The sequence below is a fragment of the Homo sapiens genome, chromosome 11 (genome assembly GCF_000001405.40).
Source record: "Homo sapiens chromosome 11, GRCh38.p14 Primary Assembly".
Taxonomy (NCBI): Eukaryota; Metazoa; Chordata; class Mammalia; order Primates; family Hominidae; genus Homo; species Homo sapiens.
This window is the reverse complement of record NC_000011.10, coordinates 15,548,589-15,832,427: the sequence shown is the minus strand read 5'-3', so window position 1 is coordinate 15,832,427 and position 283,839 is coordinate 15,548,589. Positions and strand designations below refer to the sequence as shown.

The following is a 283,839-nucleotide window of genomic DNA, read 5'->3' as shown; positions in this document are numbered from 1 at the left end:
TAGGTGCTGCTCATAAAAGAGGGAAATTGATGAAAAGCCCATGAAAGCTCAATAAATGTCTCCCCTTCTCTCAAGTCCCATGTGATTTTCAGTCTTCCCACTTCAGTTTGTCTGATGTAACCAGATGCTGATATAAAGAGTAACTCACTCTTCCACCCTCCTCCCCTAACACCTCATTGTAGAAAGCTTCTCAGGGGCAGACTCAATAGCTTCTTCCAGGAAATCTTCCTTTATCTGGAGGACAGGCTCCCTCTCTTCCCCTTCACCTGTAACCTTCTATCCATACCTTCCTTTGGGCTCAGGAAGCTTTGCATTATAGTCATGTGGGCTGTCCCTTCCCACCTCCCCTTACTGGGCATGGCCTACCAGAAACGAGGGCATCCACCTGGATGTTTCTTTCCTGGACCAGGCACAGAAGAGGTGATCAAATGATATTTGTAAATCAATCATTGTTCCTGATACAGTCATGAGAAAAATATTCCAAAGATACAATTAACAATAATCCTTTAGTTGATGAGTTGAAGGCGTCATCTCATTTCTCCTCATCGCTTCCTGCTTCTTTTCCTGCTCCCTCACTCCTCTCAGGCACCCCACTTCATAGAATTAGAAACTCTTAAAGCTGAGAGAGGCTGATTCAGGGAGCACCCAGTTCACAAGCAGAGCTGCACTAGTCTCTTGACAACCTGTTCAGTAGTTCTTCCATTATAATCCATTTTTCCTGTTTTTTGAATATTTCAATTTGTCCTCCTAATGATGTTACAAATAAGCTATTATTACTCCTTTATTTTATAATGTGGAAACTGAGGCTCAGGAATATGGAATGGTCTGCCTTACTGCAGGTTTTATTTTATAATCCTGGCTTTTATACTTCCTTCATCTGGTCTTCTTAATACATGTACATCTTTTATTTTAATCTGATTTATTTCTATGATGTTAAAAATGTTTAGGCGAGCCACCTGGAAACCATTTTGTAGGGATATGGGTTATAACCAGATGCTGATATAAAGAGTAACTCACTCAAGGACACATGGACCTGAAGCAGAAGTCTTGGCCACTCCATGGCCTGGGTTCCCTTGACTTCCTGCTGCCAGAACGTCCTCACACCATGGGGCTGAGAATGGAGGTCCGCAGAAAGAAGGCAGGAGGATAGGGTTACACTTGAAGCCGAGGAACAATATGATTCACTTCCCATCAGCCCTCAGATGCCTTTTGCTTTCCCCACTAGACATGAGCTCATGGAATTCTATTTCCCGTTTCTTTAGATAGATTTTCCTTTTCCTGGAGTAAGGTTAAATGGAACCATCACAGGGATGCATTCATTAAGAGCAGCAATTGAATAGTAATAGAATAATTGTGCCGGCCCTGGTACCACAGAGATGATAGCTAGCATTGCTCTAAGAACCTACAGAGGCCACATTTACGTTTTAGGGCAGCCCTTTTGAAAACTTTGGCATAGGTCCCCAACACTGTTTTTCTTCCCGCAGCGTGATGTGAGAACAGTGTTACAGTGCATGCCTTGTTTAAGCACAAGCCAGGCACTGTGCAGCCTGGGAGGTGGATTATGCTCCAGATGAATTCACAGAAATCCTCAGCAGGAATGGGTTCAGTTCCTGCAGGCTCCGTGTATATATATTACAATAATGTCTGTTGCAAATAGGCTCCATGGTTATCATACCAATGTAAGGAGCAGCTGAATGTGAAGGAACAAGCACATGTTTTGACTATTCATATACTTGAACTTGACATTTTGACTTGCAAGGCCCTCTGCATTTGGTTTAGGCTTATTTTCCACTATTGACTGACATATATAAACCTTAAATCCAGAGAGCAAGTAAGTTTCATTCTATGTACCAACTCTGAGCACTTGGGAGTGGCTGCCTGGAACACTGTGTTGAGAGGAATTCTGAGGCCACATCCTAACTTAGCAGGATAAAGCTCTTGGATTGATTAGTGAGGTCTGCTATAGGCAAAGGGGAGGCGGGTGTCAGCACACACACCTGCCACCCCTATCTCTGCCCAACATGTTAGCTTTATTGGATAGGGTACAATTTTATACCTCCCTATCCCTACCTTTCCTAATCTTCTTTTTATTTTTTAGGAATCCTTTTCTTATGAATATCTGTTAATATTCTTTATGAACCATTGCAAACTGTAACTATCCTATAAAGCTATTAATATTATCAAGGCTGGGCATGGTGGCACATGCCTGTAATCTCAGCACTTTGGGAGGCCGAGGCAAGTAGATTGCTTGAGTTCAAGAGTTTGAGACCAGCCTGGGCAACATAGTGAAACCCTGTCTCTACAAAAAATACAAAAATTAGCCAGGCATGATGGTGCATGCCTGAAGTCCCAGCTACTCGGGAGGCTTGAGCCCAAGGCTGAGGCTGCAGTGAGCCAAGATCGCACCACAGCACTCCGGCCTGGGTGACAGAGTGAGACTCTGTCTCAAAAAAATAATAAATAAAAAATAAAGCTATTATGAAATCCTCCTAAGTGGAAATATGTTTCTTTCTTCACCATTCTTTTAGCCTTTGCTAACACTCTTAGTTAAGTACTATTTCCTAGCTTGAATTAGAGAGTTATGCATCTATGTACCTTGTGTCTCCTGGAGAATTGTAAGCTCCTTGATGGTACAAATCATCTCTCTTTTATCTTTACATCCCTGTGGCCATTTGCTAAAAAGAAAGGCTAGATTTCAAGAATGGGTCTTAGCTTCTTTGGTTATGTCTCCCCCTTTTACAGATGAAAAAATGATCGACTGACACAGAATTGGGGCATTGTCAAAGGTCACACTGAAAGTTAGAAATATTGGTTCTGACTCCAAAACTCAGACTCCAGGAATGTTAGAGTTGGAAGGATTCTCAGAGGCTGCTTAATTGTGTTTGAGTAGCCAGGAAGCTCTGAGTGAAAGGACATCTGACCTTTGCTTGCTACTTCCTTATTTTGGGCTTTGATGTTCTAGTTTCATTGTGATAGCTTTGTGGTAAACATGATTTTATTGTGAACCATGAAAAATTATTTTTGGAAATAAGCTGGAAGTGAATAGTGAACAAATAAATATAAACCAGTCTCCTCATTTATTCATACATTTATCTAAGGAAAATTATTGATATTTTTCTAGGTCCTGGGGAGATAGCAGTAAACAAAACAGACAAAATCCATGCCTGTATGGAGTTTAAACTCTAGAAGTATGTGTGTGTTTGGTTCTGTTTGTATTAACTCATCAAATCCTCACAAACTACATGATATAGTTAATATTATAATTATCTTCATTATTAAGAAATTAATAATGGTCCCTGATAAGAAAATTAAGGTCCAGAGAGATGGAGTAATTTGCCCAATGTTGCAAAGCTAAAAAGTGATAGTGGCAGGCTTTGAATTCAAGTAGCTGACTCCAGCCCCTCTGCCCTGAATCACTATTGCTACATTTATGAACAGAAAACGGATACTCAGAGAGGGTAGACTACTAAGCCAAAGCCACATAGCTCATTTAGTGGCAGGGTTAGGCTTTCTGATTCTCAAACCAGGTTCTTTTCAGGCCACCAGTCTGCCTTTCTTTTTCAAACTGCGGGAAGGAGTGGGACAGACAAAATCCATGGGTCCAAGGGCTGGGTAAGATCTGAGAACACGTAATTTCTCTTGTAGGATAGACACGGGGTGTTTGTTTCTCACATTGGCGAGATGGTGGGAGGGTGAGGAACAGACTTCCAACACACCAAATATTACCCTAATTGGCTCAAAGGCCATGATTGTATCAAGTTCCAGAAATTATGAGTGAACCAGACAGTTAGGCCACCGCAGCTGGTCGGCAAATTATTGGCTCAAGTGTTGTAATTATTAAATGCAGCAGAGAGAGAGAAAGAAAGAGAGCAAGAAACTCAGACACTTAGTCCGGGATAATTGATCCAAAAATTATGGGTTCCAAGAAGGCCAACACTTGCTTAAATTTAGATTTGGACTCCACTGCTGTCACACGCACACAAATGACTACTGTTTCCTGGACACCCACTCAGCACACACAATCAGCCCCTCAGCTCTGCCAGCCCACAGGAACAAAAGGGATTTTGATTCTGATTATTTTTAAACTTTAATGACAAATCCTTTCCTTCTCTACATTAAAAAATAAAGGCTGTGCATAGTACCATTAAGGGACTGCTCGCTGCTGTGAGATTCTCGGAGGCACTTACATTGTTTAAATTTTAATTTCTGGGTTGAAATTTTTATTGAAAACATCACTATCTTTCTAAACAACAACAAAAAAGTTTCTTCTCTTGTCACTGTGCTAGTTTGTTCTTTTACCTGCTCTCACTTTGCCTCAGCAGGAGATCATCCTGCTTCTCTGTGGCTGTGTGGCTCCAGGAAGCCTCACTTCATCCCTGTGATCCAAATTTGCTATTTCTGCCCTGGACAAGCAATCTTTAGTATTTTTTTTTCTTTGTAAATTAGAATCTATGTTAGGGACAGGCTAAGGACATAAGCCTGCAAATTCTTGGCCACCGTGAGGCGGAATTCCTCTAATGATAACGATAATGATAATGATGACATTGACAATGTTGATGATATCATGATTGTGACAGTGATGAAACCTCTATAACATTTTCTGGGCACTTCCCATGTGCCAGACCCAGTTCTGGGTACTTCATATGCATTATCTCCCTGTATTCTTCAACACCCTACAAGGAAGCTATCATTAACCCCATTTTGCAGAAGAGAAGACAGATTATGAGAGCTCTTTGCACCAGGGAGAGAGATGTAATAATTTATTATTCTGGAATAATATTGACAGTAACAGATATCACTAGAAAATCAGATGTGAAGGACTTAGTGAGAGCCAAAGAGAGATGTTTTTTAATTAGGTACTGGCATAAACCAGGAAGACTTCATGATAAAGAGCATCTGAGCTAAATGTGGAAAGCAGAATAAGATTTTGACATGCATGAAAATATCTTTAGTAAAGACAAGAAAACTGGAGGTATGTTTGGGAATGGAGGAAGGTGAAGCATGGAGGCAACTAAGGTAGGGTGTAGGGAGGCGGTGGTTAGTTTTCTTAGAGGGCCTTGGATATCAGCCTAAGGATATTAGTCTTTTCCCCATGGGCAAAGGAATCACCCAGTGTTTTCCTCAAGAGAGTGACTAAACTGGAATAGCAACTGAGAAAGATCACTCAAGGAAAGTGTAAACAGGAGGTTGGGGGAGGTCAAGATAGGAGGCAGGGAGGTTAGAAGGGAGCCTGTTAGAATAGACTCTTCTCATCACTCCTTCTTATGTGGCCATGCTCTTCCTGGTGACCTGCCTTGCATCCAGCCCTCCACTTAGGACTCCCAGGTGGTCCCACTGGTCCCAGTTGACCCTCAGATAGCTCTCTGCTGCCCCCACCTGGCCTAGGCAGCCCCTGCCACAATTCACTTGCAGGGCCAGGCCCTCTTACACATGTACTAATATCATGGTGAATAATATGACTCCTAGGACTACTGGCCAAGACTCAGAGCACATTCTACATACCAGGCACTGTCCATGTCTTTTACATGCATCAGGTGCTTAACAGTAACCTCATAAGAACTTTATGAAGTAGCTCATGTTCCTATTTCACAGGTAAGGAGACTGAGGCATCAATATGCTCTATTCTCAGGATGATAAGATGTAGAGGCTTTGCCAGGAGCTTGCTTGAAGATCTAGGATTACGGCCTTAGAGCCACTTCTGACTGGATACTGTGGGAGGACCTGGTTGGAGCCCCATAAGGGGGACCTCCCCATGGGGTGTAGTTTATAGCGTGGCTGCTTCAGGGAGGTGACCTGGCTGGAGGGAGGAATGGGGGAGGATGGTCATGGGCTGGACTGTAGCACTGAGAATTGGGGCCAGCAGGACAGGCAGAGCTTTACACAGGAAATGGGCAGCAGAGGACCTGGGAGACGGAAGCAGAAAAAGCAATAAAGGAGCATGGGGCCCGCCAGACTTGGCTTCAGGTTCCAGACTGTAACCAGAGGGCAGGTCTGGGGCTAGCTTTGTGTATTTGTTGCCTTCTTTAAACAGACAGGATTCTTAATGCTCAAAGTAACCTTTTCAACTTGACAATACTTTGGGGTTAAGGCTCTGACTCAGAAGATTCCTGTTAAGAAAAATCTACTGGCATTTTTCAAGCCAAAAGCAGAGCCCCGAGGAGGTGGGAGACAGAGCAGGGTGGTGTTTTAATGGAGACACAGTGGGGTGGGAAGATCCAGGTCGGGACGCAGCTGGCAGTCTGCAGGAGAGAGCAGGCCTGGAGAGGTGTCGGGGAGAGCCAAATGCAAACTTCTCCCACTTCCCAGTGTTGCCTGGGGCCAGCCCTGGGCACAATGATAATGTTTCTATAAAACAATTCTCAGGAAGCCTGGTAGGAGAGCCGTACCTTTCCACAATTAAGTGCATCCTTCCAACTTAAAGACCTCTCTGGGATCAGCTGAGATTGTGAATGTGTTTTGAGTATACACGAAGTGTCATATCAGGGATGGCAGGGAAAGCTGGGGGGATGTTTCTGCATGTGCACGCCCCTGTGCACATTCTCAGTGTTACAAACTTCCTTATGTCCAGTAAGTCATCTCACAACCCCAAATGCTTATTGTATTCTGGCTGATGCAGCAGCAGCTGAGCCCCTCCCCAGACAGACAAATGAAGGGATATAAATAAGAGTGGGAAGGAAACCTTTCAGGGAGTGTTGCTTAAATTATTATTGGCAAGAAACAGAAATCATTTTAAGACAACAGAGGTTTATTAATAAGGATGGTGTAGACCAGAACTGGATTTGCTTATGCTTCAAACCAAGATGGCCCTGTGGACCCACTGCTTTCCTGGTCTCTGTAATGTCCTGTGTTTACAGCACCTCTGCTTCTTTCTGCTCCAATCAGAACCCAAGGTCAAGGAGATAATTGTGTGTATGTGCTGCAGCCCACATTGTGGAGCGGAGGTGTGACAGACTTAGCTAATTATTGCTCCCATTGGAGAGCACCATTCAGGACAGCCTCTTGGGGTACTGGCTGGCCAACGGATGAGCCACTTTGGATGGGATGTTCACTTCCCAGACAATCATTGGCCACCTGGCACTAAGAGCAGCTTATAGCTGCTTCCCTCAACAGAAGTGCAGATGGGTTGGTTTTAGACAAGAGAGAATGTAGAAACTTGGAGGTCACCATAGAAGACACTTCTGAGGCAGGAATGCAACTAGGAAGTCATCCTAAGAATGAGATGAGGAATTAGGGGAAAAAGGAAGAAGAGAGACATACGTAGAAATGGAAAAAGGACTTTCTGGGACCACAAATGTCAGAGCTGAAACATATGTTAATGACAATCTAGTTAAACGTCTCTAATTTACAAATGGAGAAATTGAGCCTCAAGACCAACATTTGGGACCATAAACCAGTTCTTCCTTCACTTCTAAGGCTATCTTCTCTCTTTCAAACTGCCCATCTAGGAGAAGTTTCTCAAAGCAGATGATTTAAGGGGTCAGCCAACCTCTTCATATATGAAGGATGGATCTACATTGCTTATTGAGATTCACCGAGCAATGCTTAAGTAAAGACCTTGTGTGTGAAGGACACTTGAAGTACATATGATTGGGAGCTATATGTAAAAAGATCAAACCACAGAAATGAAAGAAAAATTAAAATTAAATTTTGATTAAATATTTGAATTAGAAATGGCTTTGTAATATTAAAACCAATACAAGTACCAAAGGGAAAGATGGATATATTTGAATGATTAATATATACTACTTTTGTATGTGAAAAATTAAGAAATTAAAGTGTAAAAACTGGGAAAATTTGTACAAATGTCAAATAAGTAATATTATTACTGTGTGAAGATTTGTGAAAATCAATGGATAATAGGGAGAAGATATAAACATACATAAAAAGGGGAAATACATGACTAATAAACATTTGCACAAAGTCTCTGCTATACTAATCAGAGCAATGAAAATTAAAATAGTAAGCAGATGCACAATTTCCCTGGCCACTTCTTTTTCTACCAAAATTAGCAAAGATTAAAAAGAATACCTAGTGCATGTATAGGGACAATGAAACAGCTGCCCTCTTACACAGTGCAAAGGAGTTTATAATGATATACTTGTTTTAGAGAATAATACAGGAATGGGTATCTGGGAATTTGTCATAAGGAAAAAATGCAGAATTTAAAGATGTTTATAAAAGTGCTTATCAAAATGAATAATTAAGAAAAGCCTGTTGTGCCATCACAGAGGAATGTTTAAGTAAACCATGTTTCCTCTGTGAAACATGGAATGCATTCATATATGCAGGAACATGCAGCTTTTAGAATATTTCCAACAATGTGTGGAAATTGTGGCATCATCGTGTTAAATCAAACCTGTGTGTGAAACCTGCATGTGAACCCTATACAAAACAGGCACAGCAGAAAAGACCCATTTAGCATGTGAGCCAAAAAGTTTTCATTTCTTCTGCTTAATGGATCATTCTATATTTTTGTTTTGTTTTTTGCTTTTCTCTTGAACCTAAATAAACATGTATTATTCTTATACACAAAATAAACTTAAAAAAGAAGTGTGGGAATTCATTTGAACTTGAGTGCAGCAAATATGAAGAATTGAAAGAGTAAGGGAAGAACACAAGGAGCAGTGTGCCGGGCCTTGTGGCTGGGTCCCTGACCTCCATCTACTCTTTCCCCATGGTACGTCAGCCTTGCAATTCAGGAGAGACTGATTCTACCCCCAGCTCTGGGGGTTGATTTACACTTTGACAGGTATAAATCAATCAGGGTACTCCCTATTCCTCACTTTGCAAAAGGTTGGTTTTGGTAACCCAGGGTTAGGCCAAAAAGACCCAGTGATTCTCCCAGGGCCCAATAGAGTGAAGTGAAGTTCTTTGAATTGATGCTCATGAAATTCCCTCTCTCCCCTCCAGAATTGAATAGGGAAGAATTTGGCCCTGACTGCTGCTGGTCACCATCTTGAAATATTGAAGGCAAATTTGACCTATGAGCAAAGTCAGCACCGAGAGGAGGGCAGAAGCTGGAGGACTGCAGAGGAACTGGACTGCTCTTTCCCCCACTTTGGGGCTTTTTCATTCAGTGAACAAGTGCATTAAGTTGGTTTGAGTTTTGTTTTATTTTTTAAATAGTATGAATTACAAGAATTCCTGATACAGACGACATCAGAGATTACTTCCCATAGACAGAATACATCAGAAATAGGGGAAGGGAATGTTGGAAAAGTTGAGGACATATGTCTGACTTCACTGTTGGGAGAAAGGAGCCAGAGAAAGAGGCCTAGAAACTAAGATGAGACCTAGAAAAACAATGTAAGGTAGCAGTGGTCCAGGAGGGAAAAGCCCTTTGGAGATGATGAGCAGCACAATACAAACATGGCCTTACCTCGTCTCATCTCATCAGCTGGGTGGTCCTGCTAAATTATATGCAGTGGATGAAGAAACAATGATATCCCTGAAGAGGGATGTTTTTGTCCTCTTTTGACATGCTAGGCACGTTCTAGATCATTTCTGGGAACTGAGACACACTCCACCAGCCATCTAGATACCCACCAAACACATCATACCTTATACATGGTCAGTGGTCCATGCTTTACTGATTGGTATCTCCAACAAAGAGCTACCAGTTAGGGATGAAGGCAGGGGAAGTTTTGCACAATCTAGGTAGTCGCTGGCTTTGGATTTGAAAAAGAAAATCCTCAGCTCAACTAAGCAATTTTCACTTTGAAGTTAAATACAAGTTGCTGACCAGCTTTTGCTGAAGAGTTGGAGTGTATGTGTGCAGGCCCAGATACAAATAATAACAAAACAGTGACTTTGGTATGTAATACTATGGTTTCAAGGAGATCTCTGTGCCTCTGGTAGAACTTCTTACTCTACTCAGTCACCTGAATGGATGCAACTATTCATTCAATCATTTATTCATTTAATAAATGTTTATTTGGGACCAATTATGGGCCATGCATGGTGTTATGGATGGGGGATATAAGAATAAATAAAATAATAAATGAAATATATGTATTTATTTAATCCTCCTTATATGCCACCACCACAGTGAGCACTTGCATTGTATTATCCATTGCATTTCATCAACTGAAACAAACCTATAGCTCAGCACTATTATTTATTCCAGTTTTAACAGATGAGGAAACTGAAGCTTAGTTAGGTCACTTGCCCGAGGTCACACAGTCTCCAAGAAGTGGAACCAGCATTCAAATCAAGAGCTTACATACAGTTAATTAACCCCAATGCCAAGGGGAAGACAGAAGCCCAAATAATGTGTTAAATTCCCAAGGGATCTTGTGGGGGATATATGGCGTAGGGGAAATTGAGACGGTGGTTATTGATTCTGTTAGTAAATGTTTGAAAGAAAAATTGTCATTTGAGCTGGATCTTGTTAAATATGGAGAAAAATAACAGGTTTTGAGAAGGAAGTATATTCATATCAGAGAGAAGAGCTTGAGCAAAAATATGAAGATGAATGACCATGGTGACTGTTCCTGGAGATCCCCCCCACTTTTGGAATATCTGAAGAATCCAGTTCAGCGGGGCAGCAGCAGGGAAAAGGATGATGAGAAAGGCTATATTTGTCAAGCTAAGGAGTTTGAACTTGACCTTGCAGGCAAGGGGAGCCAACTGAGGTTTTCCAGCCTAGAGGCAACATGTCTATATTTGTGTATATGTGTTTTAGAATTATCTTGTAGGCAGCCTGTGTCAGGGGATATTTAAAAGGGAGAGACCAGATGTACAGAAACTTGTTGGGGGATGCCTTTGTAAACTGTAGGCAGAAAAATAAAGAGAACTTGAGCAATCCATTCCCTACCCCATTAGTCATTAGGAAGTAGTCCTAATGAAGTTCTACTTTTCTAGAGTTATGGCTATGGTTGGAAAGGTTATGTAATATTAATAAAGAGAGCTTTGGCATTAGATGCTCCTGTCTTCAAATCCTGGCTCTACCATTTACTAGCAATGTGTGATTAATAAACCTCACTTTTCTCATATATATACTAGTAATAAGACCTAATTCATAAGATATTGGGAGGATTAAGTGTAGTAATTTGTATACAGTGTCTGGCAAAAAAGAAATCAGTAAATAGTAGTTCCCATCCTCACTCCTTCATGCTAAGAAATGAAAAACTGGTGGCCACAGATCACTTATAGGACCTGCCACATACTGACAATTTTCAAGATTCAATAGAAATATTTAGCCTTTGACTCCATAATGTTTTTTAGTCTATTAGTTAAATAAATTGATTGATTAAGTTTAGTAATATTTCTACCACTTTAGCTATATTAGTCAGAATAGACTAAGGTGTGCTGCAGTAACAAATTAACTCTGGAATCTTAATAGCTTAATAACATGAAGGTTTATTTTACAATATCAACATCAGTCATCAGAGGGGGTTTTACTTCACGTAGTCTCTCAGGGATCCAAGCTGACAAAGATCACACTATCTTGTAACTGCACAATCTGAAATGCAAGGTCTCCAAGAGCTCTGCAGAAAAGGAAGAGAGACAGAGAAGGTACACAGGAGTTTAATGGCCTTGAATCAGAAGTGACACCTGTCACTCCCACTCAGGGTCACTTGTTCTAAACTAGATACATGGCGCAAGCCTTGCAAGAAAGCCTGAGAAATATAAGAGTGCCTGGGATATGTGCTGAGCACTATTTACTCTGCTACACTAGCTATAACCTATAAAAATTGTAAAAAATGTAAAAAAGTGTATTTTCCTTTGGTTTAAGTGTCAAGTTATCCTCGACAAATGAATTTGTTCTTCCTCATGTTAGTTCTCATCACAATTCTCTGCTTCAGAGTCACTCATCATGAAAGATCTCCCACACTCCTTTCAGTAAATGACTCTAATAGTAGGAAGTCTGTCTGAGAGACCTTCCAGGTCAAACTTTGTATGGAAGTTCCATATCCTAAATTGGTAAGTGACCCACTAAAGCATACAATTTTGTTTTGACTCTCGCTGCTTTAACAAGAGAGTGACAAGAAAGCTTCTATGAGTGCTAGGCTTGGAGTGGGTTAGAGCACAGATGATTGGCTCATGGAAGATATTACCCCCTATACATGAATTCTGAGGGTGGGTAGCCCTCTTATATTCTAAAACACTAACTTTCCAATTTTGGATCTGACACATGTCATACCAGAATCATGTATGACACATAGAAAATACACATATTTTCACACATCCTTATCTTAGCTGTTCTGAATCTGTGAAAGAGGACCTAGGAATCATTAGCAATGCTTAGTCTTGCTTTGAGATCAGGCCCAGACAAACTTGATTATTAATCTGAATATTATGGTTCATTCATGGGCACAACATCTCTGGGGCTGGGCAGGAATAAGGTGGAAACGTCTATGTGTGATTGCAAAGACTGAGTTTGAGGATTCAGTAAGGAGCAAACCCCTGGATCAAGTGTGACCCTGTGGGTGTGGAGTCAAGCAGGGTTCACCCTCCCTCAGAGGATCATATTGGCCTGTGCCAGAGACTGAGACAAGCCAAACATTGTTCTGCGTGCACCAGCCCTGCCAGCAGCAGGGAAGTGGGCCAGTGCTCTACAGCGGCACCGTGTGGCAGGGAAAAGCTTTGCCAGCAAGATCGGAAGCTGAAGAGCAGACAGCAGCGCTCTTGCTCAGAAGTGATCCCGTAGGCTCCTTTTTGATTGTACAAATCTTCAAGATTCTTGGAAAAATAGAGAGTGGAGTGCTCGAGGGTATGATGCTGGTTGAGTTACCTGTTTAGTTGCTAGAAGCTCTAGACTATTTGAAATGAAGTTTGGAGAAATAAAAGACATATCAAGAGACCCTGCACTAAGAGTTGTGGAAAAGTTTATACTGTTATGTCCAGATGGGAAAGTTGAGGCCCACGTAGAAGACTTTCCTAAGTTAAGACAGTGAAGAGTGGCAGAGATAGCTTCATACCCAAATTTCCTTACTCCTAGTTCAGTGCTCTTTCTGTGGAAACATAAGATGCTCACTGCAAAATCTCAAAGGTCTGGAAAGTCTCAAAATAGAATTCTTTTCCTCTTTTCTTCCCCAGTACCTCAATCATCTTGCTTCTCTTTCTACCTTCCTCCCCTTTGTTTTGTTGCATCTGATTCAAGTAGGCTACCCTGGATCTGGACAGGAATAGAGATGGGAAGGAGAAAGGTAAAGAATATACCAGGGCAATCTAGGGAAGTCTGTAGGGCAAAAGTAAAGCAATGATGTCAAAGGTGCCAAACTGATGTAGAGGAACTCATTTGGTATATCCAAGGCCACTACTCAAGTCTGGCCCCACAGGCTTACTTAAATCATCAGAGTCAATTCTTAGTTCAATACCAATTTTGTTTACACAGTTCATACTTCTCCTTTTCAGACATGGGAGACTATGTACACGGAGTTAGATGTGAATGGCATGCGAAATTATTTCACCCCTATGGGCCTAATTCTGTTATCTATAAAATGGATATACTGTCTCATGAGAGTAAGCAAAACAATATAATAGTTATGCCTCTTACAGGGCCTGACATATAGTAGAAACTTAAATAATCCTTGGTTTCCTTCTCCTTTTTCAGGGTTACCCTTACTGAAGAGAAGCGCTGAAACAGGAAGAATCCAGGAATCAGAAACCCCAGGACTGTAGTTGCACTCTTGCCAGCCCACCTGGGTGCTTGGCGGATGTCTCAGTACTTGAAATAGCTAATTCTGAAAGTCAGATACTATGATAAAGAAACGTGGGAGGAAAAAACCATTGACCTATTTTCCGGAGAAAGGAAATATTCTGCCAAAACAAAGATGTTTCCAGAGAGTGGGTTGGTTTTGATAAATAATTAACTTGGGTTGATTTCATTGTGTCTGGAGGAGTAATTACAACAGCATGTTCACGCCCCTGGAGTTCTGTTGTTGTCACATTTTCCACGATAACATCTTTGAAAAAAATGTGTTCAGAAACTTGGCTATAAAATAGTGCTCTGGTCTACAGAATGCCAGAAAACTTTCACAGTTTATGGGCAGTGTTTTTAATTGCATCAGAAGATGCCCTATTGTTTCCAACTGGCCTCAATTAAACCAAGGTAAATGAAGTTGTATTGCCTTGGGAGGTATTTCATGGCCACCAAAGTAGAACGCCCCTCCTGTTGTCCTGTTGAGAATATTGCTCCACTCAACAGTTACTGAGCATCCTGTCACCTGACAAATGTCTTTCTCTGTGCCAGGTGCTGGGCTGGTTGGGTTGGCTACAGCAGGAGCTTTCTTCTAATGTTGAGCCTACATTCTAACTAAAGAGATGAGACATTATGATGTAGGAGAAAAAGTGATGAACTTAAGATACCGATTCAAATTCAAGCTCTTCCACTTATAAAATCTAAGGGTTTCATTTTCCGCTTTTGTGAATAGATAATTAGATTCGAAGGTAAATAGATTTGAATTCTTAGCCCAACTCTGGAAGCAGTGGCTGCTGTATTGAGTAGCATCATGAGGTCATGTTGATGTTTGGTGAGGAAGAGTATTATGAGAGCACAAGAATGTTTAAATTCTTCTACATGAGACCCTGAGAGGTAGAGATGGGAAGAAGATGGAAGAGGGAGAAGCATGACAGAGGATCCCAAAAGATGGTATGGCAGAAACAATGCTGTGTTCTCATCAAATATAATTTTCCTTTTGGGACCACTTATAGCTACATTTCCCAGCTTCCTCTACAGTTGGATGGGGCCATGTGACCAAGTCTGGCCAATAGAGTTGGGTAGAAATTATGTGTGCCACTTTATGGGTTGGCCCCTGAAACATCCTGTGTGGTTCTCCATACCCAATTCTCCATGCTTGTTTTCTTGTCTCACAGCTGGATGCAGAAGATTCAGAGGTGAACTCCAATATAGAACCACTAGAGAGGAGACTGGATTCCTGGAACACTGCATAAGACTTTCCTCTAAATACCCAACTGGACTGCCACTGGGATTTTGAGGTTGTTTGTTATAATGTTTAGCCTCCTCTGCCTAAAAGACTATGGGAAGCAGAAAATGATACAAAAAGTGGTCAGAGGACACCCCTAATGGTGGAATGGTAAAGGTCATTTTTGGTATGGACATGCCTAAAGTACCTAAGTCCCCTGAGAATTTGCCATAGACTCATGCAAGACGTAAAATGAGATTTTGACTCATTTTTGTCTAGACGCTAAGGGAGCAGAGAGACTCCAGCTGATCTCAGGGTTACTGGGACTGAAGGTCTCAAAACAAACCAGCAATCTCGACGACACTGAAGCATAAACCTCCCTGAGGGCCTTGCCTGACTCTCAGCCTGGCCCCCATTTGCCACCATTCTCTCTGTCTTTCTCTGATTTTTCAAGACCATCCAGACCACAAGAATGCCATGCTCTAGGGAATCTTGCCTGTCAAGAAATTCAGAGGCCCTGCATCCTTTAGTGATGGGGTTAGCGTTTGGCTCCAGATAAGCAAAATAAGATGAGATCTTTGTGGAGCAGGGCAGCCTATCTGTCGTCTTTGGGAATGGACCTGCTTGTGAAACAAAATTGGGTTGTATGAAATTCCTGGGATAGATACTTGTCTATTTTCTTAAACTGCATTTAGAGAAGGTTGAATTGGCCATGATTAACTCCTGATGAATCAGTGCCAATGGACAGTGGAATGGTTTCTGTTGGATCAAGTTTCACTTCAGCTCTCAAAGAATACATATTTTTAGATGTGAATTTCAGATTCAAAGTCTCCTTTTGCTATGATTTTGGGAGTCTTGCCAGGTGGATGTGTTAACTTTCCAGACCAGTGGCTGAAATCTGAACCATTGTTTTCCTTTGAGATTGTTTGTCAGACTCTTAAAGTCTTGGGGCAGGGGATTCCAGATATGTCTCCTATGCTGTTCACAGTTTGTGTGCTCTCACATCCAGGGTGATTTAGTTACAGATTAGAACCCAACACCTTCCTGCCCCTCCACTCCCTCCCTAGGCATCTCCTAAACCAAGGACAGTGGCAATTCTCAGAAACCCAGGGTTAGTATTTTCCATTTAATGAACTTCAAGCACTGGGAGAGTACTGAGAGACCGCCTGATGCAAACTGGTTGCTTAGCAGCTGGGCAAAATAATGCCCACAGAGGTGAAGCAATATGAAGAAAGTTATACAGCGAATCTGAGTCATAAACAGAAAGTGAAAAATAGTAGGATGTTTTTAATATACTGTAATTTTATTACAGTGCATTGTAAAAGAGTACAAGTTGAAGTGAAGAATAAAAAATTTTAAAAAAGAGTTTGGAATTAGAATATTAAAAAGAAATCAATAAAAGATATCCTAAAAAGAAGATTCATGAAACTCCCTTCTCAAATAAACAAAAATGAAAAATATTGAAGCAAATATAGCAGACTAAGCCATTCGCCAAAATTAGGGAAGTCATATTCTGAGAGTTGTGAAAAATGCTTTTCAGATTCAGAACAATTTGGACAGTACTGAAAGTAGATGCCTAGCACAAATGCCTGACTCCCCTTAGCAACAACATTGCAGTAGAGCAGGAAAAAAGAGAAAGAAAAGCTGAAATTTGCTCATAGTCCAGATTTAGAAGCACAGGGGTTAAGATGCAGGTTGTTCCAGGGAACTACCTCCTATAAAGAACCTTTTCTCCAGTGTTGATAAAAATGCACTATAAAATCTTGGCTGGAATTGCTGCCAATGTTTCCTCTGACCTTTAGCAGGACAGATGGCATGAGAGGCATTGAGGGGTAATTTCTTAGGATTCACTGCCTGGGCTGATCCAGCAGCAGCAAACACAGGCTTAGTATGGTGTGGAAATCAATGCACAGCTAAACTGATTCAAAATCATGTGAGAAATAGGGACAGCAACAAGGACAGCATCTTTTATAACCAGTCACCCTGAGAGAGGAGCACACCCAGATTCAAAGCTCAGCTTCGTTCCTCCATGAGACAGGGGAACTGAGTCACCAACAGAGTGGTGCTATCCTCAGTTACTTCCAAAAATTACAGAGAAAGAAAGCAAAGACAAAATTCTTTAATTGTGGTTATACAAAACCCCAGCTCCTTGTCCACACCCTTTGGGCACTTCAGTGACTAGGCCAAAGAAAAAAAAAATTCTGGTGTTCCAGCTCATATTCCAAGGAAAAGATTCAAATATTGCTCAAGACAACAGGAAATCCACGCCGACTCAAGAAAGAAGCAGCTTCAGATACAATGGCTCTGTTCAGAGACAAATGAAAAGAAATTCCTGCAGTAGGAAACCACAATAAGAATTGGAAAAAATAAACACATGCACAAATAGATGGAACATTACATGCAAAATACAAATAGAGCAAAATTTGAAGGAAGATATAGTCAAGGAAATAGAAAAACATGTTAGCTGCAACTAACTCACATCCTAAAGAAAAACATGGACTTTATGGAATGAGAGATATATTGATGATTACACAACTGATTAAAACAGAAAGCTGGTAGAAATGAGGAAAGATAAGAAGAGTGACAATAATATTCTGTAAATTTTAAAATAAAGTATTAGCTCCCAAATACCAGAATTAACACCTGAAAATATTAAGTCAGTGGTGTGGAGACAGGATTGAAAAATAACAGAATGAATAACAAATAAGAAAAGACAAACATATCCACCAATATTATAATATGATAGGGAGAGCAAAACATGGTATTTAAAGAAAAGGAGCACTTCAAGTGGAATAGAAATATAATCTAAGACCTAAGAGAAGAAAACTTCTCGGATTTGAAGGAATAACTGACATTCTAGTTTGAAGGGCTTTCCTTATATAAGGAAACTTAAAAGAGAAAAAAATCCCACCAAACATAGCCTAATGAAGCTATTAGATTTCAAAGAAAAGGAAAAAATATCTCTTCTTAAACTTCAGGAAAGTTGCATTACTTAAAGGGAAAAGTAAGTCAGGTTGACTTCAGGATGTCAAAAAAAAAATTGAACAAGAAACAGAAATTCTATAACCAGTTAAGTTACCACCAATGTGTAAAACTAATAGAAAGTTATTCTCAAATATTTAAGTCTTGGGAAATATTTAACCCATGTGAGCTTCCAGAAAAATCTACTTGAAGATGTAGCTCAGACAACCCCAAGATTTTTAAGAATAGTGAAAGTAAAAGTGTTCAAGAATGAGAAAATCTGAGTACAAAAGGGCTGAATTGGGCATTAAGTATGAAACATAATTATGCCTAAAAACTGGAGTGATTATAGTTAAAAAATCATTTGTAAAGATTATAGCTTTTTTAAAAAAAATGTTAAAATAAAAACAAAATGACAATAACAAGATCTCAAAACTAACTGTCATAGATTGGGGAAAAATTCCCAGAGCATCTCATTTTAACATGATGGGGGGAGTGCAATTGATTATTATCAATAGATTTGGTTTTGAAAAATACAATTTGATCTCATTTATAAATATTGATGTAAAAATCCAAAAGAAATTAAATATTAACAGTTTGATTAGCAGATTAATTTATCAAATATTTATTGAGCTTCTATTATGTTTTAGGATCTAGGTATATAACAATAAATTAACAGACAAAATTTCTGTCTCTCATGCAACTTAGATTTTACACCATGATCAATAGTGGTTTACACTAAGAAAACACACATGGGTTAGTACTATGGCATCTATGAATATAATTTAGAATCTTATCAAGTCAAAAGTGAAAAAAATACTATTATTTTGGTTAGTTGTTGAAAACTTGATAAAACTCAAATTTTATTCTTGATTATAAAACAAAACAACAATAACAACGTCCTTAGTGAAGTAGGCAGAAAGGATATGCCAATTTCTTATATATGCATATGTTGAAAAGTGCTTGATTGGGAATGAATAAAAGCATTCTGATTAAAGTTGAGATTAAAACAAAGCCAAGCTGGGAATAAAACAAAGCTACCTGTTGTGATACACAGAATCACTAGTCCCCCAAAGAAGTCTACGTCCTAATGCCCTAATTCCCAGAACTTGTAAATATGTTAGGTTATGTAGCAAATAATTAAGTTTCCACATGGAATTAAGATTGCCCATCAGCTGACCTTAAAATAAGGAGTTTTTCCTGTATTATCCAAGTGGGCCTAATGTAATTACAAGGGTTCTTAAAAGTGGAAGAGGGAGACAGAGGCAGAGGTGACCACAGAAGAAAGGCATAAGGAGATGAAATGTTGCTGGCTTTGAAGATGGAGGAAGGGGCCACAGCTAAGGAATGTGCATGGTGTCTAGAAACTGGAAAGAACAAGGAAACGTACTCTCCCCCAGAGTCTCCAGAAAGGAATACAGTCTTGTTGACACCTTGATTTTAGCCCAGTGAAACATGTGTTGGACTTGTAACCTCCAGATCTGTAATATCATAATTCTGTATGGTTTAAGGTTTGATAGATGGTTATGGCAGTCGTAGAAATGAATACAACATTATCTCCACTATCATTATGGAGTGCTGTGAATATGAATATTGGAAAGAAAACAACAATAATTACTTGCAAATGATATGGTTGTATAGCTGGAAAACTCAAAATAATCAAAAAACTATTAGAAAAGATCAAGTGTTCAGTCAGGAGGATCATTTATTAATGTAAAAATAGCTTTCTTACATTTCAACAATAAACTACGCATTAATACAATAAAATCCCAATTGTTGTAGCAAAAAGCCATAAAACATATAAAGTAAATTCAATAAGAAATTTCCAAGGTGTGCTTAAAGAAAACTGATACATACTAAAATAAAGGTATTTCCTTTGTTCTGACAATAACAGTCTTAATATTATAAAGAGTCTCTTAAAGAATTAAATTTAATAAAATCCCAAACAATATATCCATATCTTGGTAATGAAAACTTGTCAAAATTATTCTAAAATTCATCTCTGGAAGATAAATATGCAAGATTAACTAGAAAGAACAATACCATATATTTGTTTTTTAAAAAAAATCTAAAAAGCTATATTAATTAAAATGGTATGGTATTACTTTAGGGCTAGAAAGATAGTTTAATTGATTATAATAGATTAGTTCAGAAGTAGATTCAAATAAATATGGGAACATATTTATATGATAAAATGGTATTTCAGATCAGTGATGAGAAACAAGGACTAACAAGTAGTATTAGAATAATTTGTTGACCATTTGGGAAAAGAGTGAAGATGAATTAATACTTTATGTTTTATATAAAAATTAATTTCAATCAGCTCAAATATTTAAATGCAAAAATTAAAGTCATGATTATTAAAAAATAGTGAAGCACATTATTATTTTCTTATGCTTAGGAGGCCATAGCACAAAACTCATAAACTATAAAGGAAGAGATTGACTATGGTAAACATTTCTTGATGCAAAAAAGTATTTAAAGTTATAATTCTAAAAGTAAACTGTAAAACATTCTCAAGCAAGAAAAATACCAAATAATCCAATGGTGACTTGGGTAAAAATTACAGGCAGCCATTGAGAAAATGACAAATACGAATGCCCATCAACATCTGAAGAGATCATTCAACTTAACTCCAGTAAAATAAATGCTCACAAAACCTATGAAATGATTTCATTGTACCACATCAGATTGGTAAGAGGGAAAAGAGAGGTAATATCCAGAGTTGGCAAAGATGTAGGGAAATGAGAATGTTCAAATATAAGTTGATAGTTATGAAAGTATAATCTACCTGGATGGCACGATGTGTAAAGATTTAAAATGTACGTGTCCTGTGATCTCATGAATACAAATTTATTCTATAGAGATAATTGGAATAGAATGCAAGTATACAGGTATGTTTGTTAAAGAGTTGTCCCTAGCAGTGAATTAGTGGAAACAATGTGAACATCCACAGAAAGGGGAAAACAGAAGTCTATGGTGGTGAATCTATGCACTGGAGTATAGATGAAATATAATAATATCGACTTTATATAACAGTTTCTCAAATTTCATTAAAATCTATCTTACCCTTAAAAACATGCAACTACCTATATATTGTTGGGCAGAAAACAAGAGTCTGATATTGAGAAGTCTAGAAAAATATTTACCATTATCTTGATGGTGGGTTTTGTTGTTATTTGTTTATTCTTCAGTTTTTTACTATATTTTGTATATCTTTTTGTAATTTTGCATTTTCTACAGTGAAAGTGCACTTATTATTTTGTAGAGAAATAAACGCCAAGTTTAGTAAAGTTGGTGAACATTTTAAAAAGAAAAAAATCAGATGCCTCATTGCAAAGCAATGATTCTGTTAAAATAATTTTCAGAACAAAACATTTCATTTACTAGGAACTCTCTTAACAGGAAAAATGTTTAATTTTCTCCAAACAGATTTCTTGTTATGCACAAATTATAAAGTGGAAACAATTGCTTCAAGTTATGAGTTGTACAAAGAATTATACTTTGGGCTGTCAAGACTGCTACATCATTTAGAAACATCTCCCCTCTCTCCACCAAATATTTCCATTGGTACCGTGGTTAGAGAGATCACTTTCTCTGATGGCCCAGGCATAATAATAGAGTTCGTAGATTTAAAAATGTAATATAAGGAGCTATAGTATTACTGAACTGAAACAAAACTTATTTCCATTAACTTCATTTTATAGCTACAGAAAATCAGGTGCAGAAGCGACTTGAGCAGAATCAAACAGCAAGTCAATGACAGCCTTGAGATCTGTCCAGCACTGATGATTGGCTAGTTATTCTCTAACGTGTCTCTCCCACAGTGTCTGTGGAGTTGCTTAAGGGGCCTCATGGGTAGATATGGGCCCATGTAGATGATTCAGAGAAGTTCTGTCTTAGTCTATTTGATATATGAGGCTTCTAGCAGTGTTTGAAAATCAGCCTATTAGGTCATAATATTCCTTCTCTGCAATTTGCCTGATGAGTATAAACCAACACCCCTGGTGATCCAGCCCAGGGCACTGAGATTTATTGTCACCATTTGTCCACAGCCTGAGTTTCTCTAAATCCAGCCTAAGACCATTGGCTGTGACCAGGTGATTAAATGTCCCTGTTAGTCTTTTCTAATTATTGAGGAGATTCCACGTCTGGATATGGTTCTGCTCAGAGACCTTTAGAAAGTATATCTTGTGGATATACATGTGTTTTATACCTGAGCAAATGACTGTACTCAAAGCAGCTGAGAGGAGAATTAGTGCAGGCAACAGAACCTGTACAAAGTTACTGCTGTGGCTCATATTTTTGTTGAGGTCATCGATGAAGTCATGGATGTCATGCTGCTCAATCTGTGGGTACCTTAAAGCTGAAAGTGATAGTGACTACCTTGCTTAAACAAGAAGCAAGAGTCAAAAGGATCCGAACAATATGGATAAAGGGCATGAACTACTCTCTCTGCAATGTTGTCCAAAAATGCTGCTTTGGAAGGTAGCAAAGTTCTCATTACTGGAAGCACTAAATCAGATGCTATTTGTCACTTGTAAGGGGTGCTGGAGAAATTCTGCAATGTCTACTGTCTTTCCTAACTGATATTCTAGTCTAGTGTGCACAATTCCCTTTAAGAATTAGGATTAATGGATTCTTTGTTAATATAAGATGTTCTCCCTTGTTGCTCAACAAGGAACCGAGAGGAAGAGCGTCAATAAGATATTGTAACCGAAGGTATTAGATTGATCGAAAGAAGACTTTCAAGGGCTTTGCAACTACTGCCTGGTGGGTAGATTCATGCCAAAGCCCCTTGTTTGATAGTAAGACCCCAGGCTGGTGGTGGAGTTATAGACCTAAGTAGGCAGGGAAGAAAGGTCTTCTGAAAAGGCAGAGAATCAGAGAAATGCATGGCCAGGGGACTATGACAACCAGGGTGGCTTCAGTCCAGCTCGTCATCTCCCCACTACTCACAAAAGGCATCTCTAGACCTCTTAAAAATTGCCCATAAGGAAGGCAGCCATCATATGTATTTTGCAAATCAGTGAAGATGGACATATAGAAGGCAGGATTTACAATTATTGAGCCTTGATTATATGCTGCGTACTATATTATTAATACGTGCAGTGGACTAAATGTGTCCCCCACTAATTCATATGTTGAAGTCCTAACCCCCAAGGTGATGATATTAGGGGGCGGGGCCTTTGGGAGGTGATTACATCATGTAGATGGAACCCTCATGAGTGGGATTCATGCCCTCATTAAAGAGACTACAGAGAGCTCTCTCACTCTCTCTGCTGTATAAGGATACAATGAGAGATGACAGTCTGTAACCCAGAAGAGGGCCCTCACTAGAACTCAACCATGTTGGCTCCCTGATCTCAGACTTCCAGCCTCTAGAACTGTGAGAAATAAATGTTTCTTGTTTAAAACACCCAGTCTGTGATACCTTGTTTTAGCAGCCTGAATGAACTAAGATAGTAGGTATGTCCTCTCATCTAACCTGTGTCTTAGTCCTTTCAGGTGACTATTTTAAAAAATACCATAGACGGGGTGACTTAAACAACAAATATTTGTTTTTCACAGTCCTGGAGTCTGGGAAGTCCAAGATCAAGGCTTCAGCAGATTCAGTGTCTGGTGAGGGCACACTTCTGGCTCATAGATGGTCATCCTCTTGCTGTGTTCTCATGTGGCAGAAAGAATGAGGGGTCTAAGGTCTCTTTCATAAGGGCACTAACACCACTCAAGAGAGCTTCACACTATTAACCTAATCACCTCTCAAAGGCACCCCTTCCTAACACCGTCACATTGGGAGTTATAATTTCAACACCTCAATTTTCTGGGGGACACAGACATTCAGTCCATAATAACCTCCTATATTTCTATCCCCATTTGATATATAAGAAAACTGAGACTCAGGAAAGTAAAGTGAAATTCCTGAAACCTACAGAGTAGAAATGGCCTAGCTTAGATCCTGGTTCATTTGATTTTTGATCTACAATCAAAGGTTACTCAGACTCAAGTTTCTCATACGGAAATCATTGTGAGGCTCCACAGCACAGAGTACAGTGAAGGGAACGCATCAAAGCCTCATACTGTCTTATAAAATGTCAGAAGCATCAAAGGAGAATTTAGTCCAGGAGTCCAAATCTCAAATATCTACACAGTTCAGGCAAGTAACATTGACTAGAGAAGTGCACTCAAGGTAGCACGATAGGAAGTGGTGGGCGTCGGGATGAACTGGAGAGGATGCACTCCATGATAGAGAGCTGCTGTTGCTCAGCCCAAACCAACAACAAAACAGAACATGTGCAGGCTACCTGTGTCCCCTGGGCCACCAGTTCTCAGCCTGTTATTTTGGTTCATTCACACTGCTTTTAGGCCCTTCCCATGTTTCCTCCAGTTTGATTCTCATAATTCCACGAGGTAGTAGTATGCTGCCATTTTATTAATGAAAACAAATGGAGCTGGGGCAGATTAAGTGACTTGCCTAGGATTTCCTGCTGGGCTGATGGCCTGGTGAAGATAATCACATCCTCCCTCCCCTGCATGCCATCAGCACTTTAAAAAAAGACTGTGAGAGGTTCATAGATAATCACCTACTGTGTATCAAGCCGCATATGTCATCAGTGTGTTGACTGGAATTCATGTTTCATCATCCTCCATTCATTTGCAGCATAGAAACTATCAGGGCCAGCACCTTCTGGAAGAGGCTTGAAGAGAAGCAAAGGTGGAGATGCACACTCTAGTTGGGAGTTCTGGGAACTTTAGGAGTCTCAGAGATAGCATCTTTAATTCATGCCAGCTCTTAAAGCTGGACTTTATGGTCATTGTTCAAAACTAGAGCTTGTCATTTCTGTTTTTATTTTTATCTGGGGTAAGCAAACTGTAGTCTGTGGGCCAAATCCAGCCCTTGTCCTTTTTGTTGTTGTTGTTGTAAATAAAGGGTGCAGCCACATTCATTCATTTGCATATGAGTGCTTTCAAACTACAATACTACAATGACAGAATTTTATAATCATGATGGAAATACATGATCTCCAAAGCCTAAAATATTTACTATCTGTAATATTAACTATCTGCAAGACTTTATAGAAAACATTTGCCAGCCCCTGGTTTATTGTATATTTCAGCTCACTTCAGCACTTTTATTGAAATTTGCCACTTTTGCAAAACCTAGAGTTGAATATTAATTCTATCGTTGGTTTTTTTAAACTTTTGGCAAGTTGGTTATTTGTAGACGTAAATATTCTGGCACAGTTGCTAGCACATGTGAGCCCCTATGTGTGTATACCATAGCGATGGAATGATTTCTTGGGTTTCACACCCTTTTTATAAGGTTTGCCTGTGGCTGTGGAGGAGGGGTGGTGTCCTGCTTTCTCCCTACAAATTCCAGTTCTGGGGAGAAAACAAGAGAGCTGTGTGGTCCAGAGGTCTGTTTTCTTTGCCGTTACTACTGGTGGACTCATTAAGGACTTGTTAGGGTTGGGAAGCAGGTGCCCAGAGAAGAATGAATCTTTGGCTTTATTGTGTAGAAGCTCTGAGGTCTGAAAATCTTAGGTTAAACAGAAGTCTTACTTTCAGTGTTGCAAAAAGTCCAACATAAGTCCCCCTTTTCAGTAATGAAAACCAAAGAACTGATTTTACTTCCATTTTTTTTTCCCATGTTACAGGACAGTCTTAGTGAAATAAGATGTCCTTTCATGGCACGTATGCTGATCCTAAAGGTGGACATATTTAGGGACTTTCTTATATTGGTCTTGATTTTCCATTATACTTCTATGCCCCAACTTTTTCATTTCACTTATTTTTGTTTCAGTGTTTGCATTTATGCTGTATGATCACTTCAAACACGTAGTGGAAAGAAATGGGGCACGAACGCATACAAACAAATATTCAGATAAATAAATAAGCCTAATAGAAAATGCACACTTGCCGAAAATAAGACCAAGCAGCCTACAAATATTTCAAGATTCTGTACTTTGGGATGGAATTTCTTTGTGCCTGGTGATCCTGGTTATCTCATGCAGATCAGAACCTCTGATTATCTGCTGTTGCCATTGTAGGACTTTCTGAGGTCCGTAGAGGAAAACATGAAAAGCTGAGCACTGCTGTATTAAATCAAGTCTTCTAGCCTCTGACCATGGCCACACTGTGGATATATTTTCCTTGGCACAGTCCATGAGCAGTTACTTTGCAAATGCATGCGGGTGAGCAATACAGACCCTTGGAGGAGTGTGCCAAAGCTCAAGGAGAGTGCTGGAGAGCTGAAAGGCGCTATTTAAAATTTTGGGCAGAAGCATGTACATCAAAAAGTTATACATATAGCTGGCTTTGGGAAGCAGGTGTGAAGTTGACAAAGATCGTCTCCAGTGGTTCTTGGCCCTTACTTAGCACTTTGCCGACCTTCACCTTCTGGGTTTCTTGCTGCTATACCCCAGCCTAGACCGACTTCTTTTGCCTTTGACTTGTCCTCCTTGCTCTCTCTTCATGAAAACTCACCCATTCCTTAGAATTTTGCTCTTTGTTTGGGCTAATCTGATAAGTGAATCTGTGCAATTCATAAAGAAATGGGTGTTATTGGTATTAAGCCAAGTCCTCTTATAGGGTTCTACTCAGAGGTAACCCTTGGGACTTTTAGTCATTCTGACAACCAAAATAAACTTGGGTGGAGTAAAGAGTGCCAAACTAACCATGACAAGAGCAGGGTTTTGTACCAGCTCAATTACTGCTTTTATGACTATGAGCAAGCCATTGAAACTCTTCAGATATCAGGTTGCTAATCTGTAATATAGGGTTGGGAATCCTAAGTGCATAGAGTTGCTATGAGTAACAGACGACTTGATTATACATGTGAAAGTATCCTAAAAACCCTAAAAGTCTGCATAAATATGGGATTCCATTATTATTATAAATAATTACATTTCTGAATTCATATCATTGTGACAGTTGCTACAAGGCCATTGTGAAAAAGAGAAAGACAATAAAGTGATGTTTCACTTGATTGTTTCAAGTGCATCTTTGAAGGGCAACCTTGTTATCTGGTATTTTGGCAGACTTCGAGCAATATTACCATGGACAAGACAGAGATGGCTTTCTGCAAGGCCTTTAGTCAAGGGTGGGATAGATCATAGTATAGTTACACTGGTTCCTGGCTATTTGAAAAGTTTTACCCAAGTAGTAAATGAAACTAATATTAAAGCACACTCTTTATGTGACACACATTTTTTTCTAAGCCCTATCTTAAAATTATTTAATCCTCAAACAATCCTGAGAAGAAGACAGGAAAAATCACCACATGAGAAAAGGGAGACTTGTATAAGCCAATTTGCATCTTCTCTCCAGTGCTCTTTCTAGCATGTTAGGAGTCACTTGTATTAGCTTGGAAGCTGGTCCCTTCAGTGGTGAGTCTCATGAGACATCTTAGGCTTGTTCAGTTCATGAGCATCATGTTCACAGATGACACAAAGCTCAGAGTAATTGCTGAAATTTAGATGGTAGGATCGGGGTCAAAATAATATTGGAGAGCTAGAATAATTGATGCAATATACAAGATTCAATGTAACAAATGAATGTAAAATCTTTTATTTAGCTTTGGAAAAGCCAATTGTCTAATTTTAAGATTGTAAAAAGCTTGTTTGTGTATGTGCATGTGTGTGTTGGGGGATGGGGTCCTATGCATTTTTGATAAGTAAAAAAGTCAGAGGAAATCAATAGTGTTGTGATTGCTAAAAAAGCTGAAAGGTTATATTTATAGAAGTATATTGCTCAGATCTAAGGAGGTAATGCTTTGTTATCTGTATTGAGTAAGCTCATACTAGCTGTATTAAAAGCAGATCTAAACCACTGCTAAATACTGCTGATAGGCTAGAGATCATTTAGTGTTTGACAGCATCTTTGCTTAAGCAAAAATTGCTCCCCTCCCTCTTAGCATCCAAAGACTGAGAATTCCATGATGTCTTACCCTAACTAGGGTTAAGCCTATTATAAGAGGGAGTGTGGGTCCTAAGGTTACAGCAGGCAAACATTGTGGCCATCAGGAGGGGCTGGGAAGACAACAGGAGAAGCTGTGTCCAGTGGACAAATTTAAGGGCCTGGAAGGTGAATACCAGAGTTAGTATTTGAGTAAACACCAAGGTCAAAAACTAGCAGGCACTAAAGAGGTGACAGAAAACAAGTATTTGATGAGGACATCAGGGTAGACCAATTAGATTTCTGCAGAATATGTTTTGCTAACATAACAGTTTTTCCCCCCTCTCTTCCTGTAGTAGAACTTTCCATCCAGATCCAAAATTCTAGTACTAATCTGTAAATAGTAGATATAAAAAGGGAAGAGTGATTTAGAGCAAGGATTGAAGAAAGGAGTCCTTGTAAGTGGAATTGGTTTCATATGGCATTCTAATGACACAGGAAAATGTGTTCTCGCCCCATTGACTTGCATACCAGTAAGAGTCTTGCCTTTGATTAACTGAAGCTAATCTGGGTGCAGGGAGGTGGTGGACAGTGAATAAAGTCATCTCTTCTCTTCCTCCAAGACACACCAGTGTCAACATGGGAACAGCAATGCCATAATCTTCTTCCCAACTCACAACTTTCAAATAGTAGTTAAGCTGACTAATTCAAACTCAAAAAAAAAAAAAAAGGAAAAAAGAATGTTAAGAGAAGGAAAGCTTGCCAGAATCTTTTTAGTCTGCATTTGAATTTTTTTCTTTCAAGTGTTGAATGAAATACTAACTCTGAAACTCTTCTTAGAATCTAAACAATTACGCAGCATCTTCATGGCTTTATTGTTGTCTACTTACAAGAACTTAGAGTCAAAAGTTCTAACAAGTGACTCTTGTTTTACTTTTGATTTTCCAGCTGTTGGCAGGATCAGGATCAATAATTGGATGCCTACTTAGAAGACAAGGTGGCAATTACTCTGGTTTTCTACTTCACAATCACCCATGCCTCCTTTTAAAGACTAGGAGACCATTCTGTAGGTTGCCTGTTCAGTCTGATGATAGTTTCTTTCACCGTGCAGAAGCTCTTTAGTTTAATTAGATCCCATTTGTCAATTTTAGCTTTTGTTGCCATTGCTTTTGGTGTTCTAGTCGTGAAGTCTTTGCCGATGCCTATGTCCTGAATGGTATTGTCTAGGTTTTCTTCTAGCGTTTTTAAGGTTTTAGGTCTTATGTTTAAGTCTTTAATCCAACTTGAGTGGTGATCATTAAAAAGTCAGGAAACAACAGATGCTGGAGTGGATGTGGAGAAATAGAAACATTTTTACACTTTTGGTTAGAGTATAAATTAGCTTAACCATTGTGGAAGACAGTGTGGCGATTCCTCAAGGATCTAGAACTAGAAATACCATTTGACCCAGCAATCTCATTATTGGGTAAATTCCCAAAGATTATAAATCATTCTACTATAAAGGCACATGCACACGTATGTTTATTGCAGCACTGTTCACAATAGCAAAGACTTGGAACCAACCCAAATGCCCATCAATAATAGACTGGATAAAGAAAATGTGGCACATATACACCATGGAATACTATGCAGCCATTAAAAAGGATGAGTTCATGTCCTTTGCAGGAACATGGATAAAGCTGGAAACCATCATTCTCAGCAAACTAACACAAGAACAGAAAACCAAACACTGCATGTTCTCACTCATAAGTGGGAGTTGAACAATGAGAACACATGGACACAGGGAGGAGAACATCACACACTGGGGCCTGTTGGGGGGTGGGGGACAGGGGGAGTGATAGCATTAGGAGAAATACCTAATGTAGATGACGTGTTGATGGGTGCAGCAAACCACCACGGCACATGTATGTAACAAATCTGCATGTTCTGCACATGTATCCTAGAACTTAAAGTATAATAAATAATAATAATAATAAAAGACTAGGAGACCACCTTATGGCCTGTGATGATGTCTGAGATACACCTAGGCAGAGAATCAGAGATTCTTAGAATTACTGATTCAGAGTACCTTGTAGTTTCAGTACTATAAAGTTCTGGAATCTCAGATCGGGAAGAGGCATTAAAGGTCATCCAGCATCCAGACCCAGCCCCTGGCATAAAAAAAAGATTATAGCAGAAAAGAGAGGGACAAGGAGTCTAGCCAAATTGCAGTAGCTCCACCAAGAGGGGTTTAATCCATTTCACTTAAATTTAATTTACAACTGCTTTGGATTGGTAACTTTGTTGGTAAGGAAAGCCTAAAATATGACTTAGTCTTTGATTCCAAATATCAAGTTTCTTCATCCCACAGAGTAGTGGGTTTATTTTTTGTTGTAATTGAGCTTTGTTTTAACGGCTAAATCAAAACATAGCACATTTTCTTTCATTCTTTTTTTTGACATCAGCTGAGACTTCAAAACACTTACTATAGATTTTAATAGTGAAAAGAAGCCTTCAGCAAGGTAGAGTACTTAGCAAGGGCATTGGAAGCGACATGCCATATAAAAGAGCATGTCTGGTTTGGCCAAAATCCTGCCTTTGTCTCCAGAGCTATTTTGCTGTAAATTTAGAACAGAAGTACCCTTTCTGGAATAAAAATGTAGCTTTGTTGGCTACAAGTGCATGTTTGCTGCTTCACAATTTTAGAATTAGACGATGGACTTATTTAGTAGACATCGGAGGGTAAAAAGCAAAAGGCCATAATTTAAAACATTCCACTCTACCACAGTCCAAGAAAAACACGGACCGGTGAACAAAACCAGCAGTATTGTAATAAGAAAACAACTAGGTGCATTTTTTCCAAAACCTAAAAACCAGGAATCTAAATGTATGAGTTACTGGCTAAAAATTCCATTTTCATGTCTCAGTTTTGAGCTGGAAAAACAACCTAGACCTGATAAACATCATTTTAAAAAATACACACGTTCTCCCACAGCCTGAGGTGTGGACAGCAGACCAGCATCCATCTTTATATACTCAAGGGCACTTTCCATTGCCTGGAGGAATCCTGTGCTAAAAGGATTTTACTTTGCAAAGATTCATAGACTTCCCACTCAGGCCTGTGGTGATTTCTGAGGCTCCCTCCCCACAAGTTATTTGGCAATGCTGTTAAGGTGTCTTATTTTTCCCCTAAACACTCTGAATATCTGTTCGAAGTCAGCAGAATTTTCCAGGGCAAATGATGTGGTAACTCTTGGAAATGCAGGTGGGCTCACTCAGGCCAAGAGGCAGGAGGGACTGGCTCTTCTTCAGGAAGAGAGCTGAGGATGATGTACAGGCCCCTGTTCTAAGAAAATTATAAAGTGTGAGTCAATCAACCAGTAGCACCCACGGTGTAACTATTTGAGTGTGTGGGCCTGCACCTGTGTGTGTGTACGTGTGTGTGTGTGTGTGAGACAGATACCAGGAATAAATTCCTGAAGGTGGCTGAAAGTGACTTGGAAACTACTGACAACAAATATGAAAGTCCACTGGCATAAAGCAGTCTACCTGAGAGCTAAAGCTTTGGTTACATAACTGGTCTCAGAGTTTTAGATGTGGCTACACTCAGCAAAGGCTGAGGAGCTGTGGTTCTATTATAACATAAGGTCTGCTAAAGAAAAATGTCAAGGAAGAGAAACTTTTGTGAGGAAGGAGGAAGAAGACAAGAACTTTCTGAAGAGACATTTCCAAAGGAAGTAGAACTGTTGCTCATCATTTTACTCATGTGGTTGTCCACTTACCTGTGGGTACCAGGATCAGGTAGCATCACACAGGTAGCAGGTGTGACTTCTGAGCGAGCATGTCTACTGTTTGAGTACATGAATTCACACAGCCCCCAGAAGGGTTGGCATGGCTAGTTTGAGCCCATTGATGTAAACATTGGGATATCACGGCAATAATAATTATATTATCTTCCCTCCCCCCTGGAAAGAAACTTGCTTATCAAGAGTTTTCACATAAGAAGGGAAGAAAGGGATTTAGATGTGTGGGAATAATGAAAGTGAAAGGACTCATGTGGCAACTTATTGTTAGGCTCCATTTAAACATAGGATGTCTCATCTAATTCTTGCTTCACTCAGGGAGTGACTTGGGGTTACTTCTCTTTTCTGGAAACTTGTTTCATTTTATATTCTGTGGAAAGCAAAACTGAACAGTCTTAATCACTTGCCAGTTAAATAAGAGAGGGTTTACTACCTTTAACTAGTTGTTATGGTGAGAATGCTGTCCATGTCAGTGGTGGCTAAGTTCTCAGGTAGCCGGTTGGTTTTTCTGGCCTCCAGAGAATTCCTTTTCTGTCTCCACTGCCTACATGTCTGAAGTCTGGCCCTCTGGAATGCAGCCAGCAGAGAACCACAGACTGAGGCGCTGCCTCTAAGATGCACACAAAGCCCTGTGCCTCCTGCTTCCTCCTCTGGCAACCTCTACCATTTTCTTCATGACTCAGCCATGGTTTCTTCAGAATTGCATGTGGCGTGCAGAATGACTTTTGTTCCTTCACTACCCACTGTCTGTTTCTGGTGGGGACTAAACTCACTGCTTTGACTGTCTACATGGGAGAAAAGGGAAGGAAGTCCATCATTAGCTGGAATTTAGGCAGCTGATACAGTTTTGGGCTACATACTGGTGGTCCTCAGCAAGATATTTGTGAGATGTAGTGGCGTGGAAGTAGCATGTTGCATCAAGATGTCATCCTTATATCTTTTGTTGGAAGACCAACCACATACATGTCTCTGTCTAAGGACCAACATACCAGGGTATAAGGTGGGAGGCATACCTTCCTGGATTTTAAAAAAGATGTATATAAAAATTTGAATATGTGTTTGTCTATCCTAAGGACATGAAACTGACATGTTAGACTACTGCATACAGCACCTTAATAGTCTTCTACAAAGTTGTAAAAGGCTTGGCCGCTCGCACAAAGATTTTTTTAAACCTGGAGATGAGAAAAGGGGCACGCATTCAGGCTGTACATTAAAAAATGATCATATCTGGCTGACAAGCCACGTTTTGCTCAGTGACACAGCATCATCCTACCTCTAGACCTGTCTTCTGTGACAAGAGCCATTTACCACTCATCTAGGCCCTAGGGTGAGATATCTAACCTTCCTCAAATCCTCCTCTCCTAAAAAAAAGTGGGGATCCCTCTCCCACGTGCAAAAGTGTTCCTGTTTACTGTATGAGGACCCAGCTCTTTGAAAGATAACTGATAACTAGTGAGCCTTTCCATTGCCTGATTTGTTTAGACTTCAGTATAACAACTTCTATCACATTTTTACCGGAGAGCTACTCAAACAGTAGTAAGGCAGAACAATTCTTTACTTGAGGCAAGTCACCTCTTTCTGAATCTGAGTGAATTGGACTAAGAGCTATTAAACTCTTACATTCTAGGGAGCTCAGAACCTATTCTATAAAGATTATTTATCGAAATGCCTTAATAAACTGACATTATTTTTGCATTTCACTTGTATACCTTTACTATTAAGAAGCAAACTGTAGGGCAGTCTCAGTAAAAAGCATTTTACATGCACAATTTCATTTTATTCTTCTATGAAGAGAAGGTATTAATTATCCCTACACCGCATGTTAGGGAACTGATATGGTTTTGATGTTTGTCCCCTCCAAATCTCATGTTGGAGTGTGATTCCCAGTGTTAGAGGTGGGGCCTGGTGGGAGGTGTTTGGATTATGGAGGTGGATCTCTCATGAATAATTTGGTGCTGTCCTCTCAATAAATCAGGGAGTTCTCTCCTTGAGTTCATGTAAGATCTGGTTGCTTAGAAGAGCCTGGCCCCTCCTCCCTCTCTCTTTTGCTCCCTCTCTCTTCCCATGTGACATGCTGACTCCCTGTCAACTTCCATCATGATTGCCAGCTTCCTGAGGCTTCACCAGAAGCAGATGCTGGCACCATGCTTCCTGTACAACCTGCAGAACAAGAAGCCAAAATAAAACCTCTTTTCTTAATAAATCACCTAGTCTTAGGTATTTTTTTATAACAATGGAAAAACTGCCTAGCACAAGAAGTGAGACTCAAAGCAATGAAGTGATTTGTTGTAATTTACACACTTGCTACGTATCTAAACTTACATACTTATTATCTAGCTATTAATAAGTGTATTTGTTCTAACATATTACATAAAAATGGATGAAAGGATGGCAATTAGACTGTTCATTATGACTATATGACCACCATACTGTGATTATTATTGTATTTGTATACCATCTTTTAGACTGTAAACTTCATGAGAACAGGATCAAGCCTGGCTCATCAGTATGTCCTCAATGTCCAATACAAAGCATAATACAAAATAGGCATATAAATGTATGTCAAATTGATCAATGCATAAATATTTTGTCCAATATATAAATAAATTAATTTTATATTTATAATCTTGTTAATAGTTATGCTCATTCATATTTCTAGAGCACTTTAACTTTCAAAGACCTTTCTTTTTCAGTAAAGTTTGCCTTAGGAGGACAAAGTGAAAGTTAAGGACCCGGTTACTGGGAATACACATCAATTTCCCAACCCTGAAATAAGACGATTAATTGTGAAGGAGACAAGCCTCACAAAACTGCCTCTGCAGACTGTCTTTCTGGACCATATGTTCCAGGTTCTCTGCAACAGACCTGGTTGCTATATCTATTCCATTGTCCCCATAAGGATATTCTTACTTGTCAAACATGTGTCCTGATTTCTCATTTAGAAAATATGGTCACCATATGCATGTTATAAAACTTGAGTCCCTAGACTAACTTCACCCTTCCATACAGGTATTGCCAAATCTCATATCCTGCTAGATTTTCTATGGATGCTTCAAACAAGTGCTGATTGCAGCCCTTTGCATTGATCATGAACAGATACACTAACAAGTCTATTTAAATTATTAACGTAGTTTTCCATAGAAAGATGATTTCAATGACTTATTACAAAAAATGCATTTTTCAAAGCACATTTGAATTATTTATCTAACACAATCAACTTATTTTTATTCAATTTGAGCATTTTCTGATTCTCCTAAATAAAATGTTTGTGATGACTCTAATAGGGATCAATGAAATTAATAAAATCTGATTTGACATTATGTTGGATTTGTTATTTTACACATTTCCCAAATTAGATGAACCAAGTCAAATTGAGGTAGTTGATAAACTTGATTATCTGATTCCATGGATATTCTGGATAAATTTTAGAGACAGAGTATGGTATCAGAACAGACATTATTTCTGAATTAGACTCTGATACCAATTTATTCTGTGACTCTGAGAAAACTACTTCCACTCTCTGGGCCTTAGTTTTCTCCTTTGTACATTAGGTGACTTAGTCTAGGTTGAGTGACTTGCCTAGGTCAGTGGTGCTTTCTCTTTTTCCTGTGGAGTCTGGGAGTCCTTTGGAGGCCTAAGGATCTCCCCTGGCAAACTTTCTCCCTACCCTTACTTCAGTAGATAAGCATTTATCTGTTACTTATACACACCAGACCACTATGTAAAATATTGTTTGGAGAAAACAGGTTCTAGAACTACAATTGTTTTATGGAATTTTTTGGGCAATTTGGATCTAGATTTCCACTTGATTTCTTCATTAAAATACTTCTGTGAGGCATATAGAGTTTACCTGAGCAGAGAAGAGGCCTAGGCATGTATATCAGGGATGAATAGAATCAGAAAATTTTCAGTATAACCTGCTGGAGAGAAGGAGGCAGTGGTTAGGAATATTGTCGGACTGGGGTAGAGAAATGAGGTAATCATCAACGAACTGTTAGACCTTCAAGGGAAGGATCAACATGGTCAAGGTAGTATTTCAACCTGGGGAGGCATCTTTAGTTCTAAGCATCGGTAGGAGGAAAGAAGCGTTGAGTCATTAGTTACTGCACTAAAATGGACTTTAGGCCAGGCACAGTGGCTCATGCCTGTAATTTCAACACTTTGGGAGGCTGAGGCAGGAGGACTGCTTGAGGCCAGGAGTTCGAGACTAGCCTGGGCAATGTAGCAAGACCCTGTCTCTATAAAAATAAAAAGTTAGCCGGGCATGGTGACGTGCATCTGTAGTCCCAGCTACTCGGGAGGCTGATGCAGGAGGATAACTTTAGCCCAGGAGTTTGAGCTCTGATTGCACCATTGCACTCCAGCCTGAGTGACAAAGTGAGATCTTGTCTCTGAAAAAAGGAAAAAAGAAAAAAAAAAAACTTTAAAATTCATCAAATACAAATAGAGTCATATATTGACAGCTGGTCCCCTAGAACATGAGCCAAGCTTTGATATGGCTATGTGTATGCAGAGATTGAATGGATCTAAGTGGGAAAGTTCCAGAAAACTGGAGGGAAAGGAGAGCACTCCATTTCTGGGATGATCAGTTCTTGACTTCTTAAATTGTAGGCAGTGGTGTGTTCCCTCAGGAAATTGTGACCAAGACTGGTAGAATATTTGTTAGGTTTATCCTTGTATCTAAAGGAGTCTAGTATTTGCCTTGTTGCATTCAACCCATTAGTTGGTAGGCCTGGAGGTTATCTGTGGCCCCATGTACTCTCTGAATTGCTGATTTCTCAGTATTCCTGATACATGGATCCATGCAAACCAGATTTCTTATTGCTATACTGGCCACCTGAATAGATTTTCTTTCACAAAAACTCCAGCCTAATTCAAGCTTGGGCTCACCACTTGTACGTGTGAAAAGGGCCTTTGGCTTTCCCCCTTAGACCCTTAGAGCAGGGTCAGTCTTTTTTTTCTTTTCTTTTGTTTTTCTTTCTTTCTTTCTTTCTTTTTTTTTTTTTTTTCATCTCATAGTCTGTACTGCTGAGGTCCTAGCAGGCCTTGGGATAAGTCTGTCCAAGTTATAACCATGAACAGCTCATACTGAGATGCTCATAAAGCAGCACAGTTTTGGCTGGGCTCTTAAAGCTGTGCCCATTCTAGAATTCTTTAAGTCTAGAGAAGGGCTCTTTCACAAGGCAGAACTAGCCACATGGAGTATCACTGAGAATGGAGCTCAGTTGCAGCCTTGACTGGTTGTTCAGGACATCGGTTTAGTGATTCCAGCAGCCTGTCAGCTGCTCTGCCTCCTGAAGGCTGCCATGGCCAGGAGGGAATTTGACTTTCCCTCATTGATTTTCTTTTTAGTTCTTGGCACCACACATTGTGAATCCATGGCACTCTCTCGCTCTCTCTATTAGTATCTCACCAGTCTTGCTCCTGGTTGTGGCTCTTTTCCAGAAACTTTTGATCTTTCTCCAAGGATGAGAATGCATTTCTAGGAATGGAGGGCTACTGCAGAGGAGGATAATTGGCTTCAAAATTTCCCTGTGTCCCCTGGAGAAAGGTTGGTCAGAATTCTAGCACCTTGGGTTTAATGCCACCTCACCTTCCTTTCTGTCCTCTAAGACCCTGTTACCTTGAAATGGGGTTTCACTCACAGAGCCCATGACAAGTTAGTTGATTTCCCCAGAAAGTGCCATAACAAATCTGCCTCCCCAGGAGAGGTGACGTGACCACCTCATTATGTGTTCTGACCTTCAGTGGCACACACCATCCCCAGTCCCACTCCCCAGTCCTGACCTTCTTTTCATCCCTCCATCCTTGTGGTTCTGACAAGACCTGAGTGGGAGAATGTCTGTGCATGCAGTGTCTCTGCACAGAAATTCATTTTGTTCCCCAGAGGGAAATCCTTCAGCATAGGGTTGGTATCCTCTTCCCCGTACTATCTACCACAGCCTGGCTGAGCTCAATACTCAACACACTCTTATGATTAATTGAATGTAACACAAACCTGTGTGCTTGTCCAGCTTACACATCACCGTTTCAAACCTTACTTCATTTGACCTTTCACTATAACCAGGAGAATCAAGAAAGGTTGGCTGAAAGTTGAACTCAGCTGGGATGCTGAGATGGCAGATCTTTCTCTCTGTCTTCGTGTAGTCTAGGACTACTCTCTCCATGTGGCCTCTCCACTTGCTTTCTCCAAGTAGACTTTCCAGCAGGCAGCAAGACTTCTTAAATGGCAACTCAAGGCTACTAAAAGGGCAAATATGGCCAGATATTCTTAAAGCTTAGGCCCAGATTTGGCATAATATAATACTGTACTCTATTGGTTAAAGTGTGTCACAGGCCAACTCAGTTTCATTGTGGGAGGAGACTATATCAGGACATAAATACTGAAAGATGTGATTCATTGAGATCATCTGATCTTTGAACACCACCTACTACAGTTTGTGATCAATTTCTTGGGAACAAGGCTCTCAGTGCTGTGGCTACTCTCATAATTTCCTGGCTGATGAGAATAATGGCCAGGTTATAAAATAAACAACATAAGGTTCTTCATCCTGGGTCATCCAAGAATTTAGAGAGAGGGACCAATACTTCTCAGAAGGATTCTGTTAAATGAAGGTGATGCTCTGGAGTCCTTCAAATGAAGATGAAAATGACACTGGGCCTACCAAATAAGTAGGCCACATTGCCCCTTATACATAGCATATTTAAATGCACAAGTAGAGATGAGTTAGTAGCAGTCTACGGTCTGCCTAGGTCTATTCTTATGGTCCTCCACTTAGTCCCAAAGCAGTGACTAATAGAGGCAGGTGGTATACAAAGAACAGGAACATTTCAGTGATGCAGACCTGTGTTTGGTTCCTTGTATTAACACTTAACAGTTGTGGGGGCTATAGTCTCTGCTTCAGGCTGGCTGTAGTGGTTCATGCATATAATCCCAGTGCTTTGGGAGGCCAAGGCAGGAGGATCACTTGAGGCCAGGAGTTTGAGTACAGCTTAGACAACATAGCAAGACGCCATCTGTACAAAAAAAATAAAATAAAATAATTAGCCAGGTATGGTGGCACGTGCCTATAGTAGTAGCTACTCAGGAGGTTGAGGTGGAAGGATCACTTGAGCCCAGGAGTTTGAGCTTACGGTGACCTATGGTTGTGGCAGTACACTCCAGCTTGGGCAACAGAGCAAGAGCCTTTCTCTAAAAAAAAAATAAAAATAGGCCCTGCTTTAGAATAGGGATTTCATAAACTTTATATATTTTTTGATCATATATTTTTGTGCATTAACATAAAAACAGCAAACGTTTAGAGGGACTACACAATGAGTCAGGTAATGTTCTAGTTGCCAGGAATGTTTTTACTTGATGACTGGAGAGTGTAGGGGGTGAAGGAGAGGAAGAAATAGAGGATTACTCATCTATCTATTTGTAGCTTTGGGAAGCTAGATAGATGGTGAAGTCATTCACTGTATTAAGAAAAGCAGCAGAAGGAGAAAGTTTCTTCCCTCTTGTCGGATTTCCTGGTTACTATAATACCATCTCTGAAGCACTGAGGCCTTCCTTTGGAACTTACAGTCCCAGTGCATAAGTGTATAAGTCAGCTGTCATTAGGTAAGGCTCACATTACATATGAGCAAACTTAAATTTTATGTTTAGGAGCCACTGAGACTTTAGGGAGTTACTATGATTGTACTCAGTAAAAGCTGACTAATACAGAAGTTGTACCAGAAGTGGGGTGTTACCATAACAAAACAAAACAAAAACAACAAAATTATGTAACTAGCTTCAGAGTCAAGCAGTGGGTAGTGAGGAAACTATTATTGAATCTGATAACATTATGACTCACATTAGGAAATAACTAAACATTTGTAAAACCATAAGATAACTTGCAAGACAGATAATTTATCTAATGAAGCAGTGGCTTTAGGTGATAAGGTTGGCCAGTGGGATGAGGCATGTGTGACTTAGTTGTTCATAAAAGGATATGACAAGATACTATAAAGAAGAGATGAGTTCAGAAGGACATGGCTAGTTTTAAAGCAAGAATAAAAAGAAAAAGAGAGTCTTGAACTTTCAGAATCTGTAGGTTGTAACAGATTCTTGTATTTAACATATAAAAGTTAAACTGGAAACATGTCAAGCAACAAAAGCTTATTATATTATGGTCTCAAGGCAAAGTTCAAATCAAGGATGTGATCTCCATGTTCTTTCTTAAATCCTGTAATTTATTAAGGTGACCCCTAGTACATGATTTAAATTGGACAAAATAGTTCAAAGAAAGGAAAGAAAGGTCTTCTGTCTTATTAATGTATAATAACTGTAAAGTCCTTCCAATTAGTTATAGAAAGAAACGCACGTCCAGAAAAGAATTCCAAGTGTGGCAGTTGGCATAAAAAGTTGGTTGGTGAAAAGGACCATAATGTTTTTGAGACAGTTTTATTTCCAAAGGGCCATTAGCCTGAATTGTGAGACTACGGCTGTTAAACACAGAAAATAACTTTAGGGCTCCTAAGTTTCTGCCACCCAGCGCTCAAGGAGAAGATATTTTCTAATATTTTCTATACATGTGCTTAGGGAGAATAATGGAAAAGAAAAGGAATTATCAAAATGTGAATCCAAGAGCCATGAAGAGAAATGCCTGCACCCATGAAGCAGACCTGATATCTAAACAAAGAATATTCCCCACCCCAGGGTATGGGTTTACAATATTTGCCCAGCCACATTTCGGAATAGCTATAGGCCAGTGACCACTTGATGTCTTCCATCTTTTCATTCTTCTCCTTTACAAATGGGAGAGTTTATTGCAGCTTTCTTGGCCCTGTTCCACAAATGTATGTGGAGTTTGAGAAAGAAAAGGTAACTGTTTTGTTTTAGTTTTGGTACATAGGTCTCTGGATCAAAAGGAGCCACATTTTTATCACATTTGGTATATAGACTGTTATAAGAACCTGGGCTTTTGATTTAATGTCATATTCCTTTAGACTTCTGGCCTTCTCCTTTGGAGAGTAGGTGAATTTTATGTGCAGAAGAGAGGAAAGCAAAGACTTATGAGAAAAATACATACTGTTTAACTATATAACATTGCTTCCAATTTTTGTTTCCTCATTTCCAGAAGATTTGATATCCCTGCCTCTTGCCATGTAATTTGCAGAGCATCCCCATAGGAAGAGTAGCATAGGTTCTCATCAATGAAATGTGAGTAAAATTCTCATATGTCCTTTGTGAAGAAAAGCTTTAAACCCCCTTGAATGTTTCCATTAGTTGTCTTGCTCTTTCTCCTTTGCCATGAAATCAAGATGGAGGATACTTTCCCAGTTTGATCCCAGGATGAGGAAGTCATGTACAACTGAGCCCAGAATGTAGCTCATCTTCAGTCAACAGGTAATGTGAATGAGAAATAAGTCTTTATTGATAAAAGGCTCTGAAATTTGGGGATTTTTTGTTATTGCAGTCTTGCTTCAGTCATACACTTGACTGATACATCTAGGTTTTGGACTAGTAGTCTCTTGGGACACAGGATGGTCTTGTCTCAGGTCCCCTGAATTACATCTCTAGAGTTTTACTGAATAGTTTCTACCTACTTTTCTTATTTATCAGAATTTACCTTCTGTCCTTCAGAAGCTGAAGGAAGTGAAAGGTACTCTTTTTCTGAAAGAAACAGGGATAATTTGACTATAGACAATGTTTTACACTAGAGGAGTACATAAAGTACAATGGGAGTAGTGCTAATGGGTGACATAAAAACTATATTTCTCATGTGTATATGTATCTAGATCTTTCTACCTGCCCTACATATTAACTCTAAAAAATTGAGAAGTAGAGGAAAGCATAGTATAAAGAAGAATGATCCCACTGCCCAACACCATTATATTTTAACCTTATTTTTAAATAATTAATTACAACTTACAGAAAAATTACAAAAATAACACAGAAAAATTACAAAAATAACACAACCTATTCTGTATACTGTTCTTTCAGATTCCATAAATATTGACATTTTACCACATATATTTTTATCATTCTCACTAAATATATCTTTGTGTATGTGTGTATATATGTGTGTATATATATATATATATACACATATAGGCATCTATTATTATTTTTTCCCTGAATCAATTAAGAATGAGTTGGAGGCCTAATCCCTCTTTATTCCTAAATACTCAAGGATGTATTTCCATTAAAAAAAAGATAAACTCTTACATACCTAAACTTTATCAAACTTAAGAAATTAACATTAGTTCAATGCTATTGCCTGATCCATGGATCTTAATCAAATATCTCTAGTTGTCCCAATAATGTCTTTATGGCAAGAGAATAAAAATCTACTCCAAGATCTAATCCAGAATCATGCACTGGATTTAGTTATCATATCTCTTTAGTTTCTTTTCAATTGGGATGGTTAGCTCCTTGTTCTTCTTGGTTTCTTTCTTTCATGACTTTGACATTGTTGAAGAGCACTGATCAGTTTTTGTACACTGCCCCTCCATTTGGGTGTGACTTCGTTTCTCATATGTGAATTCAAACTATGCAATTTTGGCATGAACATTACAGAAGTAAAATTGCATCTTTCTCATTGCATTATATCAGCCACAGGATATGGATTTGTCCCATTACTAAGGATGTTAACTTTAATTACTTAGCTAAGGTGGTATCTATAGGCTTATTCATGTACAGTTACTATTTTCCACTTTGAAATTAATAAGTATTTTTGAGAAGATACTTTGAAACTAAGTTCATATCCTGTTTCTCATCAAAATTTTACCTGCTAGTTTTAACATATATTGATAATTCTTGCTTGAATCACCTAGTACTATGGTGGCCAAATAGTGGTTTTCTAATTTTATAATTTTGTGTATATTTCTTAGCTGGCAACAAAAGTTCTTCCTACTGTAGGGAAGAAGCTTCCCATTCTCTCCAATTGTATTTATTTATTTATTTATTTATTTATGTTTTTTCATTATGGGCTAATGGATTCTTATTTTATTCCATGAGTTATGATTTATTTCTATTATTTATTCAGATCCTCAAACAGTCCTAGATTTGGCCAATGAGAATTCCTTCAAGTTGATTTCTATGTCCTTTTGATATCTGTGTATTACTTTTAGAGCACTTCCATACTGTTTGGGACAAGACAATTTTCCAAACACAAATTATACTCACGCAGTTCCATTCCTGAAATTAGCCATTTCGTCAAAGATTCCTGGTTACTTTTAGTGGGTCATGATATTTAGAAATCAAGATCTGAATGCTAGGTGTTTTTATTGCTACCAAAGAAGTCATCATTTTAACATTTACTATTTAACACTTTGATGTTTCTCTTTGCATTTTTTCCCATACATTGTTTTTACAAACTTAAAATTGTACCATGCTGAAATTTTATTCTTGATTTTTTATTTAAGAGCATAATATGGGTTTTTTCCTGGTTATCCCAAGCAACTTTCTAGATAATTAGATAATTTTCATCCGTGGATAATGCCAAAAATTATTTTTTGCATTTTGCATAATTGAAATTATTTCTAGCTTACTTTTGTAATTTGCAATAAGTAATAACAAATACTTTTGTTTTTAAAGTACTTTCACAAGCAGCCTTCATTTTAATTCCTACAGCAATTCTACGAGCTAGACATTTTGGTGCCTTTTTACAGAGGAAGACGCTGGGACTGCTTGGCTCAGAGATGTTCTATGACGAGCCTCAGCTTGGTGAAGTCAGAATGAAGCCCAGGTCCTCCAGTGGACTCACGTTGTTGGTCATCTGCTTGAACGTATGCATTTGTCTTCCTAACTTAATTCTAAGTTACTTAATGGCAGAGGCTATGTTTTAATGTGCATTGGTGTCCTCACAATTCCAGTATACCACAGCTGCTTAATAGATGTTTATCACTTGGTTCAGGGAAGTGTCAACAAAGTCTTCAGCCCAGGTAAATCCTTGGGAAGCTTTTTCACTGGGAGTCAGTTCTAAAAGAACATCTCTCTCTTTTGAGGACAATGGTGACCAGACTTCTTAATTATTGCTATTCTTTGCAGGGAGTGCCATTAGCAAGGGAGAAAGAGAAGAATAATCTGTTTGGATAGGGAAGGGCAAACCCAATAAATTTGCCAGCTGCACTTGATATCTTAGCAGCAAAACAAGCCATCCCACACTGCCTTGTAACTGCAACACAAGACAGAGGACATAGTCATAAACTACTCCATGGTAGGGATCCTTATCTGTAGCAGATTATAAACCCAGAGACCACATGGGGACAAATTTGTAATAAATGATATTGTTCCAATTAGGGCCTGGTTCAGCTGGAAATTAAAAGCACAAAATCAAAATCTCTCTATCCTTAGCCACTTCCTCGCAGACTTCCGGACCAGGAGGTTTTTTGATGTTGATTGTCTCCTTGCAGCTTTCAGTTGAGGACCCAGCCAAATTGTACCACTTGTGCTAATTATCCCTCTCCTGAGATTGCAAAGTTCCTAGTTAATCGGGAGTTAGTCCAAACTACTTGCTGAGTTTCCAAGGTGGCAGCTTTGTGCTGGGGACCTGGGCCAGTATAGACCTCAGCTGCCAAGGGGTCATCAGCATAAATTTTTCCTTCTGAGGCCATTTACCAGGAAAACAAAGACCTTAGGGCTTTGAGGAAGGAGTAGAAATAATAGGTGCTTCTGCAGAGAAAGAGAAGCCATCTCCTCTCCTGCATCCCCTAACGCAGTGAATGGTTTCACACAGTCCTGGCTTCTTCCACTTTGCTCTTCAGCATTTAAGCATTCATACCTCCAACATCTAAGGACTCATTAAGGCCTGTTTGTGCTGTTTAAGTGTTTCTCACACCTTACTTTTTCTGTCTTCACTGCCATTGAATTTAGTTCACTTAGTCCCAAGGATCATTTATTTGACAAGAAGTGGAACTAGTAATGGAACCCAGAATTTAGGTACCAGGGTTCATATCTTTTGAAGGCTGGTGTGCGTTTTATTTTGACTTAGTTCATAAATCTGATTGCAGTGAAGTTTTAGTAGGATTTAAAATTGTACAGAAAATACTGAGACAAAAAGTTTTTCATAAGCCACATTTCAGTTGGGCAGGCTAAAGGAAGAACTCCTGTCCTAATTACGGTTAGGGTCATATTGTGATCATTGGTAAATTTTCTGTAGATCGTCATAGCAAAATGAATGAGGGATTGTGCTGAATCCTTTCCACTGGCCCCCCTAAGCCTTTTACCCTTCTCGATTCAGCTCTGTGCCCCAGGAGGATGGCCTCTTTGGACAGCTTTACTCTGACTCCGTTGACCTCTGACTGTGGTTAAGTTTGACCAATGGGGAGCTGCAGCAGGAAAATGGAATATGGCACCTGGCTGCTTCTCAGCCAGAGCACTGGAGATGGTGATATTTCTTTCTGGAGGCTATAGCTCCTATTAATGATTCTTGTTGACACCCTAGCTCCCTCCTTAGGCTCCCATAGCTAGTCCCTCTACTTGCTCCTTCAGGGCAGTGCTTGCAGCTCCCACTGTTGCTAGCCCTGGGTGCTGTATCACCCCTTGTTGGTTTTCTGTATTCCTTTCCACACCTCTATAAATAGTCCTTCTTTGAAATTCTCTTTTCCTACATGTTTGGATATGCCATTTCTTTACTGCCAGGACTATAATTGATTTAGGGGTTGAGTAAGTAACTCAGATCTGGTCACATGGAGTAGAAATGCATGGACAAGGATCATTTGTAGCATGCTCGATTATCATCAGATCCTGAGCTCTTAATATAAGGATTGAGAGCTTCAACTCTGTAAAATAACAGTATCACTGATGATAATAATAGAACCAAACTTCTATGGTACTGCTACCATGTACCAGACACTATGCTAACAATTTGCCATGTATTAACTCATTTTAGCCTTACAACATCTTATAAGACAAGTACTATTTTTTTTTTTTTTTTTTTTTTTTTGAGACAGAGTCTTGCTTTGTTGCCCAGCTGGAGTGCAATGGCGGCGCGATCTCAGCTCACTGCAACTTCCATCTCCTGGGTTCAAGTGATTCTCCTGCCTCAGTCTCCCGAGTAGCTGGGATTACAGGCACGCACCACCATGCCCTGCTAATTTTTTGTATTTTTAGTAGAGATGGGGTTTCGCCATGTTGGCCAGGCGAGTCTCAAACTCCTGACCTCAGTTGATTCACCCATCTCGGCCTCCCAAAGTGCTGGGATTACAGGCGTGGACCTTTGCACCCGGCCACTATTTTTTTATTATTGTTTTGTAGGTGACTGAGCCGAGATACACAGAGGTTAGGAATCCTGTTTAGGTTTCTACACCTTAGTTTGTGAAACAAAACCAGGCAGCCTTGTTCCAGAGCCTGAGTTCTTAATTTTTTCACAACACTTCTCCACATGGACAGGAAGTCAGTACTAATGGACACATAATGAGAGTGCATTTAATTGCCAAAATTATAGAATCATCTGAACATAACTTTTGAAGAAAAAAAATCCATAATGTTGAAAAACTATTTTTAACTTCGGGATTTCTAACATAAATGCTAACAACCAGTGGTGCCATTTTTAGCAACCGGCAATTTATTTAGGCAGATGGAGATGGATATTGTTCCCAGGTTTGAATGTTAAACGCTATTTAGGCATCACAGTGCTGTGAAAAGGACTCAAGAGACTTGGGTCCTACCATGCATTAGCTGGATGATTTTGAGCCAGTCCCTTATTCCCCTGGATCCTTGCTTGCCTCTCTCAGGTTCCTAGGTCTCTAGCCCACTCCTCTCATCTGATGTGCACATTCTTCCCCTGGATCCTTGCTTGCCTCTCTCAGGTTCCAAGGTCTCTAGCCTCCTCCTCTCACCTGATGTGCACATTCTCTTGTGGTCATCCTCAACATGCTCACCACCACTCCAACATCACCAACTATTATTTGTTTACTGGTTTTGGCTTAGAACACTCAGACACTTATATTATCTATAATATCTCAAACAAGGAGACATTCTGCCTTGGTTTAAATACTTACGGTGATTAGGATCTTGTTGCCTCCTCAGGGAGGTAGTCTCCAACAGTGGCCTGACCACCTTCAGGACAGGTAAAGCACCTGTGGGAAGTCCAGGTGAAGATAGTGGTATAGTCATTGTAGTTGAGAAGGAGGATGAAGAGGAGTTTTAGCTGGTGAGGGTTTAGGAGGGTGGGAAGTGACAGGTGGAAGGATGGAAAGATACATTCTTGTAAAGTCTCCAGGAGACCCCTCTTGCAAGGAACACTTGTTACTGGCAGGGGTTTTCTGATTTCCTGGCTCACTCTCTGAACTTTCTTCCTCCTATACGCCTCCATGGCTTTGTGGATGTTGTGCAGGCTGTCTAAAAAGGCCTTACCTGTTTAGTGAAATCTTCAAGGACAGATGAAATTTGTGATGCCTATGAGTTTAACCAGAGGTAATTTTTCTCCCTCCCTCCAGACTTCTGTGATGTTCTGTTTGGACCTTGTTCATAGCACTTGTGTTATGCCTTGTGCCATTATCATTTGTATACACACTGAGTGTCCCCACTAGGTTTGAACTCTTTGTGTCTGATTTACATCTGCATGTACTGGGCCTTGAAATCTTTGCCAGATAGATGGATGGGTCTACAGAACCCATTTCTAATGCTTAATGCACATGCTCTCTCTCTCTCTCTCTCTCTCTGTCTCATGCCATTTAAACACTCATATACACAAGCATGACATTTAAAATACCTAGGATGGAATATCTATCAGAGGACCTCCATAATCAGGAAATCAGCCTTAGCGTTCAGCCTTAACAGATATTAAGAGATGTGTTGGCAAACAACAGAGAACAGAGATACATTTTTACCTACAAACTTGTATACTTCATATGACATTTTAATCCTAGATCCATATTAACTCCCAGGTCCAGTGGTGATGCCATCCAGTGTCAAAGGCAGCAGTCAATTCCAAAATGACCCTGTTGCCTCCAATCCTGATAATTACTGGTTTCATGACCCCCACCCAGGCCTTGTCCTGCTTGCCAGCCTTTGTCAGAGTATACCCACCTCCATGGTTGAAATGACCAGAGAATAAATAGCCACTTTTAAAAATGATGACTCTTTCTATTCTGTAGAAATAGTAAAATTAATGCAAGCAAAGAAAGTGTTGGCGTTTCAGGAGGTGGAGTCTAGCGCTGGGGAGTGGTGTTTCACCTTAACAGCAGATACCAGCCTTTGAGTTATCTTTTTTGGCTGGACTCTGGGGAACAGAAGCCCAGCACCTGACAAACTTAAAACTGTGAGAGGCAAAAGAAAGGATGGAATGTTTGTGCAAATCTCGGTGTTACACCCAGCCCACACCTGGAAATTTATCTGTACTTGATAAGCACAGGATTTTTGTTGCAACAATATCCTTTGGGTTAAAAGTGATCTCTCTCTTCTTCTTTAGGTAATTGTTACTTTTTCTCTTTTAGAAAACCCAAAAAAGGAAGAGTAAATCTGCAAAGCCTGGAGGGTGAAAATAGTTCAGAGACTAAGGCTGGGACCTAGTAAGCCACTGGCAGCTGAATGAGAGTTAGGAGGGGAAGCCCCTTTATGGGCCTAGGGCAGACAAAGGGAATGGAGTCATGTATTTTGCAGGTAGGGACCAGAACTGGAGTTAAGGACTGAATGCTAAGTCTAGAGAGCTCTGGAGTCTGCCAAGAAGCCCCAGGGGAGACAGCTGGGGAAACTGCGGTGGCTTGAACAAGTTTATCTGACTTTGTAATTAATTATACACTTGTTTGTGGGTTTATTGGGTTAGATACTGATTCCTCACTGGACTGTAAGAACCAGGAGGGCAGGACTATCTGATTTAGTTTGTCTTTACGTCCCCAGAACCAAGCTCTTGCCTGGGATGCAGTAGGCTCACCATAACTACTCACATACTAAATAAATGAATCTGTTTCCTAACCACGTCCTCACCTCAACCTTTGCTAAGCCTTCAACCTGTCCCAGTGGCCTCTTCTGCCTGAGCCTGCATTCTTTCCCTGCTGATCCACACTTACCCTGCAGGGACCCACCTCTCCCTTGCCCTGCCCCTCCTTAGGGGTAGGGAAGGTCATTGTGCAGGAGCCAGGCATCAGTGTCAGACCTCTCTGGGAGGGGCCTGATAGAGGGCATTGGCCCCTCCTCTTGGAATCATTTCGTCTGCATCAGGACTTTTCTTTTTTTTTTTTCCTGGAGCCCAGGGAGGTGTGCAGTGCAGGACTGTGCTTGCAGAGCTCCAGCGGGCCTCTCCTTTCCCTCAGGCCCTCAGGTGCGGAATAAGAGGAGCTGACAGTCATCTGCTTATCAGGCGGCTTTGTGCCTTTAAGGGGAGCTGAGTGGTGTGTACATGGGTCTCTGAAAGGCGGAAATCTGCAAGATGTGCAGCCCAGTCCTCTAGCAAGCTGGGGGCTTCCTTCCCGCCCCACCAAGGACACTGTCTGGAAATGGGAAGTCTCAACCTTGAAGACTCAGCTAACAAAAAGAAACTCTCTCATGGTTTTGCAAACAGCCTCAGCCTTTCTGCTTAAGTCCTGGTAATCAAGAAAGATAATTCAGGCCATTTGTGACTTCAAATAATAATAATAATAGTGATTATAGCTAACATTTATTGAGAGCTCACTCCAGGCCAACCACTTTGTTGATTAACTCATTCCTTTCAACTTTGGAGGAGCACTATGATTGATCCCCCTTTTAGGTGAGAAAAAGAGGCACAGATCACAGCTTGTTGGGTCACACAGCTACTAATTAGCAACAGAATCAGAATTTGAGCCCCAGGAGTTGAATCCTTGCCTACCAGGTTTAATGAGTTTATTCTGCCTCTTGCCTGAATCTTTTGGCCTGAGGACTTCATCTCTCCTCAAACCAAGAAAAGCCATCTTTAGGGTGTTTCATCTCGCTGTATGGCTGGTCCCACTGGGAAGTCAGCTCTCTGCATATATGTGACCTCAGAGAAGGCTTTTCGGACCACCTGAATTCATTTGCTGACACAAATATATTCTCTTACAGTTTTGGAAGCTGCAAGTCCGAAATCAAGGTGCTGACAGGGCTACGCACCTTCCAGAGGTTCTGGGGGAAAATGCATTCAATGTCTCTCTCTCTTAACTTCCAGTGGCTGCCAGCAATCTCTGGCCTTCCTTGACCTGTAGACACATCACTCCAATCTTTGCGTTCATCAACATATCACTGTCTCCTCTGTGGGTCTTCTCTCATGTCTTTCTCAAATCTCTCTCTACCTTTCTCTTATAAGGACATTTGTTGTTGGATTTAAGGCCCACTTGGACCACTCAGAATGAGCTCCTTATTCAGGATCCTCAACTTACCACATCTGCAAAGATTCTTTTTCCAAAGAAGGAAACATTCACAGGTTTTAGGGATCAGGACATGGATATATCTTTTTTGGGTCCACCATTCAACCTGTTACACCCCCAAGTCTAGAACAGATCTCATTGCCTGCCTCTATCCCATTACTCTGTATTCTTTCCTGTCCAGCATCTGTCACTATCCAGAGCTTTCTAATTCCTTTATGCATTTTCCACAGTGTCCTCAACCAGGGTGCATCTGGCATTTTGAGCAGGGCAAATATTCACTGTGTAGAAATGAGCTTTTCCTTGCAAAGTATTTAGCATTTCAACCTCCATACCAGGGTGGGGAGGAGAGGGACAGAGATAATCTTTATGACAATCAAAGAAATTCCTCTTATCTCCCACAGATATCCAGTGCCCCCACTTGGCAGACAGTACGGGCTCAGGGTCAGAGCCCCCAGCTAACATGTTTTGTTTTTATTATCTGTCTCCTTTAACAGGAATGAAAGCTTCATGAGAGCAGGGAACTCATCTGTCTTGCTCTCTCCTGTATTTGCAGAGTCTCAAACAATGCCTGGCCCCAAGCAGACACTCAACATATATTCTCTGAATGCACAAAGAAGATCAAGATGCTGTTTCTGGAAATGTGTTTTGGATGTTTCCCTTTAGGCTGCTCCAGCCTAAGAAGGGAAAGTCACATGACATGCACTTCAATAACAATGAAAAAATAACAAGATAAGTCTTAAGCCTCATCCCTGGGGCACCTCACTTTCCACTACCTCCCCACTCCCTCCTCTCCTTGGCAGAGCTGCATGAGCACTCAGAGCCATTCCTTAACCAGCTGTCCTGGGCCCTGCCATGTAGTTCCTTCCTTGCCAGCCTGAAGTACTGCTCCTGCAGTCACCTGGTGTCTATTGTCATCCCCACAGGTTTCTTCCCATACTGCTGCCACAAAATTAGCGGGTGAGCTTCAGTCCAGGGGCCTGTGTTCTTGCCATCTGGTGGAGATTCTGCTTCTTCACTCCTGGCTGGCCACTAAAGCCAGCTGCCATTTCATTCACTACCTGTGTGAGTACAGGTAACTCACTTTACTTCTGTGATTTTCAGAAATCTCATCCATAAATCAGGAATGACACTTGATGGATTTATCAGCAATTATAGCCCCTGGCAGATAGTTTAGTTATACCATAAATGCTTATTTCTTTTCTTTGCTTTTTATAAGGAAAAGAGAGACCAGGAAGGATGCAGGGAGGCTCCTACCTCTTCCTGGACCATGAAGACCTCCCCAGTTTGTGTTGGAGGGAATGGTAGAGAGGTATGGTGAGAGGATCTAGGCAAGGCCTACAGGCACTGACTGACACCTGTATGGGATTAGACTGGATTGGTGCAGAAAATGAGGAAGGCAAAGGATTACCTAGTGGTTAGGCAAATGGACTTTAGAGTTAGTAACCCCAAATGTGACCTTGGGTAAAGCATCTGTGAGAGAGAAAAAATAAATAACTTGCCCAAGGTCAGACAGCTGAACATGGTAGAGCTGGGAATTAGCCTTTGCAATAGACAAAGTGTATGCTTTTCCTACTGCACCATTCTGCCTTCCTTACGTAGTCTCTCAGGAACATTGTTGCCTCAGCTCCAGGGCTGAAAAGCAGCCAAGAATGGTTTTGTTCTGCCCAATGTGTTTGAAGGAATGCTTCAGATTTCTTGATACATTAGGAAACAGAGGCACAGATAATAGAAATCAATGTGCACTTCCCAGGCTCTGTGTGAATTTGGCTATGAGACTCGGTTGTAAACACACATGCATGCACACACACAGCCCCACCATCACCACCACCACCATACAGACATTGTTCAAGCTCAGGCCAGCTTCAGAAGTCAGCAAGGTCCTGGGCGACCACAGGAAAATCAGCAAGGCTGAGGCGGAAAGCAACGTGCAGGTAATCGAAGGTGATTGTGCAGGGATCATCGCCTCCATTTAGGTGTCAATTGTGTAATTTCCAGCTGTTCCTCAGTTCAACAGCTGGAGTTCAATATGCTCAGGGCTTATTTGGAGGCTCCCAGCCAGGGAACTCAATATTAAGCTGGCTTCCAGGATCTAGAAAAAGCAGCTACTATTGCAGTAAACCACAGAGGGGAGGCCCCTTTTTTTCCATCCACTTAAGCAATGGTGGGTCTTTGGGAACAATACTGGTGCTGCCTATAATTGGCTGGTCTAAAGCAAAATAAAACTGAAAACAAAAGATCCTAATACAAAGATATGAAGTGAATTAATCCCTTTATAGAGATTATTTCATTTTGCCCACTCCTGTGGTTGGGTCATTTTATCATTCCCATTTTATATCAGTAAGATATATAGTTTTTTCTATGTCAAACAAAGCCATGGTTTTCAGAACTTGTTACAGAAGCCAGATCTGTTTGACCCCAGAACCTGAGCTATGTTCCCCCTATTAATAAGACCCAGCCTCCAGGCAGGGCTGTACTCTAGTTTGGAAAAGTGCTGCCTGCTCATTCAGATTCTGCTACTTGGAAAGTGGACGCTGCTCCAGGAGGGAAGAGGGAAGCCGCCTGAAGCAGACATCCCTGGGGACTGGCAGGAGCACTTAGCTAGGCCTCAGGTGGAAGACTTGTGTGGATACCATGAACATGTCTTCTTTTATGATGTCAGCATCTTCATCAGAGTAATTTGGAGCTGGAAGGTAGTGGCTTTTATATTTCATCCCACCTTTGATTTTTACTTCCCATTCTTTGTCCCCTCCACAAAGCCAAACTGCATGCTTTTCTCCCTCTCTTTTCCTCCCACCGTTTAATTATCCTATCTGGTGATAGCAAATACCCAGGCTACACACCACACTCCTGGGACCACGGTAGGCATTACTAATTAATCATAACATTCTTTCCCAGGAAGCCCAGGAACTGCCTTAGATTTCTTCTTAAAGCAGAAATCTAGGAATTTACTTCAAATGGTTGTTGGCCCATGAGCTGGAACCTAACTGAATGCCTGGGCTATTCATTCACTTGTTTATTTATTACATATTTGTGAAGGACCTACTATGTCAGGATACTGTTTTAAGCACTGGGAATTCAGCAGTGAACAGAAACATATAATCTTGGAATATATATTTGAGTGATGCAGACCAGTCATTCAAGTTAAAGACAGTGAAACAGTAAAGGGATTTGACCTTAGATTTCTGAATTTAAGCCAAGAGGGGCAAATGTCACAGGACTGGGATAATGGGCAATGTTGTGAGTGATGAAAGTGATGGGATTGGCCCTCCAGCAGGTTATTCCTGACTATGAGCCCACTGGGTCCATGACTCTGAAAGACTGATCTGTCTGGTGACCAGAATTAAAGTCATCAGGGCCAGGGAATCTGAGTTCCACTGAGCACTCCGCCCCTAATTTGGTGTACCCTTAGAGCTCTCGGCCTCTGCTCACTTTAGGTCATTGAACTGTTATTGAACATCCACCATGGGCCGACCACTGGGAGAGGCATTTGGGACACAAGTCAAAAGGATGGATGCTCACAGTGAGAAGAGGTGGTGGGCTGGTGGCATATTTTCTCAGTCTCACATTTCTCTTCTATAAAAGAGAGTTGGACTAAATGATCCCTAAGGCCATTTTTATGTCTGATTTTTCCATGCCACTTGAGGTGGTCATCTCAGAAACATGACTTCCCAATTCTGGCCACCAAACCAGGTTGTTCTCTATCCTGGCTTTGCATTGATATTGCTGAGTCGGGAAAGCCTGGTGGTCATGAATGGCTTGCCTGAGTGCCATTCCTGCTCTCCATCGCTTACAGCATTGCTCAGTACCCTGAGTACTGTGAGGGTACTTACTTACTCTGTTTGGGCTCAATCCTTGAATCTATTGTCTACTGCTGGCCCATCTGGAATCCCACATCTTTAGGCTTCTTATTAGATGAGAGGACACAGAACCATTGTGTCCTTCTTGTCCTTTCCCTTACTCCAGGTCACCTGTAGTTTTCTGCTGAGTACTCCATTCCCTTTAAAGTTATACCAGAAAGAGTGACTCAAGCCGGGGGAACTTTCAGTGGTGGGAAAGGGTGGCAGATATGGGTATAGAGCCAGACTTTAGGCAATACTTCAATGAAACCATCAAAAAACTACTTGCTGTGGCTATGATCAAGTTAGAAGGCAGAAAAACAAGAAAGACACTGCATGTGGGTGTGCGTATTTAGAAGGTGGCACAGGGATAAATTACAATGTGGAAGGTAAATATCATGATGGCATGAATATATAAACAAGAGAAATCAGAACAGAATAGAAAAGAAATAAGAAAAGAGGATGGAGAGTGTGTACTGAACTATCTCTAGATGGTAGGAAAAGGACATTGAAGATTTTCTGCTGACAAAATTCAATAGGATTGAATTCGCAAGTTTCACTTGGTGCTAGGATGTACCTCCTAACAACATGCCTGCAATTTTGCAATGGACATGCTAAAGTAGTAGGGCACCCCAAAATATGAATAGCCCCATCAAGACCCATGGTCTAGTCAGTTATTTTGTGCTAAAATATATCTCTATACTGAAACAATAGCATATAAACAAATGCATATGTATATGTGTACATATATGTGTGTATATATGTATACGTATGTATGTACATGTGTATATGTATGTGTGTATATAAGTATATGTATGTGTGCATATGTACATATGCATGTGTATATATGTATGTATATGTACATGTTCATATTAATATAAAGTATGTCTTTAGCGGTCCTGTCCCACATAATAGTCCAGCACAGCATAATAGACTCTCAGCTGGGGCTCACGAAATGTTTCTCAAATGAATGGAACTGGGAACAATTAGATTCTTTATCCGTTGTGCAGTGTTTCCTCCTGTACTCTAAGGGCAGCCTGCTTGAAGGTGATACAAATAATACATTCATACCCTTCTGTCCCAGCTCCAAATAATGTTTTTATTTCACTTGTGACTCTCTTACCTATAGCCATTAGCACATAGCATTCCAGGGTCCACTGCAGATATTATGTGAACTAATAAGGACAATAGTTGACCACTTCAAAAATTAGAAATGACTTTAACTTGTGGCTGCTGGGGCAAAACTTGTTTTTGGTGTAGCAGGATTCATTGTGGAATAATAACAATTATAGTAGTAGTATTAATAATAGTAATATCTGTTGAGTCCTTAGAGTCTACCATGAGGTGGGAACTATGCTAGATACTTTGCATATCTGAAAAGTGTTATTCTTATTGTTAAAAGTATTATGAAGATTGTTACTTACATGATTGATCCAAACAGGTGCACAATACTTTATATGTATTATCTCATCTAATTTTCACATTTCTGTGAAATAGTGGCTGTTATTTACTTTATGCAGGTGGTGAAATTGAGGATCCAAGAGGGTGAGTAATTTGCCCCAAGTTACCCACACACTGTGTAGCAGCCAGAATTCACACCCCAGGGAAACAGTCTTCCAGAACCCCTGCATTTTTTAGAATGGGATCCTGGATCAGAGAAGTGGTGGAAAACAGGGGGGACGCAAGTCATGCATCCTGGTGGGGAGATCACCAGGGTGGCCACTTCCCATGGTGGCAGTGAGGAGTGGAGGAGATTATGTGAGTCAATGTCTAGACTGGCATAGGCCACTGAGAAACCCTCATGAAGAGCAGTCTCCTTTCCTCCCCCTTGAAGCAGCAAATGTAACTAATAGTATGAAATGTCTAGATTTATTTTTCTTTTTGAGTGACATACAGATATTTCTGAGTCAGTTTTGATGGGGATTATTTTCAGTGGCCATAGAAATACTCCCCATTACCTCGTGCCTCTGTTAATCTCACATGTTGATCCTCACAGCAGAGGTTACTACGATAGACCGAAAAATAATAAAGCTAATAATAGTGAAGTGGCAAAGCCTCCCAACTTTTAATACTGTAAGCTTTCTGTCTAAAAGATGTCATTTCTTTCAACGGCTTCAACTTTCTTCAAGGCAGAAAACCACTGAAGCTGCAGCATAGCTGAACATCTGTCTTATCATGTGGGCAGATATTGGGATTAAATTAACTAGAAATGAATAGAATGATGTATGACAGGGTGCAGATGTCCCAGGCACAGTGTGATAATTTCATTGCAAAACTATGTAATGAATTCCATACATTATGGAAGTACAAATGTACCACTTTAGGTAATTGTGATGAAAAGGTATAATGTGCAATGCATAAACAGAGTGTGAGCCCAGGGGCATTTCTCCTCTGCTATTTCTCTTTAGTCATTTCAGAATGACTTTATTTGGTTTAATGTAAGCCTATTATTATTAGAGTCTTATTTTTTTGGTCTGCCCCTTCAGCATTTCTTGCCTGGTTGGCATAAGAAATATTTGGAGCAGAGGAATAGAATTTGGGTGGGTCAGAGCTTTGGCCTCCTGGAGAGTGATGGCTGGTGACAACATTTACAAAAATGTGTTTGTTGTGAGAATTTCAGAGCAAGGATTTACCTCCCCTCTTTTCTTTCTTCCCAATAGGCTGGGAAGATTGCTTCAGTATCCCCTGCTAATGTGTGCATGGGATTCAGGGTTGTGTGATGGGAAGAGACATGGATTTAAGCCAGAAGACCAAGGTTCCTCTTTTGACTCTGTTCTTGACTGCTGTGTGACCTTGGGCAAATCACTCCACCTCTCTGAGCTGCTATCTCCTCATTTATACAATGCAGCTGATAATACTGTATCATAGTGTTGCCAGGTACCAACGAGAGAGCTCAAACATCAGTTCTGAGAAAATAAGGACTCTGTTTTGCTTTTTAGCACTTTGCTAGGCACTATTTTATGCCCAGTGCGTAGCAAAGTGATCACACAGAACAGGTAACTGATAACTGTTTTTAAGGACATAAGTTAAATAATTATGTGCTAGGCAAAGTGTCTAGCACAATGCCTGGCACATAAGAGGCATTTAATTAATATTTCTTGAATTCTGATGGTTTGAAGAAGTTTACTTGCAGAGACCTTCAAATTGAGCTGTTGGTAACACAGGCACTGAACAGCCCATTATACAGAGTCACTGGCCAAGCATCAGGTACAGCTTGGCTCAGAGAAGGGCTGTGGATCTTCCAGTGTCACACAGCACCATAGAAGTAGGGCCAGGACTCCCAACAGCTTCAGTTTGCCTGCTTTGCCAGGCTGCCTCCTGGCTGGGATTAAGCAACGAGGTCTGGTGTGAAACAGAGGTCTCTCCTCCCTGGAGTAGAAGCATACCTTTGCTAGTATGTGTTCCATCAGGGAACAAGAAGAAGGTTTCATTCTGCAGCAAATGGCTGGCCCGCAGCCCTGCTCACCAAGTGAGAGTGACAGCCCCGTGGTCACAGCTGGGGCCAGCCCCAGCCCTATTTTTCTCCCTGTTCCACTGCTCTGTTCACATAGCCCCTCTCTTCCCCTTTAAGTCTTCTCTCCACCAATTATTTGCCTGGGGTGACATCAGTGGAAAATGTGAGGAGATGGCAGCAGGGCCGAAACCTTAGCCTTCCCTGGGAGGCTAGAAAAGCCTGTTTTTAATGCTCTGATTGGTCCTTGATTTCCCCAGCTTGTTTGTGCCATGTAATGCTTTCGGCACAGTTGAAGCCAGATGCCTGGGGTGATTTGAGGCCACCGAGGGCCTGGGTCCCCCTGTCCACTGGACAGATGCTTCACTGTCTGTCCTCCCAGGGAGGGATCCTACAGTGGAAAAGTCATGAGGTGGGGGTTCCTTCTTCCCCCACGTGAATGTTGCTGCATTAAAAGCTGTGAGTTTGGGGTTGGTCACAACACATCTTCCTTCCCTTGCTCCAATCTTCCCTTCTCTGTCCTCTCCCCACAAGCCTCAGGGCTTTCTGCAGGGCCTAGATTTTCTTGCCAATTTGGATGACTTGAAAGGAACATTGTTTGAAATCGAGATTTGAGGAAGGTGCTAATCTTCCGCTGCTTATCAAATTTGAGCAAAAAATGTTGACATCTCACTTTCCCAAGTGCTAGCTCAGCTTTTTTGTGTTCCACTGCAAGAGAGGAACCAGCTGTGTCTAGCAGGGGATTAAAAACTCAACTCGGACTCCCCAGCCCTTTATACCTGGTCTCAGCAGACCCAGGGGCACAGCAGGGATTGTGGGGGGCTTGGAGGTGTCCTCATCCCCAACAGCACTGCCCTCTCATACCCCTGGAGGGGCATTCCATTGATTGCCTCTGCTCCTGCTCCTGCTTAAACTCTTAAGGAAAAAGAAAACTGCTGCTGAGAAGTTACTGCTTTAAATGTGGAGAGAGCTCTTCATTTTCTCACTATGAAAGACATATTTGGGATCATCTGGTTTTCCAAGCAGTTGCCCAGTTTATCTCACTTTAAATCAACTCTTTCAGACTGGACCCTTTCCTGGATGAATTAATTGAGCGTAGCTAAAACCAAAATGCTCTCGCGATTAAGGAGCTAGGAACAGGGGCACTGTGTCAAGGATGTCAGCTCGCGAGGATGGTGGCGAGTTGTTTACTTCTATTCTCATAACAGAAAGAACAGGCAGGCTCAGCCCACTGGAAATAATTTTGAATAATCTCACTCTATTACTCGAAGCGAAATTGAGTCTGCTCAAGCTACCCTAGTGATCCGACATTTCAGCGAAACGGAGAAACTAATATCCAGTTCATGCAGCATAAAATAAGTGACATAAGGAAAAGCAGGATGGAATCTGGAAGTTTTTAGTTTTCAATTTGTATGGCTTGTCTTCTATTACTGGATCAAGTCACTAATGCGGCTCACACAGAGGAGGAGTTTTCATTAAGCTCTTGGTCACTAGTGGTAGTGGGCATGTGTTTGTGTGTGTGTGTGTGTGGGTGGCTACTGATGCCTGACACTGATCTGAAATATACATCACTCTGTGTAAATCAAATCTAGAAAGAAAATTTGTCTAAGAAATGGAAATTGAGTCCTGTGTTACCAACTGGAGTTCTCCCTGCTAAGAGGGCAGATGACCTGGAATTTAGATTTGACCCTTTAGGAAATGCTCCCAGTGTGGGGGAAATGGCTCATTAGCTTCATCCACCAGCCCTGACATGGTCTGTCTCCTACGAACATGCACTCTGCTAAGGGAACTGTCATCCTCTGAGCCAGGAGGAAACCTTAACATCTCTCTTAACTCTTTCCTCCTTCATAGCCCTTATACCTTACTAGTTGCTAAATAATTGGATCTGGCATCAAATTATCTATTGCTTCAATTCTCTCCTCTCCAGGTCTGGTTAAGACACTGATCCCATCTTTCTAGTAATCCTAATTGCTCTTTATCCTGCCTGTATCTCTCTGCTTTAAGCTGTCCTCTTTCTGGTTACTAAATCACCCTAAGCACAACTTGAATATATCACTTGCTGCTCAAAAGCACTCAATGGCTCCCCATTGCCCAGTAACTAAAATTCAAACCCCAGAGCTTATCATTCAAAATTCTCTACAATTTGGCTCCAGGCTTCCTTTCTAACTCAATCTCACATGTTCCTCTTCATTCATACTGAGCTGCAGCCAAGTGCAAGTGGTTCTGGTTTTCTTGCACATGCTGCAGGCAGTTGTCTGCCTTTGTGTGTTTGCTCACATGGTTTCCTCTGCATGGGTGTCCTGCCTTGCCTGCCCATCTGTGCAGTTCCAGATCCTACTCATCCTTAAAAATCTATGCCAGGTGCTACCTCTTCCAGGAAGACTTTCTTGATCCTCTGGGTGGAAGGAGGTCCTTCCTCCTTAGGCTCCTCATTGTTCTTACAGCACAGGGGCAACAACATAGATCATAAATAAAATGTACAGCAATGAAGTCAAATGTCTAAAGGAGAGTCCCAGCTGTGGCGTCATGTATATGCCACTTAAATTCTCTGTGACACAGGTTTTCTTCTGTGAAACTGAGCTAAAAATAGCATTTACCTCTCAGAGAATTTCAGGGAATTCAAGGGGACAATATGTGCAATGTACTCCGTGTAGTGCTTTTTGCATGGCAAGAGTTCAACAGACTTTTTTTTTTTTAGTTACTTTTCTCTTCTGCAGTAGTGCAAGCTTTTAAAGGATAGGCCCATCATTCAACTCAACATTTTTCAACATCTATTCGAATCACATCCTATGCTGGGTTTGAGGACATATAGAAATAAATAACACATAGTACCTTCCCTCAAGGAGCTCATGATCAAGGGTAGAGGTGATAAATGAGCAAACAGTGGCAACACATTGGGTTAAGGGGTGTAATAGAAGTGACCCCAGGGAAGGCAGTGTGGTGAGGTGGCTTCACTCTGTTCAAATCCCAGCCTAGTCACTTCCTAACTGTGTGACCTTAAGCAATTACTTCACCTCTCTGTGCTTCAGTTTCTTCACCTATAAATTGGGGATAGTAAATGGTACCTATCTCAGAAGATAGATGTAAGGGTTACAAAGCTTGAGAACCAAGTCACACCCAGGACAGGGCCTGACTGTTTGAAAGAGCTCAGTCATGGTTAGTTACTATCGCGGAGCTTTTGGAGATCTGATTGATGCTTTGGCTTTGGGCAATTTCTCTGCCAGAGAGGTGAGCTTTTATGAGAATAAAGACATCATGGTTCAGAGAAGCCACCACTGGAGGCAGAAGGCTTCTCAGCTGTCTGTTTAGTGATGCACTTTAAGCTCAGAGACCACTCCTCTTTTAGAACATAAACCATTCCCGCCTGTGTAGTGAATACAGGTGTGGATAGGGCACGCTATTGGCCAGAGGATTTTGCTGCATCTCTTTACATTTCCTAGTGCTAAGGGTCTGCTTCTGCTCTCCTAGGCTTCTGTCCAATAAAAGTCCATTCAAAGAACACCCTCCACCCCTTTGTCATGTTTGAACATTGAGATCTTATACAATAGGGATGGATGAAACTTTATCAGGCAGTTTTAATTGGCCTCAACTCTGGTACCTGCTTTTGTGACCTTGGTAATCAGCCCTCTTGAAAAATCAAAACCCCTCCAGAGTCTGCAGCTTTATTTCCCAAACCCTCACTCTCCTCATGCTGTGGGTCACTTGTACTTGGTCAAGGGAGGCCTGGGGATTCACAGCTCAGGTAGTCTCTTGCTGTGATTGGATTGGGTCTTTCCTGGTTGGAGGTGGCAGCCAAGGAGATTCCTGGACAGCACTGTCCTGGGAGACTATTTGACCAAAGCAGGGCACATTCACCTCTGATGTGAGTTTGTACTCAGGCCTGTTATTCAGAGGAAGCATCAGAAAGAGCGGGGGCCTGAAGGGACCAGGAGATCACGTGCGGGTGACTGTTCAGGTGCTGTGGAGAATCAGGAGATACAAGAGAGGATTAGGCAAAAGAAATCTATTAAATAACAACTCAAACAAATTATTGGAAGTGAAGGACCATTTTTATTCCAGAAAAAGCAGGCTTTGCTAGAGCAGATTGGATTCAGGGCTCCGCATGGCATGTACATATGTACCTCTGTGTGTGTGTGTCTGTGTGTGTGTGTGTGTTACTTGTGGGAGGAGAGGATGAAACACAGCAAAGTGACCCTGAAGTCACTGCACCTGTCCCTTGTTTCTCTAGCCCACCTGCACCCAAGTGAGGAAAATTCAAAGATATTTGGTTATGAACCTGGAAATGACCCTGAATCCCCCACCAGTTCCCTCACATCTCTGCCAAAGACCCATATGACTCACTGGTGCTCCCTGGTGGACATTTGGGTTCTGTGGCTCCACCTGGGACATTGACCCAGTGTTTGGGCCTCTCTTGCTCTCATGAAGAAGGAATGAGGTATCATTGCAGCTGGAATTAGACTGCAGTGCCCAGATACTGCCCCAGCTGAAGTGGGTAGGGCTTTCCTCCCTCTGGTATCTCAACTCTTTATTTTAGGCTTCTCAGAGGAGGACTTTGCTCTTCTCATACACACTTTTGTGACTTGAGGGTCTTGGGGCTGAGTGATTAGAAGACCTATGAGGGAAATCAACCACTGTCTCAGTTCAAAGTCCACAGGCCCCTGGATTCTCTCTACATCACAAAGCAAGCCCTGTCTACGTAGGTAACCCTGGAGAGGCCAATTTGGATTTGGACTGCTGTTCATAGCCTGGGGTCCTTGCCATAACTGATGGGAGCATTCTCAAGGGCTGGCAATGCCCACCAGCCCAGGACAGCTCCATCCAGCTGTCTCACCAGAGCAAGTGTCTCCTGACCTAAGCAGGACTCCCATCCCCTAAGAGGGAGTGTGAGATGTGGAAACCTGGAATGGAATCAGGCGACCTAGGTTCAAAGCTCTGGCCTCTCCTAAGAGTGTGACTTTGGCCAAATCATTGAATCCTTCCAAGTCCCATTTTTCATGATTACAGAAGAGAAATAATAAAATACCTTCCTTACAGGGTTGTTGTGGGAATTAGAGGTGACATGCTTGAAGTGAATGGACTGGTGCCCAGCGGGTCATCACAAAGATAACAGCAGCTTCCATATGTTTAGTTGTTCACTAAATGCCAGACACTAATAAGTTCCTTACATATTTTGGCAAGCCCGGTTTTCATAGGCCATGTAATCATTGAATTAAATAAATGTAACTCTTTTGTTCTATGACTTCATTTTTATTAATTATATGTTTATATAAGCCCCCGTTCTGCATGATAGATATCCAATTCTAGTACTAAGGAATCTGGGTCCTCTCAGGGTTTTCTAAGTTGCTTTGGGTTTAAGCTCAATACATTCAAACTTGTTGCCTTTCTCTTTTTCCCCTTGGTGTGGCATATGCATTCTGGTGTTGAGATGTATCCTGGCATGGGTATGAGTTGAGAAAAGGCTGAGGTTCTGGCCCACAATCATTTTTTTTCCAATTATGGTGGCTGCCAAGATGTGACTCCTGGTCTTGGTCACTGGCACCCTCTCCCAGGTGTGTGGGCACTGCTGTCCCACCTGGTCCTGGCTTCATAGTCTCTCCTTTTCTCTGATATGTCATCTTTCTCTCCTAATTCTAATGCCATCCCATGCTACACAGGGGGAGCTGGCTATTTTCCAGTGCTGTGCTGGGAATACTGGAGACTTATGGGTGTCCAGGACCCCTGCCTCTGGAGCCCCATGGAACTATCTCTGCTATCTGTTCCTGGGCCCCCATGAGTTGCCATCTCACAGAAGTCCAGATGGGAGCACAGTAATGGACCCTTTCCTCTGTATCCACAGCTCTCCTGACCGCTTTTCCATCTCTGCAGCTGACACCTGTGGAGGGGAGGTGGGGCCCAGGGGAAGGGCCACAGTCCTTTGCTTTTTCTCTGGCACTCTCTCCCCTCCTCCCTACCTTGGAAAGTTTTATGGGTATGGGTAGTGAGACTGGAAAAACTGGTTCTGCTTGATCACATATTCTTCTAAATAGTTTCTGTCTTACTTCTGGACTGAGAGCATTGAACTTCAAAACCAAGAATGTGATCCCTTTGTCGTCTGGTCCTACCATGACAGCTTTCCTAAAGTAGTAGGGGCTTTAGTTTAACTGCCCCAGTGCGGGTAGGTTGAGATGGAAATAGGAAATGCAAGGTGGATGGGTAAGGAGACTATCACCATCTCACTGCAGACGCTAATCTTATTTAATCTTTCAAACAACCTTATGATGCAGTTTCTATTATGAAACTCATTTTACAGATGATAAGCTAAGGTTCAAAGAAATGACTTGGCTGGCTGATTCCATTTATTCAATCAAAAATATTGATAGAGTGTCCACTATGCACCAGGTACTGTTCTCGGTTTTGGAGAATACAGCAGTGCACAAAACAAACAAAACTCTTGTCCTCATGGGGCCTACAGCCAAGTGGGGTAGGTAGAGTAGGGCACAAACAGTAAGGAAGAAGATCAACAGGTATGTGATATAGTTTATCCCATGGTAATAAGTTTTAGGGATACATATAAATCATGGAACGAACATAAAGAAAGCAAGGAGGATATGGCTTCAAACAATATGGCTCACCAAAATGAATCAGGTGAATAATCCCACATCGGAGGGGAAGGAATCTCAGAAAGAGGAAAGAGCAGGACAAAGGCCCTAGGCTGGGAGTGTACTTGGTTCAGTAGCTCTAGGAAAAGGGCTGGGATTTGAACCTAGTCAGTTTGACTGCAGAGTTCATGTACTTCACCAGCATCTGATAGGGTTCAAGTTATGATAGTCATTGTTCTGTCGCTTTCCGTGGCTCGATGTTAAATGCCCTTCCCCTTTATGAGTCTTGGTGAGTAGTTGAAAATGCCAGAGGCTCTATTTCCTAGCATTTTACAGCTCCTATAACTGTAGAATGGTTGTAGGTCACAGGTATAACCAATGAAAACACAACCTAAGATACAAATCAGGAGCTACTGATGCAAAGAATGGGGACCAGGAGGAAGAGTTTCTTCGAGACCTGGTGGTTGAAGAGCAGTGGATCATTCTTGGCTGTGGTGGGAGAGGTGCTGAACGTTGTTCACGCTGGCTATGTCATGAGTGGAATCTATGGCGTCAAGGCTAGGTAAGGCAGGGTTTGCATCTGCACTTGACCAGTTCTGTGGTGTGACCTTGGGTGTTCTTGGCTACATAGCCTTGAGCCGGTTTCCTGACACTTCACGGCCATTTGTTGAACTAACTATTATCCATCTGTTTACTCCTTCAAAAGCAACATAGGTTTTATTTTTAGTTCAATAAAAAAAGACTAGATGACAGAAACATTTTCTTTTTCATCCCTCCACCCTATCCCTCAAATTTAGACTTTGCAATTTTTATAAGGTTTGCATGATGATAAATAAGAAATAGAAATGTTATTAAAATTGAAGTGAATTTCCTTTTGGGCTGTGGAAAATAATGAAAAAGCTATTTCATCTGTTTTCTTTCCTATTTCAAAATATAAAATGGAAGATGAGGCTGCTTGCTGTTTTGACATTGTCAGGCATGTCTCATATGCCCTCAGTAGTTCTCATGTTACTTCAACAAGGTCTCTGAGCAACTGAGAAAAATGGTTCCTATTCATTTCCTCTGTGTTGTCTTCCGAGAGCAGTAAAAAGACCGAGATCTCCTTGGAACATTTTACTTCATCTGTAAAATGATCTTTCTTTTCTTTCTAAAAATATATTTTCTAAAATGAATTAATTTAAGAGGGAAAAATTAACACACTTCTTTAGATACATTGCCCCCAAGAGATGACCATACTTTAAGTAAAGCTGAAACCCAACTCACAGGCCTATTATCTAATTCTATGTTTTTCCCCTTGAATTTTTTATTTTTTAAAGTTAATTATGGATAAAATTTGAAGAATCAAATAGCTTTAGAAATCTCTGGCCCAAGGTCATTCTTTTTCCAGTGATAGTGGCTGCCAAGATATAATTCCTAGTCTGACAGGGCTTGAGATATGGCAGTCAAATTACAAAAATTATGCCATATTAGTTATGGAATAAAATTTGAAGAATCAAACAGCTTTGCAGAGTCAATTATACCAAATAGAAGCTCTCTGTCCCCCATCTCCTCATGTTTTCTTTCTCAGAGACAACCACTTCACCCCAAAAAGCGAATAGATTTGTTATTTACTTCCATGCCCTTATTAATAGTAATACACTCAAATTGCTGCTTACTCAGTGTTCGGTTTAGGCATTACCTGTGGACTTCCCATGAGGGAAGATGAGAATTTAGCTCCTTGCTCTCCTGACCCCACTCATCTTCTTCCCAAACCCCACATCCTTCTAATTATAATATGATAATGTTATCATTTTGAGAGATAAATATTCAGTGTTTATATTATTATCTTCAGGCAATGACCTTTACAAATGATTCATGTAGCAAACTGATTTTTCGTTTCCTTCACAACGTTTAGTTTTTTTCTATGGTTAATATTTATCATTTTCCCCCTACTTGCTTAGAATTACATGTAGAAATCAGTAACTAAATTGCAAACCCTTTGTCCAATATGTATATCTCTCAAGACTTATTTACATGAGGTTTTCTAGCAATTTCTCTCCAGGAGGCTCCTGACTTCTTATGATCTCTCTCTGCCTGTGCACAGCATTCTTCCTGGGATCTACCTTCACCATCTTCTATCCCATTATTCCCTCTTTTTCTTGGAGTGCATCCTCTAGTGGCTTTCTGGGAAAGTTGAATGGAAAGTAATCTTTTGTGATCTAAAAATATTTTTATTTTACTTTTACACCTTATTAATAGTTTGAGAATAGAATGAATTTTTAAGGTATTGCTCCATTGTTTTCCAACCTCCAGCTTGATATTAGCCTGAAGCCAATCTGATTCCTGAGCCTTTGTGGTGTGTTTTTTCTCTGGAAACTTGTGGAACTTTCTCTTGGTTCCTATTATTTGGAAATTTTATAATGCTATGTCTTGCCATAAGTCCTTAAAATTTTCTTTTTAATCCATTGCCCTGATAAACTATTTTATCAGGAAACTCAGGTTCTTTTGTCCTGGGGACTTTCCTTGAATTATATTTTTGATAATTGTATTTGTTTCATTTCCTCAAATTGCCTAGAAATCCTATTATTTGGTTATTAGATCTCCTGACTTATGTTTTAAATTTATTTATATTTTACTTTCTGGGTAGTCTTCTCTTCATCTTTTTTTTTCCTGGAAATTTTCTAATTTAAAACTTCCTATTGTGTTCCTCATTTTTGTGATATTTTTAATTTCCCTGATCTCCCTTTTGTTCTCTGAATATTCTCAGTTTTCAGTTTTTTTAGGAATGATTGCAGTATTAATTTTCTAAGGATATGACTGACAGGTGTTTTTATAGTTTTCTTCTCACTAGTTCTCCATGGTGTACCATTAAAATGAAATCTATGATGTCAGAAGCTTTCCTTAGATATCTGGGTGTCTGACAGCCCTTGGTTGTCTGACCATATTTCGGAATGTAGGACTTCAAACCTGAATAGAGGCTTTAGACACGTTATAAGATTTGTCAACTGTGAGCTTAAAGGTAGGGTGGCTGGGCTTTTACTCAGAGAGCCTTCCTTGTCAGTACCTGAAGTTCTTTCACTTTTTGTTTGGTTGCGTTTTGTCAGACTCCCCAGAGAAGTCCCTTTCAGTCTCTTTCCTGGAGATGATATTGTATTCTATCTGCCAGCATTCTAGAGTCAAGAAGAAAATGATGCTGAGCCTCAACATTCAGTAAGGACACTTTTACCAAATGTTCCTATTTTCAATATAATATATCCATCTCCATTATGCTTACTGCTCTGCCATTTAAAATCCCTGACCTGTAATCCCAGCTCTTTGGGAGACTGCGGCAGGTGGATCACTTGAGGTCAGTAGTTTAAGACCAGCCTGGCCAACTTGGTGAAACCTCACCTCTACTAAAAATACAAAAATTAGCTGGATGTGGTGGCATGTGCCTGTAATCCCACTTACTCAGAGGCTGAGGTGCTAGAATTGCTTGAATCCAGGAGTTGGAGGTTGCAGTGAGCCAAGATCATAACACTGCACTCCAGACTAGGTGGCAGAGCAAGACTCTGTTTCAAACAAACAAACAAACACCCTTTGTTTTAGAACAGTGGCTCTCACATTTCACTGGAGAGCTTGTTAAATCACAGATTGCTGGGTCCCACCCCTTAAATTTCTGCTCAGTTAAGTCAGAGTTGTGGTGCAATAATTTGCATGTCTAACAGGTTCCCAGGTAATGCTGAAGCTGCTGCTCCTGGGTCCACAACAGGAGAAGCACTGCTTGCGAGAAAAGGACTCCAGTCTTGGCTGGGTGAACAGGGGCAGTTGCCCTACTGTGAGGAGTGGTGTGGGATCTGATTGATTTTCACACAGATTTTTTACCCAATTCACCTGTCTTTAGCCCAATCTTTACCCCAGTTTCCAGAAGTTCTCAGCTGCTGTAAAATCCTGAGCCTTTAGCTAGTTTTGTGATATAAACTGGGTTGCCTCTTGACTTTTCCCACTGCTGGTTTAGGATTCAGCATCCCAAAATTCACTAAGACAGATTTTTGTCTTATTTTATTTCTAGCTTCCAAAATTTTGTTGCTATTGCCTTCTCTCTTGTTCTTTTTTGCTTTGTTAATGTATGGCTTCTAAAATCCCTTCACTGTCATTTTAGTGAAATTTAGGAAGGGATAAAAGTATAGTGAATGCTCCCAGTTCTCTACTTTTAAACTAGAATCCTCATATCTTTTTTCAGTCCTGGAGAATTCTATTGTTTTATCACGTTACTTCCCTTTCACTTCCTCTATGATTTTTATCAGGAACTCAGATGTATGTTGGAGACTCTCAGTCCATTCTCTACTTCCCTAAACTGTTCTTTGCATTAATTTTTTAAAAATCATCCCTTTTTCTCTTTCTGCTGAGGTCTGGCTGAATTCCTTGTTGTTATCTTCTAGTTTGCTAATTCTCATTTCAACTGTGTCTGATTCAGCATTTATTCATTGAATAATTTATTTCAATGACTCCACTGTTCATCTCTTAGAATGTGAATTGTGAATCGGTTCCTTTTTACATATATCTATTCATTTCCCACTTTTTTATTTCATCACTTTTTGCTCTTTATTTAATAGAATTTATTTCTTTGTTGTTCTCTTTGAGAATTTTAAAATGCATTTGCTTTAATATCTTTGGAAAACTGCTTTAAGAACATCAATTTTATGTGGACAGAACACATGCCCTGATTTTTCTTTTTGTTGGCTATCTTCATTAGCTTTGGCTTTCTTTATGTGCTTTATACTTTTGGTCAACAGGATAATCTCAAGTTGCAGGTTTTATTTTTAGCTATATATTATTTTCTATTTCTTGGTGCTTGCCTCTCCCTATCTGATAGTTTTCACAGTTGCTTTTACTGACCCTCATGTTCCCAGTCAAAAATCAAGTCTTCTGTCCCATGGCAATACTTCAGTGCTTCTATTGCATGGGATGAGTGTGGTCAGCCCAGTTCCTTCCTCCCTCCTTCTCTCTCTTCTTATCTACATCTTGTAGAAAGCATGGATTCTTCTTTCTTTCCTCATGTCATAACGTTTACAGGAGAAGACTCTGTCCCCGAAGGGGAAGGCCTAAGGTTGCCTAGCACTATCTGTCACTGGGTGAGCAACTCAGTCCACCTTCCAGGGTTCAGCATGTAGTATGTCGTTGCACACCTAAGGAAAAAACAGAGTTGTGATCAGTAATAAAATGATACTTTGATCTCCGTATGTCTAACTGCTGTGTCTGTATCTCAATTTCTACTGAACTTAGGTGAGGAGGGTAAAGAGAATGATGTGTTTGTCCCCTAAAATTCCTAACATTGCCCAAGTGTTTAGAGTAGAAGGGTCTCATCAAAACTTGAACTTACAAATCTAAATTTATCGGAAGTAATTTAATTTCCCAATATGCTTTATGTTAAATCCAATTTGAGATTCTCTACCTTTTAGTTTATGGATTTGTATGTTTATTTTTGGGGGATTACTTATATATATATATATGTAGAATATGTATATATCATATATATGTTATATATACTACATATATAAAATATATATTTTTATATAAAATATACAACAAAAGGACCTTGACTGCTTTAAGACCAGTCTCACTTCTCCCACTTTACATTATTGCCCTCTATTTTCATTTCACCTTGTTTTTATATCCTGAAATTAGTTATTATTATAATTACTTACTAAGTTAACATTTATTTAGATTTACCCACTTATTTGCCAGTTTCTTTGCTTGCCTTTCACTCTTGCAGCTCAACTTTTTCTTCTCTTTCAATGTGCTCTGTGAAATATAGTGTTTTGTAATATTTTTCTTTTTTTTTTTTGAGGTGGAGTCTTGCTCTGTCACCCAGGCTGGGGTGCAGTGGTATGATCTTGGCTCACTGCAACCTCTGCCTCCTGGGTTCAAGTGATTCTCCTGCCTCAGCCTCCCATATAGCTGGGATTACAGGTGCCCACCACTATGCCTGGCTAATTTTTTTATTTCTAGTAGAGACAGGGTTTCGCCATGTTGGCCAGGCTTGTTTCGAACTCCTGACCTCAGGTGACCTGCCCGCCTTGGCCTCCCAAAGTGCTGGGATCATAGGTGTGAGCCACAGCGCCTGACCAGTAATTTTTTTAAATGAAGATCTATTGGTGGTATTTGTCTTTAGTCTTCATGTGTCCAGAAATGTCTTCATCTTTAATCTTATGATTGAAGAAAAATATTTAGATCGATGTAGAATTTGAGGTTGACAGTGGTTTTATCTCAGTACTTTGAAAATATTATTCTGGCTGGGCATGGCGGCTCATGCCTGTAATCCTAGTACTTTGGGAGGCTGAGATGGGAGGATCACCTAAGGCCAAGAGTTCACATTTGCAGAGAGCTATGATGGTGCCACTGCAATCCAGCCTGGGTGACAGAGCAAGACCATGTCTCTAAAAAAAGAAAAGAAACTATTACTCCACTATATTCTGTTTTCTCCTATTTCTGTTGAGAAGTATTCTGTCAGTCAGTTAACTCATTTCTTTTCTTACTGGTCTGAGACATTTTCTTTGGACTTCCACATTTTCATTATAATATGTATCTCCCATTTCACTAATTCTCTTTTCCCTCTTTATAGTGAGTTTTCAACCCATTCATTGAGGGTTTTTTTTTCTTTTAAATTTCAATGGCAACAATTTTTACTTCTATTACTGATTTTTGGATCTTTAAAAAAATCTGCCTGACTCTTTTCCTTAATGTCTTGCTCACTTCTCATGTTCTGTTTCTTTTTGCTTTTAATGAGTTAGACTATTATTTTACAATTTTCCAATATTTATATTATCTAATTTTCTTGAAAACATGGCCCTGTTATTTTTCCTACTGTCTTGACTCAGATTTTTTCCTCATTGTATTAGTTAAGTGTTTCACTGTGAATTACATAAATAAGGAAAATAATGACATAAACCTTGCATCTGCCAGGTGCCCCAAAGTATTTCTTGTTTGAGACCTATTTTTGTTGTTGTTAATTTCTTGTGTTGCAGGGCAGGGGTGGGGGTGGGGAGGGTCACCAAAAATGTACATGTATAGTGTAAATTTGAACTTCAAACTTGTATGAGGTATGTCATTACAGTTATGTATTCTTAGAGAAGATTTTATTTTCCCTCCAGAGCTCAATCTGTACAGACAGGCATCCTTGTACACAGAGACTAGCTTGAGTGGATTTTCAAGTCTTTTCTTTTATACATGGTGTAATCCCTTGAGTGTTCTGGCTTTATGCAGATGTCTTTGTTCAGGTGTTAAGATTTGGTCTTTTGTTCCAAGGTAGGCATAAAAAGCCAAGCTTTTAGGTCAATGATATTGGCACCTCCCATGCTCTTTCACACCTCCCTACCTACGTACCAGGGCGGTTCAGGGTCAGCTCACAAGGTTCTAGTTTCCTCTTTATTTTAATTGCCCCAGGGATTTCTTTTACTTTCTTACAAGCTCTTAAAAGTTAAAATATAGCCCGGCATGGTGGCTCATGCCTGCAACCCGAGCTATTCCAGAGGCTGAGGCAGGAGGATTGCTTGAGAGCAAGAGTTCAAGACCAGCCTGGGCAACATAGCGAGAACCCATCTCTACAAAAAAAAAAAAAAAAAAAAAAAAGAAAGGAAAGAAAAAAAAAGCTAAAATACAGTTTGTTTAACATATCTTTCTAGCATTTCTAGGTGTTTTTTGAAGGAGAATTTCAGATTACCATTCTACCTATTGAAGACTATTTTCCCCGATATCCTCTTTATAAATTCCTCTCACACTTTTAATTTGCTTCTATTAGCCAGAATTTATTTCTTTTGCCTCCCTCCAAGACTACTGACAGATACAATGTGTTTTAGAATTTTCCCCCTTGGGTCTGGCCCTGATTCCTAGTGATCCCCGAGGTTTAATATGTTGCTAGAGAGCTCCAGATAGAGAATGCCAGATGGATGTTACCAGGCTTCTCATGTGATTCCCCCACCCAACCAACTCATGAAGGGGAACATATTTCAAGCCTACTTAAGCTGTTCTCCCATGAACTCACCTCTCCCATGTGAAGGTTTTGTGGAACTCCAGCTCCAGCCTCTCCCCCTCTGAGAAGAGCAGCTTAGGGTGTTCAGAAAAGAGCATACTAGTTCCTTAGATAGATTGAAATGTATCCCATTGATGCCAACTGCACTGAATAATCAGAATATGGCAGCAAAGCTTTGGAGCTTAAGGATGAAATCATATTCATTCCATCAGGATGGGGCGGGCCTCTAAATGCCCACAGCTGAAGGAAACCTGGACCAGGTTTCTCCCAGGCAGGTCCTGAGCTGCCTCAGAGTCAGCAAAAAGGCACTGGAGTGGGAGGAGGCCAATACCTCACATGCAGTGGAATTGGGGGAGCTAGGCTCATCTGCTTTTTGGTCCTGTCTTTGTTGTACATGCTAAGTCACTTTGGGCTCACTCTGTCTCATCTCTTAGCATCGTTTTCCTGATGATGCTAAGGCAATGGTGAGACCTATTTATTTTTTGTTAATTTCCTATGTTGCGAGGTCAGACAGGGTGGTGGTGGGGTGGGCAGGGTCACCAAACAACATGGATAGTGTAAATTTGAACTCCAAACCTGTGTGAGGTATGTCATTACAGTTATGTATTCTTGGAGAAGATTTTATTTTTCCTCCAGAGCTCTCTATCTTAGAGAGACAATGTATGCACTACACACTCTCTACCTTAGAGTTCTGGAGGGAAAATAAAATCTTCTCTAAGATTTCTTCACTAAGGAAATGGTGATAAGGTTGCTGGTCATGTCTACCTTATAGTGTTGAAAGGTCCAGATACCTCATAGATGTTACGTACACTTGGGAGAGAGGTGATGTTAACATCTTCACTTTATGAAGGAAGAAACTGAGGCTCAGAGAGATGAAATCAGTTCTCTGAGGTCACACAGCCAGTGAATGGCAGAGCTGGGGCTCAGCTCTAAAGCTTGTAACCCCAGAGCTCATTCCTTTTTCACAATGCCACCACTGTAGAAATGTAAGATAAAGACAGGAAGAGGAGAATTAAACGTTTGTGAGCACCTCCTCTCTGCCGGCTGACCTAAGTATGGCATATCACTTACTCTCCATACCACAAACTAAGGTTAGAGGTTAGTTGTCTTATGCTTATTTTACAGATGAGAAAACCGGGCATCAGAGACTGTCCATGATTTACCCAAAATAGCATAGTAATTTTAAGAACTAGGACCTGGCATTGTTATGATTGCAAAAACTGTGCTCATTCTGTTTTTAGTTTTTTTAACAATATTCTCCAGATATTGACATGCTCCCCTAAAATTCATATGCATTTAGACAAGGTGTAAATCAGTTAGTTCACACTTTGCTGCTGAGACTCCTTTGTGCCAAAGGTGATCAAGGTGCTCCCAGTTTTATGCATTCAAACCCAATGAGGCCTCTTTCCCTACTTCTTGCATGACAGCCCAGAATTGAGAACCGCAGTGCATATGGTGTTTGCAAAATGCTAGTTGTGTATGGGTGTTTAAACTTTAGTTTTGCATCTTTTAATTTATTTATGCAAGCAAGCCGCCTTTCATGAATTTTAATCGGTGCTGCCTTAAAGAAGTGCTTTCCAAATGGGACAGCATTTGTGATCACCACTAAGCCATTCTAACTGCTTGCAGGCCTGGGGAGAGAGGCAGTAGAGAATATTAGCAAGCTCTGCACTGTCCCTGTGTCATCCCGGGCATTGTGGCGTAAAATGTGCTTCGTGTCTAGAAAAAAAACACAACTGTGACTCGAGTCTTTGGTTATTTTTAATGCTGAGCGGCAGAACCACAGGGAATATTATGAGTTCCAAGATTTCTGACAAGAGGGACTCGCCGCTGAAGTGCTTTCTTCAGGAGAGAGAGAGAGACACAGCTACAAGTCTTTATTCATTTATTTATCATGCTTCAGTTCCCTAAAAAAGAAAACACTTCTCCTGTGCAGGGGAAATTGCTTCAATGGATAGATTGCATTTAAATAATTTAAGTATAAAATTACTCGAACAGGCCGACTGATATTTCGAAAACGAAACAGTCACAATCACTTAAGAATGCTGGCAAAGTTCGTGATTTGGTGTGTAGATGAGGTAAGAGAAGAGCTTCTCTCTGACTTGGGGAGGGGGCGGGGGGAGGGGGTCTCCATCTTACCCCAGGTGAAGCTCGTTTCTGGTCAGGTTCTTCAAGGAGAAGATGGTCTTTCAGACCCCAGAGCCTTGAAAGAGAAGTGAACTGCTCACACATTTTGGGTTTTCGTCTTTATTTAAGCAGCTAGGTAATGTAGAGAAGCCATTGGATTTGTATTTGGAAGACTCCCATCTTGTCCACAAAAGTCCACTGGCCAGCTTCCACAGTCCTGGAGTTCCTCATTAATGGATATTAACACTGACCTCCCAGGGCTGTCGGAGGCTGAATTAGTTTTCTGAGAAGACCCAGCATGGGACTTAGCATGTAGTGGTCCATTTTGTTATGTCTGCAGTACATTCTTCCATGTGCCTGAGAGGCTGTTCCTACAGAGATGCCGTCTGGATCTCTCTATTCTCAAGAAGACTTCAGCCATGCTAATGATCAGCTTTCTGTGATCTGTCCTTCCATGCCCATGTAAAACATTAACTGAGGAGGTTCTGTCCTCTCCTGTGCAGACAGCATTTCTTCAAGTTAGTTTTTATAGTCTACTAGGATGCTGAAACACCCGGAAAAGAAACAGGCCTATGGTCAAATGCATTTGCAAAATGCTATACACTCATGCCCATTTTAGGGATTCACCAGGCATTCTGACATGCCAAAGGCTCTGAGAAGTCTTGCAGACAGAGACTTTTTTTTGCTTTAATTCAACTTAATTCTGCATGTATTCATCTTATTTGGCAATGAGAGCCTCCCCACCCCACCCTCACACCAAATGCCCTATTAATATCTTTTGGAGTAGGACTTATGGAAACATATTCATGGAAATTCTACTCTAAGGTGGTTCTTCCTCTCTCTATCCAACACTATTGGCTTCTATCTTATTTTCCTCTGAACTCAATAGGACCAGCTTCAGGGGGTTTCAACATCTTCTTCTGTTTACAACTAATTAATGAAGGAGATGCACTGAGTGCTGGGCTTAACATCAATAAAGCATCATCCATACCCTCATGATGCAGTCAAGACAGAGACCAGACACATAATCAAGAAGGGTGACTGCTCTGTGCCTAGTGTTGTTAGCATGTGTGGAGTAAGGGCTGGGTTTCGGGTTCACAGGTGGGGACGACGGGAGACACTTCATGACTGGCCTGAGAATGTCAGACGAGGTCTCCTGGAGGAGAAGCCCACATCCTGTTCTCTGTTGTCATCATCGCTTGGGGGGATTTTGCCTTCGAGGCATTTAGAGGAAGCAGTATGCGCGGCGTGGGTATGGGCAGCCGCCTCTCAGCAGCACCAGTGTTTACTTTGAAGAGAAAATGTCTGCTTTGTAGGCAAATGTTTTCAGCATGGAAATGATCATTGCAATTGCTGTGGTTGTCACAAATGTTTCATCAGAGCCGATAAAGCAGCTGAGTGTTGGCAAAATCGATGAAAACATCTTGAGAAGTGTTCGCTGCCTACTTAACCGTCTGTGGCTCATCTGGTGTGAGGGAGGAGGGGAAGGAGGCGGTGAGCTGAGGCCACACATGAGATTTTGAGGCAGTGTGGCATGGTGGATGGGAGTACAGGCTTTGGAGCCATAATGCTTTGTTTGAAACCCTGGCCCTAACTCTCGTGGGCTCTGTGACCTAGACAGTTTACCTAAACTTTCTGTGCCTTCATTTTCTCATTTAGAAATTGGATAATAATATTACTGACTTCATGGTGTTGTTGTAAGTATTTAAAAGAGTCTACATATGTATAGTGCTTTTGGCACTTAATAAACATTAATTAAAATAATTTATGAGGTTTAAATAATTAAAATAATTATTTGAATTATTTGAGGTTCACAGTCCTTACACCCATATGTCTCACCTGACAAAGAGGCTTTACAAAGCACCATTCATTCAAAAAGTATTGATTGAGCACCTTCTGTGAACCAGACCCTGTTCTCAGGGTCAGCTTCCCAGTGGCAAATGAGACAAAGTCCAGGCTACTGTTTCCTTGAAGCTCTCTTTCTACTGAGGTAGACATACAAATCAAACAAATAAATAAGAAACCTTCAGATCATGATGTGCTATAAAGAAGATAAGTCAGGGTAATGGACAGGAGAATGTAGTGGAGTCACAAATCCCCAAATAAACTCAGATGGACACAGAGAACATGCATTTTATTTAAATTTCTAAACTTCTCTGACATTCTTCATGTGTTGCCTAATGGTTAGCATAAAAAGTAATTAGTTCAATCTGTAATTTTAATCTGACAGAATAATCTAAAGAGTCTCTTTAGGAGTTTGTTTTCCTACCTTTGGCTACAAATCAAGATGGCATCTGGGTATACATATGTGGAGGAGAGGGTCTTATTTGGGACCTTGTGCTATTCGGGAAGAAGGGCCCTCAAGATCCATGAGGCATTATTGTACTGTCCTCTAGCTTCTCTGGTCTAAGAAGTAGTGTGTTATTCTGCCTGATGGCACCTGTCCCATTGCAGCTGAGCCCATGGCAAGTGCCTTCATTTGCCTTGCTTCACTCTTTCAGTTTAATCTGAACCTGGTAGCCCTCCCTGGCTAACTGATCTTCATCTCAGCTCTCCTTGGCACTGTTGACTCAGCTGCAGCTCTGCCTCTGCCAGGATACCACCAGTCCTGGCATCCATTCTTTATCTTCTGCTGGGAGTCATCTCTACTTTTATTATGGCAGACTCTACGACAAGTCCATTGCATCCCAAATCTGCTGCCTTTTAAATCACTTTTCAGGAACTTCTGAGTCTTGTACATACTGCACGGAAACCAAGAGAAACTCAGGAAAGCAGTAAGCCAGCAGTTCCTACTAACTCTCTTGTACTGCCAGAGAGTATCAGAGGAGGGGGGCAGCTGCCAGCAGGTACTCTTTCCCCAGAGTCCTATAACTGAAGCAGGGCAGAATACTGCTTCATACTCTTCCTCTGCCCATGTTCTCCCTCCCCCCATCTGAATGTTTCTAAGTCACTCCCCTTTAAAGTTTAGCCTTGAGATGAGCAGGAGGAAAAATAAAAACCCTGGCATCAGACCTTCTTTTCCTCTCCCGTTGTTTCTATTTTTTCTCTCCAAATCCCTCAGGTAGAAAGTGATAGTATTCTCTTTCCATGTCCATACCTTCTTCTACTTTAGAGTAAGAAATCTCAATGCTGGACTTCCAGTTTCAGCTCTGACATGTAAAAAAGTTTAGAATTCATCACTTCCATCCTTTCCGTAAGGAAAAACTGAGAAAACTAAAAGTCAGTCACTTTTCTTGACTCATCTGCGAAGTAAGATGACAAAGTAAACCAATATCCCATAATATGGGGAAACAGGTAGATCCAGGGAGACAGAGCTGAGATCAGCTTAGCTGGAACAGAAGCTGCTGGGACCATGAACTGGTAGGAACAGTAAAATGGTAATATTGATTAATTGTTTGAGGCTGAGTGTGGGCATTATAATACGGGAGCAGGAAACTCCTGGGGGCTGCAGTCTGAGGAAGCACCACACTCTTATGGGTTTTGCCTCTGGGAATGCCATCAGCCTCTCATGGTGAAGAGCCAAGAAAAATTCCCTAATGGCTCTGGCAAAAGAAGGGGAAGAATAACCACCGTGAGATATATCCAGAGCATTCATTCTTCATAACAGAGTGCAACCGGGGGGAGGGAGGAGAAAGACTTCATCAGAGCCTCATTCTACCCAGAGGAAGATCATTCATTCCTCCCACACCAGACCTGTCTAGCCTTCCTGTGTCATCTAAGAAGGAAAAGTGCCATACCAATAGAGAAACACCTGTGAAGGTTACAGCCCACAGACTAAAAGATCACCTACTAAATACCAGGATTTAATAAGTTATAGAATATTTCTATCCTAACAAACTTTACCACTGCACCAACAGGGCTCCAGCACAATAACAGTGGGTCACAGCCAATAGAACCATTAGGTCACTGACTGTCTCCAAGAAAGAATACTTAGTAAAACCCAAAGACAAGGAAAACAAAAACAAGGACGTTAGAGGAATTTGAAATCTCTAGCACCAGCTACAGAAATATTAACATAGCCCCAGTGCTAGCCAGCTTAACATAAATCCTCACAGTAAAGCCCTATTTACTTCAGTTCCTACAACTCAGCACATGTCAGTCTTTCAACAAACAAAAATTACAAGGCATTCTAAAAGTCAAGAAAAAACACACAGTCTGAAGAGACAAAGCAGGCAAGAGAACCAGACTAAGATATGACACAGATGTTGTAATTATCAGACATGGCATTTAAAATAACTATGATTAATATGTTAAAGGCCCTAATGGAAAAAGCAGACGACATACAAGAATGGATGACTAATGTAAACAGGGAGATGGAAATTCTAAGAATCAAAAGGAAGTGCTAGAAATCAACAACACTGTAACAGAAATAGAGAATGCCTTGATGAGCTTATCAGTAGACATGAGAAAGGAAATAATCAGTGAACTTTCAAATAGGTCAATAGAAACTTCTGAAAATGAAATGCAAAGAGAAAAATAAGTGGGTAAAAACCCAACAGAACATCCAAGAACTATGGGATAATTTGAAAAGGTATAACATATGTATAGTTGGAATACCAGAAGAAGAAAGAGAGAATGGAGCAGAAGAAATATTGGAAGTAATAGTGGCTGATAATTTTCAGAAATGAATTATAGACCAAACCACAGATTCAGAAAGCTCAAAGAGTTTCATTGAATACAAAAGGTCTATACCTAGGCATATCGTAGTCAAACCACTAAAAAACAAAAAATGAAAAAAAATAGGAATTCTTGAAAGAAGCCTGTGTAGGGGATGATGTTGGGGAGAACCTTGCCCATGGAGGAACAAGATAAGAATTGTAGCAGACTTCTTATCAGAAACCATGCAAGTAGAAAGAGAGTAGAATTAGTAATTACAGTGTTAAAAGAAATAAATAGCAACCTAGAATTCTATACCCAGTAAAATTATCTTTCAAAAGTGAAGGAGAAAGAAAGAGATTCTCTGATAAAGAAAAACTGAGAATTCATCACCAGTGCACCTTCCTCACAAGAAATATAAAAAGTTTTTCAGACAGAAAGAAAATTATTTAAGTTAGAACTTGGGTCTACAAAATGAAAGGAAGGATATCAGAGAAAGAGTAAATGAAGGTAAGAAAAATGTTTAGTTTTTCTTACTTTGAATTGATGACTGTTTAAAGTAATAGTAGTAGCAATATATTGGATAAGCATGTGGATAAGTGAAATGAATGACAGCAACGCATAAAGGAAAGGGAAGGAGGAATTGGGGATAATCTATTATATGGTATCTTCATGTATAACTGTAAAGCAGTATATTATTATTAAGGTGGAATTAGATTACTTAAAATATATATTAAAAACTTCAGGGCAACTAAATCTTAATACTCAATAATGATGATCTAACAAAAGTTTTAGAATAGGGAAATCACATAGATTTCTTCTTCTTTTTCTTAATTATCATGTTGCAGTGCTGAGAAATAGGCAATAAAGGGTAAGGCTGTTGTATCAAAGAAATTGTCTTTTAGGGCCCACAAATAAATTCAGTCTGGCCTAGGTTTTCTTTCTTTGTTTCCTTGTCTGATACTTGCTTCCTGCCTGGACATCCTGACCATCTTGGATGTAGCTTTGGGGAATTCTTGAAAAGCCACCTTGCCTGAAGACAACTTATCCGCAATACCTGAAAAGATTTTTCTGTTTTATTTTCTATGTCAAAACGTATAAAACTTAGAAGTTCATATTAACTAACTGGGAGACAGTCATAGAAAGACCTGACAAGTCATTCAAAATGAGATAAGAAAGAATTTAGTCAGATTGTTGTCCTCACAGCAAGCCAAGATTAATTCTCCCATTTGGAGGGAAGAAGGGGAAGGGGGAATTTCTTATAAGAAGGGGAAGTATAGAAGGAAGAAGCTAACTTTTAAAATTGAGAATTAATGTCAATATATTAAACTACTTTCTGGAACTTTCCTCACCCAAGGAAATTTCCTCATCTATAAACAATAATACCAATATCCTGAGGAAGTGGTGAAGATTACATAAAATAATTGTAAATAGCATAATTATTACTGTTATTATTATTATTATTAAAATGGCTATACATTATTTCTGTGTAACTTTACTCCTGGCTTCCTAATATAATTGTATCTCCATATTTTTCTACCTGACATACTAATATGTTCTCTTTATTATAGTGTAATATTTCCAGAAGTTGTTTAAAATCATAATTAGAACAATGTCCTTTATAGGGAAATGATATAAATGTAAATGAAATAAGCACACTACTTTTCATCCCAGTGCTAAATCCTATTGTGGAATCCTGGAAGAGCAAAAGCTTATACTCAGGTGCTATCGGGCTCCAAGGGTAACTAAATGTTTGGAGACGGTATTTGTGTTGAATGTGGTAGGAGAGACTCTTCTCCCACACTTTGCTGTGGCTCAGTCCTAGGAGCAGCTGCTGCAGTAATAGGGTCATGCATAGCAAGTCACCTGCCAAACGCATTCAGGCCAGAACAGAAAAGAGCATCCAGTCAAAGGGCCTGCAGTGCTGGACCTATGGCTGCTGATGGATATAATTTGGGAAAGAATAACGAAAGAAGAGAAATCAGGTTGAAAAAGTTAAATGTGGAAAATGAATCAGTAAGCAAGACATGATTATAAGAGCAACAATAGCCAAAAAGACGCTAATGTCATTCTTTATAACTCCCTTTTGTAAGACAAGGTGTTTAGCTCTCTCTGCCCCAGTTTCTTAATCTGTGAAATGGTGATTGGAGTAAGGGGAGGACCTGAGATATACCTGGCAAGGCTTCTTAATTTTTTTTTTAATTACCATGAATCCTTTTGGCAGTCTGTTGACCCGTGAACCCTATCTTTGTTTGGATTTTCCCAGAAGCAGATTCTAAGTGCAAGTAATGTATTTGAGAGTTACAGAAAATACCTATAGAGAAGTATAAAAGGAAAGAAAGCCAATAAATTGGGAAACTGGAGCTTAATCCTGCAGGATACTCTGGAAAAGGCACGAAACCACTTCTCAGAATTTTTCTACCTGAAGGGTGAGGGAGCTGGGGTAATTATACACCTACTCCTGAGGGTGTTAATACCCTGGTACCTCCAGCCTGCCATGTGTGGGCATCCAGGCAGTGGTTCCTTGCATAGTTGTTGAGGTAGAGAGTCCTTAGACCCAGAGATCAGACACTGACAGTTGGAAGCCACCTGGGGGCATGTAGAAAGGTTGGAGAGCTATGCAAGGGGGCACTTCCAGCATCTGCTACAGACCCGCTTACCCGAATAATGTTTTAAAAGGCATAAAATAAAATACATAGGATTACAAAGAAAACCAATTATATTGAAATTCAGTTCTATCCACAGACCCCCTTGGGGGACTCCAAGTTAAGAAGCCCTGCTAGGATTTCTTTTCCACGTGAAATTATTTGGTTTTATGACCTAACAGCACAGATTGTGTTACTCTGCCAGGAGCTGGTGGAGTAAAGCTCTGCCTATTCTACATAGAAACTATTTCAGAGGAAAAATGCACTTGCCCAACCTGACAATCCCCTGCAGCTCAGGGACTATAAATGATGCTGCTGGGCTCTCTCATTCTCTTTCTATTTTTTTTTGTACAGTGTTTGTTTTGCTTTGTTTATGTTTCTGCGTGTTTAATGTGTCTTTTGTTAGCTCCCAAAGCACTCTGGGGCAGCAATTTGCCCACATGGCCCTGGCAGCAGCTCTGCCCCCTCAGCTGTCCCTGGGGAGCTTCATCTTTAAAGTTGTGTGTCTGAAGCACTAGGGTCCCACGCAGCCACAGAGGGCCAAGGTTCATCATGTGACTTCATGGCGCCAACAGGTGGTTGCGTGCGGGGTGCTGGAGCTGCCGCCCCACTGGGAGCTGCACACCACTGAGACACTATCCCACCTCCTAATGTGACTCCGTGGCTCTGTTACTCACAGCTAAATTACAGTATTATGACTTCATTGTTGAGTCCCAATTCTCCTAATTATAGCCTAGAGATCTATTATTTGATTTGGTAACACCAAGTGCTTCTTTTCTAAATCATGTAATCTCTTGTAGCTTATTAATGTCAGGTTTGCGCACACGCAGGGACTTGGTTGTTTGCCAGGCAGAATCAAATTTTCAAATTTTCGCTGTGTTATGTTACAGGGCTTTGCTTGTTACAATCTAATTATATTGGCACTGAAATACCGAAAACCAATTTATATTAGAAAGCACTTTAACTCTTTCTTTGGAGTGAATTTACATGCTTAAGTGTTTGCCACACCATTGGTCTTTGTTTTTCCACTGGGAAATTCCTTCTGAGAAAAAGGTAAAAGTAATAGTCCCTTTGTATTAAAAAGTCTGCTGTTCAAGGAAAAGAATTGTGAATGTCACCATTCTTAAACATGTTTGAGGCATGAAGCAAGCGGTCCCTTCCATCTCCACAGGTGCTCCCTGCTGGGGAGATCACTTGCCCTAGGCATCTAGAAATCCCTTTCTTAGTGGGTGTCACCTCTGGAACTGTTCTCAGTACCATCCCCAACCGTGGACTGTGTTACCTCTTTCCTATGCCCTTCTCCCCTTTAGACATATTTTCCTATTTTCTGTTTTCTTCTACGGGCCCAGTCAACACATTGCCGTGAAAACCAGGGGTACTTGCTGACTATAGAAGTTGCTCCAGCAGTGGGATCACCCTCTTCATCCTCACTTACCTTCTCAGGAGAATCCTGTGGCCATTGCACCTGACCATTGGGATATTTGTCTTGCCATTCTCTTAGTCTCCCTGGTAATGACTGGGAATACTCCTCCTGGCCAGACTGTCAAAGCCAGAGAGCACGATCTAAATCATCCAGCATGCTGCCTTTGAAAAGGAGTCCCGACTCCCACTGCCTCTTGACTTGTCTTCTGCCACCTCGCTACCTTCTTTTTCCTTGGTCTTCTAGGCAACAGACCTTGCTCCTGCTGAGCTGGTGCAGGTAGAGAGAGAGGGAGACCATCTCAGCAGGCAGCAGGGGACTCAGGTGAAATGAATTTGCAGAGTGGCATCTTGATGGAATGGAAGGAGCAGCGGCATTAAAATCAGACAGATCTGGGTGGGAATCTGGATGCCTCAAATTACTGCTGTGCATCTTGGGCAGGTCATTTAATCTGTTATTAATGAGCTTCAGTTTTTCTCATCTCTAAAATGGGTACAGTTATAGCTATCTCTTAGGTTGTTTTGAAGATTAAATGGAATAATGTGTGCAGAGTACCTAACAGAGTTCTTGTTAGGCAGGGAGCATTTAACATACATATTTTTTATCCCCAGAAGACCTTCCTTCTTGAGCTCACCTTCCAGGCCTGTGTGGGTCCAGAGACCAGGCTCTTTCAAACTGGGGATATTTTTCTCCTTCCTGTATTGTAGTTCTTTGGGCCCTGCCCGACACTGCTTCTCATGACCATAACTTCAGCATGACTTGTATTTGTGAGCTGTAAACTTCCTTTTGTTTAGATGTAAATTTATCAACCAGTGCCCAGTTTCCTAGAGACAGGATGAAGTTAGTTCAGTCCTCATGTTCTTAATGTTCATGTTGTGGCTACAATGTGTAGAGATTCACCCACTGACATTTCCTGGGCAGAATTAGTGTTGCTGATCAAAACCATAACTTGTCTCCAAGGCCTGTGCACATTTCATCTGTTTAATTTTATTTACTATTATGAATATTTCAAACATTCTGAAATGTATAGCAAACCCTATAACTAATACCAGCATTACCACCACCAGCTTTATCAGATTTTACATTGTGTAATGTTTGCTTCCAGTCTTTTGCTTCGGGTACAGTATCTGCCCCTGTGTACTCATCTTTGATCCATGTCTGATTCCACTTTTCCCACAGGAGACTACCCTTCTGTATCTGGTTTTTGTCATTGCCATGAACGTTTGAATACTTTTTTTCAACATATGCCTGTATTCATGGACTATACCTATGGCATCCTATGCAGAAGTAGAATTACGCAGACTTTGCCACTAATTTATTTTAGCTTCAGTATTCTCATCTGTAAAATGAAGATAATGATATCTCCTTCCCAGACTTGCTCTGAGTAAAGTACTAGGCACAGTACTTGGCACATGGTGGGTGCTAAATAAGTCTTTGCTTTTATCAGAGATAATATTTAATACATGTTTAACTTGAAAGTTCTCTTCTTTGTCCCTGTACTTAACTTTTTATTCTGAAAATTTTCAAATATGCACTAAAATAGAATTATGAGCAAAAAAAAAAAAATCTCCATGAAGCCATAACTGGGCTTCAGTGATCCCAGCTCTCCATGTTTGTTTTAAATTCAAGATAGCTTTCAGCATGGAAATACTCCCATCATCTGGCCTCTGGTTCCTGCATTATGCCACATTGCTGGACACAGCACAGAAGCATACTTATTTCTGGAGGAAATGTTTATATTCTCCAGTTCTATAGCTGATCTTTCCTCTCCTCAGGCAGAAAATTTTGTTACAAAACTTTGAATAACTAGAAATTCAGCTGCATTTTCTATGCTCATGAGATAACACAAACCCTAGTGGCAAGAAGGCAGCCCAGTATTCTGATTTTAACCTCATGGCCTTAAGTACCCTATGATGAGGACTCTTCTCCAATTGACTTCTCCCTCTTGGGGAAATCTCCTTGAGCATCTCCAAGACTCAGACCTGACTGCCTCAAAATAGACCAGCATGATACTTTCAGAACCCTCCAAGAGGTTAACATTGGACTTAGAAGAAAATCCAACTTTTTTGGCCTACAAGTCTGTTGTGAACTAGTTCTGATCACACTTCTGTCTCACTCTGAGCCAGCCCCTTGCTCACTCAGAAACTTCAACCACTCAGGGGTTTTCCAACTTCTCTTTCCCACTTTAGGACATTTGTATACATTCTTTCCTCTGTCTGAGATGCTTTGGGTATTACTGGCCGCTTCTTATCTTTCACATCTCAAATAAAATGTCACTGTCTTAGAGCTAACTTCTTTTCCCCGTGTTTAATCAGGTATGCCCCTCCACCACCCCACTTCATTTATTCTATTTTGTATTTATTTGTTTTCTTCCTTGTTACCTCTCTACTCTCAATGTTCACCCGATACTGTCAGATCTGTGAAGGTAGAAATTTTGTTTTGGTTGTCACTAAGCTTTCAGTACCAAGTCCAATGCCTGGCACATAAGTGAAGATCAATAAATAGCTGTTGAAAAAGGAATGAATGAATATCAGGGAAATTTTATCTTTTGCTTTGTAATGGAGAGGAACAGATGTGCTCAAGATCTTTGGATTTGCCTGGCTCCCTCTTTTCTTTCCTTGCTCCAGTGAAGTGGACCTGCCTCCTACTCCCCAAGGGCACACAATACAGACTCATCCTCTTCTCTTGAGTAGGAAGTTGAGGAGCCATCAGAGCTTGTCATGGCTATGGCTCAGTGTCTCCATCTCACCTTTCTCAGCTGGAGCCTGAGCTGGCAACAGACCCCATCTGAACCAAATGGCTCATCCTCCAGGGTATCTTCCTTGACCCTTTCCCAGAAGTGGTTCCATATGATGCCAGCAAGTGTCACCTAACCAGTGGACTAGTGGCAGCAGAGGGTGTATATTATTCCATTTGTGTTGCTATAAAGGAATACTTAAGGCTGACTAATTTATAAAGAAAAGAGATTATTTGGCTCATGGTTCTGCAGACTGTGCAAAAGCATGGCACCAGTATCTGCCTCTGGCCAGGGCTTTAGAAAGCTTACAGTCATAGCAGAAAGACAGGAGAGCAGTTATGTTACCTGGCAAGAGAGGGAGCAACAGAGAGATGCCAGGCTCTTTAAACAACCAGCTATCACATGAACTAATAGAGTGAGAACTCCCTCATGAACATGGGGCAGGCATCAAGCCTTTCATGAATGATCTGCCCCCCTGACTCAAACACCTCCCACTAGACCCCACCTCCAACCATGGGGACTACATTTCAACATGAGATTTGGATGTTTTGGGGCAAACATCCAAACCATATTAGGGCCCATTTGTGGCCATCTCAAGGATCACCCCTATTTGCCTATGTGAGGGATGAAGTCTGTGAGGTCAGAGTAGTCATTAAGTCAGAGAAGGGGATGGTTGGATGGAAAATTAACAAGACCACCCCAGAAGCAGGAATAGAGGTTAGCTAAGCACATAGTACTACACAGAAGAGTGCTCTCAAGGAACAATTACAGAATGAATTATGCACACCCATTACAACTCTGAATAAGACAATTGCAGAGCTGATCTGTGGGCTGATGTGGTTATTTAATTTTAATTCTAACAAATCATTAATCAAATTTATGGATTTAACTGATCTCCTTTTGCTCCTTCCTCTAGGATTTTCTTTATAGGAATAATGAAATGAAGGGTACCTGATAGACATATGTGTCCAAGAGAAACCCTCCTGGGATGCAGAAATCTGAAGGTCTCTCTCCTCTCTTCTGCAGGTCTTTTAGAAGATCTAAGAGACACTAAGGGTTAGAGAGGTGCCCTCTCCCCAAAAACTTCAGCCAAAGAGCACAGAGCAATGTAAATCCCTATGCTCACTTTCTGGGAATGAAGACCTTTATACACATTTTGCAGTTCTCTGCCTGGCTTCCCTCATTCAGAGAACCTGACCTATTCCTCCTCACTGCTATGTCTCTGCCCAAACTTCTCTCTCTGCCAGGATACTCTGCTTGTAGAAATTAAACCCATCCTTCATAACCTGATTAAAAAATAATAATTTGTTCAATAAAGGGCAGTTGTCCTTCATATATTTGGAGATTCATTCCAGACCACCCCCCACACTAAAATTGCACAACCCATATATACAAAAAGTCAGCCCTCCCTATATGGTATATGCAGGTTTCACATCCTGGGAAACTGTATTTTCTATCTGAGTTTGGTTGAAAAAAATCTGCATATAAGTAGATCTGCACAGCTCAAATCCATGTTGATCAATGGTCAAGTGTATTCTCAGATCCACCTGGTCAAAATTACACTTTGCCTCCACTAGTCTCATATTAAACTGCCTGTGTTGTTTGTAGCCAGGATGATCATATTCCCTGGTTTCTTGGGACAGTCCTGGTTTATGTCTGTGGTCCCAGAATCATTATGAATAGCATCTTTTCACTCTCCAAAGTGTCCCAGTTGATCACCAGGTTGTATGGTATGGCAGACACATGCTGTGCTGACCCGTGAGTCATGTCCTTTTGTAGTCATATCCTCTTAAATGCAGACAGAACCTATGACTTGCTTCTGACCCACAGAATATGGTAAAGGTGACAGGATAGTCACTCCCTGGATTATGTTACCTTATATGTAAGACTGTCTTAGCAGACTAAACGGAGAGAGATTATCCTGAGGGCCTGTTAAGGTGCAAGCTGTCAAGATGTGAACTGCCTATTGAAAGGGCCTCAGGAACTGCAGGCAGGCTCTAGAACTGAGGGCCTTAGTCTTCCAGAAGCAAGGAACTGAATTCTGCCAGCCATCTTGTGAGCAGGAAGAGGACCCTGAACTCCAAAAAGAATGCAGCCCAGCAGACACATTGACTGCAGCCTTGCAAGTCCCCGAGCAGAGGGCCCAGATGAGCTATGCCTGCTCTCCTGACCCATGGACACTGTAAGATAATAAACAGGTGCTGTTTTAAGCCATTAAATTTTTGGTAATTTGTTATGCAACAATAAAAATTAATAACATGGCTACCTTAGTGATAGTCCTATCCAAGAGTTCAAATGGTCTTATCTCTCTGTGATATGGTTTGGCTCTGTGCCCACCCATATCTCACCTTGAATTGTAATAATCCCCACATGTCGAGGGAAGGGCCAGGTAGAGACAATTGAATCATGGGGGCGGTTCCCCCCCTACTGTTCTCATAGTAGTGAATAAGTCTCATGAAATCTGATGGTTTTATAGATGGGAGTTCTCTTGCACAAGCTCTTCTTGCCTGCTGCCATGTAAGACATGTAAGACATTTGATACGGTTTGGCTCTGTGTCCCCATCCAAATCTCATCTTGTAGCTCCCATAATTCCCACGTGTTATGGGAGGGATTCGTGGGAGATAATTGAATCAAAGACCCATGAGCGTGGGTCTCCAAATAATAATTGTTCACATAATAGTAAATAGCTGTTCACATAATAGTAAATAATCCTCACAAGATCTAATGGTTTTTAAAATGGGAGTTTCCCTTCATAAATTCTCTCTCTGTTTGCCTGCTGTCATCCATGTAAGACATGACTTGCTCCTCCTTGCCCTCTGCCATGATTGTGAGGCCTCCCTAGCCACGTAGAACTGTGAGTCTATTAAAACCTCTTTTTCTTCCCAATCTCAGGTATGTCTTTATCAGCAGTACGAAAATGGACTAATACAATGTCCCTTTGCTCTTTCTTCACCTTCTTCCATAATTGTGAGGCCTCCCCAGCCAGGTGGAACTGTGAGTCCATTAAACTTCATTCCTGTATAAATTATCCACTCCCAGGTGTGTCTTTATTAGCATTGTTGAGAACAGACTAATACACTCTAACAGATTTGTATTTTCTTAAATTCAGAACACAAATTGTGTTCATCTCTCTAGCTTCCTTACATTCACAGAAAACCAAGTATTTTCCAGGTACTGTTCCAGGTAGCGTAGCACAGTACTTAAATAAGCAAGATGCTTGGAGTCAGAGCATCTGTGTTTGAATCCCAGGTCGATCATTGACCAGCTATATGACTTTAAATAAAAGCTTTAGCCTTTCAGGTCCTCAGTTTTCTCATCTGCAAAATGGAGTTACACAATAGTGCTTTCCTCTAAGATTGTGGTGAGGATAAACTGAGCTAATACAAAAACACTTACAACCATTGGTGCAGAGTGCGTGTCACTTTGCTATTACTTATACTCTTGGTTTCATTTAATCTTTATGTCAAATCTGTTATTTTTATCCCCATTTGCAGATAAAGAAACTGAGGCTCAGAAACATTAAGTAACTTGCCTCAAAATTACACAGCTAGCAAGTGGCAGGCAGACTCCAACCAAATCCATAACTGCTTTCTTCTTTATTGTCCATATTTGCAGCTCTCGTGGATATGTATGTTGGAAAAAAAACAGAACTTTTTGCAGAATTTCATAGTGGATTCCCCAAGAACCAGGAGTTCAAATACCCAGATTTCAAGTTTGGCTAAGGTTATATTCTGGAGCCACCTTTTCAGGCATGAGTGGGTTTCTAGAAGCAGAGGGAGCAGGCAGATAATTTAGACAGTTTAGTGGGATAGAGTGACCCATAAACATGCTCAGGGGCCCATTAAACTGACATCCCACCTGACAAATGATGAGGGACTTTTAGACAATTCCAGTCTACTAAAAACTGGATATTTATGTAAGTGCAGATTATTGGGGCCCATAGATAATTTGCTACCTGCTCATTTTTAATGTGTTTGTGAACACTCATGAGAAGCTCATTAATTGTAAGTGTCTGTAAGCTTATTGTGTTGTAAACCAAGCCTGACAGCACAATAGACACCGATAAAAGGAAGTGGCCTCTTTGCCAGCCAGTGTTGGAGCTGAGAAGGAGCAGGCGTGCAAATCAGCCCAGGGATAATTGACAAGATTGCTGGGATGCACATAAGCCCTTATCGGAGTGAATTTTATGTCCCTGTCCTTAGGTAACCCGGCAGAAATACAAGCGGCTGTGATAAGGGTGATTCTAACCACATTTGCTATGGTGGTGCAACAGGGTCAGGCACCAAGCCCCAATAATCGGGAAATGCGTGAAGGCCATGGCCTAACAAGGCTAAAATCCATTTATTATTCTCTGATCAGAATGCCCTTGATCCTTTTCTAGACTGGTGGATTCTGACTTATCTTTCAAGATGAGTCAGTTCCTCTTTGAAGCTTTCTCTGACTTGGCTAGGAAAAACATTTCCTCTTTTGTGCTCTCCAAGCTTGTTCCTTGCACATTTTCTGGAAGAGCTCTAATCATGAAGGTATCTGAAATGCCTCCCCTTTTCTCCATACCTAAATGAGTGCAGACCTCACAAGTTCTTTGTGGATGCCCCCTAGAAATAATTTTCCTTATGGAAGCACTATACAAACAAAAGCATCAGTGAGCACTGCAGACTTTGTGAGTAAGGAAGGGATCCCATTATTCAGTAGCTGTGTTCGCCCATTTAGTTTGCTTTTTTCTACTTTGGGCCCTTGGAAGGGAACATAATACTCTTCTTGTCTCACAGCACGGCAGGGCCACAGAACCAAAAGCCCTGGAAAGCCAACCTCTGGCCCTAGCAGGCCTTTCAAGCATTTACTTTTTTATATTCTTTTAAGAAAACAAAGATGAGTTTCTAGGGACAAATAACTTTACTAGAGACTAAGAGAATATACTTATATTTATCTTGTTGTATGTGTTCATATATAATATTATTCTCCAGTAGATATGGGACTCCAGGAGGGCAAAATATCCATATGTTGCATTTAATAAATAAATTGTATTCCTTAATATATGCTAAACTGCTGTATTGAATACAGCCAACCAATGTATAATAGCCCAAACACAATGTAATTTTATTTCTTACTACTGTAGTAATCCAAAGTAGATGTTCAGGGTGGTAGGCAGCTCTCTTCCATGCAGCAATTCAGGGATCCAACCTCCTTCCATATTGAGACTCCATTATCTTGTAGGATGCCATCCTGGTCTGCCCCAAATACCAAAAACAGAAAGAGCATGGAGTGGCCTTTGTGGCTTTTACTCAAGTCTAGAAAAAAGTAGAGATCATTTTTGGATAAGCAATCGGTGATATCTCTCACATTGCTCAGGAGTTCCTAGCTTTTTCGTTGTACTTAACTAGATTAAAAGAAAATAGAATTACTGAATATTAACACATCTACCCTAAGAAAAGCTTGCATAAAGCTATGCTTTAACGTTATAATTTCACCCTCCCCTGAAGAAATTCTTTCTCCTCCTTTAATAATTACACTTATTGAGTGCTTACTATGTGTCCAGCATTGTATTAAGTGAATTATGGGCATTATCTGATTAAAGTCACAAAATAAACAAGATGAGGCTGGTACTGCGAGACCCTCATTTTGTAGATAAGGGAATAGAATCTTCACATGGTTAAATGCCTTTGCTCAGGCTCATACAACTAGTAAGTGGTAACAACTAGACTTGAACTCAACCCTCTGGTTTGAGTCTAGGTCCTTAATCGGTACACCATATTGGCTTTGTTTTCAATATTACTAAGCACCCTTTCTACCTATGTTCCTCTGACCAATTCCTAGTATCAAAATTTGGAAAAATTTGTCCCTACTAGAGCAGTTACAAGAATATTAAAGCCAATACTTAATATAATTTTTGGTTTCTAGGAACTCAGAGGTATTTTTTGCATTTACTTGCTGTTATTTTCTTCACCAGAAATTTTGGATAAAATTTTTTCCTCTCCCATTATTATCCCTTTATTTTTTAGTGCTTAACTTTTGTCTTTTGCAATTTTGGGGGAAGGGTCTTAATATATTCTTGCTTTGATCAAGAACCATTTTGGAGGAAGAGGGGATTACAAACAAATCTAATGGTCATATGGCATGTATGCTGAAGGCTAAGGAATGTAAACTACTGGTGTCTAGAACTTATTCTGAAATGCATGTAAAAGTTAAATTTATGCATGGATGAGGAATGGATGAATGGATCAATAAGTGTATAATAAAGCAAATATTATAAAATTATAATTGTAGAATCTAAGTTGTGGGTATATAAGTGTTCACAGTACAATTTTCCAACTTTTCTACACTGTGAACTTTCATCACAAAATGCTGGAAAATATGTCAATGAGAATCTAGACCCATTTTTATGAAAGTCTTAGAAAAGAATAATTCCTTCTATGCATCAATATTTAGGCTTTTTGTTAGTACCAGCCCCACCATTCTTCAAATCACACAGCCCACATGTGCAAGCACTTGGGAATGCACACACACATGCACACACATACACACACTTCACACACACATGCACACTTTCCTTTGCTGTTTTATTAACAGCCCAGAGTTCTATATAAGTTTATGTTTTATATCTCCAAGTGGAAAGATCTCTGGGAAACCAAGAAGAGATGTCTTGGTAGGTTGAGCAGTCTTTCCCTCCATTCCTCCGTCCCTCCCTCCCTCCCTCCCTCCCTCCCTCCCTTCCTTCCTTCCTTCCTCTCCCTCCCTCCTTTCTTGCCTGCCTGCCTGTTTCCTTCTTTCTTCTTTCTCTTGTCCTGTCCCTTCCTCCTTCCTTTTCTTTTGTCATTCCTTCCTTCATTACCTCCCTCCCATAACATTCCAGGAGTGTGTTGGTCACAAGGGACCACAAAGACCAGTCAGATATGAAAGTGCCTGACTCAAGGAGGTACTAATCAAATAGATAATACTAGTATATAAGCAAATAAAAATAGAACAGTCTGAAGGGTGTATACAGAGGAGGACCCAGGTTGGTTTCTCGAAGTAGGAGATGCTGGATTTTGACAGTAAGGATTCCTCTGGCTGCCAAGGGAAGGAGAATATTTCAGGTAAAGCACCAAGTGCCAGTAAGTAGAGGCATGCTTCGAGTGTCAATAGCTGAGCAAGACTGGAGTTTAGGTTGCAAAGGGTGGAGAGATGATGGAAGATGAGGCTCAAGAGGTAAGCAGAGGCCGAGTAATGGAGAGTCTTATGTACCAGGCTAAGAAATTGGAACTTAATGCTCAAGGTAACTGAATGACATTGGAGGATTTAAGTAGGGAACTAATATACAAGGTAGAGGCTGGGTGCAGTGGCTCGTGCCTGCAATTTCAGAGCTTTGGGAGGTGGAGGCGGGAAGATCACTTAGGGCAAGGAGTTCTAGATTAGCTTGGACCACAAAGTGAGACCCTGTCTCTAAAAAAATAAAAAATAAAATTAGCCTGGCATGGTGGCATCCACTTGTAGTCCTGTTTTCAGAAGGCTGAGGTGGGAGGGCCTCTTGAGCCCGGGAGTTTGAGGCTGCAGTGAGCCAAGATTGTGCCACTTTAAACCAGTCTGGATGACATACCCAGACCCTGTCTATATTAATAATTATTTAATTACATAAATAAAATATAAGGGAGACCCAGTGATGTGGAGGAAGAATGGATGGGGATAAGGTGGAAGCAGAGATCAGTCAGGGACTGTTGTAATAGTTCAGGTGAGAGCAAGATAATAGTGTCTGAGCAAGGGGAGCAGCAGTGGGTGAAAGGATACAGGTGAATTCAAGAAGCTCTCAAGAGAGAAATAAGAAGACATAACACCTAAAGACATGTGGGGATATGGGAATATCTAGGATGACTCAGGTGTCTGGTTTAGGGCAGTGGAAGTGGAAATGTTGTTTTCCAGGCTGAAGGCCATAGGCAGAGCCTTGCAACTGAGCTGCCAGCACCGAGAGGTGCCCATTTCCCTCTCTGGGAAGTCCTTTAGCCCCACCATGGCCTGCTGAAGCTCAAGATTTCTCCTGCATGAATGAATATTTTCCCTTTTCCTGCTTCCAAGTGAAGTGAATCCCTGCTCTGCCTTCCTGTTTGGTCAAAGCCTGCGGGGAAAAAGCACAGCAAATGGCTTTCGAAATGCTTTCCAAGCCATCTGGAGCACAGGTTGGAGAAAAGCCCCCCACCCCAACACAGGCCCAGCTCTAACTCCTGGATCTCTGGCTTCATACCCCTGTCTGCTGTCTCTAAGAAACAAACCCTGTGCGGCCTCACTTTATTATGAAATTAAACTTGTTTCTGAAGACCTCAAAGGAGGAAAATGAAATTGTTTTCAGCTTTGATTGCGGTCATAATAAAATAGCTATTTGCGGGGGGATTGTGTTATTCTTGGATAAACGAGGAGCAAAAATACTTTTTTTCAGTTTGCCATAAAGACAGCAATAGAATTTTTCACAAGACAAATGCAATCAATGATTCAGAAAAGATGAGGGCATCTATATTTGTTCTCCCTCGGACATCACGCACAGTGGGATATCTGATCTCTACCAAGCTGGAAAAGTGGCAAAACATGCTTCTGATCTACATTCACAGACACTTCTGGGCAGAGCCCTCCTCCAATTGCGATGCCCCATATCCCTTTCTTGCACCTCTCTCTTAGCTTCCTTATTGAAATTACTGCCTGGAGCCTGAATGAGATTCAGTGTGTTTATATTAAGCACCAACCATATACACTAAGCACGTGCAGAACATTCTCGTGTGGTCACCTCATTCGGTCATCACAACAACTCCGTAAAGTAAGGGATGATTCTTTCTATTCTCCAGATGGAAAAACTGAGATATAGGGTGAAGTGACTTGCCCCAGTTCTCATAGCTGGTGAGTTTAACAAACTTTACATTTTGAATGTAGATCTGTCTAAAGTTCTTTTCCCTACTCCAGGTTGTCTCTTCTTGGGACTCAAGCCTTTGTAGGGCACTGCCAAGTGGCATTGTCTAGAAGGAAATGATTCGGGATTCAGTGACCAATCCCTGTGATCTTGAGAAGGTCACTCTGAGACATTTCGCATCTTGGTATTCTCATTGGGGAAAAAGAGGAGCAATAAATTTGATCTAGTGGGTTGGATTTTGTAAGGATTAATTGTGAGAACATACATGAGATATGCGTTAAAAAGTAAGGGATCCAAAAAAAGTTAGTTTCCTAATGAAGCATTTGTTAGCTCATTCTAGAATATGATGCCTTACCTCCCATGAAAAGACAAAAAATGTTTTAAAATGATACTTAAAAAGACAACTTCCATATGACATGCTGGCACAGGCCATGGGGGGTACTTTGGCTCCAATGGCCTTGGAATAACCTGTCATATCCCACTGTGTTTTAGCCATCCACAGATTCTGTACCCAGTCAGTACACCCTCTCTATCTTCAGCCTGAGGTTCAGGTTGTGCTCAGAGTCAGTGAAAGCATTGCTTTCTCTTCTATCCTGAGACAGAAGTTTTATGTACTACTAGAGTACTTCCAAAACTCAGTCTTTAATTCAGAGTTTTCACTCACCAAATGACCCAAAATGATTTTGAAGAAAGGTTGGATTTTCAATCCCCTGGGTTTGCAAAACAATATTTTTGAGTACAGGTCTCCAGTCTGCTCCCTTCTACATAACCTGCATGAAGAAACAAGCTAGTCTCCAAACCCTGGCTCTTGGGGGAAAGAAGGCAAAGGGAACTATGTCAGTGTGCACCTGCCTGATGTTTCTCCTCTGCCCCCAGTCACCTCTGACTATGCATCATGGGTGACTCAGCTTTGTAACAAGCTGCCTCCTAATAGTTAGCCCATGCTTTTCTGGGCCTGGTTCTGAACTTATATACTTGAGTTGCTGCCAAATTAGATGCCTCTCCCTTTAATTCTCTTTTAAGTTTACATGTTTAAAGACTTGGCCTGGAGATTTCATTAGCATAAAGTATTTGAGTTCTTTGATTTTCTAATAATAAATAAATCAGACATTAGAGTAAGAGCTGTTGAAATCTCAGAAATCTGCCCACAGTTTATCACAAATCTTTTTAGGTATTCAGATGCTTTGGATACACCTTAAAGATTTCAGCCCATATTTGTGATTTTGATCATTGCCTTAGCTTTTGACAAATGCATCAATAATTGGCATGGGAATGGAGCAGGACCCACTTTGGCTGATACCCCAACTACTGGCCTTTCTTGGCAATAACTTCTGATGTTTATGAGGAATCAAGGGTCATTTACATGTGTGAACACAGGTCCTTGCTCATCCACAGATTGTGTTCATGTGTCCTGGGGACTCAGAAGTCCTTGGAGAAGTAAAATTATCCTTAACATCATCATCATCAGAAGACAAGAGAACAAGGGAATATGAGTCCCTCTCCAGTAAACATGGGAGGGAGGGTGGATGCTGTGGGGACACAGAGGAAGTTACACATGTGAGGTCACATCAAGGACATCTGAAGACCTACCTTCCTCTCGATATCTTCTCTTGTATCTGGTCTGAATCCAACAACACAGCCTTTCCTACCCTGGGCCATCAGTGAGTAGGTGAGTCAGGAACTTACAAAGGTGCAAAGAATCTGAAGTTGGGGTAGAAGAAGAGAAGAAGAAGAGACACTTCCCCATCCTCATAGCTTCTGATTGGAATTGGGACCTTGTGAGAGGATCACTGGCAAAGCAGGATGCATGCAGATCAAGGAGCCCAGGATACAGTGGGGATGACAAACCACACCAGGTGAGAAAGAGCTGAAGAGCCCAAGGCTGTTTTGTGTGGAAGAAAAGGTGGCATGGGAGGGCAGTGAGAACTATTTGCCAATATTTGAAAGGTGAACATGAGGAAGACTTGCTCCTCATGGTCAGAGAAACCAGAACTAGAAAGCTACAAAGGAAAACATTCCCACAACATTTTAAGGGTTCTAACAATAAAGGCAGGGAGAAATGGAATACCACCATTTATTGAGCACCGACCATGAGCCAGGGTCTGTACAAGGCTTTTTGTATGTTTTTGATCATAAAGTCTTCACCCAAGTCCTGAATACTGACATGAAAGAATGAAAAGTGAGAGAGGTTATGGAACTTATCTGAGATCCCAGAGCTAGTGATGAGCTAGGGAAAAGCTTGAATTTGAACTTCTACCACTTCTCCACACTCACCCTATTATGCTCAGTGATCAAGCAGAATTTGTGTGACCTCATTTTAGGAGATCGAAGGATTCCTGCGTAGATAAGGACTCACACTAGCCATTTCCTAAGGTCCCTTCCCATTCTGAGAATATTGTGCACAGTCCTGGTGGCCCAAGAAAATGGCTGGAGTGTCGAGGGCTGGAGAGAATAAAGGAAGGAATGTTTTGTGGGCAAGTCATCTGTTCAACAGAGTGAAATGAATGGCAAATAGGCTTCCCCTGGGACTGATTCCCTCCAAGTGTACTCGACAATAAAATGCTTCACAAAGAAACCTGACAATTTAGTTGTTAATTCAAAACATCCTTCTCTAAGCTGCCTATAACTACAACCTAATTGTTGCAAGTTGGTGGTTTATGAAGGAAAGAAAAGAAAGTAAAATCACATTAAATACAAATGTGTATTTCTTCTGCAATAACTCATTTTATTCCTATGTTCATTTTTCTCTGTACTCTTTCATATTACCATCAAATAGTTAATCTACACACTAAACATTTATTTCTATGAAATGTTTAATGTTATTTCAAGAATTTAGAGGTTTTCCACTCTCTCTTGTAAGAGGCAGCTCAGTGGTGGAAACAGTCTGGGCTTTGATACATAGGACTTGATTTTAGACCTAGCGAGGAACAGTACCTAGTTGGTGACTCAGGCAACTTCTTTAACCTCTTTGGACTTTGGTTTCCTCATCTGTAAACTAGATAATAACATCACCATTACCATTGTTGGGATGATCAATAAGATCAAAGATATGAGAAGATCTTTTAGGCTGTAGTAAATAATACCAACGTTTCTTATTCTTTTCTAGCTCAAAGGACTTGCCCCATGAGGCATTATTTTGACTCCTGGGTCAGTTATGGATTTATTAATTTATCATCCAGTCACCTATCCATCTAACCATTCATCCATCCATCCATCCACACATCCATCTACCTATTTTGCTATTTATCTTTAAAATGTTGATTGAGTTTCTGCTATGTAGCACATACCAAATCAGGAGCTAGGAGTATAGGTATAAACAAGAGAGACTGCAATTCCTGCTGCCAAAGTCCTTCTGTCCAGAGAAAGGGGCAGACACATTTATATATAATTATACAATAAAGTTGTCACGGAAGATCTCTTAAACCATGGAAGAAATGTAACAATTTCAGACTATTCTTTTTTCTAATTTTCTATTAGAAGCAATGGAGAATACCATGAGAATTTGAATTGCCAATTGTTCTGCACTGGGAAATAGGGAAGATCTTGGATATAGAGAAGCGAGAGATTTTTTCTGGGCATGGGTGCCAGATGGGGATGCCAGGGGGAGACTGCAGAACAATCCTGGTGGTAGGTGCCAACTGTCTCTTCTTCATGGAGACAAGCCAAGTGAGAAGAACCTCTGAACCTCAGGTCTTCCCTTCTACTTGGGGCATTGGTGGTAGTGCCAGGGACAATAGCTGTGGGGAATGCTTTATTTTCAAACTATCTTGACAAGCAGCAATTCAGAGAACTGAAAACTATTCGAGGACTCAGGAAGAGCAGATACTACCCCCACAATTATGGAAGATCACTACTTCTTAGCACAATGTTACCCCTAACCCCAGCCAACCTGGCATAGTGGACACACCGTGGGAAAAGGATGTGCATGCATGAAAAAAATGATCCTAACTGGTTTCATGGGTAAAACAACTGGAAAAGGATGATATAGTTGCCAGAGCCGTAATCAGCTGTGCTGGATTCAGGCTGGAGCTTCAGACAACAGGGAACAGAAGGCCAAGCAGGAACTGAGAGAAGTAGACCTGTGACATGGGCCTTTGCAGTGGGATTAGGTGGGCAGGAGCTTCCACCATGTCCTTGGTTGCAAGATTAATTACACCTAATGGGAGAGATGGGAGCCTGATGTTCTACCAGATAGGTCCTTATTGACTTAGTGGTATGTCGAAGAATTTCATTCTCTGCAGCTTGGCTGGTTGAGTTGGACAGTGCTTGGCTGGTTGAGTTGGCAGTGTAGTGTTTATCATGTACTCTCCTCTACATGTCTTTATATATGTACATGTATACAGCCTGAGGTTCAGGCTCATGTGTGTACATATGTATATGTACGTACATATGTACACGTGTATGTACACTTGTACGTACATATGTACATACATATGTACAAGTGTATATACAAATGAAAACACACAATTTTGAGAGGTTGACGTAAGATTGAATTTTTCTGTTTATCACTTCATTTTGTGTAATTATAGGCACCATTTATGTTTCACTTATTATATGTCAGTTTCTACACCAAATACTTTGTATACACTATCAATATCTCTGTTAAGAGTCTTTATGTAGGAAGTACCAGAAAAGTCAACTCAAATTAGCTTAGCAACAAGGCAGTATTTTGGCTCCTGTAAAGGAAGAGTCCTAAGGTAGGTTTGTTCAAGAAATCACCAATATTCAGTTTCTTTCTACATCTTTGTTCTACCATCCACAGTTCAGCTTCATCTTAAGGTTGACTCCATGGTCACGAGATGTCTACCAATTGCACTTGGGTCTATGTTCTTCCTTGCTTAATGTCCAGAGACTCACTTCCCCGACTAACAAACAATTGGGGTTACAGATTAGACCAAGTTAAGCCAAGTGCCCATCTCTGAACAATCACAACAGCAAGGAGGTGGAAATGTGCTGATTGGCCGAGACCTACAGCAGTGACCCACTCAATAACTGACATTGGCTTCCTTCCCTTCTCTGTCTTACCTGCCCTTTCCTCATCTCCACTTCTCAAGATCTAATTCTTGGGCTATCCAATCTAAAGCAGCACCTTGCCCTCCCTAGTCAGCTACAAGAACCTCCAGCCATCCTTACTGCAACTAAGAGCGTGCCATGGACATAACAGGTGCTGATAGGTGTTGGTTTGATGCATGAATACCACCCCAAGAATGTGGTGACCACATGGAAAAGGGTTTTGTCCCCATAGGCACAGGGAGTATGACTATGACCCTCTTCCCCTGTCATTATTTCCTCACTGGGTCCCAGAGTAATTTAAGGAAAACAGAGACTGGTCTATCTTTCTAAACCTTAGGAAAGTGTTTGCCTTGAAGCTTTAGCTGATATCATAAGTGTAAACTATAACTGGCACCTGGTTATAAAACAATCCCAGAGAAAGAACGTTCACAGAGATTTTGTAAATGAGATCCCACAAAATAGTCCAGTAGTTTCTCTAATACCTTTCCAATTATATCCCATTGCCAATTCCATGACAACTCCCATAAAAATTAGAAGGTAAGTGGAATGACTTCTGATATTCTCTTCTGACATTTAAGGTAGTACCCTAGCAATTAAGTCATTTTGATTCAAAATATTTCTTATCTTTCCAGACTACCTATTGGAGAATGTAAAACAAGTTCCTTAGGGGGTGATAAAATATTACTCATGAGAAAAACAGAGGCTATCATAGAAGCATTCTAAAACAATTAGCAGGAGAAACAGCATTTAAGGAAATAAAGCCATATCCCTCGTTGGTAGAGTAAGAAAGAAGGGGAGTAAATAGATTTTATCCTTTGCTCTTCAGAACAGTATAATTCTCTTTGAATTCTGGGTTTCCACATGGCTAATATTAAAGATATAATATTCACAGAAATTAAAGACTAAAGAAATGTGTATGTGTGCACATTCATTTGTCTACAGAGATTCCATATTATAATCAAGGTTAAGCTCTAGGCAATACAAGTGAAAATATGGTGAAAAGACTTATGAAGGGAAATTAAGACTTTCCAGAACTTTACTGTCTATATTTTTTATCCATTGACCTGAAAGACCTCAAACAATACTTAGTATGTACTACATAAAAATATGTGGATAGTTATTTCTACCCACACTTAATGGAAATATCACAGAAGCCCACATAAGAAACAATGATTTAGGCAAAAAGAAGATGAAAGGGAACGAATTCCACGTGTGTCACAATGAACAAGCTAAGTTCATGGAGTAAATTTAGAAAGCAACTAAGTTTTTTACCACAACTTTCCTGGGGGTACAATTGACATACAATAAACTTCACATACTTAAAGTGTCCAATTATGCCTTTCATAATTCCCTCCCTCCTTGGCAAAGTTATGCTTCAAGATATAACAAAAAAAAATGTGATGACTTTTAGTGAAATGTGCCTGATATAACTGAGTAACTCAAGTGTTACACAATTCAGGGTCATCAAAGAAAATGTTTCAAGAATAAAAGAATGTTATTAAGTCCATGATTCATTCACTTTTGTACCTTCCCAAGCTCCTGACAAAGGTCTTGGCGCATAACAAGGATTTATAGATGTAGTTGATTTTGTACCAATTCATTTTTAGGTGTTGACATCCAGGTTATGAACAAGACCAGCTAGATTCACGGTCCACATGCCTGTTGGCTATTTATTGGCTGAGGCCAAACAATCTAAGAGCATCCACTCTGAGGCCCATGTTATCTACTTAGAGTGGTCACTTACTGACTTCCAGAATCTTCCTTTCTGTTACTGAGGACTTGGGATGTGAATCCTAATTCCTGTTTTAAATCCTATATTCCCATAACGTCCCAGAGGCTCTATCTTCCTGACTAAACCTAGGCTGATAGAGGAGCTTAATATTCTGGGCAATGAAGAGCTTCTGAAAGTTCTTGACTAGAAAAGTCACATCATAAAAGGAATATTTAAAGAAAACTGCATATCAGGAAGCCAGGAGCCTATCCAGCTGGTGTTGTTGATAACTACTTCATTTTCTGTGTGATCCTGCTCTGAAGATGTCCCTGGGGTGGTCTGATCATCTGAAGCAGAGGCTGGCTTTGGTGTCATGATCCTCCCCCAGCTCTAGCTGAGTTTGTCTCAGTATGTGCGTTATGTGGACATGGGGTGCATGACAAGAAGGCAGCACAGCATTCTCTATTCACACTTGGCCCTTGTCTGTCACAAGCCCAGGAAAGAGCTGGCATGAGATTCGGAACATCTGGCTTTGGCTCTTGGCAACCATGTGAACCTGAGCAAGTCACTTTCCCCAGCTGTGCTTCCGTCTACTCATCTGTTAATTGGTCCAACAACGTAATTGTTCCAGAGGTGCCTTTGGCCCTAACATTCTGCAAGTTCACTGACAGCAAGCTGATTTCCTTGGCTCGAAATGTCCCTTTAGGCTGGGCCTAGGACAAGATCAGCAAGGACTAAGCCAGGCCTGGAAACTGTAAGCTCTCTCCCAGGCCTATGACAGCTGATTAATGGACATGACCTTGTTCTGGGATGGAACTTGAAGGCAGCCAGGGAGGTGAGAATCCACAGGCACTAGAGAAGCAAACAGTTGTCCACAAAATCAGGGCCCAGGAAGGGTGTGGCCACCTTGGCTGCTGACAAACACAGGGACATAAATCAACCTTGCCTCTTGGACCTTCCTTTGAGGGAGCTACTGCCACCTCTTACAGTGTGATTATTAGGTTTAGAATAAGCTATAGTGTAAATTTACGGTGTCTGCAAGCTCCCCATATTTTCCTGAAGAAGATTCCTTCACCAAACAGTCTCGCCTGTCCCGAGGCCCCATACTTAAGCCACACACAAATCTTGATTTCATCAGGAGCTCTTTGTTCCCTCAGCTGCTCCTCTTTTCCCTCTGAATACACACACCCTTCCCTGGAAGTTTTATTGTTCCCCCACTGCGTCGTTTTCTCATGAGTTCCTTCCTAGGGAGCTGGGGCTTAGCCAGCCTCTTCTTATGGGAAATAGACCCTGGCACCCACAAGAAAGCCCCCTTCACTCTTCATGATGTCTCTTTTTGTCATTAAAAAAAGAAAGACAATAAAAATCTCTCTTCCTCCTGGTGCTCTTTATAGATTTTCTCATTAAGAGAATTAAGAGCAATCAAAGCCAAATCCATGGCTGCTTCTCTTTAAACAAATCATCTTGAAACTCTTTGCTCCTCAAGTGAAATATGATGATTGTTTGCTGCCAACACTAAACTCCCAGTGTAGGTTCCCGTCATCTTCTCTGCAGTGCAGTCAGAGGAAAGGAGAAAAGCAGGTGGTGGTGTTTGAAGCTGCACATTTCCATCCAACAGCCATATGCCTCTGATGTTCAAGTGGAAGGAGCTCCACACTTGGTTTCTGACTGGTCTCTGTACAGGGCTTATATAATTGTTCCTTCTGGAAGCCATCCAGACCCAGAATGAGTAGAGGTAATGAGCTCCCTATTCCTGCAAATATTTACAAAGAGGATGGCTGTCCTCTATTATCTGAGGAATTAGACTAAATGACTACTACGTCCACTTCTCTTTGGAGTATCCTGAATCCAGAGCCCATTTGTCACTAGTCTTACAATGCTGTCTGAACAGCAGGTCCATCAAGGAAAGATCTGATAGGATATAGGGCCTAAGTACAGCCATCAGGAATGAGTAGGAAGAAGCCCTCATGGCAGAGGATAGCTGTAATCCAGGTAGACATGTCTAATCAAATTCTTTGCAGCCAGAAGAGAACTTCTCAGGGCAGTGGTGAACATTTCACAATATTACACATAAAATGCAATAGGCACATTGTAGGCTTCCAGTACATGCCAAAAACCAGCTTATACTGACATTAATTGGATGACTGTGAGACATTAAATTATATTGGAGCATCCAAGGATCTGAGAGTCACGAGAACTTGGTTGCCATTCTTTTTCTCTGTGTCCTTTTGGAGAAGTTATTTTCCCATTCTAGGTTTCAGTTGCCTCATTTGTAAAAATCTAGGATTGGTCTATATCTGCAGTCCCCAAAGAAAGTTCAAGGGAAACTAAGTCCCATTAGATACTTAACATGAAGTTATATTATGGTATAATATGTTTAGAAACCCTGCATGTAACAATGCCCCTTAAAGAATGACAATGCTGATGTGCCTGTGAAAAGTTCCAAAAACTTCTGCAGTGAATACGTCTATTTGTCTTCATTTAACCTTGTTTTTCTGGAATACATTTGAACACAGAAGTCTTTTATCCCAGTACATACCTTTATCACCCAAGTAACCAATGCTCCTCAGCAAACACTCTGGGAAATAGCGATCTAGATCATCTCTAGATAGTTTTTCTAACCCCTATGGCTTCGTAGTCTTAGAACATTATTTGCCGCTCTAATTAGCCAGAGAATCACCAATGAAAAGCTTTATCAAAATGTGCATGTGCAAGACCCATGCTGCCTGCATCCCTGGATTGCATCTCTGATTAGCCTCTCTACTATGGGCTCTGCATGCACTCTTTCCTCTGCCTAAAACACCTACCACATTTTTTAACTAGCTAACTCAACCTTCTCACTTCAGCTTCAGTGGTATTTTCTCTGGACTTCCTTCTTCATCACTCAGGTCTGGGATAGGTATCCATTGATGTAACTTTTACTTTCCAAACCAAGTCTACACAGGAATCAAAGCTCTGTGAAGGCTGGGGCCATGCATCTTGTGTTCTCTATTCTATCTCTAGTGCCTAGGAAAGTGTGAGACATATAGGAGGCCCTTGATTAATATGTATTGCATGATTAGATACAAATCAAGAGACTTTTGGGACTGCTTTCTTAAAGGGAATACCCTTAACAAACTATAGATGTCTTCCCCTTCTATCACCCCACTGCCTCAATCCTTTAAGAGTGATGATCTCTTATGGGAAACTTATTTTTTCTTGTCCCAGTGAGGAAGTTACAGATAGGAAGACATCACAGTTGTTCAAGACAGAACTGGCTGCCTCTGTAGGAAAGAGTGTCTCATAATTGAGCACTTTTACCATAAACACAAAAGAGAACATCATCAATTGAAATTTTGACTTAAATGACTTCGATATCCTCTTCTAATGCAAGTAATCTATAATTTAATTCTTCTTTAATCAGCATTCTGTATAATTTACAGATCCCTATAAAATAAGGCCTATTTGGTTAAATGTCTGGTTTTTAAGAACAACTAAATTTAAGCAATAACTAGTTTGCCAGCAATCTATTACATTAACAATAGCAATCTAATGCATTAATAAAATGCAGCTTAAATGCTAGAGTCAAGAAGCAAACTATATTATACAGCTATCAATTATGATAGAGATTGTAAGTTTTTAAAAGTTTATGATATAATGTTCATTGAAAATATATAGACTCAAACTAGTATTATATAGACAGAATGATCACAACCTGGTTACATGCAGAAGAAAAAAGATGGGAAGGAAATAAACACAAAGGCAGAGTACTTGGGTAAGGAAGATGGAATCAGAAGTAGTTTGTCTATTCTGTTTTTTAATTTGCTCCTGCAACAATTGTTCTCTTTTTAATGTGCTTGTCTTAACTGTAAATTTTTCATAGATAAAAATAAGACTGGAAACAAGAGAAGATATGTTCTTTGGCTTTGCAAACATTATCTTGATTTTTTTCCAGCTGAGGTTTTGGGAACTTGTTCAAAGATGACTGAACTACAAAAAAGAATAATTCTGGCCTCCCTCTTATTTCCAAGCTGTTTTGAAATGTCCTTCATAACAAGACAGAATGACAACAATCACCCCCAAATTTAAATACTTCATTAAGTCATTGACAACCCCTAAAGAACCCAAGGTGGAAACTAAGCTGAGATTGAAAAGTTGACATGTTTGGCCTTTGTCTGCCCTCATTTTGGGGTTAAGTTAATTTTTTATTTATTTTTTGAGAGGATGAGGGGTAGGAGAGTGGCAGTTAGCCCAGGTCAGGAACCTTTATTCTTTGTCCTAAGATAAATCCCAAAAGCTATTACCAGGAAAAAGAAAAAAGTTTCTGTTTGGCTTTTTGCTGTTCTGGCCATAAACAGCAGTCTGAGATCATGGGGGTTGTGGGTGCACAGGATTTAATCTCCGCCAGGTTTTCTTCCCATAAACATCCTTTCAGCTGTCCTGGCCCAAGACATCTTTCCCTTTCTGAGGCTGACACCTGGTTCTCAATGGAGTGGCCTGCTGCAGTGCTCTCAATGGACCCAGCTACCTGGTCTGACCCTTCATGCTTGGAAAATTTCAGCTCATTCATGCTTGAGATATTTGGACCCAAGACAGTCTCTAACTTGGCAGTTAAATATAATTTGACGGAACAGTGAAGCCTGGCATAGTAGAAAGACCATGGCTTTGGGGAGTCAGACAATCTAAGTTTGAATCCCAGTCCCTCTGCTTACAAACAATGTGACTTTGGTTAGACAATTTACTTAACTTCCAGAAGCCTTCATTTCTTCTTGAGAAAATGGTATAATGATTTCTGCCTGAGGGTTTTTTCATAGATTGAAGAAATTATCAGATGCCTAATAGAGTAAACCTGAGTTCCCATTCCTTTGGTAACTAGAGTCACAGACTGAAGTGTTGAGCCACATTTTTGAAATACCACTGAGGAACTAGACTGCGTCCTGAAGAAACTAGCCGGGATGGTGAGACGTCTGGAACCCAGGCCCTATAAAGAATAAGTAAAAGAACTGGGCACATTTGGTATAGAGAAGACCAGGGTGCTATAATAACTGACTTCGAATCTGTGATTCTCTCAAATCTGAAAAGGGGGATGACTTGTTCTGTGTTTATTTTTTCTTAGTTACTGAATAAATATTTGTTGGATGCCTTTGCTGTGCCAGATGCTGTGTTTATTACTGAGGATGAACTAGGGAACCAGAGATTTCCTACCTGCCTTGAGCTTGTGATCTAATTAGAAAGATGAACTTTGAATGAGTAATTTGAAGTGTGATTGGTAATAAAAAGGGGAGAGGCAAGGGCACTGTGTGGTTTTATAATCTGTCAGAATTAGGACCAATAGATATGTTGGTTTCAACATCATAACCCAAAGAGAATCATATTATTGGACAGTTTATGTGCTTCACAAAGTTCCAATTGAGGGATGATTGAGGATTAAAATCTCAGCCTTATTTTGTTCCTGAAACCATGCATCTGCTTAGAGGTGACACCTTTTTTTTTTAGATTTGCACAGAAGTACCATATAGTCTAGAAATGATTCTGAATTGAAATCTCCAAATGGTGACCCATGAAAATATCTGGGCTCTAGATATTCTTTGTTGGTCTATTTTTTTTTATCATTGTTGTTTTTGTTGTTAGTTTAAACTAGTCAGATTTTATAAAGTTCAGGATATTTCACATTAGAACCTAGAATTCTTGGTCCTTTGGATAAATTGGGAAGTCTGATTACAGGGCCACATGTTTCTTCATGGAGAATATTAGCTAGAGATGAGTGATCCCTGCTACCCTTAAAGAACTATAGATGTCTTCCCCTTCTATTACCCCACTGCCTCAATCCTTTTACTCAAGTAATTTTTCTTCCCTGAGTCCTGGGCATTTATGTTTGCTATCCCTTCTCTTTTTGTACCCAGAGCTGGAGGGAATGGGCTCCCCATTGAGGTGATGGACTTCATCCCTGGTGCTATTCAAGCAGTGGCTGTGGGCTTCCAGTCAGGGATGCAGTGAATGAGCCTCTTATACCAGGTAATAATTTTTGACTGAGCTTGAAGTTTTGTAGGTACCTGAAACTCTTTGGATGAAAGTCTATCCTTGGTCTCAGGACACAGTCATTATGCATACAGCACCAAAGTATATGGATCAAAAGGAGCTTTCCTTTATATGTTTTTTATACGGCTATGCCAAACACCTGAATCTATTCAACAAACCTTTAGTGAGTTCCTGATGTGTGCCTAACACTGCATTACACAATACGGAAGTGATCATTCCAGTCAGAGCCTGAAGTGATCATTCCAGTCAGAGCCTGACACCAGCCAATATTCACAAACTCAGTTTATTTTAGCTGTGTTATTCAGTCTACTAAATGACTGAGTAATCAACTAACTAACTCAGTAATTGTTATGGGCTGAATTATATGACCCCCAAAATTCACATGTTTAAGTCCTAACCTCTATGACCTCAGAATGTGACTGTATTTGGAAATAGGGCCTTTAAAATGGTAATTAAGTTAAAATGGAGTCCTCGGGGTGGACCCTAATTCAATATAACTGGTGTCCTTATAGGAAGAGGATGTTAGGACAGAGGGATGACCATGTGAGGATATAGCAAGAAGGTGGCTATCTCCAAGTCAAGGAGAGGGGTTTCAGAAGAAACCAAACCTGCCGACACCTTGATCTTGAATTTCTAGTGTCTAGAATTATGAGAAAATAAATTTCTATTACTTAAACTACCCAGCCTAGGGTATTTTAGTACAGCAGTTCTTGAAAACTAATATGCTAACAAACTATCTAAGAAAAAAAAGTTAAAATCCTATTTCCTGTCCTGGAAGAGCTGATATAATAGGAAAGGAGGCTTGACTTGTAAACATTTCCACCATTAGTCAGAATGATCTTATAGCGACAGCTGGATCGCATTGCTTCCCTGTTCTCAAACCTCTAGTGGCTTCTCCTTATACTTAAAATAAAAACCGAGCTGTGTCCTACAAAGATCCTAGTGTGACCCAGCATCTGCCTAATGGCTAACTAGGTTTGTATTCCCCACCTCTCCTCATACCACATGCCCCCTTCTCCCTTTTCTGCTCCTCTCACAAGCCTAACAAGCATGCCAAGGTCTGAGAATATTCTGCTCTTTCTACCTAGTTCAAGCCATCTTCTCATCACTCCCTGCTGGGCTGCAGGAAGGGGTGGCAGAGGAAGAAGGAGGAGGAACTTCCATTTTCTAAGCTACAGATGCATAGGAGGCAATGTGCTCGGTGCTTCACATGCATTATCTGGAATATTAACCTCACTTAACAGATGAGAAAACTGAGGTTCAGAGAAGTCACAAAGCTTAAGTAGGAAGAGTGGATTGTATTTGAACCTAAGTCTTCCTGGACTGGAATGCCCAGCCTGACCCTGCCTAGTCATGCTGCCTGGTCACTTGCTTGAGGGAATGTGGAGGGGCTTGTTGGCCTTTTTCTTACAACTGTGAAGTCTTTGTGTTAAACAAGCCCCTCTATAGGCTTTCTTGTTAAATGCACATGACCATTGACATCCCTCCCCTCCACTCCTCTTTGCTGAACTTAATAAATAAAGCTGTTCTTTTATTTAACCTGGCATCTTCAGAAGAGTTTCTGCCTGCAGCTAGACCAGGAAGAAAGGAGACTGAGCAGAGGAAATGAAAGAGTAAAGGAGAGGAGAGAGTGGGTAGGACACAAAGCTGAGGTGACTGAAGCAGCAGGAAGTAGGCAGGGCATGAAGAATTGGGATTCAAAGCCCTTGAATTTAGTTCCCAACTTCACTTATGGGGCAATGCTCCAAGTCACTCAGTCACCCTGAACTTCAGCTGGAGAAGGGGAACAGGAATAATGCCTATCTTCCAGGAGTGTTCTGCACAAAACTGAAGGCACAGATGAAAAAGCACTCTGCAAATTAAAAGGTATCATAAAAATGAGAGGGGTTGATATTATTATAATTTATATTGTTATTTTGTAAAAATATTGGGGTGAAAGGAACCTAAACTTAGTCCCTTTGACCAGAGACAAGGTTCAAAGATTTTGACTTGATTATGGAGTCCTTGTGACCTGAGTGGGGCCCACTGCATGGAGTCCATGAGTATGGAAATTAAGCTTTATCCTAGCTAGGGTCAGTGTCCAAGGAGGTCCCAGCTGACAAAGCGAGCTGTACTTTCTAAGCAGCCAGCGATGACCAAAATCCAACAGGTACTGGCATTGAGGTCTGAAGAGATGATTCCAGTCAGAGCCTCACACCAGTCAATGAGCCAGGATGGTGATTCTGTTTCCCAAAGAGAGAGGTCAGAAAGAACTGGACAGTTTTTGGGCCATAGCCAAATAAGCTAGTGTTTGAGGTAGGCTTAAATAACTAGTACACTGAATAAAAAATCTAGGCCAAAGCCCAGTAAGATTGACAGCATACTGGGTAGATAGTTTCCTCTAGGTGAAGAACTTGTTGCCTCAGCTGCTGAAAGTTTTGCTGGCAGAAGGGTCTTCAGTTGTTGGTCCTCTCATAGACTGCCCAAGGTACCTAGGATCACACCCTGCCCCTGGATCCCACATTCAGTGATTGATCAGTGCAGGAGTATAAAGTCATGGCTATCTTGACCCAACTAGGACAACCCTAAAGGGACCTCCTATCTCCATAGCTTCCAGAGGGTGGTCTGAGACTGTCTTGGGACTGCATCACAGCTAGACTTCTCCCTCTGCCCCTCCCTTTCACAGGTGTGGACCCCAAGGCCACTTCTCAATAAACACCCTATGTCTTAGACTCTTAGAATCTGCTTTGTTGGGAATTCAACCTACAACAAATACCTATTGGGGTTTAAATAAATGTACAGGTTGGTGGGAAAGTAGAACCAGGATTCCTCTCAGAAAGGAGTATACCAAGCCTATGATGGCACAACTCATTTCAAGCCCAAAAGGCTGGAATGAAATATATCAGTGAATAAAACAAACAAAAAAGTCTCTACACTCAGGAACTTACATTCTAGTGTGTATCCATGGAGCAGGGTAGAGAGGCAACATTAAAAATAGACAGCTGGGCAATATTGGGTGTGTAGTGGAATTCTCAGTAAACGTATATGAGCAAGGTTCAGAAGACAGAAACAGAAAGGAGCAAATGCACACAGATTCACCATCTCACACTGCTCAGAGTTTCATGCATAGAAGCCGTGTAAGCCCAGGCCTGGAGACTATGTTTCAGAGTGCTAACTACTGAAGGCCAGGGCTTCTGGGCTCAGAGGGCTATATGTTGCAAATATTCCTTCTGAACTGCCAGGATGCAGGTGGACTAAACTTTGAATTGATGGAACTAAGCTATCTCCAGGTGCCATATTGACTTCTTCTGATCAGAGCTACTAACAAGTAGCCTTATTATCAGCCAGACACTCTGCTAAGCACACACCATAGATGATCTCATTTAATGCTCACAACAACTCCAACTCTATGGGGTAGATATGCTTCTTGTTTCCACTATATGGATGCTATGATTTGAATGCATGTGTCTCTACAGAATTCATTTGTTGGAGCTGAACCTCCAAGGTGATGGTATTAAGAGGTGAGGCCCATTGGAGGTGATTATGAATGAGATTGGTGCCCTTTTTTATAAGGCTCAAATGGACTAGTCAGCTCTTCTGTCCCTTCCATCCTGTGAGGACACTGCATCTGTTCTGTCCAGAGGATGCGGCAATAAAGTGCCATTTCAGAAGCAGAACACAAGCCCTCTTCAGACACTTGCCTTGATCTTGGACTTCCCAGCCTCTAGAACTGTGAGAAAAGAAAAAGCAATTCTGTTGTTTATAAACTACCTCCAGTATTTTGTCTCAGGCATTTTGTTACAGCAGCAGAAATTGACTAAGACAACAGATGAAAAACATGAAGTTCAGAGAAGAAAAAGAAAGACTCACACTCAAGTACTCTTTTGCTTATACAGGATTTGTCCCATGAGACCCTTCAACTTCATATATTTTATCTTAATGAGAGGTTTCTTTTTTGCCTTTATGCCTTGGAAATGGCTAGTGGAGTTATTACAGGCATCAGGCCACCCTGGGTAATAGAGACATGGGCCTCCTTGGTTTTTGGACCCAATAGCTGTCATCCTGCCTGTCCAGAAAGGGATTGCATTGGTTCCTTTTACATCATAGTAGCATAAGTCAAAGCCCTTATAAAAGGCAATAAGTGTATAAAAAGGAAACCAAGTTGGGGCAAGATTAGTAGGCTCATCTATCAGAATGAAATAAATAATTTTTAAATAAAATACTGAATCAATGGATAAATCTACTTGAGTTTAAATGAGTCAGAGAGGTTTGCTATATATGTGGATGTGTGTGAATTATTGGCCAAACTCTGGTTCTCCACAAACTGTAAGATAAATCAAGGACAAATTTAATATCAAAGTAGTATTTGGTTTGAGCTCTCCCCCGATAACATTCATTCATTTGACAAAATTTTTATTAAAGTACCTACTCTCTGTCAGGTGCAGCTCTAGATGATGAAATATATCAGTGAATAAAACAAAAAAAAGTCTCTACACTCAGGGACTTACATTCTAGTGTGTATCCATGGAGCAGGGTAGAGAGGCAACATTAAAAATAGACATAATAAACAAATCAAATAAGATATTTTAGAAAATAAGAACTGTCAAGAGAACACAAAAATAGAGCTGGGAATCAGGGATATGGTGTGGGAATTTTTTGTATTAAAAGGCATGGTCAGGGAGGCCTCATTAAGATGACATTAAGCAGAGACTTGAAGGAGGGGAGGGTGTGCACCACACAGATATCCAGGGAAAAGTGTCTCAGGCAGCAGGAACAGCCAGTGTCAAGGCCCTAAGGTGGGAGCATGTTGGGAGCATTCTAGTAAGGAAGCTGGCTGAGAGGAGGGGGCAATCAGAAGATTAAGAGAACAAGCAGAAAAGTAACGACGGCAGGATCATGTAGTCCACACTGGCCTCTGTAAGCTCTTTGGCTTTTCCTCTGCGTGCTCTAGAGCCTGTGGAGGGTAATATAATGGGGAGTGACATGATCTAATGTTTTAGAAGTATTCCTCCAGCTGCTGTGTTGAGACAGATGGCAGAAGTGCATGAGTCATAGGCATCGCTGTCCATCCTGGAGATGTTCCCCAATCAGAGAGGAGGGTCCACTCCTTCACTGCAAGCTTTTGGACTCACATGGAGTTCTGGGCTTTCCTCAAGCTTGGGGTCCCTGGAGCCAGACTGCATCTGCGGGGAAGGTCTGTCCTGCTTCCTAGCTATGGAAGCCACATTGCATAGTTTGCCCTTGTTCTCTGCAGACTCAGCTGCTGGCCCTTTCTCAGACTCCAGCGGATACCTTTGCTGGATTCTTGCTGCCTTTATTACAGTAATCTACATACTAAACTGAAATAACTGGCATTTCTGTCTGTCTTCCTAACTGATCTCGGAAATAGAAGCTTCCTTATTTTTACTTTAATTTCAAGCACAAAGTGTCTTATACAACTAGGGTTTCATTATGTGCTTGATAAGTGAATTAATGAATGTACAGAGCCAATGGGCAAACTTTACAGGACATTTGAGCCTATTGGGAAAAAATTCTAACAGCCAGAGCTGTCCAACAATGGAAGAGGCTGCCTTCTAAGGTAGAGAACTCCCCATCATCAGACAGTCCAAGCAGAAGCTGGGCAACAATTTGGCAGGGCTATTAAAGATGATACAGGGAGTGTTGAATTAGGTCTCTTGGAGCAGCATTCATTAATGAGGATCTGTGTAAGCTTCATTTTAAGGCTGCAGTAAAAATATAACATTTCATCTGTGTGTTCAGAGGTGAGCTTCAGGGATTGGGAACATCCTGTTTGGTAGTAAGGTCTTGAGGGTAATACACTTATCCCACACCTCTTCATACTGTAGGTCAGACCATTTGAGAAAGCTGCTGGTGTCAGAGAAATGGAGATAAAAATTTGTAAAAAGAAAAAAAAATTGTAAAAAGGTGATGGGAGAAAATGGCTTGGATCTCTATCCCAGCTGGCTCCCTAATTCCAGTCCCCACCAACCGAACTTCTTGACCCATTTGCGTGGATGGGCAGTCCCAGACCTTTCTGGTAAAGACTCTAATGAGAGAAAACTTGAAGGGCAGATCTACATGGGCTGGTGTCCTTCTTCCTCATCTCATTTGCTTTGTGAGCAATTCATGGGCTGAGGAAGGGGTCACAATTTCCCCACCTTGAAGCTAAAATAGAAATTTGTTCCATGCAATGAACAGTTGAGGATGGGGAATGGGGAGTCAGTGTACTGTTCAAGGCACTGCAAATGCAATGAGACAGCACATCAGGCTCTAAAGTGGGGGCTGCTTGCTGGCCCCCGTTGCCCTGAGGCAGCTGAGTCCTGTGGAGGGTTAGCAGACAAGAGCTGTGCTTCTGTTTGATGGGGGAGAAAGACTCTTACAACTGAAGCTTTTACTTTAAGACACAATAAAAGACACTGACATGCTGTGTAAGCATTGTTCCTGGCTGTAGTTATTCCAATTATTTTTTATGTTTTCTCCTTAAATGAGAAACATATCAGACACTAACTCAAACACGGAGATACCTATTTATGCTTCAGAACAAACAGTTTAAGGGCATTATATACAGATGTCTAAATATTTAGAAAGTGTCTGTTTATGGGAGCAAAATGAAAAGTACCTGTTTTCATTTGAAGGATTTTATGTGAAATTTGCATGTAACAAAAGACAGCCCCAGTGGCAAAGGGGTGTTAGAGATGAGAAGTGTGTGCAGACGTGAAGTTGTGGAGGAGGGGGAAAAGGGAGCATTGTGGGGTGGGGTCTGTCCTTTGCACTGACCCAGAATTGGGGGGAACTGGCAAACTTAAGCTGGGGTGATGTTTCCCCTTTGGCTGGGGTGTAAATAAATTCCTTGAAGACATCAGAGTATTTTAATGACCTAAAATGGGCTTCTGAACTCACAACTTTATCTTCTTATTAGACACTCTTCTTAGCCCCAAAGGGACATTTAAAGAGAAATAAGATCCTGATCATTTTAGAAAAATGTAGTAAACTGGGGATTATTAGACTATCTGGGGGATGCTCTGGGCCCCCCAGAGCTGGGGCATCATGGGAGCTTAGACGGAGGAGTTGAGAGATCATCTAACACTTTATCTGACATGCAAGCAGACTTCAGCTCAATTTAAGAAAGAACACAATGTGTGACACTGTGTATGGTTTTGGGAAGTAGCGAGGTCTCTGTTGACTGAGGTGTTCTAAAATAAAAAGACCTCCTATCAGAGATGTTTTAGGGGATTAGCTAGATTGCAATTTTTCTCTGGCCCTTTTAGTCCTCATGATTCTGAGATTAGGTGATTCACAAGAGTTCCAAAGGCACTCTTCTTCCACGACTTTGTTTCCTAGGGACATACTGCCAGCCCTGCAGCTCCTGGAGCTGGGGACTCCTCAGCAGCTGATTGAATCTGCACTGAAAAATTCAGAGCTGTTTCTTGAGTGAAGGATAAATGCTGCCTGTGCCATCTGCTTCTTGGTATCTCTCTGAAGCTCTCACTGGTCCCAGTTCTAAAGGTCTACATTCCTCATGATGGGGACTTGCTCTTGCTTGACTTGGGGTGTGGTCTTAGACTTCTCTCCCCTTTTCTAGATGGGGTGGGATCTTATATGGGGGGCTCCTAGTAGAATCATTTGCTTCAGGGGCTGTGAGAACAGAAACCGGCAGTCCAGGGGAGGGAGCAAGATTCCTAGGCTGTCTCCCTTTCTCTATCCCATATTGGAATTTAACAGTGAGGCTGGGCTGATCACCTTGGCATTAGAGGGCAATGGGGAAGTTCTGAGTTCTGCCAAAGCCTCCTCCAGTTGGTTCCCTTGACTCAACCACCTCAGTATGATGGTGTGGTGTGTGTTTCGGGTGGAGCAAGGGATGCAGCTGAAATAGATGCAGGGGCTAAAGGCAGAAGCAGAGGTTCTCCTGTCAAAACAGGCAAAATGCCCATGGTGCAGCCCTTTCTACTTATGGTTGAGAGTTGACACTCAAATTTGGCCCTGGAGACAGAGTGTAAATGGTTGACATATTTTTCTAGGGCTTCCATTGAGAGCAGGACTTAAGGACAATGGTTCCAGACCTCAGCAGATGGGAACATACCTCACAGGTGGTTCACACATGTTCACTCCACAAGGAACATTCATCTTTATGCCAAAAGGGAGTGGCCAAAATAGTTAAGATGAGAAACTGGTTGGGGGTTAGGAGTTGGGGGTAGTGTGATGGAGATGCAGGAGCTTAGGCTGAGATGGGAATTGCTAGGATCAGCAAGACAAGAAGAAGATGAGGGAGACAGACATGAAATTTAAGACTGTTTCAAATGGCTGTTTTCACTCTATTGTTCCCTTATCCTATGAAAGGGGAGCTCTGAGGCTGGGTGTTCATCGTTTCATTTATTCATTCAGTGTTTTTTCAGTGGCATATTGAAAACAGGCCCCATCCATATATTGGAGTAAAGTCCCTACTCTCAAAGAGCTGAATATTTAGTGGTAATTGCAGTAACCAAACTCTATTGAAGATTTTACACTCAATTGTCAAAGTCCAAGGTAGCTGGTATAGAGAGCAACTCCCAGAGACCAGCTGAGCATCAGGAGCAGAACCTCACTAACTGGAGAGGGGTTGGCAGGAGCAAAGCAGGTCCCTCTTGCCCCTTAGAGGAAATCGGTGGCTAGAGAAGCTACCTGAACTTGGGACCAAACAGGCTAGTCTTACACCAGAAAGCACCTAGTAAAAAGTCTTGGCTGAAAACCTGAGTTCTCTAGAGGTACCCTAGCTAATTGGAGGTGACGGGAGGGCAGCACAGAAGCTTGGTGGTTAACACAAACCACCCCCACGCCAGACCAATGGAGAGGCAACTTGGGAAAAACAGTGGAATCCTGAACTCAGTGCCTGGGAAATGACTCACAGATGAGGCTAATAAACAGAGAGAATCAACATTAAGCCCCATTGGACTGGATTCTGAAGATGCTTGAGGACTTCCTGCCTTAGTCAGATTTGGTTTGGAACTGGGGCAGGGCCAGGCCTGCAGGTGGAAGCAACATCAGCCCCAGCTGTGGGTCCTTCTGACCTCTTTTTCTCTCTACCAGAGAACTGGCTATTTTTACCTGTCAACTGGTAAGTTTTTAGGGAGATTGAATTCAACTGACATTTACTTTGTGTGTGTCCTCACACCCAGACCTAGAGATAAAAGAGAGAGCCTCCGCACTAGAAGAGACAATGGCTAGTGGGAGCAGGCCTTCTAAACAGCCAGTTGCAGTGCAAAGTGACAAGGGCTTATAATGGATTTGGATAAAGAGCTTGGGATTCACGTAGAGGAAGAAGCCCATAAACATGCTGTAGAGCATGCCCCTGACCATATGCCCATTGAATGAATTAACAAACTGTTATTAGTTTTTTCTTTGTTTTTTGTGTTTTGGTTCAGAGAAGGATGGATAGAGAAAAGCATCATTACAAAAGTGAAATGTGTGAATTTTATTCTGGCTTTGAACATTGAGTAGACGAAGAAGACAATTCCAGACGGAGGAAACTCCACAAGAAATATCATGGAAATTTGAAAGAACACAGTGGGCTTGGGAAGAGGTGAGTTGTTTGGTATGGCTAAAAAGAGATGAGGCTAGAGATAGTAGGCAAAGTGCAAGGGATCTTGAACACAGAATTAGGCAGCTTTTTCTGTGTAGCAAACAACCACAGGATTTCAGGACACAAAAAAAGCTAGCATTGATGTCTAGCACATGCATTCACAAGGGGCTGGGATGGGTGTTTCAGGCCTGAAGTCAAGTTCAGCTCTGTCCCACACATCTTACTGTGAGCCCAGGCTATCCAGTAGCAGTTTTCTGGGGAATGTTCTTCTCATGGAGGAGGTTTGAAGCTCTTAGAGGAGTAAGTGGAAACGTATAATGTTACTCAAATCCTAGGCTCAGAACTTAGACACTGTTTCTTCTACCAGTACAGAATCATGCCCCACGCCCAAGATGAATGGGGGCAAAAGAGCACTTTTCCCATAGGAGGTGATAGAGGGAGTGAGTTAAAATAGTTGTTTAACAATTCTCTTATCTGCCTTAAATACTATGCCATACTGTTTTGTTTTGATTGTGGAAAAAATCAGGGATGTTGCTAGGTCTTCTTTGTAGTTGAGATGGTTCCATTTAAACAGGAGTGTCCAGAAACACTCACCATAATGCAAGGGAACATTTTATTCACAACTGAATGTAGTCAATATTCTTCACTTTGTTTACATATTGGAGTGTCTGAAAGACAGGCATTGTGATTCATTTATCTCTATAGCTTCAACACTGAGCACAGCTTACAGCACACAGCAAGTGCTCGTAACATTTGTTGAATGGAATGGCCTTACATTGCCCTCAATGTATGATTAAAATTTAATGGGTAATGCACATTTCTCTACCTCCATTGACAGTTCAAGGTAAGGGTGGGGTAATGAGTGAAGAGCAGACATGACCCACTTGAGGTGGGAATGAAAATGCTAATCAGAGAAACCAGCAGCAGTCGGAAGCAGGTGGCCCAAACCCCAGCTGCAATAGTCAAGAGGCCACTTGATGTTGAGAGCCAAGAAGGACTTTGAATAATGGGACTTCTTCCAGGTAACCGTCGATTTGAAAGATATGTATATATTTCTAATGACAATGGCTAACACATATTGGCTGCCTCCTACATGCCTGACACAGTCTTAATATGTTGTATATATTATTTCATTTAATTGATTCTTCCTTTGGGCCACAGTTATTAATGAGAGACATCATTGAAGAGAATCATAGTCTGTTTCCATTGTACTAGAGTTGCATTTTTATGTGCTGGTTCAGTGGCAAACGAGGACAGAAGAGGCTAAAGCAATGTAAATACAATTGAGTATTGTAAGCACAGCTGATGAAGTCAGTAAAACTGAGCAATTGCCGATGAAAGACTGAGAATGCACTGCAAATAGTTTCAGTTCTCAAATAAAAACATGACCAGATCAGTGAACAACAAAGAATGTGGACAAAAGAATGAAGGAGCCAGAAAAACTGATTCCCTCTCTGCCACTTTTGGTTCAGAATTCCATTGATAATTCTGGTGAGGAAGCACTTAGATCTCAGGGATCCTGTGCAGTATATCTGGGCCTGCAGACCCTTGAGAATAGGCATGTAGTTTTTCACTTTTGATGCCCCAGAGCCTAGCATGGTGCTTGGCAAATAGTGCAAACTCAACATTCTTTAAAGACCTGAACTCTGGCCTATCATAGAGTGAAAAGAAGCTTGAGGAAATTTACCAACGTCTTGACCAGGTTTCCGTAGACAATGCCTCTTTCCGTTCCTCTCTGTTAGAGATCTCAGTGGTGGAAGCACCATCATCCCAAGGAGACTTAGGGTAAGTAACTACTCTTCAGTTCTCTCCTTTGATATCTGAATATAACTTTTTCCCTATCCCTGTACCTGCCCCTCACATCTGGCCCAAGATCTTGGTCTGCAGAAAGCAGGCAGATATCAATAGGCCATTGAGCAAAGGCCTCTTGTGCTCTGAGTAGTGCTAAATTGTGGGGATGTGGCTTTGAAGGCTGTCATGGAAATTATGTGAGGCTGTGACCAGTGAATGGTATGAGATTTCAATTCATTACCAGAAAGAGTATGCATTGGGGCCGGGTGTGGTGGCTTACACCTGTAATCCCAGCACTTTGGGAGGCTGAGGCGGGCGGATCACAAGATCAGGAAATGGAGACCATCCTGGCTAACAGGGTGAAACCCCGTCTCTACTAAAAATACAAAAAATTAGCTGGGGGTGGTGGCGAGCGCCTGTAGTCCCAGCTACTCGGGAGGCTGAGGCAGGAGAATTGTTTGAACCCAGGAGGCGAGGTTGCAGCCGAGATTGCACCACTGCACTCCAGCCTAGGCAACAGAGTGAGACTCCGTCTAAAAAAAAAAAAAAGGAGTGTGCATCACTCCCAAGCCATCTGGAATACAAAAGATGGTGCAAAAAAAAAAAAAAAAAAAAGCCCCTCCATTTAAAAAAAAATTTTCCTTCTTAGATCTTCTAGTTCTATCAAGTTCACCTTGAATGGGGAGGAAAGGGAAAACTTTTCCTATCTATCTAACCCAATTCCTATAATATATATAATAGAAATTGGCTATTAGACTGAGTAATTTCTAAAGAAATGGGGCTTATTTGGCTTGCAATTCTACACGCTGTAAAAGCACGGCACTAGCATCTGCTTCTGGTGAGACCTCAGGAAGCTTTTAGTCATGGTGGAAGGTCAAGGGGGAGCAAGTGTGTCCAACCTGCTCTCACGTGAACTATTAAAGTGAGAACTCATTACTACAGGCAGGGCGCATTTCATGAGGGATTTGCCTCCATGACCCAAACACCTCCCACCAGACTCCACCTCCAACACTGGGGACCATATTTCAATCTGAGATTTGATATCTGAACCACATCATGGGATTAGTGCCCTTATAAAAGAGGCCCAGGGTCCCTTGTTTGCCCCTTCCACCATGTGAGGCACATAGCAGGCACTAGGTATGAGGAACAGGCCTTTACCAGACTCCGAATTGGCTGGCACCTTGATCTTGGATTTCCCAGCATCCAGAACTGTGAGCAAAAAATTCTGTTGTTTATAAATTACCCAGCTTAAGGTATTTTATTGTAGCAGCCAAAATTGACTATGGCCCTCTGGGTGATGGATGATGATGCAAGCATCTCTACAGCATTATGCAGGCAGAAAAAAAAAGGGTGTAGAATTGTGGACAGTCTTCACAGAAGAGGTGCCCTTGAGCCAAGTTTAAAAATAAATGTCCATTTTCAATAGTCTGATGAGAATATAAATTACTAAATGGCAGGTAGAAGAAAGAGCATTTACATGGGCATGGAGAAATAATAGAAAATGGCGCATTTGGGGAGCTTGAAGTATTCTTATTTGGCTAGAGTGCATGATCTCCACATGAAGGCACAACAGGAGACAAGATTTTTTTTTTTTGAGATGGAGTCTCACTCTGTTGCCCAGGCTGGAGTGCAGTGGCATGACCTCGGCTCACTGCAACCTCTGCCTCCCGGATTCAAGCAATTCTCCTGCCTCAGCCTCCCAAGTAGCTGGGATTACAGGCATGTGCCACCATGCCCAGATAATTGTTTCTGTATTTTTAGTAGAGACAGGGTTTCACCATGTTGGCCAGGCTGGTCTCAAACTCCTGACCTCAGGTGATTCACCAGCCTTGGCCTCCGAAAGTCCTGGGATTACAGGCGTGAGCCAGCACACCCAGCCAGGAAACAAGATTTAAAATATTTAAACAGAGTCTGCCCTACATCTTGGGTAAATCATTTTCCATTTCTGACTTTTAATCAGTTCATTTATATAGCTGAACTAGAGTCCCTGCCCTCCCTAATTCCTAGGGCTTAGCTTTAGAATTTATTTTAATTTTTTTAGAGACAAAGTCTCACTATGTTGCCCAGGCTGGTCTCAAACTCCTGGCCTTCAGTGATCCTCCCACCTTGGCCTCCCGAAGCACTGGGGTTTCTGGCATGAGCCACCTTGCCTGGCAACTTTAGAATTATAAAGGGAGACAATATCAGCCAGATGGTGGAATAGGAGGCTCCGTATTTTCTCTCTTCCTACAGATACATGGAATAAACAGCTACACATGGATCAATTTTCTGTGTGACAAATCTAGAATTACAAACTCGAACAAAATGGGCCCTTAAATATCATCTAGTCCACAGGTTTTTAAACTGTGTTGCCAGGGCTTCCTTGGAGTCTGGGGGTTCAGCTGCCCTCAGGATGGGGGCCAAATAGGCTGAGATCCCTGTCTCCAGCTTCAGTCAGAGCAGCTGTGCTTTGCTTTGAGTACTGGGCATCTGCGTATGAATTAAGAAAAAAGATGAGATTCTGATGCTAAAAGGCGAAGTTTGAAAAATCACTGGACTGGACCAACCCTCCCACTTTGTAGACGAAGAAAATTTAGAGGCAGGAGGAGCAAGGACATGACTTGCGTGGGGTCAAGAATGAGTCAATTAATGGGCTTTAAGAAGAGACTGGGCTTCCTATTATTGAAGACACATTTTCATGCTCATTTTCTTCTTCAGATCAATCAAGGTGTCCCCCTCCTTCTTCTTGGAGGAGTCAGGCTCCTGCCAGCCAGATCTTCCACAACACTTAAAAGACAAAGGATCAAAGTGAAAAAACAAATGCTAATGCTCCCAACCCTGCTGACCACCTACTGGGCCCAAGAGGTTCAAAGCTTCAAACCGGGGAGGAAAAGCCCAGCCCCCTTCTATCACCCGGGCTCTCTGCAGCTTTTAGGACCACTCTCCAGCATCCCCTTCCACATGGCTTTCTAGAGCTACTCAGGCCTCCTGACACACTTGGTCCAAAGAGGCTCCCAGAAGGCCTGGCCCCTAAATAGTCCCTGTACCATGATGACTACGTGTGTGCCTGGGGTTAACTGTGGTGGATAACGGTTCCATCTGTTCAAAATATGTTTACAAGGTATAGGCAGAGAAAAGGATTGGAAAGTACACACACTTCAAACTGCTGAAGAATTTTGTGAAAGTGTTCTGTGTGTTTTTAGGCAAACCACTCCAGTTTTCTGGGTCTCAGCTTTCCACTTTTAGAAATGAACAGCTGGAGGAGTTATTTCTAAGGCCCTTATCGGCTGACAAATGCCGCTCAGTCTTGTTGTTTTCTATTCTCTTAAGACATTATTTGAAGAGAGTTTTCCCCTGAGGAAAGTGCTTCAGAGGAGAAAATACACCAGGTAAGTGTTCCTAGTGGAACACATGTTTAGGGCAGTTAGGAGTGTAAGACATTGTAAAAGATGGAAAGGGAATGAGGACAGAGACTCATGCTGAGTCTGCAGCAGGGATTTGCTGCTCCTTTTGAAGAATGTAAAGGGCCACTGTGCCAGGAGTTGGGCTCTGAGCCCTGTTGGGAATCCAGGGAGGCCCATGGTGACTTGATCTGCTGCAGGCTCAAATTCACCCCATGCCTGGCCCCTGGGAACTCTGACACCCTTGGACTCCAGTAAAATTTGAGTAGGGATGCATTCCAAGATTAAGTAGCAAAGAGTGCAAAGTGAAAGATAGTGAGAGGGCACCACCTGTGCCTTGTGGTTTTGTAATTCCTGCTTTGAACCTTTCCCTTTTAATGGTAATAAAAAAACGCAGGTAAGTAAGTCATTTTTATGCTGTCATTTCCAAGACCCTCCTCCAGGCAGGACTCATGTATGGTGGGTCCACATACTAAATGGTTTACCCCGTTTCTGACCTCATTAGTCAGTCCTGTGCAATACTGGATTGTTAAATATTCTGAATACCACTCAAAATTCTAGGACTTTTTACTTGAGGTATTGGAGCAGAGAGACAAAAACCCTCAGGAAGACTTCTTTTCATCAAAATTCAACTAAGCACCTACTATGTGTCAGACTCTTAGACATGCCTGCAGTCCCCAAACATCAGGTCTGCTAGGTGTGGTGCTGTCCAGAAGCAGCTATGATTTCCCAGTATTATCAGATCCAGTAAAGAACTCAGTGAGAATAAAGGCTGGAGAACTAACGGCAACCAAATCCTATTGCTCCTTAGGCTGCAATAATGCCAGCCCCCTATTGTCTTCTGGAGGGCAGGAGGTATTGGGTGGGAGGGAGAATGGAGGAGAAGCCCACTCGGGCTTTATTCTAAATAATTATTTGCAATTATCTGAAGGGGAAAGGAATTGCAATAGCAATAGCAGGGAATCAAATCCTCCTAACCTTTGCTTATCCGGAATTTCCGTCTTTACCTATTTTCTGAGAAGCAGGTTACCTCTTTCATGAAATTTTTGTTTTCAGATTTTAGAAGGGGCTTCACTCTCTTTTTTGCTTCTGTTGCTATTTGTAAGATCAGCTACTACAGTCTCATAGCACTTTACTATATTTATCTATTTAAAATGTTGTCTTCCCCAACCAGACCCAGATCTTCTCTAAGAAAGGACTGAGCCCATTTATCTTTTCCTTCTTGATGCCTAAGAGTGCCTGGTACATAATGCAGCTTTGTAAATACTTGTTAAATGAAAAAATGAATGACTAAATAAGTAAAAATGAATGAATAAATAAATGCATTCCTAGACTCTGGCTCTCTGTAGGCATCACTAAATTATGTTGCCTATCTGGCTCCTGGTGGCATTTGTGTTCTAGCCCCTGCTGTAGGTGATAATTAATTAAAATTAGGATCAGCTGGAGGGTTAGAAAATCCTGAAATAGCAGTGGCTTAATAAGAATCAAAGTTTCTTTCTTTCTCATTGAAAGTTTGAAAGAAACAGCCACGGTTTGCATGGTGTTCCATGGTTTGTTTCTACCTTGCTGTGCATGACCTCCACTGCTAAGGTCATTTATGGCCCAAGATGATTACTCCAGCTCCAGCCATCACATCTGTATTCCATCCTGCAGAAAGGAAGAAAGAAGGTAAAGAGCACATTATGACTCTTTAAGGACACTGGTTAAAGTTGCACACTCCATTTCTATGTAAATCCCATTGATTGTAACAGGATTAAGTCACATGGTCACACCTTGCTCAGAGGAGGTTGGAAGACACAGTTTTTGTTGTTAATAGCCACCGAAAATGTGGGAGTTATATTACCACTGAAGAATGGTGATTGAAGAACAACACACAATGCCTGCTATAGTAACCATTTATGGTTTTTTTCTTTGTTTTTTGCCAAGAGAGTGGACGGATGAAATCAATAGTATAGAAAGATCAATATGGTGGCTGGAAGGAACAAGACATTAGAGAAAGAAGATACTGGAGTCAAGGAGACCAGTAGGAAGCAGTTTTGCAAAAGTCTAGATAGATGAGATGAAATAGGACAGTAGCAGATAGGATGGAAGGGTAGATGCAGATTGCTAAAGCAGTTTGGTAGTGAACTAGTCAATGCCGTGTGAATATCGCTGGGGTGAAGAAAGAGAAGGAGTCTAGAATTAGGCTCCCTTTGTGATTGGTGCCCTTGGAAATGGGGCTGTCACTGATTGATTTGGGGAATTTCAGGAAGACCTCAGCAGGTGAGGTAGAGATGAGTACTGAGAGCGCTGATTTTGATTTGGGACGCTTAAAGAGCTGAGCACTGACTGATTCAGGTAACCCCTAGAGATCTAGCTAACCCCTAGAGTTTCCCAGAGTGCACCCCCAGAAGAAAACTCTAGGGGTTACTTGGATCAGTCAGTAAGAATGGACAGTTAGTCCAGTTGGAATGAGTATAGTGGAGCAGGAAACACAGTTGGAGGGTGAGAGTAGGGTCATCTTCCTGTCTTCTCCCTGGTACTGTGGTCATTGCCCTGTTTCTCAGAAGAGTTTGAAGACAGAAGTGATTTCAAATTCTCACTAATTAAAATGGAGGCTATCAGCATGTGCCTGAAGTCCTGCTGCTGCTGCAGAGGAAGTAAGGAGGGGTTGTCAAATCCACAGCCAAGCCTCTAGGCAGCATCCTGACTCCAGGGGGAGGTGCTGGGAAGCTGGGGAGGGGCAGCCACGTGCCAGCTGGCTGTGCCAAGTGAGGGAGCCACATGCCTGGGGTTCTGCCATGTGTTTGTTTATTTGGTTTGGCTGATGTAAAACATACACACACAGACTCACAGCCTTAGGGCCTGTTTGCAGAGCCCATGTTTAATCCTCAACTAAAATCAGGAACAGCGCAGGAAAAAAGAAGGAAGCCAAAATAGCAGAATACAACTAGGTAGCAGAGTTTGTTCACTCATTCATTAATTTATTCACTCACTCATTTAGCAAATGAATACCAGGCACTACGCAAGGCACTGGGGCAATAACGTGAATACGTTTCCCTAAGGAGCTCCAAGACAGGGTCTGGGAACAGAAACAAGGGAAGAGGTCATTTTAGTACAAAGTGAAAGGTGCATGATACAGATTTACAGCACAGCTCTGATCTGGTCATTTCCTGGCTCAAAATCCGACAGGGGCTCCCCTCATATCTAAGCAGGCTTTCATAGGCCCAATAATCACACCCTTAAACCTTCACCCATGCTCCAAGTTCAGGGGAATTCAAGCAGCTCCAGGATCATGCTGCCTCTCACATCTCCTGACCTGCTCACACTCTGTTTCTCCTGCTTGTTAGGGCCTTCTTTCTTCTGTTCTTTGTTGCTTCCCACTCAGCCTTGAAAGTCAAGTGTCATCATCTCCTGGTGACCATCCTCTGGGTCCTCACTACATGCCCTGTGCCTTTATTGCTGGCACTGCTCAACTGCTACTTTCACCTGCCCATCTCCCCTGTGGCCTGTGAGCAACTCCAGCAGAGATGGATCTTGTCCACATCTGTATCCTGGCAGCTAATCGATGCCTGGCACAGAAACACTCTTAATAAATGCCTGTCCAATTGAATGGACATAATTTAGTGCTACTATGGATAGCCTCAATGTGCCATAATTAAAATACACTTGGATTCTGGAGTCAAACCCTGAGCTCTGTCACCTCCACCTTATCATTTCCTTCTCTGAGCCTGTTTTCTTATTCTTCAGCTTAAGCTGATAATATTTCTGAGTGTCTTATATGAAAATGCTTTCTTTGGTATTTGTTCACCTTTCTTTCTTTAATGTGATAGACATGGAGCATTTATTTATTACTTTTATGATTATCCTCCTAAGAAAAAGACAAGGCCCTGCTCTGAGGAGTGAAGACACAATCCAGCAGGCAGGAGGGATGGCTAAGTTCAAAGTCTTGAGAAGTGCCCCTCATGGACACCCCAGGGTGCCCATCTCCAGGTTACCACCAGGTAATATGGACTTTTAGGTCATTATAAAGATGCATTTGATAATATGAAAGAGTGAAAACATTCTATTCTTCAAGTTTGCTTTCTTGATGCGTGACATTTAAATATTTAGATGTATGGTGTTTGAGTCTGTAGTTAGCTTGGGCTATGTTTTAGTAAGTTTTGGCTGCCACAACAAAATATCACAGACGGAGTAATTTATAAACAATAGAAATTTATTCCTCATGGTTCTGGAGGCTGTGAAGTTCAAGATCAAGGTGCTGACTAATTTGGTTTTTGGTGAGAGCTGTCCTTGCTGTGGCCACATTTTTGCAGTGTCCTCACATGGCAGGGGGCAGGAGGGGAGTCTCTTTTTATAAAGATGCTAATCCCAACATGAGGGATGCATCCTCATGACCTAATTACCTCCCAAAAGCCCTGCTTCCAAATACCATCACTTTAGGGGTTAAGGCATAAACATATGACTTCTGGGGAACACAGCTTAGTCTGCAGCAGCCTTCCTTGGTATCCCTGCTCTAGGTGCCACAAATGTTAGGGATGGGCCTTGGATGATGGAAGTACAGGGGAGTTAGCTTCCCATAGTGGGGATCCCTCGGACCAGTGAGAAAAGGGAAAGGGAAAAAGAAGGAGCCAAATACATAAATACCCAGTTAAAAGAAAAAACTTTAGACAAATTAAACTTTACACAGTTTAATTGGGCAAAGAACGATTTGCGAATCGGCCAGCCCCCAGAACCAGAATAGGTTCAGAGCTACTCCACATGGTCGAATATTTATGGACAGAAAAAGGAAAGTGACCTAGCAAAACCAGAAGTGAGGTACAGAAACAGCTGGATTGGTTACAGCTGGGCCTTTGCCTTATTTGAACCTGCTTTGAACAGTCAGCTGCCTGCGGTTGGCTGAGACTCTGGTACTTGTTACAAGAGTAGGTTACAGTCTGTTTACATATAAAGTTAGTTTATGGTTCACTATGTATGGAGAAACTTTTAGGCCAAACTTATAATATGTATGGAGGCAGCTGTAAGCAAACTTAAGTCAACAACTCCTTCCCTTCTCTCCCCTTCCCTTCTCCATTACCCTTAGAGATGGTTTCTCCTTGCAAATGATGTAGACGAATTCCAAGCGCTGCTGCTTACCTACCCAGCAAGCTGCTGTGTCTCAGGGAGGATCATGGGGAGGTGGTGGCCAGCTGCTGTGCATCACATTGCATATTTTCTTGCCTCATTTCCCTTTTCAACTCATTCTCACCACCCCCTGGGCCTCACTCTCAAGGCCCTGATTTTGCTTCTACTAAATGTCAGCACTTTAACCTTGGGCTTTGCTTTTTAGAGGACTGAGAGTGAAGAAACTGCCTCTGTCACTTACTAGTTATGACTTTGAAGCAGGTTACTTGACCTCTTGTGCCTCAGTTTTCTCCTCTGTAAAATGGTGATAAATGGTAATAACTCCTATAGAGAGTTTCTGTGAAGAGAAGACTAAATGAATTATTAATATGTCAATTAACTGCCCCTTAACTGTTAGGTTTTATAATTCTTCTTTCTTCAAGGATACTGTATTAGTTTGCTTGGGGCTGCCATAACAAAATACTACAGAGTGGGTGGCTTAAACAACAGGAATTTATTTTCGCATAATTCTAGAGACTAGAAGTCCAAGGTCAAGGTGTCGGCAGGGTTGGTTTCTTCTGAGGCCTCACTCCTTGGCTTGCAGCTGGCTGTCTTCTCGCCATGTCTTCACATGGTCTTTTCTCGGTGTGTCCTCATCCCTGGTGCCTCTTTTCCTCTTCAAATTTCCTTTTCCTGTAAGGACACCAGTCAGATTGGAATAGAGCCCACCCTGATGGCCTCCTTTTAACTTAATCACCTCCTTTCATTGCCCCATCTTCGAATACAGTCACATTCTAAAGTACTGGGGCTTCAACATGAGTTTTGGAGGGACACCATTATAGCCCAGGACAGACACTGGTTAAGTGCTACCTCTGTGTAGAGTGACCAACTCAACCTCAACCAGGTTTGCCTTGTATTTTCCTGGTTTTAGTACAGAAATTCCAGCATCCCAAGGAATCCCTCAGTCCTGGGTAAGTCAGGAAGATTGGTCAGCCTAGCTCTTCCAGAAGCTTTACCCAAGTCTTTTGCAATATGTAAGGACTAGAGGAACCCAATATGTATCTAGAACTCCATCCTTCCTGGTGGACCTTGACAGCCATTAACTTGCTTAATCCTCATTTCAGCCTTGTGAAGTAGTTGGGGCAGGAAACAATATCCCAGTTACATAAAGGAAGAAATAGGCTCAGAAAGATTAACCTTGACTCCCTCAGCTCTGTTTATCTTTCTCTGGGTTCTTTCATTACTAGGTGCTTCCAAGACCAAGATAACCAGGCAATCATAGTAGATGCATCAATGCACCCTTGCCCAAGGGCCTAGACAAGAGGTAAGTAACCATGATTTATCAGTGAGTGAGTCCTGAAATTTCTCTAGTGCGATTTGAATTAAAGAAAGTAAACAGACAATCATACCTGTACTACTTGGGTAGCGGTGATAGGTGGGCCACAGCCTGGGCCTTAGAGCAAATGCCTCTGGCTGGAAAACTGGAGGGTGGGAGGGGAGCAGGGAGAGATGCAGGCTGTGTTTGAGGATCTGCTCTGAAAGGCAGGGAGGGAAGCCATTGATTAGTGAGCTTTGTTTGAACTGCTCAAGGATCAAAGGAACAAATACCATGTGGGAAGATAAAAGTTGACCTGGAAACCCTGTGTCCCAGCCTGCTGGGATCCAGTCTGCCTTAGGCCCATGGCTCAGGCTGGAGGACTCTCATAGGAGGGCAAGACTGCAAGCTCACTTCTTCCTCAACCTGACCCCTGACCCCTCCCTTACCCATGGCCTTTAAGAAGAGCTTTCTTTTGTCCCTTGGGCACTCTCCAGGGTAAGGGGTGGTCAAGGTTATAAGGGGGCCCAGAGATCAAGAATTATTTCTGGCCTTTGAAGAACATGGGGAAGTCACCAGATGATATGTGATGAATACTATGATTAAGCTGGGCTTGGAAGACTGAAGGTATACCACTCACTAAGAAATCCCTAAACCTACCCTGTGGGGCACATAGGAAGGCAGCCCAGTTTATGCCTCAAGGAATAAATTGATAGAGGAGATGGTTTCTGGTTTTCTTTTAGGAGGAAGGAAAGGAGGAGCACGTGCACAAAGCTAAGGAGGTGATTAACAACATGATACAGTAAGGACCAGCCAATATTAACTGAATTTCTAAGCTGTGCCAGGACCTCCATCATCTCATGGAATCCCAATGGCATTCAATGAAGCAGCCTTGGGATTCTTCTATTTCATAATGGAATGAGAGAAATGAGGCTCACAAAGGTTGGATAACTTGCCTGAGGTCACACAGTTGACATATGGCAGAGCCGGGATGTGAACACATCTCCCTGCTTGAAAATCTGGCTTCTCACCCGTAAAGGTGTGGTTATATCCATGTTTTCAAAAGTTCCCTCTGGTTGCTGGGGGTAGACTGGAGGAGCTAGAAGTAGTGTCTGAGGAACCAGTTAGGACTGTATTGCAATAGTTTCAGGTAGCTGGTATAGTTTCCTAACCCATAAGATCAGGTGTGCAGAAAAGAAGCGAATTTTCTGTAAACTTGAACCCAAGTCCATTGTTGGCAGATATTTAATCTTAGTTCAGGGATTTCTCCATCTCTTCCTTCTCCCCATGGTAGCAGCTAAGTTCTACAGGAGGAATGGATTGTATAGCATCAAGTCATGGAATGAGAGTTAGAGTTGGAGGCTGGCAAGGGCTATCATCTATTCACACTTTGACATCCAGGGCCTTCCGGGTCACTTTTTCACTAAGATCATCATGTGGCCTTTTCATTTTCTAGATAGGGAGGTCCAGACTCTACTATTTCCCCAGCCTATGCTTTGTGGGGAATGCAAAAGGGCTGAATTACGTCCTAAGCCTAGATGTCTGAAGCAACTACACCTAACCTTCCTGTTCTGTTCCCTGGTAGCTAACGGGAAAATTCTGGAGGTTTCCATCTTTCCAGGCAGAAAATGGGAAGGGGAGCACAGGCTCTCTTTGTCCTCAGCTCCTTGAAATGAAGGGGAGAACTATCCCCTGCTTCCCACTCTTGGGCTCAGACCAGGCATGCAGGGCACAGAGACCCCTCTCAGGGGTCCAGACAGGTGTTCACTTGATTAATCTTCTGACTATCTGCCAATTCTACCAGATCTTTAAACTTTATGCTTTCTGTAAGTATCCTTTCTAGTCTACTCTTCAGGCTAGGATTTTGGCTGTTGAATCAATAATTAATTTGCTTGTTTCTCTTTGTATTTCCGTTATAGCTACCTTTCTCTGATGCAATGGATGCTCAGGCTTTATGTTCTAGTTTTAATGGAGGAAAGACCATGGATGTGTAGAAATAATAATGGGAACAAAAGCACTGGGATTAATATTTCAAATTACTATTCTGTTTTACATGCAGGCTATCTGAAGGTCTGGATCATGACAGTGGCAGTAGGGGAGGCAATGAGGGAGTAGATTAGAGAGAGCTTCAAGGATCAGAATCCAAATGTTTTGGCAACTGGTAAAATCTGGAGGATAAGGAAGAGAGATGTTTTCTGTGTCTCTTTCAGGTATTGTTTAGCTTCGCATGAATTTTATCACCTTGCCTAGAACCAGCCACCATCTGCCAGGGTAAGCTATGGCTGGTCCATGTCATATAGAACCGAATCAAGGGTACCAAATTATTGTGGACTTACCTGATATCTGGCCTCTTTTTGTTATTTACTTAGGCTCCTGACTTTTTCTGAAATGAATAGACACTAAAGCCTGCTGGGGAATTTCATGGAAATCAAGATGACTCAACCCAGAGTCCATTTCAAGGCTAGGATGCTAGAGGACGCCAACAAAGGAGTAGGGAAGTGAAACGGATCAGCTCACATCCAAGCCCTTGCATGATCAATCCTGCAGTAGGAGTGCTGCTCAGTTGGGACTCATGAGAGCCCGGAAGAGGAAAAAGCAGCTCTAAGCATAGCAAAGAAGCTGTTATGGAAAAGACCCAAATGTTAAAATGGTGGACATAGTAAAGTGATTGGTTCTGCTTAGGGGAATCTAGATCCCCACATTTTGACCTCCACTGGAGTCTCAGAAGAACAAGTGCCAGGGGGGCTTGCCACAGAGGCCAAGGCAGTGAATGTCAGGCACATCACAGTCCCCAAGATGGGGAGAAGACTGAGATGCAGGGTAACAACTGCAATCCATTCATGGGAGCCATGTTTATCTTAAATCATTGACAGTGAGATAAGGATCATGTCAGCCTTCATACCTTTGATGATGATCCCAGGCTGCAACAGTGACACATAGAACTGGATTCAGTAACTAACTACAGATTCCATCAACCAGGACTAGTAAAGTGAAAGGCAGAAATTGGGAGGAGGGGTTTCTTTCTTGCTTATAAAACTTTATTTGGTTGTGTTGAGTATGTGCATGTATGTATGAAATCCCATAAAGCAGTCTTCTTAGGAACAAGCCAACATGCCACAATGTAGGAGATCTTTGGAGCACTGGCCTAAATGGCAGAGAGCTCAAGGGACTCTGCTTTGTACAAGGCATGATTTGTACCACCACCACTATCCCTGTTTCAGAGCACTGTTGAATTGTTCCAAACCTGGATTTCTATGTCAGCTCCCTGTCTATAGTACTTGACTGATAAATGCTAGTTTCTGAAATCTGCTTTGGTTCTATAATTTATTAGACAGCTTTTTCTTCCCATTTTATTACTTGTTTTTACTGTCATTGGTATATTATCTCTTACAGTGAAAACATTCATAGGCTGATTGAAGAGAAGATCTGAAATTATTAGGCAGCAAGCATACAAAACCCTTGCTTTATAAAGATAATATCTTAAAGGCCTAATGTCTATGGTTCAAAGCAGCCTGGAGATGTTGGCTAAATCTTCCATCATAGAGTCCTCATGGGATCTGGAAGCTCTGATTTATCTTCCTTCAGGCCCTATAAGTTAGCTTTCCACATCTGTAGGTTCCACAATCAACCTTGGATCAAAAACATTTGAAAAAATAATAATATAACAATAAATAATAATATACATAAGAAAACAATACAACAACTATTTACATAGCATTTACATTGTATTAGGTATTATAAGTAATCTAGAGATGATTTAAAGTATATGAGAGTATGTGTGGGACTTATATGCAAATACTATACCATTTTATATAAGCAACTTGAGCATGAACAAATTTCAGTAACCGCAGGGGGGCCTGGAACCAATTTCCCGTGGATGCCAGTACACAAAGACTAATCAGAAACTTTTGCGTGGATATGGAACCCCTGGCTATTCAGAAGTGCCTTTGAGGTTGGTATAGTGTATTATTAACTTTTAACAAAAACCTCTTGAGGTAGATAGGGTATATGGTAGTATCATTTTTATTTAACATAGAACAGTGAGATCCAAAGAGGACTAATGTTGCTTGCTGCAACATTGGTCTCATCCATTTGTTCGTACATTCATCTCAAATATTATTGCTTGCCTCACCTAGCATGTTCCAGGCTCTGGGCTTGGTACTTACTATGCTGAAAGAAACAAGATCCGGTACTGAGCCCAGTTGCTCACAGTCTAGTGAAGGAGACAGACACACAAAAGAACATTATAAACCAATTAATTTATTCAACAAATATTTATTAAGATCTTACTCGATGTCTGGTACTGGGAACATAGCAACAAGTAGGTCAAAGTCCATGCTCTCAGTTTTGGGAAACACAGATAATAAATGAGTATATAATATGTTAGGTGGTGATAAGTCCTATGAAGAAATGTCCGGAAGGAAAGGGGACAGAGTGCAGCAGGTGTGGAACTGTGGCATTTTAGATAAGCTAAAGAAGACCTCTCAGATAAGGTGGCATTTGGGAGAGAATTAAATGCACTAAAGGAATAAGTCCCAGGAGTCCAGGGAGGGGGAACATCAAGTGCAAAGATCCCTGAGGGAGGAGTGGGCCTTGTGTGTTGAAGGAACAGCAGGAAAGGAACAGCAGGAAAGGGACTGGAGGGGAATGAATGAAGGAGGAAGAAGGAGCAGATGAAGGCATAGAGGGAGAAGAGGGCCAGGTCATGGAGGATGGAGGTCCAGCAGGCATGGTAAAGACTTTGGATGTTTTTTAAAAAAGATAGGAAGCCACGAAAAGATTCTGTGCAAAGAATTGACTTGACTAAATGATGTTTTGACAGGGTTACCCCATAACTTGCTGTGAATAGACTGTGAAGGTCAAGAGCAGAAGTAGAGCCGTCAGTTTGGAGATTATTGCAAATGGGCCAGGGGACACCTGGTACTGGAGCCGTAGCCAAGGAGGCAATGAGAGATGAGATTAGGGATATTTCTTTAATATATTTGCTGACATTTGGGTATTGGCTGTGAGAAAAGGAGAGGAATACACAAAAACGTGGGTGCACTGAGAAAAGACACTGCCATTGGTCAAGTTTGCTGGGAGATGGTTTCTAAGTCTTTTAAGATTTGGGTGCAGGAGGTTTATTGGGGTGCATTCTCAGAAACAACACCTTTGAAGGAGTGAATGCAGCCTGGAGAGGGAGAAGTTGTGCTGTGATGCGGTCACAACAGAGGCTTAGCTGATCCCACAGGAAGCTTGGGAACTGGGACAACCCTTTCTTATTGTCTCATTTAAGCAAAAGGTCCAGACCTTTGTAGCTCCACATCAACCAGTCATTATAGTGGCACACTGCCCCGGGGATGGGGCATAACCATGGGTGAGTTGGCTTCTTTTTGCTGGGAGCAAGTCCTGGAGAGAGATTCTCCTGTGACTTATTAGCACCCAATACTAGCGCCCAGGGGTTGAGAGCCTGTGTCCTGAAGGGTGCCTGGGTGGCACAGCACACACACTGTCAACTGCAAATGCCCACTCCAGTCTAGGCAGGGAAGAGTCAGGGAGGACTTCCTGGAGGAGACGATACCTAGGCTGGTTTCAAAGCACCCCATGCTACTTTTCTCAGTTATGTGATTTTATTATGAGCAAGAAGGTGCTTAAACACTATCCTAACTCAAATGCCCTAATTATGCTCATTTGTTAAATCTTCAATGAAACTGAACTCTGATGTTAATTGCCTTTTAAACTAAAGCATTTTCAGCTCCCCAAATTATAATAAATCCGTCTGATTTATAGCTATGCCATTATATTTTTTAAAAAAATCTATTGATTCAGAATATATATTTTTAAAATCTATTGATTCAGAGCATACAACTGAGGCAAAATTGATATTCCAATTGTTCAAATTTCTGGCAACCAAATATTCCTCAATAAACAGAATTCTAACATGCTGATATTTTTATTAGCTCTTATTGGCAGGAAATCCCTTCCAAGAGCTAACATAAATCCTGTTTGGTACAATTTGGGACATTTCCTCTAGATTTTTCTGCAGAGGAGTTGGAGAATGGCTGGCAGCCGGATCTATACCATAGGCTATTCCTGCACTTAAAGCCTGTTTATGAGGATGATTCTCATCGTTTTGAGAGAAAAATGTTAGAGATAGAGACTGGCAACTGGAAGAATATATTATAAAATGTATGCCCCATGAATGAGCAGGCATGTATATGTGTGTGGCTACATATTTGCATCTGTAAGTATGTATAGTGCTATGTGTATATATGCACACATATATGTAGGCAAGTGTGATGGGTATTAGGAGAATGTGTATATGAATATTTTTGTTTGTGTTTGTGTGAGAATCTTCATGTGTAGGGCTATGTTTATAATGTATGTATGTCTGGGCAAGTGATTCAAGTGTGTGTATATATTTAGGTTTGTGCATGTGTGTGCATGAGAATAAACACATGTGGGCAGGTCAACAGTTGTTCCCAGCCACATGAAGTAATCAGATCTCATGGTTCCATGGCAAGAATATAAATGCCAAGGTCAGGTTTCTTGCCTGCATCAACTTTACTCTAGTGATCTTGCTCCAAACATTTTCCTTAGGGGCCTCTCTAGTTCCTCTCTCTCTTCCCACCAGGGGTGCAGGCCCAGAGGGGCCTCAGACAGCTTCCCGGCCTTTGGAGCTGTGCTCTGATGTCTGCCCCAGGAGCCTTAGCTGTGGCAGTCTTGTCATGTTGGACTCTGCTGTCACTGCCAAAGTGACAATCGATTATCAGAACCGGAGCTGCCCAGAAACCCAACTTCTGTGCGGGGCCCTTTGATCTGCCCAGGCTTGGAATGGAGCAGAGTCTGGCACAGGTGGCTTTGATGGGGCCAGACCAATGAAGGGGCTGTAGGCTGGTCCCACCCAGTCCCCGCAGCCTTTGATGCCCACCTGCCCTGCAAGGTTCAGGCTACAGAAGCAGGCTAGTTGGAGTAGGAGCCAGCCGCACTACACTCTGCTCCTCAGCTTTGGTGGAAAATCACCATCTGGGTGTTTGGCCTGGTGATGCTTGGATCTCAGGGCTGCAGAAGCCAATTCTTAGAAACATTGTTCTTGCAACCACCCATCTATCAATTCAGCTAGTATTTATGGAAAACTTACAGAGTCAGCAGAGCAAAGTTATTACATGCACAGTCTTTCGAGTCAGAATGCTTGGATTAAATTTGGCCACTTATTAGTTGTTCCAACTTGGGCGAGTTAAATAACTTGCATGTGTCCCTCTGTGTCTCCATTTTCTCATCTGTTATGAGGTTGTTATGAAGACCAAATTAGATAGTGCAAATAAGGCACCTGATACCTATTAAGACTTCACAAATGTTATATATTATTATTGCAGGGGCCTGCATGTTTGAGTGGAGAAGTCTTATCCGTTCTGAAGCCCTATGACTTGGGTTCAAATCCCAGCTCCAGGTCCTGGCCCCATCATTTTCCAGTTAACTTATCTCATGGGGTTATTATGAGGAGTAAATGAGCAAATATATATAAAGTGCTTAGAATAGTGTCTGGCACCGAATAAGTGCTTCATAGAAGTTAGTTTTTAATAATGATAATGACTTGAAACAAGGCCAGCCTGGGCCAGAGGGTATGAAGTTCTTTGACTATCTCTGGAATAAACCTTCAATCTTCAATTTATTTACTTATTTTTCTGAAAGATCAGATCTACTCCTATAATTTTGACTGCTATTCTCTGACTCCCAAATTCCAAATTCAATCATGTAACTTTCGTGCTTAAATTCCTCTAGTGGATTCCACTTTCCAGAGAATATTCCAAACCACTTAACATAGCATTTGAGACTCTCTGCCATCTGTCCTTTGCTGATCTCCTCAGCATTGTAACTCATAACCCTTCCTGTTCCTACTTCCCACATCCACTGCCAAGCATACTGAGAATGCAGGCTCCATGTACCTTTATGTGCTTGTGCCCTCTACCTAGAATGCCCTTTCCTCCATTGTCTGGCTGTGAACTCCTTCTGTTCCTTCAAGACTCAGATCTCAGGTCCTTCCCATATAAAGCATAAAGCCTTTTTTTAAAAAACTATTCCCTGAACAGTAGAGTTAGGCATCACTTCTTTTATGCTTCTGTCTTAGACTCAGGACATGCCTTGGCTTCTGTGACATGGCAGGACACTTGCTGGTCCACTTTCCTTATAGACTATGAGCTTCCAGAGTGGGATCCTGAACCATCCGACTCAATCAACAGCATTAAGCACAGTGCTTGGCACCTGATAAACACTCCATAATCATCTGCTGAGCAGATTAACTCAATCTATCTCTCCCACTTCTCAGGTCCGCTGACCTCCTGGACAGCTTCCCCTTGGAATCTCATGGCTCCTCAAGTTCAGCTGATACATGCCATTTCAATATCACTCTCCCTCATGCTGTTCCTTCTTAATTCAATGAATGCCACCGTCCATCCATCCAATCTCCAGATATGGAAACTGGAGGGTCATTGTTGAAGTCCTTGCTCATAGTCATTACATACCCATCCCAAGCCATTTTGATGTCTTGGGACACCAAAAGCCCCAGGACATTTTTATTTGACCCCTTAAATGTTTCTTCTGTTTTTCCTTCTTCTCCATTTGCATCCCCACTTCCACTCTGGATGATGCCTATGGAAATCTTCTCACATTCCTCCAGGACTTGAAAAGTTTCCCGTAATTTCCAGGATACCATCCAAACTCCTTGGCGGCACTTGTAGGGTCCTCCAGGATCTTACCCCAGCTTTACTCTCCACAGTTACATCTCCTCATTGCATCCAGTGCTCTTGTTATGCCTGAAAACTCATCCTTCTCAAATATGCCAACCTTTACCCACCACTAGCTCACCGGACAGTTGTTCCCTGGACTCCTTGGAATGCCGTTCTCCCACTTCCTCCCCTAGAATATGCTTCCTCTCCCTAGAAACTCAGCAAAAATGCCACCTCAGGACACCTTTCCAGATTCTTCTTCTATATCCTCCCTCCTTCTCCTGCTATGGCCATGCTGAGACCACTGTTCCCTCCTGGGTGCTCTCACAGCTCTTAATGATCAGCTGACCATGCTGTATTGTATCTACTTATTTTAAAGAATGTGTTTATCCCCTGTCTAGACTATGAGCCCTTTGAGAACAATTGTGTGAACTTCAGTTAATAATACTGTCTGACTCTCAGGTTCTTAATCTATCAAATGGAGATAATGTTAGCCATACCTTCTTGGCAGGGCATTGTAAGGGTGAAATGACACAATGTGTGACAAGGGTCTGGGCTCATAAAAGGCACTCAGTAAACAAGCATATCTGTATGATCTTGCTGGCAGGAACAATGCCTGTCGTGAGAGAGTTCCAGAGATGAGAGCCCAGAGAGTACCCAATCACCCCAGCTGACTTTTCAGCAGCTTAATGGTGCTTTCAAGTAGACTTAGTGAAATGGCTCTATCAATTTCTTCAACTCTCTACAACTGAGTGACTTTGCACTCATTATCTTGCCTCTTTGTATCTCAGCTTCCTTGTTTGAAATATGGAGATAGTAATACTATACTTACCTCACAAGGAAGTTTGTTATGAGAATTAAATAAGATGCATATAGGTATTTGTGTTAGCTATTGTTATTATTATTAATGAGTGAACATCATGGAGCAGATGGATCTATGCTTGAATAATGCTTCATAAATAAATTATTAGCATCTTAAAGGGGCTAAAGATACAGGTATTTGAAGAGATGGAAACTGAGAGATTCAAAGCCAGTGGCAGCAATGGCTGCAAGGAGCTATAAAGGTAAGCATGAAATCCCAGCTCAGAATGGAGAATTCCTACTCTGCTTGCAGGCTTGAAAAGAGAGGGATGAAATATGCAGCCATCAAATAGCTCAAACCTAGAGAAGGTTAGGAAGACTGTTTTAGTAATGGTAAAATGGTGCTACCTCCCTCCCTAATCCTGAAATTAGGGGTCAGACCTCACTTCCACTTTCCATTCCTAACACCTCCCCCACCACAACACCCTGTGATGAACAAAGGGCCTCTGGGTGTTGGACCGTGCTCAAAAGCTCTGGCTGATGCTAGTCTTGCCTAGCCCTCACCTCACCCAGCCAGCATCATGGTTAAATTCTGGGCATGGACGTGTCAGTCTGCATGGATCACATTAACAGCTATAAGGCTAAGACCCGGGGTGAGCGGGGGGAGTTACTTAGCCTTTTTAAATTTCTGTTTCCTTGCCTGTAAAGTAGAGATATTATAAGGACCAATCTCATAAGGTTGCTGTGAGGATTACATTATATAATGCATATAAAGATCACTGTTTGGTATATAATAACTGTTCAATAAATGCTAGCTCTTTTGATTAGTTGCCTGCCAGCTACCACACACTTTCTCCTGGTACCAACGAAAAACCTGCTGGTTTGTATGTCAGGATACTTCTCCCCACTTCTTGTTAAGTGGGCCTTAGTGTATATCCTGAAGGCTATATAACTTCCAGCACCTCAATAGACCATGTCTGAAAGAAGAACAATGCCCAGGATCCACTTTCTGGCACCCAAGAGTTCCCAACACAGTCCTCACCTCCAGCTGTATCTTCAATGACCTTCATTCCCACACCTGACACCTCATCCCAACTGGGCTTTTCCCAATGATCCTAGCTAGCCCTGCCCTTTCTTGTCTCTGGGCTCTCCTCACCTCACTTTGCTATTCTCAAATTCCACCTCTTCTATGAAGCCCCTGTTGATTTTTCTTTTTCACTTTTTTTCTTTTTCTTTTTCTTTTTTTTTTTTTTTTTCTGATGGAAACTCGCTCTGTCACCCAGGCTGGAGTGCAATGGTGTGATCTTGGCTCACTGCAACCATCACCTCCTGGTTCAAGCAATTCTCCTGCCTCAGCCTCCCAACTAGCTGGCATTACAGGTGCCCGCCACCACGCCCAGCTAATTTTTGTATTTTTAGTAGAGACGGGGTTTCACCATGTTGGCCAGGCTGCTCTCGAACTCCTGACCTCAGATGATCCACCCACCTCGGCCTCCCAAAGTGATAGGATTACAGGTATGAGCCACCATGCCCGGCCCCCCTGCTGATTTTCTAATGAGAGGGAACCATTCTTTCCTTGGTCTCTTCCCACTTCACCTTTCAATGTGTATCTCATTCCTACATCTTACCCTGGCCATCCACACTTACTGAATGCAAGGTTCCTCTGGGAAAATGTTTCAGCTTACTCATTGCTATATCCCTGACATAGGTCCCAGCACATAGTAGGTTTTGACATATGACATTTTCCTTTTCATTATATACCCATCAAAAAGAATTTGTGAGTTGCCCACTTCCCCCAAATTTCTCTGTTTTGAGAAAGATAAAGCTGTAGGAGATAGCAACAACCACTTAGCCAATGGTGGTACCTGGAAGTATGGTCTCTCCCCAAGCAGAGCCTGAGAGAAGGACTTAGTTATAAGGAGATAATCCCAGTAAGCAGAGATTGGGGAGGAAAAGTCAATATAAAGGTGTATTATTGAGGTTGCTGCTTTGGGCCTCAGGGGCTATATTCTGCTGCAGCCTTCTGAGTGGTGTCTAGACCACATCCCAGGATGACTCATCTGAGGGACAGGAGGCTGGATGATTTACCTCTCAGTTCCCATACCCCCTCAGTTTAGGTTTGCTCACTTGAGGTCAATAGTTCGTCTGCGTTTCCAGGCTCTGCATATGTAAAGACCAAGTGGCTTCTCACAGAGCTGATGAGGGCCCTAGGTCCTCATGAAAGTGAATAGATGTGAAGCCCATGGTTGAGGTGGGGCCTGGCCGGTGTGAGGTAAGTCTGAGCTTGCATGGTAGTATCCACTGAAGCTGTTGCTAAACTCAGAGGTGAGCTCAGAGGAGGTGATGTAGAGCCCTGTCTTAGGTCAAGATTCCTGGAAACAGACTCTAGGTGAAAGTGCATTGGTTTATTGGGCAGCGTTGTGAAGAATAACTCAGAGGATAAGGAAGGCAGAGTTGGACAGAGGCAGAAATGAAATGGTAATGCACTTGCAACAGGGGATGTGCCAATTCCAGAAGGATCCCTGGAGCTGGGATGGTCCTTCAGAGATGTTCCCAGGCAAGACAGGGTGCCTTCACTTTGGTACCCTCAAACCAACCAGTCATTGAATGTGTCTTGCCCTAGGGAGGGGGCATAAACTAGATTTTCCCTTCTACAAACAGCAAGTCCAAGGAAAGAGGCTCAGCAGAAGCCATCAGCATGTGACACACTCAGCAGCTGGAGAAATAAGAGCTTTAGTCATGAAGCAGGGACCCAGTTGGTGCCTACAGAATCCACCGCAGACACAAAAGGCGTCTCCAGACTCAATACAGGAGGCTTGGTTGAATAAACTCATTGGGGATTTTTAAATAACTGTTATCATCTCTCTCTTCTTCCACCCATTCTAGATTTCCCTCACCCTTGGTAAACACTTCAGGTTGTTTGCCCTGAGTGATCTAGACTGAGTGATTTTGGAGATCTAGACTTTCATCTCAGAGGAGTCTGAGTCTTAGTAGTCTTGCTCTGGTGAGGTCTTGAATGCTGACATTATTGATTCACGATTTCCACCGGTTGTAGAAGAACCAAAAGACTCCCTTTGAACTTTCTGAGTTCTGGCCACATTCCTCTTTGCCCTCACTTTATAGCAGTAACCTAAGTGCCTCCAGCAGGTCCAATTCCTTTACCTCCTGCTCTACCTGAGGAGGAGCCCAAAGTGACCTGGTGGGAATCATAGTTTCAACTTTAGTGGAATACTTATTGTGTCCCCTGGTGAAAATGCTCTTTCCCTGGGAAACAGAACTATTAATCCAGCAGAAATTAAGGTTGTGGGAATGGGAAACACAAATTCTGCAGGTGGGTCATGAGAGTGAGAGAGGACAATTCTACTTTCACATTTGGTTCCTGGACTACTGGAGCCAATAGTGGGCTCAGTCATCGCCCTAAAAGATATCAAGTTTTCATCTCTGGAATCAGAAAATGTAATGTTATATGGAAAAAGTATCTTTGTAGATATGGATTAAGTTAAGGATTTTGAGATGGAGAGATTACCCTGGATTATCTAGTGGGTTCTAAATGTAATCAAAGCATCCTTAGAGAGGCAGCAAGAGCAGAGATGCAGACAGAAGAGAAGGCAAAGAGAAGCTTGTGGCAAACGTTGGAAAGATGTGGCCACAAACCAAGAAATGCTGGCAGGAACCAGGAAGGTGAGAGAGGCAGGAAATGGATTTGCTTCTAGAGCTTCTGGAAGAGGTGTGGTCCTGCCCACACCTTGACTTTGATTCAGTGATACTGATTTCAGACTTCTGGCCTCCAGAACTGTGAGAGAATAAATTCTAAGTCACCAAGTTTATGGCAAATTTTCACAGCAGCTGCGGGAAACTAATACAGAAACACAGTACAATATATCGCTGTTTGATTTATGCTTATATCACATACTGGAAAACAACAACCTTGCCCCTCAGGGTTTTGCTCCAAACTGTTGCCTAGCTGAGTGTTTAATGGGATGTTCCATTATTCTGGTAGACCTGTATTCACTGATTCATCACCAATATTTATGAGAAAATACATCTTTATAGACATTTTGGCAACAACATTTCTGAGCCTACCAGATCTGAGGCTATGAGGACTCATATGAATTTATATAAGATGCCTCTCCCCCAAGGTTCAGAATGACCTTGCTAGGCTACAGGTAGACAAAGGGCAAATGAGACCTTGGGCCAGAATCTATTTTCTACTTGGTTCACTTTCTCTGTAGAATGCTCAGATCAAGTGGGTTTCTGATTTTTTAGCTATAGAAACATGCCTGATGATAGCTGTTTCAGTTTTAGAAGTTTACACTTTGCATATGTTCTATTTTAAACTCAGATACCATGCTGAATTAAGAAGTAAAACGTCTGAACCTCAGCAAGACCCTTTGTTTTCAATTTTCCTTTCTTCCCTACCACCCATCCCCCACCCCCCAACCCCCACCATGTGGAAGGATCTTTATAGCTTAAACCTTCCTCTGCAAAGCAAAATGAGTCCATTCATTCTACCAGCTGACAGAGCCTGGGCCTGTCTTCCTCTGTAGCACAGAGCGCATGTCCTCCTTGGCAAGGAGAGAAAGAAAGGATATTGAATACTTTTATTCCCCGTCTGTTTGATAAAAAAGCATGTTTGTTTTTGTTCATAGATTTAAAGCCCAAAATGGGCCAGTACTGTAAATAAAACATGCAATCTCATTTGAAAAATTTATTACAAGGAATTTTGTTTATGATTTTATGTTCTCCAGTAATAATTAATTGGAGGTCTTCTGTGGTCCCTGCAGACCAACAATCATTCAGACTGTACAGAAAGGCGATCCAACACAGCCTCTCCTGTCTCTAATCCGTGGCCCAAGGAACCGTCTCTGGTTTTGCTACCACTTTAGCCTACATCGAGGAAGTTAAATCCATAATATGACTTGCCTACTACAGTTTTTGGGGCATGTTCACTGTCTGTGTGTGACGCTGATGTCAGAACACCCTCTTGGGAATCCCTCAGGTCAGGAAACTCTACCTTTAAACTGTACTGACAGTTTGGATTATGGCTCACCTGACTTCTCAAGTGCTGAGAATGGAAGGTTGTTGAAACTGTTTGATCTAACAAAGGAAACGCTCTTATATACACACATCCCTACCCACACAAATACAGTTGCCCCTCAAACAGAGTTGGGAGTGCTGACCCCCATACAGTAAAAAATCTGTGTATAACTTTTGATTCCCCAAAACCTTAATACTAATAGTCTACTGTTGACTGGAAGCCTTACTGATAAATAGTTGATTAAGACGTATTTTGTATGTTAAACTCTGTTCTTACAATAAGGTAAGCTAGAGAAAAAGAAATGTCTTTAAGAAGATCATAAGGAAGAGAAAATCTATTTACTATTAATTAACTGGAAGTGGGTCATCATAAAAGTCTTAATCCTTGTCATCTTCATGTTGAGAAGGCTGAAGAGGAGGAGGAAGAGAAGGAATTGGTCTTGCTCTCTCAGGGTGGCAGAGGTGGAAGAAAATCCACCTATCAGAGGACCTGGGCAGTTCAAACCCATGTTGTTCAAGGGTGAACTATAATGATAAAAATAGTTCCATTCATACAAATGATAATAACCAATGTTTATTGAGTATTTTTGATGTGTTGGACACTGTACTAAGAGCTTTTCATATGAATTATCTCAGTCCTTACAACAGCTGTTTCAGTCAGTACAGGCTGGGTTAGGCTGTGTTAACAAACAATTTCAACATATCAGGGGTTTACAATGACAAGACTAATTTCTCTCTTCTGTTCCCTGTTCATGGTGGATTGGTGGGGTCTCTGTTCCAGATTCTCAATCTGGGACTCAGGCAGCCAATACCTGGAACATGGATGGCCTTAGTGGCAGGGGAAAGGAAAGTCCTAGAAGATCTCACATCAGCAGGTAAGTGGCACAGATCACTTCTGCTCACAACTTTTTGGCCAGAAATAATCGCATGACCCTTCCTGCTCACAAAGGGGTCACCCTCTCCTTAACATAGTAGGTATAACCCTAGTATGTTATAAACCTTATAAAGTAGGTACTTTTAAAAACATTGCTAATAGATTTACAGATGAGGAAACTGAGGAACAGAGAGGCTATGTAACTTGCCCTAGACCATGCATCTAGTAAGTGGTGGAGCCAAGATTGAGACTCAGGCAGTTTGATATTTTCCTGCCATGTGCACTCACATATGTGCATTCATATATACACACATTTAAACACATGCACTCACATGCGCACTCATATCCCAGGGTACTGTGTAAGTGGCCAGATGCTGTTGGGTCAATGCATTCTGTATACGCATCCAGGAGTGAAAATAGAGTGGTGAGTGTGAGCCAAAGTCCCTAGAGAGAACCAAAGGTCAAACAGGGAAACTATGTTTAGCCACTAAATCCAAAAGGCAGGATCAAGGCCAAGAAGGAAAAAAACAAAAAAAAAACAACAACTAAAAACCAAGGGTCAAGAACAGGACAAACTGAAAGGGGAATATGGTTGGCAGCAAAGAGAAGCTGGTCAATGCTGGACGCTGACCACAAAGAAGCCTTTGTGTTGCTGTAGCGTGGGTGGGCTTGGCTGAAAGGTCCAAGGAGGAAGCAGTGCATGACACATTCTCCCAAGGCTGCCTCTGCCAATCCACATTTTCACTGGGGTGTGCATCCTTCCCAACATGCGGGAGGTGGGAAAGAGCTCAAAGATGGAGTTAGAATCTTCTTTGGGAATCAGACTTGGCAGTGTTGTTGCTCAAAGAGGTTCTCTTTGGCCTTGCCCCTTCATGTGAAACTGGCCTGACCCCTTTTCATAATGGATTTAGAGGCAGAAGCATCACTATGCCATGATTTCCTTTCTTTCTGATTCTAACTCCTTGATCTCTTATTATTGATGCTAGTCCAATAATTTTTTGAGCTGTGTCTGGCAGGGTTTTTCCTGTCTAAGAATGATTGAAAGAATTTAATGAAGGGACTGTTTACAAAGGAGTGAGCAGGATTGAGGCAACTCACAAGAGATGATGAGCACCCTGAGGCTGGCAGCTGTGGGATCCTGCCACTACCCCTAGGTCTGAAGGGGTAAAGGACAGGTGCACTTACCAGTCCTGGGCTGAGCTATGGATGTAGGAGAGCATTTGCTGATAGGGGTGACGGCATCAGTAAAGAAACATGGCAAGGAGGGAGCTGGAAGAATAAGTATTCAGGCTTCTACCTTTCCACCTCTGATCTACTGATGAAGCCTCCCACTGGCTGAACTCGACCAGAAGCCAAAGGAAAAAGTAATCTGAATAATGCATCCATAAAGCCCATCTTTTCAGAATGTAGCGCAGTTTAGAAAAGGGTGAAGAGGGGCAAAACTACCCAGGATATATGCTGTTCTTGGTTTCTAGTCTTGATGCTTCTGAGGAACATTCTCCCATCAACTCACACTGTTACCAAAATCTCCTGGGGTTACCCACTTCTGTAACAGTAGCTGTGGTTCTTTGGCCACTACTCTAGGGATTGTTGGTTACTCATCCATTTAGTCATTTGTTCAAAAAAAAAAAATTTGAGCACCAATTGTGAGCCAGGCCTTATTTTAGTTTCTTGGGATCCAGTGTGAATAGAACCAAGTGCCTGCTCTCATGATGCTTATGTTCTAGTGAGGAAAACTGACAATAAAGAAATTTACAAAGAGTGATATTAGAGAATGCCAGCTAGGAAAACGAGGCAGCACAAGAAGGCAAAGAGTAACGGAAGCTGCTATGTTAGATGGGATTATCAGGAAAGTCCTCTCTGAGGAGGTGGCATACTGAGTCACCCCACACATGCACATAGGATTGCAGTAGCATGTGGTGCATACACTGCCTCTGTCATTTGGAAATTTCAATACTTTTGGGAACAAGGTATTACATTTTTTAAAAATGAAAAGACAAAGGTTACTTAACAATTCAAGGCCCAGGGCAGTGGCTCATGCCTATAATCTGAACACTTCGGAGGCTGAGGCGGGTGGATCACAAGGTAAGGAGTTCGAGACCAGCCTGCCCAGCATGGTGAAACCCCATCTCTACTAAAAATACAAAAATAAGCCAGGCATGGGTGTGCATGCCTGAAGTCCCAGCTACTCGGGAGGCTGAGTCAGGAGAATTGCTTGACCCTGGGAGGTTGCAGTGAGCCAAGATCATGCCACTGGACTCCAGCCTGGGCAACAGAGCAAGACTATGTCTCAAAAAAAAAAAAAAAATCAATTCAAAGGGGATTTTTGACAAGTTGAGAGAATGAGGCAGGCATCCTTTAAGAACTTAGAGCTCAAAGGAGAAGTAATTACCTTAGACAGATCAGGGAAGGCTTCCTGGAGGAGACAGTGCTTTGTAGTTCCTTGATGGATAAGGTCATTGACTAGACAGAAAGGAGTAGCGATAGAGTTTGGATGTTTGTCCCCTCCAAATCTCATGTTGAAACGTGATCCCCAGTGTTGGAGGTGGGACCTAGTGGGAGGTGTTTTGGTCCTGGGGACAAATCCCTCATAAATAGCTTATTGCCCTGCTTGTGGTAATGAGAGGGTTCTCACTCTATTAGTTACCTTGAGATCTGATGGTTTAAAAGGGCCTGGCCTGCCGCCCCGTCCGGGAGGTGGGGAGCAGCCCCCGCCCGGCCAGCCGCCCCGTCTGAGAGGTGGGGGGCTCCTCTGCCCGGCCACCCCATCTGGGAAGTGAGGAGCCCCTCTGCCCGGCCGCCACCCCGTCTGGGAGGTGTACCCAACAGCTCATTGAGAACGGGCCATGATGACAATGGCGGTTTTGTCGAATAGAAAAGGGGGAAATGTGGGGAAAAGAAAGAGAGATCAGATTGTTATTGTGTCTGTGTAGAAAGAAGTAGACATAGGAGACTCCATTTTGTTCTGTACTAGGAAAAATTCTTCTGCCTTGGGATGCTGTTAATATATAACCTTACCCCCAACCCCGTGCTCTCTGAAACATGTGCTGTGTCCACTAAGGGTTAAATGGATTAAGGGCCGTGCAAGATGTGCTTTGTTAAACAGATGCTTGAAGGCAGCATACTCGTTAAGAGTCATCACCACTCCCTAATCTCAAGTACCCAGGGACACAAACACTGCGGAAGGCGGCAGGGCCCTCTGCCTAGGAAAACCAGAGACCTTTGTTCACATGTTTATCTGCTGACCTTCCTATGACCCTGCCAAATCCCCCTCTCTGAGAAACACCCAAGAATGATCAATAAATACTAATAAATAAATAAATAAATAAATAAATAAAAGGGTTTGGCCTCTCTTTTGCCTCCTCTCTGACTGTTTGACACATCTGCTCCCCTTTCCTTTAGCCATGAAAAAAAGCTTCCTGAGGCCTCAATAGAAGCCTCAGATGCTGGTGCCATGCTTGTATAGCCTGTAGAACTGTGAGCCAAATAAATGTCTTCTTTATAAATTACCCAGTCTCAGGTATTTCTCTGTAGCAATGCAAAACAGGCTAACAAAAATAGGGAGGACATTGGTGGTAGTAGGAGGAGTGTGGCAGAGGGAGGCAGTTTTGTGGTCGGGAAGCCAGTGTGAGCAAAGTTGTAGAGATGACAGGGAGTTAGTGACAATGGGGGAGCATGTGGGAGAAAGTTAATGAATTTCGCAGGTTGCAGGCAAGGATTCTACAGATGCTTTGAATTACTCTCCAGCCAATTGGCAGCAACATATTCTAGGATAGCAGCTGATTTAGTAGCAGGGCCAGGCCTAGGTCGAAATTTTCTTGCTGCCTGAAACTTTCATGCAAGTTTCTCAACTTCTTTGAACTTCAGTTTATTGATCACTAAAGTTAGAAGAAATAACTAATTGAGATGATATTGCCATGATTAGATGTGGAATATTTGGCACAGTACTTAGCACATACTAGGCACTAAATGAATATTCTTCTGCTTGACCTAATCAATGAACATTAAAAGACAAGCTGCTTATCTGGACAAAAAGGAGCAATTGATTTTCAGGTAGGAAGCTGACTTTCATGGCAGTTATAAACACAGGCAAACACAGGCAATCTGCATTCAAAACTGGGCTTCTCCATTTTCCAGAGTAAACTGGGGTAAAATGGTAAGTAAACTCTTGGGGCTCCAGTCTTTTTTTATTCATAAAATATGATGTTTGTAGTAGTTATTATAGCTAAATTACAGTATTTATTGTGAGGAGTCAATAAAACACTGAAGAGATAAGCAAGGACCCCAATACAGAGTAAATGTAGTTGGAGTGTCTTCATTGGATTAACTGTCACTTTTCACTCAGAATCATCTCAGCAGTGCTCTGATTCCTACCTGCACTGGGAGAGAGCTTCGATGCTGAGGCTGGGAAATGGTGGTTGGGGAGAGGATGGTAGATGTCTAGCTGTCATTCCTAAGATGTGAAAGGGAGATGTGTGGGTGTATTAGTCTGTTCTCACACTGCTGTAAAGAACTGCCTGACACTGGGTAATTTTTAAACTAAAGAGGTTTAATTGACTCACAGTTCTGCAGGGTTGGAGAGGCTGCAGGAAACTTACAATCATGGTGGAAAGGGAAGCCAACATATCCTTCTTCACATGGCAGCAGGAGAGAAATGAGTGCCCAGCAAAGGGGGAAGCCCCTTTTGAAACCATCAGCTCTCATGAGAACTAACTCACTATCACAAGAACAGGATGGAGGAAACCACCCCTATGATTCAATTATCTCCACCTGGTCCCTCCCACAACACGTGGGTGTTATGGGAACTACAGTTCAAGATGAGATTTGGGTAGGGACACAGCCAAACCATATCAGTAGGACAGAAGAGTGTATGTGTGCAAGGGTGTGTAAGCATAGCCCCATCCAGTGCCTGAGCATTCCCACTCTTACCTCAGCTCTTACCCAGCTAACAAATTGCAGAGTTGGAAGCACCCTTGGGAAACCACTTATTCACATTATAGAAAGAGGATTCAACAGAATTCCAATGCACTGAGTTTGAGTACATAGAGGCATACAAGGTAAACACACGAATGTGCATTGGGGTGTGTGTGCATGCGTGTGTGTGTGTTCACTTTAAAATACTACATGCTCCTTCACCCCAGGGTGCTTCTGCAGCCTGGCATGAGAATCTGACAGATCAAGGAAAGGGCAATCTTGTCCAACTCAAAAATAGTATGTTTGCTGGACACAGCCCTACCCAGTAGCAACATTGCTTGGGTGAAGATCAATCACATTCCATTTTCAGAATGTATAAGCTTTAATTATTCAGGGAAGTTGCAAAAGCAAGAATAGTTCAAGCATTTCACATTAGTTTTGAAGCACAGTTAGAAATAGATTTATCTCAAAGTACATATATATTTATATCAGGATCTATGCCTCATCAGCATTTTTTAAATTAAAAAAGTATTTTATGAGGTATAATTTATGTAATAAATTATAAATTATTTACAATAAAATATACAGGTCTTAAGTATTTAGTTTGACAAGTTTTGGCAATTGTGTATGTTAGTAACCACTACCCAAAGCAAAATATAGAACATTAGATCATCTGAGAAAGTTTCTTCATGGTGCTTTCCAGGCAATTCTTGCCTCCACTAGAGACAACTGCTGCTCTAACTTCTATCACTATAGATTGGTTTTGCTTAGATGTCTTATCAGTGGAATAATACAATATGTATTTTTTACATTTGGTTTCTTTCACACAACACATTTCTGAGAGTCATTTATGTTGAGCATATCAGTAGAGACTGTAAGACAATTCTCCAATGTGGTACCATGTTATACTCCCACCAACAAAAGTATGAGAACTCCAGATGCCCACACCCTCAGCAAGGCTTGGCATAGTCAGTCTTTTAAATTTTATTTATTCTAATGAGTATGTAGTGAAATCACATTATGGTTTGCCTTGTCAATTTTATTTGCTGAATAGCTTTTTGTAAGTTTATTTGCCATCCATATTGATCTTTTGTGAAGGTATGTTTAAATATTTTGCCATATTTTTACTGGTTTATTTATTTTTTATTATTTGCATTGTAGGAGTTCTTTATACATCCTGGATACCTGTCCTTTGTTAGATATATGTATTAGAAATATTTTCTCCTAGTCTATGTCTTGCCTTTTCATTTTCTTCATAGTGTTTTTTAAAGAACAGACGTTTAATATTGATGAAGTCCGGGTTATATTTTCCTTCTGAAGTTCATACACTTCGTGTCTTATCTAAGAAATGTTGTTACCCCCAAGGTTTTAAATATTTTTCTCCTAAATTTTCTTCTGAAATGTTTATAATTTTCACTTTTAAGTTTAGGTCACTGATTAATTTAGAGTTAGCCTTTGTGTATGGCTTGAAATGGGAGTTGAGATTCATTTTTTTCCATATTGATATCTAGTTGTTCCAGCATCGTTTGTAAACAAAGAGACAAAAAGACACTTTTCTTTCCCCCATTGAATTTACTTGGTAGTTTGGTTGAAAATTGATTGACAATATAAATATGAGTTTATTTCTGAACTGTATATTTTGTTTCATTGGCCTATTTGCTGAAATAAATTATTATTTTGCCCAGGCCATAGTGTCTTAACTACTGTAGGGTTACTGTAAGTCTAAAAATCAGCTACTCTAAGTCCTCCAATTTTGTTTTTCCTTTTAAAAGCTTTTTTGGCTATTTTAGAGCCTTTGAATTTCCATGTGAATGCTAGAGTCTCCTTGTTAATTCCTTTAAAAAGGCTGCTCATACTTCAAATGAGATTACATTGAATCAAAAGATCAACATGAGGACTTTAAGCACCTTAACAATATTGTATCTTTCAATCTATGAACATGGTATATATCTGTATTTATTTAGATTTTTATAATTTTATTGCCAAATATCTGTCCAAAATTATTTGTAGTTTTTAGTGTAGAGGTCTTGTATGCCTTTTGTTGAATTTATTACTATAAGTTTGATGTCTTGTCATGCTACAGCAAACCTTAAGAATTATATTCCATTTTGTTTATTTCTTATGCATAGAAATAAAATTGATTTTTGTATATTAACTTTTTATCCTGTAATTCTGCTAAATTGGTTTATTAGTTCTAGTAGTTTTGTTTGTAGATTTCATCATGTTTTCTATGTATACAATTATTACACATGCAAATAAAAATAAGTTTACTTTTTTATTTTTAAACTTTACACTTTTTATTTTACTTCTTGTCTTATTACATCAGTTAGGCTTCCAGGATAATATTAATTGAAGTAGTGAGAGCAGACATATATCATTGCTCTGATTCTGATATTTGGGCAAAAGTGGGCAATGCTTCACCATTAAGATGCTATCCATAGGTGTTTTATAGACTCATTTTATCATTGAAGAGGTTGTCTTCTGTTTCTAATTTGCTGGGAATTTTTTCATGAATGTGTGTTGAATTTTGTCAAATGTTTTTCTTTGTCTGTTGAGACAACATATGGTTTTTCTTCTTTAGTCTGTTTATGTGGTGAATTATATTAATTTATTTTTGGATTTTACCCCTACTTTGAATTCCTAGGATAGATCCCACTTGATCATAGTGCAGTGTGCCTTTCACATATTACTGGATTGGACTTGTAGTACTTTATTAAGAATGTTTGTGTTTATGTTTATGAGGAACTTTAAAAAAATTTTCTTGTAATATCTTTGTTTGGTTTGGGTATCTACGTAATGCTGGCTTCATAAAAGAAGCTGATAATGTTCACTTCTTTGGAAGAATTTTTGCAAAATAGTTTTTCTGCATTCCTTAAATGTTTCATAGAATTCACCAGTAAAGCCCTCCGGAGTTGATGTTTACTTTATGAAAAGTTTTTTTGCTTTGCTTTGTTTTTTGGTTTTTGTTTTGTTTTGTGAAAGCAATTACTTTGAAAGATACAGGGCAATTTATATTTTTCTATTTCATCTTGTGTCCATTTCTGTTTGTGTTATTTTGAATTTACTGGCATAAAGTTTTTCAGAACCTTCCTTTATTATCCTTTACTATCTCTAGGATTTGTAGGGATATCTCCCCTCTCATTGATGAAATTGATTGTGATTTTTTTCACCTTTTCTTTAGTAGTCTTGTTAAGGAATGATCAATTATATCAAAGAACCAGAATTTGACTGTTGATTTTCCTACTGTTGGAACATTAACTATTTTATCAGTTTATTCTATTGTTTTACTTCTTTTCTTCTATTTATTTTGGGTTTAATTTGCTCTTCTTTATCTAGATACTCAAGGAGGAAGCTTAGATCATTATTTTTACATCTTTCTTTATTCTTAATAGAGACTTTAATTTTTTTCTTTTAAAATTAACATATAGTAAAATTGAACATGTTTTTGGTGTACATTTCTATGAGTTTTCATACATGCACAGATTTGTATACACCACACCATCAGACACTAAACAGTTCCATCACACCCCCCCAAATTCCTTCATGCTTCCTTTTTGTAGTCACCCTCCTACGACTTCCAACTCCTGACAACCACAGATCTGTATTCCATCACTATACTTTTGTATTTTACAGACTATCATGTAAATGAAATCATGCAGTCTATAACCTACTAAAACTGACTTCTTTTACTCAACATAATAATTTTAAGATTTATCTCGGTTTTTTCATGTATCAATAGTTCACTTCTTTATATTGCTGAGTGATGTACCACAATTTGCTTATCCAGTCACCTCTTGAAGGATATTTGGATGGGGATTTGGTGATTATAACTAGAGCTGCTATAAATGCAAACATATAAATTTGTGTGTGAATATAATTTTACACATGGTAAATAGCTAGGAGTGGGACTCCTGGGTCATAAGGTAAGTGCATGTTTAACTTTATAAGAAACTGCCAAACCTTGCCAGGGTGGCTATGGCATTTTGGATTCCCACCAACAATATATGACAATTCCAATTGTGCTGAATCTTCACAAACACTTTGCATTGACAGGATTTTTTATTTTAGCTATTCTATTAGGTTTACCAGTGGTAACTCATCATCATTTTAATTTTTCATTTTCCTGATAGTTAATGATATTGAATATTTTTCATGTCATTTGTAATCTCATCAGCTTCCTGTATAGGTTTTTTACCCATTTTTGAATTATGTTTTTTATTTTCTTTATCATTTATTTTTCACCTTTTGTTTTCTTTATATTTTGTTTTTCATCTTTTGTTTTCTTTTCTGTTAAGTTTCGAGTATTCTTTACAAAATCTACATACAATGCCTTTGTCAGATATGTGATTTTCAAATATTTTTTCCTGGTCTGTGGTTTTACAGTATCTTTAACAGAGAAAAAGTATTTAAATTGGTGAAATTCAATTAACGATCTTTATTTTATATAATGAGTGTTTGGAGTCATATCTAAAAGCTCATCACCAAAACAAAAATCACACAGATTTTCCCTGACATTTTCTTCTAAAATTGTGTAGTTTTATTTTTTACATTTAGATCTGTGATCCAATTTTAGGCAATTTTTCTGTAAGATGTGAGGTTTATTTATTTGCAAATGACTTGAAGTTGTTTCAATGCAATTTGTTGAAAAAACTACCTTTATTCCATTGCACCTTTTACAACTTTGTCAAAAATAAATTACCATATTTATGTGGGTCTATCTCTAGACTCTCTACGCAACTTAATTATCTTTGTGTCAGTTCCTATACTACATTATCTTAATTACTATAGCTTCATAGTAAATCTTAAAAAGAGATAGTGTGATTTCTCTAACACTTCCATTTCAAAATTGTTCTGGCAGTTCTAGGTCTTTTGCATCGTGTATACATTTTAGACTTCGCTTGCTTATAGTTACAAAAAATCCTGTTGGAATTTTTATTGGAATGCATTAAATCTATTTATCCATTTTGAGACAATTGACATCTTACTATGTTGAGTTCTCCCAATCCATGACCTTGGTGTGCCTTCCTACTTATTATGTTTTCTTCTATTTCTGTCATCAGTGTTTATTAATTTTAAACACACAGATATTATATACATTGTTCAATTTATACGTAATTTTTCTTTCTTGGAGCTATTGTAAATGCTATTAACCTTAACACTTGGTTTATAATTATTCATTGCTTATTGCCAGTGTATAAAAATTTGATTGATTTTTGTTTGCCTTGTATATTGTGGATTGTTAAACTCTTTTATTAGTTCTAGGGTACTAGAAGATCTTTTTCTTTTACTTTCTTTCTTTTTGGGGGAGATATGCTTATGCATCTTCAACATGGATGATAATGTCACCTGTGAATAAGGATAGCCTTATTTCTTCCTTTCCAAACTGTATGCGTTTTATTTATTTTTATTGCCACATTTCACTGGTTAAGTCTTCCAAAGTGATACTGAATAAGAGTGGTGACAGTATACATCCTTCCTCTGTTCTTGATCTTTGAGGAAAAGTGTTTAGTCTTTCACTATCAAGCATGATGGTAGCTGTAGGTTCTTAGTAAATGTCCTTTATATTGTTGAGGAGTAAAATCTCCTAGTTAGTTGGGAGATTTTATCATAACTTGATGTTGAATGTTGTCAAATGTATAGTTCATATAGGTTTTTAATTTAGAATATTAATATGGTGAATTATGTTATTTGAGTTTTGGATATTGGGCCAGTCTTGAATTCCCAGGATAAGCCCCCATTGGTCATGTTTAATAATTTATTTGAATTCAAGTTGACAATTTTATATTGAAAATGTTTGCATTTTTGTTCATGAGGGGTTTTTGAGTTTTGAGTTTCTTTTCTTGTAATGTCTTTGGTTTTGTTGTCCAGGTAATGTGGGCCTCATAAAATGAGTTGTAAATCCACCCTCTTCTGTTTTTGAGGAAAAAAGCATGTAGAATTCATACTATTTTTTCTTTAAATATTTGCTGGATTTGTTATTGAAATCATACATGCCTGAAGATTTCTTTTTTCAAAGATTTTAGTATAAATTCATATTTTTTAATAGTTATAGGACTACTTAAGTAATCTATTTCATCTTGGGTGAGCTTTGGTAATTTATGGTTTTCAAGAAATCAGTCCATTTTATCTAAGTTGTCAAATTTATATGGATAGAGTAGTTGTTTTTAGAATACACTTATTAGCCTTTCAATGTCTGTAGGGTCTGTTGTGATATCCTCTCTTTTACTTCTAATGTTGATAACTTGTAGTCTTTTAACGTTTTTTGTCAATGTTAGTAGAGGTGTATTAATTTTATTGCTCTTTCCAAAGAATAAGGTTTTTATTTCAAATCCTCTGTTGTTTTTCTGGTGTGAATTTTATTTATTTATGTTCTTATCTTTTATTTTGTTCTTCTGCTTGTCTTGGGGATTTTTATTTCTTTTTTTTGCTCTTTTAGTAGCTTCTTAAAGTGGAAGCTTAGACTATTGACTTAAGATATTTCTTCTTTGCTAATATAAGCATCCAATGCTCTAGAGAACTCTCTAAGCAATGCTTTAGCTGTATCTCACAAATTTTGATATGTTGTATTTTCATTTTCAACTGGCTCAAAATATTTTTTATTTTTTCTCAAGACTTCCTTTTTGACCCATGGTTTCTTTTAGAAGTGTATTATTTAATTTCCGAGTGTTTAGAGACTTTCTTGTTATCTTTCCATTATTAATTTCAAGTTTAATTTAATTTTGGTCAGAAAATACACTTTGTATGATTTTAGTGCTTTTAAATTTGTGAAGGTTTGCTTTATGACACAGAATATGGTCTATCTTGGTAAGTGATCCTTGTGCACTTGTACTGTTGGGTGGAATGTTCTCTAAATGTCAATTAGATCAAGCTAGTCAATGGTGTTATTTAGTACTTACATAGCCTTGCTGATTTTCTGTCTACATGCTCTATCAATTATTGAGAGAAAAGTATTGATGTCTCTAACTATAATTGTGAATTTGTCTATATTTTCAGTTTAGTTCATTGTTGCTTCATATATTTTAAAGCTCTGTTGTCAGGTGTGTACACTTTGGGGATTATTATAACTTCTCAGTGAAATGACTCTTTTATCATAGCATAATATCTTTCTGTACCTCTTAAAATTTTCTTTGCTTTGAAATCGATTTTATCTGATATTGTTTTAGCCACTCCAGCTTCCTTTTGACAAGTATTTGTGTGGTATATCTTTTCCTATCTTTTTACATTTAACCTTTCTATATTACTATATATGAAGAGCTCTTTCATAAAAGTAGATTTTTGAAAAATCCATTCTGACAATCCCTGGCTTTTAATTGGTGTGTTTAGAAAATTTGCATTTGATATAATTATTGATATGTTTGGATTTAGGCCTAATATATTATTATTTGTTTTCTATTTGTTCCTTCTGATTTATTTTCTTTCTTTCTCCTTTTCTCCTTCTTTTGAATCATTTGAAATATTTTTTCATTATTCCAATTTAACTCATTTATTGTGTTTTTGACTACATACATTTGTCTATTTTTATTCAGTAGTTATAAGGAATTTAAATATGCACACATACCTTTCCATAGACTACTTTGAATGTTTTCCACTTCAAACGAAATGTAGAAACTTTGACACCATATAAGTTCGTTACCCTTTTCACTTATGTTATAGTTGTTATGTGTTATATCTACATGCATTGAAAGCCCCATCGGACAATTTTATGATTTTTGTTTTCAACCATCATATATTTTAAATAATTCAAGAGGAGGACAATCTACTTACCATTACTGTTGTTCTTCCTTTGTTTGGGATGTTCCAGGTTTCCTTCTGGTATCATTATCCTCTGTCCAAAGAACTATTTATATCAATTATTTTAGGCCAAGTCAGGTGGCAACAAATTCTCTCAGTTTCCTTTCATCTAAAGATATCACTATTCCTCCTTTATTCCTAATGGACATTCTCACTAGATATAGAACTCTATGTTTATAGTTCCTTTCTCTCAGCAATTTATAAGTGTTGTACTACTTCCTTCTGCTATGATACAAATGTCAGAACCTTTGTTTTTAATCTTACATGTCCCTAGGGATCTATTTATTTTAATTAATTCATTCTTTTTTAGTTCTGTTTTTCAAGTTGGGTAATTTTTAATCTATCTATCTTCAAGCTCACTGACTTTTTTCTTCAAGCTTTTGATGCCATCTAGTGAGTTTTTAAATTTTGTTTAGTATATTTTTCAGTTCTGAAACTTCCAGTTCTTTGTGACTTCTATTTCTTCTCTGAGAACTTTTGTCTTTCTACTTGGTTCAAGAGTACTCACCCTTAATTCTTGGAATATTTTTGTAATCGCTGCTTTATAGACTTTGATTATTTCAACATCCATGTTATCTCAGCAAGGGATTGTTTGTCTATTCCCCTGTGACTTTAGATTTTCCTAGTTATTCATACACTGAACATTTTGGATTGTATCCTGCTCATTTTGAACATTATGTTATGAGACTCTAGGTCTTGAATAAGACTATGGAGAAAGTGTTTATTTTAGGTTTACCAATCAGCTTGGTTGGGTTCAGGCCACAAGTTCCAAACAGGATTTTATGAGTTTTTGTGTTAATATGAGTTCTTTTTTTAAAGACCTTGCAATGATATTTGGATCTGTCCTGTGTGTGCAGCACCACCCAGTAGCCTACCTGGATCTGGATGGTGGGCTATCCTATAGTTCAGTTCTTAAAGTCTTTGGTATTCTGTTTAGGGTCAGATGAACTGCCTCAAGGAGAATTTTGATTGATGGAGTCCACTTCCAGGATGACTGTGGAGGATGCCTGTATGTTCTGCACTGGAAAATGGTAAACCATTTGTGAGTCTACAGTGGTATTGCCCAGGTGGCATGGTGGGACCTGGCTAATGTGGTACTGATTCCAAGTTTACTTTTTCTTAGCTGTCTAATTCAGACTCCCTCCTCAGCTTTTGCACTTTGAAAATGCAGGTATTATTTATCTAACAGGCATGTGGAACATATTAAATGGGATACATGATGTAAAGTGCCTAGTCTAGTGTCTGACACATTGGAAGATCTCAGTTACTGTTGAGAATTCATCTGACCTAGTGAAGGAGAGCTGGTATGTCAGTAGGCAGAATTAAAAACTAGTGCTGAATTGCTCCAATGAATTTCCCCTGCTTTTCTGTGGGTATTGTTAGAATGGTAAAGGGTTCCTAATCTTTCTACTCCCCCTCCTCGCATCAGTCTGAATCATAACCACTGCACATCTGCTGCTTCACAGAGTTGCAGTGGGAGCCACACTGTGCAAAAGGCATACCAGGCAGCTTTCAACCTCTTTGGGTAACCACAGGCTGGAGCCTTAATACACAGCTCTGGGGAGTCCTTGAAGGCATCTTTCCATTTGAGATAAAGATGATGAACTCAGCCCTATAAGTAAAGTCTTAATGGGAATCATGAGGGTCACAACACCAAAAAATATTATCAATGACCCCAAGGTATTTTATGGCTAAATAAGAGCTGAAAGGATAGGATGAGGAGGAGAAACAGGTGCATGTGTGGTCCCTGTCTTGACTAATAAGTTAACTGGACTATAGAAAAGTAACTTGATGAAGACTGAGCACTATTCCTCTAGTTTCTGGATAATGATACACACTTAGAGATTATTGGAAACAGAAGGGTCAGAAACATCCTTATTCTGGGCTTAAGTCAGACACTATTAGCCAAACATGGCACTCTTCCCTTTTGAGCCTATTCATAGCCTCCGAACACTCCTCAACAGAACTGTCAGAGATGAAGCTGAGAAGAAAGTTGTCATCCTGGATCCAGACCAATACTTTAGCAAGAGAGAGGCAAAATTGGGATGAGAATCTAAATCTTCTAATCCCTAGTTCTTTGCTCTTTTACTTGCATCACATTGTCTTTCTGTTTCTAAAACTCATAAATAATGGTGCTAATCCCACATGTTGGTAGGCACTTTACAGCTTCCAAAGGAATTGAGGACAGTTTCCATCTATTTTTTATCAGAGATGTGCAGGGAAGACAAGGAAGCTCTAATCCAAATGGTGGAAACACTTATGATGGCTTTTGGTCCCCGGAAGACTTTCTGAAGCGTTGAAGAAGATACAAACCCTCTTCAGTGAGAGATACATTTCATGTGCTTATATAACTTTCACCACCCATATTGGACTTAATTTTTTATGTGTCAGTGCATACTTAGAAATGTAAGTGCATGTGTGTGCCCATGAGCATGCATGGCTTTGTATGTGCATCAGATCCATGACTCTTGCCCAGTGTGACATGTGCAGGTATCACGTCAACATGCATATTTTACATGGTGATCTATGTGAATACCACCAGCAGCATATGAGAGTACATATGCTGGTGTCTACACACATATGCCTGTGAGAATATGTGGATTTGACTCACAGTGCTTGTCTCCAAAGCTATGGGTATAGGAAATATTGTGGCAGATGCCACCATGTTGCTTCTTGGCTGATTCCCCAGCCCTCATTAACACCCACAACTGCTCTACATTCTTCCTATCACTAGGCTGTCCCAGTATCTGGATGCCTGCCAATTAGAAGCTGAAACTCCTGACAGTATCCTGGCAATCTGCATGTCTGTCCCTGTCAGCCATGTGGAGAGCCAGGAATCCTCTCAGGGTCAGCAGGAGGGAATTCACAGAGTTTAGTCACTCCACATCTTAAGTGCCTCTTCAGCTGGGCCCTTTATTTGGCACCTTAGGCATCAGACTCCTGTGCCTATCTCAGCCCTACAGTGAGCCTGTACTAAGGAGAGGCTGAGCCATGGATGTCAGGCCAGCATGTGCCAAACTTGTCCTGGAGCCTGGGCCCCAATACAGACAGATGTGACCCTGGTGATAGGCCTTTCTTGCATTGGAGTAGCTAAGGAGGAATTTCTTAATCCAAAGGGCCTTTCCTCCCACTATGATTTCCAGTGCCTAATACATAGTTCTCAATATATATGTCGTAAATTACTGAGTGACTTGCTGAAAATATATAGATAACATAAGCTGAGATAAAAGATGTGGCAACATTTAGGAACAGGGGCTGTTCTCTGATGTGCATGTTCTACTTGAGGCTGATAGAGTTGGATTTAAATATGACCTGCTGTTTCATTCAGTTTAGCCTTGATTAAGCACCTTTTATGTGTCAAACACTGTGCCAGATACTCAAGAAGGGGTCCTTCCCCCGCAAAGAATGTCACAGTGTTTGGGGTTGGAGTGATGCCTAGCAAAGCACCCCAGAGTCGATGGCTTACACAACAGAAATGTATTTTCTCACAGTTCTTGAGGCTGGAAGGTTGAGACTAAGGTGACAGTAGGATTGGTTTATACCGAGGGCCCTGAGGAAAGTGTCTGCTCCAGGCCTCTCTCCTTGATTTGAAGATGGGGTCTTCTCCCTGTGACTCCACAGCATCTTCTGTGCCTGTCTGTGTTTAAATTTCCTCTTCTTATAAAAACATCTGTCAGATTGGATTAGGACCAAGCCTAATGACCTCATTTTAACTTAATTATCTCTTAAAGACAGTGTCCCCAAGTCTGGGGACTTCAACATAGGAATTTGAGAGGGGGACACAATTCAGCCCATTATATAGCCCAGGCCTGTATTATGAGAGATACATTTCATGTGTTCATGTCTTTACTAAACTTCACTTTCTTCATGAAGACTTTTGAGCTTTCTTGGATAGAATTTGATATTCTCTCCTTGGAGCTACTGCTTGGACAACTGCTTTTCTGAATTTGTAGTAGTAGTTATGTGTTTAGACAAGTATCTTCCTTACCAGTCCAAGAACTTCCAAGGAGGCTGCAGGAGCTCAATACTCTATTTCTAATACCTGGGGTAAACTTGGCATCTAGGAGTAAAGGAGAGCTCTGTTGTATGGGTGCATAGATAGATGGATGGAACTGATAAAAGCTGAAAAAGTAAAGACAATACCCAGGGAACACTTCTGGAGGATTCCATGGCACCAGTGATGAGAATAAGGGGGCAACAGAGAGAACAGTTTGACAGGCCTTCTCAGAGAGATCCCCTGTACCAGAATTGGTCCACAAAGTTAATCCTGATGCGCAAAGAAGTCAATAAGAAAAAAGTGTCCCCATACCAGAGATAACTCCACCAATTGAGGTTGCATTGTTCTGGACTTCTCTAGCTTCAGCAGGAGGATTGGTCTGATGGGTCCATGACTGCTGAGGTCACCTGCCAGAATATCTCTCATCCTGTCCCAGCCCTAGCCTGCCTGTTGCCATGTTCCTTTCCTGGAACCAGTACGGGGGCAGCCCAACAAGGGTTTTTACATTTTAAAAACCAGTAAAAAGTTGAAAATAGTCACTGATGCTCCTCCCCCTGGAATGAAGCCCTAAATGTGTGAGGATTGTTACTGAGTGGTAGCCGCCTTTCCCACACCCCTTGTCCAGAACACTTCTCTGGTACAGCCAGGCTACCCAGTGACTCAATGGCTCTACTCCCCTACATTTCTGGGGTTGCTCTCCTCACTTTGCCTCCTCCCCAGAAGGTCCCAGGACCTAGGACAGAAGTCCTGTATATACCCCACCACATCATGGGGCTAGTTTTCTTAGACTCTTGCCAGCCTTATCACAGAAGGCCTGGACTTCTTTCATGCCTGTTGCCTTCCTTCTGGCTGAAATTCCCAGAAACACCAGGCTTGGTACCCAATGCCATTCAATGCTCTCTATTCTACCCTTCTGAAGCTGCACCCTCATCCCTCATCCTGATGACTTCCTGCTGGGATGCCTGGCCCCAAATGGAACTGGAGCTGCTTCTTTCTGGTTAGGACACCTCCTGTGATTGCTTACTCCCTGAAAAGGTCCTGCTCCAGTTCTTCCTGCACACCTTCCCCTTGACCTGGGGCTCTCTGGGCCTGCTGAAGCCTGGGCTCAGTGGAAGGAGTGGATTGACAGTCATGGAGTGTGACTTCAGGTGGCCCTGAAGTGTAGTGGCACCAGGAGCACCCTGGCACTGCTCTCAGCCCTGCCTAGGGACCTCCCTAGCAAATAGAACCCTGGCTCAGACAAAAGCCATTAGAAATCATGACGACATCCATACCTTGCCATGTCCCTGGCATAAAGGGCCTGGCTAAATACCTTTGCAAAGCTTGTATTGTGCTGCATCCTGCGCTGCCTTCCCGACCATCCCTGCACTATCAAATCTTTCTAGGGCCCTTTGTTGTGAAACCAAATATAGCACTACATTGTCTGGCCTTCCACCCATTCTGGCTGGATAAAGAGGCTCGGTCCCCAGACTGGGGGCACACAGCTTCAGGCGGCCTCTCAATGCTATCTCACCACCACAGCCCACGCCGGGAGCCTGCGGCTCCCCCACCCACCCTCTCTGCTCCTGGGCCGGCGGCTGCTCCATTGATATGGTGTGTATTCTTTTCCATAGGTTCCCACGAGCATGTCACTAACCATTTCCTGGGCCTTATCACTGGGAGGAAAAAAAGGAGCGCCTTTGAAAAGTGGAAACAAAACATCAAGCCCCATTGTTGTGTGACTTCCCTGCCCACAATCTGGGCTCTCCATCACTCGACACGCAGAGACTACAAACATGGCCTAATACAGATACTCCAATCGGCAATTTGAAGAGGATATTTATTGTTCTGTATCTGCAATCTCTGCTCTGTGTGTTTGTGTCTTTTAACTCATCCTTTTCATTCCTCTCTGTTGACTCAGAACAAGTCAAAAGCCTCTAACGGCCATAGTCACTGGAAAAGGCAACTGAGTCAATTTGCAAACTTTGATGTGCCTTCTTGTTCATTGGGAACTCACAGTGGAGAGAGCCTTGTTCACCAAGCTCACTTTGTCCTTTTTCACCCTCTTATCTTCTTCACATTTTTTTTAAACTTTTTCTCTTTCTTCCATTCTGTCTCAGTCTTTCCCTCTCTGATCCATTTGTTAACTCTCACTCCTTACCTAAATGATCAAGTAGAAGAGGGCACTTCTGGTTAATTTCTCAGAATGAATGAGAGGGGACAGAGGACTTTATTTATATTGCCATAAGGAGCCTACATTGAGGGAGGCTTCCCAGGGGCAGCACCTGAAGGAGCAAAACCTTCCCAAGCCAGTATCATTGTCTCTCTTGGGCTGGACCTGTCAGTGAATTTCTATATCCTTCCAGCATAGTGATCTTATCAAAGATAAGATGCACATGATTCTGGACTATTATATATGAGAACCTTCAGAGGTGAACTAGTCAAAGCCCTTATTTTTATGGAGGAAGAGGCAGCAGACGCTCTGAGAGTGAAGTGACTGGTTCAACACCATACAGTGACTTGGTGATTGCCAGGACTAGAAGCCAGGTCTACCCAGCTTCCTGACCATTGCCAGGAAATGCTGTGCCCTAGCTGTGTCTCAAGATCTCTCTGAGAGTCTTTGTGATACATTCCCATTTTAGGTGTCTATCTAAGATGGGGACTTAAAAGTCATCCATTGGTCCCACCTTAGGGACCACTAAGGAGCATTTCCTAGCATAGCACAAAGTGGCTAAGAGCACAGACTTTGCATACAGAAAACCCAGGCTAGAATCTTGGCTCTGCCATTTATTAGCTGTGTGACCCTGGGTAAGTCACTAAACCCTGCTATGTCCCACATTCTTTACTTGCACAAGTAGAACTTGCCTCCTAGAGTCTTTGAGAATTAAGTGCTTTCAATTATATACAGTGCTTGGGATATAGCACACACCCTATACAATTTTTTTTTTTTTTTTTTTTTTTTGAGACGGAGTTTCACTCTTGTTGCCCAGGCTGGAGTGCTTTGGCGCCATCTCAGCTCACTGCAACCTCCACCTCCCAGGTTTAAGTGATTCTCTTGCCTCAGCTTCCCAAATAGCTGGGATTACAGGCATGCGCCACAAAGCCCGGCTAATTTCGTATTTTTAGTAGAGATGGGGTTTCTCCATGTTGTCCAGGCTGGTCTTAAACTCCCGACCTCAGGTGATCGGCCCACCTCGGCCTCCCAAAGTGCTGGGATTACAGGTGTGAGCCACTGCGCCCGGGCACACTGTATAAATTTTAACTATTGAAGAGTTCCCAGAAGAAAAGCTTGTGTTAAAATCCATTTTTATATCAACCATACACCCATCTTGTTATCTTTTAAATACGGACTTCGCAGAGATTTTCATACAGTAGAGTTCTTGTATATGCACATTCTAGTTGATTCCAATGCTAGGGCTCCTGCTCACCCCTGCAATACAGGCACTTGCCTTCCACCCAATAAACATGTATTTATCTGTTTAACAGTGTATGTGGAACACATACTCTGTACTAGTCACTGTGCGTACTCCTTGCCCCTGTGGTCAGTTGCAAGAGATAACATTAAACAAATAACCACACTAATAAATATGCAAGTACAAACTGTGACATGAAGGAAAAGTACAGAGTGTGATTAGAAGTTACATTAGGGGACCAATTCTAAGTTGAGAGTTTAAGAAAGGCATCCCTAAGAGAGTGAAATTTAAGTTGAGGTTTAAAAGAATGACAGAAGGTGGCCAAGTCAGTAGCCAGAGAGCACCCAGGCAGAGGCAGTTGGGACCACCTGAGGAACTGACCAGGGAAGAAAGAAAGACTGGCATAAGGGGGGCACAGAGAAAAGCAGGAAGGCCGGGCAGTCCACCAAGGGTACACTGATAACTCAAGGCTGCAACTGATTTTGGAATTTCCCCCTTTAAAGTCAGTACAAATACTTTAATAGTTTCTGAATAGACCTTGGCTGGTGAGTTAGAGAATGGATAGAGCAAGGCAATTAGGAGTGCAAGAAAGAAGCTCTAGATCTAGTCCAGGTTAGAGAGAAGAGGAGCTTGGACTGGCATGATGGATGTAGAAATAGAGACAAAAACTCTGGGCATATTTTGAGTAGAATCTATAAAACTTGGTAATGATTAGACTATGGTGGGGAAGAGAGATGGATGAGTTAAGGATGCTTCTGAGATGAGCATCTGGACTCATGGAGCTTCCACCTACTGAAAAGGGGAAACCTAGAGGGAGATCTGGGGATCAAGGGCTCTAGCTGTATTTGAGATGCAAAGTAGGCAGTGGGATTCTTGAATCTGGAGCTTAGAGTAGCAGTCCAGGCTGGAGATGTACATTTGGGTATTAATTACATTTTATGCACTGTGAATGAAAGACTGAATGAACAAAGTGATCATACTAAGATTTGAACTCAGATTTGCCTGACTTAAAAGTTAATATTTTATGCACTATCCAATCACCTTCCAGTCAACTGAATTCAATTAAAATTGTGGCTTTTCCAGTATCCAGAGACTGTCCAGTCCAGGGGGAAATGTGATGAATGCCAAGTCCAGAGAGAAGGCTAGATTCTCAGAAGAGTTCTTGAGAATGGGCAGAATCTGAGAGTCCCAAAGGCTAGGGGTTCTGGCATAACTTCTGGAGATGCATAGGAAGAAGCTAAGTCTTGGGGGATGTAGTGACCCTTCACACCCTCAAACTTTACTGGGCCAAAACTCTCCTAGAGTAGACATTCATAAGATTGTTTTGAGACAATTTATTGGAAAGAACCTAATACAGTGCTGAGCACATAGAAGATGCTCAGTTGTCAGGCTGGGCTGCACTAGATCGCAAGAACAAACAATCCCAAAATCTCAGTGACTTAACAGAGTCCATATGAATCAGACAGTGTTCCTGAAGGCATTTTTCCAACAGTGACTCAGGGATCAGGGCTATTTTCATCTTTCAACTCTGGTTATGTCAACTGTCTTCACTTCTCCCACTGGTAAGAAACTGGGGAATTCACACCTGTTCTTACCAGCTTCCAACTGGGGCAACACAAATGACTTCTACTCTCAGCCTGTTGATCTGGCAAGCATCCCAATATAGCTGCAAAGGAGGCCAGGCAAGGGCTAGGGGAGCATGTAGAGATTCTGTGAGGCTTCATTTTCTGTGCTTACTCAGCAAATGCTCGTGCTGTCTCCTTCTTCTGGTGAAAGGATGAAGCAAGGAAGAGGACTGGAAGATCCAAGTGGGAGATGAGGTGGTCAAGGCTGAGGACGATGGAGTTGGAGCAGGGACCCTAGACCCTAGACCCTAGACCCTAGTCAGATCTTTGACTCTAAGAGCTAGGATCAGAAATCTGTGCCTGGAACTTAGTCCGTTTCTAAGCATAAAAAATGTGTTTTCTCCTATTCTCTATGTTTGTCTCTCTCAGCATTCTCATTGGAAAATACTGGAAAATAAAGGGGAAGTTAAAGTAATTTACTGTCACAGTCTGAGGTCTGTGCTCTCCAGTGACTTTTGCCACCCACGATCCGTAAGGAAAGGATGTCTGAGAGATTGGGGCAAGACCGTTCCCTGAATGAGCCAGATCCTAAGGAGCCCACATCCAGGAAACTGTCCAGGGGCATCACCTAAAGGAGCAAAACCTTTCCAACCCAGTATCATTGTCTCTGTCTTGGGCTGGGCCTGGTGATGAGTTTCTATATCCTTCCAGCATAGTGATCTTATCAAAGCAGATTAAAAATGAGAATGGGCCTATAAAACATGCATTATGTTCCCCTTCTGTTCTCAGGGAGGATTGAAGGTGCTGGTTTTGAACAATGAGCCTCATTATTTCTGTGCCCCAAGCTTGACAAGTGGCTCTGCTCCAGCTGCACCCAAGTCTTTGAATTAAAACTGTGCCCTCTGAGAATGGAGACTGTCCTGGGGATGGGAATCCTGCCTGGGCTTAACCAGCCCAACTACAGGGACTTCCACCCAAGCCCTCCTTTCCTGTGAAAGCTCACTTTCCAGAAGACAGTTGCTTATCCCTGATGTTTGTTTGTTTGTTTGTTTGTTTGTTTGTTTGTTTTTGAGACAGAGTCTTACCCTGTCACCCAGGCTGGAGTGTGGTGACATGATCTCGGCTCACTGCAGCCTCCACCTCCTGGGTTCAAGTGATTCTTGTGCCTCAGCCTCCCGAGTAGCTGGGACCACAGGCACACACCACAACACCTGGCTAATTCTTGTATTTTTAGTGGAGACAGAGTTTTGCCATGTTGTCCTCAAACCCCTGGCCTCAGGTGATCCACCTGCCTCAGCCTCCCAAATTGCTGGGATTACAGGCGTGAGCCACCACTCCCGGTCTATTCCTGATGTTTGAATAAATCCTTCCATCAATCATCCTCTCTATACTTATCCTAAGCCCTGACCCGAACTAGTTTGGTGCCCCTCACCCTACAAAACTCTGAGCCCCTATTATGACAGAGACAGTGAGGAAGGAGGGTTTTGGGTGTAGTTTCATGGCTTTCCTTTGAGCTGAGTGTGGTAGTTCAGCCAACATAGATGTCAGACCAAGTTCCCCCACCAGGCTAGAGGAAGACACATTCTTCCCAAGCATAGTGTTTGTGCCCTCTGTACCCACTGTCCTGACTGTGGAGATGGGCAGGTCTCTCTTCTCACAAGACTCTTTGTTCTCTCCCAGACTTTAAGCTTAGATAGCATCTGGATGAAGTATCCTCCGTGCCCGGCCATCCAACTGCAACCACAGTCTCCAGATTGGTCCCTAGTCCTATAGCACTGCATGAAAACCACTGACTTATCTCCAGTTATACTTTATTGTCACTATTTGTTTGTACATCTGCTTCCTGACTAAACCATATGGGAATGTGAAGAGCAAAGGCCAGCTTTGACTTATCTTTGTTATCTCCAGTGCCTTACACAATGCCTGGCACATAGTACATGCTCAATAAATATTTGTGGCATGAGTAACAATATTTAATTGTGTCTGCTTAGTCCAATTCTAAGCAGGCAAAAACTTTTGCAATGTGTTGTGATTGTTTTCCTGTAAACGGCACAGGGAGGCACTCTGACTCTGTGACCTCCTCGATGGGCTCTACAGTACAACTGAGACAGAATAAATGTCTGACTGCTCTGTTTTGACTGGTGACAAGAGTTGCAAGCTGATTAATACATTTAAAGTGGTGATCAATTTGTCTTATTCATATCCTCTTATCCTGATTGTAATGAGTAGATCTTTTAACATAATGAAAACTGCATATTTCACTCAAATTCACAGTTTTGCATTCCAGAGGAGTTGAAATGCTGTTCTTTATTTAATGTTAAAATGAGGTATAAGCTCTTGTCTTGGGAGGCCAGGAAAGGTGACAAGCTGCCTCTCCCCTTGAAGGCCAAATGTGTGGAATCAACTGAAACCTTTGAATTTGACTATATAAATAGATTTTCAGAACTGTGAAATGGGAAGGCACATCTATCTTTTGCCTGGTTTATGGGTACATCAGCCCCGAGTGGAGGTCATCTAGCTTTGGCTTGAATACTCTCTAATGACAGAAGGCTCACCACTGTTCATTTTATTTTTCAAAGCCTCCAAGAGCAAAAATAATTCTTACATTGGTTCAGCATTGACCTCCCTGTTGTTTCCATTTGTTTCTGTTTCTGTGGACTTATCTGCTTCTCTTCCTTCTTCTCTTCCTCCCTCCTTTTCTTCCATTTTAAACTTCTTATAGTTTTCCCTAAAAATGTCTAATATCATAATAACCTCGTGCACTTTGCAAAGGCTTTGAACTTTACTTGTGCTTTTCACACAGCCTTGCAGTGGTTTTCTGTTGATTCTCTGGCATTGCTGCTTCTCTTGGAACAACCTGTCCTAAGAGTGGCCTCTGTGATCCACACACATTTCTCCCTCACTCACTGCCATATATCCAGCACCCAGAACCTTGCCTGACACACAATGAGCTCTCAGTCAGTGGTCCTTCAGTGAATGAATGAATCAGTACATAAATTGATGGTGGTGCCTAGAAGGCATTTTATTAACTGTGACCCTGAAACCCTGTCCATGGTTGTTTGGTATCACTCCACTAAACAGTCAGCATCACACAGCAGCAAGATGGAAATGGAGACAAAAGATATTCCCACTGCCTTCTATGGTTGAACCTGTGTCAGAAAAGCTCAGGAGCTATGAGGAGGCTGTGCTTTTGCCAGGGGACCAAAGAAGTAGGGGAAATCTGAAAACAGGAAAAGAACAGCAGGTGCATAGAGAGGAGTGGAGATGAGAAGCAGAGAGGGTGCAGAGGGCTTAGTAGCCCTGGCTCAGCAGCCCTGGCTCCCAGGGGTGTCTGAGGCCTAGCCCTGTCCCTGTCAGTGCTCCAGAAGATGACCTGGCCTCCTTCCCCAAATTCCCCTTTATTGCTCAAGCCAACTCAAAATAGTTTATTTACTTGCAACCAGGCATGTCCAACTAAATACTGGTAGACACGAAGACGTCTGTTTCTTAGCCTTGGAAAGGAGGCTCTGAAGGGTAAGAAACTCTCCCAAGGCCACAGGAACAGGAGTGGCAGAGTCAGGCCTACAGCCAGTTTTCCAATCGAATCCTAACCCGACGCCCTCCCACTGTGCTTTGTTGTGTGCAGTCACTGAAGCGCGTCCCTGGCCCTGGCTTGTGCTCTGCCCCTGTGTCTTGCTTCTAACAAAAGAAAGAGTCACTTCTGGAGCAGCCAGATGTAGCAGAGCAGTGGGAACCCAAACCAAGAGGAATTCACTCTCCATAAATTATGCTTTCATAGATGTCAATTATTAATTCCTAAATAAATATTTGTTAATATTCAAAAGAGTTTGCCTACCAAGAAAAACTCAGGCTACACAGAATAATTAGTGCTTCTTACTGTGCGATGGATGTAGCCCATAATGATTTTTTTTTCCTGTTCTGCATCTTTATTTTTTCTGAAGTGTGAATGCCTGAGTGTGCTGGGTTTCCTGCGGGGGTTGGCTGGCCCTCCTCTGAGCAGTCTTGGTTTGAGGTACATGCACAGAAAGAATGCAAGTAGCTGAATGCTTCCACAGAAGCTCCCATACTGGCCAGTGGGTCTTTTTCTTCTTTGTAAAGGAAGATTTTAAGAAGAACTGAAGCTGAAACATGTCTAATGAAAGAAAGTTGTAGATCTAGCCAAAAATTGGCAGGTAGGGAAGTCATTCAATTGAACAAAAATCTCATGTCATGTATCACAGTTTTGAGCACTGTGCTAGGGCTGGGTCAGCAGGCAAGGGTAGGAGTGGCCACAGAACAGAATAGATGTGTCTCCAGGGTTCCAGGAGTATGCAAGACTAATAGGAGAGAGCATCGTGCTAAGTTCTTAGCTCAGGGAAGAGTGAAATTAGTCCACAAAAAAGAGTTCACCAAAATGCTAGGGGTGGCTTGGAGAAGCTAGAAACCACACTAAATTGGGGACAAGGGAAGGGAGTGATTCATGAAAGGAAGTCAAATTTGAGTCAGAGCTTGAAGAATGGATAGGATTTTGATGGGGCAAAGATGGCCTTGGCATTTGAGTTTTGAGCAGGCATTCATTTGCTTTTTCATCCATTTAAGATACATTTATTTGGTGCAACTGGTAGGTGCCAGCCAGCCTGGTCTAGATGCTAGTCAGCCTGATCTAGATGCTGGGGATTTATCTTTTAATTCAAAAAACCCTGGGTCTGTGAAGTTAGAGTTTACAGTTCAGTGATATATATTAATAATAATGACACATATAATGTTACCTAATAATTTCACATGGAATATAAAAAATAGTTGCAATACAGTGAGACATGGATCCAATAGAATGACCACCTCCACTGGGGACATCAGAGAATTCTTCAAGTGGTGGAGACTCTTGGTATAAATCCCAAAGGAGTCATTTATCCAATTACTCATTCACAGCAAATATTTACTGAGTACCTACACATACCAGACACACTTTGTGTATCCGGATAGTACAATAAACAAAACAAAGTCTTTTTCTCATGGTGTTTATATCCTAAAAGTTTAGCAAATGAAGGGAGGGAAGGCCATTCCTCTCAGAGAGAATAGAACATGCAAGTCATAGAACCATGATGTCCTGGGGTGAAGCTACAGTTAAAGTTGCACAAGGAAGTGGGTTGTCAGGAGGTGAGACTGGAGAAGGAATTAGAGGCCACATTTCAAAGGACCTCACAACTGGGCTAAACACTTAGAACTTTATCTACAGCTGATAAAAACAAAGTTTGAAGAAAGCGATGTTGAGGGCTCTGTGGAAGCTGGATTGGAGGAATATGAGGTTGGGGGCACAGACACCAGTTAGGAAGTGATTGCAATAGCCCAAAACACTCATGACAAGGGCCTAGATCAGTGTGGGGATGGAGCAAGGATGTGTTTAAATTGGAAGAGTGGCTCTTAGCTTTGTGTGTATATGTGTGTGTCTAAGGTTTTTGAGAATAAAATGGAAGCTTCTGCACCCAGGAAAATGCTCATACTCGCCTATACATATTGTTTTGCAAGCAACTTCAAAGGGCAGGAATTCCAGATTAAGAACCCCTGAGTTATAGGAAACAGTTGGGGTGAGTGAGGGCCAGGAAGTGCACACATAAAATAAGAGGCTGCAGCAATGGTTTGGACATGAATCCGGTGCTATTCTAGTTCCCCTTTCAGAATCTACCTTCTTGGATCCTTCTAACTGTCCACACCCCATGACTTGGGTGGCTCCTGGTCCACAGAACCTTTCAGCTACCCATGAACTTGGCTGTCCCTCATTCCTTCTAGACCAGGCTTGTGCCTGTCTCTGTCACTCAGATGCCCACCAGAGCCAGAGGCCAAGGAGACAAGTTCCTTCCTGTCTTTTCAGTCCTGGGGGAAAGTTAGAGTATTCCTCAGTGGTGTCAATACCTCATGGTGCAGATCAAAGAGAACCTCCTTATAAGACACCAGAGTACTAGAGGTGGGAGGACCCTCAGACATCAACAAATCTCATTCCCTCATTGCACAGATGAGAAAGTTAAGGGATAGAGAGGGGGAGAAATTTTTCCAGAGCCACACAGAGTAAATGGGTGAGCTGGAACCAGAACTCTCACCTGCTAATACAATGTCTTTTGCCCCTCACAGAAGGTAATGGCTCCCTTCTTCATTCTTCTAGAAAAGCAGCATGTGCCTTATTAATGGTACTAATTGCGGCCATGACCTGAACAAAGATCAGTAGACAGCAAGCTCCATCTATGAGTGTGTCCACACCCAAGAGTATTGAATGCAAACCATGACAGAGGAGAGGTTGGCTGCCCCTAGGTGCTCACTAGTTTTCTCTGCCTGCATCACCATCCCACGTAAGAAAAACAGCAGCCCATGCATTTATTTTTCCTAGGCCCTCAGATGCCTTTGCAATACCACGAGGATGACGATACCCAATTCCCAGGGGTGTTACATACATGAAAGGGGAAGAGCACGTGAACAGACTCCCACTGCCCCCTCAGAAAACACTCTTTCCTGCTTTTCTTCTTGGCACTTCTTCCCACACTCACCTTAAAAGTGCTATGGGAAGAGCTGGGGCTGGGGAAGGTCGAGTTATTGGTCAGAGAAGAAGGCAGAGGCTGAGTTTCGCCTTTGTTGTGGCCTAGGGCTGCATCATTTTCCATATATTCTATCTCCACATAAACCCACACAGACACCTTTACAGGGTCATTCAGAACCAAAGTCAGAAAGAGCAGTAAGCACAAGAAGATAGAACTGGGATGTCCCCGGCAGATGCCACAGGGATGGCAACACCCAGGCAGGCCAGCCTGGACTTGTCAGAGAACACAGAAAAAATCATGTCTTTGCCAGACTGAGTGAGCAACTTGCAGTCACCAGGCCCTGTCCCCGACCAAGAGTTTTCACAGGTTCATAGGTGGCCATGCTGGTGGGCAGGGATGAGAACTGGAACCTTCTTCTAGAGAAGTACAATTGCTATCTACAGATGGGCAGGATCCAGAGAGGTGGGATCTGCATCCAAATCATAGGGAGTTGTGACTTCCAGGTGTCCCACATGATCCCAATTACTTTGAGTCTGGATCACGGACCTGCAGAGTGAGAGCTTGGGAGAGACACTGTTCTGGAGTCAGGTGCTGGCTTCTCACACAATGGCTGTGTGCATTTGGGAGAGTTAGACTCTCAAAGCATCTGTTTCCTTAGTTTCTCCATCCACCGGATATGAACAACAACAGGCTCCACCTTGATGTTGGGCTGGAGAGTAAGTGAGATTAAGGAGAGCCCATATTAGTGAGTGATCAAAAAATCCACAACAAAAACTGGAGGGCAGGAGGGTAGACCCTCCTGAAGCCACCTGCTGTTGTCTTTGCCCAAACAGTTGCCTGCATTCTTCTGCATCCTTCTTGTTTTTTTTAAGTAAACTTTTTAAGAAAGGAAAACATACATATAGAAAAGTGTGCGAATCATAAGTTATAGTTTGATGAGTTTTCTAAAGTGAACACACCCATAAAACTGGCTCTTAGATCAAGAAAATGCCCCTCAATGGCCTTTTAGGGCCATACCTATTATCCTTTCTGACTCCTAGCATCATGGATTAGTACTGTTTGCTCTTGGAAATTTATATAAATGGGATCATACAATATACATCCTTTTGTGTTTGGCTTCTTTCAATTAGCATTGTGTTTGTGAGATCCAGCCAAGTTGTTGTATGGAGTTTTATTTTCCTTATTTTCATTGCATGTACATTATAGGAACAAACCACAATTTATTTATGCATTTTATGGTTGATGGGCTTTTGGGTAGTGTCCAGCTTTTGAATAGTGCTGCTAGACCATTCTTATACATGACTTTTGCTGAGCATATGTATGTTTTTCTGTTGGCTGTAGATTAAATTGAATCAAATTAAGTTGACATTTTTGTAGATCAAAAAGTTAAACACTGATAATTTCATATGGCTCAATCTAATACTTTGGAGTAAAAATGTTGGGACATGAGGCACATATAATATATTCAACTTTCATAGATACTGACAAACAGTTTCCCAAAGTGGTTGCACCAACAGACACTACCAGCAGCATGTAAGAGTTTCAATTTCTACAGTCTTTAAAACAAGGGGTACTCAGGTTCTTCTGCAGAGCCTCATGTACCCACTTCCTCTGTTCTGAAGGGCCCTTTTGCATCATGAATTTGCAGTATTCTCTGTATTTGCTTTCCCCTTGAGAAGGTCTTTTTGACAGTTCTAACCCTGACTGAGCCATGTTTTAGTGTATGAAGAATGTGGTTCCACATAGGACAAGTGTAATGCCGGCAGAAGGAATAAAACTGTTAGAACAAAGAACAAAGCTCATTCTCCTCCAGTGATAACCTTGAAGCACCTGAGTTTGAATGGTATTAAGGAGGGTGACTTCTCCCTACACCAAGGGTTTTCAATCTGTCCCCAGCCAGGCTATGGAAAGTGAGAGGACAGGAGCTAAGGCTCTTCTCTCTTGCCCAGATCTGAGGAAGCTAGATATTTCCAGGGTGTTGGTGTTGATCAGAATCCATCTGCCAAATGGAGGCAGAATGGGAGGCTGTTTCTCCTTGGGCCTGGCATGGCTGCTCTATTATTCACAGTAGGCTGAGTGCCTAGGGCTACAAACATTTAGGGGGCCCACAAAAATGTTTTAATTCTCTTAAAATCAGAGAATTTTAGGACATTTTAGGTCAAAGAAAATGCTTTAATTTATACTATTAATATTTTTTCATTATATTAATGTAGTCATAAAATATAATTTGTTTATTTACTTATCTAAATGGAAGAAAGAGCCCAAGAAAATAAGAGTACCTAGGGCCCACTAAGGTCATACCGTGTTCCTGGGGCCTAAGCCACCTGCAGAGCGGATAATTCGAATTCATGGCACTTTCTAAGTTTAGTTCCCCTTCGGAATATCTTTTTGATAGTTCTATCCCTGTCTCAGCCATGCCTCGGGGTATAAATAATCCTGTCTACATTTGAACCAGAGAGTAAAAGGGGAACACTGGGAAGTTCTTCATTTCACCTCGTTCCCAAAAGTAGGGTAAAGTCTAAAGGTTCCTTAGACCTGCCTTCAGAGTCAGTGTGAAATCTGAATCTTTAGACAGCATAGACATAACTCCCTTGGGGTGTAGGGCAAGGGGTTTGCTGAGGACAGGACTGTGTTCTCTAGCTCCCAAGAGGATCCCAATATGGGCATCTGGACCCTGGTCATGGCTAGACCTCAAGCCCGCTTTAGTTCCTGTTTGTTTACTCCTTTGTTCTTCCTCCTCTCAATATCCACATACCCAGAGACTAATTTAGGGGCTGGAGGCTGAGACATCAAGATCTTATTTCTTCCAAACATGTCTCTGTTGGGCTGGCCTTCAAGGAACTATGGAATGATGAATAGCTGTTTGCTAGCTGGAGGAATTTAGAAAGGACAAGCTATTTAAAGCTCTGTGAAGAGCAACCAGGTTGGGAATATATCTTTTATTAAATGGTGGGAAAAAGAATAATTTTGCAAAATACTAATGATATAAAATATGAACAGCACGAATCTGATCTATTTTATTTACATCTTTATGTTTGAATTAGAGAGAGAAATGGACAAGGAAAGAAGAAAAAAGCAGATGGTTGGATGCAGAATCAAGAAGAGAAGGTTCTACCAGTAGCTCTGCCACAAATTTGCTCCATGGTCCATAAAAAAGCACCCAACCTCTCAGAATCTCAGTTCCTGTATCTGCAAAAGTGATGACTAGATTATCCTGAAGGTCTTTTTTAGCCTTCAAATTTTAACACATAGTAGGAGCTCCATCAGTAATTGCTGAGGTAGCGAGGGAATGCAGGATTGTGACTAGACCAATATCACACACGTGTGAAATCCAGCAACAGAGGTGGCGAGCTCATCAACAATAGCAAGGAAGCTGGGAAGCAGAGCCCATCTGTAGACAGCATTTGTACTGCCATAAAAATAGCATAACAAGATTATATTGAAATATCCCACTATTTAACTTAATAATTTAAATGTTTGCCTAATGAGGTGGACTTGATTGGATTAGGGCATTCACAATTAATTTTGATAGATCATTTTACACATTGGAGGTGCATTCTTCTGAACCAGGAGGTGGAACGGAAGTGCAAAATGTTTACGTTCAAACGAGCATGTGATTTTGCAGAAAACATTAATCCCAGATCATGCACACTAAGTCAATTTCAGAAATGGCTTCTAGATATATTATTAGAAATTGCTCTTCAAATATAAAAAGCTTGTAATAGAGTTCTGTCCATTTTTCCTTTGGCTGATGGAAGTTGTTTTATAAATATGCCTATGATAGGATGTTTTCTTCATCCAAGCCTTTTGGTACTAATTGCAACTTTTTAAACACTGTAAGTAGTAGCTGTCATGAACACTTTGAATCCTATTACAAATATGTATTTCTGAACAATTTCACATTTAGGGGTGCATTCTTTCGACTATTTTTTGCTACTTTTCCCCCCTGTTTTTTAAAAAAGCATTTGAATTGGAAACTGTGGATCCCCCTTTTTTGTTAAGGAAATAATTTTATTATGCAATAGGAAAATGGCATCAGCCCCCTCCTACACCCTCTCAAAAATTAAAGACCCAGGAGTGTTCCCATCTGCCCCAGGAGTCAGGAATGAGCAGAGGCTAATGGCCTCTGGAAAGGCAAATTGGAATCAGGCCATAAAATCCATCCCAGAGTTCCAGGAAAAACACATTCCTCAATACCATTGCTGTCGGATCAAAACTGCATCTCTGTTTTCTATCAGAAAGTTATCTCATGTAGAGTGTCCACGAGCAAGGTGCTTCTTGAAGAATTCTTTGGGTCTCAAGCTCCCCTTCTGAAAGATGGAGCTAAATCACCCACATCTCAAACCTGAGGAATGGAGGTCCTAAATGTGACAATGTTTAGTGAGACAGCATGAAGTGATAGAAGCACTGGTTTGGCACCAACTGACCACAGCTCAAATCCTGACTTTGCTCTTATTAGCAGGTTACCTTGGAGAAGTCACTAACCCTTTCTGAGACCCAAACACATCATTTAGTAAATGGGGACAATTATACCTGATGGTGAGTGTTGTGAGAATCGAATGCTACATCCCCTAATGCATGATAGCAGCTCTACAAGTTTTAATTCCCTCCACCTCACACCCAGTCTCCTTCTCTGGGAGGAAAGCAGTCCAAAATTCAAGGCACCATTGCCATCTTGGTTTCTGCAAATGCTCCTGACAAGTCTATGGCACTTAGGACACGGGGGCCCTGTTCTTCCTGGTCCTGGGAAACATGAGGTCTGCTCTGAAGGCTCCAAGCCACCTTTGTTGGCAGAAGCACCTGTATCTTCCTCCCTTCTCCTCCTCTGAGGTCCAAGCTCTATAATGAGACTTCATCAAACTCACCCAATGTGAGGTTTCAGTGACCTTCATAAGGAAATCCAAATACTTTGCAAGGTGCTCCGATTTGAATACGTCCCCCAAAAGTTCATGTGTTGGAACCTTAATTCTTAATGCAGCAGTGCTGCAAGGTGGGGCCTTTAGATGGACATTGGGTCATGAGGGTGGAGCCCTCCTGAATGGATTCATGCCATTACCACAGGAGTGAAATGTGGGTTGCTGTAAAAAGGGAGCTCTGGAGCACTGCGATATCTTCCGCACCTGCTTGCTTGCCCTTCCGCCTTTCCGCAATGGGATGACGCAGCAGCTTTCCACAGTTCAGTTACCTGTGGTTAACTGTGGTCTGAAAATATTAAATGGAAAATTCCAGAGATAAATAATTCCCAAGTTTTAAATTGCATGCCGTTCTGAGCAGTGTGATGAAATCTTGGCCCCACCCAGGTCATGAACCATCCTTTGTGCAGTGCATATGCTACCTGCCGGATAGTCACTTAGTAGCCCTCTGGGTTATCACACCGACTGTCACAGTGCTTGTGTTGAAGTAACCCTTGTTTAACTTACAGTGCAATGCAATAAGATATTTTGAGAAAGAGTGATAACATTCACCTAATTTTTATTATATTGTTATAATCATTCTATTTTCTTATTAGTTGTTGTTAAACTCTTACTATGTCTAATATATAAATTAAACTTTATCATAGGAATATGTATAGGAAAAACGTCTTTTATACAGGGTTTGGTGCTATCCATGGTTTCAGGCATTATCCACGGAGAAGGGAGCACTACTGCATTCTGAACGCACGAACTCTCTCCAACCTCAGGTGCTTTGCTTATTTGTGCTGAGGGCTCACTCATCCTGGGATGCCCTTTCCTCTATTCTGCAACTAGGAAAGGTCTTCTATTTCAAGATCTAGCTCAGATGCCTCCTCCTCCCTTGTGGGTATAGCCACCATAGCTTTTTCTGGTCCTCTTTGGGTTTGTAATCTGTCGTGACACAGTTATTATTCTGATACTAAGGCATTACAGGCTCTCTCAGAAAACCCCCATGCCTTTTCATCTCTGTGTCCCTGGGATCCTCAGAAACCAAGCTGATTATAAAGCTCTTAAAATCCTCCCAAGAATCCTATTGAGTTAGGCACTATTATTGAAGAAACCAACGTTCAGAGACACTAAGTAGCTTGTCTATAGTCACACAGCCAGTGGTTGAAGAACAAGAATTTGAACCTGGAGAATCTCACTTACAAGTCTGTGCTCTTTCCACTGCTCTATAAGCCTTTCCATGATCTCCTTAAATCTTCCACCAACCCAGGAGGCAGGCAGGGAAGGCCTCTTTATAGAAGAGGAAACTGAGGCTGATGGGAATGGTCACTTCCTAAGTCTTCCTGCCTTGTCATTCCAGGAGCTGACTAAAGTTCTGGGTTTCTTATTCCAAAACCGGGCCTCTGCACAGCCACAGGCTCCTGTCAGTGACCTGCTGAGTCACCCGCTCCAGAAAGCCACCTGCAGCAGGGTAGGTGGAGCCTGGGCTATGGCAATACCTGACAAATTCATGTGCCTTTCAGGGCTGTTCTAAGCCCCTCTCACCACAGAGGTGACAAGCAAACGACAAGGGGCATCTCTGCTCCCAAGGGATTCCAGTCACGCAAACTCTGCCAATTAAGGCTGGAACGATGTCATCTCCTGAAATGGCATTTTAATGAGTGATGGTTCCGGGATAAATTGTTATCTTGTGATCCCTCGTTAGAGAGCTTAATTAGATCCATCATAAAACACATTGATCAATAGCACTGAGCAGGTCCACAGGACATTCACCATCTGCAGGAACATTCCTACTCAACCTTTGGCAGAGCCTGGTGGGACCAATCCCCGGGCCCTAAGAGCTGCTGAGTGCGAGTTCTTGAATACCTGGGCACCATTATTCTGGTTCTTTCTTCCCTCCCTTCTTTTCTTTCACAAATATTTATTTTAGCACCGTCCATGTGCCAGGCACTGTGCTGGCTGCTTATGCTTTAACTCAGTTTATCCTCATGAATAGCTGTTATTTCCTTATCTTGCAAATGGTGAAACAAAGGCTTGAAGCCCCAAGCTGTCAACTGGTTGTAGCCCCAACAAACTGAGTTATCTTTCAGGTAACTTCTGGGGAGTGGCTAATGCAAGATGGACAAAAGTAAAAATGAAAGGAAGAGTAGACTTGATTAAACTCCTAATCCCTGCTGAGACTCTCTGCTGGGCAGTATATATATGTCACATTTAACCTTCATATCAGCGGTGAGAATTTTCATCTTCATTTTATAGTTAAGAGAACCGAGTCTCAGAAATGTTACTTGCTCAAAGTAATACAGCCAGTGAATATCAGAGCTGGAATTAAAACATGGCTTTAGGAACCTCAAATCCAGACAGGTGTGGGTTCAAACTCCAGTGCTATTATATACGCACTGTATAATTGTGTAATTTCTCAAATTATATAAACCTTCTGAATATCAGACTCTGCATCTATAATACTGAGGGTAACAACTGGACCCATCTCATACATTTATTTTGAGGATTCAATGAAATAATGCCTATCAAGCATTTGAATAGTACCTGACCCACCCATAGTGTTCAGTAAAGATTTTTCACTGAACATCCCAGTTGTTTCCCTTCAGAAAGAAATGACCTGTTTCCTTATCTATAAAGTGAGTGTAGTAACCCTTGCCCTTAAACAATTCATAGGGGAGCACTTTCAGAAAGGTAAAGTATTCAAACTTGTTGGTCACCTTCTGCATACCTGTGTGCTGGCAAAAACTGGAGTCAGCACCTATTTTATGGAAGTTTTTTTTTTTTTTTTTCTCTTGCCCAGGCTGGAGTGCAGTGGCGTGATCTCGGCTTACTGCAAACTCTGCTTCCTGGGCTCAAGCCATCCTCCCACCTCAGCCTCCCGTGTAGCTGGGACCACAGGCACATGCCACCAAATCTGACTAATCTTTTGTATTTTTGGTAGAGATGGGGTTTCACCATGTTGCCCAGGCTGTTCTTGAACTCCTGAGCTCAAGCAATGCACCTGCCTCAGCTTCCCAAAGTGCTGGAATAACAGGCGTGAGCCACTGCGCCCAGCCTGGAAGAATTTTATTTAAATTATTATTTTTATTATTAAAATAATGCACTAGCACAATGGTGGTGGGGATGGGGAGATGGATCAAGAGAGAAAGGTGGGGGTGGGTAATAAAATCAGAGTATTCAGACTTCAGTGGAAGGTAGGGATTACTGTGGTGGCCCAGGAAGTGGCCTGGGGAGTCTCACCAATGGGGCATGACTGCACTGATTCAAGGGCCTGGGCTCAAAAGGGTGTGTGTGTAGTGGTGGTATGTGCACATATCTGCATTGTGCCTGTGTGTGTCTGTGTGTGTGTGTATGTGTGTTGAACCTAATGCCCATAAGATCGTAGAACTTTTCTATACAAAAGAAAGGACTCTGGAGACTCATCCATGGATTGTGCAAGCAGGGGTGTGTGTGTGTGTGTGTGTGTGTATCTCTTTTTCTGTATTGAGGCCAGTTTCCATGAGAGGGTGACTTTTTTCACCTGTGTGCACTTGGAGATTTTTTTTTCCTTTTTTATTATAGTAAATGTAGCTTGAAAGCTGAGGATAGCATAGCTTTTCCCCGAACACAGATCACATCACATAATTTTTCTTTCAGAGAAAAGTGCTGCAAAATAACCTGCAGATGGTAAGTCTCTCTCTCTTTCTGTCCTGCTCTCGCGTGCTCTCTCTGTCTCTGTCTGACTCTCTCTTTTTCTCCATCTGTCTCCATGTCTCTCTGTATCTCTATCTCTGAGGCCCTATTTATAGCTTAAAATGCTTTCGCATTTTCACACTTGGCATGTAAAATGCCCCCGTATTACATAAAATAGCATGCATTCGGGTTTGTAATTAGATCGTTGTTTCATCCCAAGTTCCACACATAATGATGCTGGACCTTGTTCCTTATTCCCTAGTACTACCTGCAAATACTGCCAGGTCTGGGTATCCTGCCCTAACCCCTTCCCCAGTTTCGTTTTTGCCAACTCCCAATGACAATCCTGCAACCTCACTGCTCCCTGCTCCCTTGCTGATCCTCTCCTGCAGCCTTCGCGATGGGTTCAGCGTTCTTCGGCAGCGGCTCAGAGCAGCCCGGACCTCCTCTCTTTCTCTTTCTCTTTCTTTCTCTCTCTCTCTCTCTTTGGCATGGCCTGAACAATCGCCTCACTCTGTTAGCAAGGCCATCAGAATTTCTGAACACAGTCACAAAATTTATATCCCTCCAACTGCCCCGATATAAACACTACCCAGAGGAAAGGGAGGAAAGGTCTCTTTTCTCTAAAATAAGGAGACGCAATTTAAAAAAAAAAAAAAAAAGCGGGGGGGAGGAATCAAGATTCATTTTTAAGCAATCTGGACATGTGTTAGAGGATATTGCTGAGAACAATTAGGGATGTATGAGTGAGAGGTTTATTTCTCACTTGCTTGTCAGGTCAGAAGACAATCTGTTTATTTTCCTGCTACAGTTTTATTCGATAAACTGAAAGGATGGGAGCTAGGAAAGAGGGTATGAACAGGATGTGTGCTATCAATTTGTCAAATAAATAATCGTGCTTGGAAACAACAGATTTTATTAATTAGACAGGATAGTGTATTATTACCATTAAAGTGTTATATTGCATTAATTTTTATATTTTACTCCGCTACTAATTACTGTAAAAGATTTCGGGAATGAAGCAAAATAAAATCATGCCGCATTATACATAATGTAAAGATAGCGTGAATTAATTTGTCGGCCGCTCCCCGTCTGCCTCCGGGAGAGGAAGAGGCATGGAAGGGCCTCCGCTGCTCGGCTTGCCGGCCGCTCCAGAGCTCTGCACCAGCGCTGCTCCCGCCTTGTCGCAGGAGGCAGCTATGAAGACCTAAGGTTCAAGACCCGGCTCAGCCGCGAACTTGCTTGGTACCCTTTGGCAAATCACTTCTCTGAGGCCTCGGTTTCCTCTTCTGTAAATGTAAACATCCCTTCTTTTTTTTTTGCCTTACGGGGTGGTTGTAAAGAGCTAACGAATTCCCGAGAGTAAAAGTGCTTTCAAATGTCAGAGGTGGGGAGACGGGTTGAAATCCAGTACAATAAGAGTAGGTAGACAGAGGTGGGGGGCGTCCGGAGTTCAGACCCTGCAGGGGCAGGTCTGGTCAGATTTAATGCTCAGAGGCTGCCAGGGCAGGGGGCCTGGAGAGTTAGGGCTTGGGAGGGAATTAGGGCTCTCCAAGGCCATCCAGCGGTCGTCTCAGCCACCCCCTCACTGCACAGTGCCTGGGAGCGGGGGCCCATGGCCACACCCTGGCGTAGCCGAGTTCCTCACTGTAAATGCAGACTAGAAGACACCCCCGTTATCCCCAGGCGCTCACACCAGGGAATCCCCCACTGGGTATTGGCACAGTGGAAAAAAGCACGATTCTCGTCAGACAGGACCAGGTTTTAATAACTGCACAGCCACGCAAGAGCCATGTGGCCACAGCCAGTCCCTTAACCTCTCTGAAGGGCAGTTTCTTCCTCAGTTAAAAAAAAAAAAAAAAAAGTTGTTTGCTCAGGAAGAAAATTCCCACGCTGGGCACAAGTTCTGGCTAAGGAGTCGGCGGGCTGGGCCCTCACGAGGGTGCCAGGGTCCCCAGGGCTCCCCATGACAGCACAGCCGCATGGGGACCAGGAGCCCCAGCAGAGCCCTCCCCGTCCAGCTCCATCCAGGCGCTGCCTCCCGGGTCCTCGCTGACCTCCGCTCGGGCAGAAGCCACCGAGTCCCAGGGCGGCCCCCAAGCCCCACCCCGGGGGCGCGGTTCTCCCTCGCTCGGCGGCCGAAGCCCAGCCACGTTTTTCTCCAGGCTGGGTCTCCGCAGCCAGGGCCAGGCGAGGGCCATTTCTCACGACCCGCTGCCACCTACCGTCCGCAGCGGAGAACTGCAGGCCGAGCGCGGCAGGCCTCTGGGAAGCTGCCACCCAGATGGACCAGATCCCCAGGCGGCGCTCAGGCCTCTCGGCCTGGAGCCCCAGTTCCCAATGTGTTCCGGATACGTGTTGCAGCCTTGTGGGAACAACTCAGCTGGCCACCTGAAGCCCTGATGCTCTGGCTTGCACTGTCACTGGGGTAACTGGACCCCTGGGGACACAGGGGCACGAGGGCAAGCCACTCCCTCCCCATCCGGCTATAGTCTCCTTTAGAGGCCTGAAAATCCTGCCCCTGGGTTTGGAGGGCTGTCTCTGGCTGCTTGAACTGGACCTGATGTAGGGCTTCCAGAGACAATTGTCCCGGTTTCCAGTTTCCAGAGTTAGAACTTCGCCTGCCCTGCAAGTCTGACCTGAGTCTGAGCTGGGCCTGCCTTCAGCTTTCTCCGTATTCTCTGGATCCCTTATGTGACCCTCTCTTGGGGCATGGATCAGGCAGCCCTGCAAAATAGCATGGTCCCAAATCTTGACTTCTCCACTCACAAGCTAGCTTATCTGCGGTAAGTGACTCAGCCTGACTAGGAAAACTCCTAGTTTTCCTCATCTTTAAACCAGCAATATCAGTAGTAACTTCCATATACGGTTGCCATGAGGATAAAATGAGTGAATATATATATACAAAGGAATTAGAACAAGGCCTGGCACACAGTAAATGGCTTATACGTGCATAGTAGTGCATTATCCAAGCATTAGGGATTATCTGTGTCGGTGTTATCTGTGTGCCTGTCACAAGACTTCCATTTGATTGTGAACTCCATAAGCATAGAAATCATCTCTGATTCAGCCATGAATCCTCAGCTACTTGCACACAGAAGGATGCAGTACCACTTATCCATGCATTCATTCATGCATTTAATAAATATTTATTCTACTATGTGCCAAGCACTGTGCCCTGGGGTTACAAGCATTAATAAAGACAACGACCCTTCCCTTATGGAGGTTATATTGTTTGGAGAAGACAGAAATAGAGCAAACAAGTAAGTCGATAAAATGGGCACATCTTGTAGTAAGTGCAAGAAAGAGAACAGCCAGACTCTTTGAAAGAGAATGAAGGAGGAGGAGCATGGAAGAGAGCTTTTGGATGGTCAGGGAAGGCATTGCTTCTAAAGGCCTCTGAAGAGGCGATAATTAAGCTGAAACTTAGATGAAAAGGAGGAAGGGGTATAGGCAAAAGATGGACTGCATCTTATATGAAAAGGATGCCTGGGGTATAGGCAAAAGATGGACTGCAAAGGAGCAGGAGGAAACTTCCCAAGGTGATGGAAATGTAACGGTGGTTGCCTAAGTGTATTTATAAAGTTGTCAAAACTCATCAAACTGAACCCTGAAAAGGAGTGAATTTTATTCATACAAATTATGCTTCAGGTTGGGCTCAGTGGCTCACGCTTGTAATCCCAGCACTTTGGGAGACCGAGGTGGGTGGATCACCTGATGTCAGGTGTTCAAGACCAGCCTGGTTAACATGGTGAAACTCCGTCTCTACTAAAAATACAAAAAGTAGCTGGGCCTGGTGGTGTGCACCTGTAATCCCAGCTGCTTGGGAGGCTGAGGCAGGAGAATCGCTTGAACCTGACAGGCAGAGGTTACAGTGAGCTGAGATCACACCATTACACTCCAGCCTGGGCAACAAGAGTGAAACTCCATCTCAAAAATAATAATAATAATAATGATAATTATTATTATTATTATTATGCTTCAATAAAGCTGATTTAAAAATAAAAGATGGTAGCCAAGTAAAAAATCAAGGAAGAGCATTCCAGACATAGGAAAAAAGAGCTGATGCGTAGCCTCTGAAGCAGGGAAAATCTTTTTGCATCCTAGGAAGGCCTGTGTGGATGAAGCAGGGTAAAGAAGAGGGAAGGTAGCAAGAGATGAGGCAAAGACATGACATCCTGGACCTGGTGGGGTTAGGATTTTATTCTGTGTGAACAGAAAAAGCCCTTGATTTGCTATCAAAAGTCCTAAACCCTGGTCTGGACTTTCTAGCTGTGTTGTCTTGGATGAATCATTGAACTATTGTGAACATTTTTTAAATCTGTAAAATAGGAATAAAAATGATATGCAGGGATCCCATCAAAGGGGGCTGCAGCCAGGGCTGACTATGAAGGCAGGTTGACACCTGATGCCTGGGGATATACCCACATATTTTTATTGGGCACTCAAAAGATTGCTTATTGAATTAAAATAGTACATGCCTGTATGGAGCAGAGACCTATGACCTTTCAAATAGCAGTTGGTGAGTGGTGGGGAGGAAGAATGGGAATTATTCCCATAATTATGGCATTGACTAATTAGGGCATTGAGTCCTTCAGTGTGTCCTCACCTACCCAATACTGTTTTTCTCTCTTATAGAAAATTCTTATTTTCCTTGGTCTCATAGCATGTGTCACAGTTTATTATTATGCATTTAAATTCTGTGCATCTTTGTTCAGTGTCTGACTTTCTGCAGACTGCAAGCTCCATGAGGACCAGAACTGTGTCTCTTCTCTAAACCACTGTACCCCAGTATCTAGCACTGTCATTGGTACATAGGAGGCACTCAATAAATACTAATTGAATGAATGAATGAATGACTATAACCATCCATTTATCCAAAGACAATTAACTATCCACAGGGCCCTTTCTGCTTCTTCCTAAATAATCCACCTTCTTCCCCTTACCCACTGGAAGCTCATCACCTAAGCCTTCCTTTTTGGGTTTTCTCCATCATCCTCATTCTAAATTCAGCACCGCCCAACCCCACAGAGCTTCTTTCTTTCTATTTTAATAAACATCTACACAAAATTAAGGAGAGAAAGACTGGTGGTTGTGTTTGATTTCACACTGGTTTTGACGTTTGATATTGTAAACTTCTTTCACCTTAATTTGATTTTCTGAAGTAGATAGGGTCAGATCAACTATAATTCCCATTTTCCACATGAGGAGCCAGACAGTTGAAGAGATGGATTGACTCATCCCATGGCATAGCTAGGGAGTGGCAGGGACACAGCTAAACCCTGGGTCCCATGGCTCTAAATTCCATGATCCTTTTCCCTTACAGGATCCTCTGCTTGATGGTTTTATGTGCAATACATTTCTCCCTTCGCATCTTAGGCACTGATGGTCCATGACAAATCGTGATGAGGGTTCTCCACTGAGAAAAGATGATAAAGACTCTCAGGAGCAATACTGCTCTTACTGTAAGTATCTAATCCACTTCCAGTGGCCATCAGGGCAAATGGAGGACATTACAACACGATTACATGCATAGATCCCAACTAAGTCCTCTAGAGCCAGATCTGCCAGGTTTGCATATTGGCCTTGCTACCTTCCAGCCCTCCAACCTTGGGTGATTTATTTCAGGTCTCTGTGCTACAGGCTCCTCATCCTAAATTGGAGATAAGAATAGTGACTACCATATAGGGTTTCTGGGTGAATTAAATGAGTTAATACATGTAAAATGCTTGGAAAAGTGTCTATCCAATAGAAAGTGGCCAGTTGATGTTGTCCTTCCTTCCTTCCTTCCCTCTCCATCCCTCCCTCCCTCCCTCCCTCTCCTTCCTTCCTTCCCTCCTTCCTTCCTTTCTTCCTTCTCTTTCTGTATTTATTTCTCTCTCTACTTCTTTCTCTGTTACTTTTTTTGTTCTTCTCTTTACTTTTCTTTTTTCTCTCTTGCTCTATATTACTTATTCTTCCTAAATTCCTGTCTCTTCCCTGAATGTAACTTCACAATAGTGCATCAATAAACATTTGTTGAACCAATACATAAATGAGTAAAGAAAAAGGAAAGAGAAGGAGGGAGCTGATGTCTGGCACAGGATGTGAAGAAATGAGGATAGAACAAAACAAGATAATCTTGTGTTTTTATATGTTTGTTTTTATCTTAATGTATAAGCTATAAGAGGTAAGACACTCTCATCCTGTTTTACCATGGGAAAGTCAAGCAACCTCTCTGCGCCTCCATTTCTGCATCTGTAAGGGAGCAGCATTGAACTAGATCATCCTTATGTTTTCTCTGTCTCTGACTCTGAGTCTACAATTCCATCTATATGAAATGTGATGTTGACTTTTCCTAGCATTTGAAAAGGGGATAGAAGAAGCCAAATGTACATTCCCAGATGAAACCTGTTTCACCTGTGGCACCCATACGAGGCTTCGCAGGTGTATACTTGCTTTGATCTCACCCTAGTGCTGACTTCTATCTCCTACTCTGCCTCTTAATAGCAATGGGACTTTGAGCAAGACACTCAACATCTCCAAGCTTCCCTTTCGTCATCTTATGATGGGAATAAATGAGATGCTTAGCACAGTGATCAACATGTAGTAAATGTTCATTAAATTACTATTGATGTGTGTTATTAAAGTGTGTATATGACATCAAGCCTTGACAAAACCCACTCTAAGGCCAAATGATGAATTTCGTATTAGCTGGTATGTGGGGCATTTTATGATTAAGCATTCATCTGTTAGAAATTGAACCTCATGATAGCATAGAGAAGCGGATGAACTATGAGTTCTGACTCAAGCTTCAAAGGATTACATGCATTTTTTCAGGTCCCAATATATTTCTGGTACTTTGCTGTATTATGCCCTTTAGTCCTTCTAACAATCCTGTAGGTAGGTTTTGTTGGGGCTGCAGGAATGAATTGAACACAGGAAGGTGCAGAAGTAGAGCCTGCAGGGAGCAGGAGTGATCAGAATTCACAGGACTCAACCTGGACCACACCCAGCTCCTTCCCCTCTGTAAGCCACAGTCAGCAAATATCCTGATTGCACAGTGCCAAGGATGGGAGTGCTGTTGAGACTCTCACCAACCCTGCAGAGTGGGAAAAAATATGAGTACCTCCCTCATGAATTCTCAGTCTCGCTTCTGGCTTCCTGCCCCTTCCCTTCTTTGACTTCTTCCAGGCAAGGCTTGGGCATAAATAATCTGTACCTGAGCATGAATAAACACTATGACTGGCTTCCCTCTCCCAGGGGATGTTTTGCTTTTGCAGCTGGATCTCTCATATCTTCTGGACCCAAACTCCAAGGCTCCACATTCCTACCTAATTAGAATCCAAAGGCCTTAACCCAGCACGTGGGCTCTTCCCCAGCTTCCCTCCCTCTCTCCCTCCTACCTGAGTCAACTTGCCTGTGGTTGTCTTCTCTGATTCCAGCCCGAAGACCCTGGTCTACTTAACCCCTCATCATACTCCCCATCTCCAGGATTCTACTGATGCTGCTTGCTGCTTCTGCTGGAATACACATACCCAAATACTGCCTCTACTTTAAGTCTCAGTTCAGAGATCACCTCCTCCAAGAAGGCCTCTGTGATTTTACAGCTGGAAATAGTTTTTCTCTCAGAGAAATCATTACAGCAATGGTTCTCAACTTTGAATATGAATTTTTTGCACATGAATCAGCCCAGAGATTTTGTTAAAATGCAGATTCACAGAGAGTAGGTCGGGGATGGGATCTGAGATTCTGCATTTCCAACTTGCCCACCCATGTTGTTTGCTGATGCTTCTGGTCTGTGAGTTATCCATTGAGTAGCAAGTCATCCCCCAATCTGGCTGTGTATCAGAATCACTTGACAAGCTTATTGAAACTGTGGATCCTGGGGCCAGAGGTTGATCCAGGTTTTGTGGGGCCTGAACTCGTTCCATATAGAGAGTCCTTTTTAAAGTATACATATAAAGTTATGAATAAGAAATTGCCACCTGTGGTCCCAACTACTTGGAAAGCTGAGGTGGGAGGATCACTTGAGCCTGGGAGGTGGAGGTTGCAGTGAGCTGAGATGGCACCACTGCCCTCCAGGCTGGGCAAGAGAGCAAGACCCTGTCTTAAAAAAAGGGGAATTGCTGGAGCTTCTCCCAAGTCCCTGGAACAAGCTGTGCAAGTGAAGGGTCTTGAAGTATAAACTCCACTAGCTGCAAGGTAAATCCATTTTTGCCTGGGGCCCATACGACAGCAGAATCTTGGGAGGCAGGAACTATATGTGTGTTTTGTTTTGTTTCATTTTCAGAATTTCTCCAGGTTATTCATAGTGACCAATCCTAGACCCACCCCCACGCCCCCTCTAAGAATAGAGCACTTGAACTCCTGCCCATCCACTTACCTCCCTCTATTCCTTCCATCTCCAAAGCCACTGTGCCAGGCACTGGGATAGACCCCACAGAAACAAGGATCAAGGACAGGCAGGCTCCTGCCATCAGCAAGCTCATGGTCTACTGGAAAACTCGTGACAGCTTCACAAAATGAACTCCTATCAGCTGTTTGCCCAAGTGCTGCAGGGATCAGAGGAGAGAACAAAACTCAGTCCTGATAAAAAGACAAAACTGGGAGGTCTCCCAGAGGGGCTGACATCGAGCGAGCTCTTGCCAAATTACTGGGGCTTCTCCAAGCAGAGGGAATAGCCTGTGCAAAGGCAGGGCAGCCTGAGAGAATATGTTCTCTTCAAGAACTAGCCAATCAAATCCACGTGTGGCAGAAGAGCAGGGTATATGTTGGGGGCAGGGGGCAGGGCTGTGAGGGATGGGTCTGGAGAGGTGGCTAGGCTCTCAGGACTTGGGGCTCCTTGAGAGTGGATGGTGGGCAGTGGATGGTTTTCAGGCAGGGGACTAGCATGATCAGGTCCTTTTATTACACGTGCATGCATTACTTTCAACTTCCAACTTCCAACTATAACTAGTTCTTTCCATGACATCACATTATTAGATCCAGCGACCTTTATTTCTTTTTTAAAAACATCTTTAGTTCTTTAATGACCATTTCTTTTAAAGTAATTGCTAAATGTCAGATAGCCTGTGAAGTATTTTCATCTTATTTGTTCCTCCTACAAACTCTGGGAGGCATAACAAATGATGTCTATTTTTTTATAGATATATAAACTGAGGATAGGAAAGTTTAAGGGACTTGGCCAAAGTAACAGAAATAGAAAATCTGAAAAGCCTTAAGACCCATAGACTAGAATGGTGCCAGGCACACAGCAAGGACCGAAAATGTCTGGTGAATTAAGAGATGAATGCTGAGGTTAAAAGAGCTTCACTTGTTAAGGTGATTTAGGGAAGCACGTGCCAGTAAATTTGAGGGCTGTGGGGCCTCCTTTCTGTTTCCCTAGAAATTCTAGGTTCTTGCTCCTGGGGGAGAAAAATTCTTCCTAATATCCATGCATGTGCCCTCCTACCGTTCCCTTCCAGAAGCCATGCCTTCCTCATGCACTCTGCCTCAGTTAGAGAAAAGATACAGCAGAAGCACAGACCATGGAACTTAGTGAAGAAAGTTATTTGGTGATTTTATGTGACTGGGTGGCAGGTGGATTTTAATAGGGCTTTTTGAAGCCATTGCATTCAATACAATTCAATTCTATTGTTCCAATTAGGGCAAATGAACTTGACTTTAAAAATATTTAGTGAGTGCCTAATATTGCTACTGGCAAGTGAAAGTGAGAGAATCCCCAGGATGCTGTAGGCCTCTGCAAACAGGAGTTGAACTTGACATAGATCCTTGATTTTAGTTTTCCTTCTGGAATACATTCTAATCTATAGCAAAATGTGGCTCCTCGTTCATGGTTGGGACCTTCAGCCATTTCCTCCATTGAGTTCAGCCTCATTTCCCTGCTCTCCTTGCCAAAAATGATGATGGTCATGACATTTCATAAAGCACGTGACAGTATTTTCTGGACTTGACAATAGTACAGGAGAAAAGAGAAGTTAGATCATTATGATTCCTCTCCTACAGAAGTTCAGAGAAGTTCAAAAACCTGCACAGTTAGGAAGTTGTGGCACTGGGGCCAGAACCCAATTTTCTAATGCCTGGTGGGGACAATTCCAATATGACATTACTGCTAGGTCACCAATCTGGCAGTTAATTAACATCTCTGTGATGACATGTTCACATGTTATTCTCTCATCTGCTCACACTCATTTTTTTCTTTCCAAATAAGCTGTAAACAAGTTATAGGAAGGAAGCTATGATTTCACTCCTACTCTCTTATATGCCAAACACTGTGAGATATTATGGGGGGTACTAAGGTTACAATTACGAACAAAATAAACATACTTCCTGTCCTCTGAGGGTGTATCATCTAACTGAATAATCATATTTTATGACTTTTTGAATTTTTACTATGTCTTAAGTATTGCATTCTCCACTTTACAGATGAGTACATTGAGATCCAGAAAGTAACCAGGAACTTGTCTAGAAGGGGAGAGCTGGGATTCCCATGGATTGCTGGATTGCTCCTTCCCAGAAGCTGGCCCAGGGCTGAGCCAACACAGTATGCTATGGCAGTTTAAACACATGGCTTTTGAAGTCAGACAGATTCAAATCTCAGCTCAGCCAATTACTTGTGTGATCTTAGACAAGCTATTTCCCTTTAAACCTCAGTTTCTACATCTGTAAAGTAGGGGTCATGACAACCGGCTCCCAGTTATTTTGTTACATGGGTCAGTTGAAAAAATGAAGAATGTGAGACTCTTAAATGAATACCTGGTGCAGCACAAGGGCTCAAGAAACAGTAGCTATTCTCACTATTACTATTAATCATTGGCAGACACAGCACTACTCTGCCTGCAGTTACGTGCATGATGTTTTACTAGTTTCTTTTTCCCCCCGAGTCGTTGAGAGTAAAATACTCTGTCCTCCCTGCTTCAGCTCTCCACATTCCAGAAACAGAGACCACTTACACAAGCAGCAACAGGGTCCATTTCTGTGATCAGTGGAGCCAATGGCCCGCTCGTTGGAAACACCAGCAAGCAAAGTGTCAGGACTCAGAAGCCGCCAACAGGCTTCAGGACCCTGCCAAGCCCTCGTGCCCACTGGAGCAGCCAGGGGGAGGGGGTGACTATGGCATAAACACACGTTTGCTTTCATTTGGCTTAGCTGACTGTGTGTTTTGTTAAACAAATTTAGGTTTGGAAAAGATTATTTTTGGTACACTGCTGCATAATTAGATGAATTTTCATGAGTTTATTCTTGAAATAAACTTTGAAATTGTCCGTGTTTTACTGTTTTTTAATCATCTGCAGATACTGTTTTTTGAGACTTAGCATGAAAAAAAAACCTTGTTACATATCAGTTTAATTTAGATTCAAATAAAATAATTTTTTGAATTTGCAGCAACAACAAGTCTGCGAAAGTGGTTGTAACTGGTGCTGAGTTGTTTGAGGATCAAGATAATTACAGTATAAAGGATAAGAGAGAATATAATATCCTGGCATCCAGTGCCTATTCAGCTAATCCCCAGCCCTTGACAGATGTTCAAACACAGTATTTTTAAAAGCTGACTTTTAAAAAAACAGGGCAATTCACTTATTAGATATAAACAACATGATAAGAAATTCAAAGTCTGACATCCATTACGAACCGTCCATGTTGAGAAGCGTGAGAGACAAGGCAAAAAGTCAAATGCACTGTGCTCATTGCCGTAATGGGTGTCCAAGCAGGGCTGGGATTGCAGAAAGACCAGGCCCCCACTTTGCCAGGGGCACAGGTTTCATCTGTACCAGCCCCTGAGAAGCAGAGCCCCAAAGGCAGCTTCGATGATGCTGTAAGCCTACGCAGCAGCCTCTCTGGCGGCTGCTTGAAGCCGAGGCTGCCAGCAGCCAGCACCAGGATAGTTTGGCCGGCTTTAAACAATAGCCGCATAGTGATAGGTGGCCCATAAAGATGGCGAGGCAGATGGAGGGTTAATGAGTGGGGAGTCTGTTGGCTCAAAGATCGCTCTTGTCGCTGGCCTCTGACACTCCTCCACTCTCATTCATCAAACATTCTACTGAGCCTGAGTATCTGTTGGGCATCAAGGCTGACTGCTAGCCTCTGGATTCAGAGATGAATAAGACCTCATTCATGCCCTGCCTCCAAAATCCTACAGTGCAGCAAAGGAGATAAATTATATCCATTGACAACAACTACAATTATTATTATCATTATCATTATTAAACTTTATTTATATGCTAAGCTTAATTCTAAGTGCTCTTCCTAATTCCCACAATAATCTTATGGAATTGGCATTATTATTATGCCCATCTTACAGACGAGGAAGCTATGGCACAGAATGAGTAAGTATGTGATGAAGTTATTTCTGACTGTGGCTCATAGTAGTGGTGGAGGAGGAACCACAGAAGGCTTTATGGAGAGGGTAGGGGTTTGGATTAAGTCTACATGGACAGTGGGGTTTGAAATGTGGAGATCCAGGAAAAGGACATTCAAGGCAGATAGAGCAATGAAGAGAGAAGAGCAAAAAATATTATCTGGTGAAGTAAGACATCAAGCTGCACTGAGGATGGCATGAAATTGTCTTTTTTGCCTTCCTATTGAAAAGAAATTCTGTATAAAAAGCCCTTGGCATCCTGGGAAGCACAGGCTCAACTGTGGATGCTGATGCTTCTTCCCTTTCTGTCAAATATTTTATCTGGGGTCCTTAAAACTGCCTCTGTAATAGCAGTGGCTCCAAGGCGGCCAAGTGCAGAGGTTCAGGGGAAACTCCAGCAGGTGCTTCTCTCCTGACCTGGGTCTGGACATGTGGGTCCAGGCCCAGGAAGAGCCAGCCTTCAGCATCAGCGGGTGCCAGTACTGTGGATTATTCCAAGTGCAAGCACATTCAAAGGCAGACCACCTGTTCCACTTCTTTCTTGGTTTTCATTGGATGCTTCAATGATACATTTCATTTCACTACCTCTAATCTCTGTTTAGTATTGTCTTAAGAATTACCTTATCCACATAACTTTAATTAACTAATTTATTTATCTTTAGAGACAGTCTTGCTCTGTCACCCAGGCTGGAGCGCAATGTTGTGATCATGGCTCATTGCAGCCTGGAACTCCTGGACTTAAGTGATACTCCTGCCTCAGCCTCCCAAGTAGCAGAGACTATAGGCACATACCACCATGCTCAGCTAAGTTTTCTTTCTTTCTTTCTTTCTTTCTTTCTTTCTCTTTCTTTCTTTCTTTCTTTCTCTTTCTTTCTTTCTTTCTTTCTTTCTTTCTTTCTCTCTCTCTCTTTCTTTCTTTCTTTCTTTCTTCTTCTTTTTTTTTTCTTTAGAAACAGGGTCTTGCTATGTTGCCCAGGCTGGTGTCAAACTCTTGACCTCAAGCGATCTTCCTGCTCCCAAAGTGCTGGGACTGCAGATGTGAGCCACCACGCCTGGCTCAACTTTAAAACAATTGCTGAAAAGGATCTTCTTTCAGAAAATATTCCATTTTCTCCCACCCCACCCACCCCTAACCTGCTCACACAGCACATTTTTCCATGAGGACATGCATGCAAGGCAAGGGAGAGGGGTCTGAAGAAGACCATGCCAAGAGCCTGCTCTTCATCCCCTGCTGTAGGGTGGCCAGGGCTGACACACTTTAGAATTCAAATGGGCCTACACTAGACTGGCTAGCTGTCATGGCCTCAGAGCCAAGGAGAAAGTGGTCAGCTGCTGGGTGTGACCTGTACTCCAGGAGTTTGCCAGACAAGTATTACTTGAGTATTTTCTAGAGACCAGATGTCAGCCACTCATGAGAGACAGTTTGTGTTGGGCTGTTTTAGCTCTTGCCCAAGAGGGCCATCAGGAGTGGGTGTGGGAGCACAAAGCAGGAAGAAAGGATTAACTTCTCTATCTCATGCTTACCCTGGGCTCCACCTCAAGGAAGCATGGGTCCTCACTCTGGTTTCAGCCACACACTCTCTTGGCAGCCTTCAGAAATGTGCAAGGCTTCCAAAGAGCAGCCTCTTTCAAGGAACTTCTCAGCCCTGGCTTAGTTCTGCGGGAGGAGTTGAGCCTGGGCAGGGTGCACCAGGGCTGCTCTCCTGCTCCTTCAGCTCTCCTGAGGTGGCCTCTGTTCAGGATGTCCTCATGCTCCTTGGGGTTCCTGAAACAACCACAGGATTCAAGGATGTGGGGCTGTGGTCATTGCCCTCTCACCCTTTTTACATGTTTCTTTCTGACCAGACATCTCAGATTCTCTGAACTCAGGCTCAATTTCAAAAGCTTCATGTATTTTCTCCCCATATAATCATATTAACTAGACTTCATGGAGTGTTTTTCAGGTACCTGATGCTGCTCTAAGAACTTTACATATATTATCTAATTTAATTCTCACCCAGTCTTAAGGTCTGTAAGTTGAGATGCTAGTACATGCCTATCCTTCCCCATATTTAAAAGAGATTTCATTAAGGATGAAGATCAAATGACAGACAGACTGAACAAATGAACGAATGATGGAAGGAAAGAAAGAAGGTCGCCAAGAACATGAAAAGAACTGCTGAGTTGAAAGTGAAGGAACCACTCAGATACTTACTAGTTGGGAGTGACTTAGAGCAAAATCTGTAAGCCTTTGATTTCCCTTTGTATAAAGGAGTTATTGGCACTAAGATAAAGGAAGGTATAAGATGTGAAAGTACTTTAATTTGTTTATAGTAAGTGCTCACTTGTTGTTAAATGCATAAATATATATATATATATATATAATATATATATATATATATATATATATTTTTTTTTTTTTTTTGCCTAATACAGGGACAGATTCCACTTTTCTGCATGGCCTGTCTTGGGGAGGGCATCAGAATTCCTGGAAGCAATATAAACATTCTGATGTCTCCTTACACAAATACAATTAGAACCACAGCTTTTGATTATTTTTAAAAATGGCTGTCCAGTCTGTGCTTGATCACCTTCAGTAACAGGGAGCTCACTACTTCTTGAGACATTTTAATCCATGGTCATGTCACACAGTCTTCATGGTTGACCAGTTGTTCTTTGCATTGGGCTGAAATTTCCTGTGACTGCCTCACTGGACAAGAAACAGGGCTTTCTTATCCTGGGATTCAGCTCTTTTCAAATTGGAATTGAAAAGTATAGATTCATAGAATGTCAGCGTTTAAAGAGACTTAGAAACCCCCTATTCTGGAGCTTTAATTCACAGGAAATCAGGAAATCTCTATGCGAGAGAGAGCATTTCAGTTGGTTGGTAAGCGGAAAATTCTTTATTCAGCCTTTGTCCAGAGGGTCGTAGTGAATAATTTCTCTTTGGAATATATTAAGAGGAAAGGCACTTTGGCTTCATGTGTATGTACAAGATGCCTATTTCAGAAATGAATTATTTCTCCCAAAACATGTTCTGTGGTGATTGTGGTAAATTGTTGCAGTAATGGATTCGAATTGTTCACATCATCCTACACCCTTGGGAAGTTCCCTTTATACTATTGTTGTGGCTGTGTGACTTGCTTCGGCCATTGTGATGCAAGAGGAATCTTGAGAAGTGTTTGTGTATTGAGACATCCTTTCTTGCATCTCCCATAACCCCATGACTGCCTGCTCTAGCTTGATGAATGTTGCTCCATGGCCCCACCAATAGCCAGCTAATCCCCAGAAACAGAGTCACCTCACTGACTGGCAGTTAACTGCAGACACATGAGTGAACCCATTTGAGACTAGCAGAAGAACTGCCCAGCTGAGCCCAGACCAAATTAGCAACCCTCAGAGTCATCAGCTAAATAAATGGTTGTTGGTTTAAGCCACTAAAGTTTGAGATGGTTTTTTATGCAGTCCTCCTCCAAATAAAAGCATACGGACCATTTCTCTAACTAGCTTGTCAGCTCAGAACAACCTTGCAATTGACAAGACCACTGGTTACAAAGTTTAAAGCTGAACAAGGAAGAGTTCTTTTACTTGAGATTTTACTCTTCAATTAGTAAAAATTTAACAACCATGTTAAATGCACCACCTAACAACAAGGAAATATTCCAAGAAATGCATCAGTAGGTGATTTTGTCATGGTAGGAATATCATACAATGTACTTAGGCAAACCTAAATGGTATAGCCTACTACACACCTAGACTATACGGTATGGCCTATGCTCCTGGGCTACAAACCTGTAGAGCATGTTACTATACTGAATACTGTAGGCAATTGTAACACAATGGTAAGTTTTGTGTATCTAAATATATCTAAACATAGAAAAGGTATAGTAAAAAATACAGTACTATAATCTTATGGGACCACCATTGTATATGTGGTCCATCATTGACCAAAATGGACCATGCATCATGACCATGGATGCAATACATGACAGTACATGTCCATTCTAAGGTCCTGAGATCTTGCTGAAGGTCACAGAGCCAGCTGGTCATCAGAGAAATCAGAATTTAAACCCAAGTATGCCTGGTTCCAAAGTTTACGCTCTAATCTTTTCTAGGAAGCCTACCAGATCTTTCATTAGGGCCTTTATCTCCATAGAGCCTATGGGCTAGGCTCCTGACTTCCTTATGAAGCCTACTTTGCTACCACCACACAAGACTGAGACCCACCATGATGGAGCTGTCACAGAAGGAAGGGGAAGAAGGAAATTATGCCATACTCTGCACTAATAATTATAATCATTAACACTGACCTCTAATTATTAACCACTAACTACGTGCTAGACATTCTTCTAGCACCCTACGTGTATTATCTGATTGAACCCTCACCACAGTCAACTATAGGTATTACTAACCCCATTTTACAAATATTTAACTAAAATGGCCAAGTAAGTAAAGAGCAAGAATTTAAACCCAGGTCAACTGGTATTGGAGCCAAGATGTTCACTGCTGTGCTGTGCTGCCTCTTGACATGATCCAGGGGTTAGGAGATTTACTTAGGTGGGCTTCTGAAAACCAGGTAGTCAGAAAATCTGCAAGGTTATTTGCAGATACTAGAGCCAGTGCTTACTGCTCTGCGTCTGGGTTGTTTAGGGCATTGGAGAGTTTATTGCTTTTTTCTGTTCATTATTTTTTAAACGGTCTCTGTATGTTCTAAAGACTGCTCCCCAAAGGCCGGAAGAGAAACACAGTGGCCAGTCCTTGGTCCTCAGAGCCCCATAAAAGAATGCAAGCATATCTCAACGTATTTTTATCACTGTGGTAGTTGCCGTGCTAGGTCACCTCCATATGGTGTACTTCGCATGTTCCTTGCCACCACCTTGAGACATCAGTGTGATTATCCCCATTTTACAGATCAAATTAATAGTAAACCCCAATTGATAGAACTCTGGATAAACCGTATTTTCCTATAATTGGTACTTTTCCAGGGTTGCAAAATAATTTAGCTCAGTAAACATTTTTCCTCCAATTTTGTTTGCGTCATTCATTTACTTATCAAACCCTTTTCCACAGAGGTAAAATCCCATTAAGAGAAAACTCTAGGGATATCCAAATTGTTTTCTTGACAGAAATTCTGATAAGATGAGTAAGTGACTGCAATTCTTGTTACCAACCTATGAGACCCTGTAATGCAAACGGGTGAAATGTCTTGGTCACAGAGTTCCACCTCCAGTTGAGTGAGTGGACCCTTTAATATCTGTGATTTACCATAAGGATTCTCTAACCCCACCCCCAGAGTGTCTTCATTTTCTTGTTGCCCTTCAAGTTCTGTTGGTTTTGTTCAGATGTTTTTAATGAGTTTGTCCTGCGGCAGCCAGGGAATGGCTAACAAGTCTTCTGGGCCCTTAAAAACCCATTAGAATGTTATTTCTTACAAAGTGAAAAACTAACCTCATGCCAGATGCAAATAGGGCTCAAGCCATCAGAAATAAAGTTTGATTCTGAAGGAAAATTCCACTGAGACATGAAAGTTCTTCAGCTTGGGGAAAACAGTCTTTGATGTCTAGTCTGACTAGGCAGTCTAATACGATTATTAAGAGCATGAGTGTTGCAGAAGTTGGAATGGGTTCAAACCCACTCTCTTTTATATACTAGCTCAGTGATCTAGGGCATGTTGCTTAACCTCTCTGTGTTTCAATTATCTCACCTGAAAAACTTAGGAATAAAAATAATACTTACCACATAAAACTATTGGAGGATTAAATAAGAAATTATAGGTGTAGCAGTTAAGATTATATTCAAGTATAATCACAAAAGCAACAGAAAAGTAACTTAAATTAGTAGAGGCTTATTCCTCCCTCATTTAAAATAATTTTAAAGATTGGCAATCCAGTATTGACAAGGCAGTTCCACGGTTGTCAGGAGCCTAAGGCTACCTCTACTTTTCTACTCCACCATTTTTAGCACTGACTTTCATTCTCAAGGTCGCCTCATGCACCTCATGGTTCAAAATGGCTGCCAGGTACCAACTCTCAGTCCACATTCTAGACCAGATGCAGAAAGAAAGGTGGGGGGCCAATATGATGAAACCCCGTCTCTACTAAAAATACAAAAATTAGCCGGGCGTGGTGGCATGCACCTGTAATCCCAGCTACTCGGAAGGCTGAGACAGGAGAATTGCTTGAACCCAGGAAGCAGAGGTTGCAGTGAGCTGAGATCGCACCACTGCACTCCAGTCTGGGCAACAAGAGCGAAACTCCGTCTCCAAAAAAAAAAAAAAAGAAAGAGTGGAGGGACAGAGGACATGAAGTCATACCTCTCACATGGGTTATTTCAGGACTTTTCCTGGTAGTTCCAACCAACACTTCCTTAGATCTTTTGGGTCCTCCTGAACTGCCAAGGAAACAGGGAAATGCTGATCTGTGGTTAGACATTTGCTACTCACAATAAAAATTTGGGATTTTGTTAGTAAAGAAGGGGAGAATGGAAGTGGATAGTTAACTAGCAGTCTTAGCTGTACCACTCAAAGTACTTACAACAGTGCCTGTTACATACTTAGCTATAAATTTGTGCCCGAAATAGGAGGTAGCCTCTGTATTGAATTGAACATAGCCTCTGGAGTTGAGCAGACTTGAATTAAACCCTACCTCCATCCTTAACTGGGGATGACATCGTAAGCAACTTATTGAATTTACCGATGAGCCTCAGCATTCTTGGTTATCAAATGTAGTTGTACATATTGGCCTTTTGGGATTTCTGGGAAAATAAAGTGAGAATGCGTATTTAAAGGGCCTGGCATATAGTAGATGTTTAGTAAATGTAAGTTCCCCTCTCTATGTCAACCCATTAAGGCTTAGACACTTCAGTGCAAAACAAGGATCAGAAGAGTAATCCCCACCCTGACCTGGGAAGTGGTCAGAAACCTCCCAGAAAACAAAGCCACGCTTTGCCTCTCAGCTGCCTGCTCTCTGCCCACAAAGTGCTAAAGTCAGTGAAGCCAACCCTGTAATCAAACAATACCAGATACTTTAATTATAGTTTTTTGCCATGATCTGAATCACTGTTTTCATGTGCATTGCTGTGAATTAATCTCTTAACAGTGGTATTAATTCCTTGATGCATAAAGAAGTGTTTTAGCTACTGAGATATTCCACAGAGAAGGGAATGACATTCACATTTAATTAGCTCCTACTCTCTGCCAGGCCCTGAGCTGAGTGCTTTATAAATCTTATGTCATTTTTTTTCACAATAACTCTGTTTAATAGCTATTACCCTCCCATTTTATAAGCGAAAGCATAGAGACTCAGAAATGTTAGCAACCTGGCCAATGGCACAGTTTATGCAAATCCCAGAACTGAGATTTGAACCTATGTTTGTCTAATTCCAAAGCTCATGCTCTTGTCATATATCCTGCTATCTTGCTGCCTTCTCAGACCCTAGACCAACCAGTCTTTAGAACTGGACTATTGTGGCTGGGCACGTTGGCTCATGCCAGTAATCCCAGCACTTTGTGAGGCTGAGGCCGGCGGATCACCTGAGGTCAGGAGTTTGAGACCAGCCATGCTGGCCACATGGTGAAACCCTGTCTCTACTAAAAATACCAAAATTAACCTGGCATGGTGGCATGTGCCTGTAGTCCCAGCTACTTGGGAGGCTGAGGCAGGAGAATCACTTGCACCCGGGGGACGGAGGTTGCAGTGAGACAAGATCATGTCTGTGCACTCCAGCCTGGGCAACAGAGTGAGACTCTGTCTCAAAAAAAAAAAAAAAAGAATTGGGACTATGGAGCTAGCTGGTAGAAGAAAGAAAAGAAGACTGGGCTGCAATTTGGCTTAGTTCTTCTGAGTCCTGGTTTTGATCTCACAGCTCAGAGACCTGTCCCTCTGGGGCTTCATTTTCCTTTTCTGTGAAATAGTTGGCATTAGGGATTTAATGGGATAGTCTATGATCTCCCCTGAACCTCTGAGAGTCAACAGTTATAGAGTGAAGGTATGCACCCTCATATCTGTGTGCTCCAGTAAATATACTTAACTATACCTGACTTGTTGAAAATAAAGAAAAAATAAGATGTAGTCTCTATCTTAGGAAAGTTAAAGTGAAGTTAGGAGAAAGAGCAGCAGATTTTATGTAAATGTATGAAAATACTTGGAGGTGTTTCTAAAAAATAAATCCATCCAAAGGTCTATGTCAGAGGGTAGTAGGCTTCTTGTCCCTGTCGGAAATCCTATATATATGGCTGGATCACCATATAATAATGGTGCTATTACAATATTGAGCTTTTAGGCAAAAGGATATCTGAGACCAAACACCCACCTAATACATGGTCATTAGAATAGAATGCAAAGATATAGACATAGCCAAATTGAAAGTCCCCATTCTCACTGTCTTTCCCCCAATTCCAGTCCCTAGGGGCAACAAATATAGTGGACTTCCCTCCAAATCCCTTTTCAAGATACTGTCTTACTAATCACATATCCTGAAATTTCTATTCAGCATGAACATCTTTCCATGGTGAGTCCTGAATGACTGACTTCATTCCTTTTACCAGCGACACGATGTTCCACGAATGAAAGGGACAAAGTTCATTACTACAGATATATTTTACGCATCCTGTTCTTTCCCATTCCTCCATCTCACCTTCATCTGCTAAAGACACTTTTTAAATTATTGGCTCAGATTAATTTTTAAGCTTGTTTATGGTGCTGTTTTCTTAAACATCCATATACAGCTTTAAAAATAGACATGGTCACCTCTGTCAGCATTTTCTCTTCTGACTTTGAACTTTCATAGCTTGCTTCAGAAAATATCATTCTGTCTTATTTAGCTATAGTCACAATAAATCTGTATAACAGACCACCCAAAAGTGTAGTGGCTTTAAAATGCAATCATTTATTCTCATTCATATGTCTGAGGATTGAGTTTTAGCTGATACCACTTGGGCTTGGCTGGGCTTCGCTTTAAGCTGTAGCTTGGGATCAGTTCTGCTCCAGGTGGCCCTTGTCCTCCTGGGATCAGTGAACTAGCTGGGCATGTTATCTTCATGGTGATTGCTGATGCACAAAATACTTTATGTGTCTACTAACATTCTACTGGAAAGCAAGTAGCAGGGCCAACACCAGAGACCTGGGGTAGAGGATATTTAGATCCCACTGGGAAAAGAGGGAAATAAATATCGCATGTCCATGATTTTTAAACAATAATTTCATATTCTTTAGTTGTTTTATAGTTTTGTTTTGTATAGATCTTTATCTGTACTGATTTATATATGCAAGTGTGTGTGTATATGTGCACATTAGAGATCTAGTGTTAAACAAGGGAGTGAGCATAAGATATGGTGTCAGGATGTGGGAAGTGAACTACAGCATCCTCTGCTAATGATGGAGAATGATGAAACCACCAGATCACTACTTTCCAAACTGGAAGGCTGGTGCTCCATGGGGAGGGGCTTATTTGGAATTTCATTACAGTTTATTGATCATAGAATATATGATGTGGGTTTAGGTCTGGAAGAGCTTATCAAATTAAGAGTCCTATATTAGATGAGTTTTAGGGCTTTAATGGTGGACAATCTTACCCGGGTTTTAGCCCTGACAAAATACGGCCACTTTTTTTTTAATAGAAAACCTACAGGAAGGCAGTGGTAATAGACAAGGGATAATTTCAGGTTCAAATATAAGAAATAAAAAAGCAAAAAAGAAACAATCAGATATGCTGAGGTGCAACTTTCTTCATTGTGTCTGTCCTGGGAAGAATGACAATGCACCTTCCCTTCCCTTCCCTTCTACACCAGGCTTCAGGTGTGAGGAGGCTGTTGAATGTCTGTGAGCAGGACAGAACAAATTATGGGGCTCCTCAGGCAGGTAAGATTCTGACTTTCCTTCAAACCCACAGACTTGAAATATTCGTTCAACACTTACTGGGGAAGCTGATCACTACAGGGTAAAGAGTGAAGAGTGCAGACTACCAGGGGTGGGGCTCTGCTTCTCCTCTACCACACTGAACTATTCCGCCTAGCCCCAAACGTGCATACCTCCCTTAGCAAAATGAAGCCCCCCAGCTAACCAAACCCACTATTCTCAGGATGCTGTTCAGCACAGGGCATTGGGAAAGGTCCTACGCTTTACTGAGAGGCTTATCAAATATTCTTTTGTTTTGGAGCTATCCTAAGGTATATCTGTCTCGCTGCTGCCCCCTGCAGATTGCTATCCAATTCAACAGCTCTCTATAGTACAACACAGCCACTGACTATTGCCCTAGAGAGATGGAAGCCTCAGAAGTCTGAGAAATCAGCTACAGTTGCCTTCTAACTTGGGCTAATGCTAGGGCTTACTCTATTAAACAACACAGCGGCTGTCTGTGGCAGGAGCCTAACAAAATGGTAATAGAATATCTGGGTGTTTCCTCCAGCTTAGAGACCCGGTTTACATACTTTCCCTGTGTGATTCTATGTGCCCCATCTCTGTTCAGTGCCTCCATGCAAAGTCAAAGCCAGCAGGAAATCTTCCCGGGAATGTCACCATTTATTTCTCTTTTTTATATAGCTTATCTTTCAGGAAATGCAGAAAGATTGCAGAAATAAAGCATCTTGGCCTGTGGGATTTTGTGGAGCAGGGCTTGTCAGTCTTGAAGGCTTAAAGAGTTCAGGCACGCACTTCCAAGAGTGTGTGCCAGGCCTCGTATCTTCTCTGTATAGCTTTGTGCCTTTCAATCATACACAGTATTCTCTTTGAGAGGACTTCTCTCCAATACAATTTCCTTGATTTCCCTCCATTTCTCAAAACCTTTTAGCATTCCGTTTGGTACCCCTTGAAGACTGGCATCTTGGGCAACTTCCTACTGATCTATTTCTCCATTGCTCAAGGTGCAACCTTACAGGGTTGTCAGGGCCTCTGTAGCGAAAGTTTCTACCCTTTCAGCATCCCTGTGAAGGCTCAAAAGGAGCCCTGTGATTAGAATTGGGGTGGACAGGGAAATCATAGAGGTCTCAGCATTCAACCATTTTTGCTGAGTTCTCTCAGTATCCCGGCTGGGAGAGGAACCCCTCAGGACCGAAAGCTTGGCATATGCAGTGTCCCGTGATGAATGCACAGTGCAGTCCATCACAAATTTGTTCCCTTTATTGAGAAGAGTAAGTGATCTAATACTTTTCATGCGGCTGTGGAAGTGCTTAACTGTGACACTTTGTAAACAGACTAACTGGCTGAAATAAGAGAAGCAAAGGATTCCTTCTGGTTTAGCAAATGGCTATATTTGGAATTATGGATTTATTGATAAAGGCACTGCCTTAATATTCTGTCTTCTGGATCCCATTTAAATCATCTTTTCTTGACCCACAATTATTTGCTTTGATCAAGTATTGGTCAGGATCCTTTTAGTTGCAAATGACAGAAACCTAACCCCTGCCAAATTGAGCCGAGAAGAGAATTTAAGTGGAGCTAGACTCAGAGACTCCAGGGTCTCCCACAACACCATCAGCACTTTTCCTCCTCCTCCCTGCCATGCCTTCCCTCCCCTTTGAATTGGCTCAGCTCCTCTGTTGAGTTGGTCCTATTCTTTCCTCCTACAGCTTGCCTTCCTCCGTGCACCCAGGAATGGTGGTGGTGTCGGCTGACATGGCGGCAGACAGCCGGAGGCTTACAGCATCTCGGCTAACACCAGAAAGAAAAAGAAAATTTTTCTTTCTAAAGTTTGCACACAAAATCCCAAGGAAGTTTTCTAAGTTGCCCTGCTTGAGATGGGCTCTCATCTTCAAAGGGTTGCTTCAGAGCCTTAGGTGAATGCTTATCTGGATGCTTTAAAAAGTGCCAATACCTGAGCCCTGTGCCCAGAGATTCTGATTCAATTGGTCTATGTGGAGCTTGGCTTTGTGCAAATGATTCTAATGGGTAGTCAAGATCAAGAACCACTGCTTTAGACTCATTTGTTCACTTATTCCTCAAAAAAAAAAAAACCCACACATTTTTGAACTCCACCCCTGTGCTAGGTAGTATACAAGGTACTGATAGAGCAGTGAACGGGAGAGAGAAAATCATTCTCATGAAGTTCACACAGTACAGGGGAATACAGGCAATGTACTCATTAATAAATAAGTAGTGCTAGCAAATAAAAAGTGCCATCCAGAGAATTAAAACAGGATCAATGTATGCATGATGGGACAGAGCCAGTCCTCAGCAACTTGGAGGGAAGAGCATTCTGGGCAGAGGGAACAACTACTGCAAAGGCTGAGAGGCAGAAACAGGCTTGACCTATCCCAGGAATGGAAAAAGGCCAATGTGGCTGAAATATGGTGAATGAAGGAAAGAGTGACAAGGGATGAGGTCAGAGAGACCAAGAGCAGCCAGCTGCCATGGGGCTTAGTAAGCCAGGCTGAGGAATGTGGATTTCATTCTCTAGGCAATGGACTATTAGCAGATATGAAGGAGTGATGGGATTTGATTTACATTTTTAAATGTTTATTCTGGCTGCTGTGTGGAAAAAGGACTAGGTGGGGTAAGAGTGGAAGCAGGTGGACCAACAAGTAGGAGACAAATGCAAATGTCCAGGTGAAAAATGCTGTTTGCTTGTACTAGGTAGGTTTTGGGGAGAAGTGAATGGATCCTGGCTAAGTTTTTGCAATTGAGTTGACAGGACACCAGAATGTAAGCCCCTTAGTTTTTCTTTTGATATCCCAAATATCTAGGGTGGGGAGAAGGGGGTAATGTATTTGAGCCAGTAAGTGCTCCAGAACTCCTTGTTAAATTAATAAAACCAGAGTCCAGAGGCACGAGGATGGAGGGGAAGGAATGGAAATAAAACTCTGAGCCTGCATAGCCAAAGAACAGACTCCTCTGATGGAGGCCTGTGCCCAGCACGGTGCTAACACATAGAAAAGAGGAGTGGAGGGAGATGCAAGTGCTAGCTGGAGGAAAGTTTATTTAGTGGCTCTGAAGCTTGTCTAGGAAGCAAAAATATACAGGAGAGAGATCCAGAAAAGGCTTTCAGCTCTGCTCCCAGGCAAGAGGTTGGACAGAAGAAGACACTGCATCACCATCACAGTAATGAGATTTAACAACTCTACTAGTCCAAGTATAACTAGTACAACCAGTCAAGAGAGCTTAGTGAAACTAAGTAGGGATATATCCTGTGATCCAGCAATCCTAGTCTTTACCCTGTTACCCAGAAATCCTAGCCTTAGTTCAGTTTTTAGAAAAATTCCTATGTGGGTCCAACTGGGACCCTGAGCAAGGAAGTCTGTCAGGATAAAGCTCAGAGTAGAGTGAAGGCAATACAAGAGTCCATCAGTGGAAAACTGGATACGTAAAATGAAGTAGATGTTACAAAATAATATGCAGTTGTTAGAACCATCAAACTCCATGTGTACAGAACAGCATGGGAGACTTTAAAAACATAGTGTTGAATGAAAAGCATGTGAGAACACCATAGATTAAACATAGAATAATACCAATATGTCAATTAAAAACATATACACTAATGGCATATTTACAAGGAAACGTGCATATTTCAGGGCATATGTCAAGCACGTTAGAGTAGATGTCAATGAGGACAGGGAATAGGTGTAGGATTAGGGATTATGGTAAGGAGAATAACATCCCTCCTCCAAAAATGTCCACGTCTGAATTCCCAGAAACTGTGAAGCTGGTTGGTTACATGACGAGTGGTAATTAAGGTTACAGATGGAATTAAAGTTGCTAATCAGCAGACAGAGAGCATATCCTGGGTTATCCAGATGAGTTCAATGTAATCACAAAGGTCCTTAAAAATGGAAGAAGGAAACAGGAGTCAAAGGAAGATATGACTAAGAGAAGACAGTGTAAGAGGGACTAGGCCCGAAGTTGCTGGCTTCAAAGTTGGAGGAAGGAGCCATGAGCTAAAGAAAGTGGGAAGTTTCTAGAATCTGGAAAAGGCAAAGAAACAGATCATCTCCTACAGCCTCCACAGAAGGAATGCACCCTGCCAATACCTTCACCTTGCCCCAGATCATCTCCTAGAGCCTCCACAGAGGAGTGCACCCTGCCAATACCTTCATCTTATCCCAGTGAGATTTGAGTTGGACTTCCCACCTATAAAACTGTAAAGTAATATGTTTGTGTTGCTTTGAGCCACTCAGTTTGTGGCAACTTGTTACAGAAGCAACAGGAAACTCATACAAGGGTAGAGGGAGTCACACGGACTGATGGGGTAACCAACATGCCATGAACCAAGGAGTCTGAATGACTCAGCTCTTCTCTTCTAAGGTTCAAAACAACAGCAGTAGCAGCAGCAACAACAACAACAATGTTCAAATTGAAGGGAGAGAACAAGAAAAGAAACACTCTGAAAATATAAAACCATATTCCATGGAAAACCACGGACCTGAAAGTAAGCATTCATTGTGTTCTAAAGACCAAAGTAAGAACCTTATAAGCATGATCTCTTTGTTGGTTCTTGGAGGACAGGATACTGGGACTGGCTTTCTGGTGCAGGGGAATGATTGATAATAATGATGATAATCCCACGAATCCTGTGCGTGTCTCCTCCTCCAGTGAACATCATTGCCCACTTCTTTAAACCTGCAGAGAGAGCCCTTCCCTCTCTCTTCTCTCCCCCTTGCCTCTAGCCTCAACCCTTGTTCCTGACTCACTCACAGCACCAAGCACAGTACCTGGAGCACAGTGAATTGTGATCTCGTATAGAGCTGAGCCCATTTTGATGCTTAGGAAAGCTTCCGACTATCCTGTTGCCCACCACATCCCAGAGATTTTGTATCAGCGAGTCCATTCATAAAGGAACCGTGGGACTTTCATGAGCTATTTCTTCTAAACAACTTAGAGCAACCCTCAGAGGCCCCAGTGTGATGTTTGTGTGTCTAATTTCCGTGAGCTATTGATAAGAGCCCACTCCAGCGAGCTAGTTGTCAGCCTCTACTCCAAGGGCCTGGAAAATGTACTATTTGCAATTACTTGAAAAGAAACTAATTAGCTCTAAGGAGGAAACCATAGGTAGAAATGACTAAAATCAGCTGTTCAACTGTGCTTGGCAAAAAATTAAAAGGAGTAGGTAATCTACCTCACATTTGTTTTATTTGAAAGAAAAGCAGGAAGAAGGGGGACCTAGGCAGAAGGGGTTTCCATGGCATTTTCCCTGTAGGCACAGGCCTCTGAGCGCAAGCAGTGTCAGCCTACCTGTCAGGAGGCTAAAGGTTATGACGTATCCTTGAATGCTATGTTTGGACTTTGTTCAGTGTCAGGCAAAGGAAGGTATTTGAAAGGAGAAGTGATGATTAGCTCAGGACTGTTTACGTGGTATTGCTCTTCAATATAAGTGTTGGACTTCTGTATTTGGTAAATAAGTTATGTGTTCTCTTTTAGAAGTAGCCACTCTGAATCGTTTTTCAAGACAAATTAAAAAAAACACAATATTACCATTTCTCAAAGCCTGGCACTTGCCTGGTATACAGCAGGCCAATGGTAGCAGTGAAATAAGGGGTCAGCACCCTGGCCATGGTGCGGAAGCCACCTCGGATGAGAGAGGTTTGCAACAATCTGGAGGAGAGATGAAGAGGCAACAGCAAGATAGCAGAGAAAAAATGCTTCCGACGTGAGTCAGAGCAATAACAATTCAATAATAACAATACTGGAACTGGACATTTATCAAGTGTTTGCCATATGCCATGCTTTACACGCATTCTCTACTGTTATTTCCATTTTACTCTTAAGAAAGCTGAAATTTAAGTACTTGCCCAAGGTCACATGGCTCCTAAGTGGTAAGTCGACTGTTCTGAGTGCAGAAGAAGACTCTGAGCAAAGGATCTGGGTGTCAATTCATTTGCAAGGTGACTCCATGAAATAACCAGTAAAGATGAGAAACATGAAATACAGAATGGAAAGAAGATAAACATTGAGTTATCCAGCTACTTACCATGATGAGCAATTGGGGCTCTGTCTTGCTGGGGAACTCTCGGAGATAGAGCAGAACACTCTTAAGAGTTACTATTCCATCCTAGAGGCAAGAACACTACGGTGTTCATATATAGATCCCTTATCTGCCATTGGTTGATGCTGCTTCAGGGACATTAACCCTCCACCCTTCCTGCTTGTCCTGTGCTCAGGCTGCTCATGCTCCACAGGTGCTTGCGGTAAGCAGCTCTCAGCACCAGAGAACTAAGGTCACCATCAGCATCTGCTACAATGATCCCACATCCAGTTTGCCTGGGACAGTCTCAGTTTATGTCTATTGCCTGGGAATAATTATTAATTTCCCTTTTACTCTCAGAAGTGTCCTGCTTTGGATAATTTATATGGCCACTCCTGTAAGAAAAGGAACAGATTTTCAAATCCTACTTCATGTGGTTCCAGAATCTCTGCTTTTTGCCTCTTTCTCATCCTCTGTGAGTGCAATTGTGGCTTTCCTCATCAGGCGCTGGGCAGTAGCCCTGGGTGAGGTAGGAGGATGTGGGTCCTGGACGATAAACGGCTGCTCCCCAGAACCTAGAGCACTTCCGCAGGTAAGTCCTGGGTCACCATATCAGCATTGCAGGTGGTGCTGATTAACACACAGTTTCCTGGGCCCTTTCCTTAACCTCCTGAATCCAAATCTCTGGGGCTTAGGCCAGGTGATCTGCATTTTTAGCAATCTCTCTGGCTAATTCTTCTGCACAGTAAAGTTTGAAAACTACAGGGCTAGCAAAGGGAGACAATGAGTGTTAGCATTTTTTTTTTAAAGCAGCCAAGTGGGGTGGTTTATAGCAGGGTCTCTGAGCTGCCTTGCCTAGTTTAAATCCCAGCTCTGTCTCTTACGGCTAAGTGATCTTGTGCAAGTTACTGAACTTATGTGTTCCTCATTGAAAAAACAGGGATAATAATAGCATCTACTGTATCAGGGCTGTTATGAGAATTAGACAAGTTAATCTATACAAAGCCCTGAGAACAGTGCTGGGCACGTAGCAAACACTTGAAAATGTTAGTTAGCATTATTACTGACTTTTAGCATTATGCCAGTGATCTTACCTAGGCTGTGGTATTAATCCTCAGAACAGCCACACAAGGAAGGCATTATAAAGGATTTGGGGTAAATAACTGATGCCAGCTGCAGGGTTAAAACACAAACTGGGGAGTGGAGGTGAGGGGTGGGCTGGGACATGATCCCAAATCTGTTACCTCTGCCTCTGAAGTCCTGGCTGCCTCTCTGATATCAAGCTGCCCTTGGCAGTCTCATTCCCTGTATCCACTGTGGCATCCAGTTTTTTGCCCCAACCCTCGGGTCCACCAGGGACTTTTGGGCATGGGGAGGAGGGAGGCAGCATATTGGTAGTGTTTACCTGCTGCATCCAGTCCGCCTGGGCTGGGTTGGAGCTGCTCTCTGGGATCTGGTTAGCAGCTAATGATCAGTGGGCTCTGGCTATAATGATCGGATTAGCTGCGCTTTAATCACTGTCTATTGTTTCAGCAGGGAGAGAATTTCACAGCTCATTGACTGCTCTGACTCCTAATCTACACCGAGGAAACAATGTTGCAGCTCATCAAATGCAATCAGCTGCTAATTGAAAGGAAATGGAATTTTACAATTACAGGCCACCTTTCAGTGCTCAGGATTTCTAAGCACTTCTCCCCACCTTCCTTTGCCAGCTCAGCACTGGCAGGAGCACTTGACAACCTGCTAGAGACTTCCCTAAAAGCTGCATTTAGGACCTGGCCCGTTCTCCCCAGCTCCAGAGCAGCAGCAAAGGGAAGCAGCGTCCTCGCCAATACCTGGGCTGTCCTTCAAGGCTCAGTGCAAGGAAAAACACCTGGGTTGGACATCAGGTGAGCTGAGTGCTGGTCCTTGTTCACCTTCCTCCATGCCTTGTGGCAGTGTGACCTTGGCATGCCCCCCTTTCTCTCTGTGCCCCACTCCCCTTCTCACCAAAATCAAGAAGCTGAATTTGATGACCTCTTGGTTCTTATCAGCTCTGATGATTCTGTTTGTCTTGTTCTTGCCACTATCCCCATCCAATGGAAGACATCTAAATTGACACCCTCTTTCTTGCCCAGCTATCTGCTGTTCCAAATGCTTCCAGGGTGACTGTCTTAGGTCTCCCAAAAGATTTATCCTGATGAGATTTTAATGGGCCAGAAAGCAAATTTGGGAAATATCCTACTCAGCCTTCTGATCAGACATCTCTCTACCCGTCCTGGATCCATTCACTTCCTTGGACAAATATCAATCATGATTAAATCTAAAGACAGTCACATAGATGTTTCTGGGTTCTGTCTTTTTCCCAGTGAGATTCTGTGGAGACAAGGCTGGGATGAGGGCTGCCAGCCAGAAAGAGCATTGCTGCTTTTGACCCTGTCTCAAAGCTCCATTTCCAGTCGGCTTTTCCTCTGAGAACAGGACTAACTAGCATCTGCTTTGAGGTCTGGTCTGTGTCATCCCACAATAACACTTGTTCTGTCCGGGAACACGTCTGAGGCTCATGTAACCCTGCAGTGCCATTTTCTCTTGGTTCCCATGATCTGTGGGCTGGTCTAATGTGCTTATCGGACACTGGAATATCACCACTTTCCTTTAGGCTGATGAGTTATGGCGTGTATCAAAAAAATTTTTTAAAGCACAGTCAAAAATATTTTTTGTTTGGCCAAGGTTCAGTCTCAGTCCCATTTCCGTCTATTAGAGGAACACTCCATCAGGGTCTTAGTCTGACCTGTTGCCTAGAAAAATGGGCTATAAATGAGGAAAAGAAAGGCAGTGATGGGCTGGCTGGATCTCCCCTCTAACAACACTGCAATGAGCAGGCTGGGTCCAGGAAGCTCCTGATGCTTTTCTGGAACTCTGACTTTAGGGAAGGCTGGGGAGAGAGAGGACAAAGGCGGGGTCTCCGTTAGGATGACAGGGGAGGAGAGTGTGAAGGAAGCTCTGGAGCTGTGGGTTTGCACTGTAATGTAAATAGGACAGGAGCTGGACGTGGGTCCAGGTGGAGGCAGGAAGAAGACCACTTGGGCAGATCCCACCTATAGGTCTATTGGCCAAAGGGTCAGGGTTCAGAAAGCCAGTGTGATTACCAAAGGTAAGAGTGATGGCCTAAAAAAGGGAGGTTAAGAGCCTGAGAGATGTCAGAGGGCAGTAAAAAGCTGCTGTGTTCGAAGGGCCAGGAGACACTGCCTCATGTTGATACCAGCCACTGCTCAAAGGCCTGCCCATCCTGGAAGAAAAGTGCTGGTTGTTATCAGAGCTGGGATTGGTCTGTCCACTGTAGGTAGAGTGGACACCAGGAGAAATTCCACTGGTGGGCATAATGTGGCATCCAGAAAGTATGAAAATAGGCACTCTATGGTATTTCAGAGATGTAGTTGGCATTTGAGGTCTTAACCCAGACCCCAGAATGTTCTGATGTGTAAATGGAACAAGATGATGGAGGTTCAGACAGATTTTGATCAGGGAGGCAGCCCTGAGATGTCTAATGCTGTTTAAATAAAAGTTGTTATTAAAAAAAGAAACTAAGGAAGACAATTTACATTTCTAGGTTTTTAAAAATCTTTTTTTGTCTTGATCATCATTCTGTTAGGTATTATATGAAATTTAACATTAAAACATTGGTATTTTGTCCAAGATTGGGATGCACTGAATTTAGAAGAGCCTGAGCAGTGTAGGTTAAGATACATTTTTTAGAAAATCACTTTTTAAATATAACTGGAATATTTTGTGGGGCTACCAAATTTTGAGATACTATAGATAAGTCTCATGGATAAAATTTTCACATGTCTGCTTTCAGCTTTGGGGTACCTTCATTCATTCAACAAACATTGATCAAGTACCTATTACCTGTTGGGTACATGCCAGTGAACAATACAGGCAAAATAATTCCCTGCCTTCTGGAGCTTACCTGCTGGTGCTAATGCAGCATTTGTTTAAATTAGTCAATCTTCATTTCATTTTAAATACACTAACATTTTCTATCTTTTATTAATAAATAAATACTTTTAAACATTTGACGTAGAAATGGTCAAGTAGGTACATAGTTATCAAAATATTTTAGGGCATACATAAACGAAAAAGTTTGAAGTTTACTGTGATAGTCTATCTGCCATGCAGAGCAAAAATTTCCTCTATAATGTGCAATTGCCAAATTGTTGCCGAATTTTTGCTTGGTCTGTCATGATACTGAACCATCACATTCTTTTCCACACAACTCTGAGCAGGTGGAAAGTTCTTTAGCTAGGACTCCTGTACTTCAGCATCTGCCAAAGGGCTCTCTTTCTTCCCTCAGGGGCTACTTAGAGCCTAGCTGCACAAAGTATGGTCCTCAGGCCAGCATATCACATCACCTGGAGGCTTGTTAGAAATAAGGAATCTCAGAGCCCATCCCATTTTCCCTCAATTAGAATCTGAATTTCAATAAGATTTGCAGGTGATTTGTGTGCCCATTTAAGTTTCAGAAGTACTTATAGAGTGTATGTCTGCTCTTCATTTCATAAACAGCAGCTTTTCAGTTATTTGAATAGCTACTCAACTTTTTGAGGTTAATCTTTTCTTCTCCAGGCCAGTTTGGTGATGAGGTAGAACCTCCAGGTAGAAAGCAATGTCTGCATATTGGAGGAGTTCTGCATGAGTAAGGCTTGGGCCCAGCACTTGGAGAAGCTGGCATTATAGACTGGGCAGTAGTTCTGTCTCTACCAATATTTGACCCCTGCTGCTGCCGCTGTGGGCCTTACTTTGGGCCAAAGCCAGTGGGCTTCATTCTTGACCAACGTTGGTTAGTTCTGAGGTCCAACTGTTGAACAGAAAGAGCTCTGGCCTTTGAATCCTATCTGCACCATTGATTGAATAATGTACTTTGTAGTTTAAATTAGACCATACCGAATAGACCCTCTAGATTTAGCAGAAACACATTCTGTTGTTTTGGCATAATGAACAATGCAATAAATGTGAAAACCAGAAAGTTGTTCGGGATCCAAGATGGCTCTAGAGACTGTCCTTCAGAGACCAGAGTTGATTGCTTCTACCCTCTTGCTGCTGCCATCTAATCACCCTATTTGCACTCTATGCAAATTTCATCTTTGTCTTGCTCATTTCTGTTTACTCATAGCTTCTCACGTCTCATGGTGACCAAGTTGGCCTTCTCCTTTTGTCTTTTATCTTTTGCTATTAACTGACTTTCCATATCTCAAGTTCAGATATTTGTTTGCTCATGACTAACATGTTAGTGAACTCTGTTTATCAAAGTTCTCCTCCTATGCAGTTCACAAGGTACAATCCAGCTTCCAGAATGGCTGTCTTGGGTCTGTGCCCTCCCTAGATTCAATTAGATCCGAGGCTGGTGACTTACGAGGAAAGAGCCCATAGAAAGGGCTCTATGTATGGCAGTCCAGTTCAGTACATTCCTCATCTCATTTATTTGTTCTTCAAATATTTATTGAGCATATATTTATGCCAAGCACAGTACCTAGAATAAATACAAAGATGTATACACAAGACATAATCTCCTGTATTGCAAAGTTCACAGTCTAGTGAGGGAGGTAAACAAGCAAATAAATACCTTTTACACAGGATAAATGCTACAACAGATATCTGTATAGTGTGCTACAGGGATGAAAGAGAAGAGATCAATTCTACTTGAAGGTGATAACGGAAGATTTCACAGAGGTGAAAATAAATGCACTGAAGAGTAAGGTTGAGTAGAAGATCTCAGGCTGGTTAAGCTGCTCAGAGTGTGCTGGGGAGAAAGCTGGCTATGCCTTCCTGGTATGGTTAGAGGGTAAGGTTTGGGCTTCCAGGCCAGAGATGATTTAGCAGGGTAGGGATCAAGTTACTGTGGGCTTTACTGGTTTTGCTGAGGAGTTCGGCTACATTCTTGGAACAAGGAGAAAATCCCTGAGTGATTTCAGTAGGGGAATATCATGGTCAGATTTATGTTTTGGAAGGAGACCACTTCAGTGGCAGAAGTAAGAATGGATTGAAATGTGTGACAATGGAAGATGAAGACCAACTAGGAGGCTGTTACCTGGAATGAGAAAATGAGGGTCCAGGTGAAAAATGGCAAAACAAGTGCACACATGCTGCTATTTCTTGAACAAAGTCCATGGTAGATATTGTTAATTGATCATGGCACTGCCCCACTGGATCATGGATCCATCTGGATCCAGGTGAAATCTCACCATCCTACCCAACTTAGTATATGAGGCAGACATTTCCAAAAGATCAATAGATGAAGCCTCTTTGCAGCCTAGGTCTAGTCCAAGTCACTGACAGAGAGGGAATAGGAGAAAGAGGCTGGATGTGTTTATGTACCCCCAAACTATCCAGAGTCCTTTCTTTGAGTTGTCTCTCTTACTGCTAGACAGATGTGTGATCACATCCTACATTGCATTCACTTAAAACTGGGTAGTGCTTTAAAGCTTACAATAAAAGTCTCTTATTTTAATTCTCACTCTAACCCTACAAGCAAGGCTGGGAAAGAAAGCCTCACTTTTCTTTATATTCAGCCTAAAAAATTGAAGCTTAGAGCAGCTGGACATCTTTAGCACTTTGGGTTCTTATGGCACTTTCATCCCTTCAACAAGCATTGCCTGAGAGTCTGTTATCTTCAATGTTGTATCATGCACTAAGGATATAGCTAAACATGACTTGGTCTTAGTAATTTTTTTATTACCCATACTGGATTTATCTGAGTATATTTGTTTTATACCTTCTTCCAGATTGTCAGTTCCCTGAGGGCAAAATCTCTGGAAAATATTGCTGTTCCTAATCACAGCCTGGTCACCGCACACGAGAACGCCCCACAGAAACCAGGCTTGTGGCCTGGATTTGCCTAACCTTGGCTGAAACATCAGAGCTCAGGGATCTAGTTGCAAAACAGCCTAGAAGTCTGTTTCTGATCAGCCTGGTAGCCATCTTTAATGCCTGCTAGTCATTTAGACTGGCAGAGAGTAAAGGCCTATCCCCCAAATAGAGTGTAAAACCACAACCACAACCCATAAGACGTTGAGACGTGCAAATCCAGCAATTACCCAATGGCAAGTATGGGTTTGCTGAAGGGCCGTCTCTTACAGAACCTCTACATCTAGATCCACTTGGGTCACCCTCCACTGAATGGAGATGGACACCCATGGGATGATTGACCCTTCAGCTCCACAAACCCTGACAATCTCAGAATCCTGAGGATGACTTTGAACTTGAATGCTTTGTAAGTCTCATATTACCAAATCGCTTGGGGGATTTGGCAAGAAAGAGGAGCAGTGGGATTGGCTGGCAGTGATGTAACAGCCATGCCAGCACCGCCTGTAAGTGACTGTCTGCCTCTTTGACTAGCCCTCACCCCATCTTGATTTATACATGATATTTTATAATAGCCAAAGCAACACTCAAAGAAATTTCCTTAGCCTCAGCCTCCCACCACCACCCCAGGCATGTAATAATGTCCCAGAAATACACAGCCTGTCATGTCTTATTACTTAAATATAGGCCTGAGAAGCTTCTCTACATGACAGCGTGATGTGAGTGCTACCCAGGAATGGCCCCGGGGAAGAGGGAGACAGAACACTATCATCTCAGCGTTCTTAAGCGGAGTTATCTCCCGGCATCATTCCAATTAAAGCTGGAAAACATGGAACCATGGTGCCCAACTCTCCTTTCTGGCATGTCAGGGTAGAAACACAGCAAGGGACGTGGGCCCAGAAGTCCTGCTTTGTTCCCCAGGTCTGCCACTCATTGCCTGAGTGTTTTGGAAGAGTCGAGCTTTCTGAGTGGCAGTTTCCTCCTCTGTAGAATGAGGCGTAATGACACAAGTTGCCAGGCAGGTTTTGGACAGGATCAAGTGAAAACACTGTAAAGCAGAGCTATGCAAAAGCAAATATTATTTAATAATAACGATAATCATCAATTTACGTTCCTCTTAGCCTCCATAAAACAGCTATTTCATACTGAATGGTATTATCAACCTCAAGTGTATATTTTACAGTTTTGCAGAGGACTTCAATAGCCATCCTCTCATATTTATTATTTCCCATCTATAAAGGAGGAAAGTGTTTCTTGGACAGTTTTAGTGAATCACCCAAGTCACACAAGCAGTGAAGGAGCAGAGAGGGGCCTTAACTCCCATCCTCTGAGCCTGAATCTGATGCTGTTCTTCATGTGCACTCCACAAGTAACAGTGGAAGCAATGGTTGGTGCCACTGTGTGTGGGGATGCAGAAGGCAGAAGGGAAAAGGCTGGCCAGTCTCCACCCCAGCCACGTGGGGCTCTGTTACTCTGTGCCAAGCAAACCCCAGGCCTTGGTCCATCTACACGGGGGCAACTGCAGTCTATACCTGAAGCTTCTATCTTAAGTAATTGTGTTCATTGGTGTTATTGTGCCCAGGCCCCTAGTCCTTTGTACTGTAACTGTCATCTGTACTAATTTTACTAAAGTAATCCTGTCCACTGGTTCTTTGGCACTGAAAAAATAATGTGTCAAGCAAACACTTTGTGCTGAGATAGCTCTGCCCCCTGGTTAGTCTGTGCTTGGGTAACTGGGTCACCTTGTCCTTCTGCACAAAGGCATCCCTGGCTTTGTTCCCTTTGTTCTCAGGAATTCATGTGCTCTGGTCCTCTAAGTCAATGTTTCTGGGCCTGGAATGTTTCTGAGCCCATTGCTCCTGGATGCAGGCAATTCCTGAGTTTCCCTGGAAACAGTCTGAAGCAAATGCAATTGCATTTTATTTAGGAGTGGAAGACACTTGAAAGAGAGGTGACAGAGTAGAATAGCAAAGGAGAGAAGGCTAGTGCAAGTATTTTGTGGGGAATTGGCTGCTGCTGTGAGCAACTGATGCTCATCTCACAGGGCCTTTGGAGAAGCTGCATGAAATGTGTCTTGAAACTGTCAACTAGGAGTATGAAGGGAGAACATATCTATCACTTCCTTTGGTCAAGGGTAGCCCTTGGGTAATTTACTTGCCTGCATTTACAGTTGCACATGCATATGGCTAAGCAGGGCCCATGGTTACTTCTCCCCTTCAATCAGAGAAGCCCCAAGGCAGGAGAGGGAGTACATGATGTGCACCCAGGTGAAAAAAGCACTGTGAGGTAACCCTGGAGAGAATCTGGTCAAGATCCAAGCAGAACTGGTAGAGGTGGGAGGGGCTGGAGTAGAATAAGAAGTGGGACTGAGCAGATAAACAGCAGTGCACAGGAGATGTCCGGGCCATAAAAGCATCATCTGGTCCATCTGGAGCTCATGACTTCAAGGTAAATGTTCACCAGAGCCTGCATCCCTGTGGGCATCTGAACTGACTGATATAAGGCTATCAGAAGGCACTATCCCTTAGGCTGCACATCCTCAAAGCTGTGGCCTAAAAGGACTATGCTTGGATGAATCCAGTCATGGAGTGAGTGTTTGATTCCAAGGTGACCAGTTCTCTCTGTGACCCGAATCAGACACCAGGAGCGGCACAAGCCATTAAGGGTTTAATAACATGATTATGACAAGGTGACATAGTGTGGGAAACAGAGAGGCACTCAGCAGCCTCAACAGCATGCTCCAGGCCTCACTGAGGGCCACTCCTTGAAATGAAGGGAGGTATTGAAAATGCAGAGCAGAAAGATTGATAATTATTTGAAACAAGCTTAAACATTTGGATTGCTCCAACCGCCTTAAATCACTCTGCCATATTTATACTTGACTAGTGTTCTACATAACAACTTCGAAATCAAAGACTTTTGAAAAATTTCAATCACTGTGTTTTGAAGTGATTGAGAGCTCAGGGCGTGAGCAGTGTAGAAATAAGGCATATTAACATTATTAGCGCAACAAATTTCCTGAAGTAGTTACATTAAGAAATGATCAAGGCCTTAGCCTCTATAAAGGAGAGGGAGCAGTATGTGGCTCAGGCGTCTGGTTCTGAAAGAATCTTAACTCTTTTGATGCTGAAAGGAGATCAGTAGTCTGAAAACTGATGATTCCAAATGGATTGTGTTGTCAGGAAGAGCTCTTCTGTCATATTAGTGCAGTGGAAGAGAAGAAACTAGAGAGAGAGAGAAGGAGGAAGGAAAGAAATCATAAAAATAGCTAACTCTTACAACAGAACTTACTACATGCCAGGTGCTATTCTAAGTGCTTTACATATATTAATAACTTGTACTTATTCATCCAATTTATCTTATGGGGGTTAGCCAACCCCATGAAGTAAATACTATTGTTATTCTGTTTTACAAAGTGGAAAGACATTTGAGATTCTATATTTAGATAGTCAAGAAGCCGGGATATAAACCAGACTCACCCCAGAGTGTCTGCTTTTGACAATGGGAAGGATAAGATGTATTTCTAGTCCCCTAATGTGCCAGAAACATTTTCTCATTTAAACCTTTGAAGAACCTTCTGAAATTTTGCCTCTCATTCAACAGATAAAACAGAAGCCCAAATAGACTGGCCAAGGTTACATGGCTTATGAGTGGCAACTACAGGATTTTAATTCAAAGCTGTCTTTCTGGAACTCTAGTTCCTTTCTGGGATGTTTGTTAAGGCATGGGTTGCACTCGATATGCAGAAAGAACTAAATAATCATAACATTAACATGTTGAAGTTAAAGATGTCTTTCTATCTACTGATATCAGGCAACCAGCAAAGCCTACTGCCATGAAACCAAACACTGTTGCCAACAATAATAATTATAAGAATTCCAGGCTATCATACAAAACCATCTCACTAGTATTTATGGCTCTACCCCCCTGGAGGGAGTTAAAGTGAAATGTAAACTGTTAACAGATAGGATCTCAAGAGGTTCTTGACATGGGACTCAGATAAAGCTCCAGTTTAAACTTGACTCAGAAGGCAAAATTTTCATAAACTGAACATTCTGTTCCCCTTCTATCAGTTCTGTCTCTTCTGAATAGACCCCTGAGTTGTCCTCTTCTCATTAGGGTGGGCAGGGAAAGATGGAATAGATACCCAGTGGCCTGCACCTTAGTTCTGAGACATCTAGCCCCTCATCACCTGGTGCAAAAGGAAAGTTTTCCCTATCTCTGACGTCTTTAGCTATTCTAAAAGGGTTCTAGCAAGACTTCTGAACACTTTCAGGCTATCCACTCTAAATAATCTGGAGTTTTAAAATGCTAGATAGAACAAATGCAATTTATTTTTCTCTTCCTTCTCTTGTTCAAGGCAGGCTGAAACCTTAAACAAGGCTTAAAACATAACAGAACTATTGATACTTTACCTATAGTGTCTAATTTAAACCTCACACTCATTCTCTAGGGTCAGAATTATTATCCTTGTTTCATGGGTGAGAAAACTATTGGACAATTATACCTCATCTATATATTAAGAATGATTTAATTTAAGCAGATAATAATAGTTGCTCAGTATTGTTTTTGGAATGATTTGATGATTGATTATCAGATCAATTCCAAGCTGTGCCTGTGGTGCAAAGACCACTTCCTTCAGATGTTGGACCACTATTGCTTTCTATGAGTCACCCTGCAGCTACCCTGGGTTTGGGAGACTTGGGGGCCCTTGCTGGGCTGAGAAGCCTCATTATGAAAGGATAAAATCTCAATCTTTGTCAGAGGCAATCGTGTGTTATAAACATTAATAATACGATCAGCTTCTATAGAATTAATGCCAAAAGCTTCTCCAGATCAGTGGATTTTCTTAGCTATCCCTAATGTGAATACACCCCCGTGAAATTGTTGGATGCAGCAGTTACCAGTAACTTCCTCCGATAGCATTTGGGAAATCTGGATCACAACAACATCCCCCCGGATTGTAATTGAATGTTTCATGTCTGTCTTCCTCGATGAATTCTAAACCTCTTGAGGGAAAGGACTATGTTTTATTACCCATAAGTATTAGTTCTATCAACTCACTTGATGATGGGTGAACTGTACCCTACCACACTCAACAGCTCTAGAATCCACTGGGTTCTGCTAGTTTCTCTTCTCCAGATTGCAGCATCCTTTACTGGGTGGCTCTGCAGTGAACTATAGCACAGTGTGAATTTATGAAGCTTTTCTCAGATTTTTGTTTTTTTTCCCCAAAAGACTGATTTGCTTATCCTTTGGTACACAGTGTCCTTTGGACTAGGTTGAATAAGAAGACAATAACACTGAAGTACGGGGTAGTGAGGTTGTGGTTGATGTTAAGAGGTCAGGATTCTAAAGGCACATCTTGGCAGGGTGAGGGGGAGTATTTTTCAGGGAGGAAGGAAAGGGGAAATCAGTGTTGCAGCAGGTGGCCACGGTATTTGAAAGCTAGGTGAGCTGAAGGGCATGGTTCAAGACCAAGCCTGTGAGTAGATTATGTCCTAAGGTACAGCTTTTACATAGTATCTGCTCCATGCCACGAGTCAAGGTAAAGTGGTAATAGTCTGGGCACTCAGAAAATTATGAGGGGTGCTGCTCTGACTATCTGCCAAGCCTTCTGCCAAATATCAGTGTAACGGGCTATAGTCCAGTTACTGTAATGAGATTTTGCATTTGAAGTAGCTGCAAGTGACTACACTTGTAGGATTTGCTGGACTTTGGTCAAGTTGTCCTGTGCATCACTTATGACCAGGATTCTTGGAGAGAAAATGGGATGAGGAAGCAGCCAGCAATCAGTCCTGCATCCCAGAGCACACAGACCCCACCTCGGGACAAATGAATTGAATGTGACAGTGCTTTGTAACACTCTGTAACAAGGTGTTACACAGATGTGAGGGCCTTTATGGTGAATATCACACAGGATCTGAACAGAAGTGCTGGTGAGACCCTTGGTACACAGTGCTATTTGAACAGTAAGCTCCTCTGCTGGGCTGAGATTGTGTGAATCTTTAGCCCAGAAAAACCAAGACCGAACCCTTGAACTTTTAGGCGAGTACAGAAATGCAGATGATTATTCAGCTTCATCTTTGTTTGTTTTGGGTTCTGTGAGAAAGGCTGCATAAGGGAGGAGATGCACAGAAGGAGTTCTCCAATGAAGACAACCCAAGGACGTCTGCAACCTTTACTCCCTCTCCCTCGTTTGTCATTGTTTCAGCCGTCTTCCTCGTCAAGCTTTTTTCTTGGCAAGCTTCCTGGGATGACTTCTGTCGAAGTTGGATGATTATTGTAATATTGGATTCCTATAGCTCTGGACAGATCCCAGAGCCCACACTGCTCTTCATGTTTGATCTCTCATTCCACTTTCTGGAAGAAGTTGGCTGAACTGAGGATCAAAGATTTCTCCACTTGCTTCTCTTTCTCTCCTATGACAGCCTCAGTGCTAGCAGTTTAGCACAACAGCAAATTAACTCCTTGACTGATCACTTGCTCAGAATTTTTCAAATCCTTTCAGAAAAGGCAGCTGAAATGAACCTAGATTGCATAGGAGGAGATTTTTATTTCAGCTTGAATGTACCTTCAGGTAAACACATAGTTCAGTTTTCATCCACTCCAACGGGACCTCTCAAGGGAGCTTGCTCATTTTGGCGAAGTGATTTTGTTTGCTGAACAAAACTCCTTGTAAGAAATTGTCCTATAAACACAAATAACTTAGATGGTTCTGTGGAACTTCTTAAATTCTGAAATGCTCAGACTGGAAACTTAAGAATTTTCAATGATGACTTGGGCTTTCCAGAAAAGAGGCATATTCTTGTACAAAGAACACATATATGATCAGAGAATCTTATTTTCTGTTAATAAGATTTAACTAATACTCTCGTAATTAATTGTGTCATCTTTTCTCCCTCTGGGCCTCAGTTTTTTAAGTCAAGCCATCATTCAGGAAAAAAACCAATTCTTAACTTTCTATGATGTGTCTGGCAATGTGCTGGTTAGTGCTCTAGAAGCTTGAGCTCCAGAGCACTGCTCCTCAGTCTCGAAAATGTTTACTAATCATCTAAGGATCTTGTGAAAATACAGACTCTGATTCAATATGTCAAGAGTGGGACCTGAGATTCTGCGTTTTTAACCAGTTCCTGTGTGGTGCTGATGCTGTCAGTCCGGAGAATGCACTTTGAGTAGAAAAGTGTTGGAAGGGCTAGTGTTCTTGTGTAGATCAGGAGAATTTCCAGCAGATTTTAACATCAGTTTAAAGGGAAGTCTCATATGTAACAGAGAGAAATTGAATTGTTTTGGATGAAGGAGGGGAGTGTGGTAGAACTTTGAATCTATCCAGCTCAGCCCTCCTCCCTCGCCCCTGCCTCTAGCCTCATTCACTGATGAGGGAACTCACAAGGCACTTCCATGGTACCACAGAAGGTGCAGGCTGAAACTCAGAGCAGTGAGTGATCTCTGGACATACTTCTCCCATTCTATGGCTGAGGATGAAAATGTAGAGAAATGTCAATAGCATTTTAAGGGAAGGAAGGAACATGGACCCAGGGATAGCTAATCTTATGTGTGGACTTGGCTAGGCCACAATACCCAGATATTTGATCAAACACAAGTCTGAATGTTCTTGTGAAGGTATTTTAAAGATGAGATTAACATTAAATCAATGGACTTTGCGTAAAGCAGATTACCTTCTATGATATGGGAGGGCCTTGTTCAATCAGTTGAAGGCATTAAGAGAAAACAAACTGAGGTCCCCTGAGGAAAAAGGAATTATGTATCCAGACTGCTTGGACTCAAGACTGCAATATCAACTCTTCCCTAGGTTTCCAGCCTGCTGGTCTACCCTGAACATTTTGGACTTGCCAGCCCCCACAATCTCATAAGCCAATTCCTTAAATCACTTTCTCTCTCTCCTTTCACATCCTATTGGCTCTGTTTCTTTGGAGAATCCTGACTAATACAGCTCCTTCAAGCATAAAAGAGTTGACTGAAATAAAACCCTCTCTTCTAGCTTAAGGCACCCATGACCATTTGATTCTGCAAATGTGTGGTTTGTGATCTGTGATCCCAGGTGTGGTCCCTGTGGCATGAATCTGTGGAAAGCCCACACTGGCCCTCTTACCACACCTTCCTTTGTTGTAGTGAAACATGGAACCTGGCCTAGGTCTGAACTCAGCACAACTGGGTTGTTGTCTCTGCTATTAACATCCTGGGACTTGGGAGCAAGCCACTGTCCCTGACTGGGCCTTGGTGTCTTCCTTTATAATATAATATGGAATTTTTTAAAAAATAATTTTTTAAAATAATTTTCTGAAGAATATTAGGATCCTATAGAAAAAGATCTGTCACCAATTAAGTTTGGAAAATGCTGCCTGCATCATCCTCTCGTTTGAGAGTCACAATGAACATCCATTTCAAAGGCCCTGAGAAGTCTTGCAGCAAAGAAGCCTCCTTGATTCTTGTCCTCAAGCTTAGTTGATGCCCAAATGCTAACACCTAGCAAATCTAGCAGAGACATATTTTGGGAAATGTAATACTAGATGGTTGTTGTGGCTTACTTCGGCTCTCTGATGATTTATTCTTTTCATATGATTCACAGATTCAAAGACAGAAGCCAAGAGAAAAATTGGTCAAAATCTTTTCCATAATACTTGAAGGGGGGGTCCTGCTTTTTACATCCCTAAAATAGGAACGTTAATAGAACTTCCCACACTAGGTTGTTGTAGGGATTAAGTTAAAAAATGCATGTAAAGCTCTTAGCATAGAGCCTAGCACCTAGTAGTCAGCCAGTAACTTTGTTTAACCTTGAGCCAAAAATGGTCATATTTGAAAAGTTCAGTTCTAAGAGGAACTCAGGCATTCAATCCTTCAAACCAAACCCAAACCATTTTATGCTTGGATTATTTCACCCTGGGTGAGGGGCAACTTCCAGGCATTTGAAAGCTCTGACATCCTGCTGGCAACCCAGGAGCATTCTGAAGCCAAGATACTAATGATTTAAGCATTAATAAATCCAGAGATAGGTCATTCAATTTTCTTTTAAATGCAGATCATAAAAGAGGGAGGAATATTTGGGTAAAGATGTACTGAACTTTTTTCTGAATCTGAAGGCTTTGAAACATTTTTGTAAGCAATGACTAGCGCTCCACTGCATTTTCTCTACTCCGGTGTTCGGAGCGGGGATATGTGAACCTTGAGCAATAGCCTACTTCGTTTCTGACCCTGAAAATACTCAAAAAGTTATGTTGTGCTTGCATCGCATTTTCAGCCTGTCCAAGGATTTCCACATCTGTATTTTCTCTTCAACCTTTCAAAACCCACTGACTTAAGAAAGGCTGGCAGAATTGCCTATTTAACAGATGAGGAAACTGAGGTCCAGAAAGTTACATGATTTGTTCAAAGTCCCAAAGTGAGTTGGCTGAGAGGCTGGACTAGAAATGCCACTCCCTGACCCCCAGTCCTGGGCTCTGTCTACTGGACCTCACCGCTACACAGGTGATCCACTGTAGCGGGAGCACAGCCCTGGGATCTGAGCAGCTTGCATGCAGGATGTAGCAGATTGGTATGCAAGCTTAGTGGGCTCTGGCTAATCTTGCAGGGAACCCTTCAATCTGAATAACAATCAACAAGATTTTAAAGAAATTTGGGCCAATTTCCTGGAAGTCTATGATTAATCTAATTGCTGGGTTTTCCTCTGTTTTTGTCTCCCACTGTTAATTTCATTTATTTTTTTTCTTTCTTCCCCGACACAGACTGCCTTGTCTCTATACGCGGTTTTGTCACTGTTGTTATTTGTCCATACATAGTTTATCATTGGCAATGCATTCAATGGGATTATTGTACTCTATGTTTGGGGAAAGAGAATCTTTCAATAGAGACAACATTACACAGCAGGAAGAAAGAGCACTGGGCTGAATTTCAGAGACACTATTTCAAAGCTTCACTTTGCGAATACCTGCTATGCCTCCCTGGCTCCTCAGATACCCCAGGGTTAAGGAGACCTCCTGCTTCTCCTGGCCCATCCCCCATTACCTAATATCTGGAGTTATGAGAAGTTTTAGGGGCTGCACTATGCTGCCAGCTATTGCAAATAAATGTTCAAAAATAGATTTTGGTCAAATATAATAGAAAATGCTTCTTTTTAGCAAGGGGGTTTTGTTCTCTAGAGGACACGTTAAAGGAATGGGATGGTGATAATATTTTTATAACCAGATGGACAAAGGTATTCCAGCACTTGGATGAAGACAGAGGTGAAGGAATGAGTTGAGGAGAGATGGGGAGAGCGAAGGAAGGTGTCAGCACTGGCCATGGCTATACGTGTTAGAAGGGCCAGAGGTGATCGAAGAGGTCTGGACAGAGATAGAGCCAATCTAGTGTATTCATCAGGTGAATGAAGAGTGCAGCCAACTTTTCTGTCGCCTGTGTCTGTTACCTTGCATGTGCCTAGCTTGGAAGCTTAACTAGTCACTGGTTGGAACATGGGAGACCACTAATGAGCAACTGGCCTGACCAAATCAGACCAGCATCAGAAATGGTAAACTCTTTGGGATAGCAGAGTGGCATTGCTATTGGGTTACCCAGGAGAGGAGAAGGTGAACTTGACTGTAGGGCAGCCAGTCACCCCTGGTCACCTCTCTGCAGCCTACCACATGTAGATCCTACTTCACACCCCATAGGCTTTCTGGAAAAATGTGCCGTGAAGTCATCCAAGATCTTGATTCTTTATTCAGTCTAAGTCTTACTCAAGCATTAAGGGGCCTTGTTTTTGTCGTCGAAGACTAGTACTGTCCTTTCTAACCAACTAGCTGCTGGAATGCTGGGGAGGTGTCTAGTTCTTGGTAGGTAACCCAAGAGGCAATAATAATAATGTCCCTTAATGTCAGGCCTTGAATGTGTGCCAAGTACAGACCTGCCTTATCTCACTGTTTTCTCCCTGAGTAGATGTTCTGCTAATAAATATTTATTTGGTATTTGATAATAAGAAGCAGCTACTTAATTTGCAAGGTCCAGTGCAAAATGAAAATACAGAGCTACTTAAAAAAATATAATTGGGAATTTCAAGACGGTAAGAACAGAGTGTTAAACCAACTGCAGGGCCTTTATGAGGATGGAGCCCTGGGGGAACACACAGGTCACATGCCCATGAAACAGGCTGTGCTTATAATTTTAACTGAGATGTAGAGATATGAAATAATTTCCCCAAGATGACAAAGTTAATAAGCTGAGGCTCTGGCTGCAGAACCTGAACTCTTAACCCCTCTGCAGAATTGTCTCAAGCTAGATAGCTGGATAATGGGTGAATCCTCAAGCCCTGCCCACATTCTCCTGAATAGGCAAAACTGGGAGGAGCCAGATGATCCCACTTAAGGGGCCTCAGCCTGGTTGAGCTCTGTCCACCACTCGGGAGGCTCAGTGAATAGCCTGGGCTCCAGCCCCTGGTGCTCAGCACCCAAGCCTGCACCCTCTGACTCCAGAGGCAGCAACTTCTGCTGAACCACAGTTGCTTCATCTAAAAACAACAGTAGCTACAAAAGCAACAATAGTTAAAAATGCAACAGCAACAGCAATGAACAAACCTGCATATTTGGAAATGGCTTGCTCAGTTGGACCACAGCCCTCTCCCAGACCCGATGAAAAGGAGACATATGTACTTATACACACACACACTCACATACTCACTCACTCCAGGCTATGTTCCTAGTTGGGGTCATTGGTCCCAATTGCTCTGCCTTTGCCCCTACGGTGGTGACAGAGATTGCGTAGGAGTCTTCTGCCATTTCTCTTGGACTTCTTGTCCTGGGGTCCCAATTTCTCTTTTACATTTTCTTCCAGGATCCCAGAGCTTCCTATGCCTCCATATCTCAGAGTTGTCGAGACGTAGAAGCAGGCTAGGCTGTTGGCTCTTTCTTCACCTCTCACAAGGTGGGAATGTGCAACTTCACTCTCCAAAGGGCAAAGGGGAAGGCTGCCACCAGAATCTCTCCTAACTAGACTCTGTGACACTTGTATGACACTTGGTGATACTTGGCACAATTACAAATGGGACTAGGGTGTGAAGTCAGGAGGCTGTCTGGCCTTTTGCCTAGAAGGGGAGGAACACTGCCATGGTGTGAGGTTGAGAGGACTGACCCTGAGCTCTACTGGGAATGGAAGATGCAGCAATGAGTAAGGCAGATGTGGCTCCTCCCCTCCTGGAGCTTGTAGTCTAGCAGGAAACATAGATAGCAAACAAATAAGTTTTACAAACAATCACTTAATTATAATTGTGAAAAGTAATGGGGAAATGCAAAATGATTAGAGAGTGTACACGCAGATGGCCTGATCCAGTCAGATGTGTCAGGCATGGTCTGAAGAAGTAACATTTAAGCAGAAACCTCAGCGAAGAATAGGAGTTAGCCAGAAAGTGGGTGGAGGGAGGTGCTGGAGAGGATGCCTACAAAGAAAACAGTGACCCTAAGCCAGGCATGTGGCTGGCCCTCACCTCAGTGGCACCAGGGAGGGTCACTAGGAGAAATGCTGCGATAAAGAGTGACTACTTGGTTGAAAAAGGAATGTAGAAGAGAATGGCAGATGGAGAGAAGAAAGAACAACTGAAAGAGGGGCCAAAGAGAGCAGGGCTGGAGTAGAGGGCAGAGTGAGGTAGATGGGGATGACCCCTGTAAAGAGGAATGAGACAATTACCAATCCCATTTCTAAGTCAAATTCCAGGTGCTAACCCTTAATTCTCAACTGCGGGAGAAGTGGCCCCAGGCAGAGCTTGAAGCTTCCTGCTCCCTCCAACCAAAGGCACTGCTAGACCACAGCCTTCCACGGGAAGCACATTCAATCCCTCCCCTGCAAGGAATTATAACTTTCAGCACTTCTCACCTTGCATGAAGGTAATCGTGATTGCCCAGGTGTGGCGTGAGGATTGAGAGAGAGAATGCTTATAGAGCACCGAGCGTAGTGCTTAGCATGTGGGAACACTCCAGAGTGTCCACTGCTTCTAACATTCTAGAATGGAAAAAAATATGGAAGCTTTGGTGTCAGAATAAACCTAAGTTTGAAACCTGGTTGTCCCGTTCATTTTGTGATCTTGAGTTGATTACTTCACTTCTCTTAGTCCCAGTTTCATCATCTATTAAACAAGGACCATAAGGCTTACTAATGCAAAGATCTATGGCACACGGTTAATAACCATTCCTTCCTCTTCATTTGCTCTTAATTTCTTAATTTATTTGTAAATTCAACCTCTTTCAACATTTGAGGGAATCAGGGTCTTCATGCAAGCAGGATGCAGTCCGCTCACTGTCCCTTCCAAAGGACCTTGGATCCTGTCTGGAAGATGAAGAGTTCTCACATCTACTGCCCACAGTTTGCAAAGCCCATTTATATGTGTCTCAGAATCATCTCAGAGAGGGGTCTGGAGGCAGGAGTTATCATCTGCATTTCCTGGAGAAGAAAACAGAAGCTCAAAAAGGTCTATTTACTTCTCCAAATCATGGAATCCATAACCCATCTACTCCTCACCTCTACACAGGGGAGCACACCAATTAACAGCTACAAAAAAAAAAAAAAAAAAAAAAAAAAAAGCTGGGGTTTACACTCAGAAAAAAAGTTAAGTGAGTTTCCTTGAAAGTATTCTTCAATGGGAACCAGTTTGGGGTAGATGTGGATTGGTAAAGGTGACAGAGAGTGGGGCAAAGGAGGTGTGACAGATCTTACCCGCTCATTATATTCAGCAAAAACTGAATCCACCAAAGCCTAGAAAGGGCTAGGAGTGTCTGTGGGGGCAGGCAGATTCCAGGGTTTTCTGCCACAAGAAGTAAACTCAGACACTACTCCTGGCCCCTCCCTCCCTCCCCTGCAAGAAGAGCCTTCCTTCCCACTAACCCCTGGGGCTCTGCTCACCCTCCCACCTGGGCTCCATCCAATCCTGCTCTGCTCTTGCCAGGGGCTGGAGTGCTGGTGGCCGGCTCCTCCAGCTTGCCTCCATTGGCCTGAGTGCGTCCTAGCCCACTCTGGATATTAGAGCATTCTCTCATTTGAAAGGCTCCTTTATTTTTAGTGCTAAATCAACAAAGCTGTTACTGTCATTTTCCATCAGACCGTCATCTTCCACGGATTCAAAATTACACTCAGCTGCAAACTATTGACACTCCTCTTAACAAAAAAATGGTTTTAATAAATCTTTACATTAGCCTATGAGATAAAAAAAATCTTTACCATGAAATATACAAGTGTATAAGTGTTTTATGAAAGTTTTATTAACTTTACAAAAGAAAAATTGGCAGTGGACCATGAACATCCTGTACTCCTAACACGTGGTTATAAATTACATGTTCTTTCCAATAACATCTGAAAAAGAGACTGTAATTTAAATTTCAAAACCACTTGGCATACCTACTATATAGTGCTGACATGAAGTAAAAGGAGGAACTAGAGAGGCCCAGACAAAGAAGGGAAATATAAAGACGTCCTTAGCTAAAAAGCTGCTGATGGGTACAATCCCCCCTCCAGCTGGACAGGGATCAAGTACTTGCTTGTCATATCATTCAATGCACTGTTCAATCTGGGATTCTTCCTTTCAACAAAAAGAGAACTTAAGTGCTAGTAATCATCGCTTGCAGAACTTTATCTCCCAGATACCTTCTTTATGTCAGGATTTCTCAATGACCGCTGCTGCTGGCAGAGAGATCAAAGTTGTTATTAAACACAAATGCGAACCCTAGCCCATGCAGGAGGTGTGCGCCATGGCACTCCCTCCCTGGGATGTAAGCCTACCACTACCTTAGTGATTTTTCATTTTCTGTCTCTGCTCCTTAGGCTATTAAGGAAACTTCCTGTAGGGTCTGTCCAATACAGGGGTTGGGGTCCAGCTTTTCTTTGCAAGTGAGTGCTTCAGTGTCAAGAATATTTTGGGACATTAAGGTCACCTGGTGGGATTTGAAGAAGCCCCTCGGAAGTGAGCAGATGGCATAGATCTGGCGGTAGCCTGCAAAGTTCACCGCTTTGGGGAAAGCAGATATCTACCAGGATCTCAGCAGCACTAAGCCTGCCTTCCAGGCAGCAGCATTGCAGAAAAGCATAATATAAAGTCATGCAAACCTGGATTCAAAGTCCAATTTTGCTAGTTACTACCTGTGTGATTCTGAGCAAGTTACTTAACCTCTCTCTTCCCTGAGTCATACTGATAAGGTATCAAAGTCTGAAGCAGTTTTCTTTGGCCTTCAAGCTCACCATTTAACACAGCCTGAAGATGGGGACTAGGGCCACCCTCCCAGATCCAAGAATCTGGCATCTGTTGAAAATGGTCAGTGAGAGGTGCACACCAAGATGGCCCTGCAGACATACTCTCCCAAGGCCTAAGATTTCGTGGTTCCATTTAAGTGGTGAAATTTCCAGTTTGCCACTGACAAAAAGCCGAGCCTCTAAGATGTGTACCCAGGTTGGGGTGCCATGTCAGACAGCCCAGACTGGGAACTAGAAAACAATCCTGGGAGACCCTCTTAGTTGGGTGGCGGGTGACACTGCAAAGTTCAGCAGGGTTTCTGCACATAGATCCAGGCCCAAGTCTTAGAGTGAGTGTCTTGGAGTCTTCCTATAGTAGAAAGAAATGAATTTCCACTCAGATAAGGGGTATTTTAATGGTTCTTACAGAAACACCTGAGTTGGGAGACTCCTGCTAACATACGTTCCTCTGCTTTCACTTGGTATGGTTAATTTTTGAATGCATTTTCTTCGTTGTTGGATTCACTGATTGATTGAAATCAAATGAGGAAGAAAGCCCTGTGCTGGAGTGACTTTGGAGATTAGACGATGTGGGATCTAAATGGCCCCATTTCCAATTACAAAAGGGTAATATGTGCCCTTAATGGAAAAGCACAACAACTTTTGACCAAATAAATTATTTTCTTCCAGTTCAAAATAAGTGACGGTCCTTACAAAGTAGAACTTGCCCTCCTTCCAAATGTGTTGAAGGAAAGTGACATGTGTCTTGGATGCAGAATTACAAGGACATCATATTAATCTGCTGGGGTCGCATCACCCCAGATGAGAAGGCAGCCAGACGATGTGGGGTGGGGAACTTGAAGCGCAGCGCCTGAGAACAGCTGTGACTGCATGGAGGTCACAGTCAGGGACTAGGCAGGAGCCAGCACTGCCCAAACTTCATTATGTAGAAAAAATGCACCCAGTAGCAAGATGCCGAAGATCTGAGAATCGGTGAGAAAAGTTCATTTGGACTGAAGGGAACTTGATTAATTTTAAGCCTGGTGTGTTGCTACTGCCTCCCTGACTTAGTCTTCAGAATATTAATGAGTGGTTTGAGGAAAAGAAACAGCACAGGAGATGTACCTGAGGATGCAGCCCACTCTTCTTAATGACAATAGCAGCAACAAGAGCAATAATGACAACAGCTATAGTGACATGGAAAAGGGCTCACGTTTACTGAGGGCTCATCATGTACCAGGCCTTGAGGTTGATATGCATTATCCTATTTATTCTTCACAACAGTCCTCTGAGGTAGCTATTATGTGTTCTTATCTCCAATTTGCAAACAAAAACTCTTTGGCACAGAGGGATAAAATGAGTTGTCCAAAGGCACATAGCCTGAGGTTTGCACCACATGCGATCTTTCATTTTCCAAGGCCTCCTCAAACCTGAACACCCACCATGTGTGCCCACCTGCAGGCTGGGCCTTCACTGGAAATGATCTCCAGGGCTGACTGCCTCCTCCCAGCCCATCTCAGGATTTGGCTAGGCATGTCCAGATGCTCCCTGGCAGGCAGAAAGGGATTGGACACTGACCTGGAGCTGTCTGAAGGGCTGGGCATATGTCAGGGCATCTGACCCAGGGATAGGAGCTGACATGAGGGGCTCCCGATATCAGGAAAAGCCTGACACATGAGGATGTCACCATCTCCCAACTATAGTGGGAAGGCTGACCTAGTAAGTGGGTGGGACACAGAAGTGGGGAAATTAGGCTGATAGTTGTAATCTAAGAAGCCCTGATGGGCAGGAGGCAGGCCCTATCACCAGCCAGGGAAGCAGGTGAGAGGGAGAGAACAGGAGCTGGGGAGAGGAATGGAGTTCCTTGGCCTGAAACAGGCTGGCCAGGGTAAGAGAGGGCCCATGTCCTGGATGGGGGCTGGAGGCAGGGCAGAGCCCTGTCACAGAGACTTGGAGCCAAGCTCTAAGCCCAAATTCCAGCATCAGACCCAGATTACATGGTATAGGGATAAGATGCTAGGGCATAGGGCCATTGACCCCCATGGAGGCACAACGTCAGCAGTGGAAGAACTGCAAGAATTAATTATTCTTAAGAAATGGACTCTGAAGCTGGGACCGAACAAAACCCTGAACTCATTCAATGATGCTCTTTCGATCTCCCTTGCTCTCTCTCTTCATTCATTCATTAATGCATTCATTCCACAAGTATTATCTGAGCAATTATTCTGTGACAGACATGGGTATAAAGATAAATGAGATAAACGAGAGCTCCCAGTCTATCTACTAGGAGACAGTCCTATAATCAAAGGTATATACCAGGAAAAAAAGGTCACAGTTGTGGTTTAGATGCAGGGCTATGAAAGCCTAGAGGAGGAGCACCTGATTCTGCCTGGGCTGGTCTAGGAAGGCTTTCTGAAGGAGGTGAGGGATGATAGAGTAGAATCTTAGAGCTTAATTCTTAAACAGGTAGACACAGGGCAATGAGGGAGGTGACTGAGGAGCAGGCGACAGCTTGGGCAAAGGTACAGAGGACAGAGAGCATATGGCCCATCTGAAATTGGCCCTGAAACCTGAGTGCAGACATATGGGGTAAGAAAGGAAGGGACTCTCCTCATTTTTAGAGGAGGAAATGGGCTCATGCGCCATGAACCAATGGTGAGCCAGCGCTAGAATCCAGGTCTCTCCACTCTCAGTGCCCAGCCAGACCACTTCAGAGAACAGTTAATGTTGCAGAAGAGTCTTTGGTTGCAGACAGATCTGATGGGATCTCACACCTTAGCTACGCCCCCACAAAGGTGAGGAGCTGAAATTGCTTACTTCTTTGAGCCTGAGATTATCATTACAAGGGGTAGGGAGAGCTATTAACACTGATCTTACAGATTGATCTGAAACAAAAATGGAGAATTAAATCAGATAATGCTGGAACTGAATAGCTTGTTGTTAGTGGAGCTTTGCCATTTGTCTTGCTTTGTTCATTTGTTTAGGGGAAGATTAGGGTGACTGCACATGCCAGGGAGACAGGAACAGGGCTCTGGGACAGGGGACCCCACTAGGGGGGCTGAGTTAGTAACCCAAGCATGAGGTGATCAGGATGGCAGTTGCTGCAAATATGTTGTGCAGAAGGAGGGAAGCTTGTGGAGAAGATAGCATTTATTAAACACCTACTGTGTGCCAGGAGTTGCATTAGGAATTGATTTACATCATTTAATTCAATATTTACCATAACCCAGTGTCTCAATGTATGGGCTGGAAAATATGGTAGCTGGATGGAGAAGGGGGACTGATGTTTATTCAGTGACATCTAGCAGGCATCAATTGTTTTTCATTCAATATCTCACATATGCTTTTTACATACATGTGATATACACTCATATTAGTCCTGTGACAGCAATACTATTCCCATTCTGTAGATGAGGAAATAAGACTGGAAGGAGTTAATGGCTTGTTCAAGATCACATAGTTACACATTGGGCAGGCTCAGAATTTGAACTCAGCTTTCTTGGCTCCAAAGTCAACGTGTTCTCCATCTCACTGGGTGTCAGATAGGAAGAGGAGCATGTCAGAATATTTCTTTCCTTTCCGCAGTCATTCATTTTCAACACTTTTCTCTGCCCTCATTTTGTCATTTTAGGCCCCAAATTACCTTGCTTTCCTGTCTCTAGACCACATCAGCCAAGACTTCCTAGCCAGGCTGAGACAAAAACGGTCCATTTAAAGACTGGAAGTCCAAGTACGTTGTAGCTTCTCCAGGTCCTTGTTAACTGGTTTTCCTTCTTGTGACTGGTCTGAATGTTGGGGGTGGGGCAGTGAGCAGGGTAGAAGCTGGGCTTTTGTCATTAAGGAGACCAGGAGGGGCTGGGCGTGGTGGCTCATGTCTGTAATCCCAGCACTTCGGGAGGCCGAGGCAGGCAGATCACAAGGTCAGGAGTTCGAGATCAGCCTGACCAGCATGGTGAAACCCCACCTCTACTAAAAATACAAGAATTAGTTGAGGGTGGTGGCATGTGCCTGTAATCTCAGCTACTCAGGAGGCTGAGGCAGGAGAATTGCTTGAACCTGGGAGGTGGAGGTTGCAGTGAGCCAAGATGGCACCACTGCTGGACAGAGCAAGACTCCTTCTCAAAAAAAAAAAAAAAAAAAAAAAAGACGAGGAGGGAAGAGACATAAGGGAGAAAGCAACCTGGTTTGCAATGCAAAGATCACACATTAAACTTTCTATTACTCTCCAACAGAGGTTTGCAATTTTCTATTTTCAACACTCAATTTCATTCTTAAAATGAAATTCTACTTGAGAGCCCAACATATAAAAGATATAAAAGAGATTCTGCCTTTGTTGAATTGGGAGGGGGTGGTCTGAAGGCCTGACCACTGACATCCATCACCCTTGAACCGCCTCGCAGGACCTCAGGGCTTCTTCGAACCCAGTTTGAAAACTGTGGATCTGCTCTGTGACTTTGGATATAGAATGTACAATATATAGTTAATTACCACAAAGGGAAGTAAAATCCCTAATTTTGTAGGGATGTCTAGGTCCTGATGGAGTGAGGTTAACCCTGGACACAGGTACAGCTCTTCAAAGGATAAAGGAAAGTAAACTCACATCTACTGAGCACCTAGTAAGTACCAGGTATTTTGTGTACCCAGTAAGTGCCGAAACATCGCCCCAGTTATTTTGTACAAAGGTAGGACTTCTCCAAACTTATGGCCCTATTTCTCAGATGATTTAAAGTCTAAAGGGTTAGGTAACTTGGCTCAAGGTCACACAAGTCAGGAGTGGTCAGCACAGGAATTCAAGCCACACCTCTTTATGAAAAGAAATACACTCAATCTCAGTCCTATGTTAAGTGACTTTATGTTAAGGAGGATACAGAAGGTACCCAGGATCTGGAGTACCTGAAGGTACTTCCTTACAGCACCAGAGATATGAAAGGGACAAGATACGTATAACATAGTGTCACTCATAGAGCCCTGCAGTGGGAACCAAGAAATTGAAGATTCTAGTTCCCCTGGCTCTGCTCTTGACTTACCAGGCAATGGACCTTCCTGTTCAAGTTGCAGGGCTGGGCTGAGGAATGGGTAGATGGGACAGTACTTTGAAGACTTATAGTTTCTGTGAACAGATGAGGGAATTTTGTAGGGTTGACTGTAGATATGACCAGTTGCTAAATCAGTTCCTAATGATTTTACATTATTCTAACCAACTCAAAAACTGCACAGTATGCCACAGATAAACTCCATGAATGTACAGCTCCTATGGGCTACAGAAGCCAGCAGCAGGGAAAGAGCCAGGGATTTGGAGCCAAAAGAACTGGGATGGATTTCTGGCCCCAGCACTTGGTAGCTGTGTGACCTTGAGTAAATTGCTCAGCTTACCCTTTTTGATCCTAAGTTTCTTGCCTGTGAAAACCCCATCTGACAAGGTTATCGTGAGAATTAAATGTGCAAACGTGCAAAGTGTCGAATGCAGTCTGGCAAATAGCATGTAGTACATGTAAGCACCCTTCCTCTTCTTTCTTTTCTCCACTCTCTAAATAGAAAAATCATTAAAAGTAGGTGGTAGCTCCTAAAAACTCCTGTTCATCCTTCAAAACCTGGATTTGTGATACTTCTTTCAGCAAATCTTCCTTGAGCCTCCACGACAGAGCTGACACCACCTCCAAGTTATCTGGGGACTTTGTATTTGATTCTATTACTTCTTGTTATAATATTACTTACATATTGTAATTTCCTGTTTTTATGTCCATTTTCCCCAGGAGACTGTGAGCTCCCTAGTTGAAGCCTGGCACAAACGAGTTTGCTAGACTCATTTGGGGAGTTGTCAATAACCCCCAAGTAACCCCTACATCAACCCAGCCAGCATTCCACTGATGACTGGGAAAGTTGGACAGCCTTCCACCCAAAACTGGACAATTCATTTAATCTGCTCTCCAGAAGAGCTCTGTGCTGTTAGCCGTCTTTTGTGAAAAGCAATTCTGCAGGATCCTCAGGAAAAAACTAACACGGTGTGTGTGTGTGTGTGTGTGTGTGTGTGTGTGTGTGTGTGTGTGTGTGTGTGTGTGTGTTTATGGAAAAATTCCACAGTCATTTTTTTGGCACTGAAATTCTTGAGTTTTTAAGGAGGAGGATTTTTGCTCTTCTTGATGCCTTCACCCAATATGATGGAAACATAGTGAAATGTCAAGCACTGCTCCAGTGTTTTCTTTTTTTATTTTCTTTTTAATTCCTGCTTTACTGGAGTAAGAAACTGGCCCTTGTCAAGACTAATCTGCAGAGAATGCTGGCAACCAATCATACAATGTCAGGTTGAGCTTGGATCTGGGCCCTGGGGCAAGCTTGTTTATCTGTAAAATGGGATCCTGGGTACTCACCTTGCAGGCTTGTGATAGGGATAAGGGAGGCTGTGGGTGCTGCGTGCTTAGCAGAGTGCTGGCACGTTGCAGATCCCTTTCCTATTCCCAGGTTACCTCATTACATTCTTACAATGCTCTACTGTATATAGAGAGCCATCCCTAAGTTCTAGGTAGCTTGTGTTAAATTTAACTAAAGTTGGCCTGAAGATGCCTCAGTACCTTGAGTATTTACATAACAAACTGCACCTTACTTAGTACGTAAACAGAATAAAAGCCTAATTTAGGAGTATGCATTTTTTGTGACAAGTAGTTGTGTCTCAGCCAATAACAAGATGCTGAGGTTCAGCCAATCACGGGCAGTCAACTCATCACACCACATCCAAATACGGCCAATGCTGAGCTGTAACCAGTGAAGCTGTTGCTGTGCCTCACTTCCGTTCCGTTTCCTGGTTCTGAGGGGGCTCGATTTGCGAATAGTTCTTGGCTCAACTAAACTTTGTTAAATTTAATTTGCTGAAATTTTTTTTTTTTCACGCCTGGAAGTGTGTGTAAAGTGCCTCCGTAGGTAGGCAGCAGAGCTAAGACTGGAAGTCAGGATTGCTGGACTCCACAGCCCATGGGAAATGTGTCCCTCCTTCATAAAGAAGCCTGAGTCTTCTCATTGAGATTGTTCTCTTTAGCTGTGTAATGGGCTTGCCACAGATGCCCTCTTAACTCATGCCCAGGTGCCCCCTTTTGGCTCTCTGCTAGCTGCCCCTGTTCCCTGGCTGAGTTAGACAGGAAACTCCCTTGGACCACATGTAGAAGGATCGAAGAAGTGGAAAAATAAAGTAAGCAACAGTGACTTCTGATGGGTGTGAAGAATGCAGCTGCAAAGCTGCAGAGATGGCCGTGCTGGGGCTGGCAGGAAGCTCGGGCTCCACAAGGAACGCACTGGTCAGTCTCAGGAGCAGCCTCAGCCAGGTGGCCTCCTCCCCAGCAATTTCCTTCCAGGACCCCCTGTGGAGCCAGTGAAATGAATGCCAATACAACTGCTGCCCAGGTACAAACAGGCCTCTGGGGGGCTGGGGCTGCAGGTAGCTTGTTTAACACAAGCTAACAGCAGGATGTGGTGGATGCCATGGTGTGCTGCCCACCTCCCCTGGAGGACCAAGGCACTGTCTCCCTTAGTTGACAGGCTGTTGCATCCCTCCCTGGGGGTTGCTCTCAGCTGCAGGGTACTGCCCCACCCAACATCACGTCCTCTCGCTGGAGGCACAAAGCCTCGGCCCATAGATTCATTTGGGACAACCTTGAAGAACCCTCTCAGCTCCAGAGCTCCCCATGACCTCTGCTGAGGCTGCTGTCCCTCTGCTCTGTCCTGCTTTCTTTCCTCAAGTACTCCTCAGTGAACCCTTGCATGCTAATCCCACAGTTTCAGCCAGTTTCCCAGGAGCTGCACCTAAGACCACGGAGAACTCTAGCCTGGAAGATTGAAAAACTTAGTTCTATACACTGTTTTGTTACTAACTTGTTGTGTCACCTCAGGCAAGTCCCAGCTTCTCTCTGGGCCTTCAACTGCAAAATGAGGGAATTCTACCTGAAAGTTCCTTTCAACCGGGACTGTCCTTGAGTTGGGCTGAAACAGGAGCTCAGGGCAAGTCCACAATATCTGGTCTCTCATGAGTAGGGACCAGGCATTTGCTGCTTGCCTGTGACAATCTCAGGTAATTCAGTGTAATTGTTGTTAGTGTCCCTTTCGCTCTCAACACTGTCTTGGTTTGGATGATTCTTTTTTTTTTTTTTTTTTTGGTTATCCTACTGAAGATACCTGGGACATGAGGGAGATGCAGCCAGGAGGAGAAAGCACAGAGTGAATTCAGAGGGTCCAGAGTGCTGTCTGTCCCTGTGTCTTCTGCACCCTCTCCCTGGCCCTGTGGCACCAGATGAGCTCCAATCCTGCAGATTAAGCATCTCCGCCTGACTCTTCTGTGGCCTTTTTGTTCCCCGGGGTCTGCAGATGGAGGGCACATAGTACAGCCAGCCTTTATGGGGGCAGCAAAGAGTTAAAGCAGCTCCCTGAGCGCCAGACAACAGCCTCATCAGCAGGCCCTGATTCTGATTAAACAGCTGTGCGGAGAGGTATAGAATATATGTGTGAGTGAGCCAGTGTGTGAGGGTGAGAAGGGTGGGGGAGACTGTTTGTAACTAAACATGTCTGAGAATCCATGTGGCATGTGTGAGTATGGCTGAGCGAGTGCACACCGGCACATAGGTGCCTCTGTGTGCATTTGTATAAATGTGGGAACATGTGCACATAAACGTGTGTGTTTGAAAAGTAAGTATATATGTATGTGTAGGACTGAGAATGCAAGGATCTGTATCTGCAGATGAGTATATGGCCTGTGTGAGTATGTGAAGCATTTTGAAAATCAACAAGTATTTAAAAATAATAGTCATGATTTAAATGTGTAGTATGGGCACAAGTGGGTGGCTGTGCATACATGTGCAAAGGTCTTTGTGGATGAGAAGAGCTGGGAGGGGCGGTCATGTAAGTGGGCATCCAGGGCAACTATCTCATTCTCCAGGTAAGGAAACTGGGGTTCATAGACGCGACCCATTCAAGGTCACAAGATTACCTGTGAGATGGAGTGGATTATTCTAGTTCCTCACTCCTTCCTGCCATGTGACTTGCAGAACAGGAGAGTGAGCAGAGTCTGTTTTCCTGCCCCATCATTGTTGGCCTTGACCATGGGACTTGTTTTGACCAATGGGATGTGAGTTAAGTGAGGGGTTGCCAGCTAAAATCTAAGATCTTAAGGGGCACGTGCACTTCTATCAATACCTTGAAAATTTGCTGCAGGGAAAGATGTAGCTCCCAGAAATATGAGAGATCTGTAGAATTCCCTCAATGCAATGTCTAGAATGCAATGTCTAGAGTCAGCCTAGAGTCAACCCCAGCTGACCCCGAAGCCTGAAGCAGAACTGCCACCAGCATTTACCTGCCAAATCACAGATGATCTGCATTTCTGTGAGCATGGTAATCAATATTTTTTGTAAGCCACCACGAATTTGAAGTGGTCTGTGATGGAAACAGCTAGCTAATACATCTGGTATGACTGGAGCTTAGGATGTAGGCCCTATACCTGGGTTTCTAGCTTCTCTGGGGTCACCTGAGCAACTAGGTCCCATCCCAGAAATTGTGGTTTAATTGGTCTGGGTGCTGGGCTGTGCTTTAGACATTCTAAAAGATCTCCAGGTGAATTTGAACATGCAGACAAGTGTTTGGATCCCTGCCCTACACTACAGAGATGGGATGACAGAGGTATAAGCACAGGCTTGATGAAGCTTTAAACACCAAGCCAAAGAGCTTGGACTTCATTCTGAGAGTGACGTGGAAACAGCGAAGGGTTTTAAGGAGGATGAAGACATGTTTATATTCATGTTTTAAAAGGATCACCCAGGCAGTTCCAGGGCATTCTGGAAGCCACGCCTTTATCTGGCTGGGCTGCAGGGTTTCCTACTAACTTCTGCCTGACAAGGTATGGGATGTAGACTTGTACCTGGACACTCTTTCTGGTTCAGGACCTGTTTCCCAAGTGCTCAGTACACACTCAGGTGGCCCCACAGCTGCTAATAACTGTCTTAAAAGAGGAGCAAGAAAACAATCTGCAACTTTTTCCAGAAATCCCATGGCTGCTACCGGAATTCAGGCCTCACCACCTCTAACTTGGAATATTACATCCCCTCCACTGGCCCTGTCTGCTCCCCTTCCACCCCTCCTTCCTCCATGTGAAGCCCAGCTGGTACTGTTTCTGCCCTACCGGAGAGGCAGCCCTGGCTCCTATTCCTATAGGATAGTTTCACACCCTTTCCCAGGGAGTCAAGGCCCCTCCTACTGCAGCCCTGATCTTTCTAGCTTCATCTTCCATTGCAACCTTCCAGGGGCCTTTGCATGAACTGAAACACATCTGCAATTGTCTTCCTCCATGCTTTTGAACATACCAATCTGTGCCAGGAATGCTCTCCTCTGACCCCTCCACCTGTCAAAGTCATGGTTAACTTTACGGCCTACTTAGGGGCCTCGTTCTCTAGGAAATAAATATTCCTAGACTCCCACAACCTCAGACAGAATGACTGCCTCCTTCCTCAGAGCACTAAAGCCTGTCCTTTGTCCCCTCATTTTCCATGCAGGCAATTGATATCCACATCTCCCTCCACCTTTCTGAGCCCCTGCAACCTGGGATCCTTGCCCTCCCATCTCCTCCAGCACTCTGCCCCTAGCAGTGCCAGGCAGGAAGGAGCTGCCAGGTACATGTTTGCTGAGTTGGCCTGAATTTCTTGCCCCATATCTGGGCTGAAGGGATAGCAAGGGCAGTGGGGCTGGCTCCACGCCCTGGAGAGATCCTCCCACCAGCCTCCCCCGTCCTCTCTCTCTCTGCCAGATTCTCGGGGATGCTCAGCCTTTGAGGGCTTGAGACAAATGCATCTCCTGGAATGTTCCTGCCCTCCCTTATCAGAGCAAGGGCTGGGCCATTGACAGTTCTGTGGTCCACAGGCCAAAGTGTCCTAGAAGGTCACAGGCTTTATCTTGTTTATGTCTGTGACTTTTCCTGAGGCTCCTCTCTTCTTGACAGTGTCACGGAGCAGGACTGCTGCCTGGGACGTGTCTGGAAAGTGGCCCACTCCTTCAGGGCCAGGGAAGAGAACCAAGTCATTGATGCTGGTGGGGCATTCCAGGACAATCTGTGGAAGAACATGGTTTCTTCTTTAACCGCCTGTGATGACTAGCTTCTGAATTTTTAAAATATTTGGTGGGGGTAGGAAGAGAAGGGAACAATAGGAAAAGAAAGGGAAACAAGAACTACGAATCCCTGTAGTGTGCCCAACAGTAAAGAAAAATAGCAAGTGCAAAGGCCCTGAGGTAGAAACATGCTTAGTGTGTTCCAGGAATGCAAAACGGCCAGTGTGGCTGGAGTGGGTAGGGCAAGAGGAAGAGTGTTAAGAGTTGAGATTAAAAAGGAAGAGGAAGGCAGTTCATGTAAAGCCATGGTAGAGACTGTGGCTTTTACTTTGAATGAGCAATTCCATGACTCTCTTGAGTTTTCTAAAGGATCATCCTGACTGCTTTGGGAATCACAGTTTCCCCCTTCCTCCATAGTGAAGTCCTTTCTTCTGTCTTGTTTCCACCAGTTCTCTAGCATCTAGGATGGTGCCTCTCACAGAGTTAGCACTCAATAATTATTTCCTGAATGTGTTGGCCAGAATTCTGTTTCAAGCTTTTTCTTAGGCTCATGATGAGTGTTGAAGGCATTATGACTCTCACCCAGAGGGACACCATGTCTAGGAGCTTCTTCTCGTGTGGGCCCTGTTCTCCAGATGTCTGATGGGTAAGAAATTGGCATACAGTATCTTACAGCTGGCAAAAGCACAGCTGGATGCAATGCTGTGCACATCTGCTACCCACATGTCTAACCATGGACTTGACAGTCAGCCAGATATCTGTGAACATACTGTAGACAAGCAGGAGAAATGGGAAGTCCTAAGTACTAGCAACAGATGGTGACTACAGGTGGCCTTCAGGATAGCCTGTGGCCATTTTCCAGAGTGACCTTGGTCAACAGGCAGAGTTTCAGGCCCATGGCACATTCATTCCCCCAAACTCAAATTCAGGTTTATATGGTTAGGAGGATCCTGGGTGACTCCTTTCCTCAGCCTCAATTTCCTCATCTGTAAAATAGGAGATACCTGAACTGGAACAATTAAAATCAGTGGGCCGGAGAGTCTCATTGCACAATTGGCTATATTTATGGTCTTGGAAGGGTCTTTTTTTTTTTTCTCTGTGTCTTATTTCTACACAAAATAAAAATAATTGCAATGAGAGCTCTTCATCTCCCTAGGCAAAAGAGGGGAAGTGTCCCTCCCTCAGACATTCTGCCTGGAAACAGACTGTGCCTTGCACTTCAGTGGTTTGGGGGAAAAAAAAACTGACTTATTTTTGGTTTTCTTTTTTGTATCTTTCCCACTTTACTTATGAGGAGACCACTTTCTTAAATGAAAATGGAGACTCGGGCGCAATTAATATGTACCATAATTTTAAAATGCAACATTATTGAAGCTATTTTTCTCTCCAACTGCTATTCAATTATAGGCATGGGTGAATTTGCAGGGACCTATTTTAAGCCTTGGAGTCTCCAGTACATTTTAGGGATGTTCTTTAAAAGACATGGCAACATGCAAAAATCCCAGATGTTTGCTCAATGCTCTGAGTGTCTTTGAGCTGAGTGGGGAAAGAAAATGTCAATCAGGCCTGTTTGGGGAAGAGAAATTTAGGTTGGAATGCCTCACATAGCTCTATATCAACAGTCCCAGAAAGAAAGGTGTTTCCTTTCTGGGAAAGGAGACTTGAAATCCAAAGATTCCGCAGGGAGGAGACCATCTGGGGAGTAAGAGGAAGGAATTGAAGGCTGGGAGGCCTTTTACCTCAAATCCGCCGTGATTGGCGTTTCCTTTAGTCATCTCACGTAATCCTCACATAAACCCTTGACAGATGGTATCATCCCTGCTTTGCAGATAAGGAAATTGAGACTCAAAGAGGACCCCCATGGAGAAAGTAATGAAGCTTGAATTTAGACCCAAGATCATGTCCCTTTCACTTCCTCAGCCTGCCCAGGAAGTTTATAGCGTGCTCATGCCACAAACCCTGGAGCTGGATACGCGCTCAATTGGCTTGAAGACCTTGGGTAAGCTACTTACCTTTTATGTTCCTCAGTTTCTTCCTCTAAACTGGGGCTTGTAACTGTAGCTACCTCACAGGGCTGTTGCAAGGGTTAAAAGAGTTAATGCCCCTAGGGTATTAGGTAGGTGCCTGCTTGGCACATGGTAGGAGCTGCAATAAATTGTCTCTTCTTTTGATTACCCTGACACAAGCTGGAGTTGTCAGCTCTAGAATATGGAGAAGGGGGGGAATTATCCTCACCAACTTCTCTGTGCTCTTCTCATGGTTCCACCATCCAAGCTCCCTAAGATCCTTCAAAGTCTTCTTTTAAGTGCTTTCAAAGTCTTCTTTTCTGCTGCATCTTCCTTGATTCCACTCCCCTCCTTTACGGCCTAGGGTATATGACCTGCCTCCCTCCTCTTCACTTGTCCCCTGTATCATTCAAATATTGAGCATAAGCTTGGAACATCATCGTGGATTCATTCACCAAACGTGCCACTTAACATCTATATATACTGTGAGCAAGTTTCTCAAGATTTCAAAGACTTGGTTTCTCCATCTGTAAAATGGAAATAATAGTAATATACCTCTTTTTTTTTTTTTTTTTTGAGATGGAGTCTCACTCTGTCACCCAGGCTGGAGTGCAGTGGTGCCATGTCAGCTCATTGCAACCTCCGCCTCCTGTGTTCAAGCGATTCTCCCGCCTCAGTCTCCTGACAGCTGGGACTACAGGCGCGTGCCACCATGCCCGGCTAATTTTTTTTATTTTTAGTAGAGACGGGGTTTCACTGTGTTAGCCAGGATGGTCTTGATCTCCTGACCTCGTGATCTGCCCGCCTCAACCTCCCAAAGTGTTGGGATTACAGGCGTGAGCCACTGCGCCCGGCCAATAGTATTATGTCTTTTAGAGGACTGCTGTGATAATTAAATGTTATTAACATATTGAAAAGTCTTAGATGATTGTTTGTTCAATTTTAGTTATTATTATCTATCAATGCCTAAAATGCTAAATTTGATTCCCTTTTCTAATTTCTACCCATCATTTAAGAGCCAGCTAAACTTCCACATTTCATTTCTATCCCTCATGCAACCTTCCCAGAATTAATCTTCTTTCTCCCATAAATTCCTTGCGGCAATACCTATCAGAGACTGCTGGGCCTTTTGGACTAGTATCTGTGTACCTTTCTGCTTCTTGGAGGAGTACAGACAGACCCCCTTTTGTCCATTTGTAAGTCAAAGGCTGGCTTTTCCTTTGGTGCCTGAGTCAAATCAGAGGTGATTGCTTTGTATTTTATGGGTACAGTGGTCCCGGATCTTCGGTCCCAAATAGATGTAACTTTAGTGAAGAGGGATATCAGAGATGATTGAACCAATCTCTCCATTGTACTGAGGAGGCCATGGAGGTCCAGAAACAAAAACAATTTCCCCAAAATTACAACAGCACAGGGAATCGGCAGGTCTTAAAGAGCACAGGATTTGGACTCAGAGAAGAAATCCTCAAATTTAAGCTACCATACTAACCAGTTATGACTTTGGGCAAATTACTTAAGCTCTCTGGACGTTGGCTTCTACTTCTGTTGAATAAGTATAAGAATACATGTCTTGCAGACTGTTATATTTAATGAGCTGACATAGAGATTTTATGGCACAGAGTGGGATAACCATTGTTATTACTCCATAGGGTTGTGGTATAGCAGATGAGATAATTTCCTTCCACTGTTCCAAGCTAACTTGCTTTTCCCTGAACAATTGGCTTCCAGTAATGCCTTTGAGGGGGCACTGAGAGCCAACCTCTACCCAGAGCCCTGGTGATCATCCAGCTCTTGAAACCCAAATCTCAGCATCAGCCCTGTGGGTTACAGCGTGTGGTACAAAGACCATGCTGGCCCCTTAAACAATGTTGTCTCTACACTCATCTGATTTGGGTCTCGTCTTTTTCACAGAAAGGATGGGATGCTTCTGTCTAACATATTTAATATTTTAAAAAAACAAACAAAGAAATGTGTTTCCCTAGATATTCCATTAGTGCTGGTAACAGCCACCATACCACACCCACAGTGGAGGCCAGGACAGATTTTCTCTTGGAAGAGATATGTTTCCAAGCTCCTTTATTGTTAGTGCTTGGCTGGAAAATTAAGTGGGTCTGGCTTAAGGAAAATTTCTATGCTCAGGTTCCTTTTCTTTTCCTGGGTGTGTACAGAGGTGAGCACCTCCTCACTCACCACTTTCCCTGTCACCAAGGCCCACACTGGGGAAGAGGTGCTGATCACAGGCAGGTCTGTTTGAGCAGCCTGGCATCCTTCCCTTAGCAAAGGCAGAAGAGGCCATCTAAGTTGGCAGGGCCTAGGCACCCCAGAGTTGAAATGTCCACTCAAATGTCTCTGGCAAGTTGCAGAGCTTATATTTCATTCCTCCTAATCTGGGAGATGCCAAGAGAGAAATCTGGATTTGCTTTCAAACCCTTGAGCTTCTATGATATTTGTGAAAAATAAGTATTTTCAGTGAACATTTCTGAGGGGCAGCCATAAGTGGGGATCTACTAGACATAATTCATTTATTCCACAGAAGGGCCAGGCCCTCAGCTGAGCATGTATTCATGCTCAGAAAATAATTTGTGACTGTGTCAGTAAGAAGTTTTTCATTGTAAGCAGCAAAATTAACTCTGGCTGATGTAAGTATAAGGGAATTTATTGGAAGGATAACAGGAGCTTAATGAATCATTGGAAAAGTTGGAGAACCAGGCTTGGAAGTAGGCTGGAACCAAATAATGCAGAATGAGGAGCTACAGGTATATTTTTATAGCAGGAGTAGTCAGATCATGGAACTGTGGGAATAAATGAACTCTGACCACCTCTTTGTATTATTCATCTTTGTATTATTTGCTCAGAAATCAGACTCCTCAGAGAGAGCACCAGCTGGCCCCTGGTTCTGGCAGATAAGCCCTCAGTGACCCCTTTGACTTCTATGGGCGGGAGAGCAGGTATCTGGATTTACCATTCAACCAAGATTGCAAATAACAGGGGAAAATTAATCTCTCCAAAAAAATTGAGATCTGGTTGAAATGGAAAATAAAAGCTTTGCAGACAAAAAAAAATTCTCTATCTATGTTTCCATAATTTAGAACAGATGTGTGAGTGTGTGTGTGTGTGTGTGTGTGTTTGAATACTCAATCATTCCACAAACATTTCTGAACATCTCTATGACAGGCCTGTGCTAACTACTGGGGATACAATGGTTAAAAACCTGTGTAGTGGGGTAGAGAGACTCCCCAAAAGGTACTTACAATACACTATGGCAACGTACCGTGTACACAGTGCTGTGGGGACACACCCCTCCTATTCCTGATGTGGTCCAGCAAGATCTCCCCAAGGAAGTAACACAAGCCAAAACTTTAAGCTCTAAAAAAATGGAAATAGAAATGGATCGTTTGTAATGTTAAGTATTCATACATCTTCCCATTCATTCATAAATTCATTCAGCAAACACTCATTAGCTATTTTAGAGTGTACGAAGCTTTGGGTTTAGTTGGGTTGAAAAAAATAACTATTAATACCATTGACATAAAAGACAGTCATTGGGTGTGGTAGCTCATGCTGGTAATCCTAGCACTTTGGGAGGCTGAGGTGAGAGGATCATTTGAGCCCAGGAATTCGAGGCTGTAGTGAGCAATGTTTGTGTCACTATACTCTGGCCTGGGCAGTAGCAAGACCCTTCCTCTTAAAAAAAAAAAAAAAAAAAAGAACCATAAATAAGAGGTGACAGAGGCTTTTCCTGAGATATTCCCTCCTGATTCATGTATTTCTCTTTTGCTAAGGTCACACTCCACTCCAACCGTAGCTCCTGTTACCGACTCAGGAGCAAACAAACCAGCCCAGAAGTCACAGGTATTCCTTTTGTATCCTGTAACCAGCTGGACTTTTGAGTACCTCATCCTTCTATAAAACTGCCCCCTCCTCTCATCTTGCCCCAGGGCCAGAGTGAGGCCTGTTGAAGCACAGTGAGGGGATGGAGAAGAGGAATTGGGGCCCTGCGTTTCCCTGTCTTCCTGTTTTCCTAGCCTCAGCACAAATGGCCTTAGCAGTGCACCCAGTTCGGGGCCTGCTGGATGAATTCGGAAGACCAGACCTCTCACCCAAGCTCTGGTTGTCATCACAGTGTGTGGCTCTGGAGGGGCCGCTCCCTCTCTAAGTCCTTCTTCCCCATCTGAGGAATGGAAGGTCAGCCCTCCACGGATTGCATGTGCCTTCCAGTTCTTGGATCCCTTTGGCCCTGCCTTCTTCTCCCTCATGTTTTCCTGGGCTGAGTCTTCATCTCAGATACCGCTGCTCTCTCCACCTCCCTAGGGATCCGATCTAGGTCTCCCTGAGATCACTGAATCTCATGTTTTAGCCTCAGATCCTCAGCATTAGCAATGTCCCGTGAGGCCCAGGCTTCCCTATGGCTTCACTGAAGGAGCAGAATCAGGGCATGGGATCTCCCAGCCCCGCCTCACCCTACACAAATGTGTCTTTTCTCCACCAGCAGCAAAAACTTTTAGAAAACTTCTAAAGAGGTAGCTTCAAGGACAGGAAGAAGGGATACAAGGCAGAGGAAGGCCTGCGGAGACGGCGCCTCATTCTCTGCTCCCTGGCCCTGTGAAAACTCCTAAGAGCATTTGGCCCTGTGGGGGATTTCTGAAGCAACCCGGCGCAACCCCACCTTGGCAGAAACCCTCCCTTCTCTGTGCTCTTTTCCTGTGTTGTGACAGATGCTGCTCTGATATCCTTGGTACCCAGCTCCCAAAGAAGAAAACAGATCACCCATCACTGGGTAATTATAGAGCAACTGAAAGGCCATTTAGCTACTGTGTGATAAGCAATAGACTATTTTAATAATAACCAATTACCATACATTATAGTATATCATTTGGCATTTGTTGATCTACTGGGGTCTCACCTGTTCCTTCCTTTATGGAGCATTTTGTGGCTGTTCACACTTTCCCCAACAGAAGTTGTGCCACTTTCTAATTGAAGCACTATTTTTAGGAAAGAGTTAGGAAGTTTGTAGAGGTGGTGCAAATTATATCATGCCAAGTAGAAGGATACATTCTGCCAAGTGTCTTCTCTGACAGCTCTGCCATTATGCTGTGCTCAGGAGGATAGAGAGTGAGATTTGTTTCATGATCTGCATTAGCCTTTCGACATTAAGGGAAGTGTAAACCTGGAGGTCTCCTGCTGTCCAGGCAGACATGTGGGCAATCCAAACAGACACTGCTCTCTGCTGCTGACCATTCCTTCCTGGCTGAGCTGCATTCTCACTGCCTGGTGAGCAGGAAGTCTTGAGGCCTAGCAGCCCACTCCAAGGTCTGCCATGGATAGCAGAGCAGGCCCTGTCCAAGCCACAGAGGTTCTTCAAAGAGCCAGGGAAGATGACCTTCTAATCGCTAAGATCTGCTCAGCGCATTCCCCTAGCCTGGGCTCCCCTCTTTACATTCACTTGCTCAGCCACTTCTCTAGGGCACAAGCCTGCCACCAAATAGATAGCCAGGCTGGTTCTGGGTGCAGTGGCCACCCTCACGTTTATGTATCCACTGTACTCTTTCCATGATCTCCCGCATCCAGAGGCTTAGCTCTGAATCCTTTCCTCCCAAGAAGATGATTAGAGTCCTCATGAAAATTGTCAACCCTTTTCACACACACATATTTAAGTTCAACCTCCAGTGAAACCCCCTGTTATGAGCTGCCGGATTTATAAAGTGGTAGTGGTTTTTGTTTGGGACAGGCCTTTAGGATATCACAGTTTACTCTTCTGCCCTCACAAAGCAGATATGGTTTAATCCATTAGATGCTATCATCACTGCCAAGTCCATTCACTTTCCCCACATCCGTGTCTACCACTCAGGCTGCCACCACCCCTCACCTGGATTATTGCAGTATTCCTTGCTCCTGCCTTGCCCCGCAACCGTCAATTCCCCATACAGCAGCCAGACAGGTTTTGTTAAAAGTATACTCAGATCACGTCACTCTGCTGCTCAGACTGCCCTAATGACTTTCTATCTTATTCATAGTTAACAATAAATAGGTATCTTTTTAAAAACCCACAATAAAAAACAAAGGCAAAACTTACTAATTACAAAGCCCTACGTAATCTCTACCTTCCTCAAGCCACCCCCTTCCACAGTTACCTTGTTGTCCCTCTCCCTGAATCATCAATGAGTTCACCTTGCTTACTCCATCCAGTCCCACTGACCTATTTGCAATGTGATTTGCAATGTCTTTGGACACAATGAGGCCATTTTACTTGAAAAAAAAAAATCTTTAAATCATTTGTGTTGCTTTTAATAAAGAAAATAAAGAAGCTTTATTCTTACTCATCATTATTTTCAAAAGTTACCTTAGAACTGAAGTAGAATTTAGAATACCTCTTGAGTCACTGAGATGTCTCAGATAGGGATCTCTTAGTTGCAGTAACAGAATCTCACTCAAACTAGGACCTAGCAGAAAAAGAAGATCTTAAAATAAGAAGGCAAAGCCATTTAATGGACTATGAAGACACAAAGTGCTTCCAAACCTATGATGAACTGAACCCAGGAGATGAGAGAAATCTAGACCAGACCAGCTAGGCATTTGGATTGGGGATGAACAGGGAAAGTGCAGGTTAAGTCTTTCTTGCCCCAATTAGGATGACACTGGAAGGGGTAAAGATGGAGACACATATAGAGGACAAGAATGAGCCTGAAAGAAAATATCCAGGGGGCTGAGGAGCTGGAGAAGATAGAAACTGGAGAAGTGAAAGAATGACTGCAGGGTGGGGATTGCAGGGCTGATGACTTCTCCTCCTCTTGGGAAATGGGCCCACTCCAGATGAAATGCAAAGACATGGTGCATGGTAACTGAGAAATGAAAGTAATACACCTTGAGACTCCCTCAAAATTCCCTACCTCAAGCTCAAATGACACTTGGTCCTTTGCCACAGCCATACTTTTGTTTTAAAAAAATCACAACCAGATGCGTCTCCATTTTATCAAGCAATTAGTTACCATGTTAAACTCAGTGAAAGATCCAGAGAAGCATAAATTACTTCCTTTTAGCAGCTTACAATCCAATGAGAAAGGGAAAACACCTGTTGGTGGATTACTTAAATAATAGTGAGAGAGATAGCTTGGTGTATTGGAAAAAGCATGAGTTTGGAGTCAAGAAGATCTAGATTTGGACCCCGGTTCCCTCAGTTACAAAATGTCCCTTAGGTAAGTTTCTTAAACCCTCAAAGCCTCGGTTTCCTCATCTTTAAAAATGGGAATAGTAACTGCTACCACCCTGTGGCTAGCACACAGTAGGTGTTGAATAAATTGGTTTTTTTGGTTGTCTGTTTGTTTGTTTGTTTTTTGAGATACAATCTCACTCTGTCACCCAGGCTGGAGTGCAGTGGTACAATCTTGGCTCATTGCAACCTCTGCCTCCGGGGTTCAAGCGATTCTCCTGCCTCAGCCTCCCAAGTAGCTAGGACTATAGGTGTGTGCCACCATGCCTGGCTAAGTTTTGTATTTTTAGTTGAGACAGGGTTTTGCCATGTTGGCCAGGCTGGTCTTGAACTCCTGAACTCAGGTGCTCCCCCCCGCCTCAGCCTCCAAAAGTGCCGGGATTACAGGCGTGAGCCACCATGCCCAGCCTTAATTGTTCTTCTTTTATAATGAAGATCATAATGCAAGTGATTGGCAAAAAAAAAAAAAAAGAAAGAAAGAAAAAAGAAAAAGAAAAAGGAAAAAAAAATAGGACAACCAGAAATAATCCTCTAGTAGTTCAGAAAAAGACAAGTTCAAGATCCCAGGCAATGGAAGACGTGAGTGGGTCTATCAGGAGGAGGAGGGGTCCTTGAGCCACCTGTGATGGTTAATTGTATGTGTCAACTTGACTGGGCCACAGCATGCCCAGACGTTTAGTCAAACATTATTCTGGATGTTTCTGTGAAGGTGTTTTTGGGTGAGAATTGCATTTGACTGAGGAAAGCTGATTGCCCTCCCTAATGTGGTTGGGCACCATCCAGTTAGTCGAAGGCTTGAATAGAACATAGAGGCCGACCCTCTGGGTGTAATAGAATTCCTCCCTCCTGACTGCTCTCAAACTGGGATGCTGACATTTTCCTGCATTAGGACTTGAATTGAAACATCAGCTCTTCCTGGGTCTCAAGTTTGCTGGCCTTTGGACTAGAACCAAACCATTGACTCTCCTGGGTGTTCGGCCTGCCTAACTTACCCTGGGACTTGCCAGCCCTGTAAACATGTGAGTCACTTTCTTATAAGGAATTCATTAATTAATTAATCCTATTGGTTCTGTTTCTCTGGAGAAGTCTGACTAATATACCACCTTTGAAGGATAGGTTAGGTTTGGATAGAAGTAGAGAGGAATTGGGGAGAAAAGGGCAAATGAAAGTGAGTGAAAATCAATTGGGTGTGTTGACAAAATCTGGAGGATCCTGACTGACAATATTAGCCAATGTTTATCAAGCTTGTATCATGAGCCAGCCTCTGCTTTACCTGCACTGTCTCATGTAACCCTCCTAAGAGTCTGATGACAAATGCTATTCCCTTTTTAGAGATGAAGAAAGCTAGTCATGGAGAAGTCAAGAATATTTTCCAAGGTCCCGCATCTAGCAAGTTGCAAGATCAGAGTTCAGACCCCACTAATCTGACTCCAGGGACTATGCTATTATATTATGCAGACAAGTATTTACTGAGGTTGAGTGGATTAAACTGGATAAAGCTGGCACATACACAGCTAGGTTTTAGATGCTAGACTAAGTGGGTTAGGTAATTGCAGACCTTAGGCTCAACTTCTGCATTCTGTTGAGAAGGAAATTGAAGTTCATAGATGGGAAGTGACTTATCAGGTTCACACAGGCCAACTAATTGAGCCAGAACTTGACCTTAGACCTTTGTTCAGCTGAGTCAGCTCCTGGGACTTGCCTCAGTCAGGGTCCCTGCCCATTTTGGGGCCACACTGCAATGTGAACCTCTCCTAGGACTGGGCCTCTCTGGGGGACCTCTCCTGCTGAGGGTCCCTCCAGTCCAGCCTCAGCCTCAGAAAGCCAAGAGGAAGAGGGGCTCTTAGCCTCCCACTAACTCAGCCTGCGAGGGGACATTTCAGTCTCTCCTTTCTCCAACTGCCCTCTCTTGCTCATGCACGGGGACTCATTGCACACACTGCCTTTCCTCCGCTCCCATAGTCCCAGCTTTTCCACATGACACTAATTAGAGGTCAGCTTCAAACAAGCCTCAGGGACCAGTCCTGTCACCAGCTTGTGGTTCTTTAAGTATCTATTATTGGGGACACAGGGTGACTTGGCATGGCCATCCTGGCTGCAACCTGACACTAACCTCAGGGCCTAGCACTCGCTGGTTCCCATTTTCATGACCTGGGCCTGACTGACTATTTCACTGAAGTCTGGGAACAGGTGCTGGTCCCACTGCACGATTTCCTAGGTTGTTTTCAGTCAAGTCAGATTCTACTTCTGTCTGCTCTGTGCCCACCTTGAGGGAGGCTCTTGAGTCCTACTGATAACCCAGATATAGTGTCCGAGTCACTCTGGAAAGGAACTAGTCTCAGGGCAAAAACATGGAGGCCACTCAATCATTCCGCAATGTGGATTAACCACATACTGCGTGTCAGACACTGGTATACAATGATGAAAACGACAGAGTGCCTGCCCTCATGGGGTGAGAGCGAAGGTCCATCACAGACCAAAAAGCCATCACAGTCCAGAGGGCAAGTGCATGATGGAGGAAAATACCGGTTGCTAAGAGGAAATACAGCAAGGGCATTGAAACGTGGTCTGGCCATTAGGATTGGAGTGGGGTTGGCTAAGAAGGGCTCCCAGCAGCACCAATATCTGAGCCAAAAAATGAATAATTCTCCAGGCAACAGGGCATAGGTGTAAATGTATGTGGTGTAGCTGTGGCCAGAAAGGTAGAGATAGTTTCCCAGCAAAGGGAATCACAGGTACATGATAGAAGAGGATGAGAGGAAACCTGTTGTGATGTGGACTGACAGTTGTGTTGTTCTGATGAAACAAAGCTCACAAGGGGAGGTGACAGATGATGCCAAAGGTGTCATCCAGGACTGCATTGTCGGGGGGGTCCTTGGAAATTATTTTTAGGTGTTTGGGATTTATCCTGTAGCCTTACAGAGCCATTAAAAATTTTTTAAGCTGAGGAATGACATGGTTAGCTTTGCAACTTAGACAAAGAAATAAGTGTGACAACAGGGATGTGGTCAAATGCTAGGGAGCCAGAGGAGGGGGTGATTCATTCTGCCTGGTTTGAGAGCCACACCATAAATTCATCCTGAGGGCCCAAGGCCCTTCTTCTGAATACATTCCTGATTCTGGTCCCACAATCAATGCCTCCCTCAAGCCTACCCTCCAGCTCCTGGCTGAGCTTCCTAGCAGCTTCCAGACCTATTATAGAACCTGGTCCCTGCCCTGATATCTCCTCCTGCTGACAAGGGGCTTGGAGATTGTTCTCTCCTGTTAAGCAAGATGTATTCTCCCTGCCAGCACCAGGTCAGCCCCCATGCCCAACCCCACCACAAAGCATGTCCAGGCTTCAGGCCCTTCTAAACCTGCTTCACTCCACAGCAATCTGTTCCTCAACTCCCGATATTATAGCTTAAACTGTAGGTGATTTAAGAAGATCAGACCATGGCTGGGCATGGTGACTCACGCCTGTAATCCCAGCACTTTGGGAGGCCTAGATGGGCAGATCACGAGGTCAGGAGATTGAGACCATCCTGGCCAACATGGTGAAACCCCATGTTTGTGTATACTAAAATATATACACACACACACAAAAACAATAACAAAAATTAGCTGGGCATGGGCACCTGTAGTCCCGGCTACTCGGGAGGCTGAGGCAGGAGAACCACTTGAACCCGTGCAGGCAGAGGTTGCAGTGAGCTGAGATCGTGCCACTGCACTCCAGCCTGGTGACAGAGTGAGACTCTGCCTCAAAAAAAAAAAAAAAAAAGAGGGTCAGACAAAGATAGGAGCACATGAGCACAGGAATGATGCCCTTAAAGAGATATGCCTCTCACCACGCCCTTTAAGGATTCTAACTTAGCTATGATGACCTTGAGCAAGTTTTTTTAGCCTCTCTGTCCTCAATTCCCTCATCTGTGAATGCTTATAGGAACAAGACCCACCACATGGGTTTATTGTAAACATTCAATGACTTAACACATGTCAAGCTTTAAAAAGCCCTTGGCATATTGAAAAATTAGACAGTGTTGTTACTAAGAGCAGTCTCCTGTGCCCGGAATAAACAGAAACAGCATCCTATGAGATAATGCAGAAAAGGGGAGGGGTCAGTGAGTCAGGGAAGGGGAAAATTAGTGGTGTTCCCCTCAAACAAAACCACAAAATGTCTTCATAACTAAGTAACATTTTTAACAGAAAATGCTTTTGTAAGGTAGGCAGTTGCTCAATTTATCCATGCCTATTGGCTTCTCAATTTTGCAGAATCCTCGTGCTTGCCTCACATTGAACATCTGGGGCAGAGGAAGAAGTTTGGCCTTTGGGTTTGGACCAAACTGAATTTAGAAAATGACACTGCCACACCCTGGCTGTGTGATCTTGGGAAGCTCACTCAAATTCCATGAGTCTCAGATCCCTCATCTGTAAAGTGGGCACAATCCCACCTGCCTGGAAATGCAGAGATGAGAGAGTCTTTCTAAATAGGCTGGCACGATGTGGTAGTCAAGTCAGGGGAGTCTCCTTCCTCTTGGATCTCATGTCCTGACATACTCAGGAGAAACACCCTCCAAGCAAAAGGAAAACAGAGATACCCTGTGACATGAGCAGAGACAACCTCTCAGGAAGTGAGATTTTAGACAGTGGTCACTGAGGATGCCTCCTGTACCCTCTTCCTTGAGGATTTGGGGCATTGTCATTCTCAGGGCCAAGTCTTTTCCAGGACTATGAGGGTCAGAGGAACTCACAGGAGAAGTACAGACCTCCTTCAGTGTTCCACATCCTGCTGCCCCCAAACTGGGCTGTCAGCCCAGGAGTCATTAGCAGGTAGCAGGGCTGAGCGTGGGGCCATCAGTCAGAGGAGAATGTCTGCTGCTGTTCCTGAGATGCAATGGTGCCCTGAGGAGCCATTGGCAGTAATGATGATGGGTATTTAAGCAAACGAACTGTTAATGACCGGGCAGAGGTGAGCTGCGTCCCAGACCAGCTGGAGCCCAGAGTTGGCAAAGGAGGGTGAGGTAGGAATGAGGAGAGACTGGAGAGGAGAGAATTCATTTTCTTCTCAGAAATTGGTTTCCCTAGGGAGTCTTGGTTAGCCATGGGGCAATGCCTGCTTTATGTGCTGTCCCCTACCCTGGGACTCCCCATCACTTCCATGAATTATTTTTAAAAACTCCTGGCTGCCCTGCCCAGTTATACCCCACATCACTCCTATTCTTCTAGCTCAGTCCTTCCTGCCATATAGCAAAAAAGAGTCTTGCTGAAAGCCCATATCAGTTGGGAGAGAACAGGAGGGATACTGATACTGGCTGGCTGGCTCAGGTCTGATGGATCCTGGGGGCTGAGGACTGAGTGGCTGGGGCAGATGAAAATGGTCATATTAACAATACACCGTCTACTGATAACAGTACTACTACCACAGCTCTGTATGAAATGCCAAATGTGTGCCAGACATTGTTCTAAATTTTTATTTTTTTGAGACGGAGTTTCGCTCTGTCACCCAGGCTGGAGTGCAGTTGCGCAATCTCAGCGACTGTAACCTCTGCCTCCTGGGTTCAAGCAATTCTCTCGCTTCAGCCTCTTGAATAGCTGGGATTACAGGTGTGTGCCACCATGCCCAGCTAATTTTTGTATTTTTAGTAGAGACAGGGTTTCACCATGCTAGCCAGGCTGGTCTCGATCTCCTGAACTCAAGTAACTGCCCTCCTCAGCTTCCCAAAGTGCTGGGATTACAGGCATGAGCCACCACGCCCAGCCTGCTACAAACTCTTAATCAACATTGTTTAATTTATTACTCACACAATCCTTGAAGTGAAGATCGATGCTCCCATTTAACACAGGAGGAAACTGAGGCTCGAACAGAAGAAATAACTTACCCAGAAATTAGGGAGCCAGGTTTGTCTATATAGTGAGCAGGGAGAGTGAAACTAGAGAATTTCACAATTTCAACCTTTCATTACCCAAAGCACAATGTAGCTAGAGTAAAGAATACTCTGGCTTGAGAAGTCTTTGAACTGAGAACAGAAGGTGGAGCCAAGATCAAGATGTTGTGCCCTTCAGATTCACACAGATCCAGATGGACAGGAGGCAGGTGGCCTCAACATTCTATAGGTTCATGTGCTTGTTCCAGCCTCCACACCTTTGTACTCTCACTTTGTCCATTCCCTTTAGACCCATCCAAATCCACAATGGTAAAGAATGTGTCATCCGGCAAAAAGCATCAGCTCTGCCCTTAGACAGAACCTGCCACATCCTTGCTGTGTGGCCTTGGGTAAATTACTTAGCCACTCTGAACATGTTTTCTCATATGTAAAGTGGGATAGTGATTATTTTGTAATTGTTAGGTAAATAAATAGACAAAAACAACCTTGGCATCAATGTGGTATAGGGAGCAGATCACTTTTTATTTCTTGGCTGTGATTCCTGACAGCAGGGTGGATTGGGTAATTCTTTCGACCTTCTGTTTTCTAATTTGCAAAATGGAATAATTTTTCATACCTGGCAGGATCATTTTACATTTTAGAGATGATGTAAATAAAATGTCTAATACATAATTGGTCACCAAAAATAGTAACTGCAATTAGCCTTTTTATCAATTAGATGTATATTGTGCCTGACCCAGTGCCTGGGTTCCACAGTTAGAAGTTCCTTGTCCCTCATTCTGCTCTTCTACCCTATTCTCTGATAAACTTTCTCTGTGCCTTCTCCAGGAAGGCTTCTTCTGTCACCTACAGCACTCTATCTCCTCTGAGCTCAAAAACTTCTTTCACAGTTAGTAATTAACCAAACCACTTCTTGTATTGTCCACTGATGCTTCATTTGTTGGTAAGCTGTCACTCTGGAACTTCATAAGAAGCCTTTAATTGGCCGTGTGAATTTGGACACATAACTCTTTTCTCAGAAGTTGAGTTTCCTTATGAACAGATGGAGGCTTGGACCAGAACCTGGTCTTCTGTCTCCAAACCACAGGATTTTACAGGACCTCAAGCTGACCCTGGGCACAATCCACTCCTCCTCTCCCCGAGCCTTTGCTCACAGAATCCACTCTTCCTCAAATGGCCTTAACCCACCTCCATATTCCAGAATGCATCTTAAATGCCACTTCATCCATGAAGCTTCCTTAATCCCCTCCAGGCAGAGGTGATTTCCCCTTTGAAATTACAGAATCTTTAGACCCACTAGCCCATGTAGATCTTCCTGAACTTCACCTAGAGCTTGCCATTCCTCCTACAGGAACTAAAGTCTCTAATCACAGAAGTGTGAGTCATGCATTCCCATATCTCCTATAGCCTGAGCACTCTAAGCCTTGCTCTGTAAGTATCCCTGAATCTTAGGGCCCTGTTCTGAGGACTACAAAGGGACCCAAAGATTTACTATACAAACGTTATTAAGGAGCCATATTCAAGTCACCATCTCTGCTAAAAGGAGATAAATCCTTGTGGGATCTCTGGGTGTCACTTTCACATAGACACCTACCTTCCTGCACCCCATCTTTCTCTGTTCCCTGATGCCCTTTCTATAGCAAGATTATCTTCATTTCATCGTATTTCTTTTGACACCTGTGCTAGGAGCTCCAGACCACAGCGAATTCCCTGACTCCAGACACTGTTTTTTCCTTCTGCTGTAACTGGCATCTGTTCAGGCGGATGAGTGAATATTTATTAGATCTCAGCAGGTTTTGGTCACTTTAATTGTTTTCTAGTGAAACGTGCCCATTGCTGAAACCAGACCTTGTTGGCCATTTATCAGGTCAGCTAAGTGAAAGGGGAGCTGCATGGAGACGGCAGTTCAGGCAGGTCCAGGAAATTTTGGCTGCAGAAAGAAGTCATGCCAAAGAAAAATGAGTCCCAGGATGGTGATCTGGGACTGATGGATTAAGAGATAAGCACCGGAGTTGTGATCTCAATACACAGAATCACTGGACCAGTCATTCTCATAATTAGATGCAAGTGGCAAACATTTAGTGTATTTTTTTTTTTAACTTTTAAAACTGCATGGAGCAAAAGTCATTGGAAATGGCAATTGCCATTTTTTGAAGAAGCGGTTGGGGAAAGGAAGTGAGCAGTATTTATTAAGAGTTATGCACTTAACATAAATTGGTGGTTTCCTTATTTATTTATTCAGAAAAACTTTTTTTCACATGATATTTCTCCAGAAGCCCAACATGTAAAAAAGAGAAGAGCCGCTCTTGTCGAAGCTTAGGTGAGACATCTGAAGCCCACCTATTCCTTTTGTCCCTTCCTTACTCAAATTCCCATCAAATTAGTCCTTGAAGCCCATGAGGCCCTTTTCACAAACATTGCCTATCTCAGCCCTGGCAGCAACTCTCTAATGATGATATTATTTACCAATGTGTTAAGTGAGAATGAAAGCAGTATAGTCACATGGCTGGGAAGTGGAGAGGAGTCAGGCTTAGATTAGAACTCAGCTATCCTTACTACAACAAGGTGAGTGGCTCCTTCCACACCATCAGGATATCACCTGGTTGGAAGAGGATAGACTGTGGTCAAGGATCCCCAGTCTGGCTATGCCTGTGTATTAGTCCATTCTTGCACTGCTATAAAGAACTACCTGAGACTGGGTAATTTATAAAGAAAAAAGGTTTAATTGGCTCACGGTTCTGTAGGCTATACAGGAAGCATGGCTGGGGAGGCCTCAGGAAACTTACACTCATGGCAGAAGGCAAAGAGGAGGGAGGCACATCTTACATGGCCAGAGCAGGAAGAAGAGCATAAAGCAGGAGGTGCTACACACTTTTAAACAACCAGATCTCATGAAAACTCACCATCATGAGAACAGCAAGGGAGAAATCTGCCCCCATGATCCAACCACCTCCCACCAGGGCCCTCCTCCAACATTGGGGATTACAGTTCAACATGAGATGCAGGCAGGGACACAAATCCAAACCATATCACCCTGTAATCCATGTGAGAGGGGCAAGGGCTGAGAAAAAGAGAGAGACTGGAGAAGATCAAGCAATAGATCTTTGGCCTGACCAGAAATGGAGTAGAGAGGGGAGGCAACAGAGATGAGAGCCCATTTTGCTTTTATCCAGATGATACCCCCATGACAGAGGTTCTGTGTTCTACTCTGCCTCCTCTAAAGTGACAGGGCTCCCCTCCAGTTTGCTGCCCTCCATCTTGTCTGACTGTCCCTGTCACCAGCACTGCCTTGTTTCTGGGTGATACAGCCAGTTGCCTGCTAAGATTCAGTCCTCACAATCAAAAGAGGGCTCTGAACCTTAGAGCCTCAACAAGAAAGAAGCTGTTGCAGCCCCTGATGGACAGTAAAATCCAATGGTAAAGATGGTTTAATGTCCCCCAAATGCCAATTTGCTTGTGGATATGTTGAGTGCGACCAGACTGAGGGCTGATATCCAGATGGAAGTGTCCAGCAGCCCAGCCAGGGTGGGTGGGGGTAGGGTGGGGTGGGATGTCTTTCTCCTATCTAGTCCTCAATAGTCCTCTCTCCCCTTACTCACCAGGTAGTGCTGACTTCCAGACCACTGAGGTCACCTGCATAAGCGAGTCTGGCAACAAATAATCGTCTTCCAGAAAATGACCAGAAACTCAGCCTGCTTTTTGTCATTTCACCAGCCCCACCATCTTTCCTTTATTCTAGAGCTCCTGGCACACTTACATGAATCTCTTGAAAGAAGAGAAATGAGAGCATTCATTCCATACTAATACAATTGTGCCCTATGGAAAGGCTTTTTGCTGGCAGACATAGTAGACGGACCATTTCCCAACTTCTTTTTCTTTGCCACCTTCCAGCCAAAGGTGTCCATATGACACAGCTCTGGACAGGATAATTGGAAGTCTGTTGTGGGATTTCTGAGAAAGCTTTTGATTTTCTGACAGAGACATTTTTGCTTCCCCTTACCACTTCCTACTGGATTACAGATGTGATGGAAAGAGCTGCAGCAGCCATAATACAACCATAAAGGAGAGGAGAAGAGAATTGCAAAGGCATCAACCCACATTGAATTGAACTGCTAAGTTAACACTAGCAGTTACTTGCCTCCAGATATCTTGGTGTGTGAGAACATTAAATCTGTATGTGTCTAAATCAGTATGGGTGAACATTTCTGTCACTAAAGTCAAAAGCATCCCTGAAACAGTGCATGATTCCATATGACCCTTACCACAACCCTGGTAAATAGGTATAATTATCCTTCATTTAAACATGACGAAATTAAAGTTGGGAGAAACTGACTATACAAAAGTCATTAATCGTATGAGTGGTAGAATCAGGATTTAATTTCAAGCTTTTCATGCTACACTCACAAACCCATACCAAATAAACAAGAAGTTAATATATTACATATATTAAGATATTATATATCATATCTGTATTATATTTAATTTCTTACATACATTTTATATATTTATATGTACTTTTACATATATATTTATATATACTTATTCTTTATATATATATCTACACACACACACACACACACACACATACTTTTTAATCCTATTGCCTAATTTCCTTGGAGTCCATGGTAACAACATCCCCTTTATCTTGGGCCTGTGATGATTTCTCTCCTAGACTAACATTACTCTCAGCCCACTAGATACAAGTAAAAATCATCCAGGAGAAAATACAGATGATTTGGAAGTGCCATGCTTCCTAAATATCAAGAAATAAGAGAGTCTGAGTGTGGGAGGCAGCGTGTAGAGCATAAAGAGCAGAGAATCTGGAGCGGACAGATGTAAGTCATAGCCCAGCACTGTCTAACGCTAAGTTGCTGTGAATCCGTTGGAAAAAGCACATCCCCCTCCATGAAACTGGGTTTTCCTACCTATCAAATGGAATGAGTATCTGGTGGGGGCAATGGGATTTGTGTGTGTGTGTGTTGGGGGGGACTGGAATAAAGGGAGTTCTTAGGTGACACTTAAAATCATTTTAATGTGAAAATGCCATAACTGGGAGATATATACACATATACGTCTACTGGTGAGTAAACCCACCTCGACCAGAATTACAGATTCTTTCATGATTTGTTACCTGTGAAGAGGAGATGATGGTGTAGAGGATCGGAATGCACAAGAGACAGCAATCAGCAGAGGGCCAACGCCTCCTAAGATCCACCTTTGTCACCTTAAGGTTTTTGAGCTATGGCCAGGGACTTGAGTTGGCTGTTCGTTCCCACTGTAGACAGTTTGCTCTCAGAAACCACATCTTTATGACCCCACCCCATCAGGGCGTAGCAGGGAATGTATTCCTCCATGACATCTTCACCATTTTCTTACCGGTCACATCAGCTTTTTCCTTTTTTTCTTTTTGTAACGAGTTCCAATGCCCACTATCCATTTTGTGCTGCTATAACAGAATACCTGAGAATGGATAATTTATAAAGACCAGAAATTTATTTCTCACATCCCTGGAGGCTGGGAAGTTCAAGGTCAGGGTGCCAGCATCTGGTGTTGGCCTGCTTGCTGCATTCTCACATGGCAGAAGAGCAGAAGAGAGCAAACCCACTTCCATAAGCCTTTTTTATAGTGGTATTAATCTGTTCATGAAGGGCTGTGCCCTTGTGACCTAAATACCTCCCATTAGGCCCTACCTCCCAACACAGTTGCATTTGGGATTAAACATCCAACACATGAATTTTGGAAGACATATTCCGACTATAGCAACCATGCTCTCAAATCTACAGAGGCAAAGCAGTCACCCTGTACCCCAGTCACTAGTAGGTTGGGGGTCCCATCCTCTGCACCATAACATCATAATTTGGTGGATAGAATGGGCTTCTGCATGTGATCATGCCTGTACTGGACAAACGGTTTTGTCTGCAGACCTCACTTCTATCCTCCTGTATTACTGAGCCATGCCAAGAACAAGCCTCTCACAGAAGCTGCTTGTTCTTGGATTACACTTTCTTGACATCAAAATGTTTGCTGAGATTATGCAAAATAGAATGAGATTAACACGTGTTGTTCAACTGAATAGCCCCAGGCTCTTGGCTTTCCTACACAACTTGAGCTGCCAAAATAAATTCCCACCCACGGATATCCTGAGTTTGTCTGGCTTGCTTAGAGTAAAAGCATGGAGACAGAGGAGCTGTTACATAGCAGATTCTCCCACATTCACAAAGGAAGCCGCAAAGCAATTCCATCCAAAGCAACCCTCGGGCCCCTCCCAGAGTCGAGTTTCTTTCCTTCCTGTCCTAACCAAAAGGACATTTTTAACTAAAAGCCAAAGTGTCATCACCTTTTGTGGGGGACAGCCTTCTAGGATCCCCATGGTTTTTACTTACATCACTCCTTTATTCTGCATTCAATAAGTAAACATATTACTTACTTAAACACTTGTTATGCCGGGCATGGTGCTAGGCCACAGGGAGCCGATGGCAAAAGAGATCATGTGGTCCTGGCCATTGGTTTACCCTGTACAGTTAACACTATAGTCTCACTTTCTTCCTCTATAAGGTCATTGCTTTGTCTGCAAAGAAAGAACCCTGAAGAAAAACACTTGGTTACTTAACCCATGAGGGTTTCAAATTTCAACTTATCTAATTTTTGGTGCAATTCCATGTGACAGACTCAGCTATAGGTAATTTCTCATGTGTTTCAAGTGCTCAGTAAATATCTGTGGAATTTGATTGTTAACATCATCACTGCTGTGAAAGAAATACCATTTGCCTCAGTTTTTGGGTAAGATGAGGTATAGAAACTTTCCCAAGATATTTAAGTGGTGGAGCATTTCAATGTTACTTCCATTACGACCATTACCACTACTAATACTATCACTACCACCATCACACCCTATCCTGTATTACCAGTATCACTATTATTACTACACTACCATTGCCACTGTGATTACTACATCATCATTACTACTGTTATACTACTACTGCTACTACTGCTACTTCTATGAGCAGCTAAAACTTAGTGGGCTGTAAGTGTCAAGCCCTCTACTAATATTTTAAATCCATTAATTGATTTAAACATCACACTAACCCTTTCAATTAGAGATTATTGTCTCCCATTTACAGATGAGACAATAAAGTGACAGTTAAACATCTAGAAGTGACAAAATTAGGCTCCAACCCCAGGCAGTCTGACTTCCAAGTCCATGACCGTAACCACCATCTCGTACTTCCCCTCTAGATCCATTTCTAGCACTCACATGTGTGTAATTCCAAAGCCATGCTCCTAACCATGGGATTGGTAAACACTCTGAACTCCAGCGAGGCAGGTTTATGAGACATGCAGGTGTTGCGAGCTGACTCTCACCCTTGTATAGCTTCAAGGCTTCAAGGATGGCTCTACGCCAAGCTTGTCCAACCTGCAGCCTGTGGGCCCAGGACAGGCGGCCCAGGACAGCTTTGAATGCGGCCCAACACAAATTGGTAAACTTTCTTAATGCATTATGAGATTTTTTTTTGTGATTTTTTTTTTTTTAGCTCATCAGCTATCGTTAGTGTTAGTGTATTTTATGTGTGGCCCAAGACAATTTTTCTTCTTTCAGTGTGGTCCAAGGAAGCCAAAAGATTGGACATCCTTACTCTATACCTCCCAGCAGGAACATCCCTCAACAGGGAACACAAAGGTTAGGTTGAGGAAGTAACAGCATCTGACAAAAAAGACAGGGCAAAGATTTCTGACAGAGAGCAGAGGCCCACTATGAACCTCAGATCACTGAGTTCTAGGAGGTGCCCAGAGTTCTAATGGCAGCAGCATCTGAACTAAGGCACTGCTCTAGCCACATCAGGAGAAGCCAGCAAGTTCCTGGCATCTCAGGCCAGGAAGGACTAACAACAGACATTCAGGCCAGACTCCTGCCACATACCCCCTTCATCTTCTTAATGCCATGTCTCACATCAAATGTCCATTCCAGCACTGCTACTCCTTAACATAATGCTACTGAGGGCGCCAAGCTACCTCAGTCCTTTCCCCAATCCTGTAACCCCCATTTCCTATTAACAATGGGCCCATGACAGGCCAGGCACAGTGGCTCACGCCTGTAATCTCAGCACTTTGTAAGGCTGAGGCGGGTGGATCACGAGGTCAGGAGATCGAGACCATCCTGGCTAACACGGTGAAACCCTGTCTCCACTAAAAATACAAAAAAATTAGCCAGGCATGGTGGTGGGCACCTGTAGTCCCAGCTACTCGGGAGGCTGAGGCAGGAGAATGGCGTGAACCTGGGAGGTGGAGCTTGCAGTGAGCCGAGATGGCGCCACTGCACTCCAGCCTGGGCGACAGTGCGAGACTCCGTCTCAAAAAAAAAAAGGGCCCATGACAGGGTGAGACCAGTGACTCAAGCCAGGTCTGGATCTTTGTCCCCTTTTCTCCGCCTACAAGCATTTTACACATCCTTCATGATCTACCTCCATATGCACCTCCCTGTGAAGCCACTGTCTATTCCAGGACCCAAGCACTTTGTAAATCCCAATCATACGGCAACAATCAAGTTCTTTCTTCTATTTTTGAGGGCGTATCTCTTCTGGACTAGGCTTGTTGAAGACCAGTAACTTACCTTATTCATATTTGCATGCCCCACAGCATCTAGTCCAATGCCTGCCTAATAGTAGGGGCTCTGTAAATGTGGAAGGAAGGAAGAAAGAAAAGGAGGAAGGAACGAAAAAAAGAGAAGGAAACGGAAGGAAGGAGGGAGAAAGGGAAGGAAAAAACAAAAAAAGAAAGGGAAGAAGAACAGAAGCTAGGCATTCAGTATGCCACACCTCTGAGTTTTCCTAAGTCCAGCCCCAAATCATGTAAACATGGGTTTCCGATACAGAGACCACAAGAATTTGGTCTTTGTCACAGGCTTAGTTCATTACCATAGACTTAGAGGCTGATGGAAGTAGATCTCTCAGGACCTCCTGCCAATCTGGGAGCTGATGGAAATCACTGGAACAAAAAAGGAGACAGTGGTATAGGGAAGGGCATGGAATTTTACATTCGAGGACTTATTCTATCCCAGCAGGCTTTAGCATTGGGTATGTCTTCTGACAACCCTGCACCTCAGCTTCCTTCTCTATGAAACTGAACACTATCACCTCCTTCCAGGGAGTGTTGTGAGGATGTAAAGAAAAACACAGAGCATGTGAAAGTGTTTTGTGGATGGGAGTGTGCCTTGTGGATATTATTTCTTACCTAGATCAGGGTGTCTGTGTTGATGCTATTCTCCTTACTATCTGAGTTTTCCTCTTGCCCTGACCCTGACCCAGGGGTGTTGGTCGCTGCTCTCAGAGAGAGTCTGGCCCTGGGGCTCCACCAGACCTCGCCACTGCCTGTTTCCTTGTGCGCCCCATGGCAGCCTCCAATGAGGAGGCCAACCCTGGATGTGTTTTGTGTAGTGTTTGGAATTCACCTCAGCCTACCATGAAGGAGAAAGAGGGAAGGAGAAGAAAAAGGAGACGCAGCAGCCGCCACCACCAAAGCCTCCCAGGGAGCGAGCCACTCTAGAATAGTTCCTCCTGAGCTCTGCAGAGGCCTCACCACTGAGGAAAATGCCAGAAAAATGCCAGCTAATTTCAGAGGCTCCACGTTGGTGGGCCAACATCCCAGGGAGAATGAGCAATTATGATTTCCATCTAAGCAACATATGCTGTTTGCTGGCCTCTTTCGAACAGCTGTAGGTTAGATGCTGTTAAGATTGGTCTCCTTCTCTCCTCCATATTTCAGAATTCAAATTAAACTAAAATAACAGCACCTGCTGAACAAAAACCCCATTGGAAATGTGTCCTCGTACACAATTACTGTAGGGAGGCTGGTCACCATTGTTACCCGCCTATTCTTCCTGAATGGGAACGGCAGCGAAGTTTCCCAGGCAGCTGCAGCAATTCAATTGTATAACTGGAGCTGGCCCCGCGCCAACCCTCAAGAACTCAAGTGGCACCAAAAGATACTATATTGATTTGCAATCGAACATAATAGGCCATCAGCTTAATTATTACTGAAGTGACAAGGTTCTGGGTATTTCATATTTATATTTCAGGGCCTGTGAAGGATGAATGTAAATCTTTTAAATGCACGGATTTGCATATCTTCAGAAGGGTTGAGTGCTCTTATTACATTCATAGCCTTTGAAAGACCAAAAGGACTGGCTATTGAACTCAGGTTGCCAGATCCCACCGGCATTTGCTTGGATGAAGAGACAAAAGGCATAAAATGGAAATTGCTTTTAGTCCAAAAAAAAGCCAAAAAAAAAAAAAAAAAAAAAAGCCCACTACCCAACTCCATCAAGCTCAGCCTCTTCGGGGGCCTTCTCTGGGAAATTGGTTATAGGTCTTATTGGACAGAGGCATTTGGATATTGGGAAATGAAACCAATGACTCTGACTTGTGAGGTCCCCTTTGCTTTCTCCTTCCCAGCCTGCACCCTGGGCTCTGCAGAGCTCTGGTCAGTAGAATCTTATGAGCCACTGAGATGTGGGCAAGGGAGGGACAGGGAGAGACAGAGGTTCATTTTCCAAATGTCCACTTCACTTATGCACCACACTGATACCAAAGACGCAAAGACAATGGTCTCTTCATCTTCGTCCACTCATCATCATCAACCCTCCTCCCTACATCCTTTCTAATAGGACCTGTTACCCTAGCAAGAAATTTTAAAACCATTCCAGATTTCGCCCTATCTCTCACCCTGCAGATCCAGTAAGTCATTGCAAGTTATAGATGCCTCCTCCTGAAGCCCCCATGAGTACTGCTCTCTGCCCCATCAGTCTTATGTCCTACCTCTGTCAGGTCTCATTATAAAGCCGAAGTCTGTAAGATTTTCCTGCCATACCTTCCTGCCTGCATCTTTCTGGATTGCAGTCCATTTCCTACCCTGCCATCATAGGGCTTTTCTGAAAATGCTGGAAACTCCTGCCTAAAACCTCTCCATAGAGGCCAGATGATAAAGCTCATCTCTCTTCACAGTCAGGCATCAGCCTTCATGCCAAACCACTATTCCCTAGGCATGTACTTTCACCCTTTACACATGGTGTTTCAATTCTCTTTGCCTGAATGCCTTTTTCTTCTTGTCAGTGGAAAGACAAGAATCATCTTTCAAGATTCCCTTTGAAACACTGCATCCTATCTTATACTTTACACAGGTCCCCTCCCCAGCAACTTCACTTTGTTCATATGTACATTATGAAAACTTGTCATATTGTCCTTTACTTAATGGTTCACACTGGGAGATAAACTGCTTCCACTAGCAAGGCCTCACAGTCAGAAAATGTGCCTTTATATCTGGACCTGGCTCAGAGCTCGGAATGTAGAAATGTTCAGCAATTGTTAGTTGAGTAATTCTTCATTCCTAGGAAACATCAACCATGTATTGAATGTCTATAATGTGTGATATTGTTCCAGGTGCTGAACCAAAAATAATTCATATGGGAACCCAATCCCAAGTCCAAGACACCACAATAAGCATAATAGTCAATGCTAATGACCAAGAGGATGGTTTAGACATCAAGCATCCTCCAAACACAGAGAAACAGGAAATTTGTGGCCTAGAGTGTCTGGGAGAAAGTAGGACTACAGCTAAGCCTGAAATCTTGAAATGCTATAATTTAAGAAGTGGCAGGATTATTTGAATTCACCTTCTCCAATCCCCACATTTTATAGATAAGAAAATTGAAGACCAAAAAAGGTAAGATTTACAAGGTTGCAAGAGCAGTAGGAATTCTCGCTTCCAAATCCCGCTTCTTTCCGTGATGCAGTGAGATGGGTAGGACTTGACTAGAAATGAAGTGTGGAGAATATTCCAGATGAAAGATCTACAGCATTCTCATCATCCTCAGTAACCTCAGGAACCACAGTATTATCACTATTGCCACCACTCCTCTCCCCAATACCACCATTGACACCACCTTCATTGTCTCCACCATTGTCAGTATCCCCCTGACAGCCACTGTTCCAGCCCCACTCCCGCCATCATTCACACCACCACGATCCGTATCAAAGAAGCCTCTTTGTTGAGTGGAGAGAAAAGGTGCTTTGTTCTTGTTTCCATTATCTGTAATGAAATTTCTGCCCCTGTTCTATTCCATTTTCCTACACCATTTAGACGGCCTCTGTCCTTTCAGATCCTGGGCTCTAGCACAGAGCTGTCTTAGCACTGCCAAGGGGCATTGTGATAATCTCCCCACTCAAGGAAGAATTTTTATTCCCTTGAACTGAGAAGCTATTTCCAAGGAAGCTAGATCAATAGGAATACAGGAAAGAAAAAAAAGAGAGACAGAGAGAGTATTGCAAAGTTTAGGAAACCAGAATTCTGTCTACAAAGGTAATGGGCAATAAGAGTTACGATCTAATTCTTTGAAGGGGACAGTTCAAGAAGTCTGAAGAGGGAGATGCCCACTGTTACCTAGATCAGGAAACCTAGGGATATTCTCCAGGACACAGCTGAATCCCCCTTTCCCTGACTCTCGATGTCCTGGCTTATCATCCCGTTCTCCCCCTACCCTCCCTGTTGCCATTCTCCGGCTTCTGTCTCGTCTGGGGCTGCATTTAGATCCACTTCCCTGGCTTATGTCCTTTGGGAGGAGCCCAGCACCTCCACTGGAATCACCCAGGAGAGAAATCCGAGGGCTGGCAAAGACTCAATCCCTGGAGTCCTCAGGCAGCAGCATCCCCACAAGGGCCTCTCCTGCCAGGCAGAGCACAAAGGAAGGCATTATCCTGCGAGGAGGAGAGGAGCTGAGGAGGACCACCTGCTCAGGCAATTCTATGATAAAAGGAAGTGAGGCTGGAAATTGGACAATTGTTACTAAGTAGCTGAGGACCCAGCTGAGTGGGGTTTTCTTTAATAGAGATGATAGAAACCAGCTTTAAAGGCAGATGGAGATTTTCCAGAACCTAGGGGCTCATGAAGAGAAGCAGGGGAGAGAAGTAGGCCCAGGAAAGGGCATCTTTTAACATCCTTGTGAGGAGCCAGGAGTGGGGTTCTTTCTTACAGGGATAGGAAGCATTTCACATGTGTCAGTATTTATTTCCTGCTCTCCTTTTAAAGGCACAGTCTTTGTGAGCACCTGGGAGGGAGAAAGTGATCCCTAAGACTTGGCGAGGGTTTGCCAAGAATTAGCTACAAAGGACCAAACACTTCTTTCACTGCTTTCTAGGCTGGGAGACTGTGGAAACACTGGAAAGCAAGCAAATCTGGACTTCAAGCATTTGACAAAGTCTTTATTTTCGTGGAAAAGATAGGTGACAAGGTAATTAAGTGAATTTGGAGTTGGTTTGTATCTACAATTGATTGTGTGCTTACCATTTGTCAAGCACCATACTGGATTTTTCACACATCCTATCACTGAATCACCTCATTCCCCTTAAACAGATGAGTAAAGTGGCTCAGAGACGTTGACACATTTAGGCCTAGGGGAGCCTGGAAGCATATCTGCCACCTCTCTATAGCACCTGTCTTCAGGCTAGAATGGAGCATGCCCATGTATGCTCACAAGGTACTAGGGGAGCCTGGGAGCATCTCTGCCATCTCTCTATAGCACTTGTCTGCAGGCTAGAATGAAGCATGCCCATGTATGCTCACAAGGCATACTGTTCCATCATGCACAGACAAACACCAATCAACACACTCTCGGTTGCAGTCACATAGAGCTCCGACCCCCACAGATGCCATGGGTGTGTGAGCACACACAGCCTTATAGGTACGAACATGCTCCCACACCAGGGATACCTCTCAGAGGTCTTACCTTTTTCTACTTCCTGTCTCCATCTAATGGATAGCACTCCTCTTTTCCTGCATCTCAAGCTTCAGAAAATGGCGCTGATTATCTGGAGTAACATTGTGTCCGGAATTGGTGGGTTCTTGGTCTCACTGACTTCAAGAATGAAGCCGCAGACCCTCGAGGTGAGTGTTACAGTTCTTAAAGGCCGCCTGTCCGGAGTTTGTTCCTTCTGATGTTTGGATGTGTTCGGAGTTTCTTCATTCTGGTGGGTTCGTGGTCTCGCTGGCTTCAGGAGTGAAGCTGCAGACCATAGCGGTGAGCGTTGCAGCTAATAAACGCAGTGTGGACCCAAAAAGTGAGCAGCAGTAAGATTTACTGCAAAGAGAGAAAGAACAAACCTTCCACAATGCAGAAGCTGACTCAAGCGGGTTGCCACTACTGGCTCAGGCAGCCTGCTTTTATTCTCTTATCTGGCCCCACCCACATCCTGCTGTTTGGTCCATTTTACAGTGAGCCAATTGGTCTGTTTTACAGAGAGCTGATTGGTCCATTTTGACAGGGTGCTGATTGGTGCGTTTGCAATCTCTGAGCTAGACGCAAAAGTTCTCCACCTCCCCACTAGATTAGCTAGATACAGAGTGCTGATTGGTGCATTTACAAACCTTGAGCTAGATACAGAGGGCTGATTGGTGTATTCACAATCCCTTAGCTAGATATTTTAAAGATTCTCCAAGTCCCCACCAAATTAGCTAGATACAGAATGCGATTGGTGCATCCACAAACCAGGAGCTAGACACAGGGTGCTGATTGGTGTGTTTACAATCCTTTAGCTAGAAATAAAGGTTCTCCAAGTCCGCACTAGACTCAGGAGCCTAGCTGGCTTCACCCAGTGGATACCGCACCGGGGCCGCAGGTGGAGCTGCCTGCCAGTCCCGTGCCGTGCACCCACACTCCTCAGCCCTTGGGCGGTCAATGGGACCAGGCACCGGGGAGCAGGGGGCGGCGGTCGTCGGGGAGGCTCAGGCCGCGCAGGAGCCCGGCGGGGGGCGGGGAGGGGGTGGTGGAGGGTGGCTCAGGCATCGCGGCTTGCAGGTCCCCAGCCCTGCCCGGAGGCAGCCAAGGCCTGGCGAGAAATCGAGCGCAGCGCCGGTGGGCCGGCACTGCTGGCAGACCTGGCGCACCCTCCGCAGCTGCTGGCCCGGGTGCTAAGCCCCTCACTGCCCGAGGCCGCTCCGCTCCGAGTGCGGGGCCCGCCAAGCCCAGGCCCATCTGGAACTCTAGCTGGTCCGCAAGTGCCGCACGCAGCCCGGGTTCCTGCCGGCGCCTCTCCCTCCGCACCTCCCGGCAAGCTGAGGGAGCCGGCTCCAGCCTCAACCAGCCCAGAGAGGGGCCTCCACAGCGCAGTGGCGGGCTGAAGGGCTCCTCAAGCGCGGCCAGAATGGGCGCCCAGGCCGGGGAGGCACCGAGAGGGAGCGAGGGCTGCTAGGGCTGCCAGCAAGCTGCCACCTCTCAACATCTAAAGTCCAGTGGGCTGAGCAGCATCCTCAGGCAGAGGCTGTGGGAAAGCAAGGCAGAAAGACCCTGAGGGATCCATGGGTCAGATCTGCATTCATATGCCTAACCTTGCCCCATGTTAGCAGTGTGGCCTCAGGGAGTCCCTGCATGTCTCCAACCCCCGGTGGCCCTTCTGTTAAGATGGGGATAGAAATACCCATCACAGAGCATTGCTCTGAGGACTGGAAAGTCCTGAGACAGTTGGGACAGAGTGCCTGTGCCTGCCCATGGTCAATCCCAAGCCATTCTGCCACGTTGTCATTCTGCCACATTCTGAGGCCAAAGCCATTTCCATGCTGCATTGCACCCTGTCAACAGCCCCCAGGGAAAAAGAGGTGGCAGAGAGTCAGGGGGCGTTGAGACCCTCAGCTGCTCCCGGAGAGGCAGGGCTGACAAGGCAAGGATTGTTTTTCTCCCCTGGTGTGAAGCTTGTTGACTTGCTGTTGATAGATGGTGGGATAATATTCATTAAAATACAGGCAGGTGTGAGGGTGCCACTTAGAGTTGTGCTTTCTCTCGGGGAAGGGGGAAGCCATCCGACTCTGTTTTGTAGCCATAGAAGGAAGAGCGTCCTGTCCTCTGCCCTCCCCTCCCGCTTCTGACAGCAGGTGCTACTTGGAGGAAAAGGTCTGGATTTCCCTGTCACTGGCAGAGGCAGGTCACAGGAGCACCAGGCTCCAGGTGGGAAGCACCATCAGGCTTTCCATCCTAGTGGGTGCAGTGAGGGGAGGGGCAGGCCTCTTAACACTTTTCCTCAACCATGAGGTCTTCTGAGATTCTGCCTTTGGAGAATGTGCTCCAGGAAGCACTTGTCTTTTCTGCTCCTTGCCAGCTCTGCCTCTGGCTCCCATAGGCAGGACTGGGGTGCAAAGGACTTCCTGAGAGGGAGGAGTTCGATGTTCTAAGGCAGAGCCTACGGGGAAGAGCTGAGACCAAACACCACAAACCAGGGTCTGTGTGCAGGGTCTGTGTCCAGAGGTCTAGGGGCTGGGGTTTGAACTTGAGACAGGAGCAAGCACAGGACAGGAATAAGAAACCTGAGCAAAGACTGGTTGTTGCACACAGCCACACAGCCGCGGGACATGCCCAGCCCAGCCCTACGGCCAGAGTTTTTTTGCTGTCCCTTGGACCAAGATGGACTGCAAGAGGACATAGATGAATGCCAAGGTCCTCCTTCTTGTCCCTTCCTGCAGGAATGGTTCCTGAGGACTCCTAATTCTGAGGTGTTAGTATTGGACATGGTAGGAACTATTGAGGATCCCTGCAGTCAGGTGACGTGATTGAAATGTTAGAGCTGAGATTCAAACAACTCATTTATGCAAGCTGAAGCCCCAAGCCACTCCTCTGTTTCCTGAAACTTTATTTGAACAGGAGTCAGTGAGACATCTCAAAAGAAAGTCCTTCCATTGCCCTACCTCTGTTAACCTCTCAGAAGAAAATAAGGAAATATCTGTAAAGGGAGAGTAGAGATAGAGAGCAAGCTGTAGGCTCAAGACTTGGTCCCTGAGCTCACAACCCAAACCACAGAACTTAATCTTCAACTTTCCAGGACTCTGTTTACTTGTTTGTAGAAAGGAATAAATGAGATTGTGAATTCTCCCTCTCTTCTTCTCTCTCTCCCTCCCTTTCTTCCTTCTCTTTCCTTCCTTCCTTCCTCTTTCTTTCCTTCTTTCTTTCTTTCTTCTTTTTCTTTCTTTCTTTTCTTTCTCTCTCTCCCTCTCTCTTTCTTCTTTCTTTCTTTGTCACTTTCTTTCTGACTTTCTCTCTCTTTCTTTCTTTCTTTTTCTTTCTTTCTTTCTCTCTCTCTCTCTCTCTCTTTCTTTTCTTCCTTCGTTCCCAACTTTCCTCCTCCTCCAGCTACACGGATAATTTGACAATCTGCATTTGGGGTTCTTAAATATGTGTAATCATTTCTCCACCATCTGACCTGTAAATAACAGCTTTAATGAGGATTGTTGGAAAACATTCCCCAGGGATGGCAATGAATTATAATGCAAATTGAACTGAGCTTTCTTGCAGGCTTAATAGCTAGAACTGTTAACAATGAGGATTATTTTGGAAGTGTTGAAGAAGAGACAAGGTAAAGCAGTAAAAAAGTCTCTGCAGACTCAAAGTGTAGCCTCCTCCATGCCCCATCTTACTTAGTAACACATTTGTTAATCCAAAAAGATCAAAGCCCTTCCAATAACACAATCAGGATGTCCCACATCCTTGGAATATAATGGACAATATCATTCCAAACTGTTTCTGGAAATAAACAGTCAATTCAAACAAATAGGACAATGTTTTCTAACAGATACATATTAGGAAACATAATATATATAAAAACATATATATATGTTTCTTAATCTATAGATATGAGAGTTTTTTGATTAATTTTTGTTAGGGCAATTCTAAGTTCACAGCAAAATTGAGCAGAAAGTTCGTAGTTCCTGTATACCTCCTGCTGTCACATATGCATGTCCTCCCCACTACCAACATCTCCCACCAGAATGGTAGATTTGTTACAATTGATGAACCTACACTGACACGTCACTGTCATCCAGAGTCCACAGTTGACATTAAGGTTCACTTTTGTTGTTGGACATTCCATGGGTTTTGGCAAATGTATAATGATATGTATTCACCATTATAGTATCATACAAAATAGTTTCACTTCCCTAAAAATTCTGTGATCCACCTACTTAATCTTTTCCTTCCTGCTAACTCTTGGCAACCACTGATCTTTTTACTGTCTCTATAGTTGTGCCTTTTTCAGAATGTCCTATAGTTGGATTCACACAATATACAGTCTTTTCAGATTGACTTCTTTCACTTACTAATATGCATTTCAGTTTCCTCCATGTCTTTGTGTAGTTTTATAGCTTATTTCTTTTTAATACTGAACAATAGTCCATCATCTAAGTATACCACAGTTCATCCATTCACCTACTGAAGGACAGCTTGGTTACTTCCAAGTTTTGGCAATTATGAATAAAGCTACTCTAAACATGCATGTATGGGTTTTGTGTAGAATATAAATTTTTCCCTTTTTGGCTAACTACCAAGGACAGCAATTGCTGGATCATATGGTCAAAATATGTTTCGTTTGAATACATCTAGTCCCAAATGTTTAAGAAAACAGTTTGTGGATTTGGGCTATGTGATCTTCAGAGAGAGACACAAAGTTGGTGAGTTTCTGAACAACAGTAAACAACAACAAGTCTCAATATTACTTTCATTAAAGAATCTTTAGACTAATATGCCTTTTTTACATTTAACATTTTTGTTTTTAGGAAGGCAAATAACCATCTATTTCAGATGATGAGATATTCTCTTTCTGGAATTAAACTGGAAGATTGAACTGGCCTACACGTATGCTAATTAAAATGCTGTAGTATTTGTTAGAACTAATAGCAATGCAAGTATCAGTAATGACATTGGAGACAGTTGTTACCTTGAGTTGTGGTCATAGTCTATTCACGCTGGTTTAAAAAAATACCTGAAACAAGATAATTTATAAAGAATAGAAATGTATTTCTCACAGTTGAGGAGGCTGGGAAGTCCAAGATAAAAGGGTGGGCAGGTTCAGTGTTTGGTGAGGGAAGCTCTCAACTTCCAAAATGGCACTCTGATGATGACTTCTTTGGAGGGGAGAAACATTTTGTTCTCACATGGTGGAAGGTGGAAGGGCAATAGCCTAACACTGGCTTTGTAAAACCTCTTCTATAAGGGCCTAAATCCCATTCAGAAGGGAGAAGCCTTCATGGTCTAATGACCTCTTAAATGCCCCACCTCTTAATCCCATCGCATTGTCAACATCAGAATTTTGAGACACATTCTAACCATAGCAGTTGTCTTGCAAAAACTAACAGAAAACTGAGAATTTGCATTAATCCTGGAAAGAGTCAAACTTTTAGAGAACATGTCAAAGGACCTAGAGCTAAGCCATGAAGGAGGGAAGGGGTTCAAATAAGTAGACCATAATGATAAGCCATGTTCAAGAGCAGCCAGGTCTGGGGCTAGGCTAGAGTGGTTTTCTGCTGAAAGGTGTGGTATAATTTTGGCCACTTTTATTCTTCCATCCTGTTCCCCCATCATGGCTTTGCTCTCAGCTATAATGTAGTGCCCCAAGATTCTGTGCATTTTACTCATTCCAAGTGACTTCCAAATAGTGTACTCTTCCCAAATACACCTCAATTCTTCAAAAATTAATAAATTAAAGAAATATCAAATGCATATAAAAATTTACTGGTCCAAATAAAAGGAGATTGTTCCTAAGAATTAGAATTAATATTTCCCTATTAAATAGATACATTTTTGTTAACAAAGAAGGAATTTGAAAATGTTATAATCCATGCTCTTATTAAGATTTAAAAGGACAATGCATCTATCAAAAAGGCACATCTGCACTGGTGGGGTGGCTCACACCTGTAATCCCAGCACTTTGAAAGGCCAAGGCAGGAGGATCACTTGAGCCCAGGAAATTGAGACCAGCCTGGGCAACAAAGTGAGATGCGTTACTAAAAAAATTTTTTTTCAATTACTCAGGCCTGGTGGTGAATGCCTGTGTAGTTCCAGCTACTCAGGGGGCTGAGGCAGGAGGATTGTTTATGCTCAGGATTTCAAGGCCGCAGTGAGCTATATGATTGCACCACTGCACTCAAGCCTAGGTGACAGAGCAAGACTATCTTAAAAAATAAAATTACAATAATAATAAAAGAACTTCTGAGACCAGAAAAAAATTCTAGATAAAAAATATGGTTATGAAATATTTACAGAAAACATAACGAAGTAGTGAATAGTTGATTTAGATAAATTATCCCAGAATTCAGAGGAAATTTGTATAGATGAAAATGATGAACAAAAATATGATAAAAGTGAAGAATAGATCCAGAACATATAATCCATTTATAGTAGAATTTCAGAAAGTGAAATGAAACATATGGAAGAATAATACAAAATATAAACAGACTTCCCTGTACAAAGGAAAAATTAAGATTTGTGGAACCAAATCCCTGATTGAGCAGCGAGGTAAAGCTGATAGAAGAAAATATGTTCCTAGATATATCTAGTAACATCTTTGAATTTCAAGGATCAAAAACATCAGAATTTCTGGCTAAAAATGGGTAATTGAACACATGCCTTTAGTTTCACTTTCCCTTAAAATCTCACTAAAATGATAGTAAAAAAAAAATGTTTGAAGACAATAATTGAAAATGGCAAAGAAAAATAGAATGTCAGTAGCCAAAAAAAAAAATTGGGAAGCTGAGCAGTAGATGAAGTGTAACTGACACAGCTGACTGACAAAAGCAGGATTCTAAGCTGCCAGCAGGAAAAGCCAAGAAGAACACATTCCCCTCACAGAACTCAAACTCTCAGGAATCAGTAGCTCCCACACTTATGGGGGCTGGGTGGATGGTGTTAAGAAGCTAAAGTAAGGACTGGTTAAACTGTGTTGAGAATTCAAATAGCAGTATAAGCCTGCTATTTAGAGTTACAGAAGTACGTTTTTCAAAATCAGCTAAAAAATTTGAAAGTAGTTGCCTTTGTGGAGCAGTAAATGGGAGAGGGTTTATATTAAGTTACAAGTCTTCTAGAACTATTTGGCTTTTCAAATTATCATTATGCATAAGGTGAAAAAAAATGAATACCTAATTGTAAAGCTCTTTAAATAATTAAGGAGGGGAAAATAAAATTTTTATGTAAAAATAAAAATAGTTAAGTTGGCAACGGTCTCTTTTTCTGCAATTCTAAATGCCAGAAGACAATGGAGCAATGTCTATAGAATTTTCAAAGGAAATTATTGTGATCAAAAATTTCTGAACCTGGAAAAACTGTCAATATAAAAGGGCTGGAAAAATGACTTAGAAAGTAAAACTACTGCATGTATTTATTAAGAAAAAAAAAACAAAAAAAACTAAAAGAACTAAACCTCAAGCAATTCTCTGCCTGTCTGAGAAATTAAGAAAAATGAAACTCTTATTTATAGGAAAAATGTAATAAGAAGGAAATGAATGATAACAATGGTAGTGTTTCAAATATAAATGTTAGCATCTTAATATTTGTAAAAGGTAAATATAAAGCCTAATGCTAATTAAAAAAAATTCTTAAAGGGGTAGAAGTATAATGTATTATGGATTACAATTTTAGCATCTAAATTAAAAAACCCATAATCTGTCACAAACATGTGTGGTATAAAGGAGAAATAGCATGAAAAAACATGTATGTTTCAATGGTTAAACAAATAGTTCTTTACTTATGTGTCGATCCCTCTCCTCATGGTTACTAGGGTTTTTGAGTGAGGATGGGGTAGGGGACTGGATAGATAATGCTTATGTGTTTCATTGTAACAGAGAAAATTAAAGTTTAATATGTTTTAAGAACAAACCATGTAATCATCAGTATAAAGGAGAGTAGATATTTTTCTAATTAATATAATATTTTTAAAAAGCATATAATATGCAAAACATAAAGTTATCTGCATACTGTTCATAGCAAATGTTTTAAAACTAAGTTGGTCTAGAAAGGTTCACAGGAGTACAGATTTATTAAGGAAATGCCAAAAAAAGAGAGGCAGAAATGCCTATAGTACTATCGGAACTCAAATTAAAATTCATGTAACAGCACACAAAGGAAGTGGAATGTTACTTAATATTGATTAGACAAGATTACCTAAAATAAAGTTATAATTACTAATGCTAATCTATTAAATAACAAAGCATTAAAATACTTTAAAAAGCTGTTAGAGAAATTGATGAAAGTACAATTGTATTGACAGATTTAAAGACACATCTTATTTTTCACGGCACAAATAGCAAGTGAAAAAAGTGAAAAATCAGTTGAAAATTTGCCTTAAATGATCAAATGGAGAATTGCATACACTACAAACAGAAAATACATTACTTTCCAAAGTTCATGACATTTTCACAAAAATATTTATATCCTAGGCCATAAAAAATAGTGAAAAAATTCTTCACATTTGAAACCATACATTCTACAGTCTAACAATGCAGTGCAATAAAAGTAGACATTAACATAAAAGGCAAAGAGGAAAAACTTAAATTCACTTGAAAATGGAAAACAAAAATCTCCTCTCCAATGTAACTTCTATGTCAAAGAGTTAATTAAAACTGAAATTACAAACTATTTAAAAAACAATAAAATTACTGCAAAAGTATGAAAATAGGAAGAGCAGTAATAGAGAGAGGAGTATTATTAGTATATTGTTAAATAATGGTGGAAGAAATCAAAGAAGCTACACATCCAACTTAAGTAGAGAAAACATATAAGTAGCGAATAAAACCTAAGAAAAACTGAAGGTATAGAAAATAAGAAATCAAATAAATAGGAGATAAAACAGAGGTGACAAACTTAACAGATTTTTTTTCATTCAGTAATACTGACATCCTTCTGGCAATGCAAATCAGGAGGAAAAAAGGTAGAAAATAAAAATGTGCAACAGTAGGCATGAGAAAAGGGGGTAAAACTAAATATACAAAACAGTTTTAAAGAACTAATAATACCCTGTACATCTCCATGGAAAAACATTTAGACACAAAACATTTAGATACAAGATTGAACCAAGAGTAAGTTAAAAAAACAGGATAGAGACTTTGGTTTTAGCTCTAATGTGTAAAGAGCTTGGAAGATGCTACCCTCCACCCTTATGAGAAAAAAGTTGAACAAACTGAAAATCAACAGCTTTTCTCAGATAAATCAGGGAATAAAGTTGCAGGGGAAACTGCTGCCTCAAAATTTGGAGAGACAGGTAAATCCAGAGAATCAAAGCTGAGATCAGCTTACCTGAAGCAGAAGCTGCTGGAGTCAACAACTGGTAAAAACAGTAAAATGATAATTTTGATGAATTTCTGGAGGTGAATGTGAACTAATTAGAGAGTGAGAAACTCCTGGGGGTCACAGTCTTAGGGGTCCTGATGTGCTTCTGAGTCTTACTTCCAGCAACTCCACAAGATTCTCAGGATGAACCAAAAAGATCTCCTGACTCTCGCACAGGGAGGGAAGAGTAACCACTGTGAAACACACAGTGAATTCTCCTTAACAAAGGCCTCCTCTCCATGGGGAAGGAATTTGCCTTTTATCAAACCTGGGGAAAGGCATTTCTCCCACTTCTAGGCTTCCTATCTCACATAAGTGGGGAGAAAAATCTAAGAAACACTTATGAAGGTCACTGCTAGGAACACAGGTCCACCAACATACTGAGATTTGATAACAGAAAACTTCCCCTTCCCCCTAAACTGTATGACCACTCCAACAAGGCTCCCTAGTGTAATAACAATGGATTATAGATAAAAGGGTTGTACACAACTGACTCAACTGAGGAAGTGTTCACAGGGAAACCCAAAGACAATGGGAGAGACATAAACAAGGACATAAAAGAAATTTGAAGCCTCTAGTAACTACATTAAACACAGCCTAATTCCTAGCCAGATTAGCGCAAATGCTTAAACTGAGGCCGATTTACCTCAGCTTCTAACATATAATATGCCTGACTTTCTGTAAAAAATTACAAAACGAGCCAAAAAGCAAGAAAAATCACAGTCTAAAAGATAAAGCAAGCATCATCAACCAGATTCAGATATAACACAGATGTTGGAATTATCAGACAGGAAATGTAAAATAACTATGATAAATGCATTAGGACCATAATGGAAAAAGCAGACAACATACAAAACAGATGGGTAATGTAAGCAGAGAAGTGAAAATTCTAAGGAAGAATTTTAAAAATTTCTAGAAATAAAAAACACTTTAATGGAAATGAAGAATGCTGCCTTTGATCATCATTACATTGCCATACTTCATCAGTAGACTGGACATTGTTGAAAGAACCAGTGATCTTGAAGATATGTCAATAGAAACTTCCCAAACTGAAGTACAAAGAGAAAAAAGAATGAAAAAGAAGAGAATATCCAAGAACTGTGAGACAATTTCAAAAAGGGTAACATACACATAATTGGAATAACAGGAAAAAAAAAAGAGAAATCAAAGAAGATATATTTAAAGTAATGACTTGGTAGCTTCAAAAATTAATCAGTAAACAAAACCACAAATATAGAAAGCTCAGGGAACACCAAACAGGCTAAATCCCCCAAAATTGACACCAGGACATAGTATATTCAACCTACACAAAACCAAAGACAAGAAAAAAAATATTTATAAGAAACCAGAGGGAAAAAAACCTACCTTACCTATGGAAGAACAAGGTAAGAATGATCATAAAGTTCTTGTCAGAAACCATGCAATCAAGTCCGGACACGGTGGCTCATGCCTATAATCCCAGCAGTTTGGGAGGCCAAGGTGAGCAGATCACTTAAGGTCAGGAGTTTGAGACCAGCCTGGCCAACATGGTAAAACCTTATCTCTACTAAAAATACAAAAATTAGCCAGGCATGGTGGCGCACACCTGTAATCCCAGCTGCTCAGGAGGCTGAGGTGGGAGAATCACTTGAACCCAGAAGGCAGTGGTTGCAGTGAGCTGAGATCATGCCTCTTCACTCCAGCCTGGGCAATATAAGCAAGACTGTCTCAATACAAAAACAAAAACAGAAAAACAAAAAACAAAAAGCCATGCAATCAAGAAAAGAATGGAGTAAAATATTTAAAATGTTGAAAGGAAAAAAGCCATCAGTATAGAATTCTGTAGTTAGTGAAACTGACTTTCAAAAGAGACAGAGAAATAAAACTGTGTCAGGCAAAGAAAAACTGAGCAAATTCACTGCCAGCAGAAGCCTCACAAAAGAAGATATACAGATGGCAAACAAACATGTGAAAAGATGTTCAACATCATTTGTCATGAGGAAATTGCAAATTAAAACAACAATGAGATACTACTACAATCGTATTAGAATGGCTAAAATCCCAAAGTACTGACAATACCAATTGCTAGCTAGGATATGGAACAACAGGAATTCTTATTCATTGCTTGTGAGAATGTGAAATGATACACTCAGTTTGAAAGACAGTTTGGCTGTACTTATAAATCAAAATATAGCTTTATAACACTATCCAATAACCTCACTGCTAGGTATTTACTTAATTGATTTAAAAACTTATGTCCTCACAAAATCTAAATGCAAATGTTTATAACAGCTTTATTCATAATCAACAAAAGCTGGAAGTAACCAGAATGTCCTTCAATTGGTGAATGAATAAACAAACTGTGGTACATACGATAGAATATTATTCAGCAATAAAATGAAATGAACTATCAAGCCACGAGAAGACCTGAATGCTAAATGTATATAGCTAAGTGAAAGAAGCCAGTCTGAAAAGGCTATGTATTGTATTACTCCAATTATGTGACAGTCTAGAAAAGGAAAAACTATAGCAGCTGTCAAAAGTTCAGTTTGCCATAGGGAAGGATAAAAGTGTAAGGCTAAATAGAAGAAGCAGAGGAGATGTTTTAGGACTGTGAAGCTATTCTATATGATACTGCAATTGTGGATGTCAGAAACTACGCATTTGCCAAAACCCATAGAATTTGATAGCACAAAGAGTAAATCTTAATATATGCACATTTAAAAAAATTACTTAGGAGGTCTGAAAACCCAGGACAGAACACAGAATGTGATGAAAAAATCTGTTTTACAAATATGTGAAACAACTGCATTGAAGGAGATAGGGAAAAAAAAAAAAGTGCTGATCTAACTAGTTTTGGAAATAAGTGGAGTCTATAAGACCGAGGGCAAAATAAACTGTACATAGCATTGTACTCTCCTGATAAGATTATTTCCTCAGCCATATGATCACAGTTGATAACAACAATTATAAATCATGTTGATATTTTATATACCCTTGATATGATGTGATCAAAATTGTACTTTTACCTCTAGGGTCTTCCTCCTAAAACCCATGACCCAAGTCTAATCATCAGAAAAACATCTGACAAATCTCCATAGAGGGACATTCTACAAAATGCCTGATGAGAGCTCACAACTGTCAAGGTCATCAAAAATAAGGAAAATCTGAGATACTGTCACAGCCAAGAGGAGCCTAAGGAGATAGAGTGAGCAAATTTAATGTGATATCCTGGAAAACATTCTGGAAGAGAAAAAAGACATTAGTTCACTTGTGCCACTGTAACAAAATACCACAGACAGAGTAATTTATAAAGAACAGAAATTTATTTCTCACGGTTCTGGTGGCTGAGAAGTCTAAGATCAACGTGCTGGCAGGCCAGTGTCTGGTGAAGACCCTGTGTCTTCTAATATGGCATCTTATTACTGTATCATTGGGAGGGGATGAGCCCTGTGGCCTCACATGGCTGAAGGCAGAAGGGAAAACAGGGCCCAAACTCACTCTCTCCTGCTCTTTTATAAGGATACAAATTCCATCCATGAAGGTGGAGCCCTCATGGTCTAATCAGCTCCTAAAAGACCCACCTCTTAACACGATCACATTGGCAATTAAGTTACAACACATAGGTTTTGGGAGACATTGAGACAATACCAGGTAAAAATCAGGGAAATGTGAATGAATATGGACTTAAAAATGGACTTTATAATAATGTAAAATATTAGTTAATTAATAGTAACAAGTTTACCATACAAATATAAGGGGTTAATAGTAGTGGAAACTGGGTGTGGGGTGTATGGGAACTCTCTGTACTATCTTAGCAATTTTTCTGTAAATGTAAAAATGTTCTTAAAATAAGTTTATTGGGCCGGGTGCAGTGGCTTCACGCCTGTAATCCCAGAACTTTGGGGGGCCGAGGCTGGTGGATCACCTGAGGTTACGAGTTCGAGACCAGACTGATCAACATAGTGAAACCCTGTCTCTACCAAAAATACAAAATCAGCTGGGTGTGGTGGCTCATGCCTGTAATCCCAGCTACTTGAGAGGCTGAGGTAGGAGAATCACTTGAACCCAGCAGGTGGAGGTTGTAGTGAGCTGAGATTGCCCCATTGCACTCCAGTCTGGGTGACAGAGTGAAATTCCATTAAAAAAATAGTTTATTAAAATAAATAGAGTAGATTAAATCACTATAGTAGGAACTGAGACTCCAGGAGCCAATAATTTCCCAGGTAGGGTCTATCAAACTTAAAATAATCAAATATTTATGTGTTCTAAATATATTTTCACACTGAGCATAGATGATTGGAAATGTATTA

The 283,839-nt window shown here is 42.1% G+C and overlaps 3 long non-coding RNA genes across 19 annotated transcripts, besides 8 other annotated features; 2 read left to right on the top strand and 1 right to left on the bottom strand.

Moving 5' to 3' along the window:
* The first annotated feature begins 63,951 nt into the window (after window positions 1-63,951).
* On the top strand, window positions 63,952-131,180 carry LOC105376567 (uncharacterized). Of its 9 annotated transcripts, XR_931065.3 has the most exons (10): window positions 63,952-64,210; window positions 106,637-106,748; window positions 116,150-116,307; window positions 118,050-118,092; window positions 121,408-121,466; window positions 122,991-123,146; window positions 127,808-127,884; window positions 128,619-128,677; window positions 130,086-130,146; window positions 130,245-131,180. It is a non-coding gene; the product is annotated as an uncharacterized LOC105376567 (long non-coding RNA). The 9 variants fall into 9 exon arrangements; XR_931064.3 differs by lacking the exons at window positions 121,408-121,466; window positions 122,991-123,146; XR_002957238.2 differs by lacking the exons at window positions 106,637-106,748; window positions 121,408-121,466; window positions 122,991-123,146.
* Window positions 120,289-121,103: an enhancer, noted in NCBI's record as "OCT4-NANOG hESC enhancer chr11:15732871-15733685 (GRCh37/hg19 assembly coordinates)". NCBI's record gives its function as "activates a minimal SCP1, AML or CMV promoter by ChIP-STARR-seq in naive and primed H9 embryonic stem cells {active_cell/tissue: H9 hESC(naive and primed)}" and the evidence as "EXISTENCE:reporter gene assay evidence [ECO:0000049][PMID:30033119]".
* Window positions 127,056-279,655, bottom strand: LINC02751 (long intergenic non-protein coding RNA 2751). Of its 8 annotated transcripts, none has more exons than NR_169502.1 (6): window positions 279,515-279,655; window positions 270,200-270,550; window positions 246,626-246,720; window positions 188,393-188,561; window positions 127,970-128,095; window positions 127,056-127,253 (listed from the first exon to the last, which is right to left on the bottom strand). It is a non-coding gene; the product is annotated as a long intergenic non-protein coding RNA 2751 (long non-coding RNA). The 8 variants fall into 8 exon arrangements; NR_169503.1 differs by lacking the exon at window positions 279,515-279,655 and adding an exon at window positions 207,769-207,864 and having other exon boundaries at window positions 270,200-270,609; NR_169508.1 differs by lacking the exons at window positions 246,626-246,720; window positions 270,200-270,550; window positions 279,515-279,655 and adding exons at window positions 193,892-194,132; window positions 208,241-208,323.
* Window positions 182,025-182,114: a silencer, noted in NCBI's record as "silent region_3179". NCBI's record gives its function as "represses an Ori minimal core promoter by ATAC-STARR-seq in GM12878 lymphoblastoid cells {active_cell/tissue: GM12878}" and the evidence as "EXISTENCE:reporter gene assay evidence [ECO:0000049][PMID:35858748]".
* LOC105376568 (uncharacterized) lies at window positions 208,701-260,614 on the top strand. Of its 2 annotated transcripts, XR_931072.4 has the most exons (4): window positions 208,701-208,826; window positions 209,768-210,123; window positions 243,178-243,347; window positions 260,028-260,614. It is a non-coding gene; the product is annotated as an uncharacterized LOC105376568 (long non-coding RNA). The 2 variants fall into 2 exon arrangements; XR_931075.3 differs by lacking the exon at window positions 243,178-243,347.
* Window positions 209,492-210,121: an enhancer, noted in NCBI's record as "NANOG hESC enhancer chr11:15643853-15644482 (GRCh37/hg19 assembly coordinates)". NCBI's record gives its function as "activates a minimal SCP1, AML or CMV promoter by ChIP-STARR-seq in naive H9 embryonic stem cells {active_cell/tissue: H9 hESC(naive)}" and the evidence as "EXISTENCE:reporter gene assay evidence [ECO:0000049][PMID:30033119]".
* Window positions 242,981-243,482: an enhancer, noted in NCBI's record as "NANOG hESC enhancer chr11:15610492-15610993 (GRCh37/hg19 assembly coordinates)". NCBI's record gives its function as "activates a minimal SCP1, AML or CMV promoter by ChIP-STARR-seq in primed H9 embryonic stem cells {active_cell/tissue: H9 hESC(primed)}" and the evidence as "EXISTENCE:reporter gene assay evidence [ECO:0000049][PMID:30033119]".
* Window positions 246,119-246,319: a silencer, noted in NCBI's record as "peak1210 fragment used in MPRA reporter construct". NCBI's record gives its function as "represses an SCP1 promoter by STARR-seq MPRAs in K562 erythroleukemia cells {active_cell/tissue: K562}" and the evidence as "EXISTENCE:reporter gene assay evidence [ECO:0000049][PMID:32103011]".
* Window positions 265,660-266,933: an enhancer, noted in NCBI's record as "VISTA enhancer hs692". NCBI's record gives its function as "enhancer in: forebrain[9/9]" and the evidence as "EXISTENCE:transgenic organism evidence [ECO:0001131][PMID:17130149]".
* Window positions 269,673-270,872: an enhancer, noted in NCBI's record as "BRD4-independent group 4 enhancer chr11:15583102-15584301 (GRCh37/hg19 assembly coordinates)". NCBI's record gives its function as "activates an origin of replication core promoter dependent on BRD2, P300/CBP, MED14 and CDK7 cofactors, and independent of BRD4, by STARR-seq in HCT116 cells {active_cell/tissue: HCT116}" and the evidence as "EXISTENCE:reporter gene assay evidence [ECO:0000049][PMID:35650434]".
* Window positions 271,502-272,003: an enhancer, noted in NCBI's record as "H3K27ac-H3K4me1 hESC enhancer chr11:15581971-15582472 (GRCh37/hg19 assembly coordinates)". NCBI's record gives its function as "activates a minimal SCP1, AML or CMV promoter by ChIP-STARR-seq in naive H9 embryonic stem cells {active_cell/tissue: H9 hESC(naive)}" and the evidence as "EXISTENCE:reporter gene assay evidence [ECO:0000049][PMID:30033119]".
* Window positions 279,656-283,839: the final 4,184 nt, after the last annotated feature.